The sequence below is a fragment of the Mesoplodon bidens genome (assembly GCF_964165515.1).
Source record: "Mesoplodon bidens genome assembly, chromosome: 4".
Lineage (NCBI taxonomy): Eukaryota > Metazoa > Chordata > Mammalia > Artiodactyla > Ziphiidae > Mesoplodon > Mesoplodon bidens.
Genome location: NC_138160.1, coordinates 149,382,924 through 149,668,212, shown reverse-complemented (window position 1 = coordinate 149,668,212; position 285,289 = coordinate 149,382,924). Strand labels below are relative to the sequence as shown.

General features: G+C 50.3%; 7 protein-coding genes and 3 long non-coding RNA genes across 16 annotated transcripts in view; 4 read left to right on the top strand and 6 right to left on the bottom strand.

The window, feature by feature from the left end:
• NCLN (nicalin) overlaps positions 1-211 on the bottom strand; it is a 16,118-nt gene extending 15,907 nt beyond the window's left edge. For 2 of the 4 annotated variants that reach the window (XM_081233345.1, XM_081233346.1), the window contains exon 1: positions 1-209. This exon is cut by the window's left edge and continues 75 nt beyond it. In XM_081233345.1, the coding sequence (XP_081089471.1) occupies positions 1-109 (109 nt within the window). In that variant the 5' untranslated portion in view covers positions 110-209. The other 2 variants (XM_081233344.1, XM_081233343.1) reach the window with 2 other exon arrangements.
• Positions 212-5,995: 5,784 nt separating this feature from the next.
• S1PR4 (sphingosine-1-phosphate receptor 4) lies at positions 5,996-7,168 on the bottom strand (the record flags this gene model as incomplete). The annotated part of the gene is made up of 1 exon (XM_081233160.1): positions 5,996-7,168. The coding sequence occupies exon 1, from the start codon at positions 7,151-7,153 to the stop codon at positions 5,996-5,998; it is 1,158 nt and encodes a 385-aa protein (XP_081089286.1). The 5' UTR covers positions 7,154-7,168.
• Positions 7,169-17,258: 10,090 nt separating this feature from the next.
• GNA15 (G protein subunit alpha 15) lies at positions 17,259-33,630 on the bottom strand (the record flags this gene model as incomplete). The annotated part of the gene is made up of 7 exons (XM_081231761.1): positions 17,259-18,110; positions 19,101-19,254; positions 20,482-20,611; positions 23,089-23,217; positions 23,837-23,991; positions 25,826-26,010; positions 33,486-33,630. The coding sequence occupies 7 exons, from the start codon at positions 33,628-33,630 to the stop codon at positions 17,884-17,886; spliced, it is 1,125 nt and encodes a 374-aa protein (XP_081087887.1). The 3' UTR covers positions 17,259-17,883.
• A 9,750-nt stretch (positions 33,631-43,380) lies between these two features.
• On the bottom strand, positions 43,381-63,414 carry GNA11 (G protein subunit alpha 11). The gene is made up of 7 exons (XM_081233106.1): positions 63,247-63,414; positions 52,481-52,665; positions 50,063-50,217; positions 49,518-49,646; positions 46,476-46,605; positions 46,238-46,391; positions 43,381-45,526 (listed from the first exon to the last, which is right to left on the bottom strand). The coding sequence occupies exons 1-7, from the start codon at positions 63,380-63,382 to the stop codon at positions 45,336-45,338; spliced, it is 1,080 nt and encodes a 359-aa protein (XP_081089232.1). The 5' UTR covers positions 63,383-63,414; the 3' UTR covers positions 43,381-45,335.
• Positions 63,415-87,139: 23,725 nt separating this feature from the next.
• Positions 87,140-95,500, top strand: TLE5 (TLE family member 5, transcriptional modulator). The gene is made up of 7 exons (XM_081231162.1): positions 87,140-87,312; positions 88,426-88,523; positions 90,862-90,925; positions 92,305-92,349; positions 93,024-93,086; positions 94,466-94,540; positions 94,630-95,500. Exons 1-7 carry the CDS (start codon positions 87,286-87,288, stop codon positions 94,849-94,851), a joined length of 594 nt encoding a protein of 197 aa, XP_081087288.1. The 5' UTR covers positions 87,140-87,285; the 3' UTR covers positions 94,852-95,500.
• Positions 95,501-110,700: 15,200 nt separating this feature from the next.
• Positions 110,701-130,698, top strand: TLE2 (TLE family member 2, transcriptional corepressor). 2 transcript variants are annotated; one of them, XM_081231161.1, is made up of 20 exons: positions 110,701-110,852; positions 110,929-111,026; positions 111,410-111,473; positions 111,931-111,975; positions 114,428-114,490; positions 116,841-116,915; positions 117,139-117,319; positions 117,667-117,686; positions 119,011-119,118; positions 119,466-119,510; positions 120,091-120,240; positions 121,690-121,828; positions 122,667-122,827; positions 123,917-123,993; positions 124,998-125,247; positions 125,677-125,924; positions 126,054-126,201; positions 127,771-127,921; positions 128,721-128,797; positions 130,411-130,698. In XM_081231161.1, the coding sequence occupies exons 1-20, from the start codon at positions 110,829-110,831 to the stop codon at positions 130,516-130,518; spliced, it is 2,232 nt and encodes a 743-aa protein (XP_081087287.1). In that variant the 5' UTR covers positions 110,701-110,828; the 3' UTR covers positions 130,519-130,698. The 2 variants fall into 2 exon arrangements, with proteins under 2 accessions (XP_081087287.1, XP_081087286.1); XM_081231160.1 differs by having other exon boundaries at positions 117,136-117,319.
• Positions 130,699-132,564: 1,866 nt separating this feature from the next.
• Positions 132,565-142,434, bottom strand: TLE6 (TLE family member 6, subcortical maternal complex member; the record flags this gene model as incomplete). The annotated part of the gene is made up of 16 exons (XM_081232665.1): positions 142,362-142,434; positions 141,790-141,863; positions 141,327-141,372; positions 139,906-139,947; positions 136,280-136,342; positions 135,908-136,193; positions 135,783-135,805; positions 135,430-135,490; positions 135,245-135,348; positions 135,122-135,159; positions 134,519-134,771; positions 134,171-134,421; positions 133,738-133,879; positions 133,168-133,318; positions 132,829-132,905; positions 132,565-132,669 (listed from the first exon to the last, which is right to left on the bottom strand). The coding sequence occupies exons 1-16, from the start codon at positions 142,362-142,364 to the stop codon at positions 132,565-132,567; spliced, it is 1,719 nt and encodes a 572-aa protein (XP_081088791.1). The 5' UTR covers positions 142,365-142,434.
• An 11,132-nt stretch (positions 142,435-153,566) lies between these two features.
• On the top strand, positions 153,567-196,704 carry LOC308617026. The gene is made up of 6 exons (XR_014015802.1): positions 153,567-153,710; positions 173,207-173,289; positions 185,565-185,629; positions 189,952-190,142; positions 194,596-194,776; positions 195,182-196,704. It is a non-coding gene; the product is annotated as an uncharacterized lncRNA (long non-coding RNA).
• A 7,576-nt stretch (positions 196,705-204,280) lies between these two features.
• LOC308617028 lies at positions 204,281-250,354 on the top strand. Of its 3 annotated transcripts, none has more exons than XR_014015804.1 (3): positions 204,281-204,756; positions 228,680-228,805; positions 249,566-250,354. It is a non-coding gene; the product is annotated as an uncharacterized lncRNA (long non-coding RNA). The 3 variants fall into 3 exon arrangements; XR_014015805.1 differs by lacking the exon at positions 249,566-250,354 and adding an exon at positions 246,353-246,868; XR_014015806.1 differs by lacking the exon at positions 249,566-250,354 and adding an exon at positions 240,307-240,438 and having other exon boundaries at positions 204,283-204,756.
• On the bottom strand, positions 239,091-282,327 carry LOC308617027. The gene is made up of 5 exons (XR_014015803.1): positions 282,068-282,327; positions 262,346-262,471; positions 248,889-249,014; positions 240,438-240,819; positions 239,091-239,212 (listed from the first exon to the last, which is right to left on the bottom strand). It is a non-coding gene; the product is annotated as an uncharacterized lncRNA (long non-coding RNA).
• Positions 282,328-285,289: the final 2,962 nt, after the last annotated feature.

Below are 285,289 nucleotides of genomic sequence, written 5' to 3'. Positions count from 1 at the left end.
GCGGAGGCGCCACGAGCAGCAGCACGGCGGGCAGGAAGACGATGAAGCCGAGCGGCAGGCACGACGCCTTTAGCATGTTCTCCAGCACCTCTCCTGCTTCCTCCAGCATCCTGGCCGGCGGCGGGGCCGCGCGAGGCGGCGGCGGGGACGGGACGGCGGCGGCGGCGGCTCACGCGAACTCACCTAGGCATGGGTAGGTGCCGGGGTCCTGCGGGCGCCGCGCCGGGCAGCCCGCACCCGCTCCGGGGTCCTGCGGGCACCGCCGAGGGCCGCCCGCCCGCCGCGCTGCCTGCTGGGAGTTGTAGGCCCATTCTGTTACTTCCCAAGAGAGGAATCTGTGGTGGACCTTTTGACTAAGGTTTCACATAAACCCCAAGTCAGAAAATACGGAGACTTAAAAAAAAACCTATTATCGGCGGAACTTACTGAGGCCCTGTCTTTGCTGTGGTAGAAGGTGGAAGGGGGAAGGGGGTTGTGGAGGACGTGACCTTGCGACCCGGAGGAAAGTTGGGAATAAGGAAGAGAGGGGCCGGCCTGATGCGCTAGGTCCCCTGGGAATTGTAGTCTCATTGAACAAGCACAAGGGGTTATGGGAGCTGAAGTCTTCCTGGCAGAAGTTCGGAAAAAATCACTTAAAACTCCCAAGAAATATAGATGTTAACACCATGAGGGCAGACTTGTGCCTGCTTTGTGCACTGATGTATTCCTCAGAACTTAACACAAGGCCTGGCACACAGTGGGTGGTTTATATAATTTTTGGATAAAAGAATGAAAGAAGAATCAAGAAATCATGACAGAAGGTTCCTAAAGGGATGTCGCAATGGATTATGGGACTTGTAGTCTGCAGCTTGGCGTTGTGCCGGGGTTGGTGATATATTTATACTTAGGCGTATTTATATTGGGGACACATTCAGTAAAAAAAAATTATTCGTTCATCAGAAATTCAAATTTTACTGGGTGTCTTAAATTTGTATTTTCTAATCTGGCCCCCCTGAGAACCCAATTGTCTCTGGGCCAGGGGCCTTAAGGGGCATCAGTAACTTACACCCCCTTGTACAGATGGGAAGACTGAGGCCAGAGGGTGAAGAGCACATGGCCCTGGCCCACAGGTTCTGATACCGTTGCCTAGGGGAGTGGGCCTCCCTTTTGTCCCAAGTGAAAGGTGGCAACTGTGTTGATTAACAGCATGGGTTCAAGTCCCAGCTCCTCCACTTCCCAGCTGTGTGACCTTGGGCAAGTCACTTCACCTCTCTGAGCCTCCATTTCCTCAGCTGCCAAATACGATGATAAATAATCAAACACTCTTCCCCGGCTCCCCAGGGGTGTGTGAGGATTCAACAAGATAATCCACGTGAATGCACTTGGAAAGGATGAGGCATACATTAAGTGCTCAATAAGTGTTGGTATTATGAGAACGCACCAAGCTCGTGCAGCCTCAGAGCTGCTGCATCCACTGTTCCTGAAAAACACTCGCGGGCCCCCTCCCACTTTCTGCATGGCTAGTTCCTTACTGAAATGATGTTGGACATTTCTTAGTTTGATGTTTGTCACCCCCAGCAAATTGTGACCCTTCCACGGGCAGGTACCAGGTTGTTTATAGGTGCAACCCCATTGCCCAGAATAGACAATGACACACAGTTGTTGAGTGAATGAATGAATGAGTCATGAAAACCCCAACACACCAGCCCCTCCCTTCCAGCTGTGTCCCTTGCTTCTGGCCATCCCCAGGCAGGTCCTAGGCATGAAGAGTCAGGAGTGGCTTGGCAGGGCAGGGAAAAGACTGAGAAATTCTGGCCCACGTGGTCCTCATCAGCAAATGTTTATTACCTGCTTCTCCATCTACCCCCACTCTTCCAGGCCAGGCTATGAAAGGCAAGACACGCACACTCATCTAGAGACAAAGCAAGAAAGGGGCCTGAACTTGGCTCAGATAATGAGGCTTGGACCTTAGGGCTGCCCATTCCACCTCCTCTCCTGAGCCTTGGTTTTTCTGTCTGTAAAATGGGGAGGTTCAACTAATCCTGCTTTGTGGAGATGAAACCTTGGGGCAGCCCAAAGAATGAAATGGAACATTCATTCTGAGTTTTCCAAGGAGAGAAGGAACTGGTATTCATTCTTTCATTCATTCATTTATTCATTCATTCATCAAAGAGGCAGTAACAGACAGGGATCCAGAAGTCACCTGTGGGGACTTCCCTGGCGGTCCAGGGGTTAATACTCCACTCTTCCACTGCAGAGGGCGTGGGTTTGATCCCTGGTCAGGGAACTAAGATCGGGGGTGGGGGTGGGGGGGAGTCACCTGTCTGGGTTTGAATCCCAGCTCTGCCTCTTCCCAGTTGTGTGACCTTGCGTAAGCTACCTAACCTCTCTGGGTCTTAGTTTCTCCATCTATAAAATGGAGTTATGATGGTACCTGCCTCCTGGAGGTTTTCCAAGGATTAAATGAGTTAGTACAAAGGTGACTAGGATAACGTTGAGTGATACATAAGGCATTTTAAAATGTTGCCAAACGCAAGTTCGTGTGCCCAATGCACAGTGAGGACAAACAAACCAAAAGTTGGAGTTTGGAGCAGAGAAAGGTTTATTGCAGGGCCATGCAAGGAGACCAGTGTCTCATGCCCCATAAACCCCAACTCCCCAAAGGGTTTCAGCAAAGCACTTTTAAAGGCAAGTGAGAGAAGGACCTGGTTAGTTGTTGCAAACTTCTTGGTGCTGGAATCCTTTGTTCTTGCAGCTGTGCAGGTCAGGTCAGGATGTTCCTGTAAACCTCCAACGAAACAAATGTTATTCCCTATTCTGAAACATTTTACCTCTATGTGAATGGACTCTTAAATGTCAGAGCCTTGAGAATAGGCTCACCTGTATATTTCAGGCTATAGGCAACATTCTTGTACAAAAGGTACAAAGCCACCATGACTAAGCACAGGCAACAGGGCACAAAGGTTAAAGTAAAAGGAACAGGTCTAAAAAGGAGTCAGGGGCTTCCCTGGTGGCACAGTGGTTGAGAGTCCGCCTGCCGATGCAGCGGACACGGGTTTGTGCCCCGGTCCGGGCGGATCCCACATGCTGCGGAGCAGCTGAGCCCGTGAGCCATGGCCACTGAGCCTGCGCATCCGGAGCCTGTGCTCCACAACAGGAGAGGCCACAACAGTGAGAGGCCCACGTACCGCAAAAAAAAAGAGTCAGATTTGTTCTTCCCTATTACAAAATCAGACGCATAATTTTGAGGGCCTTTATTCCTTGCCTTATCAACATCCCAGGAGGGCAGGGGATATCAATATCCTCATTTTACAGATGAGGAAACTGAAGCCCATGGTGAGCGGCAGAGCTGGGGAACGGTAATGGGTTACAGACACCTGAGCCACCTAAGAGCAGAAGTCAGGATTCATGGGGACAGTTTCATTGTAGTCAGGGAGGAAGGTGGGGGTGGAGAGTAAGGAGAGGAAGAAGTTTCCCAGGCTCAGTGGAAGGCATGATGCTAGGACTAGTTCTCCCAACACTCTAGGTCATGGAGCACCTACTATCTGCTGGGTCCTGTGCTGGGTGCCGGGGACATAGCTGTGGCCCAAACACTGTCACTACCTCCACTCTCATGGAGCTCCAAGTCCAGGGGAAAAGGTGGATGTGTAACCAGGCGCGATCGGATCTGTGATGGAGTTGCACACGCAGGTGTGGGAGCCCGGAAGAGGGCTGAGGAGGAGAAATCAGGGAGACTTCCTGGAGGAGGTGATGCTAAAGCTGAGACCTGAAGGATGGGCAGGGCATGTGCCAGGCAGGCCACTCTACTGGGGACAACAAAGGCAGGTGCAAAGACCCCAGATGGGAGGGAGCAGCAAATAGTGCAGCTCAGTCAAAGCAAAGTGTGACACCCCACAGGGCAGAGGGGGCCACAGGGCCAGCTCACATAGGCCCAGGATGCAGGCTGAGAGCTTCAAGGAGGCCCAGGCTCCACTCACACCGAATTCCACCGAGACCTCACCCTGCCTGCCACTGTCCCAAATAAACATACGTGGACCAGGAATCAGGAAAATGTAAGAAGTATCCCAGCTTATACATGCTTGGAACGTTTTCCAGTCCTGTCCAACAGAACTTTCTGTGATGATGGACATGCTCTGTGTCTACACTGTCCAAAACAGTAGCCACAAGTCCCATGCCCCATCAAGCACTTGAAATGTGGCTAGTGTGACCAAGTGTTATGGGCTGAATTGTGTCTCCAAAATTCACGTCTTGAAATCCTAACCCCCAGGACCTCAGAATAGGACCTTATTAGGAAATAGGATGGTTATAGGAGTAATTAGTTAAGCTGAGTCCCTCTGGAATAGGGTGGCCCTAATCCAATAGGACTGGTGTCCTTATAAAAAGGGAAAAATTGCACACAGATGTGCACACAGGGAGAACCCATGTGAAAATGGAGTCTACAAACCAAGGGATGCCAAAGATTGCCAGCAAACCCCCAGAATCTAGGAGAGAGGGCTCAGAACGAACCAAAGCTGTTGGCACCTTGATCTCAGACTTCCAGTCTCCAGAACCATGAGAGGATAAATTTCTTTTCTCTTTTCTTTTTTTTGACCGCACCGCTCAGCATGCAGGATCTTAGTTCCCCGATCAGGGATCGAACTTGTGCCCCCTGCAGTGGAAGCGCGGAGTCTTAACCACTGGACCACCAGGGAAGTCATGAAAGAATGCATTCCTGTTGTTTAAGCCCCTCAGTCTGTGATACTTTGATACGGCAGCTCCGAGAAATGCACCAAGAAACTGAATTTTAAAAATTCATTTTAATTAATTTTACATACCCACGTGTGGCTAATGGCTGCTTTATTGAAACAGCGCAGTAAACAGTTTCCCATCGCCGCATCCCCCATCCTGCAGGAGAGAAACGGAGGCTCAGAACGGAGCTATCCCATCCAGAGTAGCAGACAGGATGCTGACCCAAGAACTTGGCAAGACGGAGGCAGAAAGACCTGCGGACACTGTCTTGGCTAGGAAGATGGAGAGAGAGAGCACTTTCTACCAGCCAAAGGTGGCTACATCCGGAGGGTGTACCCCTGCGGCGCTGTCCCATACCATTGCTGCAAGTCCTGTGGACTGTTTAAATGCAAAGGAATTCCAAGTTCAGTCTTGAGTCGCACAGGCCACTTATCGAGGGCTCAGTAGCCACATGAGGGTCCCATACGGCAGCAGATGTAGAACATTTCCACCGTCGCTGAATGTTTTGTCAACACACTGATGCCACGCGCCATGGCAAAAACACTGAGCGAGTACCGACCGCCTCCTGCGGTGGGTTCCGTCTGCTATAGGCCCATTTTACAGACAGGGAAGGAAGAGGCAGTTAATGCTAAAGGGAGAAGTGGGTGAGATTTCCCCGAGGTCAGGAGAGCCAGTCGGCTCCCCCTCTGCTGGTCTCCAGACTGAGTCCCAAGAGATGCAGAGGCCAGAGGTGGGGGAAGGAGGCCGCCCAGGACCCAAGATGAGAGATAGGGCAGGGAAAGGGGAAGTGAACAGGAAGGGGCGGTGTCATGGCCCTCCCTGTGCTGCAGGCACAGCTCCAGCAGACCCACAGCCCTCACCCCATCACCCTGATGCCACATGTGAATAAGGGGCTGCAGCATCTTATCCTATCATTGAACTCTCGCGTTGCCAGGGCATAGACATCCCCCTACCCAGCCTAGCCCTGGCAGCCTGGGAGCCCCACTGAGGCCCACTGTGGGGCTGGGATTTCCTCAGAATCTCACAGGAGGGGGCGGCGTACACAGCAAACCCATTCATCCCCATTCCAGCGCGCTCTCTGTTCCTCCCGTTGCTTCCTGCCCCACGGAGCCCGTAGGAAATCCACTCGGCGTCAGCAGCCTCAGGAGGCTTCGGGGAGGATCGCAGGGCCATGGGACGCACGCCCCCGGCTGCCCTCTTCCTCCCTCTCCATCCAGCCTGCCTGCTGCTGCATCCCTGCGCGCCCGGGCGTGCACCCGGCGGCTGGACCACTGCTCCAACCGTGGGCTCAGACGCTCCGCACGCTGGAGATACTGGACAGGGGCTCCCGCATCCGGAAGCTGTGCGAGCGGGAGCCCCGAAAGCTGTCCCTCGGCCTCAGCGAGCTGTCGGTGGTGGAAGCCACGGACTGGGCCTCGGCGGCCCGGGCCAGGCAGTCCCCAGGCCCTCGCAGTCCCAACCGGAGACAAGCACAGCAGAGAAAGCCCAGCACGGCCCGGCACACCTCCCGGCTGCGGAAGGAGTAGATGACCGGGTTGACCGCGGAGTTGAGCACAGCCAGCGCCAGGATCCAGTCCATGCCCCGCAGGTACTCCTGAGCCCAGACGTTGGAGCCAAAGATGTCGGCCAGCAGCAGGCCGAAGAGCGGGCCCCAGCACACCACGAAGGCCACCAGGATCATGAGCACCGTCTTGAGCAGCCGCTGAGCCTTGCGGCGGGCCGGGGTGCACGGGGCCTTCTGCCCGTTGGAGCGCACCACTCGGAAGATGGCCCCGTAGAGCACCGTGATGGTGGCCAGGATGCAGGCGAAGACCACCACGCAGAAGAGGATGTAGCCCTTGGAGTAGAGCGGGAGCAGGCTGGAGCAGCGCTGGAAGGCGCAGACGCAGTTCCATCCCAGCAGAGGCAGCAGGCCCAGCAGGGCTGCCAGCAGCCAGCAGAGTCCAATGAAGCTGCACACGCGGCCCCTCTTGGTGGCCCCGTTCTCAGCCACCGGCCGCACCATGGTGGCGAAGCGCTCGCCCGCCGTGAAGAGCAAGCTGAAGGTGGAGGCGGCCAGCGCCATGAAGAGCAGGCCCTCTCGCAGGAACCACTGGGCCGGCGCCAGGCGGAAGGTGCGCGCCCCCGACAGCAGCACGTTGGCCAGGTACGCGGCGCCCGTGAGCAGGTCGCTGAGCGTGATATTCACCAGGCAGTAATAGACCCAGCGGCGGGAGCGCATGCGGCTGGCGATGGCCACCAGCACCAGCAGGTTCTCCAGCACCACCAGGCAGCTTACGGCCACGAAGAGCCCGCGCAGCACCCCCAGGCCGACCTCCTCGGGGCCGCCCCGCCCCGCCAGCCGGCCAGAGTGGTTGTAGTGCAGGACGATGAGCCGGCTGTGCCCGATGGCCGCCAGCAGCTGGCAGGACTCGGGGGCCTCGGTTGGGGCCCCCGTGGCGTTCATCGCTGTCCCCGGGGGCAGACTGAGGCCCGGGGTGGTTCGCCCCAGGCAGGGTGGAGCTGCTCGCCTTGCCCGGTCTTGGTTTCCTGTTATTTGAAATTTCCTGTTATGTTCAAGGTACCCCCAGGGTGAGGGTGAGGCCGGGACGGGGAGGGGCATCCCAACGGTCGCTTCCCACCCAGACTCCCGGAGGGCGCTGCGGCTGCTGCCTGCTGCGAGCCCGCGGTCCCTCATTACGGGTGGGGTCCCCGCCCCGTCCCAGAGCGGGGGAAACCTGTTCCCCTGTGACACCCGGGCTGGACGACTTCCCCGCCCCCATGACCTACTCCCTGCAGGACCCGCTGTTCCGTCACCGGCTCCCCAACTGCTCCAAGCCCACCTGGCACACAGTAGGTGCTTAATAAGTGTGCGTCAAGCGGCCGCACACACAGGAGCACCACCAGCTTCCTCATCGATACCGCAGATGCACCCCGTTTTAGCCTCACGACAGGGCCAGGACCACGCAGTCCACAGAAGGGGAAACTGAGGCCTGGAGAGGCTGTGTCCGTCCCGGGTCCCACGGAAGAGCACACAGCCGGGAGGTGAATCCCACGCACCCACACATTCACCCGGGGCCTCCGTGGCGGGACCCTCTCTCCCCAGGTTTTCCGTTGCCTCTCCTGCCCCTGAGCTGGCTTTGCTAGGAGCAGAGCTGCTGGGGACCCCCACCCAGGGCAGCACCTCACGTCTGGAGGGGGAGGGGCTCACAGAAGTGGGGAGCTCACCCCACCACCACCGCACAGCCACCCTGACCCGGCTCACCCTGACTCAACCAGAGAAGGGTGAGGACGGAGGTGTGTGGTCACCAAGTCGGGGATGATGGGTGGAGTGATGTTTGTGAGGCCTGAGGGGGGAGGCACGGCCCTGGCCAGGGTCTGAGCGGGGAGACACAGGTGTCTGAGGGGCTCTGGTGTCCTCCATGAGTGGCGGGTGGGCAGGACACAGGGGCTGAGGACAGCCCAGGGACTGTGGCTGAACCCTGAGTTCATTGCTCAGCTCTGGCGCAGGACAGTTACAGGGAAGCTCAGAGGGAGGGGCGCCCTGGGAAGTAGCAGCATCTGGTCACTGGAGGTGACCAAGCAGAAACGGATCTGAAGGGGGGTGGTGTGAGAGGAGGGGCTGTGCAGGCAGCTGGGGGAAGGGGGGAGGGGATGAGCACCCGAGCCCCAGTCCCGGCCTCACGAGGGACCACCACAGAGAGACACATGGCATGTTCTGAGCCTGGACCCGGGACTGAGCCTTGATCCCAGGCTGAACCCTGACCTTGGCCGAACCTGTGACCATAGGCTGACCCCAACTCTGATCCCCGACCCAGGCTGACCCCCAACCCCAGCTGAGCCCTGATCCCAGGCTGAGTCCTGACCTTGGACTGAGCCCTGGTCCTACACTGAGCCCTGATCCTGGAGTGAGCCCTGATCCCAGGCTGAATCCTGACCTTGGCTGAGCCCATGACCACAGCCTGACTCCAACCCTGACCCCTGACCCTGGTTGAGATTTGACCCTGAACTGAACCCTGACTCCAAGCTGAGCCCCAATCCCAAGCTGAGTCCCAACTCTAGTGGAGCCCCAACCCCAACTAAACCCCAACCCCAGCTGAGCCCCTCACCCCAGGCTGGGAGAGCAAATTGAGAACTAGACTAAAATGCTATGGGAGAGCAGAGTTTGGCTAATTTGAGGCCAAGCTGTCCAACAGTGGTGACCTTCTGCCATGAATTACCTGCTGCCTGGGTGAAAGGCCATATGTGCATTATACTTTATTTAATCTTACGATTATCACCATGCTACAGAAGAGCAGTCCCCCTTCTAGAAATCTGTCCTGAAAACACAGCTTTAACGATACACAAGTGAGTATGCAGAAGGTTATTCATTGTCATTTGTAAGTGTAAAATATTGGAAGCAACCCAGATGTCTGTACACAGGAGAGAGGCTGATGCATCACACTGCACTTCATAGTGGAGTACTACGCAGCCATGAAAAAGAATGAGGGTGATCTCTGTGAGCGGAATGGGGTGATTTCCAGGATGTATTGTTAAGTTGAGGGGGAAGTACAAGAGTATATGTAGTATGTTACCTTCTGTATAGTAAAGAAGGGGGGAGTAAAATATCCACATAACAGCTTGTTTTTGCAAAAGGAAAGATAAACCAAGAACCAATCAAATTGGTTACCTACAGGAGTGGATGGGATTGAAACTGAAGAGAGGAGGGGATGACACCCTTTGTGTTTTCCTCTTTGTATAGTTTTTAAACTGTTAATGCTTTCTATATTCAACAAAAATTTAAATCAACAACGATGGAGGACAGAAGCTTTAAGATGGACTATAAATAGAAAACAAATGAACTGAACAGTATGTCAAATGAAAAACATAACCTCACAGAAATAGAAAAGAACCAGCTTATGCAACTTTTGGACACACTACTCACTCTAAAGGCAAAGGGAACTGCAAAAAAAAAATTTAAACTTGGTTCAGTACATTTGTTTTTGGGAGTGGCATAGATGTAGTGATCCTGAAACTATCGTGTACTGTGGGACTGAGTGAAGTAGCAAATGTGTCGAAGTAGCAAGTGTGCTGATATTATTAGGAACAGGTGTTCACTGGGGGAGAAAGGTGCAAAGATGAAATAGAAGAACCCCACAGGGATGAAATGGGATTAAAGTATCCATGTGGACTTGATATTTAAACACAAATCAATTTCCTAACTCCATCCACTGAGATAACCCAATTGGAATGAGCACACCTAGCACCCAGATCTTGGCTTCTAAATATCATGCCCTAAAAAACAAAAAAGAAGGGATCCAGGACTCTAGGGAGAAATGGCTGATTCCAGGGATGGGGCAGGAAGCATACAAGGTGAGCCTGGAATGTCTTGATGCACCAGAGAGTAAGGAAGGGCTCCGAGAAGGATGGGGACCCATGGGAGAAACACAGGCTGACCAAACCTGAGACAATTTGAGCATCAACAATGAACAATCTTAAAATCACACAGACATGGGGCTTCCCCAGTGGCGCAGTGGTTAAGAATCAGCCTGCCGGTGCAGGGGACATGGGTTCGAGCCCTGGTCCAGGAAGATCCCACATGCTGCGGAGCAACTAAGCCCGTGGGCCACAACTACTGAAGCCTGCACTCTAGAGCCTGTGCTCCGCAACAAGGAGAAGCCACTGCCATGAGAAGCCCGAGCACTGCAACAAAGAGTAGCCCCCACTCACTGCAACTAAAGAAATCCTGCGCACAGCAACAAGGACCCAACACAGCCAAAAATAAAATAAATAAATATATTTTTTTTAAAATCACACAGACAAAAAGTAGGATGGTGGGTGCCAGGGGCAGGGAAGAGGGGGACTCAGAGTTAGTGTTCAATGCGGACAGAGTCTCAGTTTTACAAGGTGAAAAGAGTTCTGCAGATGGGTGGTGGTGACGGTTGCAAAATGACGAATGTATTCATTCAACCATACCTCTGAAATGTACAACACGGTTCATTTTATGTGTATTTTAAAAAACAATTAGGAAAAACAAAAAAAAGAATGACCATTCCATATGATCCAGCAATCCCACTCCCAGGCACTGACTCAATAACAGAGTTTTTAAAATCACCATTTGGTAACCATCCCAGCAATAATTGATCCAAGCAGGATTGATCAGTGGATGCTAAAGTAATTAGGTGGAAGTTTGTTGGGGAGCAGGATATTTACATCATCTCAAAGTGTTTTCCTACAGATGATTTATCAGTTACAAAGGGGAAAATGCCTTACTTAGAAACCTGGTGAATAGCAGCTTAACCAAGACACCAAGTGAACACATCAGGAATGGGGAAAAAAAAATGGGCTTCCTGGGCCTCCTGGGCCTCCTGATACAAGGCACTGAGGCCACATTACTTCTAGGATATTCCTGCCCAATGTGGATCACCTGCATCTGATCGTGGGAACCATCAGACAAACCCACACTGAGGGACATCCCACAGAATAATTGGCCTGGCCTCTTGGAAAGACTCAGGTTGTAAAAGGTCATATGCAACAACAACAACAAGAAAAGCCTAAAGCTGTCTCAGAAGAAAGGAGATCAGAGATATATGAAACTACATGCAATGAGTGATCCCCAACTGAATACAACAGGGGAGGGGGGAGGGGGAGTTGCTATAAAAGACAATATTGGGACGACTGGTGAAATTTTCATATGGGCTGTATATTAAATACTATTATTGTATCAGTGCTAGATTTCCTGAATTTGACCAACACCTTCTGGTTACATAACAGGAGGTGTTTGTTTGCAGGAAATACATTTGGTTTTTTTGTTTGTTTGTTTTGTTTATATTTTTGTTTTTTTGGAGTCAAGTTGCATGATGTTGCCCACTTTCAAATTACTTAGAAAAAAATTAAGAAAAAGAATAAAAAATGTGTATATTCTTTATGGAATAGATTGTATACTTTTAGATTATGTTTATAGAGAAATATAAAGCAAAAGGTTAACTGTGGGAGCATCTAGCTCAGGGGTCTGCAGACTTGCATTGAGGGGCAGACAGTCTCTGTCACAATGACTGCTGTCATCGGGAAAGCTGCCCGGGACCATGTGTAAATGAATGGGCCTGGCCATGTGCCAATAAAACTTTATTTACAAAAACAGGCTTAGAGCAGGTAGTGACCCCTGACCTAGAGGAAGGGGCTATGGGAGTTCATTGTCATCGTCTTGCAACTTCTGTAGGTCAAATATTTTCAAAGTCAAAAGATGAGTGAAGGGCTTCCCTGGTGGCGCAGTGGTTGAGAGTCCGCCTGCCGATGCCGGGGACACGGGTTCGTGCCCCGGTCCGGGAAGATCCCACATGCCGTGGAGTGGCTGTGCCCGTGAGCCATGGCCGCTGAGCCTGCGCGTCCGGAGCCTGTGCTCCGCAATGGGAGAGGCCACAACAGTGAGAGGCCCGAGGCCTGCGTATCACACAAAAAAAATAAATTAAAAAAAAAAAAAAAAAAAAGATGAGTGAAGAAAATGTGGATTTCCTAACTTTGTGGTCAGATTATGGTCTCTAAATATCATCTCCAGTTAAAAGGAAGCAGGGCTCCTCGGAGAAATGGCCGGGTTCAGGGCTGGGACTGTGAAGTATGGAATGAGCAGAAAGCTTCGTGCTGTGCCAAACTATGAGCTCTTTTTTTTTTCTCTTTGGCTACACCACAAAGCATGTGGAATCTTAGTTCCCCAACCAGGGATGGAACTCATGGCCCCTGCATTGGAAATGCAGTCTTAACCACTGGACCGCCAGGGGAGTCCCCAGAACTACGAGCCCTTAAGGCCACTGGGTCACATCAAAAGGACTTAGGGGCCAACTCAAAGAGGTTTCCACTGGCCAAAGATGAAACAATGTGGGCATAAGAGAAGAATAAGATATGCAGTGGATAGAAACACATCAGATGTTACATCCATGAGTTCATAGTCACAGAAAAGGAAAAAAAACCAAACTCTCTGGTGATCTTTTGTGGATATTGAGGAAGTAACAAATTACTGTGAAAACTGCTAAAGAAAAGTCAAGAATCAGGCATTTACCCTGTCTTTCCTGCACAGCCGTTACTTCTGGGTAACCAATTACTTGATAGGGGAAAGATGTTTTTTTAATCATACTCCATTTTTAAAATTGCTTTAAATTGTGGTAATTACATGTGACATTAAATTACCATTTTAACAATTTTTAAGTGCACAGTTAAGTGGCATTAAATACTTTCACACTGGGGCTTCCCTGGTGGCACAGTGGTTAAGAATCCGCCTGCCAATGCAGAGGACACGGGTTTGATCCCTGGTCCAGGCAGATGCCACCTGTGCCACCACTACTGAGCCTATGCTCTAGAGCCCGCGAGCCACAACTACTGAGCCCGCGTGCCTAGAGCCCGTGCTCTGCAACAAAAGCCACCGCAATGAGAAGCCCACGCACCACAACAAAGAGTAGCCCCCGCTCGCTGCAACTAAAGAAAGCCCACGCACAGCAGCGAAGACCCAACACAGCCCAAAATAAATTAAAAAAAAATACATTCACAACCATCCCCACCATCATCTCCAGAACTTTCTCATCTTCCCAAACTGAAACTCTGTCCCCATGAAACACTGACTCTCCATCCCCCTCCCCCAGCCCCTGGCCCCCACCATCTGCTTCCTGTCTCTGTGGATGTGACTCCTCTAGGGACCTCCTGTGAGTGGAATCAGACAGTACTTCTCCTTCTGTGTCTGGCTTATTTCACTGAGCATAAGGTCCCAAAGTTCATGCATGTTGTAGTGTGTGTCAGAATTTCCTTCCACTTTAAGGCTGAATCATATTCCGCTGTATGGGCGAACCATATTTATTTATCCATCCATCTCTCAATGGACACGGGTTGCTTCCGCCTCTTGGCTATTGCGAGTAATGCTGCTGTGAACACGGGTGTACAAATATCTCTTTAAGACCCTGCTTTCAGTTCTTTTGCTTGAGCTGCGTTTTTTAACAGAAAAATTCCAGACAATAAATGCAGAAGAAATGAAAGTGTTCAAAGTCACCATTTTTGCAACCCCTAATGATGTACGTAAGCAATGATCACCAGTGGCCACTAAGGCCATTATGAGAGAGGTTCATGGGGAAATTTCACAGTAAATGAATCAGACTTCTGCCACCTGAACCCACTGGTCATTTTTAACGAGGTGGGGGAGGGAACCAACTGGGTGTTAATGTTGTTACATGTCTCACTGAGAGAGAGACAAAGACAGGGAGACAGAGATACAAAGAGAAAACAAACTAGATGTGTTGTCGGGTGGAGCTCACACTACCTAGGAAGTCCGCTCATGTTTCTAGGTAGATCGATTCACAGGGATTACAGGGGACAGAGGAAACCATTAATCCACACCAGGGAAGCAACCCACCCAATCAGGAGGCTGGTAAACTCTACCAGGTAAAGGACCTGGTTTCTTCAACAAATAAATGGCAAAGAAAAAAGGCTGGGTGATGGTTATAGGTGAAAAGAGACTAAGAGATACAGCAACCAAATGCCACGTGTGGGCTTTGTTTGGGTCCTGACTCAAAGGAACTACCTGCAGAAAAAACACGTATGACCTTTCATCATCAGCGATGAGACATTTTGCCATCATGGGCCCACCCGGCTGATGCACTGAGGGACCCTGTGGCATTCTCGCCCAAAATGCATGCCATTAATCACATCATGAGCAAACATCAGACAAGCCCAAATTGTGGGACGTTCTATAAAATAACCAGCCAGAACTTTTTTTTTTAATTTTATAAATTTCTTTCTTTCTTTCTTTCTTTTTGGCTGCATTGGGTCTTTGTTGCTGCATGCAGGCTTTCTCTAGTTGTGGCGAGCAGGGGCTACTCTTCGTTGCGGTGCGCGGGCTTCTCATTGCGGTGGCTTCTCTTGTTGCGGAGCACGGGCTCTAGGCGCACAGGCTTCAGTAGTTGTGGCATGTGGGCTCAGTAGTTGTGGCTCGTGGGCTCAGTAGTTGTGGTGCACGGGCTTAGTTGCTCCGCAGCGTGTGGGATCTTCCCGGACCAGGGCTCGAACCCGTGTCCCCTGCATTGGCAGGCGGATTCTTAACCACTGCGCCACCAGAGAAGTCCTCTGGGCAGAACTCCTTAAACAGGTCATGACAAACAAAGGCTGGGAGCCGTCACCAAGGAGACAAAGACGAGGTGCAATGTGGAATCCTGGCCCAGAAAAATGACAGGAAAGGGAAAACTGGCCAAATTCTAACAAGCCTAGAGGTTAGGTAATAGGATGATGGTTGATGTTAATTCCCCGGCTTTGATAACCTGGCTTGTAGCATGGTTATCTAAGAGGTTCACATCAGAGGAACGTGGGTGGACGATGTTCAGGAACTCTGCACTATTGCTGCAACTTTTCTCTAAATCTAATATTATTATAAAATGGAAAGCTTTAGGGAATTCCCTGGCGGTCCAGCGGTTAGGACTCCACTCTCCCACTGCCGAGGGTCCGGGTTCAACCTCTGGTGGAGGAATTAAGATCCCAAAAGCTGCAAGCCGTGCAGCGCAGCAGGGTGGCGGGGAGGGGGAGCTTTAGAAAAGACATTTACAAGACACATGGGGAAATCTGGATACTGACTGGATATTAAATATCCAAGGGTCATTGCTAACTTTTTTAGATGTGATAATGTTGCATTATGGTTATCCTTTTTAGAAGGGAGTCTTTGTATATTACAAGGATGTGGATGAAATGGTATGATACCAAGGATAATGAAAGTAACCAGGGACTTCCCTGGTGGTGCAGTGGTTACAAATCCACCTGCCAACGCAGGGGACATGGGTTCGAGCCCTGGTCCGGGAAGATCCCACATGCTGCAGAGCAAGTAAGCCCGTGCGCCACAGCTACTGAGCCTGTGCTCTAGAGCCTGCGAACCGTAACTACTGAGCCCACGTGCCACAACTACTGAGCCCGCGCGCCTAGAGCTCGTGCTCCACAACAAGAGAAACCACCACGATAAGAAGCCCGTGTGCCGCAACTAGAGAAAGCCCACGTGCAGCAACGAAGACCCAATGCAGCTGTAAATAAATAAATAAATAAGAATTGGGTGCCTAACTCAGGGGACCAAGGTCATGTTGACGGCATGTACTCTTGATATAATGGGACAAAACCTTCTTCACCTCTGTGCTCCTCTGACTTAAAATCTAAACCTCAGTCTAATCATGAGAAAAACATCAAACAAAACTCAACCAAGGGACGTTTGACAAAATACCTTTTAGGAGAGGTATCTGGGAACGTGACCTTCTTTGGAAATAGGATCATTGAAGATAGAATCAAGTTAGGATGAGGTCATTTGGGTGGGCCTAATTCAGTGTAACTGGTGTCTCTGTAAAAAGAAAATTTGGACACAGACACACACAAGAGGAGATGGCCATGTGAAGACACAAGCAGAGACGGGAGGGATGCAGCCACAAGCCAGGGATACACAGAGCCACCAGAAGCTAGAAAAGGCAGGAAGGACTTTCCCCTAGAGCCTCTGGAGGGAGCATGGCCCTGCTGACACTTTAGTCTCAGACTTTGCCTCCAGAACTGTGAGAGAATACATTTGCGTGGTTTTTAGCCCCTCTGTCTGTGGTACTTCGTCACAGCAGCCCTGGGAAACTAAAAGGATAGCTGACCAGCACTCCTCAAAACTGTCAAGGTCATCAAAAACAAGGAAAGTCTGAGAAACCATCACAGCCCAGAAGAGCCTAAGGAGATGTGATGATGAAATGTCATGTGGGAACCTGAGTGGGGTCCGAGGACAGAAAAAGGACATTAGGGGAAAAAAGGAAATTTGTTGGACTTCAGTTAATAATGGGTCAATATTGGTTAATTAATGGAAAAAAACCCTACCATATTAATATATTAATAATACAGGAAATCAGGTGTGGTTTCATAGGGCAACCCTCTGTATTTGCAATTTTTCTATAAACCTAAGACTATTCTAAAAATTAAAGTTTATTTTTTAAAAAGTAAAACAAAACAAAAAACCTCTTGAATGAATAATAGAATCTTGGCTTGGCCACCACCCAGGTGTTTAGCCTAAATCAAATTATTCAGTTTCTCTGTGCCTCGGTTTCCCCATCTGTAAAATGGGGGTGATGGGGTTGGTGCTACATGGGCCTGCCCTGAGGATGGTGGGAGACCAGGATCTGGAGTAAGTGGAGTCATCATCTCCATCAGGGATAGGTGGTGGCTGCTGCTAGAATTTTGGGTGAGTAGCAACAGAAGGTCAGCTCAAATGTCCCCGGGGCCAGGGAGAGAGGTTGAACTCCACTTCTTGGCTCAAAGTGCACGCAGTCCTACACAGCTCTGTGTACCATGCCCTACACAAGTGGGTGGACAACAAGTAGAACTTTTTCCTTCCTTTGCCATGTTGCTACCCTGCCCGGGACATACGACCTGAGGTGGGACCGCGCGGGGCAAGGGGTTGGTTGTTAAACAGGACGCCCCTAAGAAATCAAAGTTCTCCAGAATGTCATTTCTTTAAGGTCCACCCTTCAAGGGGCCCCGCAGAAGGTGAGGGAATAAATACAGAAGGTTGTAAGATGCAGCACACCCGGCCCCCAGCCTGATAAGGAAGGGGGGAGGGGGATGCCTGTAGACCTCGGTTTCCTTCATCTGAAAACTGGGGCAGGACACACTTCGAGCCACGAGGCTCTGATACGGCGGCGTTTTCCGGGCTTCTCTTTCTCGTAAGAAAACCAAGTCCCTGAGCTACGCAGACCTCAGGCTGGGATGCGGCTCCTTTCCGATAGGGGGCGCCAGTGTCCGCGTCCCTCGGCATGAAGGACCACTCCCCTGTCCCGGGGCTGGTGCATCACCCCCAAAAGGGTCCCAGACCCCTGCCCAAGGGGGGACATACCTGGAGGTGGGGGTCCTGAGAGAACCCCATCCACCCAAGTCCTGGATCCCCTGCTCTTTTCACCTTTTCCTGCACCCCAGCCTCCCTAAAGGCCATTGTGCTCCCTCTCCAAGGAGATACAGTGAGTCGAGGAAAGGAAGACACGGAGGCTGTCCTGCTGAGGCGCGGAGAAAGGAGGAGGCGCCGATCGGCCTTCCACCCCGGCTCACTCGTGGCCCTTCTGCCACCTGGCCCTGGGGCTGGAGCGACAAGGGGCACCTGGGTTTGCTGAGTGCCGGCCCACCCTGCACCCACCACCCGCAGGTCCCGCCTGCCACGTGCGGGTCTGAGTCCGGAGCGTTGGGCCTAGGTCACAGCAGGTTGATCTCGTCCAGGTAGCGGGCCAGGACTGAGTCCCGCACGTCCTTGAAGACCTTGCGGATGTTCTGTGTGTCCGTAGCGCACGTGTAGTGGCTGAAGAGGCGGCGGGAGCGCGAGCCCTTCCTGCCCCCGTCTGCGCCGTCCACACAGCTGGTGTACATGCTGGTGTACATGTCCAGGATGAACTTCTTGGCTGCCTCCGTGTCCTGCTTCGGGCCTGGGGACAGGGGTGGGCAGTCAGGGCACACGGCTCATGGGGCAGGTGGGAGCCTCTCCCTCCTGGGACCAAGGTGGGCTCTGGAGACCCTGTCCCCAATATGGGCAGCAGCAGGGCTGCAGGGACCACCCACCAAAGTGCCTGCCGGCCACCGCCATCTTTTGCCTTTCTGGCTGGTCACATGACTCAGGCCCAGCCAATAGGAGCATCAGGTATGTGTTCATGCAGGTCACATGACCTGGAATGGACCAATGACACTAGTCTCTGGGACTTTGGGCAGAACTGTGTTAAAGAGAGACCCTCTCTCTTGGCTGGGCTTGGAGCTGGGGGGATGGGAGCCTGGAACTGCAGAGAAAGACATCCTGGGGAGGTGCAAATGGGGAAAGCGAGGCTGAGAGAGAGGGGGGAAGGATAGCCATCCTGGTGAGGCACACATGCGATTCCCCCCCCATCTTGCATTCATATATATATATATATATGAATATTAATATATATATTCATACATATATATGAATGAATGACTGGTGTCCTTATAAGAAGACAAGAGACAACCAGAGACAAAGTCATGTGGTGACAGAGGCAGAGATTGGAGACATGCATCTACAAGTCAAGGAATGCCAAGGATTGCAGGTGACCACCAGAAGCTAGGAGAGAGGCCTGGAACAGATTCTCCCCTGGAGCCTCCAGAAGGAACCAGCCCTGCTGACACCTTGATTTCAGACTTCTGGCCTACTGAACTGTGAGGGGAAATTTTTCTGCTGTTTTCAGCATCCAGTATGAAGGCTTCTGTTAGTTTATCCCCATTCTACAGAGGGGGAAGCTGAGACTCAGAGAGCTTGGTCAGAGGACAGAGATGGGTCTGGAACTCAGGCCTGTCCCATTGCATTTGAAACCCCACTGGCTCTAGGCTGGGGTAGGACCTGGACCAGCATCTCTCTTAGGAGCTGCTTTTGGGAAGTGAAGGGTATAGAAAGTTCTAGAACCACTCACCCCGGAAACTGGGGAAGTAGGTAGCCAGGTGGGAGGTGGGGATCTTCTCCTCCAGGATGTCGGTTTTGTTGAGGAAGAGGATGACGGAAGTGCTTTTGAACCAGGGCAGTTCCAGGATGGTGCCAAACAGGGCCAGGCTCTCCTTCATTCGGTTCTGGGTTGGGGGGCACAAGCAGGTCATTGATCCAGATGGCCAGCTCGGCCCAAACAGGAGCCCTCTCCCCACGTAAAGATGGGGCTGTTGGCCCCCCATCCAGCAGCTTGAGGCTCCCCAATTCCCGCCCAGCTGGGTCTGAGGGTGGTGTGGCCAGCTGCCTATGTATGCCCGAGATGGTTTTGTGCCTCTACTGGTTTGGGTAGTGTTCCCCTCACCCCCAAAATTCATGTCTACCTGGAACTTCAGAATGAGACCTTATTTGGAAATAGGGTCTTTGAAGATGTAATTAGTTAAGAATCGGTCACACTGGAGTAGGGTGGGCCCTAAGTCCAATGTCTGGTATCCTTATAAAAAGGGGAATTAAGACACAAGGAGATGGCCACGTGAAGATGGAGGTAAAATGGGGTGATGTGTCTATAAGCTAAGGGACGCCAAAGATTGCCAGTGGCCACCAGAAGCTGGGAGAGCCTGGAACAGATTCTCCTTCACAGGGAACCAGCCCCACTGACACCCTGACCTCAGATTTCTGGCCTCCAGGACTATGAGACGATACACTTCTGTTGTTTCAGCTCTCCCCCACCCCCATGCCCACCACCTCCCAGTTTGTGGTACTTCATCACAGCAGCCCTAGCAAACTAGGACATCTCGTGTGGCTGGACTGGAGCAAGATCTGTGTCAGAATGGCCTCAAATTGATTCTATCTGATTTAGTTTGAAAGTCGAAATTATAACATCTGAACCTTGGATTCCGAAACTGTCTATGGGAAAATTTAACCCTGAAAAGTGCACATGTCAGAGATGATAATGTGCCTGACCTTCACGCCGGGGGTTAATTGGGAGAAGAGTTCACGAAAAGGAGAAGAATTCTGAGTAAAAGCAGGACATCGTCCCCATGACCCACATTCCCAGGACAGCTTACATTGTGCTTCGGGGGGTTGCGGGGGGGTATGTGTGTCTTGAGGCACGAGTGTCCGACTCTGTGTGTGTGTGCGTGTGCGTGTGCGTGTGTGTGTGTGTGTCAGGGTCCTGGCCTCACAAATGCTTATAGATCTGTGTGTTGGGGTTCAATGGTCTGACCACAAAAGAGTGGACGGTGAAGCTCAAAGCCACACCAGACACACAAAGCCCCACTCAAGAGTGCCTGCTCAGCTGTGGGTCCCCAGGCCAAGATGGGGGTAAGAAAAGCAGGGGAAATGGTGCCCCTGCATCCATCATGGCCCCTCACCTCTTGGTTGTTTTCCTCCAGACACTGGTCGTATTCACTCAGCGAGGCCAGGTAGATGATGGCGATCACATTCTCGAAGCAGTGGATCCACTTCTTGCGTTCTGACTTCTGGCCCCCGACGTCCACGATCCTTACCGGGAACAACTCCCTTTCAGAGTTCAGGCCTAATCGGGACCCCCGTGACGAGGCGGCCAGACCCCAGTCATGGCTGGTACATGCCATGAGCAATATTAATAGCAACAAGAATAGATGCCAGCCACCTTGTGTGTTACAGCATTTCACCCCATGGAGCAAGTATCGCTATTATGCCCATTTTACGGATGAGGAAACTGAGGTATAGGGAGAGAGGGGACTTTCTAGAGCTTCTACTACACTGGGCTGCCTGATTTCTACCCCATGGAGCTTCTACTACACTGGGCTGCCTGATTTCTACCCCATGGAGCTTCTACTACATTGGGCTGCCTGATTTCTACCCCATGGTAGAAGACAGCTGGTTGCCCTCAGTCTGCCCTGGTTCTGGCTGGGTGACAAGAGGGAAATTGCAGATCGTCTCCAGAACTCAGTTTCCCATCAGCTGTGTTCTGGCTGACCATGGGAGTGTCCAGTGGCCACACAGATGGGCAAACGCCATCCCCTCTGTGTGTGGCCCAGGGCAAGGGTTCGCCTCCACCCACACACACACCACAGCAAAAGCCTGGGCCCTCCTGCCTTCCTGTTCTCTCTTCTAAGAAATGTGGGTTACTGATAACAAGTCCTGTGTCATTTCCCCAGGGATGGGACCATTACTCAGGCAGCTGGAAGGAAATGCCAGAAGCCTCAGAGCAAGAAGAGACTTGCCCTGCTGTACAGGAGGAAAATCCAGGCTGATGCCTGCAGCTCCTGATTACTGAAACCAGCCTTTCTCATGATCCTCAGATTCCCTCAAACCCCGTATCCAGAGCGGGATGTGTGATGCAGCGGTTGAGACTGGGGCTCCGATGGTTGAGATAGGTGTGGGGTATGCTACCTGCCAGCCTCCCAGCTCGGAGTCTCAGTTTCCTCTGAGCCCTCACCTTTGGCCTAAGAACGGACTCAAGTTTCCCCATCTGATAATTCCCCTCCTCAGCCCAGCCTTCCTTCTGAACTTCCCCAACCACTACTTTTACTCCTAAACTTTTACCAACTCACCCATCCATCTATTCATACATCCAACCAATCACCCACCCACCTACCTATTTGTCCATACGTCCACATACCCACCCATCCATCCACCCATCAATCCATCCATCTGTCTATCTATCTATCCATTCACCCATTCATACACACATACACCCACCCACCCATATACCCATCCATTGATCCATCTATCCACCCACCTACCCATCCATGCATCCATCCACCCATCCACCCATCCATCCATCTTTCCAACCATCCACTCACATTTCCGAACTTCCACTCTGACCTTCAGCTGATCATGACCAGTGAAGCAAGAGAATCGAACTCAGCCCCTAACTTTGAGGGTCTTTCCATCTAGTGGAGGAGACCCAACGCAAACAGATGAATTATGAACCTTCCCGCTAAGGACTATTGCAGAGGCCAGAACAACATGGGGCCGGGCGAGGCGGGTGTTCAGGGAAACAAGGGATCAACACGGGTGGGTTGAACACTGAAGGGTCTCAAGCGTCACCCTGCACCCTCCACAGGTCCCTGCCTAAGGTCACTGAAGATTCTCTAAAGGCCACTAAGGTCCCTGAGGATCCTCTAAAGGCCAATCCCAGAAGTCGCTTCTCTCACTGTAGTCTTCCTGTCCTCTCCTTGGCCTTTGACACTGACCATGACTCTGCATGGACCAGCCTTTGCTGCACTGGCCACCCACACCTCTGGCTTCCAGCTCAGGCCTGTGTGCGCCCAGCCACCTCCCAGATGCCCCAGACCCCTCAGACCCAACCTGCCCCAAATGAGTTCATCATCTATTCTAACACCTCCCATCCCACCACCACCACTGTGGCTCCACAAGCTACTCTGTCACCTTGATGGGAAACCCATAGGGAGTCACTTTTGACTCTCTGCTCTAATTCCCATGCTCATCTAGTCCTGCCCATTCTACATCAGAAAGCATTCTCGCACCGTCCCCTCATTTCCATCCCCAAGGCCACTTCCCGGGCACTCCCCAACCCTTTTTGCCTGAACCATGACTCCTGCCTTCTCCTGAGTCTCCTGACCTCCAGCTTCACCCCTCATTTGGGGTTGGGGAAGCTCAGAGGGTGAGCTTCCCCAGCCCCAAATCAATCCCTCTGGTCTAGCCCTGACTGCACAGTCTCTGTCTCTTCCTTCCCATCACCTCCTAGCTCTAGTGAACTCCTATACATTCTTCAATGCCCTAATACCAATGTCCCCTCCTCCAGGAAGACTTACCCTCCCAGAGCTCTGGGGGCTCAGTCTGGGCTCCCTCAGGTCCCAGTCCTGATTCCATGGAGGGGCTGGAGGTGTCTGTGTCCAGCCTTGCCTCCTTCAGCCTGGCAGCCCCTTTGTGGGCTGAGACTAGGAAACTCCTACTCATCCCTCAGTGCCCCAGTTCCTTTGCCCCTCCAACAGGAGCCTTCCCCACCCACCAGGCTATGCGCTCACCGCAGGTTGGTTTTCTGCACGGAGAAGCAGTACTCGTTGATGCCGGTGGTGGGCATGCGGGTGCGGAGCACGTCCTGCGAGGTAGGGATGTAGCCCTCCTCCATGATGCGGTCCAGATTTGACAGGTAGCTGTAGAGCCAGAAGCCCTGAGTCTTGGCCTTGAAACCTCCCTTTGCTTCTCAGGCCCCCCACCCAGGGCCTGGTGAGGACCTTGCTGGGGGAAAGAGAGCCCCCGGAGGGGGCAGGATCTCTGGGGTCCCAGGTGGCTCAGGAGCACAGCCCAAGGCCATGGGAGCACGGGGAGAAGCAGCTTCACCCTCAGCAGCGTGACCCCAAGGACAGTCTCACTGGCGCAGGCGTCACCCTGGGAAAACTGTCACCCCAGGTGTGTCACTGCCCCAAGAACAGTGATAGCCTGGAGCACTAGACACCCAGCGTCGTACCCAGGACAGCTTCACTGCGTGATGATGAACAGCGTCACCCCAGAAATGGTGTCACCCCAGGAATGATGTCACCCCAGGAACAGTGCACCCCAGGAGCTGTGTCACCTGGGGAGCAGTGGCACCCCAGGGACGGCCTCACCCCAGGGCAAGACCACCCACAGCATTCCCAGCAGTGGGAGCCGGCCAGCTTGAGGCCCCTCTGCCGGCTCCGATCCCTGGGTCAGGGTCTCCTCTGGCTCCGCCTCGGCACCACCTCGCGCTGGGCACCCCGACCCCGCGCCCGTCCCCGCTGACCCCAGACTCACTACACTGCCGAGTCAAGCAGGTGGAAATCGCGCCGGCGCTCGTAGCAGGCGCGGATGCCGGAGTCCCTCCACAACCACTGCATGGCCACGGCGTAGTGCTTCTCGAAGGTGGTCACCTTGTAGGGGTCCTGGCTCATGATCAGGTTGGCCCGGTGCTGGGGAGGGACGGATGGACGGACAGGGGCGTGTCAGAGCAGCCGGGCAGGGCGGGTTGCCCTCCTGACGTCTCCACCCCCTTTTGTCCCGATGTCCATTCACCGAGGGTGGGCACAGGCAGAGCGCACAGCGGCGCGCGAGGGGCCAGCAGGGAACTGCTTGCTTGCGTGCAGGGCGCCAGTTCTGGGGGACCCTGACTGGGGCAGTAACCTCTGCTGTATCTGTCCTCCTTTCTTTGCACCGGAAGCAGGCGCTCCTGTTGTTCATGTCTGAAGATAGGGTCTTTACAGAGGTAATGAAGTTACAATGAGGTCATGAGGGTGGCCCTGATCCAGTGTGACTGGTGTCCTTGTAAGAAGAGGAGATTGGGACACAGACACACACAGAAGGATGACCCTGTGAGGACACAGGGAGAAGACAGCCGTCTACGAGCCAAGGAGAGAGGCCTCAGAAAGAACCAGCCCTGGGGTCTTGGGGGTTGGAACCCTCATACACTGCTGGGGGGATGCAATCCGGTACAGCCACTGTGGAAAATGGTATGGAGGTCCCCACCAAAATTAAAAATAGAGCTACTGGGAATTCCCTGGCGGTCCAGTGGTTAGGACTCCACGCTTTCACTGCTGAGGGTCCGAGTTCCATCTCTGGTCGGGGAACTAAGATCTCACAAGCCATGTGACATGGCAAATAAATAAATAATTTTTAAAAATAGAGCTACTCTATGATTCAGCAATTCCACTCCTGGGGTATTTACCCAAAAGAACTGAAACTGGGATCTTGAAAAGATATCTGTACACCCAGGTTCACTGCAGTGTTATTTACAGCAGCCAAGATGTGGAAAGAACCTAAATGTCCATCGATGGATGAATGGATAAAGATAGATACATCTCGAATACTATTCAGCCTTTAAAAAGAAGGAAATTCTGGGCTTCCCTGGTTGGCGCAGTGGTTGAGAGTCTGCCTGCCGATGCAGGGGACACGGGTTCGTGCCCTGGTCCGGGAGGATCCCACGTGCCGTGGAGCGGCTGGGCCCGTGAGCCATGGCCTCTGAGCCTGCGCGTCCGGAGCCTGTGCTCCGCAACGGGAGAGGCCGCAGCGGTGAGAGGCCCGCGTACCGCAAAAAAAGGAAAAAAAGAAGGAAATTTTGCAACAGGGGACAATGTGGATGAACCTTGAAGACACCATATTAAGTGAAATAACACAAGCACAGAAGGACAGATCCTGCACGATCCCACTTATATGAGGCATCTGGAAGAGGCAAGTTCACGGACACAGAGAGTAGAATGGGCTAGGGGAAGGGAGCTGGGGTTGCTATGAATAAAGTTTCCCTTAGGCAAGGGGAATACATTCTAGAGCTCTCCCTGATGACACTGTGTCTGCAGTTACTGCATCGTGCGCTTAAAATTTGCTAAGAGAATAGATTTCATGTTGAGTGTTCTTCACACAATAAAATAAAAATGTTAAAGAGAAGGGTGATGTGACACACGGTCTGCGTAGCACCCCTCCCCCCAGCAGGGTAGGGCAGGGCTCAGGAACCAGTCCACCGTACTAATATTTCTAGAACAAAACGCCTGCTGACTCAGGACTCCTACCAGGCATCATAGGGTCCAAGGGAGAGATGGCTGAGCCCTGGGGGTCCACGGGGAACCTGTGAGGTCAGTGGGGGGACCTGCTGGTGCTGAGCTGCCTGGAATGCAGACCAGGATCCCAGGAAACCTTGGAGGAGGTGGTTCTTCACAAGGACTTAGGGGATATGAGGGGACACAGTCCCTCCCTGAAGTCCTAAGGAACCCCCTCCCAGTGTGGCGCCCATGTGGCGAGACCCGGGATGCTCACCTTGCTCTCGGGCCAGCAGAAGGGGATCTGCAGCCGTTCCATAGCCTCAATCATGGTCTGCATGGACACGAAGATGTTCTGGTAGACCAGGGTCCGGAAGCTCTTGCGGTCCTCCTCCGAGTAGCCCGCCCCGTGGATGATGCGCATCTGCTTGATGAATGTGCTCTTCCCGCTCTCGCCAGGGCCTGGGGAGACGACTCTGCGGTCAGCTCAGCCCTCCGGGGCTCCCGACACCCGCCACCTCCCGCCACTAGGGTTCGAACCCCTGCTCTGTGATCCTGGGCAAGCAGCTTCATGGCTCTGTGTCTCGGTTTCCCCACCTGTGAAACGTGCTTTGCTGGGTGGACGTGAGGGGTAAACTAGTTCATTAAAAGTTTGTCCCAGGAGGGGCAGCAAACCATGGCCTGCCGGCCACTGTTTTTATTTTTATTTTGGGGGTTTCCTTTTGTTTTGTGTTTTTGTTTTTGTTTTTTTGCCACACCACGCAGCTTGTGGGATCTAAGTTCCCCGACCAGGGATGGAACCGGGGTCCCCTGCAGTGAAAGTGCTGAGTCCTAACCACTGGACCACCAAGGAATTCCTGACAGCTGCCTGTTTTTGCATGGCTAGCAAATTTTTACAGTTTGCATGGTTTTTATATTTCTAATTTTTTTCACCCTTACAGTTTTTACATTTTTGTAATGGTTACAGTTTTTGCATTTTTTAATGGTTGAAAGGAATCCAAAGATTCCTTTTTGGTGACACCTGAAAATGACATGAAATTCAGGTTTCAGGGTCGGTCAATAAAGTTTTATTGGCACATGGCCATGCCTGGTTGTATACAAATTATCTAGGGTTGGTTTCTCGGGACAGCTGCAGTGCTGAGTAGTCAGAGACCCTCTGGCTTGCAAAGCTGGAAAGATTTACCATCTGGCCCCTTACAGAAAAAGTCTGTGGACCCCTGGCCTAGAGTGTGCTTTGACATAGTAAGAGTTACATTCCTGTCCACTATTATTAGCAACAGTAGTCTTTACCATGATTATAATTACTATTATTATTATTCGCTATAATAATTTCAGGTAGAGAAAGTTTTGTGAAGGAAATACAATAAGATAAATAGATAAAGAGTGATTAAGTGACTACTACAGCTAAGTGTCACGGAAGGCTTCTCAGTGGAGGTGACATTGGCGTCGAGATCTGAAGGCTGGGAAGGTTGCTCTCGTGCCAAGATCTGGAGGAGGGAGCACCAGGCAGTGGACACAGCATGTGCAAAGGCCCTGGGGCAGGACCAGGCCTGGTGTGTTGGAGAAATAGCGAGGAGGCCTGTGTGCTTGGAGCTGAGTGAGTGAGGGGGAGAGAGGGGGAGGTGAAATTATGATTGTGGAAGGGGTTCTAAGGAGAAGGGGGCTTTGAGTTAGGCTGGGTAATCTAGGAGGGCTTCACTGAGGAGGTGACATCTCATCTGAGACCTGGCAGATGACAGAATTCATTAGAAGAGAAAGGGGAATAGCGTTCCCAACAGCAGGCACAGCACATGCAAAGGTCCTGGGGCAGGACCATGCCTGGCATGTTGGAGGAACAGCCAGGAGGCCTGTGTGTCTGGGGCAGAGTGATCGAGGGGGAGAGAGGGAGGAGAGGATGGCAGGGAGGGGACGGGGCAGGTCATGCAGGGCCTTGTGGGCTGTGCAGGGGAGGGCAGGTTGGGGAGGGGTGAACCCAGCCAGATGGGACTGTTCTGGTCCAGGCTGGACCCAGGTGGCCGCGTGGAGCTAGAGAGAAGAAGACATATGCACAAGATATTTGGGAGACAGAATACACACGACCTCGCTGATGGACCAGAGTGGGGAGAGGGTTCCTTGCCGGCTCACCTACAGAATCTCCAGGGCCAAGTGCTGGATGAAACCACAGGGCCCTTCTGAGTGCACGGTCGCACATCAAAAGGCCGGTCATGGGTCTGGGATAATAACACTAGAAACTTTGGAAGCTCAAAGAGCAAGGCCTGGCTCCCTGCTGTCTGAGCCTCTGTTTTCTCATCTGTGAAATGGGCATGATAGCCAGGCAGGAGGTGCGGGGCCGGGAACCACCTCCAACACCTTGTCACCCTGCCGGCTCCTGGGCGACACTGGTGTGGGGTCCCTCCAGGGATGGGGAAGGGGACTCGTGCAGGAGGAACTGGGACCAGCAGCAAAAAGGGAAGGGGTGCCCTGGCTGGAGCCAGAAAGAGGAAGCTGGAGCAGCGGAAACACAGCAGGGAAGAGGCGGGGAGTGTAGGAAGCGGCAGAAGACGGGGTGGAACTCTGTTGTACCGCCCCTGGGGGGCTCTCGTCCCCTCCCAGTCCCAGCAATTCTGAAGGCAGTGAGGGCAGGACCCAGCGACATCGCTGCACTCGAGATCCATAGAAAAGTGACTCTTTTCCTATGCCCTAAAGGACATTCATGGGGAAACTGGGAATGCCAGCGGGACGTGATGGTGACGGGATTCGGGACGTGATGGTGATGGGATTGCATCACACTCATCGCCTGCTCACCATTGCCCTGGGGGGGTCTTTGCTTTTCAGTGGGACTTAAATCCATTGAAGTATCTGGGGGGGGAAAGGTGTCAGGGCTGCAACTTTACTCGCAAACGGTTCCGAGAACAATGAATACGTACGTATTAAATATAATATATAAATGTATAACAAATAAACTATAGCTATGCATTATGTAAATTATAAGTATATACACATATACTTATATATAATGTGTGTGTATACATATATATATATATATATATAGAGAGAGAGAGAGAGAGAGAGAGAGAGAGCAGGATGGGATGGGATAAAGGGCATGTGATAAAATGTTAACATTTGCAGAAGAATCTGGTGCAACTTTTTTTTTTTTTTTTTTTTGCGGTGCACGGGCCTCTCACTGTTGTGGCCTCTCCCGCTGTGGAGCGCAGGCTCAGCGGCCACGGCTCACGGGCCCAGCCGCTCTGCGGCACGTGGGATCTTCCCGGACCAGGGCACAAACCCGCGTCCCCTGCATCGGCAGGCGGACTCTCAACCACTGCACCACCAGGGAAGCCCTGGTGCAACTTTTTTATAACTCTGAAAGTATTTCAAAATGAAAAGTTAAGAAAGGGAAAAAAAAAACCCTCAAGGGCTCCCTGGTGGTGCAGTGGTTAAGAATCCGCCTGCCAATGTATGGGACATGGGTTCGAGCCTGGGTCTGGGAAGATCCCACATGCTGTGGAGCCACTAAGCCCGTGCGCCACAACTACTGAGCCCGTGTGCCACAACTACTGAAACCCATGCGCCTAGAGCCCATGTTCTGCAACAAGAGAAGCCACCGCAATGAGAAGCCCGTGCACCTCAATGAAGAGTAGCCCCTGCTTGCCGCAACTAGAGAAAGCCTGCATGCAGCAACGAAGACCCAACACAGCCAAAAATAAAATAAATAAACTTATTAAAAAAAAAAAAACCCTCAAATGCCATGTGAGATGCTGCGTTGGAGGCTGGAACAGAAAAGGGGCCGTAGTGGAAAAACCAGTGAAATCTAAATCTGGAGTTTAGTTAACAGAAATGTAATGGTACGGTTCCCACATTAATATCTCAGCTGCGATGAGCACACGGAACTTATGTAAGATGTCACCACGAGAGGAAGCTGTTTAGGAGGAGACGGGAACTCTCCGGACTATCTTTGCACATTTCTGTCCTTCGAAAATGATTCCAAAATAAAAAGTTTCCTGCAAACAAACAAACAAAAAACGCCCCACAGTTCCACAATCTGAAATGCTTCAGTAAGGAGCCACGTGTGTCTCAGATTCCTTGTATTTCAGGATGGGGATACAGCAAACTCAATAAATATTCCTGCAGTAGAACCTCTGACTATCACAGTCAGTGAGATAAACCCACAGCCTCACCTCCCACTGGGAAACCTGGGGAGATGGGCTGGTCTCCGGAGCTTCTGCTATTTGGAGGTGGAAGAGGTACCGTAAGCCCCACTGTCCTCCTAGGGTGTCGGGGGGGTCCACACGCACCAGCTTGCCCGAGCCCACAAGAGGAACAGCTCTTGGCTCCACATTTCACGTGGGGAAACTGAGTCCCAGATCGGTTGGGTCATGCAGCTGGTGGGTGGCCAAACTGGGACTCAAACCCGGTTCTGAGTCCAGAGCTCACGGGCTTTTTAATAATCATTCCGGGAAGTTACCCAAGCACTGCCTGAATTATCGTCACTAAGATTCCCACTGTTTTCCCATTCTCAGTGGAGACGTGGGGGCTCAGAGAGGTGAAATGACTTTCCCAGGGTCACACAGGTACTGGAAAAGCAGAGGACTAAACACAAGCCCTTGTGGATCCTTCACCTTCATCAAAGTATCAGTTCACGTGATGTTTCTACAGATGCTCGGAAGCTCGTTGGCTCCTCTGGGTGCTGCCAAGACGGCGGTGAGACCTACGGCAGGGGGCTGCACCCTTTGACCTTCCTCTGGGTTGCCCCCAAAAGTGTGGAGAACAAAGAAAGATCTCACCAAGAAACAGTTAATTTTTTTTTATTTATTTATTTTTGGCTGCGTTGGGTCTTTGTTGCTGCGTGCAGGCTTTCTCTAGTTGCAGCGAGCGGAGGCTACTCTTCATTGCGGTGCGCAGTCTTCTCACTGCGGTGGCTTCTCTTGTTGCAGAGCACAGGCTCTGGGAATGCTGGCTTCAGTAATTGTGGCACATGGGCTCAGGAGTTGTGGCTCGCAGGCTCTAGAGCACAGGCTCAGTAGTTGTGGCACGTGGGCTCAGTAGTTGTGGCGCACGGGCTTAGTTGCTCCACGGCATGTGGGACCTTCCTGGACCAGGGCTCAAACCTGTGTCCCCTGCATTGGCAGGCGGATACTTAACCACTGCACCACCAGGGAAGTCTGCAACAGTTAATTTTGTTGAGATGCACCGATTTCTTTTTTTTTTTTTTTCCTCTTCTGTTTCATTAAAGAAAAAAATATATCCTGGTTGCCACCCACAGCTTGGGTTTTGTGACTCACAAGTGGCTCACAACCTGAAGTCTGAAAAACTCCACCTTTGCAACTGTGACTGTCCTGGAGCCACTGAGGAATCAGGAGCCTCTCTGCTCCCCCTCCTGATGTGGTTCAGAAAGCCCCCCACATGGGGTTGGGGGCTGCGGGGAGAGCTGTTTCCACCTAGCGCGTGCTCACAGCCCAGACGGGAAGTGATTGCTTCCTTCTGGGAATGGGTGAGGAAGTAGAAACTCACAGAGGCCAGGAGCCGTGCCAGGCCCCAGGCATCGCGAGACGCTGTGCAGCTCCTTCCATGGGTGATGGCTGTCCCAGCCCCGCCGTCCTCCCCCAGGAAACTGGGCCACTGGGACACAGGGAGCTCCCTGAGAGCAGACAGCTCACCTTCTTTGCCCAGCTCTGCCTCAAAACTGGCTGCAGACCCCAGACCCATCCTGCCGCCGCCCTGGGCCTCAGTTTCCCCATCTGTCACTGGGGTTCTGTAGAGGCACGTTCACAGGGCAGTCAAGAGCGTGGACTGTGGAACCAGAATTCTAGGTTCTGATCCTGGTTGTGTGACCTTGGGCAGGTCGCTTCACCTCTCTGGGCCTCGGTTTCCCCATCTGGGGTGGCTCCTACCTCACATAGTATGGACAGAGCTGTGGCTCCTTTAATTGCCTTATTCTGAGTCTTCCCCCTCCTCAACGTGGTGACCACTTCCTGTCAGCGACAGACCCCCAGCCCCTTGGCCTTCTTCCTCCAAAGGGTCAGCCACCTCCCAGAAAAGAAAAATAACTTTTGGATTCAATTCCTGTTTTTAAGGAGGGCAGGTGTGGAAGCAGCCCTCAGGGCTTGGATAGGGGTGTTGAAACCACAGTCCAGCCGGCTGTCCATAGGGCCACCATCTGTGCTTGGGCACGTGGACAACCTCCCCTCTCCCCTCTCCCACCCCTACCAGCAGAAGTGGCTTCCTGATTTGGGACTGGCTGTGCAGTGGTCAGTGGGGCAAGGGACTTTCCCAGCTCCAGGACGATATGGTACAGCTCTGGGGAAAATCACCCCTGAAACAGGATTCATTCATTCATTCATTCATTCACTCATTTATAAATCATGCATCAGGTATCTGCTCTACGTCAGGTCACTGTACTCCTGAAATAGAAGCTGGGGACACAGGAGTGAATAAGATGGACATGCTCCTCACCTCTGTGTTGCTTGCTGTGTAACTGGAGAGACAGACAATAAACAAGGAAACAAGAAAACACCTGAGAGAGCGTCAGCGAGTGAGTAGTATGAAGAAAATCGGGTGAGAAAGAAAGATGGGGCTGACTTTGAAGCCCGGGAAATCAGGGAAGACTTCTCTGAGGAAGTGACACTTGAGCTGAGACCTGCCTTGAGTGAAAGGAGTGAGAGCACCAACCATGCAAAGGCTTGGGGGCTGAGAGCCCTTGGCAGGGAGAATGGCAAGTGCAAAGGTCCTGAGGTGCGGTTAAAGAAAACCTGAGATGTGCAAGGAAGTATCACTAACACTGCCAAACCCCTAGCCCAATAGGTCAAGAAAAATGGAGCAAAGACAAAGAATGAAAAAGGAGACATCACTACAAATCCCACAGACATGAAAGGATGACAAGGGAATGTTATAAACAACCTTATGCCTATACATTTGACAACTTCGAAGAAATGGACAAACTCTTTGGAAGATACCAATAACCAAAGCTCACTCGAGAAGAAGTAGCCTAAATAGCCCTATTTATTAAAAAGTAGTAAATAACATATATATACTAGCCTAGCTATTACAGAAAGTGACTAGAGATAGCTATGAAATTAAATTCTTAATTAAAACCTTCCAGGCTCAGACAGCTTCACTGGGGTCCCATGCCCCCACCCTCTCCTCTCTCTCCACCCCTCAGGGCTGCCCTTTCTCACTAAGCAAGAGAAGAGAGAGGACGGCCATCCAGATGACCAGGCTCTTTGCCCCAGGACAGGCAGATGGGACTTTGGAACACTTCCCCAGCCCTCGCTCAGGGCTCAGACAGTCCCAGGAGACCCTCCAAGGCTGGCATCCCTGGGCTTAGGCCAGCAGGGTCATACACAGGGCAAGGTAGCTGGGGGAGTGGACACACGTGGACAAGAAGACATGAGGTCTCAGAGGCTTCCAATCCACCACACCCAAGTCACCCCCACTCCCTCAACCTGTTCTATTTTCCTCCTGCTCTTCCTGCGGCAGGAAATTATTTTACCTGCTTATTAGTCTTGGGGCTTAACATCTGTGTCCCCCACCGGAAGCTGAGGTCCCCAGAGGCAGGGACACACTCCACCTCCTCTGCCGCTGTGCCCCCAGGAATTACTCAGGACGTCTTGAATGAATGAACTGATCAATCAATCAATCAATCAGAGGCACGTGGCAATGCTCTCTCTGCCCACACGACTCGTGCTGATAAACCACCAGAACAGACCCAGCGCTCCAGAGGGACGGGAGGGTCTCGGAGGGCGAGGCTGGAGCTCCCCGGGCTCTGCGGCTCATTCCCTTCCTGTGACAGAAGCCAGGCCGCCCAGCCAAACCACCTGTGCTCTTGCAGATGCCCAGGAGACGGCCGGGCCGCGGGACGGGCCCACAGCTCACCCCTTGGGACTAGGAACCGGGCCTCAGTCGACTCATCCTGAAAGTGGGCTCCCAGGCTGTCCCGCCCGGGGTGGCCGCGGACTCACCGAGCAGCAGCAGCTTCAGTTCCCCTCGGTCCCGCTTCTTCTGCTCCAGGAGGATCTTGTTGATTTCCTGGTCGATCCGGGCCGCCGACTTCTCGTCCTCGGTCAGGCACCAGGGGCAGCAGCCCCAGGTCAGCGAGTGGGCCATGGTGGGGCCTCAGCGGGCACCAGGCGGCATCGCCCCGCCCCCCAGGAGGCACCCCGGCCGGCCGCTCCGGGGTGGGCTTCTGACAGCCGGCGGCAAGAGTTTCCCTCGTCGTGGGGGTCGCCCCCCCCCACCAGGGACCCCCGGCTTCCCGGCCGTGGGCACGCGGCGGCCCAGCTCGGCGAGGCCTGCGCGGCGGGTCAGGGGTGGAGGAGGAGACGAGATGCCGGCTTAGGGCTCCCCCGCCCACCCCCAGACCTGCCCGGCCCGGCCCGACAGGTTGACGGCAGTAGAGCAAGAGGTGAGGTGGGCGCCCCGGGGGAGGGCGGGGCGGGGAGGAAAGGCCCGGCGTCTGCAGGCTGGGTCTGCGCTGGGCCTCCTTCCTCATTCTGGAGAAGGGGTGGACCCTGTCCTCCTGGGCCTCTGACGCCCGGACCCCGCCCACCCACCTCTCCCCCTCCTCTGGGCCAATTAGAAGCAGTCATCAGAACACCCCACAAGATCTTTTTTAAAAGAACAGCCAGGGCCCGGCGTCACCTACTGTTTTAAGTGCTTTTGTGTCTTGGGGGAGGGTAGTCATGCGGACAGCACCCCAAGTTCCTTGCCATTCCCGCTGCACAGATGGGGACATAGAGGCACAGCCAGGCAGCGACAACCTCCGGGGAGCCTCTCCCACCCGTAGGGCCTCAGTCTCAACTGCAGAGCTGGCAGCTTTGGGACTTTGGAACCGGGCCATTCATTCTCCTTGCAAACATTTATGCGGCGCTTACTGTGTGCCAGGCATTCTACGCACAGTAGGGACCCAAATGACAAAAAAACCCGATCTCCCTGCCTTATGCTCTAGACAGACAAGATAAAGAAATACCTTAAATATTTGTATATCTAAGCCTATCAGATGGCCATAAATTGTGAGAGGAAAATAAAGCTGGGAAGGGGGATGGGAGATTGGGGGGGCCTCATGTGTGGCTTGAAACAGGGGGTCAAGGAAGGTCACTCTGAGAAGACAGGCATTTGGGAGGAGAAGTTGGACAGGCAGCCTGGACATAGGAGGAACTTGGGAGTCAAGCCCGCGTCCCAGCAAGGCCATGAGGCCCCCGTTCCCTGACGGCTCCACCCTCAGGACCTTAGAAGCAGGAGGGGACACAGGGGTGGCTGTGTAGCTGCGTCCCCACAGAATGTCTCCAATCCAGCAGCTCTTTGCCGTGTTCGGGGACAGAATGCTCTTTGAGAGGTTCTAGAAAGCTCTAGAAAGTTCCCGAACACCCCTCCTCCCCAGAGACACACAGTATCCCGGAGACCCTGGGCCCCTCCCAGAGGCACTGGTGAGGCTCAGAGAGGGTGCGTGCTGTGCCTGAGGTCACACAGCCGCAACTGTCTGCCTGTGCCACACCCCAGCCGGCACCAATGCGGTTTTCTTCGCTGTTGATTCATAACGACCAGCAGATGGGAAGTTCGATAGGGGCCTCTGTTGGGTCAGTGGGTTCTGGCAGGCACTGCCCTGCCCAACCCCGTTCCCGCCCCCGACCGGATGGCTGTGAGGAGGGGGTGCTCCCCGGGGCCTGGGGCCTGAGGCCTGAGGCCTGGGTGACTTCCCACTCCCGGGGAAGGTGAAGAAAAGCAGAAATAATAATCTGGGCCACACAGAAGCAGAACGGAGGTAACCAACTTGGCAAAACCCGGAGGCCAGGCTGAGTCACAGACTGGAGGGTGGATGGCGCGGCAAGGCCGGGAGCACCTGGGGCCACCCCACTGTTTCCCAAAGGACACCAAGCCTCTAACCCATCACACAGGGCCAGGGCGGCAGGCCTAGGTCTAATACCTTTCTTAGCTCCCGCTGACCTCAGAAAAAAAAAAAACAGGCGCCTTGATTCCCCCTCCTCCAGGGCCCATACTCTGTGAATTTCTTCAGCCTCACAGCAAATCTTCCCACTTCCCCAAACAGGCGAGGAGCTGCTTCCTCTCCAGATGAGGTGCCATCCTGGCGGGATACCTGTCACCTATTAGTTCATTCGGGAATAACAGGGTGAGCTGTGTGTGTGTTTAAAAATATACACACACGGACTTCCCTGGTGGTCCAGTGGGTAAGACGCTCCCCATGCAGGGGGCCCAGGTTCCATCCGTGACTGGGGAACTAGATCTTGCATGCCGCAACTAAGAGCCGGCACAGCCAAATAAATAACTAAGTAAATTTTTTAAATATATATTTAAAAAAATACACACACAGACTTCTCTGGCAGTCCAGTGGTTAAGACTCTGCCCTTCCACTGCAGAGGGCGTGGGTTCCATCCCTGGTCAGGGAACTAAAAATTAAAACACACACACACACAGAAAACACATAAAACATGAACATATAACCTAATAATTTCCTGTGAAACTGATACCCACGTGACCCCCACCCAGGCCAACATTCAGGGGATCGTCAGCCCCAGGAGGCTTCCCAGATACCCGTTCCAACAAGACCCCCTTCCTCCTGCTGGGCAGTCAGCACTGCACCAACTTCTATGGTATTTCTGTGTTTGGGGGGTATTTTTGGTACCAAGATTTATTTTGTTTTTTCAATTTATGTGGCTTGGTAGGTGCTTTCTTTGGTGTACGGTTTTGTGTTTTAACAAATGTACACAGTCATGTAAATTATGGCTAAAACAGTTGACAGAATATGGTTCTGTCACCTGAAGAACCCCCTCCAGGTACCTCTCTATAGCCAGACCCTCACCTGAGCCCTCACCCCTGGAAACCATCGATCTGCTCTTTTTTTTTTTGCGGTACACGGGCCTCCCACTGCTGTGGCCTCTCCTGTTGCAGAGCACAGGCTCCGGATGCGCAGGCTCAGCGGCCATGGCTCACGGGCCCAGCTCCTCCAGGGCATGTGGGATCTTCCCGGACCGGGGCACGAACTCGTGTCCCCTGCATCGGCAGGCAGACTTTCGACCACTGCGCCACCAGGGAAGCCCGATCTGCTTTTTTTTTTTTTTTTTTTTTTTTTTGCTGTGTTGGGTCTTCGTTTCTGTGCGAGGGCTTTCTCTAGTTGTGGCAAGCGGGGGCCACTCTTCATCGCGGTGCGCAGGCCTCTCACTATCGCGGCCTCTCTTTTTGCGGAGCGCAGGCTCCAGACGCGCAGGCTCAGTACTTGTGGCTCACGGGCCTAGTTGCTCTGCGGCATGTGGGATCCTCCCAGACCAGGGCCCGAACCCGTGTCCCCTGCATTAGCAGGCAGACTCTCAACCACTGCGCCACCAGGGAAGCCCCCGATCTGCTTTTTTTTTTTTTTTTTTGCGGTAGGCGGGCCTCTCACTGTTGTGGCCTCTCCCCCTGCAGAGCACAGGCTCCGGACGCGCAGGCCCAGCAGCCACGGCCCACGGGCCCAGCCGCTCCGCGGCATGTGGGATCCTCCCAGACCGGGGCACGAACCCGTGTCCCCTGCATCGGCAGGCGGACTCTCAACCACTGCGCCACCAGGGAAGCCCCCGATCTGCTTTTTGTTGCTATGGTTTTTTGAATCTTTTTGAGACTGTCATATACATGGAATCATACACTGTAATTTTTGAGACTGGCTTCTTTCACTTAGCATCTGAGATCCGTCTATGCAGTGGGGCATGTCAGGAGTCCTCTCCTTTGGACCCTTGGGTAGTTTTCTGTTGTGTGGGTGCATCACCCTTTATCTGTTCACCCGTAGAAGGCCATTTGGGTTGCTCCCAGTTTGGGGGTGATCACGAATAGTGCTGCTATAAACATGCATTATAATCATCATCAGTGCTCATTTCTCTAGGGTAAATTTCTAGAAGAGGGATGGTTGGGTCATAAGGTAATTGTATGTATAACTTTGTAAGAAACAGCTGAATGGTTTTCTGGTGTGGCTTTCCCATTTTGCACGCCCATCAGAAATGCCTGAGCGTTCCCGTTTTTCCACCTCCTCATCAGCACTTGGTATTGTCCGTATTTTTTATTTCAGCCATTCTAAGATGTGTGTAATGGTACCTCATTGTGGATTTAATCTGCGTCTCTCTGATCAGCTAACAGTGTTGAACATTTTTGCATGTGTTTATGTACCATGTTTGTATCTTTTTTTTTTAATATTGTAACAAATTTAATAAAGACTTTAAAAATGGTCCACATAAAAAAAATCTTTAAAATATTTTGAATATGATCTGGAGAAGCAAAAGCAAACTGAGACATAAAGTTCATCCCATAATTTGCACTACTTATGAGGAAAAAGCTTATAATTCAGGAAAGAAAAAAGCTTTTCATTGGCACTTAGGTCAAAAAGAAATCCAAAATAATTCCATAATTCTTATGATTTTAAGCTCAGTTTATTAAAAGTCCTTCTTAGGGCCTCCCTGGTGGCGCAGTGGTTGAGAGTCCGCCTGCCGATGCAGGGGATACGGGTTTGTGCCCCGGTCTGGGAGGATCCCACATGCCGCGGAGCGGCTGGGCCCGTGAGCCATGGCCGCTGGGCCTGCGCGTCCGGAGCCTGTGCTCCGCAACGGGAGAGGCCACAACAGTGAGAGGCCCGTGTACCGCAAAAAAATAAATAAATTTAAAAAAAAAAAAAAAAAGTCCTTCTTGGCCATAGATTAAAAACTAGAATTATCGGGAAGAGTAAATCGAGTACTTCTTTCAAATGATCCTCCATATATATTTCCTTCAGTTGAGACTTTTTAAGTTGAGCTAAAATATATACTAAAATTCTGTGGCAGAATTTTTTTTTACTAGTTTCTGCTTTATAACAAAGTGAATCAGTCATACATATACATCTGTTCCCACATCCCTTCCCTCATGCATCTCCCTCCCTCATGTTTGTATCTTTGTTGAAGCGTCTGTTCAAATATTTTGCCATTTTCTTCAGTGGGTTTGTTTCCCTATTATTCTATCTTGAGAATACAAGTCATTTATGGGATATGGGGTTTGCAAATATTTTTTCCCAGCCTGTGGTTTGGCTTTTCATCCTCTTAGATGTGTTCTTTGTGTTTCATTTTGACGATACTCAATTTATCAGTTTTTTTTTTCCTTCACGGGTCAGGCGTATGGTGTTGTCGCTAAGAACCCTTTGCCAGACCCAAGGCCAACAAAGAAGTTCTCTGTTTTCTTCTAGGAGTTCTATTGTTTTACATTTTACTCTTTTTTTTAATTTAATTTTATTTATTTTTGCCTGAGTTGGGTCTTCGTTGCTGCGCATGGGCTTTCTCTAGCTGCAGTGAGCAGGGGCTACTCTTCATTGCGGTGCGCAGGTTTCTCATTGCGGTGGCTTCTCTTTGCTGTGAAGCACGGGCTCTAGGTGCGCGGGCTCAGTAGTTGTGGCTCAAGGCTCTAGAGCGCAGGCTCAGTAGTTGTGGCGCACGGGCTTAGTTGCTCTGTGGCATGTGGGATCTTCCCGGACCAGGGCTTGAACCCGTGTCCCCTGCATTAGCAGGCGGATTCTTAACCACTGCGCCACCAGGGAAGTCCCCTGTCTGCTCATTTTACCAGTTACTGAGAGAGAACTGCGGAAGGTTTGAAGTGTAATTGTGGATTTCTCTATTTCTCCGATCAGTATTATCATATTTTGCTTCATCTATTTCATGCAGACACATTTAGGATTATTATGTCCTCTTGATAAACTGATTCTCTTATGATTCTCTTATGTAATGTCCCTCTATATTTCCTTGCTTTTCTTTATCAATTTACAAGTGGATTAAGCAACCCTAAATATTGTGCTCATTGTTTGCCATTTTCGAACTTTCTGTGAATTCTGGTCTGTCTGGCTTCTATCACTCAACGTTTTGTTTGTGTCATAAATCATATTGTTATACGTGGTTGAAATTCATTAATTCTCACTGCATAGACTATTCCATTGGGTGAATAGCCCACCATCTATTTATGTATCCTTTTAGTAAGCATTTTGTATTTATTTTTTTAAACAGAGGTATAATTGATACATAACATATACGTTTCAGCTGTATATCATAATGATTCTATATTTGTATATATTGTGAAATGATCACCACAGTAAGTCTAGTTAACATGCATTGGCACACGTAGTGATTTTTTTCTTGTGATGAGAACTTTTAAGACCTCCTCTCTCAGTCACTTTCAAAGTACAACAGTCATTTTTTGTTGTTTGTTTGTTTGGCCGTGCCGCGTGGCATGCGGGATTTTAGTTCCCCCACCAGGGATCAAACGCTTCCCCCGCATTGATTGGGAGCACAGAGTCTTAACCACTGGGCTGCCAGGGAAGTCCCAATACAGTATTATTAACTGTCATCACCATGCTGGCCTAGTCATTTATCCTACTGTTGATGGGCATTTGGGGATGTAATGAGTAGGATGGCTATGGACATTTGGGATGTGCCTTTTTGGAGACCATATGTATGACTCTCTTTAAATAAATACCCAGGGACTTCCCTGGTGGCACACTGGTTAAGAATCTGCCTGCCAATGCAGGGGACAAGGGTTCGAGCCCTGGTCCCGGAAGATCCCACGTGCCGCGGAGCAACTAAGCCCGTGCGCCACAACTACTGAGCCTGCGCTCTAGAGCCCGTGAGCCACAACTACTGAACCCGCGGGCCACAACTACTGAAGCCTGTGCATGTAGAGCCCATGCTCCACAAGAGAAGCCATCGCAATGAGAAGCCCGCGCACCGCATCGAAGAGTAGCCCCGGCTCACCACAACTAGAGAAAGCCCGCATGCAGCAACGAAAACCCAATGCAGCCAAAAATAAATAAATTTATTAAAAAAAAAAACCCAACTGTGGAACTGCTGGGTTACAAGGTATTTCCCAGATATTAACTCTCTTTTGCCAAAGTGCGTGTACCAATTTACAACCCCAGTCACTCTGGTAAGTTTTTTTGGTTTTTTTAATTTTTGCCCGTGCCACCGGGCTTGCAGAATCTTAGTTCCCCGATCAGGGATCGAACCCGTGGCTCCTGCAGTGGAAGCCCGGATTCTTTTTTTTTTTTTTGCAGTGCGCGGGCCTCTCACTGCTGTGGCCTCTCCTCCTGCGGAGCACAGACTCTGGACGCGCAGGCTCAGCAGCCATGGCTCATGGGCCCAACCGCTCCGTGGCACGTGGGATCCTCCCGGACCAGGGCACGAACCCGCGTCCCCAGCATCGGCAGGCGGACTCTCAACCACTGCGCCACCAGGGAAGCCCGAAGCCCGGGTTCTTAACCACAGGACCACCAGGGAATTCTCTCTGGTGAGTTCTTATGGACCTAAATTTATCCCATGCAAAAGTCTCTCCTTTATTCAGAAACGACGATCTCCTTGCTGTTCCTCTGGTATGAGGAATGCCCTTTCTGTTTAATGAGGAATAGGATGTTTACATGGTTTTACAGTACCTCACAGTCCTCAGCTGATGGGAGGCCACAGCTGGGTCACTCCCTGGCCACTGCCCTTGGCCATACCCAAGGTCATGCCCCCGCCCCCACCAGGGCTGGCCCAAGGCTGGGGTACAAAGGTCCATCCCCTCCCTTTATTAACTGATGAATCACGGATTTGATTCCACTTCTGCGGGTATATCCAAACCGAAAGCAGGGTCTCCAGAGGGTCTTTCCCACCCAAGTTCACAGAAGCATGATTCACCGCAGCGAAAAGGAGGAAACACCCAGGATCCCCTCGCCGGCCACCTGGGCCGGCTTGGTGGGCGGGGGACTCGGGCTCGGAAGGTTTTCTGTCTTGAAAGCCTCCTGGTTTTGTAACAAGGGCCCTGCGTTTTCACTTTGCACCGAGTCGCGTCTGGTGCCCAGGCTCCGCGGGCTCCCTCCCTGCACCCGCCTCCCGAATCCCACTCACTCGTCCGCCTCCACCTGGGACCACCCCATCATATCCCACCTGGTCCAGCTGAGTCCCCTCCATCCGGGTCCCTGGTTCTGCCCTCACCCCAACAGTCTGTCCTCCCGGCAGCGGCCACCAGAGGGCGCCTGTGAGCACAGAGTCAGGCCCTGTCCCGCCCCTGCCCACAGTCCTCCAGGGTCCCACCTTCCTGAGGGTAAAAGCCCCAGTCCTCCCCATGGCCCACAAGGCTCTGCACAACCTGCCCCGTCCCCTCCCTGCCCTCCCCTCCTCCCTCTCTCCGCCTCACTCACTCTGCTGCAGACACACGGGCCTCCTTGCTGTTCCTCCAATGAACCAGGGCTGGTCCTGCCCCAGGGCCTTTGCACGCGCTCTGCCCTCCGCCTGGAAATCCCCTCCCTCAGACAACAGCATGGCCCCTTCCCTTCACGTCTTCCAGCATCCTATTCATCCGCCACCTTCTCCGAAAGGGCTTTCCTGAACAGCCTGCCTGAAATGGCCACTATCGCTGCCCATGCCTCTTCCCTGCTGTTTTTCTTCATAGATTGAGTCATGGTGGTAAGTGCTGTCTCCCTGTATATGCAGTGCCTAGGACAGTTCCTGGCACACACGGGGCCTTCAGGGCATTTCCATCCCGCTGATGAATGAGTAAATAAAGTTGGAGGGGGATATGGAGAAATGCGACCCTGGCGTACAGCTGGTGGGAACGAGAAATGGGGCAGCCGCCATGGAAACAGCCTGGCGGTTCCTCAGATGGTTAAACGTAGAATTGCCATTTGACCCAGCAATTCCACTTCCGGGTTTATAGCCAGTAGAATGGAAAGCAGAGTCTCAAAGAGATACTTGCACACCTGTGTTCACAGCAGCGTGATTCACGACAGTGAAAAGGGGGAAACAACCCAAGTGACCATCAACGGATGGATAAACAAAGGTGGTCCATCCACACAGTGCAATGATTCAGCCTTAAAAAGGAAAGAGATCCAGACACCTGCTACACCATGGATGTACCTGAAGGACATGATGCTCAGTGGGAGAAACCAGACACAGAAGGACAAATACTGTGTGATTCCACTCACATGGAGTCCCTGGAGGAGTGAAATCCATAGAAAATAGGATGGTGGGGGCCAGGGGCTGGGGGAGGGGGTGGGGAGTTATTTATTAATGGGTACGGAGTTTCTGTTTGAGGTGATGAAAAGGTTTTGGAGACAATTACTGCTGATGGTTTGCACAACATTGTGAATGAAACTACTGTCGCCGAACTGTACAGTTAAAAATGGTGAAGCTGGGGGCTTCCCTGGTGGCACAGTGGTTGAGAGTCCACCTGCCGATGCAGGGGACACGGGTTCGTGCCCTGGTCCGGGAGGGCCCCACATGCCGCGGAGTGGCTGGGCCCGTGAGCCGTGGCCGCTGAGCCTGCGCATCCGGAGCCTGTGCTCCACAACGGGAGAGGCCACAACAGTGAGAGGCCCGCGTACCGCAAAAAAAAAAAAAAAAGAAAAAATGGTGAAGCTGGTAAGTTGTATGTGTATTTACCACAATGTAAAAAATATTTTTTTTAGGGGAAAAAAAGACAGAGATGGCAGGGAGATCGCTGGTCCAACATCTTGGTTTGCAGAAAGAAATGGGGCCAAGGGAGGGGCGCGTCTTCCCAAGAGGATCCACGACAGTGAGTGGCCAGTTGGGCCCAGAACCCGGGCCCCATCTCTGTCCCCTGCCCCCACCAGGAGGAGTTCCTCTTGCAGGATGCTCCAGCCCACAGAGCGGCACATCGACCTGAAGTCAGGGGCCCTGGGGCCGCAGTTCCAGCTCAGGGAAGGAGGTACACCCCGAGCGGCCGAGCTGTGGCTCCCGTGAGCTCAGACCCTATCCTGAAGGTGCCAGGGCCCCGCAGGCCACATAGGAGTCAGGTGACACCCCGGAGGGCTCAGGGCCCCTCTGCTGCCCCCTGCCCCAGCCAGTAACAGGAAATAAGCCACAGGGGGCCGAGTGTTTAGGAACAAAATTTATTCCAATTTAAAACAGAATTCATTTCAGGAGAAAGGTATGAAAAGTCCATTTCCATCACGTATCTCTGGATTAAGGGGTCAGGGCCCCGACACGCTGTCTGAACATGGACAGCTCCGGCCACAGGAGACTGGCACTGAGCCGACGGCGCCCGCCCCTCAGCCCGCACGGACAATACATGCATTTCAAATGACAAAAGGTTTAAAAACAGCATTTTTATATAATATTCTTTTTTAAATAGATTAAGGTTTAAATTGTCTGAAATCAGGACTGTTTAATATACAAGTACAAGCGGGCGAGGTCACCCCCGCCGCCCGGCACGGCCCCTCACACCACTGGGGCGTTGGCACTCGGAAGGCAGTTCTGCTGGGTGATGTGACACAGCGGTGGGGGGAGGCTGGCACTCGGGCAAGGGCCTCAGAGGTGAGCGGGCCAGGCGGGGAGGTTGGGCACAGCAGCCGGGCTTGCTCCGGGATCTTGGCACTCCGGCCCCTCCGGAAGTTAACACTCTGGATGCGCCCCCCCCACCGCCTCCCCCTTGAGGGCCTACCCCGACTCCCTGTGCGTTGTGGGCCCCCGGGAGCCCACCGCCAGCGGCACCACCGCCCCCAGCCGCACGTCAGGGCTATGGCACAAACCCCCACAAGTGGATGCACGGCACCAGAGAGGGCCCTTCGGGTGGAGATGCCCAAGGAGAAAAGGCCGAGAAGCCTGCCCCCCACCCTGGGCCCTGCGTATCAGGCGCAGGAGGGAGGTGGGAGGCGGGCGGACGGGGACAGGGCTGATGCGGGGCTGGTCTAACATGTGCGCCGTTTCTCTGCACTCCCTGGTCAAGGGCCGCCCTGAGCACTCACTCGCAGGGCCCAGGTGCGCAGGGCAGGTGCGGGGTGCCACCAGCGGGCCACTCCCGTCACGTTGGTGCAAGAAACCAACCACACAAAACCAACCACTGCAGTGGTCGGCCCACGCCACGTGAGACGGCCACTCCCTCCCCCCAGAAACCGGCCCTCAGGCCCTCGGGGAGGCCCCCTCAGTGCACGGCCATGGCCGTGGCCAGGCTGAGGGCCCACCTCCAGCTGCCACGAGCCCCGACAGCTCGGCTCCGGGCAGAGTGCAGGGCGGTGGGCACCTCCCAGCTACCCACGGCCCCGCCAGGGCGACCCTCCCTGCGTCTCTGCCTCTCGGGGACAGACCTGAGAAAATTCTGAAAGAAGTCCCTACCCCACCCTCACTGCTTCCAAAATGGGTACAAAATGGAGCAAAACAAACAGTGGCTCCCAGTCCAAGTGGGCTTCCTCGGGGTTGGGGACCGGGCCCAGAGGCCAGGAGCGCTCCCAGCGGGAGACTTGGCGAACCCCGACACCCCGGCCCCCCGCGGCAGGCAGGGCTGTGAGACAGGGCCCCAGGGGCTGCCTTTTGTTTCTTCAAAAAAAAGAAAAAATGGTTAGGCACTTCCCAGGGCGGGCAGCGGGGGGCGCCACCCACCCCCACGTCGTGGAGTCCGGGGCAGAAACCCGGCAACAGTGGTGAGGGCAGCAATAACTTAAACAAGGAAGAAAGAGAAGTCCCAGCCTCTGCGTCTCCACGCCTCCCGAGATCAGAAGAAAGCAGGCCGACAGCCGTCCCCGGAGGCTGTGTCTTGCACCGCTGGGGGCCAGGTCTCCTCTCTGCCGTCTTCTGTGGGTTCTCTTTTTTTTTCTTTTTCCTTTTTTGTTTTGTTTTTTTTTTTTTAGAAAAAAGCAAGCCATGAGTCAAGGCCAGAAAAAGGCGGCCTCTGCCACTGACAAAGATGAGAAGGTGCACAAGGTGTGTAGGAAGAAAGATGTACATCCCCTGATAACTGTGAAATAAAAACCATTTGTTTAAAAATATGAAAAACCCCCGACTCCTGGGGCAGACTGGCGACCAGCAGGCGGCTGGCGGGAGTCCGCGCAGTCACACCAGGTTGTACTCCTTCAGGTTGAGCTGCAGGATGGTGTCCTTGACAGCGGCGAAGACGAAGCGGATGTTCTCCGTGTCGGTGGCACACGTGAAGTGGGAATAGATGATCTTGTCGCTGTCAGGGTTCAGGTCCACGAACATCTTCAGGATGAACTCCCGGGCGGCCTGCGCGTCTCGCTGCGGGCCTGGCGGAGGCGGGGGGAGGGGCGGGATGAGCCGAGGGAGCCGCGCAGCCCCCGGCCCAGCAGCCCCTCACTCAGGCCCACCTGCCAGGCAGACCCACCTCCCACTCCCTGGCTCCCGCCTCCCCTCTGTCCACCAGCCCCCCATATACTCAGGCACGTGTCCACAGCCCTGCTGCCCCCTGGCAGCCAGCCTCCGCTGCTCTGGCCCACCGCGCCCCCCCCGCCCCACCGTGGGCCTCCCGGCTCCTCGGGCAGCACCTCCGGGAGACACCAGGGAGGGAGTGGCGGAGCCCCGACTGCACCCCAGGAGCGCCCCCGGGAGGTCTCCGCGTGTGGGGGTGGGGACGGCAGGAGGAACTGGGGCTGAGCCGGAGAGGGGCAGGAGGGGTCCGGCTCAGCCCGTATCTCCCGCGCCTCGCTCCTCCCTGTGCCCGGGCCCTGGGCGGGTGGGGACAGGCTGCCAGGCGGTGACCGCAGGGTGCCCCCTCCCACAGACGACGCTCCCCCGGGGGACACAAAGCTCTCTCCACCATCCAGGGCCCTGCGAGGCGCCCGCCAAGCTCCGGCCACACTAACTGCACCGCGGCCTCCGTGCGGCCTGGGAAACACCATCCTCGTGTCACTCCCGAGTCACCAACGAGGCCCCGGAGGCCCAAAGAGGGTGAGGGAGGCGCCGGCAGCGCCCGAGACAGGCCGCGAGGGCGGGCTCACCGTCGAACTCAGGGAAGTAGTCCACCAGGTGGGAGTGGAGGATCTTGTCCTCCAGCAGGTCCTTCTTGTTGAGGAAGAGGATGACGGAAGAGTTCTGGAACCAGGGGTAGGTGACGATGGTCCGGAACAGCGCTTTGCTCTCCTCCATGCGGTTCTGAGGGGCAGGCAGCAGGTTGGCGGCAGGTCCTCCAAAAGGGCCTGTGGGCACCCCCCTCCCTGGGCTCCGCGAGGGCCTCACCTCGTTGTCCGACTCCACCAGCACTTGGTCGTACTCACTGAGGGCCACGAGGAACATGATGGACGTCACGTTCTCAAAGCAGTGGATCCACTTCCTCCGCTCGGACCTCTGGCCCCCCACGTCCACCATCCTGCAGGGCGGGGTGCACGGGCTCAGCGCGGGACTGCAGATGACACTGCCCACCCCCAGCACAGCCGCCTCTGCCAGAGCCACAAGCGACCCCTGAGGCATCAAAGCCACGAGGGCACCCTGATGACATCAGAGCCACGAGGCCCCCCGCCTCAGTCACCTGTCAGAGCCAGCAAAGCCGCAATACCATTAAGCCAGGAGAACACAGCACAAGCAGGGGAGGGGGGACCCCCGAGACAGCCAGGCGCCTGCTTGCCGAGGGAGGGGCCCTGGCCTACAGGGGGCGCCGTGGAGCGTGTGAGGCACAGACCCCGGTGGGGCTGAGCCGGGCGACCTCGGATGTCCCACGTCTGGAAACCCGTCTCCCCTTGTTGGACACCACACGGCATCACCTATGAAACGCTGGAACCCACCCCAGCCACGGCGAGAGCAGGCTGCTTGTCCAGCGGGAGATGTCGGCACACAGATGCTGACATTAGGCGGGGCGGGGAAACGCTAGGGACGGCGCCCTGAGCATCACGACTGGTGACAGGTCCCCACTTTCTACTTGTGAGTTTCTTAAATTTTCTATGACAAGGAAGCCATCTACTTTTTTTTTTTTTTTTTTTTTTTTTTTGCGGTACGCGGGCCTCTCACTGTTGTGGCCTCTCCCGTTGCGGAGCACAGGCTCCGGACGCGCAGGCTCAGCGGCCATGCCTCACAGGCCCAGCCGCTCTGCGGCAGGTGGGATCCTCCCGGACCAGGGCACGAACCCGTGTCCCCTGCATCAGCAGGCGGACTCTCAACCACTGCGCCACCAGGGAAGCCCAGCCATCTACTTTTGAAGACGATGGCGAGAAAGAACAGCAGCCTGAGAAGGCAAGGGTCCCCAGGCCAGGCCCATCCACAGCTGCTGGACAGTCGGGCAGCAGAGGCCAATCCGCTTGGTGGGGGTTTCGCAGAGGAGGTTCTAGCAAGCACAGGCGGACGGCGGATGTGCCAGGGTGACCGAGGGGATACGAGGGGGGTGAGTGGACACCAGACCCACACGGGCCACCGCTGCCAGTCTGGGGAGTGCCATCGGGCCGACGGCGTCAGGGGCCACAGCCTTTCTGGAGCTAAGTCTCCCCAGTACAGCCGTGTGGGAACCTGGGCCTCCAGGGTGGGGGGGGGGGTCAGGTCTCCGCAGGAGGTCCCGTGTGGGACCAGGCTCGGGCCTCACACATCAGGCCAATCGCACTGTCACCGGATGCTGTGTGAGCTCCGATCAAGGTGGGGGCACAAGCTCCATGCCCAGACCCCCGGCCTGCCCTCTGTAAGCCCTCAACCAGACAAGGGGGGAGGGGGGCGAGGGGTGGGCTGGCCAAGGGACAGTGGTGGCAGAGGTGCAGGGCCACTCTGCAGTTTGGACAGCAGCAGAGTGCACACACGGGCTTGGGGGAGGGGCGGGAAGGGATGGGGAGAGGCATTCTGGACAGAGGGCACAGTAGCTGCGGAGGCCAAGGTGAGGCCGTGTGAGGGGACCCTGGGATGTGGGGTCGGGAGGAAGGCCAGTGATAGCCCTGGCCTGTGCCCCACAGGTCTCTGAGGTCCCGGACCCCATCGAGAATCTGACCAAAAAAGAAGGAAACCAAAATGCTGAACTCTCACCAGAAAATGTACCATCAGGCATGTGTGGTGTGATGCCTACAACTCCTGAGGTCCAAGGGCACCCCAAGGGCTCTGACAGGTGAGAAAGGATGGGGGGCCAGCTGGGGGCACCCAGACTCTCCCCCTCTCCCAGAAGCTTCTGCCTGAGAAGTGCAGGTCCCTGGGGGCAGAGGTGGGTCTCGGGTCTTGGGCCAGAGGGCACCTCAAGGCAAATCCAACAGACCCCCTGAACGACCCTGGGGCTGGCGCTTCAAGGCAACAGGGCAGGACCTCCGCCAGCAGTGCTGTCTCTGGGGCCTCTGGGGTGGGCTCACCCAGCAGAAGGGACCCCATGCAGTGGCGGGGAGGGAAGGCTCGCAGCCAGAGCAGGAACCCCACCCCGGAGCCTGGGCCTCAGAGCCCTGGGCAAACTGTGTCCCCCAAAGTCAGTCCCCCTGGAACCTGGGGACACAGCCTGATCTGGAAGCGGGGTCCCTGCAGATGGCACTAGTTCCGACAGGGTCACTCTGGAGCAGGAGCCCTGGATCCAGTGATCGGTGGTGTCACCGTAAGAAGGAAACATGGACACAGACCCAGGGAGGGGTCGTGTGATGACGGACGCAGAGACGGAGCGAGGCTTTTACAAGCCAAGGGACGCCGCGGGCTGCCAGCACCGCCAGAGCTGGGAGGGACGGGACAGCTTCCCCTCACGCCCTCAGGAGGACCCAGCCCTGCCGATACCTTGACCTCGGAGCTAGGAGAGGATACATTTCTGTGATTTTACGCTGCCCATCTGTGGTCATTTGTTACGGCTGCCCCGGGAGACACACTTGGCCTTGCCGACTGGCAGCTCTGGACAAGCTGTGACCTCCCGGGAGACACACTTGGCCTTGCCGACTGGCAGCTCTGGACAAGCTGTGACCTCGCGGTGTGGCAGGGCCCATCCTCGGGGACGGCCCTGAGTTCACTCTGGCCACATGGCCTTCGGAACTGGGCCGCAGAGGGGCCTGGAGCCACCTTCCCCTGGGGCCCTCAGGCTCCTCCACCGCCCGCCCGGAGCACCCCTGCTCTGGCCTGGACTCCAGACCACCCACCTGCCCGCCCACACGCGCCAGCACCCTCCCCCCATCTGGGGCCCACGCAGAGCCCGCACCAGGAGGCCGTCGCCCCCGGGCCGCCTCCATTCAGCCCTGCCAGCGCCACCGGGGCCTGGCTCACTTGGAAACCTGGTGACAGCCACGGACAAGGACCCTCTCTCGCTGCCCCATACCGGGGGCTTGGGGCCGGGGCCGGGGGCACAGGTACCTGAAGATGATGTTCTCCAGGTCGAAGGGGTACTCAATGATGCCAGTGGTAGGCACGCGCACTCGCAGCACGTCCTGCTGGGTGGGCAGGTAGCCCGAGGTGGCGATGCGGTCCACGTCAGTCAGGTAGCTGCAACACAGCAGGCAGGGCCGCTCAGGCCAGCCCACGAGGGCCCTCCCGGCCATCCCAGGTCTCCTGAGCGCTGGGAGGGGCCCAAGCAGCCCAAGTACTTGGGACGAGAATGGACAGGGGCGAAATGAGGCCGCAGGGAACGCCTGGGACAGAACCCCGCCCCAGCTCTGAGGGACGGCTGTCTGGGGATGGGGACGGCGCCAGGGTTCCGAAGAGAGGCTGTGGGCTGGAGGGGTGGCTTTTCACAACCAAACCTGTCACTTGGGAATAGTTTTAGAGACACAGAAAAGGGGCAGAGAGACAACGGAAAATCCCCGCAGACACCCGCCTCCCTGTAGGGAAATCGCCCCGTCACGGCTAACGAGACACCATGCAGACCCTCCTCCGCCCAGGCCCGGCCCGGCCCCACTCACTACTTGGCTGAGTCCGAGAGCTGGTACTCCCGCCGGCGGTCGTAGCACTCCTGGATGCCGGGGTCGTTCCACAGGGTCTTGATGGCACTCACGTACCGGTGCTCGAAGGTGGTCACCTTCTCCACGTCCACCTCCCGGATCAGGAGCGCGTTGGCCTGTGGGGGGAGGGGCAGGCCGGGGATGCTCAGCGCCAGCACCCGGCAACCGACCCGGAACCACTGACTCCCGTTTCCCATGAACACGCGTCAGGACGACGCAAGGGCGACCGGCAGCGATCGCCCCCCAGTGCCAGGCCCCCAAAGGAAAATGCAGATGGAGGCAGCTCCTGGGAGCAGGGCCCACCCGGCCGCCACGCACCTCGGTGCCGGGGCACCCAAACAGGACAGAGGAACAAACACCACCAGCTGCCCCCATGTTCCCATATGCTGCAGGTGAGGAAACCGAGGCACAGAGAGCTGCTGTGACCTAAGAAGAACCTGCCCCCCGATTCCAAGTACACAGCTCCTGAAACCCTCGGGATCTCTGAAGGCAGAGGTCCTCTCGTGTGCAGCCTGGGATGGGGTCTGGGGACCAGAGCAACCCACCAGGAAGGGGAGGCTGAACTAATCACAACAATCCAGTGGTCCAATGACTCACGCCCCTGGGACGGAGCCTCCACACAGACCCTGGACCACAGGGCTCGGAGACACGCTCCTAAAGAGCCTCGCTGAGACACACCACCCCAGAGGTCCACACACACGCACGCACACACACACACACAACGCCGGGGGCAGAAGGCTCCCAGGAGACCCCTGTCTTGCCTCCAGCCTGCTCCACATGCCTGTGCTCGGGATGGTCCCACCCACACGGCTGAGGGACTGGGGAGGGGACACAGCTGGGCAGAACCCCAAACGAGGAACGAGGGGGCCCCAGCCCGGGCTCTGGAACCCACCGGTCGCCTCCCAGGGATGCTCTCCCGCCCCAGCCCCTGCACAACAGCGTCCTTCAGCCCCACCTCACCCTCCCGGCCTCCCAATCCGGGCCTGGAGAAGCAGACACCAGCCCCAGAAAACCCCCCTGACTGCGGATGCATGTAGGCCAGGGACCAGATGTCTGTTTCTACGGCCACGCTGTCCCTGCTGCTGCAGCAAAAGCTGCCACGGATGACGTGTAAGCGAGTGGACGTGGCCTGTGCCAGCAAAGCTGCACCTACAGAGACAGGCCTTAGTCTGCCAATCCCTGTTCCAGATGCCACTGGACCTCCACGGTTAAAGTGGGGCCTGGACTCTTAGGGGTCTCAGCTGTGAGCAATCCTAAGAACTAGAGGGTGAGAGGCTCCAGCAGGCCCTACATGCTCAGCCCCACAGCCAGGCTGGCCGGGCCCCAGACCCAGTGCTGGGCCCTGTAGGGTCCCTGATGACCCGTGAACCGGGCATCAAGGCAGGAAGACGCCAATATCAGAAATCTGGTTGACTGGCCTTCTTAAGCCTCAAAGCAAACAGATTAATTTAAACCCTATTGGACATACATGGTCCAAAACATGGTGCCACGTGCCAGCCCAGGCAAACTGCTGGAGTTGAAAGAGAAGTCCCCGAAAACAGATCCACAAAAGCAAAGCCAAGGGAGGCCGCCAGAGAGAGGGCCCCCTGGTTCACGGCCAGGGCAACGCCGCTCGGACAGCAGGCAGGCAGCCCCTCTGGAAGGCAAACCGAGAGTTACTCTGGACCTCGCACCTCCACTGCTGGGGACGCGCCCAGGAGAAACCAGGACAGGCGTGCAAACAAAAACCTGCACATGAATGTTCCAGCAGCATGTCCGCGAGAGCCAGAAGAGTGGAAACAACCATGTGTCCCTCGATGGACGATGGACAGACAACGTGTGCCTCCACACACTGAGCATCACTCAGCCACAAAGAGGAGAGAAGCCCTGACACTCGCTGCAATGTGGATGGACCTTGAGAACACGATGCTCAGTGAGAGAAGCCAGACACAGGACACACAATGTGTGATTCCACTGATGGGAACCGTCCAGAACAGGCAGATCCACAGACACAGAGAGTGGGTTCCTGATTGTCAGGGGCTGGGTTAGGGGATGGGGAGGTGACTGCCAGTGGGGACAGGGTTTCTTTCTGGAGTGATGAGAGTGTTATGGAATTAGAGGCAATGGTTGCACAACTCTGTGAATATGTTAAAAATGAGTGAATTGCACACTTTAAATGGGTGACTTGGTATGTACATTTTCTCAATAAAGCTGTTACTGAAGAAAATAAGAGAACGTGCCACCCCCCGGGGTCACAGAGGGCCTGATACAGTGCGTGGAGTGCCTGGTAGGACGCTGGCCCTCAGAGGGGGCCAGGACCCACTCCGCCAACTGTAGGACGGGGCTGCGAACAGCTGCCAGACGCCCAGCCGTGCCCGGCATTCCCACCTGGGGCCTCACCTTGTTCTGCTCGTACTTGTAGAGGATCTTCAGGGTCTCCATGGCCCGGATCATGGCCTGCATGGCGGTGAAGATGTTCTGGTACACCAGCTTGGTGAAGCCCCGCTTGTCCTCCTCCGAGTAGCCCGCCCCGTGGATGATGCGCATCTGCTTGATGAAAGTGCTCTTCCCGCTCTCGCCCGTGCCTGCAAATGGCCCAGTGAGACCCAGCGGGACCAGACCCGCGACCCAAGCCATGGGCTCACCGCACCCTGCACACAAGAAGCCCCGCCCACGAGGAGCCCCGGACACGCGGAGTCCCGCCAACGAGGCTCGCGAGGTGGGGATGCTCCTGGCCAGCCGCTGCTGCCGGACGACAGGGCGGGCCGCGTCCTCCCACGCACACCCTGTCTACAGGGGCAGCCGAGGCTCGGAGGAGGTCGGGACAACAACGTGGGCAAGGACGGGAGGGGAGCAGCCGCGGCACCTGCGGCAACTCGGGTCTGAATTCAACTCTGGCCGCAGCCAAGGAACTGGAGGCCAGGAGCAGTGAAGTGTCTCCCCCAGATGCCGCCACGCCCTTAACCGGTCACGTGACGAGCTCCCTTGTCCCACACACCCTCGTATGACAACGTCCCGCCGACCCCCGGCTGTTCCGATCAGAACAGCTTTCCTTCAGGGCGCGAGTTTGGCATCTGCGTCGAGGCCACGCTGGGCCTTCGCAGGGCGCTGGGCTGTGCGCCCCCCACAGTCCCCAGCAGCCCCTGAACCTGTAACTCACCCAACCTCACGCCACCCCGAGACCGAGCATGACCCTGGCGCTTGAACAGCCCCAAGGTCCACGTCCTTGTCAGCCCAGAGGCCCTGCAGGCGCCCAGGGTCCCTCCCCTCTCTGTCCCACCGCCCTCTGGGTGTCAGGTGTCAAGGCCCCACCTCAGAGAAGGGCGCACGGAGGCTCTGTCTCCCGGATCAAGGGATCAGAGCAGAAACCCCTGAATGGGGCCACGTGGCCGCTGCGCCTTCCTATTGCGCTCATGTGCCGCTGGCCAGCCCCACCCAGCACCAGCACTGCGGCGGGAGGGAGGGCTCCTCTCCTGCTCCAGCCTCTCACCGCCCTGTCACCCTCTAAGCAGCAAACCCGTATCCCCACTTTTGTTCACCTTCACACGCAGGGACTGCAATTTAGTGGCTTTAATGTGCCCACAAATCTCTGGGATGTCTTCCACGCAGAGGGGGAGTTTGACCCCTCCCGGAGGGCGGGCTAGACTCAGTGCCTCCCTTCCAACCAAAAGAATCTGACCAAGGATGGCCTGTCACTTCCAAGACGAGTCACGGGGCTCCCCGTCCTCTCTAGGACTTTCGCGGGGGCCGGGGGGCAGCGCCGTCCATGAGGGCTCATGTGGACAGGAGCCACGTGAGGGGCCACCCTGGAAGCAGCTTCTCCAGCCCCGTCGGGCCTTCAGATGAGGCAGCCCCGGCTAACATGTGCTCTACAACCTCCTAAGGGACCCCGAGCCAGAACCCCCAAGGCTCCTGACCCTCAGAATCTGCCTGTGTGTTATTTTCAGTTACTAAGTTACAGGGTGGTTTTATTGCACAGCAGAAGAGAACTTCCACAGCCTAAGGACGTACGGCCTCAAACCCCTACTTGATAACCAACACAGGTCCCCACTCACCCATGCACTGAAGCCCCCAGGCCCCCTCTTGGGGACTCAGAACCCCCCAGACTCGCCCCAGCCCGCCTGTCAAGGCTCATCCTCCCCACCCTGTCTCAGAGTCACCTGCGTCCCCCACCCCAACGAAGGGGCCTGAGCTGCGTCCTGCCCTGCACGCAGTCCGGCTCACAGCCACCGGTGCCGTGGGCGCAGGGCAGGCAGCTCCCCTCTGCACTGGGACCCATCACCGCTGCCTTTCAGGGGGTCTCTCTCAGGCATCTGCTGCCCGCCTCCTTGCTCGGGAGCTCCCAGAGAAGACATGGGTTCCGAGCAGCCTGCAGTGACCACACTGTCCTGCAGCAGGAGGCCCTCCGCCCGCGTCTGAGTAACTGACCACGGGTGCCCGAGCCCACCTGGGGAGACAGAGCAGGGGCCACCTCACTGCAGCTGCCCCTTTCTAGGACCTCCATCAAGGCTCTGGGTCCTTTTACGAATAAAAGAATATGACTCTGGTTCTGTCACCAAGTGGTAACTACCCCATGCTACCTCCCATCCCACCGCTGCCGCAACATCAACCAGAGGCCAGGCGCCCACTCCCACCAAGGCCCCACCCCAGCTCTGAGGCAGGAGGGGTGAGGACCCCATGTGACCCCACACCTCCCTAAGGGGTCTACGCACTCCTCCCTCGTTGCAGGGAGGAGGGTGGGGGAGGGGAGGCGACACACAGGAATGCCATGCCCTGCGTGGTTTCCTCTGGACCAGGGTCCCCGCAGCACTGCTGACACTGGGGCCGTCCCGGGCACTCTGGGGTGTTGAGCAGCACCCCTGGCTCCGCCCCCTCGATGCCAGGATCCCCTCAGTGTGACACACAGACATCCCCAGTATCCTTTGGGGGCAGGACCCCCCAGGTGAGAACCCTTGTTTTTGACACTATGCTACTGTAAAAAGATCCGTGCCCTGCTGGTGTTTGGAAGGGCCTCTCACCAGAAACATCAGACCAATGGCCACTAAAGCCCGAGCCCCTGCAGCCACAGGTCAGCTGAGGTGGAGACGGGCAGCCACTCAGGCCCCGGGGCGCTGCCCCTTGTGTCCACCCCCCGGAACAGCAGGACGGGCAAGCGAGCCGGACGGGCAAGCGAGCCGCACGAGCGCAAGGGCGCGGGGAGATCCAGAGAGAGCCTGCCGACTTCAGACCACAGCCAGCGTCTCCAAAACGGCTGCGAAACGGACAGACAGCCCCCCCCCCGAGCTCCCCAGAGGCAGCACAGGGCACCGAGGGTCTCACACACGTGCACGCGCCCGTGCCAACAGCCAGGGGACAGCGGGTGTTCACGGAGGAGCCGTGATCGCCAGCCAGAGAGTGGCTGAGGGACAACAGGGGATGCCCCGGTGCCCAACACAGACGACGCAGCTGGGACACGCCCCGAAAACCAAGAAACGGAAGACGGACCCCTCAGCAGCCGGAAACGCAACTGGCCCTGGAGACGTCAGGGGTCCTGGACGAGGCGCATGGCCCAAACCCTGCCGGGGGCAGAGGAGCCGCTGCGAAGACAGCACCGTGATCAAGTCCAGGAGCAAAAGGCACTAGTGAGGTGATGGGGCGGTGACGGACCTCACGGGCGATCGTCACAATCCACGTGTCAAGTCCTCATGTGCACCCCTTAAACCACACAACACGTGTGGCACTTACGTCTCAATAAAGCTGGGGGAGAAAGCGGCAAAAGGGACACCCTGGGGACAGTGCGGCCCAGGAGGTGGGACGGTCAGTGACCCCACCCAGGCCATGCCACCCAGCCAGGAAGGACAGAGAAAGGAGGGTGTGGAAGTGGCGGCTGCAGAGACCAGGCCCCCGGAGGAAAGCCCCACCAGCTGCATGTTGAGGGTGGCGTGCCACCTGTGCTCAGGGCCAACAGCGACTGAGTGACAGGTGCCAGTCCCAGCAGGCGCCTCCCGGCAGAGCTGTGGGTGGAAGGCCGGAGCTGCGGGCCCTGGGCTCTGGAACCGGCAGGCCCAGCTGGCCAGAGCTCGGCCACCACTGGCCAGGGAGGGAGGGAGGAAAGGCTCCGGGGGACGCAGAGCCGCCACAGCGTCCTCTCCAGGTGCCCACTCCATGGCCCAACTCAGTCCACATGCTGCCAGCACCCGGTGCCAGGAGCTGGGACCCGGGCCCCCCAACACACCCGAGCCAACAGCCACCTGCTCAGAGAAGTCTCGGGGTGCGAGGCCCACCTGGACCTCACGACCATGCCTATCTGCTGTGGCCGCCGCCCGGGGGTCCCTGGCAGCTCTAGCTCATCCTGCCCGGCCCTTAGTCAGTTCCCCCTGAAGATCCGGTCACGGGGACTTCCCTGGTGGAAGACTCCACACTCCCAATGCAGGGGGCCCAGTTTTGATCACTGGTTGGGGAACTCGATCCCGCATGCATGCCACAACTAAGAGTTCTCATGCCACAACCAAAAGTTCGCATGCCGCAACCAAGAGTTCGCATGCCGCAACTAAGAGTTCGCATGCCACAACTAAGGAGCCCGGGGGCTGCAACTAAGGAACCCACGTGCTGCAACTAAGGAGCCCGCAAGCCGCAACTGAGACCCAGCGCAACCAAATAAATATCTATAAAAAAAAAACCTTCAACAGCTGCCCACCAGGGAGAAGAGCAAGGCTCCCCTCAAGCAAGACCGTGTGAGACCGCGTGATGGGCCTCGTTCTAGCCACGCACCTGCACAGGTGCAGAGGGCACCTACCGCCACACCCCCTCCCAGCGAGGACGCTGAGTGGCCCCAGGTCCTGGCTGCACTCAGACCACGGGTTCGTGTCTGTGGGTCCCCTGGCCCCCGCTGTCCCCCACAACGCGACCAGCCCAACCTTGCACGAGGACAGCCATGGCACGGCGGCCCAGGGCCGGTGCGCCACACCACTGTTCACGTCGCCCACGCATCGGGCCCTGCCCCTCCCGAACGCCACCCCAACTCCCTGCACAGAAACCCAAACTCACGTTTTCCAGGAAGGGCCCCAGCGCCCCCAGCGCCCCACCTGCTCCTGGCCTGCTGCTCCCGTCTGTGCCTGCTGGGAGCCAGCTCCCCGAGGGCGGGGTCTGCCAGCAGCCTCACACCCAGCCCCAGCACAGGCCCAGCCCACATTTTTCCCCCGAATGAACCAAATGAACTCAGCCCCAATCCACAGTCCCGGTTCTGTCACGTGTCCCCCTCGGGTCCTCTGCATCCCCTGTCCTAACTCCAAGAATGGGGGCCCCTGGGGGCACAACCCAGGGGAGGGGTCCTGCCCCTGGGGGCCTGGCAGGGGCCAGACAGCACAGCAGGGCCGGGAGCCTGCAGGACGTTCTCTGGGCATGTTCAGTGGCATCACCAGTTGCCGGGCCGAGACTAACTGGAGGAGAGGAAGGAGGAGAGCAGCCCCGTCCCTGCGACAGAGGGAGAAAGCCACCGTCTCGCCTGCACGGTCGGCCAAGATCTAGGACCGCAGACCGGGAGGAATTAAGTCTGAGCCCAGGCAGCCACTCCTCAAATGTGGGAGAGAAGAGGGGCAGGGAAAGAGCCTGGAGGGCAGGAAGGACGGTGCTGGTCCGACATCATCCCAGTGGGACTCAAGGTGTGCAGCATCCGTGACCCCCGGGACAAGTGGCCGCGATCTAGCAAGAGAACACTAGTGTCAGAAGCTGGGGTTCAGGGCTGCTGCCCGGCCATCCCTAACTCTAGAATGTGGGCAGTGAAGCCAGGAACTCCAGGACCACAGGAGGCCCAGGCGAGAGCACTGCCGGGGATCTGGGCTCCTGGAAACACAGCCCGGAAATCCAACACGGCCCGGAGCTGTGTCAACAGGTCCAAGATCAAAGAGGCATGGCGACCTTCTGCTGGGGGACAGAGAAAGTGCAAACCCCTCCTGCAGCCAAGGAAGGCAACTGCACGCTCCCCTCACCCCCGCTCATCCGTTCATTCAGTGGAACATCTATCACCCCACCTCCTGCTGGACGAGTGAAGGAGCTGAGGCACAGAGAGGTCAAGCAGCTTCTCTGAGGTCACACAGCCAGTAACTGTCAAACCTCAACAGGCTCAGGTCTTCGGGCTTCACGTCCGTCCGTCTCTCCGTGGTCCACGGTCACCGCCACCCAGGGAAGTAAGCGAATGTGAGAGCACGGGGGGAGCTCTCCTGGGCCAGCCATGGGCCTTCCAGAGACACCGCAGCAGCGGGCGCCAGCACGGACAAGGGCCAGGAGGGAGGACAACAGGGCGGACCTCGGGACTCATCCCTTCATCTGACCTCCACACCGTGGCCGCTAAGTCATCAGGTCCAGCGTCCCCTGCCCAGGTGACTCCAGGCGCAGACACTGGTCCCCTGGGCCAGCGCCCCTCTTGTCCCACGTGCCAGGTCCTAGTGCAGCCCTTCCTGAAGCCTAACGCTCAGGAGTCGGGGAGACTGGTATGAGTCCCAGTCCCGCCCAACCCTGCCATGCAGCCCAGCTGCCCGGCCTGGGACAGAAAGGCCCCCACCCACCTGTCGAGGCTCAGCAGAGAGGGCCAATGGGGCAGAGACGGAGCGACCCGCCTCCGTGGGGAGTCTGACCTTTCAGCTCTAGGCCAACTGAGGTAAGCAAACCTCCTTAGCAGGCGCTGGGATCAGATCAGGAAACAAGAGGCCCAGCCCTGAGGGCCAAGCTCCGGAGACCCCACCACAAGACAGGGAGGTCCCCGCTCGGCCGCAGAGGGACTGCCAGCCAGCCCAATACCGTGAATAAAGACAAGGGCACAGACTGCACTCCCCAGTTTGACATGTGTCGCCCCCACTGACCCTCCCACAGTCCGGGAGTCAGGGGACACTCTCCTTCCACAGCAGGGAAACCTGAGGCTCGGGAGGTACGGGGACCGAAACCCCACCACGCTCTCCAGCTCGGTCCTGGTGGGACCCGCCTCCCAGCGCTGCCGGGGCAGCCTGTCAACCCGGGTAAAGCCCCCCGTAGGGAGAGCAGTGACCACGGCAGGGCACAGCGCCTCGCAGGTGTCCCGGCCTTCCCCCCAACAGCGCTGCAGGCGGGGAGCCGAGGTTGTGCTCGCTCTGGAGTGCCCCCAAGCCCACTCACGAGGCCTCGGGAGGGCGGCAGCTGCGAGCTGTGCCCCTAAGTCCCTGTCTGTCCACGCGTCACAGCAGAGAGCCACCGGCAGTGGCAACGGGCCCCGGAGCAGGGAGCCTCACGTCCAGGCAGGATGTGAGGATGCCCTAAGTCGGGGCGCCCGGTCACCCCCATTCCACCTGCTTGAGGGAACTGCGTTCAGTTAGCCAATCAAAGACACCCAGCAAACATCTCAGGTCCGCAGGGCTCTGTGCTGGGCCGTGGGGTGGCAGGGCCTGCCCCGGAGGGGGGATGTGGTGGGGAAAACGAGGGGGAGACACCTTGGTAGTGACCGGCCAGGCGCCCCACGCCCGGGCCAAGGGCAGAGACCGCGGCCACCCGCGAGCAGGGGGCCGGGGCGCATTGGCACAAACTCCCCAGCCAGCAAGCCTGCGGCCTGGGGCCCAGTTCTGAGAGCAGCTGGAGTTCCGCCAAAAAATAACCCCGCACGCGGGTGCCCCCAAAGCCCGTGGAGACGCCCCAATCCCGTCCACGGACACTGGGCTGACAGGTCCCGTGGCTCACTGACCTGATGGGAGAGGAGCGCCCTATGGGGACCAGAGATGGCCGTTCCCCCTGAGCGCAGCCCAGCTCCGCACACCCGGCCTGGCCCCGGCCCAGACCAGACCCGCCCACCCAGGGCTGGACTTTGCCCCCAAGGCCCTCCGAGGCAGAGGAGGAACAAACGGGCTCCGTCCCTCCTGCCAGGGGTCCCCACTCGGCTCCGTCTGCAGCTGCTCTAAACTCCCAGCCCAGGAGTAGCAGTGACTGCGACCTGTTCTTGGGCCGCACGGAGAAGGGCTCCACCACAAAAATCAGAAAGTGAAACCTTTTGTGGTTAAACATCCGAGGCTCTGAGGCAGCGACCAGCGCAGCTCAGCCGAGGCCGGGAAGCATCTGTGCACACGGAGTCCGGAGCCCAGGGACACGCCTGGCGAGGCCGTGCTCAGGCCCAAGGGGAGGGAGATTCCCACTGGCCTGGCGCACAGGACACCGAGGGAGAGGGGCTCTGACAGCAAGTCTGGGCTCCTGCACCTCCAGGGATGGCGCCCACCCTTTCAGCGACACAAAATTTCACCTAACTTTTAAGCCCCTAAGACTCATCCTGGGGTGGGCCACGAGGGGTGGCCCGGGGCCCCAGGCGCTTCCAGCTATCGGGGTCTGCGGAGGACAGGCAGGGCCACCGCCAGGAGCTACGGCCACGTTCCACTCACGCCTCTAAGCAGGGCAGGCGCACCCTTCCCGCGGGCCACCACACCCCAGGCCGGATTCCGGCCCTTTCTACCGCCCTCGGGGCCACAGCAGGCTGGACAGGAAGCCTGCGGAACTGACCGCCCTGCTTTATTTAGAAATCCCAGAGCCGCTCAGCTCCCGGAACGGCACTTCCTGCGGTAGGCCTCGGTTCTCAAGGGGAAACCTGTCCTAAGGAACGGACGAGGGGCCTCCTCGGTGGTTCTCCACTGAGTGGCAGAAACACGGGGGCAGGGGGCGGCACCTGCACCAGGAGGGATCACGGGAGGCAGAAGCCGGCGGGCCTGCCCAGGACCCCCACCAGAGCTCCTAACTGGGCCTGGGGGTCCTCTTCCGTAAAGTGCGAGAGCGACGCAGAGCCGTGGGGACCCCGGTGTATCCCCTGCAGGGACGCTCGCTATCCCCATTCCCCACCACAGACGACTGTCAGTGAGGATGCGGCCTGGAGTAACAGGACCAGCAAAACCGAACACACCTCTCACACGTGTTCGTAGACGTGTTGCGTGCTGACGGCACACACATATGTGGCTTTGGACCATAGTAACAAAAGCATTCACCTTCTAAGCACCCACAAAACATCTGACAAAACAACCTAACACTGATCACATACCGCCTCTGCAACACACATTTTACACTGTGTACTGACACGGGGCAAGGGTGATTCTGATAACACACACGGGGGTGATTCTGCCCCTGGGGGACACTGGGCCACGCCTGGGGATGTCTATGGTTCTCATGGCTGGGGTGCTCCCGGCATGGCGTGGGTGAGGCAGGGATGCTGCTCGGCACCCCCTGGCCCCCAGCACGTCCCCTGGACCTCCGCATGGCATTCACAGCCGCCCTCCTGGTGTCATAAACCTTCACCTTGGACCCACAAGCTCTCATCTTCCTATCTGCCCCCATGCCTAGGACTTAACAGCTTCCCAGGAGGATGCAGACTCCCTGTCCTGCAAGCCAGCGGGGCGAGGGGTGGGACCTCAGACCCAGGTGCTCCTGCAGCCAACAGCCCACACCCATGGGTGGGCGCTGGACACATTCAGATCCCCTGCAAGGCTCCTCAGCCCCGGCCCAGGGAGACTAGAGACACACAGCAAGGCTGCAGGAGCACAGGCCACCGACCCGTACCCTTGAACCCCACGTCAATCTGGAGCCTGGGTGCGCACAAGGCAGGCAGCAGGGGCGTGCAGAGGTTCATGCAACCCCCAGCCCCCAGGCAAGGCTGATTGTCTGGTAACATTAACATGCTGGTAACTTCTCAACCCCCCTCTGAAAATAAAGTCTACCTCTGTTGGCGAAAGGCAGCCAGGGCCATGCTGTCCTCCCAGGTGCCACTGGGACCCCACTGCAAGTTTCCTCCAAACTTTACCGTTACTCTCTGCCTGTCTTTTCTGCAAAGATGGCCCATTTTATAGCCTTTAGGTAAAGTGGAACGTTTGGGAAAAAAGACAGGGAAGGTATTTTAATCAAAGGGAGGACCCAGAGGGTCCCCACAGGTGGGAGAAGCGAGGCAGTCCCTCCAAGACCCACGGCCTCCAGCGACTCACCGCCTCCGACCCTGCACCGTCCTGCGGGTGGACCCCTCGGTGGCAGACCCCTCCTCCACCAGGGGCCCATCACAGCAGCATTTCCAACCTTCCCCGCAGTGCAGGAATGCAGCAGAGCTCCGGAGAAGGCAAGGCAAGGGCTTCGCTTGTGTAAACGACCTTCTTGCCTTTGACTGCGGAGGTAAGTCCTCCAACCACCCTTATTTGGGGTGACAACAGCTTGTCGACTGCTGGGCCGACTGGCTCCGTGCAACAGGTGCGCAGTGGGGGAGACGGAGACTTGGACAGGAATCCTCTCCAGGAGGGGGAAGAGGACCCAGGAGACCCGGATCCCACTAGGACGTAAGAAGAGGGGCCGGATGGAGACAGTTGTTCCGTCAGGGCTCCACCCGCCCCGGCCCCAAGAAGAGAGGAAAGGTTGTCTTCTCCCCCACGGATTGCACTCCACTGGGGAGGGACATGGGTTTTCCGACTGGCCTCAGGGAACGGGGGCTGGAGGGGGACAGGCCCAGCCTGCAGGGAACAGGGCTCCACCTGGTGGGAAAAGTAGAGAAGGGATGCCAGGAGGCAAGGGGTGCGTCTTGTGGATTACAGCCCAAAGGTCTGGCCCTGAAGAGATGCTGCGGGCAGCGAGGGGGCACACCTGCTGGGGGCAGGGATGGAGGGCCAGCCCTGTGCAGGGAGGAGGCTTGTCTCCTGAGAAGGGGCAGAGGGCAGACCCTCGAGGGTTCTGGGGTCCCGAACGGGACGGCAGAAGCAGAAGCTGGCCCTGCAGGGATCAGGGGCTGGGCAGCAGAGGCACGGACTGATCCCAAAGGGTCCTGGGAACCCCGCCTGGACAGCACAGACAGGGGCTGATCCTGAAGGAAACTGGGGCCTGATGTGGACAGTTGAGGCAGGCGCTGACCATGCAGGGACTGGTGACCTGCCACGGACAGCACAGGCGCGGGCAGATATCGAGGGTCTGGGTGCTGATGTGGACAACAGAGGCAGGGCCTGGCCCCTCTGATGTCAGGGACTCAACCTAGACAGCACAGGCTGCAGAGATCGGGTGGCCCAGAGATGGACAGCACAGGTAGGCAAGGGCTGACCCCGCCGGGGGTCGAGCCCGCTCTGGACAGCACGCAGGGCCGTGGCCAGCACGCAGGGCCGCCCCGCCCGCCCGCGCGGCACGCGCACCGCCGGCCCGAACCCCGCAGGCCCGGCCCCACTCACCGAGCAGCAGTAGCTTGAGCTCGCGCCGGGCGTCGCGCTTGTCCCGCCGCAGCTGTTTCTCGATCTCGGCGTTGATCCGCTTGGACTCCTTCACCTCATCGCTCAGGCAACACGCCATCATGGACTCCAGAGTCATCGTCCCGGCCCCGGCCCCGGCCCCGGCCGCCCGCCGGCCGCCCCCGCCCCCCGGCCGGCCCGGCCCTGGCCCCGAGCCGCCCCGGCCGCGCCCGCCCGGCCCTCGGCGCTCGGCCCCTGGGCCGGCGGTCCGCCTCGGCCGCCTGCGAGCACCGGTCCCGTTCAGCCGCTGGTCCCTCCCGGCCACCCTCCACCCGCGCCGCCACAACCGCCGCCGCCGCCGCCGCCGCCGCCAACCGCAGCCGCCGCGACCGAGCGACAGCGCCTCACAACCTAACCAGCGCGCGGACAGCGCCGACGGGCGGGCGGCGCGGCCAATGGGAGTGGGCGGAGGCCCGCGCGCCCGCCTCGGGGGCGGGACTAGCGGTCGGGCTGGGCGGGGCGTCGCGCGGGCGGGGCGGGGAGGGGCGAGGCGGGCGCGCCCGCGGGTTTGGTTGCGCCGACGTGGGAAGGGGGACGCGCAGCCGGGAGCCGGGCGGGGCCGCCCGGGATTGTGGGAATGTGGAGGACTCGTCAGGCTGGCTCGGCTGAGCTCGGCTCCGCTCGGCCCTGCTCGGCTCCGCTCGGCCCCGCTCGGCCCTGCTCGGCCCCGCTCGGCCCGGCGGCTCTCTGGGCCCCGGAGCGAGAAGCTCGGACCCGCAGTTGCGGTCACGAGGCTGAGCGACCCCAGGCCCAACGCGAGGCACTGGGGTACCAGCCCTCACGGCCTCCTGGGGCGCCCTGGAATTACCTGACCGGAAACGAACCTTCCTCTCCTCCGTTCTTGGACAAACGTTAATGGAACGCCTTCTGTATACCAGGCCTGGGCTTAGCATTAATGCAGAGCCTGCTATATGCCACGTATGGGACGAGCATTAATGGAGTACCTGCTGTATATCAGGCATGGACTAGCCATTAATGTAGTGCGTGCAGTATACCGGGCATGGACCAGCTTTTAATGTAGTGCCTACTGTGTAACCAAGCATTAATGCAGTACTTGGTATATACTGGGCAGGAAACATACATTAGTGGAATGCCTACTGTAAACTGGGCATGGACCAGGCATTAATGCAGTGCCTGCTATAATTCCAGGCAGGGAACAAGCATTAATGAAGCACCTACTATAAACCAAGTACTGCTGGGTTGATATGGGAGCATAGCCACACCCATTCATTTAAGGAGCTTGGCTACTTTCACCCTGCACCGGCAGACCTGCATAGTTGCAACAGCCCTAAAATATTTACCATCTGGCCTCTTCCAAAAGGAGACCTAGGAGGAGACCTAAACACAGGAAGCACCATGCGTTTTGAATGATGGAAAAAGAAAAAAGCCTGAAATGGAGACCCATTTCACAGATGAGGAAACTGAGGTGCCCTTATGCACAGTTCACTGATGATGGCACTCCTCCCAGCCATGACCTGGCCACAACACCCACCCCCTCTCCACCTGGCCCTGCCCAGTTCCCATCACAAACCTTCCAAGCTGCACCTTGACACGCTGTGCTCACCTGTCTTGAGATAAGGGGAGAAGAGAGGGTCAAAGTCTCCATTTATTAGTTGATTGGGACTGAGGAAAGTTTGGTTTCTTGAGACACTCATCTTGGGGGCTTCCATCCCCACCCCAACTGGACACGCAGCCGGAGCAGGGGCTGCTGGGGTCCCCCCACCAATAGAGGAAAGCTCCACTTGAACAAAGAACCCACAACCAGGGAACCTGAACAAAAACATTGGTCTTGGCTCCAATGTCCCCTCCTCCAGGGGAGGTGGTCAGGCCAGGTGTTCCCTGAGCACCCCTTCTGATGACACCTACACTCCACCCCGGCACCACCCTGCTGGACTTCCCCAGGCCCTTTTCATGGGCTGAAATCATCTGCTTTCTTCCCTTACTGTCCTGTTCCCTCCCCACCATATTGTAGGGTATCTATGTCCTGATCACTGCTGCATCTAGACCCCAGCCTGGTACACAGTGAGTGCTCAGACACGCTGGCACCTGGGACCTGGGACCCTTTGCTACAGTGCTTGCACCTGGAAAAACGTCTCCTCGGGCAACAAAATACAAAGAAACCATAAGGGGACTAAAAATAACTGTGTGCATGCGCAGTTGGGGCAAATTATGGACAACAAGATACAAAAAGACCAAAAAACACACGGGCTTCTCATTGCGGTGGCTTCTCTTGTTGTGGAGCACGGGCTCTAAGCGCGTGGGCTTCAGTAGTTGCAGTGCACAGGCTCAGTAGTTGTGGCTTGCGGGCTCTAGAGAGCAGGCTCGGTAGTTGTGGCGCACGGGCTTAGTTGCTCTGTGGCATGTGGGGTCTTCCCGGACCAGGGCTCGAATCTGTGTCTCCTGCGTTGGCAGGTGGGTTCTTAACCACTGGACCACCAGGGAAGTCCCAACTGTCACTTAAGAAGACCCGGAAGCAAAAGCAGGGTGTCAGGAGCAAATGCAGGATACTGTGCATGCCCGCTGCACACTACACCACCAAAGGGGTGGGCACACCACCTAAGTCACCTCTCTGGCCCAACGGCTGGACACACCCCTACCCTCACCTCATATAAGGAACCAGCTCGTTCCCCCATGTCCCACCAAGGGAGTGAACAAGCAAGGGAACCTGATGCTTGTTCTCTCTCCCACCTGCTGCAGCAGGGGCCCTGAGTTTCTTGTCTGGCCTCATCAGTTTCTATTCATTAAGGAAGCCAAGGACGCTGGTCAGTAACAAATAAGTATTGAAGGGAAGAATGGATGAGCTCTTTGTTGTTTGTTTTCCATCTCACCCAACAGACTGTGAACTTCAGGAGGGCAGTGACTGCGTGTGACTCAGTCACCCTGGGGTCCGCAACGTCCAGCACAGAGCCTCAGGCCTCTTCCCTTCTCCAGCAAAACGGTGCACCAGTGCCGGCCTGGATAGTGATGAGTGGAATCGCCCACCCACATGTGTGAGTGCCACGTGCTCCGGGATTGCCCATCTTGCTCTTTGCAGTGTCCCCACAGCCTAAAATAGCCCCTGACATACAGTAGGTGCTTGATACATGTTTGTGAAACCAATGAAGGAACACAGCTCTCCTGGGTGCGTCTTCTCTTGCTCTGGAGGAAAAAAATAATTGCGCTTTCTTCCTTTCTCTGCACCTATTCCTTGCCACCACTGGCCTCCTCCTCACTCGGGACTTAAACCTCAGGATGGAACCTTCCTTTTGCTGCTTACTCTGGTGTAGACTGTCGGCGGGTGACTTAACTTCTCTGGGCCAGTTTCCTTGTCTGCAAAGTGGGCAGACTATTTGTTGTTTTTCAGAGAGCTTGTTGTCAGTAGCCAAGTGGAAGGTTCTTGTCACGTACACAGTAGAAGCTTAATGTTTGCTGAAATATTCAAATACTAGGGAACTGTAGGATGGCCCCCCAGTGAGCCCCGCTTCCTGGTATTCATGGTCTTGTGTAATTCTCTGCCTTGCCTAGGATGTGTGTTGAATTTAGTGATTCACTTCTAACAGAATACAGAGGAATAGACTTCAGACATTTGGTTACAAAATGCCTTTTACTTCCATCGCGGGCTCTCCCTCACTCGCTCTTACAGCAAACTCTTTACCCACATCTAGACCATCCTATTCTGCTGGAGAAGCACATGTGCGGGAGAACTGAGGCCTCCTGCCAACAGCCGCAGGAGGGAACCGGTTTGGAAGCGGCTCCTCCAGCCCCACTGCATAGCTTGATTGCAAGCTCATGAGAGACCCCGAGTCAGAACCATCCAGCTACACCACTCTCAAATTTCTGACCCTCCCAAACTGTGTGAGACCATGAATGTTTATTGTTTTAAGGCAGCAAGTTTGGGGGTGTTTCGTTATGTAGAAATTAACAACAACACATGTACCCAAGAGAAACAAAAGCACAGGTGTACATAAGACCCATACACATGGGACTTCCCTGGTGGTCCAGTGGTTAGGACTCTGCGCTTCCACTGCAGGGGGCTCCGGTTTGATCCCTGGTCGGGGAACTAAGATCCCACGTGCCGTGTGGTGCGGCCAAAACAAACAAACCAACCAGCAAAAAAGACCTGTACACACATGGTGTAGCAGCTTTATTGATAACATCTCCAAACTGGAAACAACCCAAATGTCCACCAACAAACTGAGTGGATAAACAAAATGGGGTCCATCCATTCTCTGGAATATGATTCAGCCATAAAAAAAGAAAAACACACAACATGAATGAATCTTAAATGCCTTATGCTGAGTGAAAGGCACTAGACACAAAAGAGGATGTACTGTATGATTCCCTTTATATAAAATTCTGGAAAACACCCACTATGGAAACCTATAGTGACTGAAAATAGATTGCTGGTTGCCTGGGGCTGTAGGGGCGGGGCGGGGAGGGGCCCAAGGAAACTTTCTGGGGTGACGGAAACATTGAGGAATCTTGTTCACTATCTTGATTGTGCCCGTGATTGGGGTAGACATATGACAAAACTCATCAAAATGTACATTTTAAACACGTGCAGTTCGTGGCATGTCAACTACACCTTCATAAAGCTGTCAAAATAAGAAGTGTCCAAGGAGGTGGTACTTGTAAAGTATATAGTAGGTGCTTAATAAGTGCTTAAATGTTTCAGAGGACACTGAAATGGAGCAGAATCCACAGGGGGTGGCTTGTCATTCTCAGCCATTCACTAAGTGCTCTCCTTGTGTCGAAGGTGGGTGGGGACCAGGTAGGTAAGATGAGGAACGGAGGCCCACGGAGAGATGGTGAACTGGTCCCAGGGCCCAGCTGGTGGCTAATTACTGACCTTGGCTTCTCCACCCAGAGGCCCAGAGAGACAAAGTCCACGGCTGCACTCCTTCATGGTTGGAAGGCCCCGGCCTCCTGTCCCCATGGCCTCCTCCCCTCCTCCATCCTTGGATATTGGCCTCCCATGCCCTGAAGGATTCTATTTTATGAGCGGGTCCGGGAACCAGGGAACAAGGCCATTTCCTGGCACAGAGCTGAGAACGTGAGCAAAAGTGAGTGGGGCCCAGGCTGGGGGCATGCAAGGTGGAGGGGCACCTGAGGCCAGAGCACCAGCCCCGGAACCCCGGAATCGGGGGCAGATTCCACTGTGTTCAAGTCCCTGTCCTTCTCCAGGCGTCAGAGCTGAAAATAGGGCGATCATCACCCATGTCACGTGGACACTCAGTGTCGGAGGAACCAGAAAGGGGTCACATCCTTAACCCGACTTAACGCCCCAGCCTGCAATCCCAGAGGGTATTTATTTGTTTTCTTCTCTTTTAAATTTTTCTTTTTTGGCTGCACTGTGCTGCATGGGAGATCTTAGTTCCCCAACCAGGGACTGAACCTGAGCCCCCTGCAGTGGAAGCGCAGAGTCTTAACCACTGGACAGCAAGGGAAATCCCTCTTTTAAATTTTCAAGGACTTCCCTGGTGGTCCTGTGGCTAAGACTCCGCTCTCCCAATGCCTCCCAATGCAGGGGGCCTGGGTTCAATCCCTTCCCTAGGGAAGTAGATCCCACATGCCACAACTAAGACCTGACACAGCCAACTAAATATTAAAAAAAAAAAATTTCAAAGACAGTGATCAGGATGAGGGGTCTGGGTCTGTCTGGATGACAGTTTTGTAGACCTGAAGACACACAATGAATGTTTACTGCACAACTCCATAAATATTAGCTTTTATTCTTTACCAAAAAACACATACAGGTGACCAATAAAATAAGCACATTAGGGAAAAGCCCAGGAAAACCTCAGTGAGATGCTGCCCACCAGAATGGCTAAGACCATACTAAGTGCTGACGAGAAGCAGGGCAACTGGGACCCTCATCCACTACAGCTGGTGGGAATGCAAAATGGGCAACCTCTGCGGAAAATAGTGTGGCGGGTTCTCAGAGTTTTTAAAATCATACACCTGCCACAGGATCTAGCCATTCCATTCCTAAGTATTTACTCAACAGAAATGAAAACATACATCCATACAAAGATTTGCACACGGATGCTCACAGCAGTCTCATTTTAAGCTAGTAGGTCAGAATCAGACTGTCTGGTCCTCATCCCATACACACTGCCCTGCAGGCTGTGTGACTTTCAGAAAGTGGCCATCCCTCTCTGAGCTTCCGTTTCTTCATCTGTTAAAATGGGGGTGATGATGAGAATCTCCAGGCACCACTAAGCACATGAAAATATGCTCTGCACATAATAGGCACCCAACAGTTGGTTTGTGTGAATTAAAAAAAAAAAGATGTTCAATATCATTAGTCATCAGGAAAATGCAAATCAAAACCCACAGTGAGATACTATTTTACATCCATCATGATGGCTATCATAAAAAAGACATAATAACAAGTGTGGGCTAGGATGTGGAGAAACTGGAACCCTCATGCATGGCTGGTAGGAATGTAAAATGGTGTAGCCGCAGTGGAAAACAATTTAGCAGTTCCTCAAAAAGGTAAACACAGAGTTACCATTTCACTAGCAATTCCACTCCTAGAGACCTATCCAAAAGAATTGAAAACAGGTGTTCAAACAAAATCTCTTTTTTAATAAATAAATAAATAAATAAATAAATAAATTTATTTTTGGCTGCGTTGGGTCTTCGTTGCTGCGCGCGGGCTTTCTCTAGTTGCGGCGAGGGGGGGCTATTCTTCGTTGTGGTGCATGGGCTTCTCACTGCGGTGGCTTCTCTTGTTGTGGAGCACGGGTTCTAGGCATGCGGGCTTCAGTAGTTGTGGCACCCGGGCTTAACTGCTCCAAGGCATGTGGGATCTTCCTGGATCTGGGCTCAAACCTGTGTCGCCTGCTCAAACCTGTGTCCCCTACGTTGGCAGGCAGATACTTAACCACTGCGCCACCAGGGAAGTCCCTCGAACAAAATCTTGTATGTGAATATTCACAACAATATTATTCACAATTGCCCCCCCAAAAATGCAAACAACCCAAATGTCCATCAACAGATGAACAGATACACAAAATGTAGTCCATCTACACACTGGAATATTATTTGGCCATGAAAAGGGGTGAAGCACTGACACTCACTACAACGTGGACGGACCCTGAGAACACGATGCTCAGTGAGAGAAGTCCGACACAGAAGGACACACAATGTGTGATTCCATTGATGGGAAACATCCAGAACAGGCAAATCCACAGACACAGAGAATGGATTCATGGTTACCAGGGGCCGGGGAGGGGGTGGGGGTGACTGCTCATGGGGATGGAGTTTCTTTTTGGGGTGATGGAATTCTCTGGAATTAGATGGTGGTGGCAGCACAATATACTAAAAACCATGGAATTGTACACCTTAAAATGGTAAATTTATGATTTGTGAACTATATCTCAAAAAATGTGTCACTGATAAAAAAAAAAAATAACAATTCCCACATGGCCTGGCACACAGAAGGCATTCAATAAACATTCAGGATTATCATTATAATAGGCTCAATGGACACAATAGAACCAGTTTTTTAATCAACATTTATTGAGCACCTACTGTGTGTCATGGTTCTGGGCATGGGGATACAGCGATGAAAACGCAGACACAAATTCCTGCCCTCATGGAGCCAATGTTCTAGGTAAGGGTAGACAGATAATAAACAAATATAAATAAATAAAATATACTGGGTCTTAGGAGTAAATGCTTAAGAGAAGGGAAAAAAAGCACAGTAGGGGGTTTGGGAAGGGAGTGGAATTTTACGTACCACGATTAGGGAAGGACCCTCTGCAAAAGTGAGCAAGGCACCCATATATCTACCGGCAGCAGGGACAATGTATGCAAAGGACCTGGGGCAGGACGTGTGCCTGGCATTTTGAAGGGATAGGGAGTAGGCCCGTGTGGCTGGAACAGATTGAGCGAAGGGAAGAGAGGGAAGAGGAGGGAGGAGGAGAGGGCAGGGAGGGGACGGGGCAAGTCGTGCAGGACCTCGAGGGCCGCGGGGAGGACTTGGGCTTTTACCCCAGGGAGGTGGGAGCCCAGGAGAGCAGCAAGCAGGGGCGGGGCGGGGCCTGACTCGGGTGCTCACGCGCGCCCTCTGGTGGCTGCTTCGGGGAGGACAGACTGTAGGGGTCGAGGATGGGAGTCTGGGGTTCAAGATGGGGGTGACTGTGCTGGCCCCGGGTAAGCGATGATGAGGGATGGACCCCGATGGAGGTAGAGCTGAAGTGCTGTCTAGTGTCCTAAGCGCAGGAGGGCTGTGACGTGCTCACGGAGAAAGTACGTGTGTAAGATGAGCTTCGTTCAGACGTGAGTTACAGCCCTGCGGGCTGTGAGCTCAGTGTTAACGAATCAACGACTTTTATTAAATAAGGTGTCTTCAAGCAGAAACACATCACACAAGTTTATGTGTTGACCGGTTGACAAAAGTGCCGTGACCAGAGCTCGCAGGAGCCTGACCCTGCGTGTCCCCAGGAGCAGCGGTGCAGTGTTTAGTAATTCAGTGTTTGCAGCAACTTTAGAGCACAGAACTTTTGTAAATAACAAAAAGGGACTCTACATCCACCGTGCCTCACTCTAGATCACAACCCAAAACAATTGTTCAATACGCTTCCCCCACCATATACAGTAAAGTCAAAACTGCCCTTTTGGAATAGGCATTGCTCATCGCGGAGCAATCGGTGCCACAAGGCATGCCTTTAGGAAATGTCCCCGCCCCTCATTTCTTAGAGGGAAACTGAGGCTCAGGGGAGCGGAGCTGGGTCAGAGTCCCGCCCCAGCCAGCCTGTTGGCACAAGAAGCTTCTGACCTGTGTGGCTGCAAAGGCTTTCGATTCTGAGTTTTATTTGAAACTCTTCTCATCTCGGTTCCCTTATTGCCCCCTTATCTGTGACCAGCAAAAAAAGTCGTCAAGGCTCCCGGGCAGGCAGGGCCGAGAGCAGATAACAGCGGACACGTGGGCAGTGTGAGCCGACAGCCTGCCTTGTACCCCCAGGAGAGAGGAATAGCTAACAATTTCTGAGTATTATCTTCCTGCCAGGCTCCATTCTCAACAGTTATGTGTCTGACCACATTTATGCAGGAAGGGGGTATGATTCTCTGATTTTCCCTCTTAAGATAAAGGTTAGAAGCCATCCCAGGACGGTGGGCACAGCCAGTGGGCACAGAGCAAACCAGGTCTGGACTAACCAGGTTTGTTTTGTTTTGTTTTGTTTTGGGGGTGAGCCACGGCTTGTGGGATCTTAGTTTCCCGACCAGGGATTGAACCCGAGCCCTCAGCAGTGAAAGCTCTGAGTTCTAACCACTGGACCACCAGGGAATTCCCAACCAGGTTTAGCAAATAAAAACACAGGATGTGCAGACAAGTGGCAATTTCAGATAAGCAACAAATAAGGTTTTACTATAAGAAGGTCCTATGCACATTGAACTGGGAATCCAGTAGTTTCTGGGAGCCCTAAGCTCAGGCAATGTCTTTGCTCTTCTCCCATCCCCGGCAATCCCAGCCCTGACTACGTGGGATGGTACTGTCTGTGTTCAGCTCTGTTTTCCGCACCCAACCAGGCTTGGGTTTTGTTTTGTTTTGTTTTACATTTTTTACTTAATTTTTCTTAGTTGTGGTAAAATAAACATAATGTAAAACTCACCTGCAATCATTTTTAAGTGCACAGCTTGCTGGCATTAAGCACATTCACACTGTTGGGCAACCATCCCCACCATCATCTCCAGAACTTTCCCATATCCCCAAATTGAAACTCTGTCCCCATGAAACACTGACTCCCCAGCCCCTCCCCCAGCCCCCTGGCCCCCACCATCTACTTCCTGTCTCTGTGGATGTGACTCCTCTGGGGACCTCCTGTGAGTGGAATCAGAGAGTATTTGTCCTTCTGTGTCTGGATTCTCTCACTGAGCACCATGTCCTCAAGGATCATCCATGTTGTAGCGAGTGTCAGGATTTCCTTCCTTTCTAAGTCTGCATAATATTCCAGTGTGTGGATGGACCACGTTGTGTTTATCCATCATCTGTCAATGGACACTTAGGTTGTTTCCACCTTTTGGTTATTGTGAATCATGCTGCTATGAACACAAGTGTACAAATATCTGTTTGAGTCCCTGCTTTCAATTATCCTGGGCATGCACCTAGGAGTGGAATTGCTGGGTCATGTGGTGATTCTATGTTTGAACTTTTTTTTTTTTTTTTTTTTGCGGTACGCGGGCCTCTCACTGCTGCGGCCCCTCCCATTGCGGAGCACAGGCTCCGGACGCGCAGGTCCAGCGGCCATGGCTCACGGGCCCAGCCGCTCCGCGGCACGCGGAATCCTCCCGGAGCGGGGCATGAACCCGTGTCCCCTGCATCGGCAGGCGGACTCTCAACCACTGCGCCACCAGGGAAGCCCTATGTCTGACCTTTTGAGGAACTGCCAGACTGTTTTCCACAGGGGCTGCACCATTTTCCATTCCCACCATCCGAGCATGATGGTTCTGATTTCTCCCCATCCTCGCCAACACTGGTTACTTTCTAGGTTTTCTGTTTGTTTGTTTTTTGTTTTTTTTCATAGATGTCCTAATGAGTGTGAAGTGGTATCTCCCTGTGGTTTTGATTGGCATTTCCCTGATGACAAATAATGTCAAACATCTTTTCAAGCGCTTCTTGACCATTTGTGTATCTTCTTTGTAGAAAAGTCTACACAAGTCCTTTGCCCATGTCTTCATCAGATTAGTTTGACCTGCTCTTGAACTTCATATATGTGCAGCCGGGCCACTAGCTCTCCATGCCTAGCCTCCATCCACGTTGTGTCTGCAAAACGTGTCAAGGTCATGACAGTAGCCATTGACCATTTTCCATGCTGTGACCCCAGCATAAAGCTATCTTGCTTGAGGTCAACAGGCTTCAGGGTTAGGGTTTCTGGTTTGGGTCCTTCCCAGCCTGGACTCTGAGTCATTGGTTTTGGCCATCTGCAGGTCGAGAAATCAATTTAGTGGGTCATGACCCACATTTTTATTTTCAGCGATACAGAATAGGAAATACAATGCTTCATGCTGGGCAACAGCAACTGTTATCTTGGGCAACTTTTATTGGGATGATGTCTGAATTTAAATGTGTGCCCTGAGCATGTGTGTATAAATTTTTTAATTAATTAATTAATTTAGTTTTACTGGGTGAAGATGTCATGGTCAAAAAAGTTTGAAACCTCCCTCCCCCTTTATAGACTGAGTCTTTTTTGTGTGTGTGTGAGTCTTTTTTTTTTTTAATGTCCTTTTCTTACTTTTTTTTTTTTTTTTGGTCGCACCACACAGCTTGCAGTATGTTCCCGCACCAGGACTGAACCTGGGCCACGGCAGTGAAAGCCCAGAATCCTAACCACTATGCCACTGGGAAACTCCTTAGACTGCATCTTATTTCATAATTTAAATATTGATGTGTGTGATGAGTTGATTCACTGGAATGGTGATTCCCAACTGGGGGTAATGTTGCCCCACCAAGAGACGGTCAGCAAGTTGGTGACATTCCTGCTTGTCATGACTGGGTGGGGGGTGATTCTGCCCCCAGGGGACACCGGGAGATGTCAGGGGACTTCTATGGTTGTCACACTGTGGGGGGGCTTTCGGCATCAACTGGATAGGGGCTGCTCAACACCCCACAGTGCCCAGGCCGGCCCCGCACAGAGGATGACCTGCACCAGTGTCCAAGCGCAGAGGGGGTTAACTGGACCCGACTGTCTGGTGTGCAGCTCCGTGTCCAGCCCAGAGCCTGGCCCGCGGTGGGCGCTCCCCAAGGATGTGCAAGCGGAGGGGATGAGGGCTCCTTGCTCAGCCTCCCTCCCGGGGTGCAGGTCCTGGGACACGCTGCCCCCATGTGGACGGTCATGGAACCGCGGCCTCCGCTCCCCTGTGCAGGGAGTGGAGCCAGCGCTGCCAGCCTGGCCTGACCCCAGGGAGGGTCTCGACGGGGCGCTGCCCACCAGCACTTTCCGCCAGGATGGCAGTATTCTAACTCGGTGCTGTCCAACATCCTCGCCGCCTGTGTCCACTGAGCCCCTGAGAGGTTGCCGGGGCAACTGCGGACATGCGTCTTTCATTTCATCTCATTTCCATCAATATCAGTGTAATAATATAACGGTGTGGCTCCCATAGCTCTAGTCCAGGGTACCCTCCTCTGCTCCCCCCGCACTGTGGACATTTGGGCTGAGCTGTGCATTGTAAAATGTGAACAGCAGTCCTGGCTGGGGCAGGGCCAGAGATTTTGCATTCCTCCAAGCTCCCAGAAGAAGCCGGTCTGGGGACAGGTTTGAGATCCATTGCCCTACCCCAGGGTCGCCCCAGCACTGCTGACATGGGGCCGGCTCATCCTCTGGGGGACCGTCGTGGGCTCTGTGGGGTGTGGAGCAGCCTCCCTGGCCCCCACCCACTCGATGCCAGGAGCACCCCCAGTATGAGAACTACAAATATCCCCAGACATCTCCCAGTGTCCCCTGGGGGCACAGTCACCCAAGTTGAGACCCCCGGGGTTAGGGATTCCACGGACCCCCAGGAGACTGGGTTCCATGACCGTCTGACCTCTGAGGTCCTGGGATGCTGCACACATTTAAATACACAACTGAGAGGGAGGGAGGGGAGGTGACTCAGACACTGGGGACCCCCCTGGTTTACACTGCCTGACCATCGGGGATTTATCCTGGCATGTTATGTGAGCAGGGATCAGACTCAAATTTTCCCAAAATAATTAACACGGGGTCTCCCCCCCATTACATTTGGGGCCAGATCATTCTCTGGGGGTCCATCTTGGGCTCTGTGGGGAGTGGAGCAGCCTCCCTGGCCCCCACCCACTCAATGCCAGGATCCCCCCATTCGTGACAATCACAGATGTCCCCAGACATCACCTGGTGTCCCCTGGGGGCAGAATCACCCCTGGCTGAAAACCACTGCTCTAGGACTTTCGAGACCATGCTCTCCATAGAATACCCTGTTGTGGTGAGCAATAATGGGCACCTTCACTGTCCAGTGTGATGGTCACCAGTCCCAGTGACTAATGAGCCCCTGAGATGTGGCCTGTGCAGTCTAGGAACTCAATTTTTAAATTCCTTTCATTCAGTTAATTTACATTTAATGCAAATAGGCAGGGGAGCTCTGCAGTAACCCAGGTGGACAACCCAACTGGTAGAGAAAGCAGCCACTCATCTGCTCATCCCTGGACAGGAGGGGTCCCGGTGTGTGTGTGTGTCCGTGGGCACTGTATGTCTCCACGTTGGTGGATGTATTTGAATTTATGAACTTTTAAAAAAATTATTGTATATCAAGCTTTCATTGGCACCAGACCCTGTTCTGAGGACTTTACTGTCATTGACTCAAGCACTTTACAAAGGTAGGTACTGACGTTATGCTCATCGTATAGAAGAAGAAACTAAGGTTCAGAGAAGACAGCTGCCCATGTGCTCTTTTTAAATTTTTTTAAAATTTTTAATTAAAAAAAATTTTTTAGGGAACTCCCTGGCAGTCCAGTGGTTAGGACTCCACGCTTCCACTGCAGGGGGCACGGCTTCAATCCCTGGTCAGGGAACTACGATCCCACATGCTGCATGGTGTGGCAAGAAAGAAAGGAAGGAAAGAAGGAAGGAAGGAAGAGAGAGAGAGAGAGAGAAAGAGAGAGAGAGAGAGAGAAAGAAAGAAAGAAAGAAAGAAAGAAAGAAAGAAAGAAAGAAAGAAAGAAAGAAAGAAAATAAATAATTTTTTTTTACCAAGTGCTCTCACTCTGTGCTAATGCCCAGCTAAGGGACCCTCACATCTCATTTCATTCCATCCTCACAACTTTCTGGAACTGTTAGGACTCCTGTTTGCGATGAGGAGATGGAGGTGCAGACAGAGGATGTGCCTTGGTCCCAGTCACTCAGCAAGCAGAAGGCCGGAGTGAGGATTTGAACTCACCTCTGTCTATTAACCAGGAGGCTACACTTCCTCCCAGGACTGGCTTGGGGTGGGGGTGGGGATGGGGAAGTTTAGGGACATACAGGCACAGGCAGGACTCAGAACTAGCCAGACTGGAGTTGGAATCTCATCTCTGTCATTCCTGTCTGTGTGACCTTAGGGGTGTGTCTTGCCCTCTCTGAGCCTCTGGGTCTCCTCAGCTATAGCTACTTCCTCCTGGGATTATTCTGGGGATTAAATCACATAACTCATTGCCTTAGTCTACTTGGGCTGCCATAACATAACACCATAGACTGATTGATTTAAACAACTGAAATTTATTTTCTCACCATTCTGGAGACTGGAAGTCTAAGACCAAGGTGCCAGCAGGGTCAGTGTCTGGTGAGAGCTCTCTCCTTAGGTGGCAGAGAGCCGCCTCTTGCTGTGTCCTCACATAGCAGAGAGATAGTTCTGGCCTCTTCCTCTTCTTATAAGGACACTAATCCCACCATGAGGGCCCCACCCTCATGACCTCATCTGACCCTAACCTCCTCCCAAAGGCCCCACCTCCTAATACTAGCCCACAGAGGATCAGGGCTTCAGCACAAGTTTGTTGTAGGGAAGACACCATTTATTCCATAGCACTCATGCAAAACACTAAAAGTTTTGCCCACATTCAGTAGCATGTTGGGAAATATTTGCTTGTGGTCTTAGGATGGCGATTGAGGTTTAAATCCTGGCTCTTCCTTTCATAGGCTGTGTGTTCCTGAGTCCATTTCTCAAATTCCCTGGGCCTCAGTTTCCTCAGCTGTAAAATGGGAGTGATCATCATGCCCACCTCAAGGGCTTGGAGCAGTGCTGGGGATATGAAAGAGCTTAGTAGACTCTGGCCTCTTACAACGAAGAGGATATTTATTTTGTTGGGGTGGGGGGTAGGTGGAGGGATCTAGGCACCAGGGAGCAAGGGGAGAGGTGCAGGTCCTGTGGGGTCTGCACTATGCCCTCCCTTACTACATAGATGGGAAAGCAGAGGCCCAGAGAGGGACAGAGAGTTGTCCAGAGCCACACAGCCCACCAGCTGCAAAGCTGCAGCTAGCACTTGGCCCTTAGGCATCTCAGAGGAGCCAGTGGGGGCCTCTGAAGGGCAGGCCAGGTGGGCAGCCACGCCTCCCTGCTCCCCACAGTCCCCAGATGTCCCCAGAGACACGCCTGCTGGGGGTGGCCTCCTAATCACGCCTCCTAATTACAACACTTAATTACCACGCAGCCCCAGGGAAAGGCTGGGAACACTTTTTTTAAAAAAATAAATTTATTTATTTATTTATGGCTGCGTTGGGTCTTCATTGCTGCGGGCTTTCTCTAGTTGCGGCGAGTGGGAGCTACTCTTCTCACTGGGTGGCTTCTCTTGTTGCGGAGCACAGGCTCTAGGCACGCAGGCTTCAGTAGTTGTGGCTCACGGGCTCTAGAGCACAGGCTCTGTAGTTGTGGCTCATAGGCTTAGTTGCTCCGCGGCATGTGGGATCTTCCCGGACCAGGGCTCGAACCCGTCTGTTTCCCCTTCATTGGCAGATGGATTCTTAACCACTGCGCCACCAGGGAGGTCCCCTGGGAACACTTTTTAAAGGCCTTTAAACACCCCAACAGTGGCTCCCGGCCCTGCCAACGCCAGGCTCCCAAGGGTGCAGCCAGAAACTCCGGGGAGAAGGAAAAGCACAAAAACAAAACACACTTATTGTCAAGCTCAGCCCTGGGGGGCAGTGACAAGGCCTAGAGGGCTGGCTTCCCAGCCCCTGCCAGGCTGGTGACCACCAGATGGGCCACACTGTCTCTGAGCCTCTCTTGTCCCCATTTGCAAAATGGGTTACTAGTAAATAAATGCGTAAAGAAGACTTAGACTGGTTCCCAGCATGCAGGAAGTCTGTGCCATCCGCAGCATCATTACTATTGTTTGTTGCTGTGGCCAGGTTCAATCTGTGGTTGGGGGAACTAAGATCCTGTGCATGTGCAGGGCCAAAAAAAAAAAAGTTACAGGCCATAATAAATCCTGGCAAAGATGTAGGGAGATCTGAACCCTCCTCCAGAGCTGTTGGGAATGGAAAATGGGGCAGCCACAGTGGAAATCAGTTTGGTGGTTTCTCTAAAAGTTAAACCTGGAGTTTCCATCTGATGCAGCAATTCCACTCCTCGGTACCTACCTAAGAGAAATGAACATACGTGTCCACATGAAAATCTGTACACAGCAGCACTACTCACAATAGCCCAAAAGTAGAAACACCCCAAACGTTCATCAACAGATGAATAGATGAACAAAAGGTAGTCCCTCCACACGTGGGCACATCACTCAGCCATGAAAAGGAGAGAAGCACTGACACTCGCTACCACGTGGATGGACCCTTGAGAACATGATGCTCAGTGAGAGAAGCCAGACACAGAAGGACCCAGTGTGTGATTCCATTGGTGGGAAATGTCCAGAACAGGCAAATCCACAGAGACAGAGTGGATTCCTGGTTGTCAGGGGCTGGGGGAGCGGGAGGGGGTGATGGCTCATGGGGACGGGGCTTCTTTAAGGCATGTTGAATGAAATAAGACAGACACGGAAGGACAAATACTGTCTGATCCCACTCATAGGAGGTCCTAGAGGAGTCAAAACCATAGACAGAAAATAGTTGGTGGGGGCCAGGGGCTGGGGGAGGGGCTGGGGAGTGTTTAATGGGGAAAGAGTTTCAGTTTGTGAAGATGAGAAAGTTCTGGAGATGGATGGTGGCGATGGCTGCATGACAGTGTGAGTGCGCCTACTGCCACTGAACTGTGCACTTAAAAACAGGTAAGATGGTTAATTTTGTTTATCCATTCCTCTGTTGATGGAGATTTGTTTCCACTCTTGGCTATTGTGAATAATGGTGCTATGGACATTGGTGTACAAATATCTGTTTGAATCCTTGCTTTTTATTTTTATTTTATTTTATTTTTGGCTGCATTGAGTCTTTGCTGCTGCGCGCGGTCTTTCTCTAGTTGTGGCGAGCGGGGGCTACTCTTCATTGCAGTGCACCAGCTTCTCATTGTGGTGGCTTCTCTTGTTGTGGAGCACGGGCTCTGGGTGCGCGGGCTTCAGTAGTTGTGGCACGCAGTCTCAGAGCTTAGCTGCTCCGCGGCATGTGGGATCTTCCCGGACCAGGGCTCGAACCCGTGTCCCCTGCACTGGCAGGCGGATTCTTAACCACTGCGCCACCAGGGAAGTCCCCCGAATCCTTGCTTTTAAAATTCTTTTGGGTATATACCTAGGAGTGGAATTGCGGGGTCACTCTCCTGCCATGGTCCCCATTTTTTAGAGAAGGCTTCCACTTTATGGAGAAGGAAAATCAAGGCTTGGAGGTTGCACAGAAGTTGCACAGCAAAGGATCTGAACCCCAGTCTGCATCTTCCCCTCTGGTTCATCCCACTCCTCCCCCGTTCACTTCCCTGGCGGTCCGGTGGTTAGGACTTGGCACTTCCACTGCAGGGTGTGTGGGTTCAATCCCTGGTCGGGGAACTAAAATCCCTCATTGACCTCATTACTGGTTTAGGAAGGGTGGGGGACGAGGAGCAGCTGCCACAGGGCTGGGAGGAGGGAGTCAAGTAAAGCTGGTGATGCAAGTGAAGAGCTGGATCCTGTTTTTATTTAAAATTCTGAAATTTTATTCATCATGGAAATTTTTTCATTACTTTTGATTTGTTCAAATATTGCCTTATGCAAATCAAAACCACATTGAGATACAACTTCACACCCACTAGAATGGGTATTATATATATATATATATATTTTTTTTTTTTAAGGACAATTTCAATTATTGGCAAGGATGTGGAGAAATTGGAACCCTTGTGCACTGCGATTGGGAATGTAAAATGGTACAGCTGCTGTGGAATATAGTTTGGTGATTCCTCGAAAATTAAACATAGGATTACCCTATGACCCAGCAATTCCATTTCTGGGTCTACACCCAAGGGAAATAAAATAATACATTCACATAAAAACTTATATAGGAATGGTCACAGCAGCATTATTCACAATGGTCAAAAAGTGGAAACAACCCAAGTGTCCATCAACAGACGAATGAATGAATACACAAAATGTGGTCCATCCTTACAATGGAACATTAGCCACAAAAAGGAATGAAGCACTGACATACAGTACAATGTGCATGGGCCTTGAAAACATGATACTCAGTGAGAGAAGCCAGACACGAAAGGTCACATAGTATATGATTCATTTATATGAAATGTCTAGAACAGGCAAATCCACAGAAAGTGTACTAGTCGTTTCAAGGGGCAGGGTGGGGGGATGCTAATGGGGATGGGGCTTCTTATGGGGGTGATGGAATGGTTTCTTTTCCTTATAAATTTTATTTATTTATTTATTGGCTGCACCACACAGTTTGTGGGATTTTAGTTCCCCAACCAGGGATCGAACCCGGGCCCCCAGCAGTGGAATCTCAGAGTCCTAACCACTGGACCGCCAGGGAATTCCCGATGGAATGTTTTGGAACTGGATAGACATGATGGTTGCATGCCATTGTGAATGTATTAAATGTCTCTCATAGTAAATTGTATGTGTATTTTACCACAATTCAAAAATCGATTGCACTAAAATAGTATTTATCTTGTTGACTGAGATTTTGATCTTAAATTTTACGCCTGAAGAAAGTGCCTTACTAGAAAGTACACTCATCCTAGTCCCAGCCCTGCCAGAATTAAATAGGAAAGTCACAATACAGCCTCATTGAGAAGGTGACATTTAAGTCAAGACTGGAAGGAGACAAAGGAATTAGCCAAACTGGGTTGTGGGGATGAGCTTTCCAGGCAGAGGGAACAGTGAGTGCAAAGGCCCTGGGGCAGGACCGGGCCTGGTGTATTGGAGAAACAGCCAGGAGGCCCCTGTGTCTGGAGCAGAGTGAGCAAGGGGGAGAGAGGGAGGAGGGGAGGGCAGGGAGGGGATGGGGCAGGTCTTGCAGGGCCTTGGGGAGGACTTGGGTTTTTACCCCGAGGGAGGTGGGACCCTGGCAGGCTGTGGGTAGAGGAGGGGCAGGACCTGAGTCAAGTATTTAAAGCCTGTCTGCTCTGCAAGGGGAAGGATTTTTGTCCTCCTTAATCACTGCTATAAACCTCCACTTAGAGCCATGCTTGGCACACAGTAGGTGCAATAAATGTTTACTGAGGGAATGAATGAATAACAGCTCCCTTTGGGGAGGGGGGCACTAGGGTACAGAGCAGTAAACTCATACTGCCCTGGGGTCACCTAGCCAGTTTATGGCAGCCAAGGGCTCAAACCCAGGCCCGGACACCTGAGGCCCCAGCTCCACCAGGCCTATCACAGGGAGGTCCCTGTGCACACGGGGCAGCCACCTGTTTCCTCCCCCGCCTCTGATTAATGGCCCTGCAGCCCCATCCATCATGCGCCAGCCAGCGCCTGGCTCTGCCCTGGAGGCACGGGGCCCAGCGCTCATTTGTAAGCAGGCTGCGAGGCTGGTCTCAGGCTATTGGATACATGAGACAGATCCCCGCCCCAACTTGGCCCCAGATGTGGCCCTAAGAACCCCAGGGAGAGGAAAGATCAGGATGTGGACCCAAGGAGTAGGTGATGGGTAGGAGCTGGGGGGTGTGGGATGGCAGCTTCCCAGACAGGAAGGTCTTCAAAAGCTCCAGTTTCCCCCAAATTAATTATACGATGAAGACTATTCCCTCCTGGGCTGCAGGCTGCTGCCCTGCCTTTCCCTGACTTGCTGGCATTCTGCTCTTTCTACCTGCAAAAGCTCCTCCACACAGCGGGGCCCGGCCCAGCCTGCACCTCTCCTGAGCCTTAGTTTGGGGGTGCCCCCTGGTCTCCTGACCTCCCACCTCATCTGCATCCATTCCCACTATCAGTAAGCATTTTCTACCACTTGTCCTGGTGGTCTCTCTCTGCTGCTCTAAGCCAGGGCTTCTCAGCTGGGGGCAATTCTGCCCTGAGGGACACTTGGGACTGGGGGTACTCCTGGGATCTAGTGAGTGGGGGCCAGGGATGCTTCTCAATACCCCACAGTGCCCAGGACGCCCCCCCACCAGAGAATGATTCGGGCCAGAATGTCGAGAGTACAGACTGACAAACCCTGCTCTAAACTCTTCCATGGCTCCCTAGTGCCCTCCAGGTACAAGCCCAACTCCTCAGTGCAGAATGCAGGTCCTGCATCATCTGGGGTCCTGGCCCTCTCCAGCCAGTGTTCCCACCATGACTTGCCTTCACACCCCACCTGGAGGGGCAGGACTGCATAGTGATCAAGGGCCCAAGGACCTGGGTTAACATCATGACGCTGCCACCCACCAGCTATGTGATTTTGGCCAAGTCTCTCAACCTCTCGGTGCCTTAATTTCCCCATATTTCAAATGGGCATAATGGTAGTACTCAGGGTTAAAATGCTAAAGCAGAGACTGCTTCATGGTAAAAACTCAAACAGGTAGGAGGGTGTGGAGAAAATGGAACCCTCTTACACTGTTGGTGGGAATGTAAACTGGTATGAACAGTATGAGGGGTCCTTAAAAAACTAAAAATAGAGCTACCATATGACCCGGCAATCCCACTCCTAGGCATATACCTGGAGAAAACCATAATTTGAAAAGAAACATGCACCCCAATGTTCACAGCAGCACTATTTACAATAGCCAGGACATGGAAACCTAAATGTCCATCAACAGAGGAATGAATAAAGAAGATGTGGTACACATATACAATGAAATACGACTCAGCCATAAAAAAGAACAAAATAATGCCATTTGCAGCAACATGGATGGACCTAGAGATTGTTATACTGAGTGAGGTAAATCAGACAGAAAAAGACAAATATCTATGATATCGCTTACATGTGGAATCTAAAAAAAGGGTACAAATGAACTTATTTACAAAACAGAAGTAGAGTCACAGATGTAAAAAACAAACTTATGGTTACCAGGGGGTAAGGGGGGGGGAGGGATAAGTTGGGAGATTGGGATTGACATATACACACTACTATATACAAAAGAGATAACTAATAAGGACCTACTATATAGCACAGTGAACTCTATACTCTGTAATGGCCTATATGGGAAAAGAATCTAAAAAAAGAGTGGATATATATATATATATATATATAACTGATTCACTTTGCTGTACACCTAAAAACTTAAACAGGGACTTCCCTGGTGGCGCACCACCAATGCAGGGGACACGGGTTCGAGCCCTGGTCCAGGACGATCGCACATGCCGCAGAGCAGCTAAGCCCGTGTGCCACAACTACTGAAGTGCACGTGCCTATAGAGCCCGTGCTCCGCAACAAGAGAAGCCACCACAGTGAGAAGCCCACGCACCGCAACGAAGAGTAGCCCCCGCTCACCACGAGAAAGCTGGCGCACAGCAATGAAGACCCAACGCAACCAAAAATAAATTAATTCATTAAATAGGTGGGTCGGTTTATTCATAGTCTGGGTCACACTTCCAGGCTTATCTACTACATGGTGAAAGGCCTGCCCTAACCCCACTGTACTGGAGATGTCCATCTCTGCCCACCCAAGTCTAGGGTCTGCTAAATGGTCACCAAGAGCTCTAATACTTGGAGCTGCCTGCCTAGATGCAGAGGGCCTCCCAGGAGAAACGGTGTCTGGTCCCTGTGTGGGAGTGGGGAAATTTGGGAGCAGGGCTGGTTTCTTGGGCCTGTGACTCGTGCAGTCTTACAGGACCCTGCACTTGATGGAAGGGCCCTGCTCTTAGTTTAAAACTCTGTTGTCACCATCCTGAAATTCCTGATCCTTTCTGAACCTGAGGCCCTGCGTTTTCATTTGGCCCTGGGCCCTGAAAATTCTATAGCCTGTTCCACTCAGGGACCCCAATACGATTTGTGAGGTCTGCATATTCTGGAACCATTCAGAATAGTAAACTTTCTATAACTTTTTTTTTTGGCTGCACCACACAGCTTGTGGAATCTTAGTTCCCCGACCAGGGATCCAACCCATGTCCCCAGCAGTGGAAGCAATGAGTCCTAACCACTGGACCACCAGGGAATTCCCCAGGAATAGTAAACTTTCTAAAAGTTTGCACTTTTTCTCTTAGGGAATCGGGACTAGGGAGACCCTGCATCCTCCTAACTCGTCTCTGGCCCCACTGGATGCTGTTTTATTTATTTGTTTGTTTATTTATTTAGGCCATGCCCTGTGGCATGTGGGACCTTAGTTCCCTGACCAGGGATTGAACCCGGCCCCCTACAATGGAAGCCTGGCATCTTAACCACTGGACCGCCAGGGAAGTCCAAGATGCTGTCTTATTTAATGTGTTATCTTGCTCGTGATGAATTTTTGGCATTAATTTTTATTTTAAAAAATATCGTGTTCCGGGCTTTCACTACCATGGCCTGGGTTCAATCCCTGGTCAGGGAACTGAGATCCCGCAAGCCGCACTGGGTGGCCACAGGAAAAAAAAAAAAATACGGTGTTAAAGTACTGTTTTATCTTGAAGGGCTTTTTGGGTGGAAGGGGCTTCAATTTTGTTTGCTTACTCATGTCAACCTAGTCCTAACCCTTCCTCTGCCCAGGAAAGGTGACCAGAGTCCTAACTCCAGATGGGAAAACCCAAGGCCCATCCAGGAGGCAAGGTGCATAGTTGATGGTGAGAGTGGTAATTAAGAGCTTGTCTATTTAGCACTTGCTGGGGGTTCACGTGTATTATTTCAGCAGCTTCTTCCAGGCCTGAGTTAGTCCTGTTCCTCCTCTGCCCACAGCCCTCCAGGGCTCCGACCTCACTGAGTAAAAGCCCAAGTCCTTCCCACAGACCCCAAGGCCCTGCACCATCTGTCCGGTCCCATCACCAGCTACTGAATTTGCAGGGCCCTTGTTCAAAAATTGCAAAACAAAACTGTGAGGCCCCTTGTTCAAAAATTATTAGGAATTTCCAGACCCAAACGGCAGATCATTAACCCAAGCGCAGGCCCTTCTGGGAGCAGCGCCCCTGCGTGAATGCAGGAAGCTGCTGCCTCCCTGCCCCCATCTCCTCCCAAGCACCCCACCCCGTGCCAGCCACAGTGCTGCCTCAGGGCCTTTGCACTGGCGTTTCTCCCTACTTGTACAAGCCACCACCCCCACGGCCTACTGGCTCGCTCTCTCACACTCTCTCACCTTCGGGCCCTCTTAGAGGCCAATCAGGCCCCCTCTGACCTCCCTCTGCGAAAAATCGCACCTTCCCAGCCCTCCCTCCTGCTTTGTTTTCTCCATAGCTGTTACCACCTTCTGACCTGCCAGGGTTTTGGTTCATGTGTTTGCCGTCTCATGTCATCTCCACCAGGGTCGGGACTTTGTACCCCTTCCCACCCCCACGTCCTGGAGCGGCCTGGAACACAGTAGGCGCTCCATAAATGTGTGTTGAAAGCATGGCTCGCAAGAAGTCGGTATCACCACCTCCTTTCTACAGAAGAGGAAACCGAGGCTCAGAGAACAGCCCGTGAGCCAAGATTACAGAGCATGTCCCTGGCACGCGTCCGGGTCGCGCCATGACTGCGCCGGCGGTTTCCATGGGGGCAGCCGGGCCCCCCGGCTCTGACACATGGGGAAACCGAGGCCCTGGCGGCTGCCAGGGCCACCCGGCCGGGAAGGGCCGCGGCGAGGCGGGGGCGCGCCGGACCCAAGGTCACTGCGCCGGCCGTTCCGGGGGAGGCGGATGGGTGGGGATCCGCGGGCCTCCCCGGGCGCGCGCCCCCCCCTCGGCGGCGCGCACGGGGCCCGGGAAGCAGCAGCGGCAGCGGCGGCGGCAGCAGCAGGTGGAGCCGGAGCCTCCGCTCAGCCGAGGCCGCGGCCACTGCCGGCGTCGCCGCCATTAGACAATAGGAGCGGCGGCCGGGCGTGCGGGGAGGCGGGCGGCGGGGAGGGGCGGGGAGGGGCGCCGGGCGCGCAGGAAGCGGGGCCCGGGGCGCGCCGGGGCCGGGCGCGCGGGGAGGGGGCGCAGGAAGCGGGCGAGGCCGGGCGCGGGAGGCGGCGGCGGCGGCCCCGGGAGCTGCCGATCGGCGCCGGGACAAAGGCGCGGCCGCCCGGCGCCCCGAGCAGCCCGAGCCGGGGCGCACAGCCGGGGCGCAGCCCGCGCCCCCCGCCGCGACTGACATGATGTTTCCACAAAGCAGGCATTCGGTAAGCGGGGCCCGCCGGCCCGGCGCCCCCCCCATCCGGGCCCGGCACCCCCCAGTTCCCGGCCGGGCCATCCCCCCAGCTCCGGGCCCTGCGTCCGCCCAGGTCCTGGCCCGGAACCCCCAGTTCCCAGCCGGACCCTTCCCTCCCCCAGATTCGGGCCCTGCGCACCCCTCAAGGACCAAGCCCTGCGCCCCCCGCTCCAGATCCCAGCCGGACCTCCCCCACCCCCAGCTCGGCGTCTCCCCCCCACCTCCTAGGCCCAGTCCCCTCCAGCTCCGGGCCCAGCGCTACTCCCCACCCCCAGCTCCGGGGCTCCCTCCCATCCCCCGTAGCTCCCGGTCCCCCTCCCAGCTTCCGGGCCCAGAGCACCCCCCTAGCTCCCAAGCCAGGTCCCCTCCAGATCCCAGCTCAGATCCCCCCAGCCCCGGCCCCAGCTCCTGGGCCCTGTGCCCCCCCCCCATCAAGCCAGCCTGGGCCTCGGCGGCCTTCTCTTCGGGCCTGGGGCGCCCCGGGAGCCCCACCAGGCACCTCTAACGCCGGGGCTGCTTTCGGGGCCTGGGAGTGGGGGAGACCGGAGGCGCACCCCTCCCGGAAGAGCTCGGCCCGGAGGAAGGGTGCTAGGAATCTGGGGTGGGCCCCCCCGGAAGATTTCGGGTGCTCAGAGAGGCCCCTCCCTCAAGGGGAGTTTGCAAGGAAGCCTCATCACCCCCTCCCACGCCGCCAGCTTGGGGAGGGACCCTCTAGGACACGGTCTCCCCCCTCCCAGAGGCAGTTGGGGCGCTCAGATGTGCACCCCCTCCCGGCGCTTTGGAGGCGCGGTAGAGGGCGCACCCTGCCCCCCACCAAGGGCGGGCCTTCAAACGCACCTCCACAGCCTGGGGGGGGCGGGGTACGAGAGCCTCCGGGCGCGCCCACCCCCTTCGGCTTCGGGCGGAGAGGCGGGGGCAGGAAGTGCGGGCGGGGGCCGCTCCGGGGGCTGTAAACACGGGCCCGGGAAGTGGGGCGGGGTGGGGGGGGACGCTGCAGCTGCGCCGGCCGCTGCCTCGGGGCAGCCGGGGAGAGAGGTGGGTGGCGGCCCCACCGGATCCTGACCCGGGCCGCCCCTCCCCACAGGGCTCGTCGCACCTCCCCCAGCAACTGAAATTCACCACCTCGGACTCCTGCGACCGCATCAAAGACGAGTTTCAGCTGCTGCAGGCTCAGTACCACAGGTGAGCTGGGGCTGGTGGTACGCGCCCCGGGAGAAGCTGGAGCCCCCTGCTCAGATGGCAAGACTGAAGCCTGCAGCGGGGGTTGTGGCCCCTGCTATATATCTAGGCTCCGGAAAAATAGAGGCGTTGAATGTCTTAGGTGGCAGGCACTGTTTTTAGCACTTTGCCGATATGAAATTCATTTAGTCTTTAAGACAGTCCCATTTTGTAGATGAGAAAACTGAGGCACAAAAATTTCAATAATTTGCCCAAAGCCTCAGCTGTCTGGTGTCAGAGTCCCTCTCCCCACCCCCACCCCAATCTGCACTGGATAAAAGACCTCCCAACAGCTGGAGTTGGGGATGGGCCCTCCACCTCCCACCCCCCACCAAAATCTGTAGTATGTTATCTCTCTCTGCCTAGTTTTGGAGAAAGGGTTCCTGCCAGCCCGCAGAAAGGTGATTCTCTTTCTAGAACTGAATCTAACGTTTCTAAAGGGCCTGCCAATGTGCCAGATCTAAAGAGAAAGGAACTATTACTGTCTTCATTTTACACTTAGAGAAACTTAAGCCCAGAGAGGATAGGAATGTCCTGAGGTTGCACAGCAAGGAAGTGGCAGAACTGAGATTTGTACCCAGTCTCTGGGTTGAAGAATGCAGATTCTCAAGGTTTTGCTACGGAGGGGGGCTTTGCCTAGGAATCAAAAGGGGGTCCATGGCCACGAATACCAGTGGGGTCTTGGGCCCTCTCTGGACCTTAGTTTACCCACACAAAAGTATTCTTTGAAGGATCCCGAGTTTTCTCCAAGAAGAAACTGGGAACAGTGATATATTTGTTCTTTGGGGGTACTTCCTATTCTCCCCATTTGCTGAAGATTGAACATACATCCTTTTGTTTAATCTTTCCTGCTGCCCTATCATTGTGCCCATTTCAAAGATGAGGAAACTGAGGCACAGTTGGTTGAAGGGCAGGCCTAGGAACTTTGTTCTAGTCCTGTGGTAGGGGCTTTGTCTGGCAGGCCTGGCCTTTCTGAGCTTCCCTGGGGTGTCCCCCCCCACCCCGGCCTGGCCCATGCCCACGTCACAGTGAGCACTGGGGCTGATCCAATTCCAGAGACCGAGGGTCAGATTGCTGCCACAGCGCTCTGTGACCTCGGGTAGGCCACACCCCCTCTCTGAGCTTTTGAGTCTCCATCCGCCGAGCCTGGGCTTCCTGCTTTACACTGAGGGGTCCTACCATGTTGGGGGCTCACACAGTATCCACCAGTCCTTCAGGAAGGGCCAGAAATGCAGAGTTTGGAATGAAATTGCCTGATTGTGTTTTTAACGGTGGCAACAAATGCATATTTTTAAAGAAAATTGGAGAAACCAACTGTGGTTGTCCTCCCAACCGGGGTATACAAGTCGTGGTCAGTCTGGCAGAGTGAAACTCCAGTCTCCTGAGGTGACTACAAGAGCAACTAAGTCTTTATTGGGTACTTACTGAATACCAGCATTAAGAGTGTTTCTGGTCTTAATTCATTTCATCCTCACCACCTCACCCTCGGAGGTTGGAACTCAACAGACTTGGAGACCAAGACCCAGAGAGGTAGAGGGGTTTGCCCAGAGTCACACAGCATCAAAATAGCAGGGTTGAACTTTGGACCCAGTCTATCTGGCTTGAGTTTGTGCTCTCAGCTCTTTACCTGTCACCCTGACACCCTCGTGAGGGGCTTTTGAGAAATACCCAAAGCTCATGCTTGCTGGGGGAGCTTGAGAGAGGCGGGGGCGGTCACCATCTCTGTTACCCAATGGTGGAAATTTATGCCCCCCCGCTAGGGAAATCAGGACCCACAAGAGGGGCTTGGGTGCCTTTGAAGATTCCTTGGTAAATCCAATCCAGAGCCCTACCAGCCAACTCGGCTCTCACAGCCTCTCTGCAGTGTCTGTTTGTTCCTCCTTTGCTGGAGAGTTTTCCTCAGTGCTTGAGAGTATGGCCTCTGAAGCCAGCTTCCTGGCTGTGTGACCTTGAGCCCGTTCACTCAACCTCTCTGGGCGTCCATTGCATCATCTGTAAAAACAGAGTGATGTTAACAGCCCTGACCTCTTTGGGTTTCAGGAGAAGTAAAAGTTTCTTTGAATCCCTGTCTGACCTACAGTCAGGGCGTTTGCTCTGATTTTTGTTATTTTTATTATTATTTTCATTGCTTTCTCTGCCCCCAGATCTGCAAGGTTTGTTTCATAATGCCCATTTTCTAGCTAGGGCACCTGAGGCTCCCCCTGCCCCATCTTCTGCCTGTACCCCACCAAAGTTAGGGGCTCCCCTGCACAATGGGGGGGACCTCAGCCTAGCCCCCGCCCCTCCCTGTGTTCTTCTTCAGTCTGAAACTCGAATGTGACAAGCTGGCCAGCGAGAAGTCGGAGATGCAGCGTCATTACGTGATGGTAAGCCAGCCCTGGGGTCCAGTGGGCAGGGATGGGGGACCCCAGATCCCCCTCCAGCACCAGCAGCTGTTGCCTGAACCCTGGCCGCCACCTCTGGGATGCATGAGGAGTCAGGGTCAGTTCTCCATTCAGCCTGCCCCTGGGCCGGGCTGAGTCCGTCTTGCTGGCCTGGCTGCCGGCCCAGGCAGTGGCCGAGGTGCCAAACCACCGGGTTGCAGCCTGGGCCTGCCAGGTCCCCCGGCTGTCCTTGGCAGGAAAGGAGCCAATGGCTGGGAAAGCCAGGATCTGACTGAGGGAGCAGCCAGATCCCTCCCCACCCCCATGATCCAGGCATCCCAGGCTTAACCCTTCCTTGCCTGAGCCTGGGAAGAGGACTCTCTGACGTGGGTGGGAGGGAAGGGGTGGCACTGCGTTCTTGGGCCTGACATTTGAGACCCTGCCCGTGCACACTGCCAGAATCACTTGCTCGGTTTCCTACCCACCAGGTGGCAATTTCTGCATCAACCCCACCCCACCCCCACGCCCCACCGCACCACCTCGGTCCAGCCCAGAGCCCACTTCTCCCAGGCTGTGGGGGAAGCAGAGCCAGACACTGAACCTCTGGTCTCAGGGGGAGGGATGGGGCTGGGGCAGAGAGAGGGACCCGGGGACTCCATAAGTGGGTGCTCCCGGTTTGAGAAAGGCTGCATGGAGGATGGGGTATTGCAGCTGGGGTCTTGATGGATGAGTAGGAGCTTGCTGGGCACAGAAGGGGAGACCACACAAAGGCCTGGGAACAAACTTGGCTTCCCCCCCCCTCCCTGGGGTGACAGGGGCGCCATGGGACGGTTTAGAGCAAGGGAAGGGTTAGGGTCAGATCTGGGGCATGAGGTGGGGGGCGCTGCTGGCCCCAGAGCCAGACCCAGCAGGATTTGTTTATCCTCAATTATTTATACCCAGGAAGGCAAACTTCCCTGGAGTCCGGGGCCACCCGCAGACAAGACACATAAAGATAAAAGATTAGGAGCCTTGGAGAGAGAAAGAAAGAGTGTATGTGTGTGTGTGTCTGTGTTTGTGTGTCTCTGTGTGTGTGTGTGTGTTAGAGGTTGAGGTGTGATCATTATTCCAGAAACCAGGGCACCCACACCGCTGCTGGGGCCCTGAAGCTCCCCCAGCTTCTGCAGCAGCCCCACCAGGCACCTGGGCCCCAGCGCCTGGTGTGGGTGTCTCCCCACTTCCATCTCCATCTTTTTCGCCTGCCCTCCCCTCCCCATCTCTCCATTTCTCCCCTTCTCCCCCTCATTGTCTGTCTCTCTGTCACTCCCCCCATCTCTTTGTCTCTGGAGCCCCCCCATCCTTCATCCGCCCCCATTTCTCTCTGTCTCCTCCCCCCCATGCAGTATTACGAGATGTCCTACGGCTTGAACATCGAGATGCACAAGCAGGTACGCCCCCTTCCCCCCTCCTCCGCCCCATGCTTACTTCGGCACTCCCCCAGGCAGGTAGGAGCTTGCCCACCCCTTGGCTGAGCACCAAGTCTGCCCTGGTATCCTGTTACCTCCGAACCCACCCCCCTTCTTTCTTAGGCCTCCCTGATGGGTTTCTCTCCCTGAGGGGGAGGGGCAGAGACTTTCCGGGGACCTGCCACCCCCCACCCCACTGTCTCCCGTTTGCAAACAGCAGGGGAGGGGTGATGTGCCAACCCGCCCTGGAACCCCCAGATTGCCCCTTGCCCTCCAGCCTTGCTCTTGCCATCTGTGCCCTGATGAGGCTACTCTCAGGTATGTCGTAGAGCACTGATGCCAGCTGCCCCCACCCCTTTGCCCGTCTCTCCCACAGAGCACTCACTACCTATCAGGCGCTGGGCATCATCTTCCCAGGGCCACCGGGACCCCAAGCGGCTGGGCGTGGGTTTGTCCTGTGCTCTTAGCCTACAGGGCAGAGAGCCAGCCTCAGATTCCACCTTTGCCGCTGATTGGGTGCCCATGGGCCCGATGAGTTGACCTGACCCTGGGCCGAGCTGGCCTCTTCTTAGATTAGACAGAACCCCCAGGCCTCCCGGGGCTGGTCTGCGCCTGCCCCAGCTGCTGCCCAGGGCTGAAGCGTCTGTGTGTTTCAGGCTGAAATCGTCAAGAGGCTGAATGGCATCTGTGCCCAGGTCCTGCCCTACCTTTCCCAAGAGGTGAGTGGAGCCCCCAGGCCTCCTGGGGCTGCGGGGAGGAGGCGGTAGATGGACCGTGAACTTTCCCCAGGCCCTCCCTCCTGCAGCCATCTGGGGCAGCAGCGTGCTGGGTGCCCCAGGGCACACGCCTTCCCTCTCTGGACCTCCTCGCCACCAGCCAGTCTGTGCAGAAGAATCCCCAGGTTGGAGAAACCCCAGAGGTGTAGGGCAGTGGAGGGTGGGGCCTCACCCTGCTGTGGAATTCCCAGCCTGAGTGAGTCATTGCACTGTAAAAATGTCAGCTACGCCGAAGACTGCACCAAGAATTCTGTTTCCCTGTTTTGCTTCCGTCTTTCACCCCCTGAGATTCATCTGCGGGGCCCTGCTGACCGCTGTGTGGACGGGGGGCTCTCAGCACACATAGGCAGACATACAAACAGGCACAGATACGCGCAGATGCAACACATAAACACATGGCACAGAGACACAAAGAGATGTACATGGACACACAGGAACCAGGTACCCAACTCTTCCTCTTTTGTTTCCTGGGGTTCTAAGACTCTTGGTGTGAGGCCCACTCTGTACACACACACACACACACACACACGTCTGGGTCATGTAAGGCCCATCTGCTCTCTGCCAGATTTACTGTTGATAATTCATCATTTTCTCTTTAACCCCCACCCATATCTTGGGGTCCCTCAGGTGATGCCCAGGAACAATTCCAGGAGGACACCATGAAAGCCCCAAAGAAAGGGATTCTTAGGACCCTGAAGACCTAGCCTTGTGGTTTCCGTTCACAACAGGGGCTCTCTGATAGCCAAGGCAAAGAAGGAGCTTGGCAGATTCTAGCATCTGCTGGCCAGAGAGACAGATGTTCAGGGAGGGCTGGGGTACAGGGTGGGGGATTGCCCTGAACCCAGACTCATGCCCCAGCCCTGCCAGAATTCACTGGGCCTTCCCAGGCTGTGGAGGAAGAGGAGCTTGGGTTAGCAGATCTCAGATCTCTTGGACCAGCAGTCCTGGTCTGAGATCTTAGAACCAGGACTTCCCTGTACTGTTGGCCAGGTTGTGCACTGCACTTCTGCTTCTTTGCACATGGCATTGGTCGTGGTTCAGGCTTTCTCAGACTCACCCAAAAGCTTCTTCCTAAGACTTTGGTACCAAGCCCTTTGGGTCTTCTCTGCATCTCTGTGTATCCCATTTTCCAGATGAAGAGACTGAGGCTGGATGAAAGGAATCAGCTGGAGAGGGGGGGGTTTCGGGAGGCGTGGGAAGCCGTGGAGAGGGAAGGCTCTAATAGCCCAGATGGGAGCGGGGCTTCTTCTGGGCTCTGAGCCACAAGCCCTAACAAGATCGGGGCGAATCCGTTGATTTCTCTCCACCCTGCCCCCATCCAGCACCAGCAGCAAGTCTTGGGAGCCATCGAGAGGGCTAAGCAGGTCACTGCTCCTGAGCTGAATTCCATCATCCGAGTATGTTTGGGGTCTTCGGGGGCAGCAGCGGGTGGGAGAAGGACAGGTGGGCCCAAGGGGGCTAACGCTCCCCTTCCTCTGCCCTGCAGCAGCAGCTCCAAGCCCACCAGCTGTCCCAGCTGCAGGCTCTGGCCCTGCCTCTGACCCCACTGCCTGTGGGGCTGCAGCCCCCTTCGCTGCCGGCGGTCAGTGCAGGCACCGGCCTCCTCTCGCTGTCGGCGCTGGGCTCCCAGGCCCACCTCTCCAAGGAGGACAAGAATGGGCATGACGGTGACACCCACCAGGAGGATGATGGCGAGAAATCGGATTAGTGGGCGGCTGGGATGGGGGCGGGGGGACCAAGGGGAGACAGACACGGAGAGAGAGAAAGATTCAGCGTAAGACAGACACAGTATAGTTCGGGATTGGCTCAACTCTGGTAGTATTTATGGTAGCCGCCTGCTGGGGCCCTCGCCCTGCTTGTGTGCCACCCCCTGACTTGGCTCCTACCCCCGACTCCCAGCCTCCCTCCTCCTCCCCTGCAGCCTGAATGGGTCAGTACCCGCTCATACCACAGATGAGGCAAGCTGAGGCCTGGAGGCGCAAGTGGGAGGCCAGGTCCGAAGGGAGCAAGACCTCAAAAGGTCCAACACCCCCTGCACTTCCCCAATTCGCACACCTGTAACTGACAGTCTGCCCGCTGGCCCCCCCCCACCCTCCCCGGGGCACACCCTGGCCTCACACCCTGGCACTGCATGCAAACACAATGCTAGCTGCCCCTCCCAGCCCTGGGCGCCCCGCGTCTGCCCCTCCCACTCACTCACCCTCTGCTAGTTCCCATCGCCCACGCCCACCTAGTTCTGTCCCCTCACCCATGAAAGAAAGGGGCCAGGGACAGCAAGCTTCGCCCGGGGAACAGGGTGGGGTGGGCAGCCCAGAATTCCCTTTCTCCCTTTCCCAAATAAAGATGAGGGTACTCAAGTTGTCTTGGTTTTTATTTTTTATTTTTCCTTTTTCCAGTATACTAGCTTGTCTTTTAAGAAAAGGGATATTAAAAAAAAAAGACAAAAATGTTAAAAAAAAAAAAAAGCAACACCCACACCTGTGTCTGTATATAGCCTTTTAGACTGTCAGCCTTTGTTGTGTTCAGTCGTTTGATCTCTACGGAGAGAAGTGAAAATGCTGTATCGAGGGTGGGCTTAGCTGTGCCTTTCAAATAAAGATGTGAGACGGTTGGTTGCTGTGTTCCTGCCTCTGTGTTGCGAGTTGCCCGCGGTGCCCCCCTTCCCGGGGGAGGAGAGGGCTTCCTTCAAGTCTGAGTCCCCCTCGTCTGTTACAGGACTGGATATTGAGAGTCCTAGCTGAGTCCGGCTTGTAAATGTAGTCTAGCTCCTGAACTTGGCACCTAGCCCAGAGAGGGCCAGCTGGAAGCTCTAGGTCACACAGCACAGCCTAGGTGCTTGAGGTCTAGCCAGCTGTTTTGACAGGTAGGCAAAGGGATTCAGAAAAGCTAAGGGGTCACTAGTTTCTGAGTCCCAGGCCAGAGGGTTCCTAAATGACAGTCTTTACCCTTAGAGACAGCTGCTGATACTGGACAGTTACACTGCACACACAAAATGCTTTTTCCCAGATCAGAGAACACAGACCCCCAGCTGGAGCTGAATTCTCCAAGGACCACTTGGAGCCCACCCTCGCCCCCCTGCATCCAAGCTGGACTACCCCAGAAGGGGGAGCCAGGGTGCCAGCAGGAAAGGTGATTCCCAGCACACTTGGCATTTCAGTCAAGAGAACGTCAGGGACTTTCCTGGAGGTCCAGTGGTTAAGACTCTGAGCTCCCAATGCAGGGGGTGTGGGTTTGATCCCTGGTCGGGGAACTAGGATCCCACATGCCCCATGCTGCGGCCAAAAAATTTAATAATAAAAACTAAGAGAACTTCAGGCTCCCCACCCAAGATATGGGCCTGGTGGTGGGGAGGGGGGTGGAGAGTGGGGACAGTCATCTGGACTTTGTAAGATCTTCACAAGGGCTTTATGCCACAGAAATCCCACCCTCAAGGAGCTGGGAGCACGAGGGATCCAAGGAATTCTCACCTGTGCCCAATCCAGTGGGTTTGCATGGGGGCCAAGGGCGCAGGAAGGGAAGGAGGGAGAGACAGAGGGGTGATCATGGACAGCCAACCTCCGGGTAAATGTCTCCTGTCCCTAAGGAGAGAAAGAGGAGGCAGAGAGGGGACAGGGGGACCCTCCTGCTGGGCCCCTCCCCTCCCCCACTACAGCCAAATCACCTCCAAAAATGCCAGTGAGATGGGATCACTCCCTGCTTAATGTATATCCTTGTGCTGAAAACCAGAACTCATCTCTACCCCTCGCTTGGGGAGTGTAAATTGTTATATCTGCCTCAGAAGGCTGCTTAGCACCCAGTGATACCCCTGGATTTGAATGCTGGATCCACCCAACACACGTGCCACAAGAATGTTTACAGCAGCTGTAATTAGTCCTCATTGCCCCAAACTGGAAACCACCAGCTGTCCATCAAAAGGCAGAAGGGTAAGTTGTGACATTAGCTGCCCGTGGAATACTACGCAGCCAGAAAAAGAACCAGACCTCACCGCACTTGACACCATACATCTCGCACACAGAACACTGAAGAAGCCGGGTATGAAAAAGTCAATGCTGTGTGACTCCACTTATATAAAGAACAAAGACGGACCCAAGGGACCTACAGCACCAGATGTCATGGAGTTACCAAAGGAGACTTCTAAGGGTGATGGTAATTTGGGAGTTGATTACACGAGTGTATTCACTTTGTGATAATTCATCGAATTGTTTGTTTACAATCGGGGCACTCTTCTGTGTGTTCTATTTCACAGTTTTTAAAAAGGATTTAAAGAATAGATAATCTTTGGCCTCTATGGTCCTTGGAATAAATTCTAGGCCCAGGAGACCCCGAGGGCCTGCTACCCAGCCCTCTAATCATTCCTTCCCAGCAGGCTGCAGCCAGGTTGAAACATTTGGCTGTTCCTTGCCTAGTGGCCTTTGCACATGCTGTTCCTTCTGCCTGGAACAGTGTTCTTTCCCCCCCCCTCCCCTGTTCTAATCCCCCAGGACTCCCAGAAGTCACTTTTCTGAAGGCCACCCCTGACCCTCCCCCCAAAGCAAGGCTCTGGGACACCCCCACCCCTGGAGGGGAACAGTGGTTGTTATTAATTTGTCACATACTGATTCTGGACATAGGGTCTCCAGAGCGGGTATAAATCCTGGCTCTTCCTCTCACAGCAGGGTGATCTAAGCAAGTGGCTTCACTACTCTGGTTCTTGGTTTTCCCTCCCTATCTGTAAAATGGGTATAATCACAGACCCCACGGTTGTCATGAAGATCCTATTACTGACTCCGTGGAAAGTGCTTTAGCAGACCCTCACCCATTCATTTATTCATTCATTTATTGCACCCCTACTCTGAGCCCTGGGGACACAGCAGGAAACAGGACACTTAAGTCCCCGCCCTGTGGCCGGCGGGAGGAAAATACAAAATGTGTCAGCAGGTGTCAGCAGGCAGAGGAGCTATGGCGAGTGAGGCAAGTGAAATCACTTGTCTGATCTGTTTCTGGGAAGCGGGTTCCGAGGATTAGCAGAAAGCCTGCAAGGGCTCACCAGCCGTCAGCTGATATTATTATTACTGATGTTGCTGGCAGATGAAGGGCGTTGGGGAGGGGGGCAAACCCGACAGTCCCCCCAAGGGGTCTTCGAAGCAAAAGGGGGTCCTGCCTAGCCACGGACACATCTGTGACCTGGGGTCTCCCTGTGGGCCTCGAAGCCCCTCATCCCGCCCGTGGGGCTGGGGAGGGTATAGGGCAGGCCCAGGAGTCCGCAGTGGGGAGCGAGACCAGAGGGTCCTGGAGGTACGCTATCGCGGCTGGGAAGCCGGGCGGGCGGAGGTACGGCCTCCCGCGCTTAACGACCGGGCTGCCGGCGACCTCGGCTAATTGATCCGCTAATGGGCCCCGCGCCGCGGGCACGCCTAATGAGGCGGGAGGAAGGGGAGGAGGGAGAAGGTGGGCGGGAGGAGGAGGGGAAGAGGGAGGATGGAGATAAGGGAGGGGGAGGGGGAGAGGAGGGAGAGAGGGAGGGAGTGCGGGAGGGAGGAGGGGGGTTAGGGAAGGGAGGGAGGAGGGAGAGAAGCAAAGAAGAGAGGGGGACGGAGGGCGATGGGGAGGAGGGGTGAGAGAATGAAGGAGCAATGTGGGGGAGGGAGGCGAGGGGGAGGGGCAGAAAGGAGGAGGAGGAGGAGGAGCCAGAGCTACGCTCCCAGCTCCTGGGGCACAGGACTGGGTGAACCCATCCCTTCTGACTCCCCGCCCTCCACCTAGACCCCAGGCCCTTCTGGGAGTCCCCTCTTCCGGCCCCCTCCCCCTTTCTAGGGGTCTTTCCAGGGAGGGATCTGTGTGCACCGGGGTGTGAGGCTCCCTCTCTCTGAGCCTTGACTTCTCCGTGCACACAATGATGTCCACAGCGCTGGAGAGTCCCACAGGCCCCAGAGTGGCATGAGACTGACCCAGCCCGTCCCCACACACCCTTCCTGCACCCCAGCCCCCCCAGGAGCCAGGCCCATATCCTCATCCTGGTTTGGCCTCCAGGGCTCAGGAGGGGTCAAGGACTAACAGATTCCCTAGCTGGGGAGAAAAACATCCTGTGAAGGACAGCGAAAACTAGGATGTGACACATTAAACATTCACAGTCCAGGCAGGCCAGGTACATCTACTACCTGAAATATTTACGTGGCCTTCCTCCTTCCAGAGTCTGTGTGTTTGCGCCTTGGACTTGGACTTGGAGGAGAAACAAAAAGAAGCGGCAGTGACGTGGAATCAGACATCTTGGAATGACCACATGCTCTCCCCATTGTGCAGACAGGAAAACTGAGGCCGGAGGAAGGGTAGGAAGTTGTCAAAGTCGCAAAACAAGGCAGGGCCACAGCCGATCTCCTGCCCTCTGCTGGCTGGCGGAGCTCTCAGCCCCGCTAGGCACAAAAAGAAATAATCAGGGGACGTCCCTGGTGGTGCAGTGGTTAAGACTCCATGCTCCCAATGCAGGGGGCTCGGGTTCCATCCCTGGTCAGGGGACTAGATCCCACATGCATGGCACAACTAAGAGTTCGCATACCACAACTAAGGAGCCCACCTGCTGCAACTAAGACCCGGTGCAACCAAATAAATAAATACATACATATTTAAAAAATAATCAGGAAAGCAACGCAAATCCTAAGGATAACAGAAATCATAGATGGCTGCAATCTGCTGAACATCTACCATGCTCTGGCTTCGGCTCAGGGCTTCAGCTAAGGGCTTCAGCTACAGCTCTCAATCAGTTCTTGAAAATGCCTGGTGAAGGAAGGTCCATTTTACAGATAAAGAAACTGAGGCTTGAGATATAAAGTGACTCGCCCCGGGCACACAGCCACGGAACCAGGATTCTGATGTGGAAAGATGCAAGCTGCCGGGTCCAGATCTTAGCCTGGATCCAGTGCAGGTGGGCAGAGCTATGGCCGCTCCCCTTGCTCAGGGCCTTCATTCTAATTGGCCTCTTTTCTGTGTCTGAGGGTGACCAAGCATGGTGCCACCTCTGGGCCTGACCCTCTGCCTGACCCCACAGTCAGCGCACTCCCGGCCATCACCACCCCCTCTCTCCTGCTCGCTTTATCTTCACAGCATTGATCGCTGTGAACAACTTAGGTCAACAAATATTCCCTGTCCTCTGCTTTCCCCCACTCTGAGATGAGTTTCAGGACAATAGGAATTGGGTCTGTTTTGGTCACTGCTGAATCCCCAGGGCTTAGACTCCTGCCTGGCACACAATAGGTGTTCATGGAAGATGTAGGGAGAAAGTGAGAAAATGGCAAAGGAGCCAGCGAGATGGGTGGGCCTGGGCCAGCCCTGCAGGACGATGTCTGCTCAGTGGGAGAGCCAGCTGCAGGGAGCCATGGAAGGTGTTTGAGCGGAGGAGGGGCGCAGCCAGGTGCACGATGAGCAAGATCTTCTGAGGTCGCAGAGGGGCCCAGCTGGAGGGGAGACAGAGTCAGGGCCCCAGGAGGAAGCCCGAGCAGTAATTAGATGTTTTCTGACTTTAGGAGCTGCAAGAGGGAGCCGCATGCACCCCAAGCCCCCATCCCACAGCCAAGCATCCTGCTCTGAGGGTCTCTCCCGGGATCTGCCCCTCTCCATCTCTTCACCCCCACTGCTTCCGGGAGCCTCTGGGTCTCTGTCTTTCCAGCTTTGTTTCAGTCCTTCAAGGTCCTACTCTATCTCTCTCTCCTCCCCCTTGATCTCTCCCTCCTACTATGCTCCCTCCCCGCCATCCCCGCCTCTCAGCCGACCTCGCCAGTGCTCCCCCCACACCCTCCCCCCGCAAACCTCTCCCACCCACCCAGGCCCCCCGGGCCGGGTTGCTGCGCGCCGGCAAGGCCAGGAAGCCCGCTTCTCCCCGCCCTTGACCCTCCGCCCGCTGGCGTCCTCCTCCCCCTCCCCGCCCCTCAGCCCCTTCCTCCTCCGCCCCCTTCGCCCTCTGCCCCTCCCCCCTCCACTCCGCCTCCTCCCCCTTTGTCCCCTCCGTTTCCTACTCCCCCCTCCTCGGCCTCCCGGATCCCGGGCGGGGAAGGGGCGGTGCCCGCGCTACCCGTGCCCCGCTGGGCCTGTCCCGGCCAGTTGGGGTGACGCGTTGGCCCGGCCCACGTGGTTACCGGTGTGTTCCCCAGCCGGGGCGGGGCGGGGAACGAGGGGACGACCACCTGGCACGCGGCCCCCTCGGCCTGAACTGCGTGGGGGTGGCCCGGGACCCCAGGACGCCAGCCACCGAGCGCCCGCCCGGAGCGCGGCTCTCTGTGACCTTGGATAGATCCCTAGGCGTCTCCGGCCCTGGCCGCCTCCCCTCCCCCCACTCCCAAACCAGACCGACCGGCAACCGGAATTTACTGGGCGCCTGATGTGTGCCAGGCTTTGTGGTGGCTGCCCTGGACCCAGGACAGGGCCCCTCTTGCCCCTAGTGGAACCCACAGGGTGTAGGGAAGACAGACAACAAATAAACCAGCGAATAAGATAATTTCCAAGAACAGTCAAGTGCTAGGAAGAAAAATCCAGCAGGGGCAGGAGAAAGAGAATGACAGGGGGCTACTTGAGCCAGGAGATGGGAGGAGGCCTCTCTGAGGAGGTGACATTTGAGCCGAAACCTGGATCACAGAAGGAGTCTGCCTCAGGGAGATGGCTAGGGGTGGGGAGGTGTTCCAGGCAGAGGGAGCCCAGGGCAGAAACCTGGAGGCAGTTCTGCCTGGTCCACTGCAGGTTCTCATCCCCTACTTTGCAGCGCAGTTGTGAGTATCAGACACAAGGTCAACGGAATAAAGCAGCTAGCCCAGAGTAATAACCGCCATGGGTACCATTATCAAGGGCAGCCCCCTTTTCCAGATGAGTAAACTGAGGCCCAGAGAGGATAAAATGTCTCCCTGCAAACCAGAAGCTGGGGATTAAGATTCATATGAGGCCACAGGGTTCCACCCACACCTGTGCAGTGCCTGGGGGCTGGGTGAGTCTGCGGTCCAGCAGGGAGCACCCCACCACCACCGGCCCCAGGGGAGAGATGGAGGCACAGCTCACAGAGATGCCAGACGGAAAGGTCCAGAGGGTGAGGGTCTGGGATGGCTACATTGACCAGGAGACCCCAGGAGTTTAAAAATAGGGGATGCCTCGGACTTCCCTGGCAGTCCAGTGGTTAAGACTCCGCGCTTCCACTGCAGGGACGGGGGTTCGATCCCTGGTCTGGGAAGTTCTGCATGCCATGCCGGGAGTCCTATGACACGGGATGAAGAAATTTCTGTCATTACCCCCATTTTACAGAATCACAGCAACACAGCAGCCAAGGTAGGATTTGAACCCAGGCCTTCAGGTTGCAGGGGACCCCTGTAGGTTGGATTAGCACTGGGCAGGTTGTCAGGGGCTCTGGGGCCCTGCCCCACATGTTGGGTGACCTGGGAGAGGCTCTGACCCTCTCTAAGCTCATCCCTTTATCTTCCCAACAAATATGTGGAGCAGGCATTGTGTTGGGCCTGGACAGACCATAAACACATAAGCAAATAAACTCTAAGTGTTCAGAGAGTGATGAGGCTTCTGAAGGAAGTGAAGTGATAGAGGCTGACCAGGTAGGGAGGTTGGGGGCTATGGCAGCCAGGCTGGCCAGGCCAGGCCTCCCCAGGTGCTGATGTTTTGAGCCAGCTGTGGTCTAGGCAAAGGAAACAGCTTGTGCGAAGGCCCTGAGGCAGGACCATGTCTGGTGTGTTGGAGGAACAGCAAGGAGGCCGGTGTGGCTGGAAGGGAGTGAGTGATGAGCAGAGAGGGAGGGGTGAGAGTAGGAAATTGATGGGGGTCAGATCATGTAGACAGAGGTGGGGAGTTTGGATTTTACTTTGAGGGTGATGGGGAGCTATGGAAGATACTTGAGCAGAGGGAAGAATGAGATCTGATTCACATTTGGGTGATCAAAACTATGGGAGGAATGGAGAGTGAGTGCATAGCCCAGCTGTGGGGTGTGAAGTGAGGCTGGGAGAGAAGGGCCCTTTGGAGCATAAAAGGAGTGCAAATGGCTACCCCGTTCTGAGCATTTACTATGAATTATTTTAAGTACTTTATAGACCTGAACTTATTTGAAATTCTATTATCAACCTCGTATTCCAGATGAGGTTACCCACTGAGCCCAGGTCCACCCTGGACTTCCAAAAGCCCTTTCTTTTTTTCCCCTGAGCTGTCCAGTTCTTGCCCAGGGGGAGGCTGGAGTTTGGAGCCCACAGCCAATGCTAGTGCCTCTAGCCATTGGCAGCAGTTTCTCATCTCCCACTGGTCAGAGCCTACTGGGACTTTATGGACCCTTGTGAAACTAGGCAGAGGGGTATTACACCCATGGGTGTGTCCACTCCCCACTTCACAGCCAGGGAATGTTCAGAGGTCCACTCAGCAAGGCAAGGGGTCAGAGCTCAAGGCTCCTCAATTCCAGGGCAGGGTTTAAAGTTGCCCCATCTTTCCTCTTCCATGTTGGTCTAGGGTTATAAAAAGGCACAGCTCAAATGAGGCAACTCCTATGCATTCTGCAGAGCCCCAGCTTAAACACCCCCACCTGACATCTAGGAAGCCTTTCCATCTTCCCAAGCAGACATCTCACTCCTGGCTCTGCCCCCACCCCCCCCACCACCCCAGTGCCTCCCTTTTCCCCAGCTCTGACCACTCTCAAGGGTCTGAGAGCTATGTGCTTGGTTTCCCCCTACTTCCCCAAACTCAGGAACCCCTCCTGCATGGCCTAGCCCTGGCTGCTCGCTTGGGGCCAGCAGAAAGCATTGGTTTCATGAATAAGTCTTGTGCAACCATCTCACTGTACAGGTGGGAAAACTGTGGCCCAGGGAGAGGGCCTCAAGAGTCTCTAGGTCACATGAGGAGGTGGGGGGCGCTACAACGGGGCAGGAGGGCGCCCCAAGTTCTTGGGTGGAAGGAAACCTGTGTGTAATTTTTCTGAGGGGGGCTCACCGCCAAGGTAACCGAGGCTCAGAGGTCACCTGCGAGCCCTGGCCAGCAGGAGGGGACAGGCCTGGCTGGTGGCCCAGCAGCTCGGCAGGGGGGGCGGTAGGCAGAGGTTGGCGAAGTCGGAAGCCAAAGGCTTGGCCTCCCCGAGGGAGCCGCTTTCCCGGCCCGGGTCGGATCAATGGGCTGTAATTATACCGCGCCGGGCCCGGAGCCGACGGGGAGGGAGCGGGCGCTGGCAGGAGAGAGGCGGCGGGCGGGGGAGCGCGGGTCGGAGAGGGACCCACGTTACTTTGATTGACAGCCCGGGCGAGCGCCGCGCAGGAGCTTCTGGGGCTCGTAGTCTCTCGTAGAACCCCTGCTCCAGTCTACTCTCCCGCTCGCGCCCGGGGAAACTGAGGCGCGGGGACCAGCAACCCCCTCTCCTCGCCTACCCCTGGGCCCATTCCTCCCTATCCGACCTGAAGACAGAAACTAAACCATGCTGGGAGCCTCCGGGCTCGAGTGAGAGTCTCAGTTCTTCCCCGAGCGTCCGCAGTGACTTAACGTCTCTACCTCAGTTTACCTATCTGTGAAATAGGGCGAAAGACGCTAGTCGGTCCAGCCTGCTGGCCAGGCTTTTGCAAGGTAGTATGTTGGACGAGGGACTCTTGTTTTTAAGGGAAGACCCGCCAGGCTTAGGTGGTGGATCGCTTCTCCCTGTTTTTTGGATACTAACCGAACCGGAGATACCCCCCCACCCCGCCCCAAACCCTCCAGGATCAGGCGTCCGCGAGGGTCTCAGCTTCTCTTAGGGAGGGGGAGCCACACTCTCCATACCCCGCTGGGAGCGCCTCGCCGCCTTCCGATTGGCCCAGCCGATCCTTGAGCCTTCTTTCATTGGTTGCCGGCTCCTTGATCCCCATTGGCCAGCGCTCATGTGACGTCACGAACCCATGTGGGAGCGCCGCGGGCTGATTGGCTGGTGCGCCCAGCCAACCACCGCGGAGAAAGGAATTTCCACAGTAGCTGGGGCGGTGAGGCTGATTTAAGGTGGTCTGAGCAATCCCGTGTCCCAGGGCTACTTCTCAGCTTTTTACTTTACAAAAAGAAAAAAAAAAGCAAACACATCCACATCATAAAAACCCAGCCAGGAACCGGGGCTGAGTCTTTCTGTACAGTGGGAGGGGAGAGATCAAAAGCTAAGCCCCTTTCCCCAGTTTTGCACCTTCCCCCTGGGTTTTGCAGATGGGGAAACTGAGACCCCAGAGGAGTGCGGCTTGAAGCCCTGGATGGCAAATGAGTTAGCTGGGGAAAGCCTTCCCGGAGAAATGAGAAGGTTGTGCTAGACTGCCCAGGCTGTAACTCATGCCTGGCAGTCCTTTCCCTGCCTCCTGCTCTGGCCGGATGTGGCATTTCAGTGAGTTATCAAGTAAGTGCTGCCTAGGGGTCCCCCTGAAACTGTGCACCTCAGATTGGGACTTGAACCCACGTGGCTGGGACTCAAACCCGGCCAAAACCCACACTCTTCCAACTGAGATCACACACCTGGTTTCAGGACTTAATGAAGCTCAGGTTCTTTTTTTTTTTTTAGTTTTATTTTTATTTTATTTATTTATTTTATTTGTTTATTATTTTTGGCTGCGTTGGGTCTTCCTTGCTGCACGCGGGCTTTCTCCAGTTGCAGGGAGAGGGGGCTACTCTTCATTGTGGTGCGCGGGCTTCTCATTGCAGTGGCTTCTCTTGTTGTGGAACACGGGCTCTAGGCGTGCGGGCTTCAGCAGCTGTGGCTCACAGGCTCAGTAGTTGTGGCTCGCGGGCTCTAGAGTGCAGGCTCAGTAGCTGTGGCGCACGGGCTTAGTTGCTCACGGCATGTGGGATCTTCCCGGACCAGGGCTCAAACCCGTGTCCCCTGCACTGGCAGTTAGATTCCTAACCACTGTGCAACCAGGGAAGCCCCGAAGCTCATGTTCTTGATGTCTCATCGCAGAAAGAATTCAGTGAGACAAAGTGATAGGTAAGAAGTGGATTTATTTAGAGAGAAACACACTCCACAGCGTGTGGGCCATCTCAGAAGGTGAGAAAGGCACCAGGCTATGGGGTTGTCAGTTTTTATAGGAGTGGGTAATTTCATAGGCTAATGAGGGGGAGGAGTATTCCAGCTATTTTAGGAAGAGGCGGGGATTTCCAGGAATTGGGCCACTGGCCACTTTTTGATCCTTATGGTTGGTCTTGGAATTGTCAAGGCGCCTGTGGGTGTGTCATTCAGTTTGTTGATGTGTTACAGTGAGCATATACTGAGGCTCAAGGTCTACTGGAAGTTGACTTGTCCGACTTATCTGCCATCTTGGACCCATTTGGTTGTAATCAGTTTATGTCATGTCCTCAGGCTATGTCATTCAAGGTTGTGCCCTGCCCCCTCCCCTCCTGTTTCATCCCCATCTCACAGACTGCTGAGCCTCCCCAAATTCTCAAAGCTGCTCCCAAAACGGGTTGCTGCTGCTCAGAGCAAATCATCTCCTCCTTCCTGGCAGATTACACACACTAAGAGGGGTGTGTGTGTGTGTGTGTGTGTGTGTGTGTGTGTGTGTGTGGTTTTGTGGCTTCTCAGGCAATCCACAAATCTGTATTTTCCCTCCCCTGTGGAGTGTGCCTGGCTGAGGGATCTAAAAACTGATGGGTAAAAGTCCCCTCTTCCAGGAAGCCTTCTCTGAACTCACCAGGCAGACCTCCTGTTCCTCCTCTGGGTCCTTTAGGCCCTGGGTGCTCCTTTGTCCTGGCACTGATTAGGTGGGCCTGCGGTGTGTCCTCAGCTCTGTCCCACCCACCTTGGGAGCCTCCCAGGCTAGGCCTGGGGCTGGTCCTTGCTAGGGCCCCATCATCTTCCCCATGAAGAGGTGGTTATAGAATAAATACCCATGTACCTGCCAACTTTAAACAGTCTGTGTGTGGAGGGGGAAATGCCTTTCAGAGAAGCTGCCTGGAGGAGGTGCATTTTGGGTTGGGCCTTGACAGAATGGATTTTCTCCAGGCAGAAAAGGACAGGGAGGGAATTCTAGAAAGAGATAACAACATAAACAAAGACTCAGAGGTGGGGAGGAACACAGATTAGGTAATCTGGCTGATGTGGCCAGAGCAGACAGTGTTTGAACTGGTGGAAGGAAGTGAAGCTGGGCTGGGCCAGGTGGTGCAGGGCATCTGATGCTTGCCTAAAGACCTGGAACTTTGTCCCAAGGACCATAGGAAGCCATGGGAGGGTTTTAAGTGAGGGAGGGCCAGACTCAAAGAGAAGGTGACAATAGTGAAAGCTGCTCAGAGTGAGAAGGTGGCTTGAGGTCCAGATGGGAGAGGATGAAGTGCTGGTGCAGGTAGGGGGCTGTGTGGATGGGGAGCAGGGTTGCATGGTAGGAGAAGGGGAGAAAAGAGGCTAGGCTGAGGCTCTGTCGTGGGGGATCAGGGTGGACTGGGGCCTCACAGGGTGAGGGACAGGTCTGGGCAAAGGTGCTGCATCTAGTGGCCTGGTGAACATCCAAGGGGACATCCATTAGTTGGTGGCTCTACTCACAGGGCTGGGTCTCAGGGTAGGGACCAGGAGTGGAGCCACAGCTTGGAGCCATCTTCATGAAGGTGATGCCTGAGGCCTCCAAGAGAACATGGTGGCTCAGAGCCTGGGCAACTAGAGGTGTGGGCAAAGGTGACATTCAGGTGACTAGACTAGGAGGAAAGAGACCAGCCCTCAGAGAGGAAGGAGGGCCAACAGGTCAGGAGGGCATGGGGGCAGGGAGAGGAAAGGCTGCTCTGGGCAGAGCTGCGAGATGAGGGTCAAGAAGGAGCTGTTGAACTTGAAGAGGTGGAGGGCTTTTTTTTTTTTTTGGCTGCATTGGATCTTTTTTTTTTTTTTGCGGTACGCGGGCCCCTCACTGTTGTGACCTCTCCCGTTGCGGAGCACAGGCTCCGGACGCGCAGGCTCAGCGGCCATGGTTCACAGGCCCAGCCACTCAGCGGCATGTGGGATCTTCCCGGACCGGGGCACGAACCCGTGTCCCCTGCATCGGCAGGCGGACTCTCAACCACTGCGCCACCAGGGAAGCCCTGCATTGGGTCTTTGTTGCTGCATGCGGGCTTTCTCCAGTTGTGGCAATCAGGGGCTACTCTTGTTACAGTCCGCGGGCTTCTCATTGCGGTGGCTTCTCTTGTTGCAGAGCATGGGCTCAAGGCGCACAGGCTTCAGTAGTTGTGGTGTGTGGGCTCAGTAATTGTGGCACACAGGCTTGTGGGATGCTCCCAGTGTGTGGGATCTTCCTAGACCAGGGCTCGAACCTGTGTCCCCTGCATTGGCAGGAGGATTCTTAACTGCCATGCCACCAGGGAAGCCCCAGGTGGAGGGCTTTTGTCAAGAGAAGGCCCAGGAGAAGACAGAGGCTCTGAAGGAGAAGAGGATGAGGAAAGGGTACCACTGCTTGGACTAGTGGCCCAGAGAGGGGAGCTGTTGTCTTCCCAGGGGAGGTAAGGCACCTCCTGGAAAGGTTTTGGAATTAGGACTTCACAGATGCCCCAAAACTTGGAATGATGAACTTTCGGCATCATGGAATTGTGGAACCCCCTGTTTCTTAGAATTCCCCAGCAGGAGTGTGGCCAGTGATTTCTGGCTTTAGCTGAATCTGCTGTTTCTTCTTCTCACACCAGTGCCTGTTCATTTACTGAGCACTTATTGTATGCCAGTCTCTGCAGGCACCAAGATGGGCTCTGTCCCTACACAACCTAGCGAGGGAAACAAATAATGTGTACAACAACCCCAGAAGAAACACAATCATGTCAAAACAAAACACAAACGAAACAAACTCTGATAGGACCTAGAAAGAGAGAGAATAGGATGCAGTGTTTGAGAATTACAGGGTGGAGTGGGTGAGTACTGCTTAGATGGGTGGCCAGGAAGGGCCTTTCTGAGGAGATGACATATGAGCTGAGACCTGAATGACAAGAAGGGAACAGCATTCCAGGTAAAGGGAGCAGGAAGTGCAAAGGCCCTGGGGCAGGACTGTACCAGGTGAGCAGGAGGAGCAGTGAGGAGGAGCCTGTGTAGCTGGAGCAGAGTGAATGAGGGTGGAAGTGAAGGAAGTTGGGATCAGGGAAGGGAGGGTGGGGAGGGGGTTTGTGCAGGGCCTTGTGGGAAGAGGGAGGAGTTTGGATTTTATCTTGATGGCAATAGGGAGCCATCAAATACTCACTCCCTCTGACACACATACACACTCATATCTTTATCCTCAGGATCTCTCTTCCCCTCCCTTCCCATGGCTGCCCATCTTTATCCTCCAGGTCTCATCTCCAACATTACCTCCTCCAAGAGATCTCTCCCAGATAAGTAGATTCCCTCTGCTATCTCTATAACTGCCCCCTAAACTCCTCTTTGTATGCACACAGAATTCCATAATTTCCAAGCTGTGATCGTGCCTTATCCCCTGAACTCAGAGAAGGCAGGAATCTATTCTCCATCCACCCTGGTGCCTGGAAGGATGCCTGGCATGCCATAGATGCTCAATAAATTTGATAGGGCTTTTGTACGCTTCTGCTTACTCACCTAATGACACAGGGGCAACTATTAACACGAGGCCAGGGATTTTCTCTGTCTGCTTCCCTGCTGAGCTCCAGTGCCTAGAACAGTGTCTGGTCCACAGTAGGCTGTCAACACGTGTTTGTTGATTGACTTAACAAACAACCTTGAAGTTTCTCAGAAGCATGATGGGAATAAGAATGTCCCACCTCCTACCTCACTGGATATCTGTGGTCTGCGATGGGAGATGGAGCCCCTGCCCTCAGAGAGACCTCAGTCTGATGGCAGAGATTCGTTTTCATCCTCCTTGGGACCTCTGCTTTCTAGGAGCCCATCGTCTGAGAGGGGAGACAGCCCAGTCTGCTGGTGGTGGCCACCGGAACCCAACTCCCAGCTCTGGGAGTCTACTCTGTACCAGGCCAGGCTGAGGGCTGTTCATGTGCCTTGTCCTTTAAAAATAGCCCCTGCCTCTGCCATTTTACAGATGCGAATACTGAGGCCAGGAAAAGGCGAGGGCCTAGCTCTGCCCCCCAGCCCCATCCCTCACCTGGTCCCTTTCTGTGCAGGCAGGTTTCCCAGCCCGCACTCGGCAGGCTGCTTCCTCCCGACCCTTGTCTTAGCCCACTTCCTCAGAAAGGCCATTTCTGGCCCCCAACTGCCCCCCTCCCCACCAAGCTACTCCCACAGTGGGCCACTAGGTATTTATTGGGCTTTTCTCTCATGGGCCCTCAGGGAGGGCGAGGGGGCGACGTTTGCGGGGCTGGACGCGAGCCTCAGTTTCCCCGCTGGTCCCTGGTGGAAGGGAAGGGGTGGTCTCAAGGCCGCGGCTGCGGCGCGGGGGTGCACGGGTCGGGTGGGCCGGGGGGCGGCGGCGCCACCTTAAGGCGGCTCTGCCCGCGGCTCCCGGCCGAGCCCCGCCGGAGGGAGGCGGCTCTGCGCGGGGCCCGTCGCCCGCGCCTCCGAAACCCGCCGCTGCTCGCCCGACCTTCTGCGCCGGCCTCGCGCCCCCCGCCCGGCAGGGGCCTCGGCGCCCCTCGGTCCCCGCGACCCCGTGCGCTTGCTCGGGGGGCGGGGGACTCCGGGGTCCCCTGCCCCACGCCGCTGCCCCCTTCTTTCTCGGGCAGCCCCCAACCCCAGCCTCTCCCCCATCCCGCCGCCGCCGCCTCTCCGCCCCCGTCCCCATATCGTCAAGCTCAGGCGGCGTGGGAGGGGGGGCCTCCCGAATCGACAGGATGTACCCCCAGGGAAGGCACCCGGTGAGTGGGGGGCCTGGCTGCGGGGGGTAGGGGGGTCGCGCGTCCGGGAACTCAGACCCCGGCTTCCCACCCCCAGACCCCGCTTCAGTCCGGCCAGCCCTTCAAGTTCTCAATCTTGGAGATCTGCGACCGCATCAAAGAAGAATTCCAGTTTCTTCAGGCTCAGTACCACAGGTGAGGGGGGGCGGGGGCGTCCCGCCCCAGGGGCCCCGGGATCTCACCCGGGGGCTCACCTGGGGGCGAAGGGCGGGGCCCGCTGGGGCGAAGGGGCGGGGCCTCCGGCGTGCAGGGAGGAGGGAGAGGCCCTAGGGGCGTGGGGAGGGAGGGCTTCCAGGTAGAATCGCAGGTGAGGAGGACGGATGGTCCAGTGCTGGGACATTTTGAGCCTGGGAAGGGATGGGGTGGGCCTGGGGGCAGGAGGTTGGGGGTGTGTGTGAGGAAGTGGGGCGGGGGAGAGCCAGTCCTATCGCTTTGGAAACTGGCCCAGAAGGGGTCCGTGGGTGTCCCTGCTGGGGGGGCAGGGAGAGTGGGATCCCGATGCCCCGTCTCCTTCCCAGCCTCAAGCTGGAGTGTGAGAAGTTGGCCAGTGAGAAGACAGAAATGCAGCGACATTATGTCATGGTAAGGCGGGTTGTCAAAACGGGGCGGGGGGTGGGGGGGAGAGTGGGGAAGAGAGCTTGGCTGTGAGTGGAAACACGTGGGGTGTGAACCCCGACTCCAGTACCACTCTGGGGCAAGTCCCCGGCCTGCTCTGGGCCTCATTTTCCCTCATCTGTAAAGTGGGCTGCTTGGGATTCCAGGCTGTCTCCCAGGGCCCTCCCAGCTCTTAAGAACAATAAGGGAAGGATGCCCATAGGGTATCTGGGTACTGCCCCCCTCCCTCACTCCCCTGGGGAGAATGGAGGGGGTTCCTGCTTTCTTCTCTGGGCTCCCCCTCTGGGCCCCCAGGGAGCTGGGAGGCTCTGGATCCTGCTGTGATCCCCCCCAGTCTGGGGGCTGTTGGAAGACCCAGCGTCACCCAGAGCAGCTGGACAGCCATGGGCACGGTGGACATTGCCAGACAGCTTTTCCTTTGCAGTACTATGAAATGTCCTACGGGCTCAACATTGAAATGCATAAGCAGGTAACTGTGTGTTGGGGGTAAGGGTGTCCAGTGGCGGGGGTGGGGGGGTCTGGAAGTTGTGAGAGGGACCCAGTGCTCCCTCTGCTCCAGGGAACAGAGATCTTATCCTGAAATCTCTGGGATCAGGGGGCCAGATTTCAGCCTCATGAAAGGAAAATGAACTGCTGGAGACCGTGTCTACGAGAGAGTTGGGCAGTGGACAGGGGCCAGGCGTCCCTGTCAAGGAAGGCTCATAGCAGAAGCCAGCAGCCAGGTCAGCCAGGCTGGGGAGGGACTTCTGTCCCAGGAGGGGGACAAACGGACAGTCTTAGAGGTCTCTTTCAGATCAGCATGTCTGACATTTGGAGATGGATTCTGAGGGTCTGAGATGGACCCCAAGGTTCTGTCGTTGTTTTGAATGTTCTGAGATTAACCCTAATGATCTGAGGTTCTGAGACTGTCCTCAGCTTCTGAGTGTGACCTCAAGGTTCTGAGTTAGACCTGAAGGCTCTGCAATTGACTTCAGTTGCCCAAGATTAATCCCCAGATCCTGAGACTGAGCTCGAGATTTTCTGATGGTTTCTAAGGGCAGGCGAGGATTCTACCACCCATGCACCCTGATGTTTTCTAAGGGGATGAAAGGGACCCCAAGATTCTGAGGTTGAAGGAATCTTGGATTTTGTCCATCCAAATATTAGAATAAACGGGCAGAACCCAGGGTCTTTCTGGTGGGTGGGAAGAAGTAGGGGTACGCTGGGAGTGTCTGGGGGCGCCTGCCTTGGCGTGCTTTTCTGGGTCTCTGGGGACTCTGCTGCGTCTGGTATAGGTGGCGGGGGGCTTGTCTGCCTGGTGCATGGTGTGGTCCCATGGGTGCATGAGATAGACCCCCTTATAGGATGGAGGGTAAGGGATAGGGTACCGGCCCTAGGAGCCTTCGTTCCACCCTCCTGGTAGCAGATGGAAGACACAAACCTCACCCAGATACACAAAGCACCCAGCACTCCTGTAACTGACGCAGAGGCAAAGCACAGGCTGACAAAACACCCCCTTACCCACCCACATGCTTCCCCTCTGTTCAGCCTCTATGGGGCATCCCCGGCCCAGCCCCCGGTCCCAGGTGAAACCTACAAGTAAAACCACACTTTTCGTATCCTATCTCTATCCTCTGACACCAAATATTTCGTTTTTGCCACACCAACGAGTTCTCCAACTCTGACACCAGCTGGGTGTCCTACACTTCAGCTCAATCCTAACACACTACCCAGAGTCAGTGTAGACCCCACAGGTTCAGGGATCAGCCCCCCAGGACTGCCCCCACTTCAGATGCCTATTGCAAGTCCAGACCTCCTGGGCTTCTGACCCACCAGCTATACATCAAGGTTCCCGCGACCCACTCCTCGGTCTGATAATTTGCTATAATGGCTCACAGAACTTGGGAAAGCTGTTACTATCACCCTTTCTTGATAAAGGATATCACTCAGGAACAGCCAGATGGAAGAGATACACAGGGCAAGGTATGGAGAAGGGCATGGAGCTTCTGTGCCCGCTCCGGGCGCCCCCTCCCAGCACCTCCATGTGTCCACCCACCAGAAGCTCTGGAAACCACTTCAGTTAAGGGTTTTTAGGGAGGCTTCATTACCTAGGCACGATTGATTTCACCAGGGGCCACTGGTGATTGACTCACCCTCCAGCTCCTCTCGCCTCCCCGGAGGTCGGGAGTTGGGGGTGGGATTGAAAGTTCCATCCCTGTTAATAAACTCACGTGCGGGGGGGGGGGAAAGGGGCTTATTGTGAATAACAAAAGATGCTCCTCTTGCCTTTAATACTCAGAAATCTCTAGGGGTTTTAGGAGCTCTGTGCCAGGAACTGGGGCAAAGACCAAACGTATATTTCTTTCTTTTTTTTTAACTTTTTATTTTATATTGGACTGTAGTTGATTAGCAATGTTGTGTTCATTTCAGGTGTACAACAAAGTGATTCAGTTATACAATATGCATGTATCTATTTTTCAAATTCTTTTCCCCCAAATGTATATTTCTTATATCACAGCATCACACCCCTGAGCGTGGTGCTCTGGGATCGCCCCTGACTACAGCCCCTGGGCGCAGGCACGACCCAGAGAGGGGCCATGCCCAAGAGAGACCTGGGACCAGCCAGGGTTCAAGCTCAAAGCTCCTCGGGGTCCCAGTCTGCGCTGGGTGGCTGCGCAGCTGCTTTCTGGAAATCTCTGTTGAGTGGGTCTGGCGGGTGGTGTATCTGTCTGTCCTGTCTTCCGGCTCAAGGCTGCCCTGGACATCAGGTGGACGGTGTCCTCGCCAGGCTCTCAGTCTATCCCGGAGCCCGTGCCCCACACTTGCACCTGCGGGTGACAGGCCCCTCACCCCAAGCTTTGCAAAGGCTTGTTATGCCCTGGAGTGGAGGTTCTGGATTGACAGCCTCCCCTCCAAGCCTCCTCCCCATTGCTTCCTGCCAGGCTGAGATTGTGAAGCGCCTCAGTGGTATCTGTGCTCAGATTATCCCCTTCCTGACGCAGGAGGTGAGTGGGCTTGGTGGGGGGGGTGGGGAGCGGAACTGGAAGAAGGGTGGGGGAGGGGGTCTGGCTGGATGCCACAGGCACTGGTTCTGCTGGGTGGCCTGGGGGCCTGGGCACTGGCTGGGCTGGGGCCTTAGGGAAAGAGGGGTGGTGTTGGCTGAGGGGGGAGGAGGGGGGCTCAAGCCTACAGCCAGGCTGCCTTGGTCCAAGCCCTGGCTGTGTGGCCGTGGGCTAGTGGCTTGCCCTCTCTGTGCCTCTGTCATGAAATTTAGAACAGTTGATACATACAAGGTGGTGAAGATGATGCTGGGTGCTTAGTAAACACCCAATAAAAATTAGTCCTTAGTACTTTGTCCCTACATTATGTTGAGTGAAATCAGCCAGTCACAAAAGGACAAATACTGTCTGATTCCTCTCAGTGGAGGTCCCTAGAATCATCACATCCATAGAGACAGGAAGTAGATGGTGGGGGCCAGGGGCTGGGGGAGGGGGAGGGGGAGTCAGTGTTTCCTGGGTACAGAGTTTCCTTTTGGGAAGATGAGAAAGTTCTGGAGATGGATGGTGGGGCTGGTCGCAGGACAGTGTGAATGTATTTAATGCCACTGAGCTGTGCACTTAAAGATGGTTAAAAGGGTAACTCTTACGTATTTGTAACCACAATAGTACAAAAAGGTGGAACAGGGCAGATAAAACAATAGAGTATGAGCACTTCATTGAAACTTAAAAAAATAAAGTTAGCCCTTGTACGAATGCCCCAAGTTCTTCAGGACCTTTGCATGCCCTGTTCCTGCTTCCATCGGGAGCATCCTGTCTCCAGAGAGACAAGAGGACAGATTGTGACACAGGGTGGATACAGGGGGGCCCTCACTGTGTTGGGGACCAAAAAAGGGAAAGGTGCTCCTCTTGGTTTGGATCTCATTGAATCTGAGGTTTCTGGGCTCTTGGGATGAAGTGAGATTCTGTCTGGTCTCAGACTTAGAGATGGTGACTGAAAGCCCAGGATGGGAACAAGGTGGCCCAGAGTGAGAAAGGCCCAAACCACAGGAAACAGAGTAAAAAGACTTTAGGAAGGAGTGAATTAAGACACATGTGTGCCCCAGCAAATTCCATGCTTCTAGACTAGGAGTCAGCAAAGTACAGCCCGAGGGCCAAGTTACCTGCCCTTCACTTGTTTTGTAAATAAAGTTTTATTGGCACACAGCCATGCCCACTCATGGCCTTATTGTCTATGGCAGCTTTCCCCATAAAATGGCAGAGTTGAGGAGTTTCCACAGAGACCCTCTGGCCTGCAAAACTGAAAATATTGACTCTCTGGCCCTTTACAGTCAAAATGTACTAATCCCTGGCCTGGACACACTCTCACAGGCATGACCTGTACAGGAGCGCCTGGTTAGCATCCTGACACCTCCTTAGTGGTGTCACACAGCCCAAATCCCCATCCTGGGTAGTTGCAGGTGCACAAGTGGCCTTAGAGCACACACAGGAGCAACCAGCCATGTGTGGCCATTTACATTTGTATTAATTTATATTTCTTTTAAAATGTATTACATTAAATTTACATGTAAATTTCTATTAAATTAAATTAAAGGAGGCATTCCGTTCCCAGTTGCACCAGCCACATATCAAGTGCCCATGGCCACATGTGGCTTCCGTATCCAACAGTGCAGACTGAGGACATTTTATCACTGCAGGAAGGTGGGGAGAGGAAGGAAGGAGGGTGGGATGAGGGTGGGGTGTACAGGGCCTCTAGAGGCTGCCAGTTTGTATATTGTGACCTGTGTGGTTGGTACTCGGGTACTGATTTGTACAGTGGTTCTTGACTGGGGGTGACTCTGTCCCCAGGGGACACTGGGTGATGTTGGGGACATTTGTGGTCATCACCCCTGGGGGTGCTCCTGGCATCGAGTGAGTGGGGGCCAAGGATGCTGCTCCACACCCCACAGTGCCTGGGACGAACACCCACAGAGGGTGACCCAGCCCCCATGTAAGCAGTGCCGAGGGAGGGACCCTGATGTATAAACCCCGATTTCTAATTATTAGTTTGAACTGCACTTAAATGCTTTGTTTCTTTGTCTGTCTGTTTCATGATTTTGAAAGGAAAGGGAGAGAGGGAGAGAAAGAAACTACAAAGAGCAAGCGAGAAAAGGGACTTCCCTGGCGGTCCAGTGGTTAGGACTCCACGCTCCCATGGCAGGGGGCACGGGTTCGATCCCTGGTCAGGGAAATAAGATCCCGACGCCAAAAAAAAAAAAAGTGAGAGAAGAAGAGGGGCCCCGGAGGGCATGGCCTGGGAGGTGGGGTTTCCGAGCAGATGGGGGGCTCTCCTGAGCGCCCTCCCCCCACCCACCCCCAGCACCAACAGCAGGTCCTGCAGGCCGTGGAGCGGGCCAAGCAGGTGACCGTGGGGGAGCTGAACAGCCTCATTGGCGTGAGTCTTCCGGCCCCCGCCCCGCCGTGGGTGGTGAAGCTGGGGGTGCCGGGTGGGCAGCTGGCCTGGTCTCTGGCCGCCCTGGAGACCCCAAGGGTGCCCCTTCTGCCTGGACCCTGCCTGTCCCGGCTCTCTCTCCGTAGCCTTTTGAGGGGGGGCGGGTAGGGCACGGCCGGGGCCCCGCCCCCGCCCGCCCCTGGCCCACCCCCCTCCTCTCCAGCAGCAGCAGCTCCAGCCGCTGTCCCACCACGTCCCCCCTGTGCCCCTCACCCCTCGCCCGGCTGGGCTGGTGGGCGGCAGTGCCACAGGGCTGCTGGCCCTGTCGGGAGCCCTGGCTGCCCAGGCTCAGCTGGCCGCGGTCGCCAAGGAGGACCGGACAGGCGTGGAGGCCGAGGGGTCCAGAGGTGAGTGGACATCACCAGATGCCGCGGGCTGGGGGCACGCAGGGGCCCAAGGAGGGGATAGCAGGACCATCAAACTCACCAAAGGGACTGCAGGGTCGTGGGTTCAACTCTGTTCCCAGTGGGCTGTGTGTCCTTGGGCAAGTTCTATCCCTCTCTGGGTGTCTATCTGAATGGTGCAGGGAAGGGATTGTCCACCCCTTGCAAGGGTGTTGGAAGGAGAAGGGGGTTTCTGAGCTGGGAAGGGGGCCTTATACACTGTGGAGGGCTCTGCGCTCTGGCACGGTGGGATACAGACCCCTTATTCTTTGTCCTTCTCTCTCTTCACCACGTCCCCCCCCGCCTGTCAGTGGAGAGAGCCCCGAGCAGGGTAAGTTGAGGGGCATGGGGGATTTGCCCTCTTATCTAACATTTGCTTTGTCTTCACATGTGGCTGAAGCTGCTTGTTCTGAGCTGATAGGGGCCTCAGAAGGAGGCCGCATCCTGCTTTCACACTGTGTAGCCATTTTTTTTTGGTGGGGGGGATGCCCATAAGACTAGAGTTTTATTTATTTAAAATTTCCCATCTCTAGCGAGTTTTTGCAGTTGAATAAATGAATGTGTGCTCGGGTAGCATTCCATCCATCCCTCCGTCATTAATTTATCCCTCATCCAATCCATTTTATCATATACAAGAGTGCTGACCAATAGAAATATCATGTGAGCCCTGTAGGTAATTTTTTAAAACTTGTTTAATTTTGAAATCATTACAGATGCCCAGGAGGTTGCAAAGAAATGTACAAGGAGGTCCCATGCACCCCTCACCCAATGATAACATCTTGCAAAACTAAAATACCATACCAAAGCCAGGAATCAGACATGGGTGCAACCAACAGGGCTTATTCCCACTTCATGGTTTTACACGCACTCGTGTGTGTGTGTGTGTTCATGCAGTTTCAGTCACTCGTTTAGCTTTGTGTAAACATCACTGTAAATTTTCTAGTAGGCACATTAAAAAAGTCTGGGCTTCCCTGGTGGCGCAGTTGTTGAGAGTCTGCCTGCCAGTGCAGGGGATGCGGGTTTGTGCCCCGGTCCGGGAAGATCCCACATGCCGCGGAGCGGCTGGGCCCGTGAGCCATGGCCGCTGAGCCTGTGCATCCGGAGCCTGTGCTCCGCAATGGGAGAGGCCACAACAGTGAGAGGCCCGCGTACTGCAAAAAAAAAAAAAAAAAAAAAAGTTAATCAGGTGAAATGAATTTCAATAGTAAATTTTATTTAACACAATGCATCTAAAATATTTCAACCTGTAATCAACAGGTTTTTTGTTTTTGTTTTTTTTTTTGGAGCAGAGAAAGGTTTATTGCAGGGTCATGCAAGGAGACCTGCAAGGTTGGCTCATGCCCCCCACAAAACCCCAACTCCCAACATAAAACAGTTTTAATGGGATCTTTTCCGTTCTTTTTATTGTACTACGCCTCCAAGATCCGAATGCATTTTGCACTTAGAGCTCATCTCAGTTCACACTAGTGCCCCCCACCCAGGGGACCCTGGGCGATGTCTGGGGACATTTGTGGTTGTCATGACCCCACTGAGTCTGCCCTTGGAAGGTCCCTTTTCCCAGATGGGAAGCTTAAGGCACAAATCCTAATAACAGTGATGGGGATCCTTGGTTTTGGCTGGACCAGGACGCAGTCTGAGGCCCTGTGTCTCTGCAGAGTGCATCCCCCTCACCCCCAGAGAGTGTGGCGGAAGAGGAGCGACCCAGCGGCCCGGGTGGCAATGGGAAGCAGAGAGCCGAGGAGAAGGATCTGTCGGGACCTTATGTGAGTGGGCGGCACACATGGACTGGGGTGGGCAGACAGTGTGGGAGGCGGACCAGACTGAGAGATTGATTGCCCTTGTGGGTCGAGAGCTGGGAAGGAGGTAAGGATGCCTCCTGGTCTCTGGCTCTTCCCCCACTGCAAAGAGGAGTAAAGTGAGGCCACACAGCACCTCTTGGGCACTCAGCTCCATCTCCTCCATTGAAGGATTCCCCCTTCCCCCGGCCTCCCTTGTACTTGAGCAAATGAACCAAGCCACAGAATCCCAGTCAAACCCTCCTGAAGAGATGTAAGGGGGCGTGGAGGCAGGAGCATGGCCAGGGTGAGCTCTCTCCCCCGTGTCCCCCCAGGAGAGTGATGAGGACAAGAGCGATTACAACCTGGTGGTGGACGAGGTGAGTCGGGGTCCAACCTCCTCCCACTCTGACCTCAGGACCAAGAGGTCTGGGCACAGAGCAGGCAGTGGGTTATCTGGGGGAGTTGGGGGACCCAGAGGGAGTGGGTGTCCTGGTGTTCCCCTCTCTATGGGATGGCTGGGATGGGGATGGCATGGGGCCAGGGGAAGTAGGAGAAACTGGGGCACCCCAGGCTGACCTCCTCTCCATAGCACAGGTGGGGAAACTGAGACCCAGAGAACCCTGGATGTGGGCAATGGAAGCAGCTTCAAGCCCTGGCTCACCGTGTCACTTTGGGGGAGTGACACCCCCTTCCCCAGCCTCACTTTTCCCCATCTGTTCAATGGGGGAAAACAAAACCAAGCCCATATATAGTCCTTGCTATGTGTGCTTATGTCATTTAACCCATTTTACAGATGAGTCCACTGAGGCTCAGGGAGGTTTCATAATCCTCCCAAGGTGGGTCCTAGGTGCCCAGTCTAGAGGTTGGGGTAGGACACGAGCAGGGTATAGAGAGGGCCTCTCCTTTCCCTGCCACTTCACCCCGCCCCCCCACTCATCATCACCTCCTCCAACCCAGGACCAACCCTCCGAGCCCCCCAGCCCAGCAACCACCCCATGTGGAAAGGCACCCATCTGCATCCCTGCCCGTCGGGACCTGGTGGACAGTCCAGCCTCCTTGGCCTCCAGCCTTGGCTCACCACTCCCCAGAACCAAGGAGCTCGTCTTGGTAAGGAGTAGGGGAAGCCTTGAAACTCATTTTATTCATCCTGGGGACCTGGAAACAGATTCTACCACATTAGATGTGGGGTGATGAGAAATGAAACAGGCTGTTGTGGTCCAGGATTCCCTTAGTGATTATTTTGCTGCCTTCCTAAAAACCACCTCTACCTACATTAGTCCAGTAATTTTCCTAAGTGGACTCACTCTGTGGAACTTCAGTAAATCTGGAAAGGCAACTTCGTAAATAATATTAAAAGGCAGCTCACCATCTTATGTGGAAACCAAGTATCTCTTGCAATAAATAGGAAATCTGGTGAAAATAAACACAGTGAAACTATAGAATTGCTGGCTTGGCCAGGCTGATTCCAGCCCTGGGAGTGTTAAGGCCTTGGGGACACACCAGCCCCAACCTGGGATGTGGTCCCTGCAAGAAAAGATGATCCATATCAGAACAACTCTCTCCTTGGGCCTCCTGATGTTTAATGCCAGCTGTATGGACCACCTAAAAGCACTCCCCCAGGCATTCTCAATTCAGCTCCTTTTGTCCCTGCCCCCAAATCTTCCCCAGACCCCTGCCCTGCCCTTACCAGGGAGACTGTGTCGGTTTCTAGGCCTCCCCTCCCAGCAGGTTGCTATGGCAACCGCCAAGGTTGGGGCTCCCATCGCATCTCTTGTGCCCTCCTCCCACTCCAAGGAGACAAAGAAGGGGAGGGGCAGCACTGTTCTAATGGAGAAGGCCCCCCTGGTCCCCACGTTGGCACCGTCCACTCCCTGTCGTGGGTGTGTGAGTGTGGCTATCACAAAATGTGTGACCTTGTAAAGGAAAGATAGGGTGCAACCCACACAAGACGAGGATGTGAAGTTTCTTGAAAGGCAAAGGAAGCGATGGCAGGAAGCCGAGACAGAGCTTGTTCCTCCGTGAAGGAGGTCCGGCTCCCCCTCTCCTCCAGGGTCCCCAAGGGAAGGGACAGCAGTGGGGGAGCTCCCCGTGGTCTCCTGCTTCGAGAGCCCATCCCAGAGTTCGTTCCTTGGCCCTAAAGGATGCGACCGCCTCTGACTTTGTGCATCGCCTTCTCTTGTGGTCCCTGTGCGCCCACCATGCCCCAGATGTGGGAATGTTCACCACACCCCTTACCCTGTGGTTGCCCTGTGTACCTTATCACACGCATGCGCAGTTCTCCCAAGATTGCCTGGGTTCCCGTGGGTACGCACGTGTGTGCACCCCATGGGGTGGACACTCAGGCGTCCGCCTGGTGTTCCGACGCGTGCAGATGCTCACACGGGCCCCATGCTCAGGAGGTCGGCTGTGGGGCCCGCTCCCCTGGTGTGTGTGTCCCTGCATGAGCCCTGGCCTGCTCCAGGTGTACTCCCTCCTCCCACTCACCTTCTGCCCAGATCCTTGGGCTGCAAGGCACCAGGTGCCTGGGGGTGTTCAGTCCCACCCTTTCTCCCCCAGAACGATCTTCCTGCCGGCACCCCTGCCTCCAAGTCCTGCGACTCCTCCCCGCCCCAGGACGCATCCACCCCTGGGCCCAGCTCCACCAGTCATCTCCGCCAGCTCGCGGCCAAGCCAGCACCTTCCACGGACAGTATTGGTGAGTACCTGCTGGTGCCTGCCAGGACAGGCCTCCTTTCCGGGGAGTTCTAAAAAATGGTGGGGGTGGGGGAGGCAGGACATGTGGATTCCAGCTGGGGCACTGCCTTGCCCTTTCCATGGCTCAGAACAGACACTGCCTCACTCTGGGCCTCAGTTTCTTCATTGTCTTGGCTTGATGGGTGGGGAAACTGAGGCCCAGAGAGGGGAAGTGACTTGCTCTGGGGCTTCAGCCCAGTGCTGGAGAGACAAGCTTTGGAGTTAGACAGGCTTGGGTTTCAGGCCAGCTTTGGACACTCACCAGCTGTGTGGCCTCGGGCAAGTGATCAACCTCTCTGAGCCTCACTTTCCCCATCATTAGTATGGGGATGACAGCGCTCCTCTTTTCTGTCTTATGGTCGGGCTCTGGCTGGTTCCGGAGTCCCAGAAAGAAACTAGTCCTGGAACTTGCCTTCAGGGAGCTCCCAGGTGGTGGGGGAGGAGACCCAGACCCCAAAATTCCCAGCTCTGTGTGATCAGGGCTGGGGTAGAGGAAGGGACCCAAGATGGGCCAGGTTGGAGGCAAGGGGTGGAGTGGGGAGGCTCAAGGATGTTCCTGAGATGTTGCTGCACATTGAGTCTGGGTTTTGAAGGATGAGTAAGAATTCAACAACTGAAAAAGGAAAAGGAAAGGCTTGTTGGCCAGAGGGAACAGCATCTGTAAATGTCTGGAGATAAGACAGGGTATCTGGTGGATGCTGGGCCAGAGCATGAGAGCCCTAGAGCTCCCTCCAAGGCAGTGGAAGGCAGGATCTGGCTCCAACGTGTCTGAAGATCTGTCTGTGTCTCTTCTCTCTCAGCCCTGAGGAGTCCTCTGACCCTGTCCAGTCCCTTCACCACGTCCTTCAGCCTGGGCTCCCACAGCACCCTTAATGGGGACCTCTCTGTGCCCAGCTCCTACGTCAGCCTCCACCTGTCCCCCCAGGTTAGCGGCTCTGTGATGTATGGACGCTCCCCCATGGTGAGTCCTCAGGGTGGGAGATGCCAGGAGGTGTGAGCAGGGCCCAGGGGCTGGGAGCTGGGGGCTGGGAGGAGAAACCAGGTACACACAGAAAGACCAGGGAATTGGGAAAGGGAGGAAAGTCCTGGCCTGGCAAGTGCATGTGGGAAGACGATCTGAGGGTCTCAGTAGCCCCACAAGCTTAATACAAATAAGCACCTGTGACTGTGGAAAAAGCAACTGTGATTATGTTGCGTTAAGAGAACCAGAGAACCTCAGCCATGGGATGTGAGGGTCCCCTTCAGCCTGGTGTACAGTTGTTTGCCCTGATTTTTAAGGGACTTTGGTGATTCTGGTAGATTATAGAGGAAGGATTACCCCAGGGAGAGGACTGGAAGTGATGTACTATGGGAAAGAGTTGAAGGAGAGGCATGAGACTCCTGAGCTGGTGCAGGGGGAGGAGACAGGGTCTGCGTGGGCCCCAGAGGGCAGTACTGGGACCGATGCTTGCTAGAGTGAGCCATCCTGAAGTGGGTGTAGATGCCTCCAGAGGGAATAAAATGCCTGTCATTGGAGTTATTCAAGGCCTGAGGCTGGGTGGGCACTTGCAAGGGCTGTTGTAGAACAGGGGTCAGCAGTGTTTTCTGTAAAGGGCCAGATGGTAGGTATTTTTGGCCTCACAGACCAGTTGATCCCTATCACAACTACTCAACTCTGCCTTCATAGCTCAAAAGCCACCATAGACAACATACACAGGAATGGGTGTGGCTGTGTGCCAATAAAACTTTATTTATGAAAACAAGCAGGGGGCTAGAGTTTGCTGACCCCTGTTCTGTGCATTGCACAGAAGATTCATCAGGATCCTTCCACCTCTGGGGCCATAGGATTCCCCAGCCAGAGACCTTGGGGTTCCCTCATGTGAAAGCCTCCACTTTCCCATCTGTAGGATGGGTAAAGGAAAGGGCATCTCCCCTTTCTTGGGGAGGGACTGATAAACAAATTGGGGGGTGTCCTCTGATAAACAGAGAGGAATATGGCAAGTGAGCATGGGAGAGGGCAGTTGTGGGTTTGAGTCATCCGCCCATGACACCCCCGTTGGCGTTTTGGCAGATGGCATTTGAGTCTCATCCACATCTCCGAGGGTCGTCCATCTCTTCCTCCCTGCCCACCATCCCTGGGGGAAAGCCGTGAGTACTAGGGTGGGGCTCCCTGCCTCCTGTCAGGTGCTTACATTGTGGGGTGGGTGTTGGGCTTCCCTGCTGTCTTTCCAGAAAGTCTCTTCTGTAAGATAATCGGGGCTCCCAGAGTTGCTCTCTGGAGAGAGGGTTATGTAACAAGCAAAGGCTACACTAGTGGTTCTCAGCAGGGGGTAGATTTTGTGCATCCTTACTGGCCCCCCTCCACCAACCCCAGGATTTAGTGATGTCTGGTGATTTTTTTTTTTTTTTTTTGGGGTTTTTTTTTTTTTTTTTGCGGTATGCAGGCCTCTCACTGCTGTGGCCTCCCCCGCCGCGGAGCACAGGCTCCGGACGCGCAGGCTCAGCGGCCATGGCCCACGGGCCCAGCCGCTCCGCGGCATATGGGATCCCCCCGGACCGGGGCACGAACCCGCATCCCCTGCATCGGCAGGCGGACCCCCAACCACTGCGCCACCAGGGAGGCCCCTGGTGATATTTTTGGTTGTCACACCCAAGTGCTTCTAGCCTCTAGTGGGTGGGGGCCAGGGATGCTACTCAACACCCTACAATGCACAGGACTGCCCCACCCCAGAGAATGACCCGGCCCCAAGATCAGTGAACTTTCTGCCGTGACGGGAATGTTGTACACTTACAGCTGTCCAATCTGATTGCCATCAGCCATCTGTGGCTTTTGAGCACTTGAAATGTGGTCACTGCGACTGAGGAACTGAAATTTTAAATTTCTTTCAATTTAACTGGCCCTGTGGCTGGTGGCTGCTATTGGACTGCGTTCTCTGGAGCTCACAAGGCATCTTCCTGGATCCTCTGTTCCACGGAGATTCACTAAGTGCTTGCTTACCATGCACCAGGCCACGGCCGGACCCCTTCCTCTTCAGTATCACGCTGACCTTTGATCCTGGGGCCCCGTCCCTAAATGCATGGGGGCACAGGCAGGGGGGTGAGGGTGGGGAGGCTCCCGGCTCCCCGTGCGTCATGCCCCACCTCCCGTCCAGGGCATACTCCTTCCACGTGTCTGCGGACGGGCAGATGCAGCCGGTGCCCTTCCCTTCTGACGCGCTGGTGGGCGCCGGCATCCCGCGGCACGCGCGGCAGCTGCACACGCTGGCGCACGGCGAGGTGGTCTGCGCGGTCACCATCAGCGGCACCACGCAGCATGTGTACACGGGCGGCAAGGGCTGTGTGAAGGTGTGGGACGTGGGCCAGCCGGGCGCCAAGACGCCAGTGGCCCAACTGGACTGCCTGGTGAGGGCGGGGCGGAGCTTGCAGGCCAGCAGGGCGGGACTTATAGGCCGGACCCGGGTGGACCTTACAGGCCACCTAGGGGTGGGGCTATAGGCCAATGGGTGGAGTTTGTAGGCCAATCGGGGCGGGGCTTGTTGGCCAATTTGGGGCAGAGCTCTTAGGGCACCCACAGGTGGAGATTATAGCCCAACAGGGTTGGGGCTTATGGGCCAGTGGGGTGGAGCTTATGGGCCAACCAGGGGCAGGATTTGTAGGCCAATGAGGGTGGAACTTACAGTCCAGCAGGATTGGAGATTAAGGCCAATAGGGTGGAGCTTATAGGCCAACCCGGTCAGAGCTTACAGGCCTACCGGGGTGGTTTTTTCAGCTGGGCTCTGGCAGGCATGGCTGAGGGTACTACCCCGCGCCCTTGCTTCTCTCCCCTCCCAGAACCGGGACAACTACATTCGTTCCTGCAAGCTGCTGCCGGACGGCCGGAGTCTGATAGTGGGTGGTGAGGCCAGCACCTTGTCCATCTGGGACCTGGCGGCCCCCACCCCTCGCATCAAGGCGGAGCTGACCTCCTCGGCGCCCGCCTGCTATGCCCTGGCCGTCAGCCCCGACGCCAAGGTCTGCTTTTCCTGCTGCAGCGACGGCAACATCGTGGTCTGGGACCTGCAGAACCAGACCATGGTCAGGTGGGTGGCCGGTGCCCTGTGACCTCGGGCAAGCCCCTGCCGTCTCCCCTTTGTGCTATGGGAGCGGCCTGGGAGGATGCTGAAACAGCATCACCTCCAGGATGGACACCTGGGCCCTCCTTCTTCCAGGCAATTCCAGGGCCACACGGATGGGGCCAGCTGCATCGACATTTCTGATTATGGCACTCGGCTCTGGACAGGGGGCCTGGACAACACCGTGCGCTGCTGGGACCTGCGGGAGGGCCGCCAGCTGCAGCAGCATGACTTCAGCTCCCAGGTGCCGCACGGAATCTGGCAGAAGGGGGACACAAGCTCCAGGAATCTGGCCTCCCTTCCTCTCCCCCTGAGGCACCCACTTCCAGATGCCGGGCAGGACCAACTACCTGCTCTCTGTGTCCATCTTTCTTGTCCTTGAGACAAATCCACAGACCTTCCTCTTTAATTCTTCAAAGACAGCACAGGGAAGCACGAAGGAGCTGATTCGTATCAAGCTGTGGGGCTACTAAGACCCTCAGATCATCTTCCCAGATGCTCTTGCCAAGCCATTCCTCTGTTCCTTTGTCTCTTGTGTAGCTGGTTTCTCCTCCCAGCCTTCAACCCCTTGACCCTACTGAGAGCTCCTGACCACCCCCCCCAACCAGGACTCATCGTGGGGGAGCTGCTGACCCCAGGGGACAGATAGGAGCCGGACACAGATCTCTACTGGGGGTGCTGTGGAAGGCCAGATTGAAGGATGTGGTGAAGGGGTTGGACAGAATCATGGGCTCCCCAGGGCTGAACAAAGAGTCAAGGACAGGTCTCCAGACACCCTGGACCCAGATCCTGTCTCCCGTTGCCTTGGGGTCAGGTTGTGAGCTCCTTGGCCTGTTCTTTAAGACCTCTGTGCTCTAGTCTCACACACACCATGCCATGTGATACCTCTGGACCTCCCCACTTACAGTTCCCTCTGGCTGACATGCCTTTCCTTTCCTTTCTCCCATTGGTAAACTCCTACACATCCTTCAAAACCCATCTCCAATTTGCCCCCTCCTTGAAATCTGGTGGGCACTAGCCCCCGAACTCTTTCTTTTTTTACCTTCTCTTGAGCTTGAAGCTTCCTTTGATAGGGAAATCAGGGGTGCAGGTGGGTATAGTTGTCCATCCCGTGTACCCAAAATTTAGATGGGTGGCATACGTATCTGGTGATCCCATGGTGAATATCTCCCATCCCACCGGGCCCTTCTTTATACAGGAACACTTCTGTATGGCCAGGAACATGTGAAACCTTCCAGCCTTTGCTGTGAATTTATGGTTCTTTCCACACGTCTCATTTGTCAGTAAGACTTTGAGAGGCTTAGGATGGCTGAGGGTCTTACGCCTCTCTGTGCGGCGCTGGGCATGGGGCACAGACTTATGAAGCCACTGCGTACTTTCAAATCAAAGTAAAAATTGGTGTTGGCAAGTGGGGAAAGTTCCAAGTTGGGAGTCAGAAGGCCTGGTCTTTGATGGACTTGCTATGTGACCTTGAGCTGGATGTGGCCTCAGCTTCCCTTCCACCATCTGCTGAAGGGGAGCTACTGTCCTTGCTGGCTTCGCCCCCTCCCTCCCTCCCTCCCAGAGCTGTTGTGCGTTCAGAGCAGATAATGGATATGAGGCCCCAGGGTTCCGTGTAATTCTGATTAATATTAATGATTCAACACGCAGTTGCCTGCTGTGCTCCAGGCCCAGGGCCAGCTGCTTCTCCACGCGGGAGATGCAGTGGGAGAGTGTTGGACATCTCCACTCCCCGCCCTGGCCCCCCAGCTCTGGGCATCCCCCCCACACCCCAAGGGGTTTTTCATCGCCTGTCTTCCCTCTTCACCCCCAGATTTTTTCCCTGGGCCACTGCCCCAACCAGGACTGGCTGGCGGTCGGCATGGAGAGCAGCAACGTGGAGATCCTGCACGTCCGAAAGCCCGAGAAATACCAGCTGCATCTTCACGAGAGCTGTGTGCTCTCCCTCAAATTTGCCTCCTGTGGTGGGTGTCTGCCGGTCTGGGGTGGGGACTCCGGGGCGCTGGGGCAGGGTTGCCAAAACACAACCACAACAAAAAAAAACCCATGACAGAAAAAGAGGATCCCTGGTTTAATTTGAATCTTAGGTAAACAACAATCATTCCTTACTTGTCCCATTCTAAGTATTGCATGGGACATACTCTAAAGGACAAAGAATTTGTTAGCATAAGTAAGTAGATCCCAAGTATATGGGACGTACTTACACTAAACAACACATAATTTATTAGCATAAGTATGTCCCCCAAATACATGGGACGTACTTATACTAAAAAGCAACTAATGTGTTAGTGCAGATATATCTCAAATATTGCATGGGATATACTTACACTAAAAAAATTTTTTTTTTTTTTTTAGTAAAGATATGTCCCAAGTATTTCATGGAACTTACATATACTTAAAAAAAACCCCGAACAAACAGATAATGTACTATGTGGGACCCACCAGTACTAAAAATGATGTGTGGTTGATCTCGGATTCAGATGTAACTGGGCACCCTGTTTTTATCTGGCAACCTTCTCCTGGGGCTCCCCCAGCTTGAAGGCCAGTTGGAGCCCTTTGAGGCCTTGGCTTCAGTATCTGAAATGTGTGTGGGGGAGCTCGAGCATCAGCTAAGGGGCCTCCTGTCCCCCAGAGACGGGCAGAGGTGTGAGAAAGGGAGCGAGAAGAGAGGCCAGACCAGGCTGCCCGCCTCTGCCCACAGCCCCCAGCCCTGGCTTCCTCCAGTCTGCCCCTCTCCTGAACTCCCTGCCCTCCTTCCCCCAGGGCGGTGGTTCGTGAGCACCGGCAAAGACAACCTGCTCAATGCCTGGAGGACGCCATATGGAGCCAGCATCTTCCAGGTACTTCGTGTCTGGGGTCCCCAGCCCCGCAGGACACCAGGTGCCTGGGGACCCAGTGGGGATTGAACAGGGAAGTGTCCCCACCAGCCACGAGCTACTAAAGCAGAGCGGTCAGCCCGAGGGCCACATCTGTGTACAGCCTGTTTTTGTTTTTAATTGTGATAAAATGTATATAAAAGTTTCCATTTTAACCATTTGTAAGCGCACAGCTCAGTGGCATTAAGTACATTCACACTGTCGGGCAACCATCCCCACCATCCATCCCCAGAACTTTCTCATCTTCCCAAACTGAAACTCTGTCCCCATCAAATACTGACTCTCCGTCCCCTCCCCCAGCCCTTGGCCCCCACCATCTACTTCCTGTCTCTATGGATTGATGACTCATATGAGTGGGATCACAAGATTTATCCTTTTGTGTCTGGCTTCTCTCACTGAGCATCATGTCCCCAAGGTCCATGAACGTTTTAGCAGGTGTCAGAATCTCCTTCCCTTTTTTTTTTTTTTTTTTTTTTTTTTGCGGTAGGCGGGCCTCTCACTGTTGTGGCCTCTCCCCTTGCAGAGCACAGGCTCCGGATGCGCAGGCTCAGCAGCCATGGCTCACGGGCCTAGCCGCTCTGCGGCATGTGGGATCTTCCCAGACCGGGGCACGAACCCGTGTCCCCTGCATCGGCAGGCGGACTCTCAACCACTGCGCCACCAGGGAAGCCCTCTCCTTCCCTTTTAAGGCTAATATTCCACTGTATGGATGGACCACATTGTGTTTATCCATCACCCGTCGATGGACACTAGGATTGTTTCCACTTTTTGGCTGCTGTGAATATTCATGTACAAGTTCTCGTGTGCATGCATGTTTTCATTTCTCCTGGGCAGATATCTTGGAGTGGAATTGCTGATAATTGTTTAATCTTTGGAGAAACTGCCAGACTGTTTTCCAGATTTTCTGTTCCCACTAGCAGTGTGTGAGAGTTCTGATTTCTTCCCATTCTCAACAGCACTTGTTCTGTTCTCTTTCTTATAGCCATCCTGCTGGATGTGGAGTGGTTTTTACATTTTTTAAAGGGTTGTAAAAGAAAAAGGAGATGATGTAACACAGACTGATTTGGTCTCTGGACGTATGGCCAGAGCCCATTTGGACTTAAATGAGCTTTCGGGTCAAAGCCTAAAAATTTACTATTGGCCCCTTTACAGGAAAAGTTTGCAGAGCGCTGGTGTAGGTCCTCCTGCTGCGAGCCTTAGCCCTCTGCTGTGCTGTGTGGCCTCATGCCTGGTGCATACCCTCTCTGAGCTTCCCAGGAAAGGGCAGTTCTCCTGTTCCAGAGAACTGAGGTCTCGCTCTTCCCAGGAGCATTGTCACCTGTCCAGAGGCTCAGCTCCAAAGGACCTTTCTCTGGAAAATGTGTCACCCTCCTTCCCTCTCCCCTCCTAGGCTCCCCACACTGGGCTCCCCTGAGTCCTGTCTTGGGCCCAGCCTGGACCACAGACTCACCCTTGTGGGCAGTCTCCTTCCTCTTTGCTCTGAACTTGCAGGTGGTCAGAAGCACAAACCAGACCATGCTGGCCTTGGCCGTGCCTCACTCTCCCTTCTCTCTCCCCCTTCCCCTCCCGATCGACAGTCCAAGGAGTCATCCTCCGTGCTGAGCTGTGACATCTCCGGGAATAACAAGTACATCGTGACAGGCTCTGGGGACAAGAAGGCCACCGTGTATGAGGTGGTCTACTGAGACACCACTCTTCCTGCACCCCTGGCCCAACTCCTGAGGGAGGGGCATCCAGGACCCCCTCTCCAGTCCTACTCTGAGCACTAAATCTCATCTGCTGTCTGGCTGACCCCCTTACGTCCTCCCCTGCTGGCTGTGGGACCAGATGTGCAGGGGGACTTTGGGGAAATAAATAAATGTATTTATCACAACCACCTTTCTGTCTTGGGCTGAGGAGCCAGGAACCTTTGCTCTTTCTAGGCACTGTTCCGGAGGGAAGGCCACTTGCTAGCTGTGTCAGCCTCTTTTTCCTCACCTGGACACTGAAGGAATTCATTCCGCATGAAATGCAGAGGGGTCGACCACAAGAAATGGGTGTTGTCTTGGGCCATGTGGCTTCCATTGTGCCATGTAACAAACAGCTCCCAGATCTCGGTTGCTTGAAACAATAGATGTTTATTTCTCACCCACACCCGTGTGGCAGGTGGGGCTCGACTCCAACCAGACACTCAGGGCTCCAGGTGGAGGTTTTATCACCTCAGTGTGTAGCTTTTGAGGCCAACGTAGCAGGGGGGATGCTTTTACATCCTTGGCCCCAAAGCTTCACCTATCTGCTCTACTGCCAGCCTGTGGGACAAACTCACCCCAAGACCCTGCCCATGTACAAAGCGTTAGGGAATATGGTAGAGCACGAAGGTATTTGGGGTGCAGTCATGTTTCCTTTGAGACTCAGTGATAATTCCTAAGAGCCTGGCACACAGTGCCCAGCGCACGGTCAGGTGCTGAGTGGAGGTCACAGTCCCAGAGGAGGTGACAGCAAAGAGAAGAGCTAAAGGAGGAGGAACAGCCATTTGGAAGAGTGATGGAAGCATGTGCTGGGAACAGAGGGAACAGCATGTGCGAAGACTCAGAGGTAAAGAGCTTGGCCGTTGTGGAAGTCAGGAGAGCAGGGGGGTGGGGTTTCCTCCTCAGCTCCAGATCAGGCTTAAGCAGAGAAAGCCCATGGAAATGTCAGCCAGATTTTGGGAGAGGCCGGTGGGGGTGGTGAAGCCATCAGAGCTGGGTTCTGGAAGTTCACGGGGGCTGCCACGAGGACCATGGATTAGAGGGGGCTGGGGGGCAAAGTAGGGCTGCTGCTGGGAAACTTCTGGAGGGGGATGGCAGGGTGGCAGGGTCGCTGCTGGAAACAGTCATGCCCAGGGGGTTTCTGAAGGCATGGGATGGAGATAGGATAATTCTCCAGTTAGGGAGACCAGACCCGTTGATGCCACCTGGGATGTTGCTCATCCCAGAAGGACGGGGTGAGCAAATGGTGATTTCAGAGCCCTACTGAGAGGGTGGAAAAGTGCTGGCCAGCAAGAGCCACCCCTGTAAACTAGTCTTCCCCTCGGCACAGCTGACATTGGCTGCATAATTCTTGGTTGTGGGGCCATCCCAGGCATTGTGGGGTGCTAAGCAGCATCCCTGGCCCCCAACCGCTCAAGGCCAGGAGCACTCCCAGTCGTGACAAACCACATTTGTCCCCAGACATGGCCCAGTGTCCCCCGGGGGTCAGACTCACCCCCAGGTGAGAAGCACTGATCTGACGGGACACAGGTAACTTGGGAAGGACCGAGGACCCCATCCCTGGGACTGTGCAGGCAGGGCTGGGAAACATCTCTCCATGACATCAGATGAGCTCAGTGGAGCAGAAAGAAGGGCTCCAGGCAATTCCCTGATGGTCCAGTGGTTAGGACTTCATGCTTTCACTGCCGTGGCCTGGGTTCCATCCCGGGTTGGGGAACTAAGATCCCACATGCTGCGTGGCGTGGCCAAAAACAAAAAAGAAAAAAAAAAAAAAGAAGGGACATCCCGTTCCCCCAACGGCAGGGGTCAGTGGCTCTGATCCGATTCTCAGGGAATGTGGACTCAAAAGGCTCAGAGACCCAGGCTGGAAAAGTCTTCCAAATCTCCACAAGCCAGCCAGGGGACAGGATGCAGCACTGGATCCGTGCTTTTTCCAAATGCTTTATTACATGTGACAAAGATCATAGGTCCAGTTGTGCTCACCCCACCCACCCTGGCGAGCCCTCAGTACGTGATCTGGTACACTGAGGCGTGGTCCCTGGACCCTGTGACGATCAGGTGGTTGCTGGGGGACACGTCACAGCACATGATGGAGGACGTCTCGGGTACCTGGGAGAGTCGGAGAGCAGAGCGACGGGGTTCACCCATCCTTGCCCTTAACATCTGCCCATAGATTCAAACGTGGTCCCTCGGTGGGGGGGGGGGTCTCTACATTTGGATCCCTGGGCTCAGCCCAATGGATGCTGCCCACCTGCCCCACCCCTGTACCTGGACCACTGTGGTCCCCGTGGGCATGCTGAAGACGCTGACCAGGTTGTCTGTCCCCACGCTCACCCACCACTGGCCTGGGAGAAGGCAGAGGGAGGCCCGGTCATGGGGAAAGCTGGCAGCTGAGGGCTGGACCCCTGGGGATCTGGGAAACAGGGAGCCCCCCCACCTCCCTCACACCCCGCAGAGAGCATCACTCAGGGCGGTTCCTGCTGATGAAGGGCTTGGGGGGGTCAGGAAGGGTCAGAAAGGGCTGCCTGGAGTCAGTCTTAGTGAGGCAGGGCCCTGTGGGAGGCTGCGGACCACGGCGGACTCCCCGCCGCGATCGTGGCCACTCACCCAGCGGGGAGAACTTGAGACCGAGGATGGTGCCGTCCTTACACCCCACCATGTGCTTCTGGCCCCCGAGGCTGGGCTGCAGCCACTGCTGGCCGTTGGCTGTGCCCACCAGCACCCAGTCCTCCCAGGGGCTGGGGGACAGGCTCATTATCTGGGGAGAAGGCAGCAGGGAAACACTGTCCAGGTCCCAGCGGGGCCCGAGAGGTGGCAGGAGCACAGGGATCCATCCCGGGGGCCAATTGCCTGCCCACTTCCTGGTTGTGAGACCCCCCCCAGAAAGCAACTTCACATATCCGGCCTTGGCTGGCCCATCTGCAAAATGGGTGTGGTCCTCTCTACTTTATGGGATTATCACAGAGACTCAATGAGAATAGGAACCCCTGATACAGGGTACAAAAGCATCCAATGTTATCTGAGCAACTGGGGAGGATGTAGCTAAGGACCCCTCTCTTCAGAGCATCACTGAGACTTGAGGTACCACTAACCCCTGCCCTTCCTGCCAGCCTCCACCTCCTTCAGTCCACAGCCCAGCTGCTACCTGGCCAAGCAGGCCCCATCCCAGCTGCACACCTGAGACTCGAACTGGTATTCCTGGGGCTCCCCAGTGGTCCTCAGGTCCCAGCACCGCAGGCAGGCGTCCAGACCCCCCGTCCAGATGTGCTGGTCTTTGACAGCGATGCTCTTGGCACCGTTCAGGTGACCCGGCAGGTCCCTGGCCAGGAGAGGCATTGGAAGGGAGGTCAGGGCTGAAACTCTAAGCTTTGGGCCCCTGAGGACACCCCCCCCAATCACACCCGAGTGACAGATGGGGAAACTGAGGCAGGCAAGAAGTACCACAACTGGGCTTCAAGGACCCAGCCACGGTTTGAACCTGGGTCCTCAACTCTCAAATGCAAGAGTTACTTAGGGAAAGGGGCTTTGGCCTTGAGACTGCTGGGTCCCTACTCAGGGGTCCAGGTGGGAAGGGGCTCTCAGGGTGACCCCGCCCACCCCTGGGCCACACCTGACCACGCTCTGGTTCCGCAGGTCCCAGATCCTGACGCTGCCATCGGTGAAGCCGGCAAAGGCCAGGTTGTCCTCAGGGCTGGCGGCCAGGGCCTGGCAGGTGAGGCCTGCACAGGGCAGCTCCACTCTCACGTACAGGGAAGGTGCCGTCAGGTCCCACAGGCTCACGCTGGTCAGGTTGTGACCGCCCGTCAGCAGGGCCGTGCTGTTTGAGAACAGCACGCAGGTGCGCAGGTAGGCCCCCTGGGTCTGGGGTGGGCAGAGCCTGGGGTGAGCTTCCTCCCCTGCAGGGTGGGGTCTCACCCTGCTCCCACAAGCCCCGGCCCAGAGCCAGCCCTACCCTCACCTGTACACGCAGGTAGCTCTCCGGAAACCTGGCCTCCACCACCTGGCCGACCAGGCTCCACACCTTGACGCCGCCCCTGCCACAAGTGAAGGCGTGCCGCGTGAAGCTGCTGATGGCCGTGGCCAGCACAGGCTCCCCATGTTCTAGCCTCCGTATCTTCTCCACTCTTCGTGGCACGGCCAGCTTCTTGGACTGCCAGGGCAAGGCATCAGGCCTATTCCACGTGTTTTCAAAGTCCTCAGGGTCCCAGCATCTTGGGAGAGGAAGCCTCAGGGTCACCAGCCTGCCTGTGAGCCTCTCTGCCCAGAGCAGGGCACCTATCAAGCCCCAGAGGGGCTTCGTTCTTTGTCAGATTTGGGGTTCTCTCAGGCCTCATTTCTCCACGGCACTCTATATCCCCCCAGGTTCTACCCACACCTCCAAGTATTCTCCTTCTCCCATGACCAAACACTGCTCCCTTCTGCCTGACATGTTTTGCCCTGCCCAGCAAACTCCTACTCATCCTTCAAGGTCCTAACCATTATGTCCCTTCCTCCAGGAAGCCTTCTCACCCCCACATCTGGGTTCCCTTAGCCTCAGACCACAAGGTTGGGACATACTTACATGGGCTTCAGAAATTGATAGGTTTTTACGGCAAGCTCCTGCGGGTGGACGAGGTCATGGCTGAGCCACATCCTCCTCCCACCCCAGCCCCCCCAGCCTGTGTGTGGGGTGCGGGGGTCTCACCTGGGCCGTGCGGGAGAACGCCCCCTCTCCTACAGTGCCCAGTCCTGTGCTTACCTTTCGGGAGCCCTCAGAGGAGCTGGGGGAGGGCGTAGCTGGGCTGAGAACTGGGCAGAGACAAGAGTGGATCAGCGGCAGGTGTGGCTCCCCTCCCCCCGGGTGGGCTGCCCTCCCCCCACCAGGATTACCCAAAGTGTCCTTGGGGAGCAGTTTCACTCCCAAGTATCCTGGTGCTGGCTCCTGGCTTTCCTGCCCGCGGGAATTGGGGAGATCAGTTCAGACCAAAGGACCTGACCAGGGTTGGTCTGAGAACTGGAACACGGTAGACGGGCCCAGGCAGTGTGGACAGGATGCTCCAACTGCCTGAAGTCCCATCCTCCCGTCCAGGCGGAGCTGTAGACCGGCTCAGGTCCTCTGAGGGTATCCAAGGGCTGAGGGTTGGGGAGGCATGCCAATCCCACAGGCATCCAGAGGTCAAAGCCAGGGGGCCCAGCCAGGACAAAGCCCACCCTTCCGGGTACCGAGGATTCCAGTTACTTACCTGGCTTGGCGCCTGCTCTGTCGCTATGATGACAGAAGGGGATGAGGGGGAGAAGCCAGTTCAACCGGTACTGTCCCTCCACGTGGCCTGATTCCCCACTTCCCCTCACCCTCAGGGAGACTCACTCCTGCGTCTTGGGCGCTCCTGGGTGCCAGCAAAAATCTGCCAGAGCTGCTCTGTCAGAATATCCTGCCAAAACCGGGGCTCCGAGTCCCAGGACGGCCGCATGTCTAGCTGGTGGACTGCGTCGTCGTCCACTCCGGGGGTCTGCTGGAGCCAGTCGGATGACCTCGTGGCCATGATGTCTTCGAAGTCTGGCCCCTGGAGACTGGAGGGCCGTGGGGTCTTGGCCTCTGGGTGCTGGGGGGCCTGGTTGGGCTGCTCACTGGGGAACTCCTGGTTTCCCTGGTGCTGTAAGCACAGGGTCGTGAGGAACACGAGGATGTACCCTTTGCCCCAAGCCTATCCCCACCCTACTCAAGGACCCAGGGACCTACCTCCCCCATCTGGAAGCCCAGGGATTGGCTGCACGTCTCCACTATCTGTAGGAAGTTTTCTGCCTGGAAGGGGAACGTCATCCCAGCTAAAGCTTCATTAAAGGACAGCCCTGGGTGCGAATACCTTCCTACAAGCCAGTTTCCCTGTTATTCAAAGTGAGGCCACACCACCTCCCTTGAACGTTTTTGGGTGGATTCATGATCACCTAGCAAAAAGCAAGATCTCGGTACCCAGAGGCCACCCTTGGCTGCGGGTGACAAAATTGAGCCCTAATGACCAGTCACCGCTATAATATGGTCACAAGTCAAGTCAGATCTGGGTTCGCATCCCAGCTGCTTTTCTTGGGATGTTTGGAAACAAAAGCCTGAACGCCACCCCCTTGCTTAAAATGGCTTCAAGAAGCAAAGCCGTGTGTACACATGTCCCCCTTATGGGGATGACACTTGAATCTGCTGAAACATTGCAAAGATCCTAAGAAACCGATGGTTACCGCTTGGGGAGCAGGGCTGGCTATGGGGAGGTTAGGGGCCCTGGTGGGAGGGTCACTTATTTTATATTTAAAATCAAGCCATGTGGCTGCTACCGATTCCAGATTTAAGTGAACAGTTTCTGTGGTCATGGAAGGCACCCTAAATTTTCTTTTTCTCCCTCCCAGCAGGCTGTCCATCTGTTCCTTTAGGACAGGCTCCCTCCTATGGCACGTCCTACTGCTTTTCTCAAGAGCATCTATCTGGCCCAGGTACCAGATTTGTTTTTAACCTCTCTTTCCTCAAGACTGTACCTCCCTGCACAGTGGCTACTGGCTGCAGGTCACTATTTAAATATAAAGTTAAGTTTAATTAAAAATGCAATCCCTCCTGTCCCACGGGCCACATTTCAAGTACTCAATAGCTACGTGGGGCTGGGGGCTGCCAGAGTAGACGGCGAGGCATGAACCTAGAATGTGCCTGGCAGCCAGCTGAAGACACAGACCATGCAAGACACTGCCAGTACTGCCAGGAATTCGCTGTGGGGAGACCCACCTTCTCGGCCCGATAAGGGGCTCTACGGGAATGTGCAGCTGTATTTAGTCCAGATGGACTAAATACAGTGATATTAGGAATGTTCTAGACCCGCCAGCTAAGGCTGAATACTTGAAATGTGGACGGTGCCACTTGATTGCCAATTAAAGTGTAAATAGCCACGTGTGTCCTGTGGCTACTGTAGAGGGCGACATGGATTTAGTCTTTGGCCTTTGGCTTTGGAGGCAGTGCTGTGGGCCTTCCGAATGTACATGCACCTCCATGGTGGATGCCAAGAAGCTCTCTGGCCCAGAGCGAATTCCAAAATCCTGGGGAAATATTGTGATTCACAGAAAGAAATAATTGCTAAGGAACGTGGCATAAGGCCTGTGGCTGTCAGTTCTGTTGAACGGGCACCACTGGCGTTCCCATTCTGCAGATGAGAAAACTGAGGCTCAGAGCATCAAAGTCAATTTCCTAAAGTCAGGACACCTGGGGCCCAGCAGTGTTTACCTGCCTCCACTGGCAGCCTGGTCCCACCCCCTGCCCCTCGCTGGTTGGGGCAGGGGGCGAGCAGGATGGTGGAGGGAGAGGCTGGAATGGAGGACCCCCTCCCTGAGCTCTGGGCGCTCCAGGTGGCTGCCTCCTAGGGTAGCCAGCGATGGATTCCCCAGCTGGGCCTCCCAGCAGCACGAGGCCCAGGGGAGCCTTCCCCAATTCTCCCTGGCTCGTTAATGCGCAATTTACTGGCACTTTAATGCACTCAGCATGAAAAGTGCTGCTCCCTCCTGCCTGCATGCTGGTCCTCCCTGGGGAGAGCTGTGTGCAGGCGGGCTGGGGAGCAGGGGGCGTTGCCACTGCTGCTGCTGCTCAGGATTTTAAATACACAGCAAGGAGGCTGGGAGAAGAGGAACAGGAAACAGGGGAGGGGGAGGTGGTCCCTGTGAAACCACAAGTCAGCTAGGGATCATCACCTGGGGCCTTCTGTTGGGGGAGGAGGGTGCTTAGGGGCGACCCTCCTGGGTCCTCCGCATCCCCTTACATCTTATGTATTTATTTTTTTTGGCAGCACCCCACGGCATGCAGAACTCCCCTGACCAGGGATCATCGAACCCGTGTCCCCTGCAGTGGAAGTACGGAGCCCTAACCACTGGACCACCACGGAATTCCTCCCCTTACGTCTTGATACTCAGCACATGCTGTCAGTTTCCTGACACATCCACACTCTGTGACTGCTTCTCACCACCAAACTGGCTCAGTGACCAGCCTCCCACACCTGGATGGTCCAACTGGACCCCAACTCCTATCCTGGCCCCCAAATATCCATCCTCCCCAAAGCAGCACCAGAGGGTGCACGGGAGCACCTGAGTCAGGCCCCGCCCCTCCTCTGCCCACCTCCCTGGGGGTAAAAGCCGGAGTCCTCCCTACGGCCCACAAGGCCCTGCATGAACTGTGGACCTGCGGTGTCCCCTCCCTGCCCTCCCCTCCTCCCTCTCTCCCCCTCACTCACTCTGCTCCAGACACACGGGCCTCCTTGCTGTTCCTCCAATGAACCAGGCCTGGTCCTGCCCCAGGGCCTTTGCACAGGCTGTGCCCTCTGCCTGGTCTACTTCTTCCAGACATCTACACTCCCTCTATGATCTCCTTCAAGAGTTTGCCCAAATGTCACCTTCTCAGCAAGCCTTCCCTGACCACCCTGAATCGTAACCCATTCCCACCTTGGTTCCCCCCACTTCGCCTTGGGGCTGCTCAATTCCACCCCCGCCTTGCCCAGACCTCACCATCTGACACTTCTGTTTACCAAGCTCCTCTCACCCCAAGGGCAGCGGTTTGTCTGTGTTCTCCTTTGCTATTTCCCTGGCGCCTACAACTGCACTTGGCAAGGAGGTGATGGATAAATATCTGTTGAATGAATAACCGTGTTCTGGTTGCTTCCTGCCCCACCCCACCCCCGCCTCTGGATCTGTCTTTCCCTGTTCCCTGAGCTACCCACCCCAGGCCCCGCTAAGTCGCAGACAGCCCTGGCCCTCTGCCAGTCACATCTGGCACAGGCAGAAAGTCCTGCCGGCACCCAGGAGAAAGGGGCCAGGTGGCGGGAGGACAGGCAGGGTGGAAGCCATGCTTAGCCTGGGCAAGGCTCCCTGTGCTGGGAGCTGGGCCCCCAGTGCAGGTCTGTCCCTCCCCCCATCCCCGAGTGTGAGCCAGGTCCTTGGGAACCTCAGACACATGGAGACCGCATCCGGCCATGCCTGGCACATAAAAGCCCCTTCCTAGCACAGGCAACTAACCTGCGATGTGCTGACAGGCCCCTGGCCTCCTCCAGGCACGCAGGGACGAGCAAGCAGGACCAAAGGGAAGAGGCTCAGGACCAGAGATGCACTCCTGAGATGTGGGGGACCCACTGATACCCTGGGGATTCCACTTTGGGCCCCGCCCCCTCTGCCCCCAGCCCTCCAGGGCTCCCACCTCCCTCAGGGGGAAAAGCTCAAGTCCACCTCCGCGGCCCACAAGGCCCAGTAGACCTGCCCTGTCCCCTCCCTGTCCTCACCCCCTCCCTCTCTCCCCCTTTCCCCTGCCTTGCAAGGAGGGGCAGCCCTGCTCCAAGCTCCTGGTCACTCATTCACCTGCTTGTGATGCTCCTGGAGCCCCTGCCGGATCTCCTGGAACTGCAAAGGAACAACAGCGATCACACTGGGAGATGGTCAATGGAAGTGGGCAAGAGTGCAGAAGTGAATGCTGTGCATGTTTCTCCCCAGCTGTATGACCCTGGGCAAGTCATGCTACCTCTCTGGTCCCTGCTCTCATCAAATGGGATACTGCCTACCATACTCAGAGTAGGAAGTAATTAGGGAGACCCCTGGTTTTCATTCTAGGTATGAAGTGGAGGTCAAAGAGGGGCACAACCTGCCCTTGCTCCCTCCCTGCCCTCTCCTCCTCCCTCTCTCCCCCTCGCTCACCCTGCTCCAGACACACAGGCCTCCTGGCTGTTCCTCCAACACACCAGGCCCGATCCTGCCCCAGGACCTTTGCAGGGGCTGTGCCCTCTGCCTGAAACAGCCTTCCCTGTTCTCTCTAGGGTGGCAGGAACTCCTTATCTTCCATGTCTCACTGTGAACGTGAGACACAGTGAGACATGGTGTCACTGTGTCTCACGTTCAAGAAGCCCTTCCTGGGCTTCCCTGGTGGTGCAGTGGTTGAGAATCCGCCTGCCGATGCAGGGGACACGGGTTCGTGCCCCGGTCCGGGAAGATCCCACATGCCATGGAGCGGCTGGGCCCGTGAGCCATGGCCGCTGAGCCTGCACGTCCGGAGCCTGTGCTCCGCAACGGGAAAGGCCACAACAGTGAGAGGCCTGCGTACCTCAAAAAAAAAAAAAAAAAAAAAAAAAATAGAAGCCCTTCCTGACTACCTTAGATCAAAATCTTGACTCACTTTCACTGCTTCACCTTCTATTTTCTTTTAAGCACTTACATTTTGTGAACCTTGTTTCTCTATTTACTTATTTGTCTCTCTCCTTCCCTTAGAGCTGCCAGGTCCTATGGGGTAGCCACTAGTCAAACGTGGCTCTTTAACTTTTAGTCGATTAAAATTCAACTCCTTACAGGAGCTCAGTAGCCCCATGTGGCTGGTGGGTGCCATATTGGACCCTGTTGATAGAGAACATTCTTATCTTTGTGGAAAGTTCCAGAAGACAGCACACACTAGAACATACATTCCTGAAGGGCAGGGACTCCCGTCACGTGCTGTACCCCTAACTCATCAACTGTGGGCTGAAGAAACTTCTCCTTAATTTAAATACAGAATTACTTGTTTTCACAGCAAGGTTTTTATTAATTAAGAAAAACTCACATGAAGTTGTTGCTCACTGGGTTAACTCACTAGCCTAAAATAAGCAAAGTAAGTAGAGGAGAGGGTGCCCCCAAACCCGGATCCTGAGGCCAAACTCAACAGCCTTTCCAGGAGGCTCCTGAGGGGCTACCTGGTGGTGGTGGGGAGAGTAGGGGCGGGGCTTCCCGGGCGTGGGGTGGGGTGGGTGGGGGCTCACCAAGTAGTAAGCGCTGTCCATCTGTGTCGTCAAGTGAGTGGGGAACCTGCCAGGGAAGACAAACCCGCTGCAAGAGGAGGCCTCAAGACCTTTCCCCAGAATGAGCCCTGCCCCCAGTCCCCCAGCAGGGCAGTTCTGGCAAGTGAGCTAGTCCCTTCCAGGTGCCACATTGAAGAAGGCGCCAAGACGAATATGATTTTAATGCGGTATTTTAAAAAACATAATTGAATGCAAGCAAATTTACACTGAACAACAACAAAATCAAAAATTTAAATGAAAGCCAGGATTGGTATTACTGGCTTTCCTTTCCTTTTGCTTCAGCCTTCAATATGGCTCCTCCCCCCTCCCCGCCCCCGACCAGCACTGGTCCTGTCTTTTGGGCCACAGAGACAAGGATGGGATTCTTTCCCTCGTGGGACTTAGGGCCCCAGCGGGGCCTCCAGCCCTCGAGAATCGCCGTCACCTGGGGAAGTGCTGCTTGAGCTGATCCAGGGCGTCCTGATAGTTCCGGGCTGGAAGGCCGGCCTCAGGATGAGCCTGGAGAGGTCGAAGGAGGGATGAAGAAAACCCACAGCCTCCCCGTATCCCTGCCGTCAGGTCATCAGCCCCAAAGAGGGTGAGGTAGGGCCTCCTGAGACCTGAAGGTAGTTTGCTTTCTCTCTTATTACTTAAGTACCCACAGGGTATCTTCCATCTTGATTTTTGGCCTAAAGTTGAAAATATTTACTTCCTGGCCCTTTACAGAAGCTTGCCCAACCCCTGGCCTAAACTGTTAGAAATGGTTTTCCCTGGGAAGTAATGGCGGGTGGGGAGGCGCAGAGAGGGACTTTTGCTTGTAAAATATTAACTGAGTAGGTGATGTAGCTCTATGTTTTATCACCTGGGTAATAATAAGTTTAAAAAGAAAGTGCCTTGAAGTATGATGGGTTACTGTCCCCAGCTGAAGGCCTGGCCAGCCGGCCTATGTCCGTCCCTCAGGAGCAGGAGAATAAGATTGGAGCCTCTTGCCCCCTCCCCCAGGGGCTAATGCCTCACCATCCTTTGAGAGGGTCTGTGGGGGCTGAGATGGCCCCAAGAAGTCAGTCTTCAGGCTGGAGTCACAAGGACTTTAGCCAGGGACTCTAAAAGTAAAGAGGAGATGTCAAATCATGAGCGCAGAAGGCTGGGCAGTGGCAGAGGACAGAACTAGCCCCACCCCACCCTCGGCCTCCAGCACCACCCACCTTGGTCTTCTCTCCTCCAGGACTCAGTCCCGGGCCCCCAAACCCCTCCCTGACTGCGACCACCCCACTGCATTCCCTACATCCTCTGTTCTTTCATTCATCACTCTGGTGCTTCCAGCTGTGCTGATAAGTGGTGGGGACCCCCTGGGGCCTCACACTATGAGGTGGGGGGTGCCATACGGTGCCAAACATACTCCCTGACAGGAGCAGTCAGGGATGGAGGTACCCCAGAGAAAGATGTCAAAGCTCAACCTTAGTTTTGAGACAATTTCCTAAAGCACGGGAGAACATCATTTGGAAAGGGGTTTTGAAGGATGAGTAAGAGTTGGCCAGGTGAATTCGGAGAAATTTCTCAGACAGGAGGAAAGAGACGTCTCTCTACCCCCAATCATTCCTGCGGCACCAAGCCCCTTCTTTACTTCGCTTCTGCCCCTCAGCTCCCCTCTAGGCTCCTCCCCAGCCCAGGGACCATGGGGTCTTCCAGGAGACTGGCAGGCCTACCCGCCTCCCTTAGGATGGTGGCCCAGGAGGAACGAGAAGGAAGCCGCGGGGTCAGCCAAGTTCAGGCTGACAGGAAGCACGTCTCCCCATCCCCGGGGTCCAATTGAGCCATCGGGCCCCGCCCCACCCCGCCCCGGCCCCGCCCCGGCCCCGCCCCGCCGCCACCTGCAACGCGAAGCTGGTCAGTGAACTAGCAGCAGCTGCACGTGGGCTCGGGCTCCGCGGGCGGCCGCTGGCGGTGCCGACCAATCGCGAGGCCGCTTGCCCACGTGGGCCGCAGTCGCCGTCGCTGATTGGTCAGCTCTCCCCAGCCTTTGGCCGGGCTGTCAATCAGCGCGCGGGGCGCCGCCGCTTAACCCTTGCGGTCCCGCTGCAGGGAAGGGCAGCGTGCAGAGTCGCAGGCAGGTTGGGATCCAGGCAGGGATGAAGATATTTAGAAGAGCAAGGGGCTTGGAGTCAGAGGGTGCAACTTGAGGAGGGACTGGGCGGTGTGTATTTGCCTTGTTTGGTGAGAAGCCCTGTCAATTTTTCGTCTTGCCCAGGAGTGGCTCATGGCTGGGGGTGGGGGTGGGGGTGGGGGTGGGGGTGGGGGTAGTCTTCTGCACTATCACTCCAATCCTTAGATCTGGACTCAGAACCTTTTCCTCAGTATTAAATAACGTGCAATGCAAACGAAGCTTCAGTCCCCTTTCTTGGGGAAAACTCAACGGCTCCCTTTTATCCAGGCTTCCTAGGAGCCAAGCCCGGGGCTGTGCATCTTATCAGCGAATTTTCCCAGCCGCCCTTCAAGCCCAGGGACCGAGACTCTGAGAAATCTGAGAACAAAAAGCCGGAACTGCAAAGGCCTTGAGGCTGGTACAGTTTTTCCAGGTTCAAGGCCAAGGAGGGAAGCGTAGTGCCTACTCTAGGCTTAGGGTAGCCTCAGAGATAAGTGGTGGGGTGTATGTGGGATTCGGGAGTCCTGTTTTGGTGTGAAATACCTGCTTGAGATGGGAAGTGGTCAGTCCAGAGTCTGGGGGTGAGAGGTCAACTTTGTACCCACCCCAGAACATTTGCACTGGCTGTTCCTTCCTGGGCCAGGGAGAATCTGTCCCCTGACAGCCACTGGCTGGATCCCTCACCTTCGGCTCTGGCTCAGAGGTTACCACCTCAGGGAGGCCTCCATCCCCCCTTTCTTATTTTTTCTCCAAATCTGGTTTCTGTTGGAGCTAATCTTGTAATCTCCATGGCCCTATATCCTGCTGTGTTCAAAATTCACTGAATGCTGACGGGATTCTCCCACTTGCTTGCACCTGGTCACAGGCACTTGGGTGGGTATGCTGGCTCAGGATCCACAGAAACCAGAGCATTCTCTCTTTCCCCCCACCCAAGTCTGTGCTTTGCCATGGGGGGAGGATGGAAGGAAACGGGTGACTGAGGGTTCAGATCTTTGGATGCGTAACCCCCAGAGGTTATGATGTAAACACACAAATTGGGTTTTGTGGCTTGTCTATGGAGGACAAAGTGAGGGCTGCCATGTAAGAGCCACAAATAAAGGTTTTCACCCACAATCCCTCCACTGGCCCTTAATGGAAGTGTATTTTATTTATGGTCCAGACTGCTAATTGCCCCTCTCCCTGTTTGTAGACAGTCAGCTGGACACACCAGTTTATCCGAGGCTATCCTGTCTTCTACTGTATCCACTGGGTACCTGTGGTTATTTAAATTATAATGAATTACAATTAAATAAAATTTAAAACTCAGTTCCTGGGGGCCACTGACCAAATGAATGTCAATTGCTTAGTAGCCACACCTGACTGTCCGCACTGCAGATCTAGAACATTCCCACCATCTTAGAAAGTTCTGCTGGTCAGTGCAGATCTGAGAGTCTCTTTTTTTTCTTTTAATTTTTTTTTATATTGGAGTATAATTGATTTACAATGTTGTATTAGTTTCATAGATCTGAGGTTCTTAAAAAAGAGAAATTCCTAGGTCCTGGTAGAAATCGGAGCCGTTTTATAGCAGCCATTTCATCCTCACTCGTGGAAAGCCCCCTGCACCTGGGGCTGGGGTGATAGTTGGCCCTTTGGCTGGTGTGGGCTCACCCCTGCTTCTTCCTTTTACTGTCCCCCGCTTGCTCCAGCCTGGCGGGCAGAGAAGCAGCCTCCTTGAGCACTCAGGAAGGGAATGGATGACACAGCAGCTAGGAGAGAAGGAAGCAAAGATTTCCTTCTTGGCTCTCAAGTTGCTGTGGTTTACTTTGGAAATCCAAGGTCTGGATGAAAGTTTGAGAGAAAAACAGTTTGAATTTCCAAAGCTTTGGAATTCCCTGGGCTCACCCCCAGAGACCTCAGACCTGGATGCCCAGAGGCCACAGGGTCACCTGGGTTGGGTGTAGACCAGACAGAGGGCTCAAGAGAGAGCCCAGGGTGGAGAGGGGCCTGTGGAGTGACCTCAGGGAGGTGACAGCTGGGAGGTAGTGACAGGTTTCAACCCCCCAAATTCTCTCCCCCATCCCCAGAACCTCCCAGCGGGCCTTGTGGGCCACAGACCATAGCCAAGTGACAGGAGTGAGGGGGAAGCTGCAGAAGCCTGTAGGTAAACGGCCCTCGTGTCCAGGCAACAGATGAATGACCAAGAAGCAGCAGGACAGGGACCCTCCAGAGACACTGGCCGGGCTGGGAGCTGCTCAAGGGCCCAATGCCCCCAGCTGTCCCCACTCAGCCACCACATGAATCCCCTTGAACTTAGCCTGGCCCCAGGAAAAGTGAATTTATCAAATTACTCAGAATTGATTGAGGTTTGCTTTCTGCCACCTGGTGGAAAGAGGTTTGTATTCCTTTCCTGGCACCGCTGTCACAAATAACCACAAACTGGGTGGCTTAAAACAACAGAAATTTCTTCTCTCACGTTCTGGAGACAGGAAGTCCAAAATCAAGGCTTTGGCAGGCAGGGCCCTGCTCCCTCTGAAGGCTCCAGGGGAGGATCCTTCCCTCCTCTTCCAGCTTCTGGCATTGCTGGCCATCCTTGGCGTCCTTGGTTTGTAGAAGCATCACCCTAAGCTCTACCTCTGTCTTCACGTGGTGTCTGTGTGCGTGTGTATGCCTGTATCCAAATGTTCCTTTTCTTACAAGGACACCAGTCGCTGGATTTGGGGCCACCCCACTGCAGTATGACCTCTTCTTAACTAATTACATCTGCAAAGACCCTATTTCCAAACAAGGTCCCATTCCCAGCTAACGCGGGTTAGGATTTAAATGTATGTTTTTAGGGGATACAATTCTACGCTCTACAAGGCTCAAAAGAAAAATTAAGTAACTATAGCAACCCACCTATCCTCCATGAATCCTGACATCCCCCTTTTACAGAGGAGGAAAATGAAGCTCAGAGAGGTTAACTGACCTGCCCCGGGTCGTGCTGTTACTAAGTGGCTAAGCTGGGATTTGAACCCATGATGTACATGCATAACCCTTACGCCCTAATGCCCAGATCTAAATTAAGCTCCCACGGTTTTTGTTTTTTGTTTTTTTTTTCCGAAATGAAATTAATTTTCCTTTATTTCAGGACTTGCTGAAATGGTTCATTTTTTAAAAAAATTTTATTGGAGTATAGTTGGGACTGCCCTGGAAGTCCAGTGGTTAGGGGTCCACGCTCTCACTTCTGAGGGCTTGGGTTTGATCCCTGGTTGGGGAACTAAGATTCCACAAGCCACGTGGTGCAGCCAAAAACAAAAAAATTTTTTTATTGGAGTACAGCTGATTTACAATGCTGTGTTAGTTTCAGGTGTACAGCAAAGTGATTCAGTTATACATAAACATATATTCATTTTTTCAGATTCTTATATAGATTATCACAGAATATTGAGTAGAGTTCCCTGTGCTATACAGTAGGTCCTTGTTGGTTATCTATCTTATATATAGTAGTGTGTATATGTTATTCCCAAGCTCCTGATTTATCCCTCACCCTCACCACGTTTCCCCTTTGGTAACCATTAAGTTTTTTTCCGATATCCGTAAGTCTGTTTCTGTTCTGTAAATAAGTTCATTTGTTTCATTTTTAAAAATTAGATTCCAAATATGAGTGATATCATATGATATTTGTCTTTCTCTGTCTGACTTACTTCACTTAGTGTGACAATCTCTTGGTCCACCCATGTTGCTGCAAATGGCACTATTTCATTCTTTTTTATGGCTGAGTAATATTCCACTGAATATATGTACCACAACTTCTTTATCCATTCCTCTGTTGATGGACGTTTAGGTTGCTTCCATGTTTTGGCTATTGTAAATAGTGCTGCAATGAACATTGGGGTGCATGTATCTTCTCTAATTATGGTTTTCTCAGGACATATGCCCAGGAGTGGGATTGCTGGAAGCCCCACATTTTTTTTTTTTTTGCGGTATGCGGGCCTCTTGCTGTTGTGGCCTCTCCCGTTGCAGAGCACAGGCTCTGGACACGCAGGCTCAGCAGCCATGGCTCACTGGCCTAGCTGCTCCGCGGCATGTGGGATCTTCCCGGACTGGGGCACGAACCCATGTCCCCTGCATCGGCAGGCAGACTCTCAACCACTGCGCCACCAGGGAAGCCCATGGAAGCCCCACATTTGAACTGTCCATGTAGCGATATGTTGGGCCATCCCATGGACCTAAGCTTAGAGGAAGGTGTGTCCATCCCAGAAGTGGATTTTTGGTTTCTGGGACCTGGAACTTCTGAAGAAATCCAGATGTATTAGTTAGCTACTGCTGCATAACAAAGTGCCCCCTAGCTTAGTGCCTTGAAATGAGAAACATCACCTCACACGGGTTCTAGTGGTCAGGAATCTGGAGGTGGCTTCACTGGTTCAATGCTGGGTCACTGGTGAACATTTATCCATGTTTCAGCCTTTCTTGTTTCCTTTTTTACAGGGGTCATCTTCTGCCATCCAGAACTCAATTTAAAATCTCTTCTCAGTCAGGCTCCATCACTTTCTCTCTCTTGCTCCCCTAATCCTACTCACCACCCTGTGATTTTTTTTGGTTTTATTTAATTCTTATTTTTCAATTTATTTTATTTTTGGCTGCGTCGGGTCTTAGTTGTGGCACTTGGGATCTTTTGTTGCGGCTCGCAGGCTCTTCGTCACGGCACACAGGCTTCTCTTTAGTTGTGGCGCCCAGGCTCAGTAGTTGCAGAGCGCGGGCTTAGTTGCCTCATGGCATGTGGGATCTTAGTTCCCTGACCAGGGATCGAACCCGCATCCTCTGCATTGGAAGGCGGATTCTTAACCACTGGACCACCAGGGAAGTCCCTAATTAATTCTTTCTTGTCCGTCCTGTCCATGCATGGCTTAAAGGGTGGCTGGGTGGATGACTGTTGTGTTCATCCAAGTGCATTTTTGGGGGGCTTATTTCCCCCAGATGGCTGGGTCTCAGGTGGGGGTCCAAGGTGGCCCCCCTCCCCAGGAAGCTCTGCGTCCTCTGACTCTTCCCCACCGGGGCTGGGCAGGGTGGTGGTATTGAGGTTGTCTGTTTTTCTTTCTTTCTTTTTATTTGGCTGCGTTGGGTCTTAGTTGCGCATGAGGGATCTAGTTCCCTGACCAGGGATCAGACCCGTGCCCCCTGCACTGGGAGCGCAGAGTCTTAACAACTGGACCACCAGGGAAGTCCCCTGAGGTTGTCTTTTGATGGCCAAGCCCTGGCCCCCTTGTTACATCCGATATTGTCAGTTCATCCCAATTCATACTTTGCCCTGTAAAGACCCCTCCGCTGGGACTTGGTGAAGGGATGTGACCCAGGTGATGTCCCAACATCAACCCTCCCTGTCACGTGCTTAACTGACTTGCCCATCCAGCCCCCTGGTGTATATTTAGGGCTCAGCGGGACTACGGTTGGTTAAAACAGGCATTTTAGGCTGCTGAGGGCTTACGGGCAAACTCCCAGTTGGCCAGTTGTTCACTCCAATGGCATCATCTAAAGGAAGGTGGTGGCTTTAGCCCAGCGAGACCCCCACAGTGTAGAGAGGCTGCAGAACACCTTCCTGGGGGTCCAGCTCACTCCCTTTATGAGGTGGAAAGAGGGGAAGGTGGCTGTAGATCTCATACCCAAGGCATGTTCTGAGTTGAATTTGTGGTCTCTGGCGCCCTCTTCTGGGGGAACTTTATTACAGCTTCATTGACGTGTACAAAATGTGAGGTGACCTGTGTTTAAGCACAGGGTTCCACGATTTTTAGTAAATTTGTCCAGTTGTACAACAATCACCACAATCCAATTTGAGCAACTTTCCATCACCTCAGAAATGTCCCTTTTGTCCGTTTTGAGTGGATCCCTCCTTCCCTCACATCCATAGCTTTCTGTCTCTCCGTTTCTAGAAACGTCATGTAAATGGAGTCATAAGATTGTAATCTTTTGTGTCTGGCTTCTTTCACTGAGCATATCTTCTTGAGGTTCATCTATGTTTTTGCATGTATCAGTACTTGCTTCCTTTTTATGGCCTAGTGCTATTCTATCACCTGCTGATGGACATTTGGTTTGTTTCCAGTTTGGGGTGATCATGAGTAAAGCTGTTATGAATATCTGTGTACGGGTCTGTGCATTGGAACTTGCTTTCATCTCTCTCAGGTGGATGCCTATGAGATAGGTATGGTCTGATCAGGTGTCTTCTTAGCCTTTTCAGAAGCTGCCAGGCTGTTCCAAGGTAGCTGCCCCATCTTCCTTTCCCACCAGCTGTGCCTGAGGGCCCAGTTGCTTCACATCCTCCCAGTGGGAAAACTTTCACATTAGGGGATTCACGGTGGTAGGAACTTCTTCTTTCTCAGAAGGGATCTCCTGGTAGCCAGATGCCAGCTTGCCCTCATCAGCCTCTAAGCTGTCCACCTCCAGTCCTGATTTAGAGGCTCATTTCTGCCCATCCTCTGAGATGGGACGCCAGAATCAGAGTCAGATGGATCTGGGTCATTGTGGTGGGTGGAGCCCTGACCCTTCAGTTCCTCTGTTTATCCATCTTTCTATTATTTAACGCCTAGGATACTTTAAAATAACGTTCCACCAAAGAAGTACACGGACACGTTGCTTCTAAACATGAAATAAATCCATTCTTTGGTAATAACTTTTAATAGAGTGTAATCTGTAATAATACTGAATCACAATGCTGTACACCTGACGCTAATATATTGTAAAGCAACTAGATTTCAATGTAAAAAATATAAACACAAAATAAAATGAAGCAAATGGAACCCAAAGATCTCAAATGACAAGTGAACATCCCCTGCTGTGTCCTCGAGTGGGGTTCCTTGGAGTCTGCTGTTTGTTACTTTTCTTAGGTTATTTACCTTCATATTTTTGAGTCAATCGTTCGTAAACTTGTGTGTGAATAAGAACCCCTACTGGTGGGCGGGGCGAGCTTGAGAATTTGCATTTCTAGCCAGGCCCGGGGTGGGGGGTGGGGCGGTCGTGGGTAGCTGATGCAGTTGGTCTGGCCATCCCAGTGTGAGAACCTGTGCTCTCCCTGGACTTGCAGTGCTGGACGTGATGATTCCACGTGATGATGGAGAATTTCTCCTGTTACTGTCCCAATCTGTGTGTCTAGTTTATTATTTAAGGAAATACATGTGAGAATAAAATTCGGCATGAAAAACCAAAAAGAAAAAGCTTCCACGTGACTGAGGGAAGCAGCTTCATTTGGGACCCATTGTTTTCAACCACAAATAAGCTATTATAAAATTCCTTAAAGGGATGATCTTACCAGTTATATTCTTGGAAAACACAGCAATAAATCCAGGAAAAAGAATGAAAGCGAATGGTCGCGGACAATTAAAATAGATTACGCATGTTCTTTTAGCACTGGTTGGCTATCTATATGCTTTCTAGTACAAACTAGGACATTACTTGGGGATAACTTTTTATTTTGATATAATTTCAAGCTTACAGAAAAGTTGCAAGATCAGACCAAGAACTCCTGCATATACCATTCATCCACTTTCCCCAATGTTAATGTATTGTCCCTTTTGCTTTTTCATTTTCTCTCTGTGTATATATACATACTTATATGTAAATTATTCATATTTCCCCCCTTAACTCTGGATGTAAATTGCATTCTGTGCCCCTGTAACCAAGCAGGACCCTTATGGGGCCTTTGCAGGACAAACCCGCCCACCATGTCCTCCACCTTCCTCTTGTCTGTAAAAAAACCTTTAGCCTCCTAGGCCTTCCTCGAGTTCCAAAGAATAAATTCAATCAGAGAAGGGAGAAAATGCAGAAAGAAAGTAAAACAGCCAAGCAAGACGAAATAGCAATGATTTAGCCATTAAAGTCAAGGACCTTCCGTTCCTCCTCAAGGGCTATAGATCATATTCTGAGCCGTGTCCTTTGAGCTGTTTTGCAGATACTGAGACCCCCACTAGGTGGATGAAGTAAACTGCATGATGCCCACAAGCACGTAGACCCCAGACCAATTGGAACCAGAAGGTTTATGATGTTGACGCCTGATTACCTCACCACCAACCAATCAGAAGAACATCCACCAGCTGATCACGCACACACACCACCCCCTCCCTCACGCCGTCTTTAAAACCCTTTCCCTCAAAACTATTGGGGAGTGAGTCTGGGGCTTTTGGGCACTAGCTGCCTGGACTCCTGGCTTGGCGCCTGCGATAAACACTGCCCTTTCCTTCACCACAACCCGGGTCAGTAAACTGGCTTTACTGCCCGCAGGTGAGCAGACCCAGTTTGGTTCGGTAACATCCTCTTTATCCTGAAATACTTCAGGGGCTGTTCCGAAACAGCCAACTAGGAGGTTTTGCTAGTGAAAGGGCGCCCTCTTGTGGTCACTATTTTTCTCCACCGAACGCTTTCTTTGTATATTGTGGATACAATTACTTTGTCAGTGTCTATTTCACAAATATCTTCTTGTTGTGGCTTGCCTGCTTGCTTTCTTCATAGTGACTTTCAATGAGCAAATGTTTAAAAGTTTAATGACCAACTTTATCTTTTCATTGTGTGTATTTCCACACTTTGTATCCTAGCTGAGAATTCTTTGCCTAACCCAAGGTCACAAAGATTTTTTTAAAGATATTTATTTATTTATTTGGTTGTGCTGGGTCTTAGTTGCGGATGGGCTCCTTAGTTGTGGCATGTGAACTCTTAGTTGTGGCATGCATGTGGGATCTAGTTCCCTGACCAGGGATGGAACCTGGACCCCTGCATTGGGAGTGTGGAGTCCCAACCACTGCGCCACCAGGGAAGTCCCAAGATTTTTCTCCTGTGTTTCTTCCAGATGTTTTAGTGTTTTATCTCTTACATCCAGTTCCATGATTCACTCTGAACTGACTTGTGTACACTATATTATGATGAAGTTATCGTTTCTGAATCGACAGACATGCCCTTAAAAAAGGAGACCTATACGAATTTTCAATTCTCCCCAAATTGAGCCTGTTAATTTAATACAAATAAACCAGCTGCACCCCATCCTGGACACCATCCACTGCACATCTGAGCTTCTCCAAACGCCTGAGATGACAGTTCAGAGCCAGGAACTGCTCGCAGAGTCCCCAGGCCTGCCCCAGCCTAACCTCAGTCACCCTGGCAGCCCTCCCTGTACCAGAAGCATCCTGCCTAGAACCTGGAAAAAGGCTGGGGATGGGTCCCTAAAAGGGGAGAGGGGGCGTTTAGGGCAGGGTAGAGGCTTCTCTGTGTGTGATCGGAACGAAACATCTGTGCAGGTCCCTGGGGAGGCAGCAGAAGCAGCAGGTGCTCACAGCCACTCCCCTGTCCACATTGGGATACATCATATTATATATGCTCTTTATATGGTTAATTTTTGTCCCTCCCCACTGGAATCTAAGAAGGATGAGGGCAAGGATTTTTGTGTTCGTTTACTGCTGTCTTCCCCCTTGCAGACAATAGAGTCTGGAATACAGAGATGCTTATAGAGCATTTTTTTTGAGGAGTCCCCATGTATTTTTCCCATCACCCAATACAAATACATATATAGGTACAAAAGTGAAAACATGAGGTAGGTCGCCATCCAGTGGCCACTATAGGATATCACAAGGCATATATTAGTAACAAAAGCAACACGTAGAGAAATGAATAAAATATGACCCCATTTCCCCAAGAAATAAAAGACTTTCAGGGGAGAAACATTCCAACAATGGGAATGTCTTTTTACACGGGTGTGTTAGCATGAGGAACGTGTTCGGAGAAATAAGCATTTATTGCTTATGCGAGCGGCAATTGCTTATCAGAGTAACCTGGGCGCTCAGGGATTAGCGGGAGGCCACACCCCCAGCAGCATCCCTGGGCCTTGTTAGGCGATAACCACGCCCACGTAGGCGGATCCCTTCTTAACCACGCCCACAACTTAATTTCGGTTTCAGGAATGACCTAGTGGGGAGAGGCCGGACCTTGGGCCCAATCGAGTCCCGCAGGGGGGCGGGGAAATCGCCTTTCTCTGCTTGGTGATTGGAGGATGCCGTTGGCCCGCCCATCCTCGGGGCTCCACCAGTCCCAAGCCGAAGGCTTGCCCCCTTTTCCGCTCCCAGCAGCCCTGGAGCCGGAAGCGGAAGCGGCGGTCGGGGAGCGGGCGCAGGGGGCTGCGGTTGCCTTCGTGTGCCAGCCTGCTTCTCCAGAGGGAGGTTTTTCCTGTGTCCACCGCAGGTCCTGGCCCCGCGTCTGCTCGTCGGCCGAGGCTGGAGGAGTGGCGGGCGGCGGTAGGAATGGGTCAGAGGGCGGGGCACAGTTCCGGGAGTAGGGGGCGGGGTCATTAAAAGCGCGAATTCCCGGATCCCGCCCGGGTGAAGGCCGGTGGGATGGGACTGAGCCCCGCAGGTTTTGGTTGGCGCGGGACCTTCTGACCCCCTGGGCCTTAGGACCCGGGTCGGACTCACTGTAGGATTTTGGGGAAGGGTGGGTGTAGGTGAGATGTAAATGCAGCTGGTTTCCATTGGCTCAGAGCAAAACTGAGCTCCGTGCAGAGGGGTCAGCGTTGGGTCTGGACGGCGACGTGGACCCAGGCCCTGTTTCCTTGGGAACCGCGAAGATAAGATGCCTGTGCATTGTATGTCCGGAAACCCCTTATCTGAGCCCTGCACCTGGGTGGAGATGGAGACGGATTCTTGGTATCTAAGAGAATCAGGCCTGACAGGCAGGAGAGGGACGTTGTCTTCCTTCTGATAGGACTTCCGTCAGAAGCTGTGCTTTTAATGGACAGAGTATTCAGCGAGGTAGACGGGAATGGCTCAAAAGGGAGTTGTTTTGACACTTTATAGCTGTAGCGTGTTCTTGGAGGATACGTTTCCTGCTAATTTTGCAGCTGGCTTCATCCGCCCTCCCAGCATGATGAATGACAGGGCAGGTACTTTCTCAGCTGATTTTTACTATCTCAGTCGTGTCCCGTCAGACCTTCTGCTCAGCTGAGCTCCAGTCTTGGGCGCCAGTCGTGGCCCCAAGCCTTGATCAGCTCTCCGGTGGTAGTAGGCAAGTTGCTAAGCCTCAGAGCCTGTTTCCAGCCTGTAAATCGAACGTACATAACAGTACGTGCATTTAGCAAGTGATGTGTGGGATGTAAAGTGTGGATTATTATTGGAATTCCCTGGCGGTCCAGTGGTTAGGACTCTGAGCTTCCACCGACGAGGGCCCGGGTTCAATACCTGATCGGGGAACTAAGATCCCGCATGCTAAGCGGTTTGGCCAAATAAAATAAAATAAAAAGTTGATTATTGTTAGTGTCAGCTCATCATTGTGGTCGTCGTCCTCATATTAAAGTCTTAGACCCCTGAAATGCAGGCGGCAGAATGACAGCACTTAGGACCTTGAACTTGGGAGAAAAGACTCTAGTATCAAATGAACGGTCTAGAGCAGTGATTTTTCAACCCTGGGATAGTTTTACCCCCAGGGACACTTGACAAGATCTGGAGACATTTTTGTACCACCTGGGGGGTGGAGGTGGGGTACTACTGACATCTAGTGGGTGGAAGCCAGGGATGCTTCTCAACACCCTGCCCTGAATGGGGCCGAACTTACAACTAAGAATTATCCCCCAATGCTTAATAATGCAGATACGGAGAAACCCTGTTTACAGTGAGTGATGCATGATGTGGAGTAGACATTCATTAGCTACCATGATATCGTTATTATTCTGTTATTGGTGAGTTTTCACAGAGAAATGATTGTCTTCCAGATCCAAAGTAATTCCTTAATCTCAACGAAACACCATTTCCATATTTGCTTTTTAATGAAATAATTCAAAGAAATATACAGAAGTAATATACAAATTTTTAACATTTAGCCATATTTGCTGCACACACTGGTAAAACAGTACAGATATTTGTCCACCTCCCTCCCCAGAGGTAGCCATCTGTAATTTGACATACCACTTTCTAGTCTGTGTATGTAGGTTTTTTGTTTGTTTGCTTGTTTTTTAGAAGACGTTGGGGGTAGGAGTTTATTAATTAATTTATTTATTTTTCCTGTGTTGGGTCTTCGTTTCTGTGCGAGGGCTTTCTCTAGTTGTGGCAAGTGGGGGCCACTCTTCATCGCGGTGCGCGGGCCTCTCGTTGCGGAGCACAGGCTCCAGACGCGCAGGCTCAGTAGTTGTGGCTCAGGGGCCTAGTTGCTCCGCGGCATGTGGTGTCCTCCTAGACCAGGGCTCGAACCCCTGTCTCCTGCATTAGCAGGCAGAGTCTCAACCACTGCGCCACCAGGGAAGCCCTGTTTGTTTGTTTGATTGGTTGGTTGGTTGGTTGGTTGTGTGTGTGTGTGTGTGTGTGTGTGTGTGTGTGTGTGTGTTTAAAAACTTCCATAATGGAATACTACTGTGTGTAATCATTGCCTGCTTTCCCCGCCCCCCCCCACATTATTTTTGGCATTTAGTTTTTATACCCCAGGGTTTCTCAAATTTAGCACTGTTGACATTCAGTACCAGATAGTTCTTTTTTGGGGGGCTGTCCTGTGCACTGTAGGGTGTTGAGCAGCATCCCTGGCCTCCAGTCACCAGATGCCAGTGACAGCCCCTCCCCAATCAGTCGTGACGTTCAAAACTGTCTCCAGACACTGCCAAGGTCCCACCAGGGGGCAACATTGCCCCTGGTAGAGAACCAGTATATATGTTAAGATGTAATTAGTTCCTGACATCTCCTTTGTATGTGGTATTTTTTTTCTCAGTGTTTTACTTTTGTTACCCACTTGGCTGCTTGGACTCTTTAATCAATAGAAATTGATAGGAAGCCAGATGAGGAATTCAGGCAGGGCTTTACTGGGACTCGTGCTGTGAGGGAGAGGAAACAAGTATCAGGGGCCCTTGCTCGCTCCCTGAGGCGGGGGGAGCTGGTCCTTTAAATGGAATGGGGGGGCAGGTCCATGGGTCCCCCCAGAGGGGTGGCGTAGGTGGCCTCGCGCCCTTGGTGGTGCTGTGTGTAGGTATCATGCGCAGTACCCTGCTTTTCCCCCAGCACCTCAGAAGTAGCAACTGGGGTTTTGGTCATTTTTTATCTTGTTCAGAATTCGCCACAACTGTGCTTGGATGCAGTTATTTTTAGTCCCTTATAGTTTCTTTGTATTCTGTTGCGGAGATTCTGGTGCTCCAGGAGATGTTCGTCCAGGTGCAAGTACTGCAGCAAAGGGTCCCAGGTCCCAGCCTATCTCAATTTGTGTAGTTAAGTGAACAAATTCTCCTTGTGAAAAACTGGGCAATGTATGGTACCAAATGGTATACTGTGAAAAAGAGGTCTCCCACGCCAGTCCTCATGTCACTTGGTTGAGCCCCTTGAAAGCCATCAACATTTCCAGTTGCTTTTGTGAGTTTTTAGATCTCTGCATGTACCGACGTGTGTTCGTTAAGCCCAAGAAGACAACTGATGGATACATTTTCGATTGTAATAGAAAATGCCACAGTGTCCTCGGAGTGGACACCCCTCCCCTGGGTGTGAAACGAGCTCCCCCCCTCCCCAAATTCTGGCCAGTACGTGAATGCACACAGCTCTCAAGTTCATGGTGAGGTGGAAGGGTTTAGTCAGCTCTCACTTGTGTGGCTGTGTTCACCTTACTCACCTAAGCTAGCTTTGCATCTCTTTGAAGTTTTGTTCTATGACAAGATTCCCTGGCCAGGTTTTGCAGAGCTTTCTTTTGCTAAGAAGATTTGATTCTTCTGTCAATTTTAGTCCACAGTTTTTTTTTTTTTTCTACCATGTCTGATTTCTCAGAGTGAATACTTGCAGTTTTCCGTGTCCTGCAAGCTCTGATTTTTCTGGTGTTTTTCTTTCACGGAGGCATGTGCAGACCAGTACGATAGCCAGTAGCCACAAATCTTGTTTTTATTTAAAGAGCTTAGTGTGTATTTTTTTTTCAAAAAGCTTCATTGAAATATAACTCACGTACCATACCATTCACCATTTGAAGTGTACACTTTAATGGCTTTTCGTATTCACAGAGTTGGACAACCATCATCACAGTCATTTTTTAAAATAAATTTATTTATATTTATTTTTAGCTGCATTGGGTCTTCGTTGCTGGGTGTGGGCTTTCTCTAGTTGTGGTGAGCTCGGGCTTCTCATTATGGTGGCTTCTCGTTGCAGAACACGAGCTCTAGGTGCGCGGGCTCAGTAGTTGTGGCACGTGTGCTCAGTAGTTGTGGCTTGTGGGCTCTAGAGCGCAGGCTCAGTAGTTGTGGCGCACAGTCTTAGTTGCTCCGTGGCATGTGGGATCTTCCCGGACCAGGGATCGAACCCGTGTCCCCTGCATTGGTAGGCGGATTCTTAACCACTGCACCACCAGGGAACTCCCGTCACAGTCATTTTGAGAATATCTTCACTACCTCAAAAAGAAACCCTGTACCCTTTACCTGTCACCCCCTATCTCCCCAACCCCTACCCCAGCCCTAAGCAGCCACCAGTCTACTTCTGTCTTATTAGATTTCCCTCTTCGGGATATTTCATATAAATAGAATCATACAATATGTGGTCTTTTGTGATTGGCTTCATTTATAATGTTTTCATGGTTCATCCATGTTGTAGCATATGTCAGAATTTCCTTTTTAAGGCTGAATAATATTCCCGTGTAAGGATGGACCCCATGTTTATCCATTCATCTGCTGATGGACACTTGGGTGGCTAACACCTTTTGGCGTTGTGAACAAATGTTGTGAACATTTGTGTACAAGTATGTGTTTGAAGCTGTTCTCAACTCTTTTGCTAGATCCCTAGGAGTGGAATTGCTGGGTCATGTGGTAACTGTATGTTTACTCATTTGAGGAACTGCGAGACCTTTTTCCACAGCAGCTACACCATTTTACATTCCCACGAGCAGTGAATGAGGATTCTGATTTCTCCACATGTCACCAAGACTCGCTGTTATCTGACTTTTTGATCCCAGCTGTCCCAGTGGGTGTGAGCGATGCCTCGTCGTGGTTTGCGTTTGCACTTGCTTGGTGGCTCATGCTGTTGAGCGTCTTTTCATGTGTTTATTGGCTCCTTGTGTATCTTTCTTGGAGAAATGTCTCTTTAGCTCCTTTGCCCACTTTTACTGGATAACTTATCTTTTTATTCTTGAGTTGTAGGAGTGTTTAAAAATCCATTCTAGATACAATTCCCTTATCACATATATGATTTCCAGTTATTTCCTCCTATTCTGTGGATTGGCTTTTCACTTTCTAGATCATGTAAACACATCCCCAGCCTTGCCCCAACCCCTGTTCAGTCACCCTGGGTGAGCCCTCCAGCACCAGAAGCATTCCTTCTAGAACCTGGAAAAGGTTGGGGCTGGCTCTCTGGGGAGGTGGGGTGTGGGCGAGGTGGGGGTCAGGGCAGAGCAGAGGCTTCCCTGTGTGTGATGGGAATCAAACAGCTGTGCTGGGCCTGAGAGAGGCAGCAGAGGGACAGGTGCTCACAGACACTCCCCTGTTCCTTACCTGTGTACTGTGCCCTTAACATGTGCCCCCATACTGGGATATATTATATTTATTATATATGGTATTTGTTAATATGGTTATTTCTTTATTTTTAATTGAAGTATAGTTGATTTACAATATTGTGCCAGTCTCTGCTGTATAGCAGAGTGACTCAGTTATACAAATACGTACACACATATGTACATTCTTTTTTTATAATTCTTTTCCATTATGGTTTTTCAGGATATTGAATATAGTTCCCTGTGCTATATATTAGGACCTTGTTGCTTATCCATTCTAAATGTAATAGTTTGCATCTATCAACCCCAAAATCCCAGTCCATCCCTCCCCCCAACCCCCTCCCCCTTGGTAACCACAAGTCTGATCTCTATGTCTGTCAGTCTGTTTCTGTTTTGTAGATGGGTTCACTTATGCCATATTTTAGATTCCACATATAAGTGGTATTATTTGGTATTTGTCTTTCTCTTTCTGACTTACTTAGTATGATAATCTCTAGTTGCATCCATTGTTTATTTTTAAATTTTTTTGGCCTTGCCCAGAGGCTTGTGCGACCTTAGTTCCTCCACCCCCACCAAAGATTGAACCCGGGCCCCTGGCAGTGGAAGCATGGAGTCCTAACCACGGGATGGCCAGGGAATTCCCAATATGGTTATTTCTTGTCCCTCCTCACTGGAATCTAAGAAGGATAAGGGATTTTTGCGGTCATTTACCACCATATTGTCCAGTGCAGAGACAGGTCCGGGACATAGGAGATGCTTAATGAGTATTTATTAGAGGAATCAGCCGCATTTTTGTTTGTGCACACACAGAAAGTCTTTGAAACGTTACACAAAATGCTGGTGACAATGTTTGTCTTTGGGGAGAGCGCTGGGGGACAGGGTGTTGGGACTGAGAGGATCTTTTTATTGACAATGGATTGCCACAAAAAGTCCTTATCCTTCAAAGAGACCCTATGCTTTGGTTTGGGCAGATAATCATTGTATTAGTTTTTTTTTCTTTTTTAAACTAGTTGCATATAAATGTGTATGAAACGGTCCCATTTTTGTAAAGAAATTAAGAGAAAATCCTGAATATGGGCATATCGTTTGATAGCCTTATAAACATGCAGAAAAGTAAAACTTCCTCGAGCACGCGGGGGTGGGGGGGTGGGGGAGAAAAACAAAAACAAAAACCACGACACAGAGGTGGAGACAAATAGAAACCACACCCCCGAGGAAGCGTCATCTGTTAGGTACGCCCCCAGAAGGGCGGGGACAGGTACAGCCACGCCCACGGGGCGGTCTCAGCCTCAAAACACGCCCTAGGTGCACAGTTTCTGTCCTAGAGCCCTATTGCGTTGCAGTGGGCGGGAACTCCAGTGCTTTCGCCCATGATTGGTGGATGCTGCTCGCCCCTCCCACCCCAGAGGTTCCGCCAATTCCAGGAACGTCCCATCTCTTCTGGCCTCGGAGTGGTGGTGGTAGCTGCCGCCACCGCTGGGCGCGGCCCCAGTTCTCCGAGGCCAGCGGGGCTCAGCGAGGGGTGGGGCGGTCACAGGCCGGGGCGGACCTCTGTGGGCAGCGGTTAGGGTCGTTTGGACACATCTCCTGCCCCATGGAGGTAGCTCCGAAAGCCGGTGGACCTCGGGGACCTAGGTAGGGGCTCCCGACGTTTTCACCCCGGGAGTCCGGGACCTCCGATGGTCCCGCCGCCAGACTCCTCTGCCGGCGCCGGTCTGGGGTCCCACTGCCATGGTGGGCGAGTTGCGCCCCCTCCCAGTGCCTCAGTTTCCCTACTTATTTATTTATTTGATTTTTGGCTGCGTTGGGTTTTCATTGTTGCACGCAGGCTTTCTCTAGTTGCGGTGAGCGGGGGCTACTCTTCGTTGTGGTGCGCGGGCTTCTCATTGCCCTGGCTTCTCTTTGTTGCAGAGCATGGGCTCTAGGCGTGTGGGCTTCAGTAGTTGTGGCACGCAGGCTCAGTTGTGGCTCGCGGGCTCTAGAACGCAGGCTCAGTAGTTGTGGTGCACGGGCTTAGTTGCTCCATGGCATGTGGGATCTTCCCGGACCAGGGCTCGAACTCGTGTGCCCTGCATTGGCAGGCGGATTCTTAACTACCGTGCCACCAGGGAAGCCCAAGCCTGGCTCTCTTTAAGCCTTCCTCAATATCACCAAACCTAGTTTCTTTCTTTCTTTTTCTTTTTTTTTTTTTTGCCCCCCACCTCCGCTTGCGGGATCTTAGTTCCCCAACCAGGGATGGAACCTGTGCCCCCAGCAGTGAAAGCACCAAGCCCTAACCACTGGCCGCCAGGGAATTCCCTCAGTATCACCGCATCTAAGCCAAATCACTGTCTTTTCTAGCACCCTCTTAGAGCAACGCCATGATTCCTTATGCTGTGTGTTCTTCCTGGCTGCAGGGAGTGATAAACCCACCCTGTTCAACCACAGGCATGTGCCTGGTGATCTTTGCCTGGGGAGGCCCTGATGGGCTAACACAGAAGCATTTCCAGCAGTGTCGGCACCTGGCAAGTATTGTATTAGTGCAGCTGAGATTTTTATCATCATCCATCACACATGCAAAAGGGTGCAGACCAATTTCTGACAAACGGCACATCCTCATTACTATTCAACTTCATCACAAATTACTTTCAAAAGTCAATTCTTGAATCTTGTGTTCGGGCATTTAAAACATTTCCTTCCATCTGCATTTTATTTCTTGTTGAGTGTGAAACAGTTCAAACAAAGGAAAGTTCAGAGACCAATAAAACAAATCCCTCGCATATTTGCCACCGAGGTTTAATAAAATTGAACAGTGTGGCATTTTGGCTGCATAAAAATATGAAACATGTATTTGAAGCTCCCTTTGAAGCCCCTTCCACTCTCCCCAGAGGTAAGCAGGGTTTAGCATCTGTGAGTCTTTCTGTTTATGTTGTCACACTTTTACTACCTGAGTGAGCATCCTTGAACAGTGTGTGGAATTCTTCTGTGGCTTTGGAAAGTACATAAATGTAAATGGTATTGTATTTCTCATAGCTATCTTTTTTGAAAGACTATGAACCAGTCATTAAAATTGTATTTTATATTATCTGATGACAGACGAAAGTGTTCAATATATATTATTAAATGAAAAATGTTACTAAGCAGTATGTGTAATATAATTTTTTAAAATTTTTGTTGAAATATAGTTGATTTACAATGTTGTGTAGTTTCAGGTGTATGGCAAAGTGATTCAGTTATACATATATATCTATTCTTTTTAAGATTATTTTCCATTATAGATTATTACAAGATATTGAGTATAATTCCCTGTGCTCTACAGTAGGACCTTATTGGTTATCTATTTTATATACAGTACTGTGTATATTTTAATCACAAACTCCTAATTTATCCCTCCCCATCTTCCCCTTTGGTAACCATAAGTTTGTTTTCTATGTCTGTGAGTCTGTTTTGTAAGTAAGTTCATTTGTATCTCTTTTTTCTTTTTAGATTCCACATATAAGCGATATCATATATTTGTCTTTCTCTGTCTGACTTCCTTCACTTAGCATGACAATCTCTAGGTCCATCCATGTTGCTGCAAATGCCAATATTTCATTTTTTTTATGGCTGAGTAGTATTCCATTGTATATACGTACTGCATCTTCTTTATCCATTCATGTGTAGAGGGACACTTAGTTTGCTTCCATGTCTTGGCTGTTGTAAATAGTGCTGCTGTGAACATTGGGGTATGTGTATCTTTTCAAATTATGGTTTTGTCTGGATATATACCCAGGAGCAGGATTGCTGGATCACATGGTAACTCTATTTTTACTTTTTAAAGGACCCTCCATACTGTTTTCCATAGTGGCTGCACCAATTTATATTACTATCAACAACGTAAGAGGGTTCCCTTTTCTCCACACCCTCTCTAGCATTTATTATTGGTAGACTTTTTCATGATGGCCATTCTGACTGGTGTGAAGTGATATCTCATTGTAGTTTTGATTTGCATTTCTCTAATAATTAGTGATGTTGAGCATCTTTTCATGTGCTTTTTGGCCATCTGTACATCTTCTTTGGAGAAATGTCTATTTAGATCTTGTGCCCATTTTTTAATTTTTTTTATATATAGAGCTGTATGAGCCATTTGGATATTTTGGAAATTAATCCCTTCTGGGTCACATCATTTGAAAATATTTTCTCCCATTCTGTAGGTTGTCTTTTCATTTTATTCATGATTTCCTTTGCTGAGCAAAAGCTTTTGAGTTTAATTAGGTCCCATTTGTTTGTTTTTATTTCTATTACTCAAGGACAGAGATCCAAAAAAACATTGTTGCGATTTATGTCAAAGAGTGTTCTGCCTGTTTTCCTCTAGGAGTTTTATAGTATCCGGTCTTACATTTAGGTCCTTAATCCATTTTGAGTTTATTTTGTACATGGTGTTAGAGAATGTTCTAATTCGATTCTTTTATGTGTAGATGTCCAGTTTTCCCAGCACCACTTGTTGAAGGGACTGTCTTTTCTCCATTGTATATTTTTGCCTCCTTTGTTGTAGATTAATTGACCATAGTGCATGGATTTATTTCTGGGCTTTCTATCCTGTTCCATTGATTTAATGTTTCTGTCTTTGTGCCCTTGCCATACTGTTTTGATGACTGTAGCTTTGTAGTGTGGTCTGAAGTCAGGGAACCTGATTCCTCCAGCTCTGTTTTTCTTTTTCAAGATCACTTTGGCTTTTTGGGATCCTTTGTGTTTCCATACAAATTTTAAAATTTTTGTTCTAGTTCTGTGAAAAATGCCATTGGTAATTTGATAGGGATTGCATTGAATCTATAGATTGCCTTGGGTAGTATGGTCATTCTAACAATATTGATTCTTCCAATCCAAGAACATGGTATATCTCTCCATCTGTTTCTGTCCTCTTTGATTTCTTTCATCAGTATCTTATAGTTTTCAGAGTATAAATATTTTGCTTCCTTAGGTAGGTTTATTCCTAGGTATTTTATTCTTTTTGATGCAGTGGTAAATGGGATTGTTTCCTTAATTTCTCTTTCTGCTATTTCATTGTTAGTGTATAGAAATGCAATTTCTATATATTAATTTTGTATCCCACAACTTTACCTAATTCATTAATGAGTTCTAGTAATTCTCTGGTGGCAATCTTTAGGATTTTGTACACACAGTATCATGTCGTCTGCAAACAGTGACAGTTTTACTTCTACTTCTTTTCTAATTTGCACTACTTTTATTACTTTGTCTTCTCTGATTGCTGTGGCTAGGAATTCCAAAACTATGTCGAATAAAAGTGGTGAGAGTGGGCATCCTTGTCTTGTTCCTTATTTAGAGGAAATGCTTTCAGCTTTTCACCATTGAGTATGATGTTAGCTATGGGTTTGTCATATATGGCCTTTATTATATTGAGATATAGTCCCTCTGTGCCCACTATCTGGAGAGTTTTTATCATAAATGGATGTTGAATTTTATGAAGAGCTTTTTCTGCACCTCTTGAGGTGATCATATGGTTTTTATTCTTCAGTTTGTTAATGTGGTGTATCACATTGATTGATTTGTGGATACTGAAGAATCTTTGCATCCCTGGGATAAATCCTACTTGATCATGGTATATGATCCTTTTGATGTATTGTTGGTGTTGGTTTGCTAGTATTTTGTTGAGGATTCTTGCATCTATTTTTCATCAGTGATACTGGCCTGTAGTTTTATTTTTTTGTGATATATATATAATCTTAATTGGTTAAAATTTTTTTAAATTAATAAACCTTATCTTTTAGAGCAGTTTTAGGTTTGTCGAAAATTTGAGCAGAAGATACAGAAAGTTCCCACATACCCTTTGCCCACCACACACACACACACACACACACACACACACACACACACACACACACAGTTTCCCTGCCTTGCATTCATGTGGTACATTTGTTACAATTGATGATCTGATATTGATACATTATTACTTTTAACATTTTTTAATTGAAGTATAGTTGATTTACAGTGTTGTGCCAGTCTCTGCTGTACAGTAAAGTGGCTCAGTTATACATGTGTAGACATTTTCTTTTAATATTCTTTTCCATTATGTTTTATCACAGGATATTGAATATAGTCCCTGTGCTATACAGTAGGACCTTGTTGTTTATCCAGATACATTACTATTAACTAAAGTTCTTAGTTGACATTAGGTTTCACCCTTGGCTTTGTACAGTTCAGTGGTTTTCGACACATGTATAATGGCATGTGTCCATCATTATTGTATTATACAGAATAGGGTCACTGCCCTAAAAATCTCCTGTGCTCCACCTCTTCCTCCCTCCCTCCCCCAACCCCTGGCAACCACTGAATTTTTTTTTAGTTTTTTTTTTTTTTTAATTTTTGGCCGCATTGGGTCTTCGATGCTGCGCATGGGCTTTCTCTAGTTGTGGCGAGCGGGGGCTACTCTTCATTGCAGTGTGCAGGCTTCTCATTGAGGTAGCTTCTCTTGTTGCTGAGCACGGGCTCTAGTCATGTGGGCTTCAGTAGTTGTGGCACATGGGCTCAGTAGTTGTGGCTCACAGGTTCTAGAGTGCAGGTTCTGTAGTTGTGGCGCATGGGCTTAGTTGCTCCGCGGCATGTGGACTCTTCCTGGACCAGGGCTTGAACCCATGTCCCCTGCATTGGCAGGCGGATTCTTTTTTTTTTTTTTGTGGTACTCGGGCCTCTCACTATTGTGACCTCTCCCGTTGCGGAGCACAGGCTCCGGACACGCAGGCTCAGTGGCTATGGCTCACGGGCCCAGCCGCTCCGCGGCATGTGGGATCTTCCCGGACTGGGGCACGAACCTATGTCCCCTGCATCGGCAGGCAGACTCCCAACCACTGTGCCACCAGGGAAGCCCAGGCAGGCGGATTCTTAACCACTGCACCACCAGGGAAGTCCAACCACTGATCTTTTTATTGTCTGCATAGTTTTGCCTTTTTCAGAATGTCCTAGAGTTGGAATCATAGTGTGTAGCCTTTTGAGATTGGCTTCTTTAACTTAGTAATATGCATTTGAGGTTTCTCCGTGTCTTTTTGTGGCTTGATGGCTCATTTCTCTTTATCACTGAATAACATTTCATTGTCTGGATGTACCATACTTTATCCATTTACCTACTGAAGGATATCTTGGTTGCTCCCAGTTTTGGTCAGTTACAAATAAGGCTGCTGTAAACATCCATGTGCAAATTTTTGTGTGGATACAGGTTTTCAACTCCTTTGGATAAATACCAGGGAGTGCCATTGCTGGATCATATGGTGAGAGTATGTTTAGTTTTGTAAGAAATCACCAACCTGTGAAATCGCCAACCTTCCAGAGTGGCTGGACCACTTTGCATTCCCACCAGCAATGGATGAGAGTTCCTGTAGCTCCACATCCTTGTCAGCACTTGGTGGTGTCAGTGTTCTGGATTTTGGCCATGCTCATAGATGTGCAGTGGTTTCTCATTTTAATTTGCATTTCCCTGATGACACAGGATGTAGAGCATCTTTTCATATGCTCATTGGTATCTTCTTTGCTGAGGTGTCTGTTTAGGTCTTCTGCCCATTTTTAGATTGGGTCATTTGTTTCCTTATTGTTGAGTTTGAAGCATGCTTTTTATATTTTCAACACAAGTCCCATATCAGATATGTGTTTTGCGGATTTTTTTCCTCCCAGTCTGTGGCTTGTCTTCTCATTCTCTTAGCAGTGCCTGTCACAGGGCAGGAAGTCCAGCTTGTCAAACCTTTTTTTAAAAAAATGTTTATGTATTTATTTGGTTGCGCTGGGTCTTAGTTGTGCCACGTGGGCTCCTTAGTTGCGGCTCACTGGCTGCTTAATTGTGGCATGCGAACTCTTAGTTGCGACATGCATGTGAGATCTAGTTCCCTGATCAGGGATTGAACCCGGGCCCCCTGCATTGGGAGCGTGGAGTCTTAACCACCGCGCCACCAGGGAAGTCCCTATCAATCCTTTCTTTCATGGATCGTGGGGGTGTTGAGGTTGCAGGTGGAAGTGCTGTGTCTCAGTTGCACGGGTGGGTACAGATCACATCTGGGAGAGCTCGGCTGGCGCCAGGGCCTTTCAGGTGGCCTGTGGGTGCCGGAAGAGAGACATAGCAGGAGGGAAGAGGGAGTCAGCTGAAAGTTTTTTTTTTTTTTTTTTTTTCTTTCTTTTTGCGGTATGCAGGCCTCTCACTGTCGTGGCCTCTCCCGCTGCGGAGCACAGGCTCCGGACGCGCAGGCCCAGCAGCCATGGCTCACGGGCCCAGCCGCTCCGCGGCATATGGGATCCTCCCAGACCGGGGCACGAACGCGTATCCCCTGCATCCGCAGGCGGACTCTCAACCACTGCGCCACCAGGGAGGCCCAGCTGAAAGTTTTGGTTTGAGATCAAAATGATCTGAGCGTGGGTGAGCGCTGAGGGGAAGGGCCCCTGGGCTGGGGCTGCCGTAACAAAGGACCACCAACTCAGATGGCATCAAACAAGAGGAGCTTATTAAGGTGTCGGCAGTTGTCTGAAGGCTCTGAAAGAGGATGCTTCCTGTCTCCTCCAGCTTCTGGTGGCCGGCAATCCCTTGGTGCTCCTTGGCTTGTACACCATCACACCAGTCTCTGCCAGCATCTTCATGTGGCCTTTTTTTTTTTTTAATATTTATTTTTTTATTTAGGCTGCACCAGGTCTTAGTTGTGGCATGTGGGATCTAGTTCCTGACCAGGGATCAAAGCTGGACCCCCTACATTGGGAGCGCAGAGTCTTATCCATTGGACCACCTGGGAAGTCCCTTCATATGGCCGTTTCCTTGTGTGTCTGTGTCGGGTTTCCCTCTTATAAGGTCACCAGTCATTAGATAAAGGCCCACCCTACTCCAGGATGACTTCATCTTAACTAATGAAATCTGCCATGACTTGTTTCCAAATAAAGCCCACTTCTCAGGTGCCAGGGGTTGGGCTTTGAACATGTCTTTTTGGAGGACACAATTTGACCTGCAGCAGAGGGGGGACCCTGGCAGGTGATGACAAGGCAGGAGCAGAGGCCATGGGAGTTGCGGGAAGGGTTAGGCAGTGAGGAGTCCAGGGTGTGGAGGACAGAGCGCTGGGAGTGTCCTTGTTGGGGACTTTGGGACCCTGAATGATGCAGATCTGAGGGTGCTAGGTAGCCCCAGAGGGAGAAGGGGAGTGAATGGGGGAGGGGGACGTGATAGAGACCGGAGAGGAAGTTGGTGATGGCAATGGGGAGAGGATGACTTGGCGGGGGAGTGTGGGTAGCAGAAGTAGGCAGAAGAGCCTTTGGGAATGGACAAACTGTCCTGCTCACCAGGGGTGCCAGTCATTGTCCTGATTGCAAAGAGAGACTTAGGACCTAAGACAGAAGAGGCTGTGCAGTGGCAGCCAGGAGTGGGGCCCGAGGGAGCACTCTGTCCAGAGTTCTTTCAGTTCTGGGAACGTTCACCCCCTCTCTTCCCTTTGTTCTCCCACATGGCCAAATTTCCATGTCCATATGGAGTCTCACCTGTTTGCACCACTGCATAGTTCCCTTGCATGGTCCTGATAAAGTTCATTCTACTCTCTGACACTTCAGTGCGGTATTTGGCCACTTTGAACTCTGTTGCTTTTATCATCCTTTTATATCCACGCTTAGTATCTGCTGTGGACTGAATGTGTCCCCCCAAGTTCATGCTGACTCCTACTCCCTCCCTTCTGTGGGATGGTGTTGGGAGATGGGGCCTTTGGGAGGTCATTAGTCATGAGGGTGGGGCCCCATGATGGGATTAGTGCCCAGTCTGTGGATTCTGTTATGGCAGCCTGAGCAGGCACTGAATTATTATGAAATTTACTGAACTCACCTGTGCCGAGTTCCCAGCCCATCTGGTGTGTCATCATTGCTCAGGGGTGGCGTCTTTTATTATTAATAAGATTGTGCCCTATCTTAAACTTGGGGTGGTTTTCATGGTAAGCCTCTTCCCCTGGGGTGGGGACCTGTTCGGGGCTGGCGTTAGTGACTGATGGCTCAGACAGGACCCAGAAACCACCATTCCCTGAGAGGCCACAGGGCCACGAAGGGGAACATTCTGGCATTGCTGCTGCTGAGCCCAGCAACAGTGGTATGGATGTTCTCACCAGAAGGCAGCTTGCTGACTAGCACCCCGAGTGAGGTGAGTCCCTGGTCTTGGTGTGGGCACCTTCCCTCGGTGGGGATGCTGCATGGTCCTGCCAGAGGCTGGCCAGATGGAGGCCCAGGCAGCCAGCCTGGCTGATGTCTGAGTTGGGCAGGGCATTTTCTGAGGGTGCAACTCCAGAACCCCACTCGAAAGTTCATTTGCCCCCTTAAACAGCCGATCTCTCTGAGCTGGTCTCCTCCCATGCACATCAGGGATATTGTCACCCCTTCTGTGGGTTGTGCGGGTGGGCCCTGTGTGTGATGAGGCCACAGGTCTTTGGGGGTAGGAGTGTGGTGGCCTGGAGGACTTGGGGATGCGTGGGGTCACCTGGCCTCTGTCTCCCCAACTCCCTGCAGCCCTGCCCGCTCAGGATCTTGTCCTCTCCATGAGGGGAACCCAGTAGAAGATGGGATGTTTGCTGGGCTTCTGATGAGTTGGTTGTAAATGAATGAGTGGAAAATCCCTCCTCCTTCAGAAGGACTTTCCTTTTTTTTTTTTTAAGATTTTTTTCACATGGACCACTTTCTTTTAAAATAAATTTATTTATTTTATTTATTTATTTTTGGCTGTGTTGGGTCTTCGCTGCTGCGCACGGGCTTTCTCTAGTTGTGGCTCACGGGCTCTAGAGCGCCAGCTCAGCAGTTGTGGCACATGGGCTTAGCTGCACTGCAGCATGTGGGATCTTCCCGGACCAGGGCTCGAACCCGTGTCTGCTGCATTGGAAGGCGGATTCCCAGCCACTGCGCCACCGAGGAAGTCCTCACGTGGACCACTTTTAAAGTCTTTATTGAATTTGTTACACTATTGCTTCTGTTTTTATGTTTTTGTTTTTTGGCCGCGAGGCATGTGGGATCTTAGCTCCCCGACCAGGTATCGGACCCACACCCCCTGCACTGGAAGGCGCAGTCTTAACCACTGGACCTCCAGGGAAGTCCCAGGACTTTCCATTTTCTCAAGGGTGGACGCCTCTCCTTCCCAGCCTGGAGTCAGCAGCCATCCAAGGCCGGGTTCCGGTTTCCCTCAAGTCCCTGGGCCTCTTAGGGGCTGGAGGGGCTGCCCTGACACACGGGGTCTCTCTCACACCTCTTTTTAGCCGACTAGTTGCCGCATGTCTTGAGGTCCTGTGGGGACACAGAAGGAGCTGTGAGGCCCCAATGTCCCAAGAACTCATGGTCCCCGTTGGGGGATGGTGACTTGTTCCCTGGGTGTTCACTCCGTGCCCTCAGTGGGCCTGGGCCTGTGTGGACCCGAGACAGGTCCGGGTGAGGTGGGACGAGCTCGTCTGACAGCAGAGAGCCACGTTCAGCCTCCAGACCTGCATCAGAGAGATTCTGGAACCTCCAGCTGGTAGGTGATCACCGTCAGGCACCCACAGTGCCGGCCAGGTTGGAGGGCGGGCTCAGAACAACGCTGCATGTGCTGGTTCCCCTCCTCAGCCAGCTCCGTAAGCGTGTGGGGTGGCGTAGGACTCAGGAGTGTTTGAGGGTGTGGCCGTGGACTTCACCCCGAGGGGTGGGTGTTGCCGAATCCTTCCCAAAGGAATGTCTACGGAGAAATAATGCTGGAGACCTGGCCTTGCTTGGTAACACTGTCCATGCCTCCACGTTCCCTGGGCCAGGGCTCCCCGGCACTGCTGACATGGGGGCCGTCCTGGGCGCTGTGGGGTTTGGAGTGGCATCCCTGGCCCCGCCCCCTCGATGCCGGGAGCCCCCCAGTGGTAACAATCTCAGAGGTCGCCAGACATGTCCGCATGTCCAGGGGCAAGCTCACCTGGGTGAGAACAGGCAGGTTCACACCTTAAGGCAAGGTGTGTTTATTTGGCTTCTGCTCTTGCTGGAGTGTTCCCCGGATTCGGGAGCCGTGGCAACAGCACTGGGACCTGCCCTCAGTGAAGAGCCCTCCCCAGGTGGCCACGTTTCCCAGCAGTGACTCGACCTCCTGTTTCCTGATCCCCTTGGCGTGCAGGGTGAGGGCGGCTGGGGGATTTGGTCCCGTGAAAACCATCACCTGTGTCCACAGAAGTTTGGGTCCCCGTTGGCAGGTCTAGGGTCAGATTTGCCTATCCTCGGAGCCCTGGAGATGGCAGTATCGGCTCCAGTCTGAGGGAAGGATTTGTAGTTTGGGGCTGTGTCCTCCTACACCTTCCATCCCGCATCTTCCTGTGCGATCAGGAAGCCCCACAGACCTCCCAGGATCTCCCAGTGGGACCAAGAAGAGTCAGGGACTCTGGATGGAAAAATTCTCCAGGGCACCTGGAGAAAAAACTAAATTAAAAAAACTAAAAAAAAAAAAAAAGTATTTGTCATTTCTGCCCTTTGTTACCAACATCAGCAGACCTCTTGGAGGTCAACACCAGCCCTGTTCTCTATCCAGTGGTGGATGCTGCTTCCCCACATTTCCCTTCACATTTTGGGGCCCATGTTTTAAGATATCTCTATGGGGTTTGCCTGGTTTTACTCACCTTTGTCCAGCCATTTCTTTCTTTCTTTCTAACATGTTAAAATTGAGATATAATTCACATACAATAAAAGTCACATTTTAAACTGTCCAATTCACTTGTTTATAGTATATTCACAGGGTTGTGCAGCCATCACCACTATCTAGTTCCAGAACATTCTCATCACCCCCAAAACAAGACCCCCTGCCCATTAGTAGTCAGTCCCCACCCTCCTTCCCCAGCCCCTGACAACCACAGATGCACTCTCTGTAGATTTGCCTGTTCTGGATGGGTTTTTTTTTAATTTTTAAAAATTATTTTTATTTTATTATTATTATTATTTTTGGTTGCATTGGGTCTTCGTTGCTGCGCATGGGCTTTCCCTAGTTGTGGCGAGCAGGGGCTACTCTTCATTATGGTGCACGGACTGCTCATTGCAGTGGATTCTTTAGTTGTGGCGCACAGGCTCTAGACGTGCAGGCTTCGGTAGTTGCAGCACGCAGGCTCAGTAGTTGCGGCATGTGGGCTCAGTGGTTGTGGTGCATGGGCTTAGTTGCTCCGCGGCATGTGGGATCTTCCCGGACCAGGGATCAAACCCATGTCCCCTGCGTTGGCAGGTGGAATCTTAACCACTGCGCCACTAGAGAAGTCTTTTCTGGATGTTTTACGTCAGTGGAATCACACTCTGTGTGTCCTTCTGTGTCTGGCTTCTCTCACCGAGCATCGTGTTCTCAAGGTCCATCCATGTTGTAGTGTCAGTGCTTTTCTCCTTTTCATGGCTGAGTTTGTATGCATGGACACCTAGTGTTTATCTGTTCACCAATTGATGGACATTTGGGTTGTTTCTACTTTTTGGCTGTTGTGAATCATGCTGATGTGAACATTTGGGTACAAGTTTTTGTGTGGACATCTGTTTTCATTTCTCTTGTAACTCCATGTTTAACTTCTTGGGGAACTTCCAAACTTTTCCACAGTGGCTGCACAGTTTAACATTCCCACCAGCAGTGCATGAGGTCCACCTTCTCCACATCTTTGCCAACACTCTTTTGTATGAGTTTTTGTTTTTGGCCATGCTGTGCAGCATGGGATCAAATCTGCACCCCCTGCAGTAGAAGCATGGAGTCTTAACCACTGGATCACCAGGGAAGTCCCTGTATGAGTATTCTTTTTTTTAAAAAATTAATTAATTAATTAATTTAGTTTTGGCTGCACTGGGTCTTTGTTGCTACGTGTGGGTTTTCTCTGGTTGCAGCGAGCGGGGGCTACTCTTCGTTGGCGGTGTGCGGGCTTCTTATTGAGGTGGCTTCGTTGTTGCCGAGCACAGGCTCTAAGCGCCTGGGCTTCAGTAATTGCGGCTCGTGAGCTCTAGAACACAGGGTCAGTAGTTTTGGCACACGGGCTTAGTTGCTCCGTGGCATGTGGGATCTTCCTGGACCAGGGATCAAACCTGTGTCCGCTGCATTGGCAGGCAGATTCTTAACCACTGAGCCACCAGGGAAGTCCCTGTATGAGTCTTCTTGATCCTACTTTGTGTGAAGTGGTATCTCATTGTCGTTTTGATTTACATTTCCCTGTTAAGTAGTGATGTTGAGCATCTTTTCATCTGCTTATTGGCCATTTATATGTCTTATTTGGAGAAATGTGTATTAAAATCCTCCGTCCATTTTTAATTATTTTCTTTTTATTGTTCAGTGTCACTCTCTTTTTCTAAGACTTTAGTAATTTTTTTGTCCATTTTATTGTAGACTGGAGGACTCAGCTTACAGCCAAGGAGTCAACTTCGAAACAGGATATTTTTGGAGAAAAGACATTTGAGGGCATAAAAATGGTAAGATTCTGGAGGGATAGATCCTGGTCCTTTGCTCTTGGTAAAGTCAGTTGGGATCAGGAGAGAAATGTGAGGCAAATGACTTTTATTCAAGACAAAATTGTATCTCTGGGGAAAGTCTTTGAAAAGTATGAATCAGGAGAAAACTAATGCAAACTTTTTCTGCCTAAAGCCAGTTGGCAAATGTTTTTGGTTTTGAGGTCCATGGGTTTTCTATGACAACACCTGGCCTCTGCTGTTCAGGCAATAAAGGAAGGAACGTGTCCGTGTTCCAGTAACCCCCTTTTTCTCTCCCAGTAATCCTTTATTTACATGGGGTTGGATTTGGCCGGCAGGCCAGAGTTTGCCGGCCCCACCCTAAACCTAACTCAAAAGTTTTTTTTTTTCTGGGCCTCCCTGGTGGCGCAGTGGTTGGGAGTCCGCCTGCCGGTGCAGGGGATACGGGTTCGTGCCCCGGTCTGGGAGGATCCCATATGCCGCGGAGCGGCTGGGCCCGTGAGCCATGGCCGCTGGGCCTGCGCGTCCGGAGCCTGTGCTCCGCAACGGGAGAGGCCACAAGAGTGAGAGGCCCGCATACCGCAAAAAGAAAAAAAAAAAAAAAAAAAAAAAAAAGTTTTTTTTCTGGAACATTCCCAGAAGTAAACATTTCCACAGATGTTCCTCAGTTGGAGTGAGTGTTTGAAGGAGAATTCAGAATTAAACAGGGATCCAAAACCCACTTCCTGTAATCTGCCTCAAGAGAGCCACAAATGTGATGGAGTCTCTGGCAATAAATTCACCCTCCTCGCTTCACACACACTTACTAAGGACCCAGGCACCTCTCACACTCGCTCACACTCGCCCAGAACCAGAGACTCTGCGTCTGTGATCACGGCCGGGCTTGTGCTGGGGAAGGCTCTGTGGGGCAGAAGAGCCTCCAGGAGGAGCCTGGATGTGATGTGGCACAAGCACCGGCAGGAAACTTGGGAAGTCCGTCATCCTTCCGGAAGCACGTGAGAACCCACCGGGGGAGGCCCTGCAAGGATGCCCAGTGCTCAGAGCCTTCAGCCCACACAAAACATATTAATAGTCCTACAGTGAGATGTAGAAAGAGTCATCCTAAGTGGGATAAATAATACTACAAAGCGGTGTACAAAAGTTGAGGTCAGATTTTCCCAAAAATTAATGCAGAAATGATCTTCGTTACTGCAAAATGAGTTGCCAAAATTACACATTCAAAGACTTGTGGATTTTGGAATTGCAGATAAGGGTCTGGGGAGCTCTATAAAATTTCTAAACCTGTATGCACCTAATAACTTGGCCTCAAAATACTGTAAGAAAAAAAAAAGACAGAATTAAAGGAGAAAGTGCAAAATTCACAGTCAAAATGGGAGATTTAGGGCTTCCCTGGTGGCGCAGTGGTTGAGAGTCCGCCTGCCGATGCAGGGGATGTGGGTTCGTGCCCTGGTCTGGGAAGATCCCACATGCCGTGGAGCGGCTGGGCCCATGAGCCGTGGCCGCTGAGCCTGCGCATCCGGAGCCTGTGCTCTGCAACGGGAGAGGCCACCACAGTGAGAGGCCTGCATACCGCAAAAGAAAAGAAAAAGAGATTTAGGCTCAACTCTCTGAGTAAGAGTAAGTTCCAGCAGTTAAAAATTAGTTTCCACAGTTGTTTTTCAGGTTTTCTCATAGCTTGATCTAATGCACTTACGTAAAACTATTAAACCAACAATTAGAAAATACACAATCGTAATGAACCCACATGGAGAGTTAACGTTAAAGTAACAACATATTGGACGCATCAGGGAGTGCAAGCATCCTTAAAACAATGGCTTCAAGAGGGATCTATAGGGCTTCCTTGGTGGCACAGTGGTTGAGAATCTGCCTGCTAATGCAGGGGACACAGGTTCGAGCCCTGGTCTGGGAGGATCCCACATGCTGCGGAGCAACTAGGCCCGTGAGCCACAACTACTGATCCTGCGCGTCTGGAGTCTGTGCTCCGCAACAAGAGAGGCTGCCATAGTGAGAGGCCCGCTCACTGCGATGAAGAGTGGCCCCTGCTTGCCACAACTAGAGAAAGCCCTTGCATAGAAACGAAGACGCAACACAGCAAAAATAAATAAATTAATTAATAAACTCCTACCCCCAACATCTTCAAAAAAAAAAAAAAACGTATCTATAGGGACTTCCCTGGTGGTCCAGTGGGTAAGACGCCAGGCTCCCAGTGCAGGGGGCCTGGGTTTGATCCCTGGTCGGAGAACTAGAACCCACATGCATGCTGCAACTAAGAGTTCACATGCCATGATGAAGAAGTCTGCATGCTGCAACTAAGAGTACACATGCTGCTATGAAGATCCCACGTGCTGCAATGAAGACCTGGCTCAGCCAAAATAGATAAATAAATAATTTTTTTTTTTTAAAGAGGGATCTATGTAGTGACAAACAGCAGTGTGGGGACTTCCCTGGTGGCACAGTGGTTAAGAATCCACCTGCCAGTGCTGGGACATGGGTTCGAGCCCTGGTCTGGGAAGACCCCACATGCCATGGAGCACCTAAGCCCGTGCACCACAACTACTGAGCCCGCGCTCTAGAGCCCATGTGCCACAACTACTGAAGCCCGCACGCCTAAAGCCCAAGCTCCGCAACAAGAGAAACCAATGCAATGAGAAGCCCACGAACCGCAACAAAGAGTAGCCCCCACTCACTGCAACTAGAGAAAGTCTGCGCGCAGCAACGAAGACCCAACACAACCAAATAAATAAAAATTAAAAACAAACAAAAAACAGCAGTGTGACCTGATTTTGGTGGCAGGTGCAAGAACCTACACATGTGGTAAAATGGCACAGGACTCCACACACATGTAAACACACAAATGTGTGCATGTGAACCTGGCGAAATCTGAATAAGGCCTTTGTATTGTACCAAAGCCAATCTCTTGGTTTTGACACCACACTGTAGTTACATAAGATGTTACCGCTGGGGGAAGCTGCGGAAAAAACACACGAGAGGTCTCTGTACTATTACTGCATCTTCCATTGACAGATGAACAGATAAAGATGTGGTACACATATACAATGGAATACTACTTGACCATAAAAAAGAATGAAATAATGCCATTTGCAGCAACATGGATGGACCTAGAGATTCTCATACTAAGTGAAGTAAGTCTGAAAGAGAAGGAAATACCCAATGATGTCACTCATATGTTGAATCTAAAACAGGACAGAGATGTACTTACCTACGAACCAGAAACAGACTCGCAGACATAGAGAACAGACCTGTGGTTGCCAAGGGGGAGAGGGGATAGGGAAGGGCTGGACTGGGAGTTTGGGATTAGCAGATGCAGTCTATAATACATAGAATGGATAAACAACAGGTCTTACTATACAACACAGGGATCTATATTCAATGTACAGCAGTAACAATGTCCTGTGATAAACCATAATAGAAAAGAATAGGAAAAAGAATGTATATATACATTCCTTAACATGGGAAAGGAAATAGTCACCCAAGTCCAGGAAGCACAGAGTCCCATACAGGATAAACCCTAGGAAAAGCACACCAAAGCACATATTATTCAAACTAACAAAAATTAAATTCAAAGAAAAAGTATTAAAAGCAGCGAGGGAAAAACAAAAAATAACATACAAAGGAATCCCCATAACGTTATCAGCTGATTTTTCAGCAGAAACTCTGCAGGCCAGAAGGGAGTGGCAGGATATACTTAAAGTGATGAAAGAGGAAAACCTATAACCAAGGTTACTCTACCAGCAAGGATCTCATTCAGATTCGATGGAGAAATCAAAAGCTTTTCAGACAAGCAAAAGCTAAGAGAATTCAGCACCACCAAACCAGCTTTACAACAAATGCTAAAGAAACTTCTCTAAGCAGGAAACACGAGAAGAAAAGGACCCACAAGAACATACCCAAAGGGACTTCCCTGGTGGCGCAATGGTTAAGAATCTGCCTGCCAATGCAGGGGACACAGGTTTGAGCCCTGGTCCGGGAAGATCCCACATGCCATGGAGCAACTAAGCCCGTGTGCCATAACTACTGAGCCTGTGTGCAACAATGACTGAAGTCTGCATGCCTAGAGCCCGTGCTCTGCAACAAGAGAAGCCACGACCATGAGAAGCCCACATACCACAATGAAGAAGTTGCTGCAACTAGAGAAAGCCCGTGCACAACAAAGAAGACCCAATGCAGCCAAAGATACATAAATTAAATAAATAAACAAACCCAAAAGAATTAAGAAAATGGTAATAGGAACATACATATCGATAATAACCTTGAATGTAAATGGATTAAATGCCCCAAACAAAAAACACAGACTGGCTGAATGGATACAAAACAAGACCCATATATATGCTGTCTACAAAGAGACCCACTTCAGACCTAGGGACACATACAGACTGAAAGTGAAGGGATGGAAAAAGATATTCCATGCAAATGAAAATCAAAAGAAAGCTAGAGTAGCAATACTTGTATCAGATAAAGTAGACTTTAAAATAAAGACTGTTACAAGAGATAAGGAGGGACACTACATAATTATCAAAGGATCAAAGAAGAAGACATAAGAACTATAAATGTTTATGCACCCAATAAAGGAGCTCCTCAATACATAAGGCAAATGCTAACAACATGAAAGGAGAAATCAACAGTAACACATTAATAGTAGGGGACTTTAACACCCCACTTACACAAATAGATCATCCAAACAGAAAATAAACAAGGAAACACAAGCTTTAAATGACACAGTAGACCAGATAGGTCTAATTGATATTTATAGAACATTCCACCCAAAAGTGGCAGAATACACTTTCTTCTCAAGGGCACACAGAACATTCTCCAGGATAGATCACATCTTGGGTCACAAATCAAGCCCTGGAAAATTTAAGAAAATTGAAATCATATCAAGCATCTTTTCTGACCACAACACTATGAGATTGGAAATCAATTACAGGAAAAAATACTGTAAAAAAACACAAATACATGGAGGCTAAACAGTGTGCTACCAAGAGATCACTGAAGATATCAAAGAAAACAATTAAAAAATACATAGAAACAAATGACAGTGAAAACATGATGACCCAGAACCTATGGGACGCAGCAAAAGCAGTTCTAAGAGGGAAGTTTATAGCAATTCAATCTCACCTCAAGAAACAAGAAAAATCTCAAACAATCTAACCCTACACTTAAAACAACTAGAGAAAGAAGAACAAAGAAAACCCAAAGTCAGCAGAAGGAAAGCAATCATAAAGATCAGAGCAGAAATAAATAGAAATGAAGAAAACAATAGCAAAGATCAATAAAACTAAAAGCTGGTTCTTTGAGAAAAACAAAATTGATAAACCCTTAGCTAGACTCATCAAGATAAAAAGGGAGAGGATGCAAATCAATAAAATCAGAACTGAAAAAGGAGAAATCACAACTGACACTGCAGAAATACGAAGGATTATAAGAGACTATTACAAACAACTATATGCCAATAAAATGGACAACCACGAAGAAATGGACAAATTCTTGGAAAGGTACAGTTTTCCAAGACTGAACCAGGAAGAATTAGAAAATATAAACAGACCTATCACAAGTAATGAAATTGAGGCCATAATTACAAACCTTCCAACAAACAAAAGTCCAGGACCAGATGGCTTCACAGGCAAATTCTATCAAACATTTAGAGAGGAGCTAACACCGATCCTTCTCAAACTCTTCCAAAAACTTGCAGAGGGAGAAACACTCTCAAATTCATTCTACGAAGCCACCATCACCCTGATACCAAAACCAAAAAAAGATATCACAAAAAAAGAAAATTATAGACCAGTATCACTGATGAACGTAGATGCAAAAATGCTGAACAAAATACTAGCAAACAGAATCCAACAGCACATCAAAAGGATCATACACCATGATCAACTGGGGTTTATCCCAGGGATGCAAGGATTCTTCAATATGTGCAAATCAATCAATGTGATACATCACATTAACAAATTAAGGAATAAAAATCATATGATCATTTCAACAGATGCAGAAAAAGCTTTTGACAAAATACAACACCCATTTATGATAAAAACTCTCCAGAAAATGGGCATAGAGGGAACCTACCTCAACATAATAAAGGCCATAAATGATAAACCCACAGCAAGCATCATACTCAATGGTGAGAAACTGAAAGCATTTCCACTAAGATCAGGAACAAGAAAAGGATGTCCACTCTTGCCACTCTTATTCAACATAGTTTTGGAAGTCCTAGCCACAGCAGTCAGAGAAGAAAAAGAAATAAAAGGAATACAAATTGGAAAAGAAGAAGTAAAACTGTCACTGTTTGCTGATGACATGATAGTGTACATAGAAAATCCTAAAGATGCCACCAGAAAACTACTAGAGCTAATCAGTGAATTTGGTAAGGTTGCAGGATGAAAAATTAATGCACAGAAATCTCTGGCATTCCTATACACCAACAATGAAAAATCAGAAAGAGAAATCGAGGAAACACTCCCATTTACCATTGCAAGAAAAAGAATAAAATACCTAGGACTAAACCTGCCTAAGGAGGTGAAAGACTCATACTCAGAAAACAATAATACACTGGTGAAGGAAATCAAAGATGACATAAGCAAATGGAGAAATATACCATGTTTTTGGATTGGAAGAATCAATATTGTGAAAATGACTGTAGTACCCAAAGCAATCTACAGATTCAGTGCAATTCCTATCAAACTACCAATGGCATTTTTAACAGAATTAGAACAAAAATCTTACAATTCGTATGGCAACACAAAAGACCCTGAATAGCCAAAGCAATCTTGAGAAAGAAAAACGGAGTTGGAGGAATCAGGCTCCCTGACCTCAAACTATACCACAAAGCTACAATAATTAAGACAGTATGGTACTGGCTCAAAAACAGAAATATAGATCAGTGGTACAGGATAGAATGCCAGAGATAGACCCATGCACATATGGGCACCTAATTTATGACAAAGGAGTCAAGAACATACAATGGAGAAAAGACAGCCTCTTCAATAAGTGCTGCTGGGGAAACTGAACAGCTACATGTAGAAGAATGAGATTAAAACACTACCTAACACCATACACAAAAATAAACTCCAAATGGATTAAAGACTTAAATGTAAGACCAGACACTATAAAACTCTTAGAGGAAAACATAGGAAAAACACTCTTTGACATAAACCACAGCAAGATCTTTTTTGACCCACCTCCTAGAATAATGGAAATAAAAACAAAAATAGGGCTTCCCTGGTGGCACAGTGGTTGAGAGTCCGCCTGCCGATGCAGGGGACACGGGTTCGTGCCCCTATCCCGGAAGATCCCACATGCCGCGGAGCGGCTGGGCCCGCGAGCCATGGCCGCGGAGCCTGTGTGTCCGGAGCCTGTGCTCCGCAACGGGAGAGGCCACAGCAGTGAGAGGCCCGCGTACAGCAAAAAAAAAAAAAAAAAAAAAAAAAAAAAAAAAAAAAAAAAACAAAAATAAACAAATGGGACTTAAAACCTTTTGCACAGCAAAGGAAACCATAAACAAGACAAAAAGACAACCCTCAGAATGGGAGAAAATATTTGCAAATGAAACAACAGACAAAGGAGTAATTTCCGAAATATACAAACAGCTCATGGAGCTCAATATCAAAAAAATCCAGTTAAAAAATTGGGGGAAGACCTAAATAGACATTTCACCAAGAAAGACATACAGATGGCCAAGAGGCACATGAAAAGTTGCTCAACATCATTTATTACTAGAGAAATGCAAATCAAAACTGCGATGAGGTATCACCTCACACTGGTTAGAATGACTATTATCCAAAAATCTCGAAATAGTAAATGCTGGAAAGGGTGTGGTGAGAAGGGAACCCTCTTGCACTGTTGGTGGGAATGTAAATTGATACAGCCACTATGGAGAATAGTATGGAGGTTCCTTAAAAAACTAAAAATAGGGGCTTCCCTGGTGGCGCAGTGGTTGAGAGTCTGCCTGCTGATGCAGGGGACACAGGTTCGTGCCCCGGTCTGGGAAGATCCCACATGCCGCAGAGTGGCTGGGCCCGTGAGCCATGGCTGCTGAGCCTGCGTGTCCGGAGCCTGTGCTCCGCAGCCGGAGAGGCCATGGCAGTGAGAGGCCCACGTACCACAAAAACAACAACAACAACAACAACAAAAAACTAAAAACAGAACTACCATGTGATCTAGCAATCCCACTACTGGGCATATATGCTGAGAAGACCATAATTCAGAAAGCGACATGCACCACAATGTTCATTGCAGCACTATTTACAATAGCCAGGATGTGGAACCAACCTGAATGTCCATCAACAGATGCATGGATAAAGAGGATGTGGCACATATATACAATGGAATATTACTTAGCCATAAAAAGAAACGAAATTTAGTCATTTGTAGTGAGGTGGATGGACCTAGAGTGTCATACAGAGTGAAGTAAGTCAGAAAGAGAAAAACAAATACCGTATGCTAATGCATATATATGGAATCTAGGGAGAAAAAATTGGAACTGATGTACCTAGTGACGTGGCAGGAATAAAGAGGTAGACATAGAGAATGGACTTGAGGACATGGGGTGGGAGGGCAAAACTGGGGCGAAGTGAGAGTAGCATCGACATATATACACGACCGAGTGTAAAACAGACAGCTAGTGGGAAGCAGCAGCAGAGCACAGGGAGATCAGCTCTGTGCTTCGCGATGATCTAGAGGGGTGGGATAGGGAGGATGGCAGGGAGGCTCAAGAGGGAGGGGATGTGGGGACATGTGTATGCATATGGCTGATTTGCTTTGTTGTGCAACAGAAACTAACACAGTATTGTGAAGCAATTATATTCCAGTAAAGATCTATGAAAACAAAAAGATACATGTACCCCTATGTTCATAGCAGCACTATTTACATTATAGCAGCACTATTTACAGTAGCCAAGACATGGAAGCAACCTGCGTGTCCATCAACAGATGAATGGATAAAGAAATGCTACATATATAAAATGGAATACTACTCAGCCATAAAAAAGAATGAAATAATGCCATTTGCAGCAACATGGATGGACCTAGAGATGATCATACTAAGTAAGCCAGAAATGAACTTATTTACAAAACAGGAACAGACTCACAGACATAGAAAACAAACATGGTTATCAGAGGGGAAGGTGGGGAGAGATTAATTAGGAGTTTGGGATTAACAGATACTACTATATATAAAATAAATTTAAAAGTCCTACTGTATAGCACAGGGAACTATATTTAATATCTTGTAATACTCTATATGGAAAAGAATCTGAAAAAGAATATATACATGTATAGATAGATACATGTATAACTGAATCACTTTGCTGTACACCGGAAACTCACAACATTGTAAACCAACTATACTTCAATAAATAAAAAGCTTTGTACTTCAGCACTTACATTTTGATCTATAATTCATCTCAAAATAATTTTTGTTTATAGTGTGAAATTGGGATTAGAGTTTATTTTTATATGGATTTCCAGGTGTTGCAGAACAATTTCTACCTTGTATTGCCTTTTGGCAAAATTAATTGAACATACATGTAGGGTCTACCACTGGATTTTTAAATTCCATTTCATCCATCAATTCAACTATCTTAAAAAAATTTTTTTTAATAAATTTATTTATTTTATTTATTTTTGGCTGCATTGGGTCTTCGTTGCTCTGCTTGGGCTTTCTCTAGTTGTGGTGAGCAGGGGGTACTCCTTGTTGCGGTGTGTGGTCTTTCCATTTCAGTGGCTTCTCGTTGCAGAGCACAGGCTCTAGATGCGCGGGCTTCAGTAGTTGTGGGATGCGGGCTCAGTAGTTGTGGCTTGCAGGCTCTAGAGCGCAGGCTCAGTAGTTGTGGCGCCCGGGCTTAGCTGCTCTGCGGCATGTGGGATCTTCCTGGACCAGGGCTTGAACCCGTGTCCCCTGCATTGGCAGGCAGATTCCCAACCACTGCGCCACCATGTTAGCCCAATTCAACTATCTTTATGGCAATACAACACTGTCTTGATCACTAGATGTATTAGTTTGTTGGGGAAAACTAATTGGAAGTATTTAGGGATGTGACATTGCCTTCAATTTTGACTTAGATATAAATAGTAAATATGCACTGTCAATTGAGAAGGAATGCATGCACAACCTAAAAGTTGAGAATTATGCCTTTCAGATAGGTCTGAGGGACTGCTCCAAAGAGATAACGGAGGGGCCAGAATATATATGAGTTTGTTTTTTATTTTATTTTATGTAGTTTATTTATTTGGTTGCGCCGGGTCTTAGTTGCAGCAGATGGGCTCCTTAGTTGTGGCAGGCGGACTCTTAGTTGTAGCATGCATGTGGGATCTAGTTCCCCGACCAGGGATGGAACCCTGGCCCCCTGTATTGGGAGGGCAGAGTCTTAACCACCAGGGAAGTCCCATATGAGTTTTTACAAAACAAAAAAAACCCCAGGTAGTCAGAACAGCTAATTAAAGGAAACCAGACATCTTTTAAGTTAGTGAATTTAGCGCTTTTCTAGGTAAGGGGAGATGCGGAGTCTGGGCTTATTTTTATTTTCTGAACTTTATTAATTTAAGTATAGCTGATTTACAGTGTTGTGTTAGTTTCAGGTATACAGCAAAGTGATACAGTTATACATATATATCTATGTCTATATTCTTTTTCAGATTCTTTTCCATTATAGGTTATTACAAGATATTTAGTATAGTTCTGTGCTATAGAGTAGGTCCCTGTTATTTTATTCTTTTTTTTAAATATGCTATGCTAGTTTTGCAATACTGTACTTGTTGTGTGTGTGTGTGTGTGTGCGCGCGTGCGTGTGCGTGTTTTAATTTTGGCTGTGCCGGGTCTTCACTGAGGCATGCGAACTCTTAGTTGCGGCACGCGGGATCTAGTTCCCCGACCAGGGATGGAACCCTGGCCCCCTGCCTTGGGAGCGTAGAGTCTTACCCACTGGACCACCAGGGAAGTCCCTCTATTCTGTTTTAGTCTGGGCGGATTGAAATAATTCCTTTCTTATGCACCTTAACCATCTAGGGCCAGTATCCTGCTTTTCTCCATCCTGAATCGCCCCAGGGTGCACTGCTGAGGGCGGCTGCAGGGGCTGCTGGTTGGCCAGCCCCAACATCCTTTGTTTACTGATGGGGCAGGCAACATTCTTAGTCCAGGACAGGCACTGTCAGGGCTGCCTGAACACCTGCGTTTTGAGCACAGATGGGTTACAAGATGGCTTCCACATAAGGGAGTGAATTGAGCATAACATGAATTTCACATTTGTTTGGGTGCAGTTTTCTCTGAGCGAAACACTAGGTGAGCTTAAGAAACTGTACACAGGGACTTCCCTGGTGGCGCAGTGGTTGAGACTCCGCCTGCCAATGCAGGGGACACGGGTTCGAGCCCTGGTCCGGGAAGATCCCACATGCCACGGAGCAGCTAAGCCCGGGCGCCACAACTACTGAAGCCCGCACGCCACAACTACCGAGCTGGCGCGCCACAACTACTGAAGCCCGTGCGTCTACAGCCCGTGCTCCGCAACAAGAGAAGCCACCGCAGTGAGAAGCCTGCGCAGCACAAGGAACAGTAGCCCCCGGCTTGCTGCAACTAGAGAAAGCCTGGGCGCAGCTACGAAGACCCAACACAGCCAAAAATAAAATTAATTAATTTAAAAAGAAAAGAAAAGAAACTGCACACACTCGGTTGAACAGAGCCTGGTAAGAACACATAGACACATACACACCACAGGAAAGGCTTTTCAGGGTAATTCCAGGAATAGTTTCTGAAATTTCAAAGGCAGCAGAATTACACCCAACCCTGCTTAGTAATAAATAATAGATGATACAAGTTATGAAGAATTACCACAAAATTCAGGGTGGTGGTGACCGCTGGGGGCTGGGGGAGTAGCAGTCAGAGTGGGGCACCCTCAAAAGACCAGGAGTTGCCTCAGTCTGTTCATAAGTGTGGGTGCCCAGTCTATGGTGCCCGTTTATTATTTATTCCTTAAGCTTAGCGACTGAAAAAAAATGCACAACCTAAATGTTGGGAATTATGTTTTTTTGTTTTTTGTTTTTTGTTTTTTAGCGGTACGCAGGCTTCTTACTGTTGTGGCCTCTCCCGCTGCGGAGCACAGGCTCCGGACATGCAAGCTCAGCGGCCATGGCTCACGGGCTCAGCCGCTCCGTGGCATGTGGGATCTTCCCGGACCGGGGCACGAACCCGCATCTCCCGCTTTGGCAGGCGGACTCTCAACCACTGCACCACCCGGGAAGCCCGGGAATTATGTTTTATTTGGCAGATGTTCTGAGGACTCAAGCCCAGAAGACAGCTTCTCAGATCGCTCTGAGGAACTGCTCCAAAGAGGTAAGGGAGAAACCAGGGTACAGAGAAGTTTTGCAACAAAACCCAAGTAGTTGGAACAGCAAAAAGATTACTGTTAATTAAAGAAAACCAGGGAGTTCCCTGGTGGCCTAGTGGTTAGGATTTGGACTTTTCACTGCAAAGGCCTGGGTTCGATCCCTGGTCCGGGAAGCATCCCACATGCCACTCGGTGTGGCCAAAATATAAAAAAACACATTAAAAGGGGGAAAAAAAAAAGAAATCCAGACATCTCAAGTTAATGAATTTAGCACTTTTCTGGTTATGTGAAGATGCAAGAGTCTGGGCTCATTGAAATCATTCCTTTGCTGTGCACCTTGACTGTCTAGGACCAGTATCTTTTTTTTTTTTTTGTGGTACGCGGGCCTCTCGCTGTTGTGGCCTCTCCAGTTGGGGAGCACAGGCTCTGGACGCACAGGCTCAGCGGCCATGGCTCATGGGCCCAGCCGCTCCACGGCATGTGGGATTTTCCTGGACCGGGGCCCGAACCCGTGTCCCCTGCATCGGCAGGCGGACTCCCAACCACTGCGCCACCAGGGAAGCCCCTAGGACCAGTATCTTGTTCTTTCTTATCCTGAGTCCCACCCCCGCCCCCCGCCCCCAGGGTGCACCATTTTTGGGGGTGGCTGCAGTGACCGAGGACTTGGCGGGCAGCAGCCCCTTGTCTCCATCCTGAGTTCCCTCCTGGCTCACTGTTGGGGCTCGGGGGCGGCGGGGTAGGGCTGGTAGTGGCTGATGGCTTTACGGCCACAGCACCCTTTGCTGATATGGCAGGCAACATTTTTCATTCACAATCTGAACACGATTTTTTTAACTTAAAATGATTAAACGTAGCGTACAACATTTAGTGCATTCTTTTCTGAGTGCCACGTATTGTACTTCTCCATAATATTTCAAAGGCGATTTTAAGCATGAAACAATATCCAGTTTTCCAATATTTTCTTCACCATATTAGGTCACCCCCTCCCAGGTTTTTTTTTTTTTGCGGTACGCGGGCCTCTCACTGTTGTGGCCTCTCCCGTTGCGGAGCACAGGCTCCGTCCCTCCCAGTTTTGATTCCAGTCTTGGTTTGGAAGAGCTTCTAAAATTTTTAATTCTGGTCCCTTGAAACTTAACGATTGGTTTTTTTGTTTGTTTGTTTGTTTTTCTACAGATGTAAGGGCAAATCAAATTGAGAACAAGAGCCCTAACTCTCCCTGTTGAAAATAAGGAAAGAGATTTATCCCTCCTCCTTTTGGTAGAGCATTTTCTTTTTTTTTCTTTTTTTTTTTTTGCAGTACGCGGGCCTCTCACTGTTGTGGCCTCTCCCCTTGTGGAGCACAGGCTCCGGACGCGCAGGCTCAGCGGCCATGGCTCATGGGCCCAGCCGCTCCGCGGCATGTGGGATCTTCCCAGACCGGGGCACGAACCCATGTCCCCTGCATCGGCAGGCGGACTCTCAACCACTGCGCCACCAGGGAAGCCCGAGCATTTTCTTTAGAGAACGTGTGGTGGGATAAATTTCTTTCTCTATCCTTTGAAATGTAAATAAACCTTTTTAAAAACTAAATAAGGCTCTTGCCAGCTTTACCACCCGGGAGTCTTTCGGGAGGACCTGAGAGCCTTCTCCCTGAAATGCAGTTGTCAGGGGAGCCCCTGCCTCTCTGTGCAAAACTCCCTCCTGTCCTAAAGGTAAAAGTGGGTTTTGCCTTTGAATAAAGTCAGTTAATTAACACAGACGGTCACCCAATTACCAGGAGAAGTGAATTTGAACTAAGTGTGACCGATGCTGTCGGGGTCTCTCACCTGAGGACTGGTTATGGCTTATCTTGAGAACAGGTATTCATGAGTTGCATCAATTTAGCTCCAAAAGGGGACGAAATGTTTTTCTGTTTTTGCAACCTCTTAGCGGATTGCCTGAGATGTGCCTCACATTTTGGCTTAGTGCTGTCAATAATAAAAGTTTAAAAAAAATTTTTTTATTGGAGTATAGTTGATTCACAGTGCTGTGTTAGTTTCTGCTGTACAGCAAAGTGAATAAGTTATACATATATCCAATCTTTTTTAGATTCTTTTTCCATATAGGTCATTACAGAATATTGAGCGGAGTTCCCTGTGCTATACAGTAGGTCCTTATTAGTTATCTGTTTTATATATAATAGTGTGTGTATGTCAATCCCAATCTCCCAAATGATCCCTCCCCCCTTTTCCCCGCTGGTAACCATAAGTTTGTTTTCTACACCTATGACTCTATATCTGTTTTCTTTCTTTTCTACATTTGTGAGAGGTTTTCTGGGTTGGCAGGAGGTCTTGTTTTCAACTCTTTGTGAATTAAAAATGCTACTTGCTGGGAATTCCCTGGTGGTCCAGTGGTTAGGACTTGGTGCTTTCACTGCTGGGGGGCTGGGGTTCAATCCCTGTTCGGGGAACTAAGATCCCAAAGCCCTGCGGGGCAGCCAAAAAATAAAAATAAAAATAAAAAAAATAAAAATGCTGCTTGCCCTATGAGTAAACAAAGGACGTGCAGCCGTCACATGACAGCCACCCCCGGAAGGTGAGCCCCGAGGGAACTCAAGGTGGAGACAGGATGTCCCCCAGCAAGCTGTCAGCCTCTGCAGCCATCCCCCACCCTCCAATGATGCATCCTGAGGAGACTCAGGATGAGAAAGCCCGGGATACTGGCCCCAGATAGCTGAGGTGTATATTGGAATTTAAAAAGCCACTAGCCTTAACTCTGTCTCTCCCTCTTTTATCTGAAATGCCTGATCCCAAGGGTCTCTCTCTCTCTCTCATTTTCTCTCTCTCTCTCTCTCTCTCCCTCTCTCCCCCTCCCTCCCTCCTCCCTCCCATCAACCTCGCCTCCTGCTGCTTCCCCTTTCCCAGCAAAGGAGGACAGAAAATCAGAAGCAATCATAGCTCCCTTTATGGAGAAACCTGTTACAGGGAGAGGTGAACTGTCCTTGGTGTTTAGGTGCACACCCTTGGACCAGAGCAGAACTCAGAGCTTTAGCTAAAGGAATTTCCTAAACCTAGTCAAGATCCACTGGGATTTGCTAAGGAGTTTGAGTTAACCAGCTGAACCTATGAGCCCAGCTTTGCAGATCTATATCAATTAATATAGCTGTTAGTTTCTGAAAGTAAAGCACAGGAGTGGATAGAGAAAGCAAGCTGAAAGACGCCTTTAGAGAATTTCCATCTTCGTAGCCCGCAGACTGGAGCTGAATGCAGGCAGTTGGCTGGTAAATTACTCAGACGTATCCCAGGGCTTTTCCCCAAAGCCTTAGACTGGTCAGAGATTCAGCAATGTAGACAAAGACCAGAGGAATCAATCGCAGATTACTATGAGGGCTTCGAGAAAACTTCGAAACAATATTCAGGCGTGACACCTGACTCATTCTCTAACCACCAAAATGATCCTCCACTTAACTCTGCCTTTTTAGAAGGCACAGATGGTGAATTGGCTACTCTCTTTTATTATTATTATTATTATTATTTTATTGAAGTAGAGTTGTTAATTTCTGCTGTACAGCAAAGTGATTCGGTTATAAGTATATATATACTCTTCTTCATATTCTCTTCCATTATGGTTTATCACAGGATATTGAATATAGTTCCCTGTGCTAGACAGTACGACCTTGTTTATGCATCCTATATATAATAGTTTGCATCTGCTAACCCCAACTCCCACTCCTTCCCACCTCCACCCCCTTCCCTTGGCAACCACAAGTCTGTTCTTTATGTCTGTGAGTCTGTTTCTGTTTCGTAGATAAGTTCATTTGTGTTGTATTTTACTTTATTTTATTTTTTTATTTTTGGCTGCACCGCAAGGCTTGTGGGATCTTAGTTCCTTGACCAGGGATTGAACCCGGGTCCTCGGCAGTGAGAGCATGGAATCCTAACCACTGGAGCGCCAGGGAATTCCCTGTGTCATATTTTAGATTCCACATATAAGTGATATCATATGGTATTTGTCTTTCTCTTTCTGGCTTACTTCACTTAGTATGATAACCTCTAGGGCCATCCATGTTGCTGCAAATCGCATTATTTCATTCTTTTTTATGGCTGAGTAATATTCCATTGTATGTATATACCACATCTTCTTTATCTAGTCATCTGTCGATGGACATTTAGGTTGTTTCCATGCCTTGGCTATTGTAAATAGTGCTGCTATGAACATAGGGGTGCGTGTATCTTTTTGAATTACAGTTTTGTCTAGATATATGACCACGAGTGGGATTGCTGGCTTATATGGCAACTCTATTTTTTTTTTTTTTTTTTTTTTTTTGCGGTACGCGGGCCTCTCACTGTTGTGGCCTCTCCCGTTGCAGAGCACAGTCTCAGGACGCGCAGGCTCAGCGGCCATGGCTCACGGGCCCAGCCACTCCGCGGCATGTGGGATCTTCCCGGACCGGGGCACGAACCCGTGTCCCCTGCATCGGCAGTTGGACTCTCAACCACTGGGCCACCAGGGAAGTCCCCAAGCAGTGTTTTATTTGATTTTGCTTCTGCTGAATTTGCGGTAAGTGAATATGAGCAGTGCTACACCAGTGTCATCACATGGAAGGCTTCTGTGTGGCTCTCAGTTGCAGTCTGTTTCACACGTGCTGCAGTCAGAGGAAAGGGGTCCCCCGGTTAACTCCTCCATCCAGTCCTTGTGGATTTTGCTCACGGTTGTCTCATGTTAATTTATTTATTTATTATTTTTTAAATTTAGAAATTTTTTGTTTTGGCCTGCGAGGCTCTTCGATGCGGCACGCAGGCTTCTCTAGTTGTGGGGCGCAGGCTTAACTGCCCCCAGGCATGTGGGATCTTAGTTTGGGATATTAGTTCCCCCACCAGGGATCAAACCCTTGTCCCCTGCATTGGAAGGCGGATTCTTAACCCCTGCGCCACCTGGGAAGTCCTGTCTCATGTTAATTTTTGATCTGTCACCAATGCTGTTACACTCCTTTTTGTCTCCTGGGTCAAATGTATCACAAATTTTTTACTTGTGGGCAAAAATTGCCAGGTTGTAGATTATGGATGTTTTTAAAATACTAGGAAGTGTGGATGTTGGGTTGGAGTCGAGTGTTTATTCCACGCCATTTCCAGCACTTGGAGAATCCACCTTAATTTTGTCCATCTCAAGTGTCTGAAACGGGATCTCCTTGTGATGGTATATTGGTTTTTACTGATAACCCATTGGTGTTCAGCATTTCTTTTTTAAAATTTTCATTTTATATTGGAGTATAGTTGATTTACAATGTTGTATTAATTTCAGGTGTACAGCAAAGTGATTCAGTTATACATATATATATATATTTTTTTTTTTCAGATTCTTTTCTCATTTAGGTTATTACAGAAAATTGAGTAGAGTTCCCTGTGCTATACAGTAGGTCCTTGTTGATTATCTGTTTTATATATAGTAGTGTGTATCTGTTAATCCCCAACTCCTAATTTATCCCTCCCCCCACCTTTCCCCCTTGGTAACCATAAATTTGTTTTCTAAGTCTGTGCATCTGTTTCTGTTTTGTAAATAAGTTCACTTGTATCATTTTTTTTAGTTTCCACATATAAGTGATATCATATGATATTAGTCTGTCTCTGTCTGACTTACTTCACGTAGTATGCTAATCTCTAGGTCCATTCGTGTTGCTGCAAATTGCATTATTTCATTCTTTTTTATGGCTGAGTAGTATACGTGTGTGTGTGTGAGTGTGTGTGTGTGTATCTTTTTAGGCATTCATCTGTCAATGGACATCTAGGTTGCTTCTATGTCCTGGCTATCGTAAATAGTGCTGCAATGAACATTGGGGTGCATGTATCTTTTTAAATTATGGTTTTCTCCAGATATATGCCCAGGAGTGGGATTACTGGATCATAACGGTAGCTCTATTTTCAGTTTTTTAAGGAACCTCCGTACTATTCTCCATAGTGACTGCACCAATTTACATTCGCATCAACAGTGTAGGAGGGTTCCCTTTTGTCCAAACCCTCTCCACCATTTGTCATTTGTAGACTTTTTAACGATGGCCATTCTGACCAGTGTGAGGTGGTACCTCATTGTAGTTTTGATTTGCATTTCTCTAATAATTAGCAAAGTTGAGCATCTCGAAAGAAAATTAGTTTTAATACCAAGTAGGATTTTTTTTGCCTGCGCTATGCAGCTTGCGGGATCTTAGTTCCTTGACCAGGGGTCGAAGCTGTGCCCCCTGCAGTGGAAGCACAGAGTCCTAATCACTGGACCATCAGGGAATTCCCCCAAGTAGTTTTAAAAGTCTATGTTTATAAAATTTTAAACATTTACTTTTCAACTGCTTGTTTCTAATGATCAGAGTACACTGAGATTTATATTTATGAGTTTGCATTCTGGAAATGTACTAGAAATCTGATTCAGTGATTATCTTTTTTTTTAACATCTTTATTGGAGTATAATTGCTTTACAATGGTGTTTTTTAGTTTCTGCTTTATAACAAAGTGAATCAGCTATACATATACATATATCCCCATATCTCTTCCCTCTTGCATCTCCCTCCCATCTGTGATTATCTTAATATTCTTTTTGGGTAGACATAGACAGTCATTTGAGCTATGAATAAAGGCACATGTTTTATCTTGTTACGACTATTGCACTTTGCAAATACTTTGATTTTTACAGATTGCAGGTATGTAGCAACCCTGCATCCAGAGAGTCTTTGGGTGCCATTTTTTCCCAAGAGCATTTGCTTGCTAATGGCTAAACTAATTGTTTAGCAGTAAACTCTTTTAAAAAATTAAGGTACAGACAAGGTTTTAGTCACAATGCTCTTGCACACTTAGCAGACTACCCTATAGTGTGAACATGACTTTATGCACCAGGAAACAAAAAAAATTGTGTAACTCCCTTAATTTTGATATTCACTTTATCTGGGTGTTCTGGAGTAAAAACTGATGTCTCTGAGGTCTGCCTGTATTTTTTTCCTGGTAAAACCACATCATTGATCTTCTATTAATGATTTTAAAAAATCAAGCATGTTCTACTGATCACCATTAGAGAGCTTTCTATATCTATTATTACCAAGAGCTCAGGATGAGAAATACATTTGGATATTTGAAAAGACTCTCTGAGCAGAAACAAGACTTGAAGTGTGGTTTTATGATAAACCACTCAGAAAACCTCAGTCACCCAATACTAAAAACACAGAAGAGAAGATAAACAGCCATTTACCAAGCTGCTTGTCTCCAGCACGTGACACGTGACATATTAAGACATCTTTTGCTCCCATCCCTGTATATAGAGCAGAAAAACAGGTTTTAAATAGAAACCAGCACTTCTGCTCAAATGCATTGGGCAGGATTTTTTTTTTTTTTTTTTTTTTTTTTTTGTGGTACATGGGCCTTTCACTGTTGTGGCCTCTCCCATTGCAGAGCACAGGCTCCGGACGCGCAGGCTCAGCGGCCATGGCTCACGGGCCCAGCTGCTCCGCGGCATGTGGGATCTTCCCAGACTGGGGCACGAACCCATGTCCCCTGCATCGGCAGGCAGATTCTCGACCACTGCGCCACCAGGGAAGCCCATTGGGCAGATTTTTAAAAATATATTTTCTAGTTCTACATACCCTGAAAGCTCTCATGGTCAATCGTCAATCACATCTTGACCCAAAGCAGCCCAGCGGTGTACACAGATATCTATTCACTAAAGAGGAGCAGTTCCCTGTTGAATAATAGGAAGGAACTACAAAGCAGATGATGTATAGATTCCCAAGGCTGGTATTTCAGTTGCTGGCAAGCAGTTTTGCCTTGTGGGGACATGCACATGCTTAATAATTGGTTTGTTAATATCTCCTTAACCAGCTGGATCTCTGAAACATCTGTAATTTTGCTCCTTATGCAATTCACATTGTCTTTTTTGTGCCCAAGTTCTGTGGTTTTTGTTTGTTTTTATTCTGCTCATTATCTTTTAATTTTTAAAAAAATCTTTGTTGGAGTATAGTTGATTTACAATGTTATGTTAGTTTCAGGTGTACAGCAAAGTGAATCAGTTATACATATACATATATGCATCCTTTAAAAAATTTTTTTTTAATAAATTTATTTATTTTTGGCTGTGCTGGGTCTTTGTTGCTGCGCACAGGCTTTTGCAAGTTGCTGTGAGTGGGGGCTACTCTTTGTTGTGGTGCGTGGGCTTCTCATTGTGGCAGCTTCAGTAGTTGTGTCATGTGGGCTCAGTAGTTGTGGTTCACGGGCTCTAGAGCACAGGCTCAGTAGCTGTGGTGCATGGGCTTAGTTGCTCCGCGGCATGTGGGATCTTCACGGACCAGGGATCAGACCTGTGTCCCCTGCATTGGAAGGTGGATTCTTAACCACTGCGCCACCATGAAAATCCCCGTCTATTAGCTTTCATGTTGGTGTTTGCTTTCGCCTCTCTCAAGTAGATAGATACCTAGGGTGAAATTGGTGACTCAGTGTTCATCATTTTGAGGAACTACCAGACTGTCTTCCAAAGTGGCTTCACCATCTTACCTTCCCTCCAGCACTGGGTGAGGGTTCCAAGTTCCTCGTGTCCTCACCAGCACTTGTTTCTCTGTCTTTATATCCATCTTGGTGGGTGTGAAGACATGTCAGCTTGTAGCTTTTTTTTTTTTTTTTTTGCAGTATGCAGGCCTCTCACTGTTGTGGCCTCTCCCGCTGTGGAGCACAGGCTCCAGACGCGCAGTCTCAGTGGCCATGGCTCACGGGCCCAGCCGCTCCGCGGCATGTGGGATCTTCCCGGACCAGGGCAAGAACCCGTGTCCCCTGCATCGGCAGGCGGACTGTCAACCACTGCGCCACCAAGGAAGCCCTATGTATGTATTTCTTATAAACCACAATGTTGCACATGACCATCCTTCCTTATAAAGTTAGTTTTACATTTTTGAATCAGTCTGTGGAAAGACATCTACATATGGTCTCTTTTCTTTCCTTTCCCCACCATTTCTTCCCCAAGGATTTAGTTATGCTACCAATTGTTGCAGGTTCTTGCCCTCAAGTTAAAACCAGTGGATCAAGTCCTCAGTGGGATATTTTGGAGAATGAACTATGCAGTGAAGAGAAAATAGTAAGATTCAGAAGAAATGATTCCTAGTCTGTTTTTGGAGAAAACTGGGCATTTCATAACATGCGTGATCAGCATGTAACCCAGGAGAGGCGTTTGAGGTGAGTGGCATTCCCACGGGGGGGGGTGGTGGGGCAGGTGTCATCAGAGTGTTAGACTCACTTGAAATTGAATAGAAACGTAGTTAAACAATTGTGTATTCAGAGTATTTTCACAAGACAGTACTTTCATAAATGTGATGTCGATATTAAGCATCTGAAACATAATTCAGTAGGAAACAATGGTCAGGAAACCTCATCTGGAAAATACTGAAAGTTACAGTTCTATTTGAGCCCTCAGCTAGAGTATTAAATTTGTTGCACTTTGTAACAGTTGAAAAGCATGCTGGAAACATGCCAATGGCAAACACTTAGTCAACACAAATACTAACAATCATCGGTAAATCATTAATTAGTAAATTACTGATAAGTATTAATCCCTAATAGTGTGCTTCCCATTTTGAACAGAAATCATTTGGTGGAGAGTCTGTGTGAAGGTAAAGAAGATAATCAATGTGGAGAAACCCTGAACCAGATTACAAATCTTACTGTGCATAAGGGTTATCCCACTGCAGTTCAGCCCTATAAGCAGTTCAGCCCTATAAATGCACTAAGTGTGCAAAAACCTTCAGGGATCGTTCTTTCCAGAGGAATCAGCAAAGATCTCACCCTGGACACAAACCTTATCCATGTGAAGGATGTGGGCAAGCCTGCAGCTCTGTCTCGTGCCTAAATCCTCCTGGGGAAACAGACATTGTAGAGAAACGTGATAAACATCAGGATGCTGGGAGAGCATCGAAGAGGTGCGTGAAGAGTGGCAGTAGTCAACAGCCTTTAGAGCGTGAGAAGTCTGGAAAAGCTCTCACCTGCCTGCCATCTTTTCAGCGACGTAATAGAGGTCATTATGGACGGAAATCGACGTGTGTGAAGTACGTGGGAAATCCTTCAGTTATTATTCCCAGATTGCACGGCATGTGAAAACTCACACTGGAGAGAGAAACCCTATGAATGTAAAGAATGTGGGAAAGCCTTCACTCGCAGCACACAGTTTTGAGAACGTGTGAGGATGCACACTGGAGAGAAACCCTATGAATGTAAGCAGTGTGGGAAAGCCTTCCCATATTGCAAGTCCCTGCAAGGACACATGGGAATGCACACTAGGGAGAAGCCTTCTCGTGTGTATAATGAATGTGGAAAAGCCTTCCATTGTCCCAGGTACATTAGAAGGCACATAAAAAGACACAGTGGAATAAAACCCTATGAATGTACAGAATGTGGGAAAGCGTTCATTACTCCCTCATCCCTTCGAGAACATATGAGAACACACAGTGAAGAGAAGCCCTATCAGTGTCAGCATTGTGGAGAAGTCTTCAGGCTTCAGAGATCTCTGCGAGGACACATGATTACTCACAGTGATGACAAACCCCATCAGTGTCAGCAGTGTGGGAAAGCCTTCAAATATCCCATATCTCTGAGAGGACACATGAAAACACACAGTAAAAAGAAACCGTGTGAATGTCAGCAGTGTGAAAAAGCCTACTGTTATCTCATATCCCTGCAAAGACACATGAAGACACACACTGTGGGAAAACTTGAATCCCAGAATAGTGGGAAAGCCATAATTCTTTCTTAAAACTTAGAAGTGGGAGCAAAACAGTGTCAAGAAATTTTTTTTTTACACCACATGGCTTGTGGGATCTTAGTTCCTCAACCAGGGATCGAACCCAGGCCCCCTGCAGTGGAAGCACAGAGTCCTAAGCACTGGACCACCAGGGAATTACTGAGCAACCTTATGAATGGAAAAAATGTTGGAAAATTTTTTTTCCTTTGTAAGTGTCTTATCCTCAATACTGATCTCAGTATATTAATTTGTACTTCATGTTGCTGATCTGAACATGTAAGTATCCCTTCATGTTCGTCTCTACCACTTACATTTTGTTATCTCTGAGTTCATATTATTGTACAATCACATAAAACTTGTCTCATTTCCATTAGAATGTCTTTGATATCAGGGGTGCTAAATGGCTTTTGGTTTGTGATTTTTTTCATGTGCAACTTGTGATTTCTTTCATTTTTGATGAACAGATTTTTTTTTTTTTTTTTTTTTTTGCTGTACGTGGGCCTCTCACTGTTGTGGGCCTCTCACTGTTGTGGTCTCTCCCGTTGCGGAGCACAGGCTCCAGACACGCAGGCTCAGCAGCCATGGCTCACGGGCCCAGCTGCTCCGCGGCATGTGGGATCTTCCCAGACCGGGGCACGAACCCGTGTCCCCTGCATCGGCAGGCAGACTCTCAACCACTGCGCCACCAGGGAAGCCCGATGAACAGATTTTTGATTCTTACTTTCCATTATGTTCCATTATGTACCTAATATGTGATCATAATATGAGGCTGGCATTAATTAAATATCTTTCCTTGTCCACTGTTAAGAGATACTAGAATCTCCTGAATCAATATTTACCCTCTCCTTGAATCTTCATTACTGAAAGGTGTGTCTTCTAAGTTGTTTGTTGCTAGCAGATACCGTATATGTGTTCCTCCCAGAAATTAGTAATTGCGGAAGGTCATGGAAGATGACGGGCTTATCTGATTATGTTCATAATCTGACCTCTGTTCATGTCCATGATCTTGGTTGCAAATTGAACACAATACATTGAGTTAAGAAGAGCGACCTGAGGAACTTCCCTGGCAATCCAATGGTTAAGACCCGAGCTTCCAATGCAGGGGGTGTGGGTTCGGTCCCTGGTCGGGGAACTAGGATCCCACATGCTGTGGCCACCACCCGCCCCGCCCCCCAAAAAAAGTAAAAAAAAAAAAAAATAAGAGCGACCTGGTGGTGTGAAGATGAAAGCTCCTGTCCAGATTGTTCTGCTGAACTGTGTTGTCATCTTGGGTAAGGTGGGAAACTATATCCGGAGTCCTTCTGTTAGCAGTTCTGAGTTAAAGTTCTTGAGAAGAGGAAGATGCATGAGGTCTGGAAAGCAGAAGTGAGGAAGCCATGATTCTGTTTTTAAATTTTATTATTGTTTTGGCCAAAAAGTTCGTTCGGTTTTAAGTAAAAATAGAAAGTATCGCATTTTTCATTTTCACCAAGAATTATATTGAACAATGTATTCACTAACTGAACGAACTTTTTGGCCAAACCAATATCATTACTATTATTTTTTTGGCTGCACCACTTGGCATACAGGATCTTAGTTCCCTGACCAGGGATTGAACACTTGCCCCCTTCAGTGGAAGCATGGAGTCTTAACCACTGGACCGCCAGGGAAGTCCCCAAGGAAGCCATGATTCTTGGGTCTTCTGTACTATCAGGAGACAGAGATGCATGGCAGCCTACTGGCCCTGAGTTCTAGCACAGTTTTCTGACTTATGGCTCTGCCCATATGGAAGAGCTCCAACAACACATATATTTGATGAACAGTGTGAGTCCCCATAAAGCCTTGCCTGAATTTCTCGTCTGGCCTCGTTTCAATTTCTGTTGATTAGAGAGTCCAAGGACCCAGGTCAATAACCATACTGACAGAAAAACAGACACATACATAAATAGAATGGAATAGAGAGCTCAGAAATAAATACAATGTAAGGTCAATTAATGTAGGAAAAAAGACGCAAGAATATACAATGGGGAAAAGACAGCCTCTTCAATAAATAGTGTTGGGAAAACTGGAACCTACATGTAAGAGAATCAAACTGGACTTTTTTCTCACGCCATATATATATATATATATATATATATATATATATACACACATACATACACACACACATATATATGTAAAGACTTTGTACAACTCAATATGAACAAAAAAAAAACCCACTTAAAAAATGTGTACAAGACCGAAATAGACATTTTTCCAAAGAAGACATACAGATGGCCAACAGACACATGAAAAGCTGCTCAACATCACTAATCAGGGAGATGCACATCATAACCACAGTGAGATAACACCTGTCAGTGACACCTGTCAGAATGGCTATTATCAAAAAGACCACCAATAACAAGTGTTGTGAAGCATTTGGAGAAAAGTGTAATCTAGTGCACTGTTGCTGGGAATATCAGTTGCTGCAGCCATTATGGAAAACAACATGGAGTTTCTTTTTTTTTTTTTTTTTTTTGGTATGCGGGCCTCTCACTGTTGTGGCCTCTCCCGTTGCGGAGCACAGGCTCCGGACACGCAGGCTCAGTGGCCATGGCTCACGAGCCTAGCCACTTCGCGATATGTGGGATCTTCCCGGACCGGGGCACAAACCTGTGTCCCCTGCATCGGCAGGCAGACTCTCAACCACTGCGCCACCAGGGAAGCCCAATGTGGAGTTTCTTAAAATAAAAATAGAACTACTGTACGATCCAGCAATCCCACTTCTGGGTATTTTTTGAAGAAAACAAAAACAGTAATTCAAAAATACATATGCACCCCTATGTTCATTGCAGCATTATTTACAATGGCCAAGGTACAGAGGTAACCTCAATGTCTCAACAGAAGTGTGGATAAAGAAGATGGTGCATGTATGTACAATGGAATAGTACTCAGCCATAGAAAAGAATGAAATTTTAGCATTTGGCACAATATATATGGCACTAGAGGGTATTCTAAGTGAAATAACTCAGGCAGAGAAAGGCAAATGCTGTGTGGTTTCACTCATGTGGAATGAAAAAAACAAAACATGGAGAGTCATAACAAAACAGAAATAGACTCACAGATACAGAGAAACAAGTGGTCGTCAGAATGGAGGGTAGTAAGGAGAATGAGTGAAATAGGTGAGGGAGATGAAACAAACTTCCAGTCCTTTTAAAGTCAGTCAGTCACAGGGATGTAATATACAGCATTTATAGAGTCAGTCATATTGTATGGTGGGAATTCCCTGGCAGTCCGGTGGTCAAGACTCTGCACTTTTACTGCTGAGGGCCTGGGTTCTACCCGTAGTTGGGGAACTAAGATCCTGCAAGCTATGTGGTGTGGGTCACGGAAAAAAAAAGAGTGAAGATTTCTTCCCTGAACTAATTAATGCAATTTTTTTAAAAAGTGCGATATTGGTGGCTGTGAGCAGGGTGGGGCTTCTGACAGGGCACCAACCCAAGTAGGATGTCACATGTACATTGTCTGGTTTGTGATGTCATGGATGCTTAAATCATAATATTTCTGTCAAATGTATACTTTTTGCATTTTTCTTCATGTGTGTTTTAGTAAAATACTATGATGTCAATTAATATTACTCACCACAGTAGCACCATAACCCATATAAAAAAAAAACACACTATCTCAAGTTTTCTCAATAGATGTGGAAAAACATTTTATACTATTCAACATTTATGAATGACTAATTAATAATTTGTGATGAAGGCAAGTTGTAATTATAAGGGAATAGTTCAGGCATACAAAAATGGGGTCAGGCAACTATTGAGGATCTGGTCTTGGATAGGTCCCTCCTCCACTGTTAACTTGAACTTTTTTGAACATGACCAGACCCAAGAACACGACCAGTTTTATTCAGAACACAATACACCAATCTGAGACCTTATGTTCTCAAGGTCCCCCTTTGGAACTGTGTAACAATTTCAGACCCCAACACATCCTTGCTTAACAAGCACCCTTACTTCTTGCCGGATCTAATTATAATTTTTGACAAACAACTTATGTAACTAAGTGTGGCCTTGTAGTTTTGCCTTTTTTAAAAAAGTATTTATTTGGGTGTGCTGGGTCTTAGTTGTGGCTCACTGGGTCCTTAGTTGTGGCATGCATGTGGCATCTAGTTCCCTGACCAGGGATCAAACCTGAGCCCCCAGCATTGGGAGTGCAGAGGCTTTAAAAAAAAAAAAAAAGTTTGTTTGTTTATGGCTGCGTTGTCTTCATTGCTACACGCGGGCTTTCTCTAGTTGCGGCGAGCAGGGGCTACTCTTTGTTGCGGTGTGCGGGCTTCTCATTGCGGTGGCTTGTTGTGGAGCACGGCCTCTAGGTACACGGGCTTCAGTAGTTGTGGCATGCGGGCTCAGTAGTTGTGGCTTGTGGGCTGTAGAGCACAGGCTCAGTAGTTGTGGCACACAGGCTTAGTTGCTCTGTGGCATGTAGGATCTTCCCAGACTAGGGCTCGAACCCGTGTCCCCTGCATTGGCAGGTGGATGCTTAACCACTGCACCACCAGGGAAGTCCTTCAAGCACTTCTTGAATCTGCATCTCCCAGGCTGAAGTCCTAACAAATCCCAAATCAATGCCTCTGTATTTCAATCAGGCCTCTGTTTCTGAGATATTGGTTAGTAAGGAATAGATGAGAACTGTCAATTGGCAAAAGGTCACTTGTCTAATAAAACTATACACAAACCAAGAATACCCATAGTCCTGCCCCCATCAGCAGTCTACTGGATATCCTAGCCGGTGTCATGAGAAATAGGTACAAGAATTATAAAGCAAGAAAAAAGTAACTTATCTTGTTTCATAGCTGAAACAATTGTGTATATAGAACTTCAAAAGTATATAAGGGAACCATAGGGAAAAAAATGATTAACAGGTTTTCTGGATGCAAACTCAATATAAAAATAAACGTCATGGGCTTCCCTGGTGGTGCAGTGGTTAAGAATCTGCCTGCTAATGCAAGGGACACGGGTTCAAGTCCTGGCCCGGGAAGATACCACATGCCACGGAGCAGCTAAGCCCGCGCACCACAATTACTGAGTCTGAGCTCTAGAGCACATAAGCCACAACTACTGAGCCCACGTGCCACAACCACTGAAGCCCGTGTGCCTAGAGCCCGCGCTCTGCAACAAGAGAAGCCACCACAATGAGAAGCCCACGCACCACAATGAAGAGTAGCCACTGCTCACCGCAACTAGAGAAAGCCCGCACAGCAATGAAGACCCAACACAGACCAAAAAAAAAAAAAGTCATTACATTTCTAATCACTATGGAAAAGAGGTTGAAGATTTAATTTAAAAGATAATGTGTCCAAAAGTAGAAATGACACTCGTGTCAAAATAAGTCTAATGAAAGATTGAACCTAATGTAAAAAAATGTAGGATTATATTGAATGACATCAAACTAAATAAATGGAAAGGTAAAGCATGTTGTAAGAAAGGAGAGAGCAGTATCACCGTGATGTCAATCCTCCACAAATGGCTATAGGGTCTTCATAAAATCCCTTTTTTCTACAATCAGTGTTTCTTAGAACTTCACAAATCTCACTTCTAAGCTTTACAAATAAGAACAAATGTTTAGTAGTAGCAGTGTTTTTCTAAACAATGTTGGGGTTTAGAAAACCCCAACTTAAAATTAGCTTAAAATGATCAAGGATTAAAAACTTATGTTGGGGGCTTCCCTGGTGGCGCAGTGGTTGACAGTCCACCTGCCGATGCAGGGGACGCGGGTTCGTGACCCGGTCTGGGAAGATCCCACATGCTGCGGAGAGGCTAGGCCCGTGAGCCATGGCCACTGAGCCTGCGCGTCCGGAGCCTGTGCTCCGCAACGGGAGAGGCCACAACAATGAGAGGCCCCGTGTACCGCAAAACAAAACAAAACAAAATTAACGTTGGTAGCTTAATTATGAAAATATGAAAGTAAAGTATGTTCCCATAGGAATGGATGATTACCATTTAAAAGAGTGATATACCTTAAACTTCACAGGCTTTCGCATTAAAAATTTACCTAGGGACACCTGCTTTACCAGGAGCTTCTTTCCAGTCCCAGGAGTTGGAGTTGAAAGTGTCTGCTGAGAATCCCATCCCCACCCCGCAGGCTATCCTGGGTAACCCAGTGAATGATGGAAACACAGGGATAAATCTGTGAACTTGGATTTCATAATGATTTCTTAATATGACACCAAAGGCACAAGCAACACAAGAAAAAATAAATTGGACATCATCAAAATTAAAATCTCTTGTGCATCAAAGGATACTGGAAAGACATCCCCCTACAGAGTAGAAGAACATATTTGCAAATCATAAATGTGATAAGGTTTTATTATCCAGAGCACATTAAAAAGCCTAACATGTCAGTCACAAAAATGCAAACAACTCAATTAAAAAACAGGCCAAGGAGTTAAATAGACATTTATCCAAGGATAACATACTAATAGCCAATAAAGACATGAAAATATTCATCACTAATCATCAGGGAAATGCAAGTCAAAACCACAATGAGATAACCACTTTGCAACCACCAGGATGGGTAGAATAAAAAAATTAGAAAAGAAATGTCAAGGATATGGAGAAATTAGAACCCTGTACACTGCTGGTGGGAATGTGAAATGGTGCAGCCACTGCAGGTAAGACGTTGGTAGTTCCTCAGAAAGTTAAACATAGAATTAGCCTATGACCCAACTATTCCACTCCTGCCTTTACTGAAACAGATGCTGAAATACATGTACATGAATGCTGGTTGCAGTACTATTTAAAATAGCTAAAAGGTGAAACATTCCAAATGTCCATCAGTGGATGAATGGATAAAGTGTTACCTGTACATAAGATGAGAATAATAGTCACAAAAAGGAAGGAAGCTCTGACACATGCTGCAACGTGGATGAACCTTGAAAACATGCTGAGGGAAAAATCAGGCAGAAAAGGCCAATATTGTATGATATATATATATATATATATATAAGATCCAGAATAGGCAAATCTAGAGTCAGAAAACATTTTAGTGGTGACCAGGAGGTAGAGTTATCATGGCTATTACTGCTTTTAATTCTTTTTCAATGGCGATGTAACTCACATACCATAACGTTCACTCTTTTTTTTTTTTTTTTTTTGCGGTATGTGGGCCTCGCACTGTTGTGGCCTCTCCCGTTGCGGAGCACAGGCTCCGGACGCGCAGGCTCAGCGGCCATGGCCCACGGGCCCAGCCCTGCCGCGGCACGTGGGATCCTCCCGGACCGGGGCACAAACCCGTGTCCGCTGCATCGGCAGGCGGACTCCCAACCACTGCGCCACCAGGGAAGCCCACGTTCACTATTTTAAGTGTAAAACTCAGTTTTTTGTATGTCGCTCACATGTGCAACCATCACTATAATCTGAAAAAGGTAATAATAGCTTTTAACGTTTCAAATTTCACATGGACTAAAGCCTGATCTGACATAAATTTCCTTGTAGTGTAAAATGCACACCTGAGGTCTGTGGCCTCTCATACCTGTGGCTGTGCTGAGACCAGTCCTGCACGGAGTCTGGGGCCTGCGGGTCCGAATTCCCACGGGGCAAAGGTCCCTGGCTGAGGGCTGCTGACCTCCAGCCCAAGAGATGGGGAAGGGGATGGAAGGCGGGCCCTCCCCGTGTCAAAGGTCACCTGTGGGACGGAGCCTGACCCTTCGTTGCACGCGGTGACATCACTGAGTCTTTGTTCTTAAAGGGCACAGACACAGGATGACCTCGCATCGGGCCGACCCCTGACCCCGAAGGTCACCAGAACAGCACCTCCTGCCCTGTCCCATTCTCGTCCTTCCAGTCCCCGCTCCGGACATGGGGCGCTCCGCAAGGAAACTGAGTCAGGACATCCAGGTCCAGCAGGACAACCACGAGGGGCCGCCGAGTGGCGGGCGGACGGCGAGTCCACCTTGCAGGGAGGGGCTTCCGCTCGGAGACACGTCCCGGGAAGGAGGCCACGTAGGTACCGTCTGAGGCAGACAACACGTGACCTCAGCCGGCCTTTTGCTCGGGTTCCCAGGGAGTCCGTGATGCTTCAAATTAGGGACGGCGGGGGGCGCCCTGGAGGACTAACCTCTCATCTGAAAGTAGGGACTGGAGAGCTGCCTAATCAAGGGTCTAGGGAGAATTTGGAAACCCGCCAATCAGGGCGTGGAGTCCAGGAACTCCGTCCAATCAGGGCGCGGGTCCCAGGAGCACCTTCCAATTAGGGTCGGGGGCGGGCGCAATTTCGGCCCCCGTGGTCGTGGCTCTTGTACTTATGCTGCGCTGGTGCGCACGCCGAGCTCATGAGGACGCCGAGCTCATGCGCGCCTGGCCCACGCAGTCCCAGGTGTACGTTCCACATCGCTCTCACTTGCCCAAGTCTCGTGGCCGCCGGCATGACGCCGGGGAGAGCTCAGAGCGAGGCGGAGATGGTGAGTGCCCGAGCCGGGACCGGAGACAAGGAGGGGCTGGTTCGAACCAGCAAGGAACCCGCTGGAAGCTGACGGGGTCCTGCGTCTCCCTCCCCGCTCCCCCTGCTAGCCTCCACCCCAATAAGCCCTCCGCCCCGGGGTGGGGTCTTGGCGTCCTGTCCCGTCCCCACGCGGGGGTCCCTCCCCGAGTCCTTTGCTGGGTGGGGTCGGAGGGAGGACAGGACTTGGGGAGGGCGGTTGGGGTGGCTGCAGGGGACCCGCTCTGGACCTGACGGTTCTGCTTTCACTCTGGCCCCAGTTTTCAGTAAAGGTAAAATAACGGATCCTTTCCCCCTCCTCTTCTTCCACTTAGAGTAGTAAGTTCCTCAGGTCTGTTCTTGGTCTCCTGGCGCGGAGCGTGTTGTTTCGACTCGTGTTGTTTTGGGAAGGGTCTCAGGAATGTCCTGTCTTCCACTGCAGTTGTGGGGAAAATGCAGAAAGTTCTCTGGAATTAATTGAGGAAACCTCAGCTAAAGTTGGAGTGGAAATGGGCCTATAGGGAGAGCTCTCTGCGTCCCCTTCCCTCTCCCCAAGCTTCATCAATTACTCCAAACAGGTAGAGACCACCCTCTACATCTCCAACCGGAAGGCGCATCTTAATACCCAGCAGAAAGAAAACCTCTCTGGGCCAGGACAGCCCAGCCACTGAGAAGCCTCCATATTTTGGACGCCCAGCTCCTCCAATGGACTCCTCGGTTATTACAGCCCCTCCAGACTACTCCTTTTCCCTGTAATAGTAAGCGCCCCTTCATTATCCTCTGGATTTGCCGGTGACGGTCCGTCATAGATTGCAATTACTCCCTCTGTGGCTGAACTCACTTTTGCTGGTAAGATAAGTGGCTGTTACACTGATAAACTTGATAGTACACTGAAATAAGGTCGACAAAGAGGTGGATTCATGTCTTTATATAAAAATAATAGTGACTCTTCCATAAAAGGCACAGAGTTCCTAACGCTCTGGTCCTGTTCCATTTCGTGTTAACACGTGGCATTCAGATTAATGAAAATTCTGTAAAAATGTGACCTGTAAAAGAAACTAGTGTTCAATTCTGATTAATTAACAAACTGTTACCATGAGGGAATTAGCTAATAACTCTTACCTGGGTTCTTGGAGCCCTTAATCAGTAGAAATTGATCAGGCCAGGTGAAGAGTTCAGGCAAGGCTTTACTGAGGTTCCTGCTACAGCACGAGGGAGCGAGAACAAGTAACTGGTGCCTTTGCTGGATCCAGGAGGAGGGGCGGGCTGGTCCCTTAAACGGGGTGAGGGTGGGGGTAGGTGGGTGGGTCGGGCCGGAGCGGTGGCTTAGATGGTCTGGCCACCCCCTTGGTGTGCCGTGTGTGGGGATCATGCACAGGACCCTGCTTTTGCTCCCGTACCTCGTTAGTGGCAATTGGGTTTTGGCCTTTTTGTATCTTGTTGTTCTTAATTTGCCCCCACTGCGCATGCGTGCAGTTATTTTTAGTCCCTTAGAGTTGCTTTGCACCTGTTGCTGGAGGAGATAGTTGTCCAGGTGCAAGCACTGCAGCAAAGGGTCCCAGGTCCCAGCCTTTCTCAATACCTGTCTTCTGAAAGGAATAAGCAGGATCCAGTTATTAAAACCATAAAAGTGCCCTAGAATTTCCCTCCTTTACGTTATCCGTGAACACAGGTGGAAGCAGGGATCCTGCAGGCTGCCATTCACACTCTGGGAGGAGGGTCTTTGTTTCCTGTAAATGACCCACGGAGCTTGAAGCAGGGGCATGACCTGGGGTGGGGGACAAGCTGAGCACAAAGCTGAGCCTGCGAGGGAGGTGAAGGGAGGTGCCCTGGGGTCTTGCTGCCCCCCTCACCCCATGCAGGTGGCCTCCAGACCATGGAACTACCACAGGAGGAGCTGTTGATGCCGTGATCATGAGGGGAGGGGATCCACTTCCAGTAGTGCTGGCGGTAGTGTGTCCTCTGTGAGGTGTACTGTGCTTGCCGTGGGGCTGCTCTTAAATCGTGTGCTTTTGCATTAAGTTAATGATGCCAAAATAATCTTGGCTTTCTGTGCACCGATGCGGAACCGAAATAGGGAGACAGAGTTTTGAGGAAAAGAAAGAAAAGCTGGATTCTTTGCCAGGCAAAGGGGGAACACAGTAGGCTAGCGCCTCAAGCACTGTGCCCCCCTCGAGAGGGTAGAGAGAAGTTTTTTATACTCAGGACTCTCGGTCTGGGGTAGGTGATAAGGATCAAAGTTGTGAAGGTCTTGCATTTTTTTCTTGCATTATTTCAAAATGGTCACAGCTGGCGTTAGGCAGCCTGGCAACCGGGTCTGGTATCCTTGAACTTACAGGCCTCTGACCTTCTTTCTGAAATAAAGAGCGCTACAAGGGAGTGTAGGGGGAGAAGAGTGCCAGGTGCAGAGTGTAATTCATGTGGATTCTTAGAGTAATCAGCTTTGTGAAGGACAAGTCCAGCTACAAGTGTTTGTTAGTAGTAACAGCTAAAGAATAACCAAGGTTGCTTATCTCTTTCAGGCCCCTTGGCTGGTCTGTGCCTAAGCCCTCCTGTTGCCAAGGTGACCTCTGTCCTGATTCTTTGTTATTATTCATACCTTTACCAAGCAGTGTGTCGTCTGATTTTGCCCCTTCAGTTTCCAATAAGTGAACGTTAGTTCGTAAATCACCAGTAATGTCACACAGAAGTTTCTCTGGGGTTTCTCAGCCCCAGTCTGTTTCACACGTGCTGGTGTCTGAGGCTCAGCTCTCCCCATTGACTCTTGTGTTCCAGTGCCTTTGCTGCCTGGGTTTTTCCAAGTGTTTTTTTCCTTTTTTTGGCTGCACCATGGCTTGTGGGATCTTAGTTCCCGGGCCCCCTGCAGTAGAAGCGCAGAGCCCTAACCTCTGCATTGCCGGGGAATTCCCCAAGTGCATTTCTTGATTAGTTAGCAGTGCCGCGACAGTCATTCTTGTTTTTATCTCCAAGTGCGAGATGTGACTTGAGTTTCTGCACTTCAGAGAAAAAAGCGTGGCTTCGTAGCTTATGGATAAGTTTAAATTTACTCAGAAAATGCTGGTCGTGTCTGGAGTGTATTCTTGCCCGCCTGTTTATTTCTTCCTTGTGGTCCCCATCGCTGAGTGACCTCGATAAATGCTTGTCCACCTCGAGTGGGACCCAGGGTCTCTTCGTGGTGACGTAGGGTTCTTACCGGACAAGGGTGTGGTGGTTCATCTTCTGTGTGATGTGTGTATTTGTATGTTTATTGATTTCTTCAGTTTTCTTTAGATGCTCTGGGCATGAATCCTTTTTCGTTTGCAGGCACTGCCAATATTTTCTCCCCATGTGTGGTTTATCTTTTCATCCCCTTTATTCTGTGCTGGTGAATGGACTCAAGGTTAACAGGTCCATCTCCTCCTTTGTAGCTTCTTTTTTATTTTCCTCATATAAGAAAAATCTGTATACAGAAGTCGTGGGACACTTGCCTTTAACTTCTTCTGAAAGTACTTCCCTGGCGGTCCTGGGTTAAGACTCTGTGCTTCCACTGCAGGCGGTGCGGTTTGGATCCCTGGTCAGGAAACTAGGATCCCTCATGCCTCGGGGCTCGGCCAAAAAAAACCCCCCAAAATCTGCATTAAATGGATTATTATACATGACATTGACAGTGTTACCCAGCCCCCTACCCCACTGCCCGTAGACAGGCTTTGTCATCACCCTGTGGGCCAGTGCCTGCCCCGGAGGAGATTCCTGCCCCACGTCCATTCTTTCCCCAGGTCTGTGGGTCCTTCTTCCTGCTACTGCTGTGTGGCCCCAACTACTGCCCGGACTTAAATGCTTTGATGTGTTTTAGGGAAAGTTCTTCCACCTTGTTCTGTAGGAAACTTGGCTATTCTTAGACATTTGGCTCTCATTTCAGTTCTCAGAAGTAGTTTTTCATAAACAAACCAAAAAACCCGACCTGGTTTTGGATGGAATGGAATTTTGTTAACAGTCTGCATCTGTTTGGGGGAGTTGCCATCAGGATGGCATCGCGTCTCTTTTCCGAGAACTCGCGCTCTCTCTTTCTTTCTCCTTTGATGTTGTTCGGTAACACTTTATAATTTCCCATTAAGATCGTTTCAGGGACTTCCCTGGCGGTCCAGCGGTTAGACTCCGAGCTTCCACTGCAGGGGGCCCAGGTTTGATCTCTGGTCGGGGAACTAAGATCCCACAAGCCAAGTGGTGTGGCTGAAAAGAAAAAAAAGATCATTTTATGTCCTTCATTAGAGATTGCCGTGGAAGAAACTACAGCTCTCCGCACTGTGTCTGTTTTACTTCCACACAGAACATTTCACTTCTGATACTTCTGGTCACCAGGGCTATAGGGGTTTCCCAGACCCAGCAATTCCGTGACACCAACCAGGTGTCCTACAACCCAACTCAGTTCTGACACCGTCCACCTGGAGACAGTGTCAGACCCCCACAGGTTAAGGGCTCAGTCCCTAAGGACCGTCCCCCCACTTTAGATGCTAATCGAAAGTAGTTGGTCCCTAGGTTGCCCACAACTTCTGTCTGACTTGGCTACAGATCAGAGTTTCCCATAACCCCCTTCTCAGTTTCAGTTAATTTGCTCTTAATTTGCTCTCAGAACGCAGGGAAACATGTGCTTATGTTTACCAGTTTAGTGAAGGATGATAAAAGATACACACGGCTGTCCAGATGAAGAGATAACACAGGACGAGGTCTGGGAGGGTCCCGAGTGCACGAGCTTCTGTGCCCCTGGACTTGGGATGTGTCACCCTGCTGGTGTGGATGTGTTCACCTTGAAGCTCTCAGAAACCCCTGCTACTGGGATTTTATGGAGGCTTCTTCACACAGGCGTGATCACTTATTCACTCCGTTTCCAGCCCCTCGCCCCTCTCTGGAGGGTGGGGGGTGGGGCTAAAAAGCCCAAGCTTCCAATCATGGCACAGCCTTTCTGCTGACCAGCCCCATCCCGGAGCCCACCCAGTCGCCTCCACAGAACAGAAGATGCTCCTGGTGCTTTCATCGCTTAGGAATTTACAAGGGTTTTAAGAGCTCTGTGCCAGGAACCCGGGGTAGACATCACTATATAAATTTTGTATTATTTCGCAGACATACTTTAGGACTGAAAATTTCTAACAAATTGAAGAGGTGCCATTAAAGTTAGTTTTAATAGTCTAGGTTATCTTCTAAGAATGTCTTTTAGCTGCTGTTACTAGTGATTCAGAATGCACCAAGATCTGTTTTTGTATTGCATTTCTGGAAACTTACCAAAAACCCTACACTCTGATTATAAGCTTATTCTCTGATTCAACTTCTTTGTGGATCTTCCATATGTAATACTTAGAGTTATTTCATGTTGGACTATATTTGATTTACAATGTGATAGTTTCAGGTGTACAGCAAAGTGATTCAGTTATACATATACATATATCTATTCTTTTTCAATTTCTTTTCCCATTTCGGTTATTATGGATTATATATTTTTAAATTTTATTTATTTATTTTTGGCTGCGTTGGGTCTTCGTTGCTCCGCGGCATGTGGGATCTTCTTGGAGCAGGGCTCGAACCCGTGTCCCCTGCATTGGCAAGCAGATTCTTAACCACTGCACCACCAGGGAGGCCCTATTATGGAATATTGAGTAGAGTTCCCAGTGGTCTTGTTGGTTCTTGTTGGTTATCTATTTTATATATAGTAGTGTGTGTATTTTTTAAAATTAATTAATTTTTATTGGAGTATAGTTGCTTTACATTGTTGTGTTAGAGTACTGTGTGTATGTTAATCCCAAGCTCCTAATTTATCCCACCCCCCAGGTTTACCCTTTGGTAACCATAAGTTTGTTTTCGAAATCTGTGAGTCTGTTTCTGTTTTGTAAATAAGCTCATTTGTATCATTTTTTTCAAATAAGATCCAACATATGAGTGTTATCATATATTTGTCTTTCTCTGTCTGACTTACTTCACTTAGTATGACAACCTCTAGGTCCATCCATGTGCTGCAAATGGCATTATTTCATTCTTTTTAATGGCTGAAAAATTCCATTGTATATAGGTACCACATCTTTATCCATTCGTCTGTTGATGGACATTTAGGTTGCTTGCATGTCTTGGCTGTTGTAATCAGCACTGCAGTGAACACTAGGGTGATGTATTCTTTCAAAGCATGGTTTTCTCCAGATATATGCCCAAGAGTAGGATTGCTGGATCATATGCTAGCTCTATTTTAAGTTTTTTAAGGAACCTCCAAAGGAACCTCCATACTGTTCTCCATAGTGGCTGTACAAACTTACATTAATACCAACAGGGTAGGAGGGTTCCCTCTTTCCCACAGCCTCTCCAGCATTTATTATTTGCCGACTTTTTGAAGATGGCTCTTCTGACTGGTATGAGGTGGTATCTTGTAGTTTTGATTTGCATTTCTCTAATAATTAGCGATGTTGAGCATCTTTTCATGTGGCTCTTGGCCATCTGTATGTCTTCTTTGGAGAAATGTCTATTTAGGTCTTCTGTCTATTTTTTTTTAAGATTTTTTTTTGATGTGAACCATTTTTAAAGTCTTTATTGAATTTGTTACAATATTGCTTCTGTTTTATGCCTTGGTTTTTTTGGCCATGAGGCATGTGGGATCTTAGCTCCCCGACCAGGGATCGAACCCACCCCATGCATTGGAAAGCGAGGTCTTCACCACTGGACTGCCAGGGAAGTCCCTTTCTGCCTATTTTTTGATTGGGTTTGTTTTTTTGTTTGTTTGTTTGGGTTTTTTTTGCGGTGCGCGGGCCTCTCACTGTTGTGGCCTCTCCCATTGCGGAGCACCGGCTCCAGATGCGCAGGCTCAGTGGCCATGGCTCACGGGCCCAGCCGCTCCATGGCATGTGGGATCTTCCCACACCGGGGCACGAACCCGTGTCCCCTGCATCGGCAGGCGGACTCTCAACCACTGGGCCACCAGGGAAGCCCGGGTGTTTGTTTTTTTGATATTGAGCTGCATGAGCTGTTTATAAATATTGGAGATTAATTGCTTGTTGGTTGCATGGTTTCTAAATATTTTCTCCCATTCTGTGGGTTGTCTTTTTGTTTTGTTTATGGTTTCCTTTGCTGTGCAAAAGCTTTTGAGTTTAATGAGGTCCCATTTGTTTGTTTTTGTTTTTGTTTTCATTACTGTAGGAGATGGATCAAAAAAGATCTTGCTGCGATTTATGTCAAAGAGTGTTCTGCCTATGCTTTCCTCTAAGAATTTTATAGTGTCCGGTCTTACATTTAGGTCTTTAATCCATTTTTTTTATGGCGTATAATTGTTTTACAATGGTGTGTTAGTTTCTGCTTTATAACAAAGTGAATCAGTTATACATATATATATGTTCCCATGTCTCTTCCCTATTGTGTCTCCCTCCCTCCCACCCTCCCTATCCCACCCCACTAGGTGGTCACAAAGCACTGAGCTGATCTCCCTGTGCTATGTGGCTGCTTCTCACTAGCTATCTATTTTACGTTCAGTAGTGTATATATGTCCATGCCTCTCTCTCGCTTTGTCACAGCTTACCCTTCCCCCTCCCCATATCCTCAAGTCCATTCTCTAGTAGGTCTGTGTCTTTACTCCTGTTTTACCCCTAGGTTCTTCATGACATTTTTTTTCTTAAATTCCCTATATATGTGTTAGCATACGGTATTTGTCTTTCTCTTTCTGACTTACTTCACTCTGTATGACAGACTCTAGGTCTATCCACCTCATTACAAATAACTCAGTTTCGTTTCTTTTTATGGTTGAGTAATATTCCATTGTATATATGTGCCACATCTTCTTTATCCATTCATCCGATGATGGACACTTTGGTTGTTTCCACCTCTGGGCTATTGTAAATAGAGCTGCAATGAACATTTTGGTACATGACTCTTTTTGAATTATGGTTTTCTCAGGGTATATGCCCAGTAGTGGGATTGCTGGGTCATATGGTAGTTCTATTTGTAGTTTTTTAAGGAACCTCCATACTGTTCTCCATGGTGGCTGTTATCAATTCACATTCCCACCAGCAGTGCAAGAGTGTTCCCTTTTTTCCACACCCTCTCCAGCATTTATTGTTTGTAGATTTTTTGATGATGGCCATTCTGACTGGTGTGAGATGATATCTCATGTAGTTTTCATTTGCATTTCTCTAATGAGTAAAGATGTTGAGGGCTTCCCTGGTGGCGCAGTGGTTGAGAGTCCGCCTGCCGATGCAGGGGACGTGAGTTCGTGCCCTGGTCCGGGAGGATCCCGCGTGCCGCGGAGCGGCTGGGCCCGTGAGCCATGGCTGCTGGGCCTGCGCGTCCGGAGCCTGTGCTCCGCAACGGGAGAGGCCACAACAGTGAGAGGCCCGCGTACAGCAATAAAAAAAAAAAAAAAAAAAAAGTTGAGCATCCTTTCATGTGTTTGTTGGCAGTCTGTATATATTCTTTAGAGAAATGTCTATTTAGGTCTTCTGCCCATTTTTGGATTGGGTTGTTTGTTTTTTTGTTATTGAGCTGCATGAGCTGCTTATAAATTTTGGAGATTAATTCTTTGTCAGTTGCTTCATTTGCAAATATTTTCTCCCATTCTGAGGGTTGTCTTTTGGTCTTGTTTATGGTTTCCTTTGCTGTGCAAAAGCTTTGAAGTTTCATTAGGTCCCATTTGTTTATTTTTGTTTTTATTTCCATTTCTCTAGGAGGTGGGTCAAAAAGGATCTTGCTGTGATTTATGTCATAGAGTGTTCTGCCTATGTTTTCCTCTAAGAGTTTGATAGTTTCTGGCCTAACATTTAGGTCTTTAATCCATTTTGAGTTTATTTTTGTGTATGTTGTTAGAGAATGTTCTAATTTCATACTTTTACGTGCAGCTGTCCAGTTTTCCCAGCACCACTTACTGAAGAGACTGTTTTCTCCATTGTATATTCTTGCCTCCTTTGTTGTACATTAATTGACCATAGGTGTGTGGGTTTATCTCTGGGCTTTCTACCCTGTTCCATTGATCTACGTTTCTGTTTTTGTGTCAGTACCACATTGTCTTGATCACAGTAGCTCCATAGTATAGTCTGAAGTTAGGGAGCCTGATTCCTCCAGCTCCATTTTTTGTTGGCCCAAAGATTGCTTTGGCTATTTGGCGTCTTCTGTGTTTCCATACAAATTAAAAATTTTTTTGTTCTAGTTCTGTGAAAAATGCCATTGGTAATTTGATAGGGATTGCATTGAATCTGTAGATTGCCTTAGGTAGTATAGTCATTTTGACAATATTGATTCTGTCAATCCAAGAAAATGGTATATCTTTCCATCTGTTTGTGTCATGTTCAGTTTCTTTCATCAGCATCTTATGATTTTCATAATACAGGTCTTTGCCTCCTTAGGTAGGTTTATTCCTAGGTATTTTATTCTTTTTGGTGCGATGGTAAATGGAGTTGTTTCCTTAATTTCTCTTTCTGATCTTTCGTTGTTAGTGTATAAAAATGCAACAGGTTTCTGTGTATTTAGTTTTGTATCCTGCAACTTTACTGAATTCCTTGATGAGCTCTAGTAGTTTTCTGTAGCATCTTTATGGTTTTCTATGTATAGTATCATGTCATCTGCAAAGAGTGCCAGTTTTACTTCTTCTTTTCCTTTTATTTCTTTTTCTTCTCTGATTGCCATGGCCAGAACTTCCAAAACTATGCTGAGTAAAATTGGCGAGAGTGGACATCCTTGTCTTGTTCCTGATCTTAGAGGAAATGCTTTCAGCTTTTCACCATTGACTGTGATGTTAGTTGTGGATTTGTCATAAGGACTTTATTATGTTGAGGTATGTTCCCTCTGTGCCCACTCTCTGGGGAGTTTTTATCATAAATCGGTTTTGAATTTTGTCAAAAACCTTTTCTGTATCTATTGAGATGATCAGATGTTTAAAGTGGTGTATCACAGTGATCGATCTGCAGATATTGAAGAATCCTTATATCCCTGGGGTAAATCCCACTTGATCATGGTGTATGATCCTTTTAATGTATTGTTGGATTTGGTTTGCTAGTATTTTTTTTTTCTTTGCCCATGCTGCATGGCTTATGGGGTTTTAGTTCCCTGACCAGAGATTGAACCCAGACCCTCAGCAGAGAGAGCATGGAGTCCTAACCCCTGGACTGCCAGGGAATTCCCACGGTTTGCTAGTATTTTGTTGAGGATTTTTGTGTGTGTGTTCACCAGTGATATTGGCCTGCAATTTTCTTTTTATTGTGGTATCTTTGTCTGGTTTTGGTATCAGAGTGATAGTGGCCTCATAAAATGAGTTTGGGAGTGTTCCTGCCTTTGCAGTGTTTTGGAATAGTTTCAGAAGCAAGGCATTAACTCTTCTCTAAATGTTTGATAGAATTCACCTGTGAAACAGTCTTGTTCTGGACTTTTGTTGGGAGTTTTAAAATCACAGTTTCAATTTCAGTACTTGTGATTTTTCTGTTCATATTTTCTATTTCTTCCTAGTTCAGTCTTGGGAGATTTCACTTTTCTAAGAATTTGTCCATTTCTTCTAGGTTGTCCATTTTATTGGCATATAGTTGCTTGTAGTAGTCTCTTATGATCCTTTGTATTTCTGTGGTGTCTGTTGTAACTTATGCATTTTCATTTCTAATTATTTTGATTTGAGCCCTCTCCATTTTTTTCTGGATGAGTCTGGCTAAAGGTTTATCAGTTTTGTTGTTTATCTTTTGAAAGAACCAGCTTTTAGTTTCATTGATCTTTTCTATTACTTTCTTTGTCTCTAATTTCATTCATTTCTGCTCTGATCTTGATGATTTCTTTCCTTCTACTAACTTTGGGTTTTGTTTGTTTTTCTTTCTCTAGTTGCTTTAGGTGTAAGGTTAAGTTGTTTATTTGATATTTTTCTTGTTTCCTGAGGTACAACTGTCTTGCTGTAAACTTCCTTCTTAGAACTGTTTTTGCTGTGTCCTGTAGCTTTTGAATCGTGTTTTCATTTTCATTTGTCTCTAGGTATTTTCGATTTCTGCTTTGATTTCATCAGTGATCCATTGGTTGTTTAGTAGCATATTGTTTAGCCTGTATGTGTTTGTGTTCTTTACAGTTTTTTCTTGTTGAATTATAATCTCATAGCATTGTGATCAGAAAAGATGCTTGATATGATTTCAGTTTCATAAATTTACCGAGGCTTGCTTTGTGGCTCAGCATGTGTTCTGTTTTGGAGAATGTTCCATGTGCTCTTGAGAAGAATGTGTATTCTGCTGCTTCTGGTTGGAGTGCCCTATAAATATCAATTAAGTCCATCTGATCTAGGGACTTCCATGGTGGCGCAGTGGTTAAGAATCTGCCTGCCAATGCAGGGGACACAGGTTTGAGCCCTGGTCTGGGAGGATCCCACATGCTGCGGAGCAACTAAGCCCATGCGCCACAACTACTGAGCCTGTGCTCTAGAGCCTGTGAGCCACAACTACTGAGCTTGCGTGCCACAACTACTGAAGCCCCCACACCTAGAGCCTGTGCTCCACAACAGGAGAAGCCACCACAATGAGAAGCCCGCGAACCGCAACGAAGAGTAGCCCCCGCTCACTGCAACTAGAGAAAGCCCGCGTGCAGCAGTGAAGAACCATCGCAGGCAAAAATAAATAAATAAATAAGCATTAAAAAGACTCAATGTATAAATAAATAAATAATAGGGCTTCCCTGGTGGCGCAGTGGTTGAGAGTCTGCCTGCCAATGCAGGGGACACAGGTTCGTGCCCCGGTCTGGGAAGATCCCACATGCCGCGGAGCGGCTTGGCCCGTGAGCCATGGCCGCTGAGCCTGCGCGTCTGGAGTCTGTGCTCTGCAACGGGAGAGGCCACAACAGTGAGAGGCCCGCGTACTGCACAAAAATAAATAAATACATACGTAAAAAATAAAAAAGTCCATCTGGTCTAATATATCATTTAAGACCTATGTTTCCTTATTGGTTTTCTGTCTGGATGATCTGTCAATTGATGAAAGTGGGGTGTTCAAGTTCCCCACTATTATTGAGTTACTGTTAATTTCTCCTTTGATGGCTGTTAGCTTTTGCCTTATATATTGAGGTGCTCCTCTGTTGTATGCATATATATTTACAATTGTTATATCTTCTTCTTGATGCCTTGATCATTATGTAGTGTCTTTCTTTGTCTCTTGTAACAGCTTTTATTTTCATGTCTGTTCTGTCCAATACGAGTATTGCTACTCCAGCTTTCATTTGATTTCCATTTGTGTGGAATACCTGTTTCCATCCCTTCACTTTCAGTCTGTATGTGTCCCCAGATATGAAGTGGGTCTTTTGTACACAGCATATGTACGGATCTTGTTTTTGTATCCGTTCAGCCAGTCTTTGTCTTTTGGTTAGAGCACTGAATCCGTCTACGTTTAAGGTAATTATCGATTTGTACATTCTTATTCCCATTTTGTTAATTGTTTTGGATTTGTTTTTGTAGGATTTTTTTGTTCTCTTGTGATTTGATGGCTAACTTTAGTGTTGTGTTTGAATTCTTTATTCTTTTGTGTGTGTGTATCTATTGTAGATTTTCGGTTTGAGGTTACCATGGAGTTTTGATATAGCAGTCTATATACATACAAGATTGTTCTCAGTTGCTGGTCTTTTAATTTCAAATGCATTTCCAGTATCCTGTATTTGTATTTTCTCTTCTCACAGTTATTGGTTTTGATGTTATATTTGTATGTGGATGATTTCCTATCTCTGCTGTATGTTTGCCTTTAGTGGTGAGCTTTCCCGTTTATAATTTCCTTGTTTGTAGTTTTGGCCTTTTCTTTGCCACCTAGAGAAGTTCCTTTAGCATTTGTTGTAAAGCTGGTTTGGTGGTGCTGAATTCTCTTAGCTTTTGCTTGTTTGCAAAGCTTTTGATTTCTCCGTTGAATCTGAATGAGAGCCTTGCTGAGTAGAGTATTCTTGGTTGTAGGTTTTTCCCTTTCATAACTTTAAATATATTGTGCCCTTTCTGCTGGAAAATTTCTGCTGGAAAATCACCCTATCACCTTATGGGGATTCCCTTTTATGTTTTTGTTGCTTCTCCCTTGTTGCTTTTAGTATTTTCTTTTTGTCCTTAATTTTTGTAAGTTAAAAAAATCTTTATCTATCTGTTTGGCTGTGCTGGGTCTTAGTTGCGGCACGCAGGATCTTCAATATTTGTTGCGGCACGTGGAATCTTGAGTTGCAGCATGAAGGATCTTTAGTTGTGGCATGCAAACCCTCAGTGCGGCATGTGAACTCTCAGTTGTGGCATGTGGGATCTTCCTGGACCGGGGCTAGAACCTGTGTCCCCTGGACTGGCAGGCGGATTCTCAACCACTGTGCCACCAGGGAAGTCTGGGATTGTAGTTCTTGATTCAGGTGTCTGCCCCCTGGTGGGTGAGGCTGGCGAAGGGCTTTCGCTGACTTCCTGGTAGGAGGGACTGGTTCCTGCCCACTGGTGGGTATAGCTGGGTCTTGTCCCTCTGATGGGCAGGGCCGTGTCAAGGGGTGTGTTTAGTGGGAAGCTGTAGGCTCAGGAAGACGTTAGGCAGCCTGTCTTCCAATGGGCAGGGCTGTGTTCCTGCCCTGTTGGTTTTTTGGCCTGAGGCGTCCCAGCACTGGAGCCTATAGGCTGTTGGGTGGGGCGGGGTCTTGGTGAGAAAATCTCAGTCTCCAGGCGGGTTCACGCCAATGAGCACTCCCCAGAACTTACACTGCCAGTGTCTCTGTCCCCACAGGGAGCCACAGCCGCCCCCTGCCTCCACAGGACATCCTCCAACATCAGCAGGTAGGTCTGGCCCAGGCCCTTATGAGGTCATTGCTTTACCCCCGGGGTCCTGGTGTGCTCGAGACCTTGTGTGCCTCCTCCAAGAGTACAGCTTCTGTTTCCCCCAGTCGTGTGGAATTTCGGTGATCAAACCCCAGTGGCCTTCAAGCCCAGCTGGTTTGGGCACTGTGCCTCCCGATGCCAGACTTCCAGGCTGGGGAGACAGATGTGGGGCTCAGAACGTTCACTCCTGCGTGCGAACTTTCCAGTGTAAATATTTTCTAGTTTGTGGGTTGCGCAGCCGGTGGGTGTGGAGTTTGATCTTGTCGTGATTGGCCCCTCCTGCTGTCTCTTTGAGGCTTCCTCTTTGTCTTTAGATGTAGGGTAACTTTTTTGGTAGGTTCCGGTGGTTTTTGGTCAGTGGTTGTTCAGCAGTTAGTTGTGATTTTGGTATTTTCATGAGGGGGGCGAGCTCACGTCCTTCTACTCTGCCATCTTGTCTCCAAGCCCCGACTTCATAGAATTTAATTGTCGAATATAGTGTCTCTAGAAAATGCATAAACCGTTGCAGGACCCACCTAAACCTACTAAAGTGGACATCCACAGAAGGACGGCCAGGCCAAGACCTGGATGAATCCCTCACACCAGCCCCCGCTCAACATGACTCCCAGACAGGCCTCCTCTGTCGGGTGAGTGACAAGTGTGTGCCTCCCTGGGTCACTGTGTTTTAATTCTGTGTGCTTTCTTTGGAGTGCAAATGGCATTGTGTCAGTTTTCCGTTACTCAGTGCTGTTAGCTGCCCATGGGATGGCAGTCTGGTCACTTTTGCTAGTCTGTAGGGCCCTGTGATGGGGCTGCACCCTGTTCATTTCTTGATTCTACTGCTAGTAGCCACTTGGGTGTCCTCGAGGGTTTTCTGTTATGACGTGTTTTGACATGTGCTTCTGAAAACTTTGGAAATCATATACACTTGGATGTCTCGGCTTCATCTTCTCCAAATTGCCCATGTTACGCACACCCCTGTTTCTCAGCCCCCAAACATTTTCTCCTCTGTTCTATGGTTGCCCTTTAGGAGGGGGATCAACCCTGCCCCCCACCCAAGATGGGCTTGGTTGTCAGGATGATGCCACTTGTACCAAGAGGATCAGAAGACAGTTGGTGATCTGGGGACATGGACGCAGGTGGACGCTCCTGCAGGTGGCCAGGGCAAGAGCTGGTGGGGCCTCCGTCGTGGCTGGGTGTTTATGAGGTTTGATCTTCCCACCACAGGACAGATGGCACTCGTGGGCCTCCGTATCCATTCACATAGACTGGGCCGGGCAGGGGAGAGGGTGGGGCTCTGAAAGTTCTTCCTAGTCAGACCACAGATCACATCACGAATGGATCCAGCCTCTTTATTGTAATTCACCTCCGATGTCTGCTTGATGACTGACACACCTCATCTCATCCAATCGAATATGAACGTGTCTGAGTGTGAAGATTAGAAGCCTAGTGCCCATGCAGTGTAATTTAGTTAAGACAAGCAGACATCGGAGGAGTGTTGGAATCCGCTTAATCCCAGGGCATTGGAGAGGGGCGGGAGACACGCTGGGGGATTCCGGGTTCTGTTCTACTATTTCTGCCATGCTTTTGTGCAGCCTTGCCAGGGCTGTCTCCCACGTGCAATGAAAGGCCCCTTCAGGGAAACTGCCCCTGCCCTGGCTGGTCAACGAATAGTCCTCAGCCAAGCGGTCAGCAGCTCCATGGAAAGCATCTAAATACAAGCCATCTGCTGCAAGTGGCTAGAGTATTTTGGGTATTTCCTGAGTACCAGCTGTGTTGTGGGTCCACGAGACCATCGTCACGTGGGAGGTGCGAGGGGCACCGGTTTACCCATGTCCTGGCGGCAGCAGTTCCTTTCAGGAAGGAGGCCTCTGGAGGGGTGAGCCTGTGTGGTGCTGCATGCACAGCCCAAGGAATCCGGGCAGCTGGTGCCAGCAGCCTGGTCTCAGGGCCTGGGAGGGCCTCGGCTCCAGCAGGGCCCAGGGAGTGGCCGTCGTGGTGTGCCACTGCTCTGTAGTGGTAGGAGGGCTACCAGATGCCCGTGGGCACTTAACGGCACATGGTAAATTGGGCCTGCCGGCCTACAGACCTCTGGACGTGTGAGATGGTGGTGTGTTTGTTCCAGTGGACGAACCTACACTGACATGTCGTCATCCCCCACAGTCCACAGTTGACTTTGCATGTATGTTCTGTGGGTTTAGATGAAGATGCGTCCACCTTTAGAGAATCCTACGAAACACGTTCACTGCCCTAAAAAACGCCCTGTGCGCCTCCTAGTCACCCCTCCCCCAACCCCGATCCCCGGCAACCACTGGTCCTTCTACTGCCATCTCCATAGTCTTGCCTTTTCAAATAAATTTAGAAAAATCTTTTGATATGCTGTGATTTTCCTTCTTTAGACTGTTGAAGTGATTTTTTAGAATTATTTTATTTATTTTTATTATTTTTGGCTGTGTTGGGTCTTAGTTGCCGCACGCAGGATTATCGTTGTGGCATGTGGGATCTTTCGTTGCAGCACATGGGCTTGTCTCTAGTTGCGGCCCGCGGGCTCTCTAGTTGTAGTGCACGGGCTCCAGAGTGCATGGGCTCTGTAGTTTGCAGCATGCTGGCTCTCTAGTTGAGACGCGCAGGCTCAGTAGTTGTGGTGCGTAGGCTTAGTTGCCCTGTGGCATGTGGGATCTTAGTTCCCTCACCAGGGATCAAACCCACGTCCCCTGCATTGGAAGGTGGATTCTTAACCACTGGACCACCAAGGAAGTCCCCTGAAGTGATTCTTGAATGTTGAGCCAGCCTTGCATTCCTGGGATAAATACCACTTAGTTATGGTGTATAATTCTTCTATATTACTGGATTCAGTTTGTTAATATTTTTAAAAAATATTTATTTATTTATTTTAACTGCACTGGGTCTTAGTTGTGGCTTGCAGGATCTTCCTTGAGGCATGCGGTCTCCTTAGTTGTGGCATGCAAATTCTTAGTTGCAGCATGTGGGATCTACTTTCCCGACCAGGGTTCAAACCTGGGTCCCCCATGGAGTCTTACCCACTGGACTACCAGGGAAGTCCCCAGTTTGTTAATACTTTGGGATTTTTACATCACTGTTTATGAGAGAGACTGATCTATAGTTTCCTTGTCATGTCTGTGTCTGGTTTTGTTATTAGGGAAATGCTTACCTCGTAGAATGAGTTAGTGCACATTCCCTCTGCTTCTGTCCTCTGAAACTAATTGTAGAGAATTAATTTCTTCCTTAAATGTTTGGTAGAATTCATCAGTGAACCCATCTGGATCTGGTGTTTTCTGTTTTGGAAGGTTAGTAATTATATTATTTTTTACTTTACTTTTTTATTGAAGTATAGTTGATTTACAATAGTGTGTTAGTTTCAGGTGTACAGCACAGCGATTCAGTTTTATACACACACGCCCACATACATATCTTTTTTCAGATTCTTTACTCTTACAGGTTATTACAAAATATTGAGTATAGTTCCCCGTGCTATACAGTAGGTCCTTGTGGGTTATCTACTTTATATATAGTAGTGGGTATATGTTAATCCCAACTTCCTAATATAGCCCTCTGTCCACGCCCCTTTCCCCTTTGGTAACCATAAGTTTGTTTCCTATGTGTGTGAGTCTCTTTCTATTTTGGAAATAAGTTCATTGGAATATTTTATTTTCTTTTACTTATTTATTGTTTTAGATTCTACATATAAGCAATATATGATATTTGTCTTTCTCTGTCTGGTTTACTTCACTTAGTAGGACTATCTCTAGGTCCATCCATGTTGCTGCAAATGGCATTATTTCATTCCTTTTATGGCTAAGTAATATTCCATTGTATGTGTACGACATGTTCTTTATCCACTCATCTGTCGATGGAAATTTAGGTTGTTTCCATTCTTGGCTATTGTGAATAGTGCTGCTGTGAACATTGGGATGTATGTATCTTTTTGAGTTACAGTTTTGTCCAGATATATGCCCAGTAGTGGGATTGCTGGATCATATAGTAATTCTGTTTTTAGTTTTTTAAGGACCCTCCATACTGTTTTCCGTAGTGGCTGCACCAATTTACATTGCCACCAACAGTGTAGCAAGGTTGTGGGAAGGTTACTGATTGTTCATTCAGTTTCTTTCAAAGATGTAGGACTATTCAGATTATCTGTTTCTTCTTGTGTGAGTTCTTGCAGGCTGTGTCTTTCAAGGAATAGGGCCGTTCCATCGAGGTTATTAAACTTGTAGGTATAGTTATTCATAGTATTCCATTATTACCCTTTCAACATCCTTAAGACGTGTAATGATATCCCCTAGTTCTTTGCTGATAAGAATAATTTCTGTCTTCTCCATTTTTTTCCTAGTTAGCATATGATTTTATTAATATTTTCAGAGAGCCAGCTTTTGGTTTAGTTGATGTTCTCTACCAATTTCCTGTTTTAAATTTTATTGATTTGTGCTCCAAATTTTATTATTTTTTTCTTCTGATTACTTTAGATTTAATTTGCCCTTTTTCTAGTTTCTTAAGGTAGAGGTTTAGATTATTGATTTTTGATCTTGCTTCTTTTTTAATATATCCTTTCAGCGCTTTCTCTTTCTAAGCATTGCTTTCACTGCATCCCTCGCATTTAAAAAAAAATTATTTATTTTATTTTTGGCTGCATTGGGTCTTCATTGCTTCGTGCGGGCTTTTCTCTAGTTGTGGCGAGCAGGGGCTACTCTACGTTGTGGTGCACAGACTTCTCATTGTGGTGGCTTCTCTTGCTGCAGAGCAAGGGCTCTAGGCACGCGGGCTTCAGTAGTTGTAGCTCGCAGGCTCATTAGTTGTGGCACATGGGCTTAGTTGCTCCATGGCTCATGGGATATTCCTGTACCAGGGCTTGAACCCGTGTCTCCTGCATTGCCAGGCAGATTCTTAACCACTGGGCGGGGGGTTCTTAACCACTGTGCCACCAGGGAAGCCCTGCATCCCTCAAATTTTTATAAGTGTTATTTTCATTTTCATTAAGTTCAAAATATTTTTTATTTCTCTGGAGATTTCTTCTTTGATCCATTTGTTATTTGGAAGTTTGTTGTTTACAAGTACTTCGGGGACTTTCCAGCTACCTTTATGTTATTTCCAGTTTAATTCCACTGTGGCCTAAGAGCATCTATTGTAATTTCTATTCTTTTAAATTCATTAAGGTTTGTTTCATGGCCCAAGATATGATGTTTGTTGGTGATGGTCCCATGTGCACTTGAGAGGAATCTGTGTGCTGCTGTCTTTGGATGATGTCGTCCATAGTTGTGAATTATATCCAGTTACAGATGGTACTGTTGAGTTCATTTATGTTCTTACTCACTTCTTGCTTCCAGGATCTGTCATTTCTGATAGAGATATATTGAAGTCTCTAACTTTAATAGTGGATTCATCCATTTTTCGATGCAGTTGTATCAGTTTTTGTCTCTAGCATGTGGACTCTGTTGCTAGGCGCACACGCACTAAGAGTTCTTATGTCTTCTTGCAGAATCGATGCCTTTATCATCATGTCATGCCTCTCTTTATCTCTGAGAATTTTCCTTCCTGTGGAATCTGCTCTGTGTGAAATACCACTACTCAAGTTTTGTGGGGTTTTTTTTTCATTTTTTGGGGGGCTGCGTTGGGTCTTCATTGCTGTGTGCGGGCTTTCTCTAGTTGTGCCGAGTGGGGGCTGCTCTTTGTTGCGGTGCACGGGCTTCTTATTGCAGTGGCTTGTCTTGTAGCGGAGCACGGGCTCTAGGCATGTGGGCTTCAGTAGTTGTGGCATGTGGGCTCTAGAGCACAGGCTCAGTAGTTGTGGTGCACGGGCCTAACTGCTCCACAGCATGTGGGATCTTCCAGGACTAAGGCGTGAACCCATGGCGCCTGCATTGGCAGGGGGATTCTTAACCACTGCACCACCAGGGAATCCCTGCCCTCTCATATTTGTCACCAAAGGGTGTTTGGTGTAATTTTGCTTCTTTCGAACTTTTAATCATGGGTATTCCCAGTAATACACTATTGATATTATTATTGAAAATGTTTCCTGTCTTAGCCCAGTCTGTTTCACACAGGCTGGTATCTGAACCTGTGAGTCATCTGATTAACTCATCTATTTGCTCCTGGGGCCTCTGTTGTGTTTAGAGTGTGCGTGTGTGTGTTCAACAGTTCAACTGCAGTCTCGTTTTTCTCTCTCTTTTTTTTTTTTTGGCTGCGCTGTGCAGCTTGTGGGATCTTACTTCCCCAATCAGGGATCAAACCCGGGCCCTCTGCAGTGGAAGCGCAGAGTCTTAACCACTGGACTGCCAGGGAAGTCCCAACTGTTTTTATCCTTAACTGCAAATACATCAGAAATTTTCTTCACAATGGAGAGAAATCGGTGCATTGTAGATTATGCATCTACAGGTCCCTCAAGGATTTCACACTGTGGCAGTGCCACCTGGGGAGTCGACACCCAAATTGAGCTTGACCTTCATGGCAGAGATGTGGTGCTCCTACCTGTTGGCCTTGACATTGGGGCCAGAAGCCTGGGGTCAAAGGACTGACCTTCACCCATGTTGACATTCACCAAGATGAGGGGCCACTTAACCTGGCTTCACAGCAAATGAACAGCAGTAGAGAAAACGAGGAAAAAGGATATCACTGGTTCTAACTTTAAAAGGAAGTAAGCCACCGGGAAAGGAAGTGAAAAAAACTAACGCTACAGAAAAGATGTCATATCCACTCTCTTGGTCTTCCTGCAACTGTCGTCATGTGTTTTACTTCTAGAGATACACTAGCCCTCCAGTATATCAGCGTTTTGTTGAAATAAACAAGTATTTCTCAGGCTGAAATGACAAAAAGAAAAACCATCTAAAATTTTTTTTTTTTTTTTTTTGGCTGCGTTGGGTCTTCATTGCTGTGCGTGGGCTTTCTTTAGTTGTGGCGAGCAGGGGCTACTCTTTGTTGCGGTGTGCAGGCTTCTCACTGTGGTGGCTTCTCTTGTTGCAGAGCATGGACTCTAGGCGCACAGGCTTCAGTAGTTGTGGCTCGCAGGCTCAGTAGTTGTGGCTCACGGGCTCTAGAGCTCAGGCTCAGTAGTTGTGGTGCACAGGCTTAGTTGCCCTGAGGCATCCGGGATCCTAGTTCCCTGACCAGGGATCAAACCTGTGTCCCCTGCATTGGAAGGAAGATTCTTAACTACTGTACCACCAGGGAAGTCCCCCATCTTACATCTATGTCCATGTAGCCACACATCCAGAACCTCCAAGCTTTTGTACAGATCTCCCATTCTAGCTGATGTCCTGTCTCTTCTGCCTGAAAGACTTCCTTTCCCTTTTCTGGTAGTGCCAGTTTGCTGGGGATGGATTCTTTCAGCATTTGTGTGTCTGACTTAGTTTCCATAGTGTAGAAAGGTGTTTCCTCTTAGTATAGACATTTTCTGTGACATACAATTTTGCTCTGAGCATTTTCAATATGTTACTGCAGTGTATTTGCACTGGCATTATTTCCAGTGAGAACTCATGTATCAACCTTATGTTTGTTCATCTGTGTATTATGTGTTGTTTTTCTCTGGGTGCTTTGAAGATTCTCTTCATCTCTGGTTTTTGTTTTGTTTTGCCTCACTGCATGGCTTGTGGGATCTTAGTTCCCTGACCAGGGATGGAACCCAGGCCCTGGGCAGTGAAAGCATGGAGTCCTAACCACTGTACAGCTGGGGAATTCCCTCATCTCTGGTTTTGAGAAATACAATTATGACAAGGCTTGGTGTAGATTTGTTTCCTGTGCTTGGTGATTGTCAACCTTCTTAGATCTGGGCTTTATATTTTTCATTCCCTTGGAAAAATTCTTAGCAATAATTTTGATTATTATAGCTAGAAGATTTTCTTCTAGGTTCCTTCTCTCATTTGGGAATCCAACTACATGTTTAGTTGGTAGGGGTCCTTTCACAGCTCACACATGCTCTCTACATTTTTTGATACTTTATTGCAGAGTTCACATCTTTGCAGTAAAGACCCATCCTGATGTTCACATCTCTTTTTTCTGCAATATTGTATCTGCTTTTAATGCCATGCAGTGTGTGTGTGTGTGTATGTGTGTGTGTGTGTATATATATATAGTTCTAATTTATTTTTTTCAGTTATTTTTGGCTGCTTTGGTTCTTGTTGCTGCACGCGGACTTTCTCTAGTTGTGGCGAGCAGGGGCTACCCTTCGTTGCAGTGCACAGGCTTCTCATTGCGGTGGCTTCTCTTGTTGCAGAGCACAGGCTCTAGGCATGCAGGCTCAGTAGTTGTGGCACGTGGGCTTCAGTAGTTGTGGCACGCAGGCTCAGTAATAGTGGCTCGCGGGCTCTAGAGTGCAGGCTCAGTAGTTTTGGCGCATGGGCTTAGTTGCTCCGTGGCATGTGGGATCTTCCCGGACCAGGGCTCGAACCCGGTCCCCTGCATTGGCAGGTGGATTCTTAACCACTGTGCCACGAGGGAAGTCCCTCCATTCAGTATATTTTTCATGTAAGATGTTGTAGTTTCCGTGTCCTGAAGTTTGATTTGGGTCTTTTAAAATAATATCTCCATTTCTCTATTTAAGATTTTTGTCATATAGAACAGGGGTCCCCAACACCCCCCCCCGGGCCTGTTAGGAACCAGGCCGCACAGCAGGAGGTGAGTGGTGGGCAAGCAAGCGAAGCGTCATCTGTCCGTCCCCATTGCTCACATTGCCGCCTGAACCCTCCCCCCTCCCACCCTCCATAGAAAAATTGTCTTCCACAAAACCAGTCCCCAGTGCCAAAAAGGTTGGGGATCACTGATCTAGAAGACAATTATAAAAGTTCCTTCTCTAATGTTAACATGGTGTCAGTGCTGGGGTGTTTCAATAGATTGATTTCTCTCATCATCATGAGTCTTGCATTTCAACCTTTTAAAAATTTTATTTATTTTTTGGCCACACCTCAGGGCAAGTGAGATCGTAGTTCCCCGATCAGGGATGGAAACCATGCCCCCTGCAGTAGAAGTGCGGAGTCTTAACCACTGGACCGCCAGGGAAGTCCCTACATTTCAGCTTTTTCAAATGCCTTATATTAGATCAGATGGCGCACATTATGAAGTTTACCTTGACGGGTGTTTGGTATTTTCATATTCCTGTCAATATTCGATGGACCTGAATTCATAGAAGCCTGTTGTTTGCCTCTTTTGGGCCTTGGGTTCCGTGTCAAGAGCTTTGCACTTCTCCCTCACAGTTAATTTGCACAAAACTTCACACTTAAGTCCAAACTGAAAATTCTCCAAAATAATATTCCAATTGGAAAAGTAGGCCTGTGTTCTTTTTTATTTTTTAATTTATTATTTTTTATTTTATTTATTTTTGGCTGCATTGAGTCTTCGTTGCTGTGCACAGAGTTTGTCTAGTCATGGCGAGCGGGGACTGCTCCTCGTTGCGGTGCACGGTAGGCCTAGTGTTCTCTTAATGGCCTAGTGTTCTTCCAGAAAGATGGCCAGTGAAGATAGCTGGTGGCCGTTCTGATTTCCCTCTGGGTTTCTGACAGTTTGGAAGGTGCATTAAAAAGAATACCACCTCCCCAGCCCTTCAGTGTTTTCCCATTGTTAACCACCTCTGTAGATCTGATACTTGTCTCATGTGCTGATAGCTGTGTTGGGCAAGGAAAAGGGAGATAAAATAGTTGTTGTCAGTTGAAATGGGTGATCTTGATGCAGACATGGTTCATTTCTAGAGCATGTCTGTCATTTCTTCATAGTGCACATGGGGACGAAATAAACCAGGAATGGTCACAGTCTAACTGCTGGGGAAATAAGTTCAAGATGTCAAAGGTGCTTGGGGAATTCCCTGGCAGTCCAGTGCTTAAGACTCCATGCTTCCACTTTAGGGGGCGTGGGTTCAATCTGTGGTCAGGGAACTAGGATCTTGCATGCTGCTGTGGCTTGGCAAAAAAAGAAAAAAAAAAGATGTCACAGGTGCTGTTAGATCTATGGGATGTGATGAGATCAGTGAACAAGAGGACTCTGGATAGAGTGGAAAGGTCTGACTCCTAAGGCTTAGGTTTGAAGCTGGGGGACGACAGAGCCTTGGGTGAACATAGTATGATTGAGTCCAGTTCCCCTGGGCTGTGAGCTGCACCAGCCTTCCTGCTCACACTGGAGCACGTGGGTTTGTTGCTCTAAGATATGTGTTCTGTTTTAGGACTCAGTGGTCTTTGAGGATGTGGCTGCGGACTTCACCTGGGCAGAGTGGACTTTGCTAAGTCCTGTTCAGAGGAACTCTACATAGATGTGATTCTTCGAATCTTCAGGAACTTGGCCTCAGCAGGTAGGGGTGACATCATTCCTTCACTTGTCCTTTTAGAGAACAACCTATCTTACTCTGTTGACCTTGTTCCAAGATTTGGGCTGAGAAACGGGCACACGTTAGCAAACACACAGACGTGGTCACAGGCCTCATGGAGTCTTGAGACTAATGAACAGCTTTACTTTGAAAACAAAGATCCTCTTAAACATCTTTTAAAATGTTTTAAGCTGACTTTTTAAAAAAATATTTATTTGGCTGCACCGGGTCTTAGTTGTGGCATGTGGGATCTTCATTGCCATGTGCGAGATCTTCCTTGCAGCATGCGGTTATCTAGTTCCCCAACGAGGGATCGAACCCAGGCCCCCCCTGCATTGGGAGCGTGGAGCCTTAACCACTGGACCACCAGGGAAGTCCCTAAGCTGACTTTTTATTTCCATCTTGAGGCTCTTTTTTTTTTTTTTTTTTTTTTTTTTTGCGGTACACGGCCCTCTCACTGTTGCGGCCTCTCCTGTTGCAGAGCACAGGCTCCGGACGCGCAGGCTCAGCGGCCATGGCTCACGGGCCCAGCCGCTCCGTGGCATGTGGGATCTTCCTGGACCGGGGCATGAACCCGTGTGCCCTGCATCGGCAGGCAGACTCTCAACCACTGCGCCACCAGGGAAGCCCCATCTTGAGGCTCTTTAAACTGATAAGCGAGCACAGTTTTCAAATATTGGGTTGGGGCACCCTTATCTGAGGAATACTATGCTTAAAACACACTGCAGCATCAGAAACATAAACAGTCACAAATATTGGGTAATGTGTAGTTATAATAATCGTGAAAAACTATCAGTCCTTACATCGTGAATGATTATGAATTTTTAAAAATATTTATTTATTTTTGGCTGTGTTGGATCTTTGTTGCAGTGCGCAGGCTTCTCATTGCAGTGGCTTCTTGTGTTGCGGAGCACGGGCTCTAGGTGCGCGTGCTTCACTAGTTGTGGCTCGCGGGCTCAGTAGTTGTGGCGCAGGGCTCAGTAGTTATGGCATGCGGGCTCTAGAGCAGAGGCTCAGTAGTTGTGGAGCATGGGCTCAGTTGCTCCGCGGCATGTGGGATCTTCCCAGACCAGGGCTGGAACCCGTGTCCCCTGCATTGGCAGGCGGATGCTTAACCCCTGCGCCACCAGGGAAGCCCAATTATGAATTGTTAATGTACTTCGTCCATATGTGGAACAACAGTGATGTAGATGATCAGTGGGGAGAAACCAAAGCGAGACTACAATAGGTTTGGACACTATTTTTGTGTTTTTAGACATGACTATACAGTGGCCATATGGTGTTCTCTATCCCCATCAGAGCGATGGTGTGGTTTTATGCTCCACGGATTGTTTAACAGAACCTGCCCACTGTTCCGTGAGTGCCAGCAGTATGTGCCAGGTCAACTGTTGGGCTGTCAGGCAGCTGTCTTTTGTCAGCCCCTTCTCTTGTCCACAAGCAGATGAAGTCCAGCTTCAAGACCCTACTGTATGGTACCCAGAACTTTATTACAGACTTTGTAATCTGGATGTTTTCCAGAGAATGTCTGTACTTGGAATAGGATTAGTCTCGCCTGCCTTTTTTTTTTTTTTTTTGATGCAAAATGATCAGATGAATCCTCTGATGCGACAATGGCTGTGCAGTTTTATTTATTTTTCTTGCGGTACGCAGGCCTCTCACTGTTGCAGCCTCTCCCGTTGCGGAGCACAGGCTCCGGACGCGCAGGCTCAGCAGCCATGGCTCACAGGCCCAGCCGCTCCGTGGCATGTGGGATCTTCTCGGACTGGGGCATGAACCCGTGTCCCCTGCATCGTCAGGCGGACTCTCAACCACTGTGCCACCAGGGAAGCCCTGCATTTATTTTTTTTTAATATTTATTTGGCTGCACTGGCTCTTAGTTGCAGCACATGGGATCTTTAGTTGCGGCATGTGGGCTTTCAGTTGTTTCGTGCTAGATCTAGTTCTGTGATCAGGGATCGAACCCGGGCCCCCTGCACTGGGAGTGTGGAGTCTTAACCACTGGACCACCAGGGAAGTCCCTCTAGTTTTGATTGGTGTTAGCATGGTATGTCTTTCTCCATCCATTTTCTGTTGTTTGCATCTTTATATTTAAAGTGAGTTTCTTGTAGACAACCTATGGTTGGGTCTTGTTTCCTTGATCCACTCTGACAATCTGTGTGGTAAGCTCCACAGGGGTCTTATGTAAGGGGTGCACAAGGGGAAGCAGGGGAGACTGTTGATCACAAGGGCCGCTGGTGAAGTCATATGAGGAACTTATGTTTGTTCATGACTCTGGGGGCTGCCGTGTAGGGCCTGCACTCATGCAAGGGGCTAGTGTCAATTCAAGGACCCTGAAGGCTGCTTGGCCCAACAGAATGGATGCCAAAGCAGTGGTACCATGGAGCAGCTTAGCTAAACCCTCAATGATCCATCCTGTGATGCCTCGGCATCAGGAATAGCAATCCTCTGAGTAGCAGATATGTCCAAGGACATAGATACTGAGGCCACTGTAGCACACATTTAACCAGGGCAACAATGATGAAGCCTGTGATGAAGACTCCATAGAGTTTGAAACCCTTTTCTCAGCCACTGCCCCTCCAGTGGATGGCAAGACCCACGGGAACAAATCAGGGACCTCAGGAGAGTGGAGTTGAAATACTTTAGTTCCATTCTGCATGACCTGTATGTCTTAAGACGTCTTCTGGAGGTTGGCCTATGCTGCCTTGAGTTGTTAGGGTTCCTACAGCAAGAGGTGCCCTGCAAGGAAGAGACTCACTTGGTTAATCATCACTGTTTGTGCTAGTGAGTCATGCTGTTGCTGCATCAGACTCTGAGCAGGGTGGAGCGTCTGCATGTGGTTGTTTAGGGTGGTTGGTCATTGCTGGGTGGCTTTTTTTCTTTTAATTAATTTATTTTGGCTGCGTTGGGGCTTCGTAGCTGCGCGCGGGCTCTTTGTAGTTGCAGCGAGACGGGCCTACTCTTTGTTGTGGTGCGCGGGCTTCTCATTGTTGTGGCTTCTTGTTGAGGAGCACGGGCTCTAGACGCGTGGGCTTCAGTAGTTTGGCACTCAGGCTCAGTCGTTGTGGCACACGGCCTTAGTTGCTCCACGGCATGTGGGATCTTCTCGGACCAGGGCTCGAACCCCTGTCCCCTGTATTGGCAGGTGGATTTTTAACCACTGCACCACCAGGGAATTCCCTGCTGGGTGGCTTTTAATATTTGATGTTATTCCTATGCCCCCCAGTCCACTGGTGATGGCCAGTCCCAACAGGACAGGGACAGGAATGGCCCTTTCTGTATGTGAGCAGGACAGCTCTAGTGGAAAAGTGTCAGAAGAGTGAAGGGTGCCGGGATCTTAAAAGTAACAGTATTGTAACCATAGGGGTTATCTCTGTGGATATGCTGCAGACTGGGCAGGGTCCAGCGGGCTTGCTCCTGACTGCTCGGGGCAGGTCCAAAGCAGAATCTGAATGAGGTGTTAGCTGTCATTTGGGGGCAGTGAGTGTACAGGGTGAGGGGCAGTCTTTGTGCCTGCATACAGTTAGTAGCCTTTAGAAAGTACCACCACGGGGTTCCCTCGTGGCGCAGTGGTTGAGAGCCCGCCTGCCAATGCAGGGGATGTGGGTTGGTGCCCCGGTCTGGGAAGATCCCACATGCCGTGGAGCGGCTGGGCCCGTGAGCCATGGTCACTGAGCCTGCGCGTCTGGAGCCTGTGCTCCGCCACGGGAGAGGCCACAACAGTGAGAGGCCCGCGTACTGCAAAAAAAAAAAAAAAAAAAGAAAGTACCACCACGAGGTGTGGGTGGTTAGTTATTCTGGTTATCCTGATGCTTACCCTCAGGGTGCCCCGTATGGGGTCCTGATTACGGGTTTTGTTTAGCCTGAGTGAGGCTCAAGGTATTTTGGAGGGAATTAGCACACAGCTGATCACTGTGAGGCACTGCAGGTTAGTGACCTGGGGATGTAGGTCTGGCCCCGCATAGAGACAGAGACAGCGTTGTTTTGCTTGTAAGGCCGAGGCTGCTGTCAGAGGATTGCACAAATACATTTGTCCTGGCAGGTGTGGCCTACTTGGTCGTGGTGTTGGAGGGGATTCTGGCTTATGTTGGGGAGCAGCTAGTGCCTTCGCTGTGGGTACAAAGGAGGGCAGCAGCTTTGAGTACGGAAAGTGGTGGTGGGAATAACGTGGGAGTCGGATCTGTTGTGGGCGCATCGGGTGGGGAGCCAACGCTGTCATCAGCGCATCAGCCAGCACACACGGCGGCAAGAGGCCCCTGATCAGAGGCTCTAGGTAGGTCAAGGTAGGACCGTTGGGAGGAGGTGCCCCCCGTGGCTGATGGGGGTTAGAGTACATGGCTTGACTTGTCATGAAGGCCAAATGACGTTACTGGTGCCATGCAGTTGGCAGGGGACCTACTGTTTATTTTTTGTTTGTTTGTTTTTTGCTTTTTTTTCTTACTGGGGTAGAGTTTACAGTGTTGTGTTAGTTTCTACTGTACAGCAAAGTGGAGTTCCCTGTGCTGTACAGCAGGTTCTCATCAGTTACCTATTTTCTATACAGTAGTGCCTAGTAAGTATTGTGAGTGCAGCAAGGAATTAGCGATTTCACAAGGACAGTCTTCTAGAGGGCCCTCAGCGTCCATCACCTGGAGGCAGTGGTGCAGCTTGCCCTTCAGGTTGACCATCACCAGTCTCTTCCCTGCTGATGTGAAGGCAGTCTGGGAGGGGAAGGTCCCACCGTCCCACGAGCTCGGGGAGCACGATTTCCCTCGTAATTCTCTTGGGTTGAGACGTCACCCACCGAGACATTGGTGTGCTTGGGGTGGCCTTCCCAGGTGGAGACCCGTGAAGGGCAGAGTGGCTAAGAGGTGTTAAGTTCCGAGCAGATCTGCTGGAGGCCTGGGCACTGCACAACTACAAGCACAGGCTCTGCTGGTGGTTGAGCGGATCAGTAAGCTCCATCAGAGCAGTAGGGGTGCATCTTGGGAAGGGCATGCCGTGTCCAAGACCGAGCCTTGTGGGGATCCCATCCATGATGCACACAGATTCCGGACACACTGGTGGGCTAATTGTAGGCACACATTGTGGCCTACAGCTTCAGAATCCAGAGTTCACCCTATGAAACCACGGTAGGATCATGACAGCCCCAAACTGCCAGCCATCTGGGTCTGATTCGGTTAACACTGGGAAGGCCGTTTTGCCTGGGGTATATAACTTGAGGTTTTGTAAAAGGAGGGAGCTACTTGTTTCAGCATCGTTTCTACTGGCACCATGTAATGTGGAGAGAGGTGAGCTCTGGTTAGAATCCACACCCAGTCGTGTGCCAGCTGAAGCTCTTCTCACAGGGCCTGCCTGCACTGGCACTCAGCCGTCCCGTGACCTAGTCATGCACTTGGCTGATGTGTTCCTGCACAGCTCCTGGGGCAGCACTAGGCTCCAGGGGTCCACGAGCAACCCTGCTATCCAGGCTGTACACATTAAGAGCCACAACCAAGGAGACTCAGACGTGCACCTGGCTTGCTGGGGCCTCCTTTGAGTTGAGAAGTGTGGATACTGTGTTTAGCTGCTTTGGGGCAAGAGGCTGTTTGTCTCTTGGTCTAAAGTCGGGTAGGGACCTGGCCCACTTCTGCTGATAGTGACACTGGATTCCGGGTTTCCCCTGTGGATTTCATTTCCTAACGACACCAGCATCCACTAGGTGGGGAGCCTCTTTGTCTTTTCTCTGAGATCCACGTGAGTTGCACTAGTGGGTCCTGGAGCTATAACTTCAATCTCCTGCAAAACTTTTGATGAATATGGTTTAATAAACCAGCTGTTAAAAAAGTGAGGTGAAGCCAGTGGCCTTAAGATTTGCGGCTAGTCCTGGGCCATCATGTGGGCCAATAAAATCTGTATAATCATGATCTCTAAGCCGTTGGGTAGAGGCTTGTCCCCTTGGGGGCTTTCTCTCTATATCACGTTGCACAACCAGCCCTTGATTGACCTCATTAGGCGCGTGGAAGATGGTGAGATGGTGGGCAAGGGGAGCATTCGTCTGCTGAGCAGATGTGAACGACGCCTGACGTCAGAGGGCTGAGGGTTCCCTCTACGTGCTCACAGAGAGTCGTCCGTGGAGAAGACTGGCAGCTGGTGCGTGTATGGTGGGGTGTGGAGATCTGAGGGCTGGGGGTCAGGCAGTGTTAGAGCTTGTGGCAATGTTTTTTTGTCCATTTTGGGGACCACCTTTGTTTAAAAGCTTGGGGGGCCTGCCTTTGAGTAGACCATGGTATCTCTCTTTAAGTTTAGCCACTTCGGGCTGCTAAGTTAGTTGGAAATTTTACGAGTCCATGTGCCAGAGCCCATGACCGAACAGACTGGGAGGTGAAATGGGTACCTTGATCTGAATCCATGATGCTTGGTGGGCCGAAAGGGATGGGCACATACCTGGTCAAGAAGGAGATTACAGCATTTCTGGAGGGAGTGGCAGAAGTCCAGGGGAGGAATCAATGACAGTGGTTGAATACCCACTACCTCTAGCAGAGGGCGGCAGTGGCCTGATAAAATCAATTTCTCACCGGAAGTAGGGTCTGTCAGCCCGGGGTGTATGCACGTGCTTACCTGGGGGGCTTCCAGAGTTTTGTTTGAGAGCAGAGGGGGCAACTATCTACCACCACTTAGGCTGGAGCCAAGGCAAGGGGCCTGTATACCACACCAGTGAGCACTGCCACTTCCCTGTGGACCCAGTGTTAGCAGGTATGCATCTCTGGAGGAATAGCTGTGTCTGGACCTGTGTCATACTGTGAGAGGTGGCTTACATTGGGCTCTGGAACAGGTGAGTATCTCCTTGTGGTGTTGGCATGTGTAGGCAGAGCCACAAGTATCCATAATCGGCGTGTGTGTTGCCATCTCTTTCCAAGTGGAGGTGCCCCAAGGAGGCCATTGTCCAGACCAGACTGTGAGCCCACTGGCTACTGCTCGGGAGTCAGTGAAAATCTGTGTCCTTGGGAGCCTGAGGGCCAGTGGTAGAACCAGGCACACCACCATCAACTCTGCCAGGCAAGCCCTCCTAGACGGGGGATATGCCACTAGCAAGAAAGCACAGCACAGCTTTCCAGCAGGCGGCCTTGTGTACAGTGGAGAACACCAGCTCCCTTCCCATGTCAGACAGTTGGTCCCAAGGGGCTTCACAGCTGTTAGGCCGACACTAACTGTATCTTCATGTCAGAGGGCAAGGGGCTAAGCATGGGGGAAGCCACATCCTCCTGTATTCTGGAAAGGCCCTTGACATCAGGTATAGCCCTTTCCTGAAGGTGTAATTTCCATTTCAGCAGTGAGGCCTGCTGACGAAAAATCAAATAACAGTCAAGCTAAGAAAAAAGAAAAGAATTTTATTCAAGTCAAACTGAGGATTATAACCCAGGAAACATTCTCAGAAAGTCTGAAAACTGCTCCATTGATCAGGAGTCAGAGATGCAGTTTTATACATTTTTGAGACAAATTATGTCTCATATTGACAGATTAGCACTGTGTACATAGTTCAGTCAACAAGTTGGGTTTTTTTCCCCTTAATATTTCATGTACAGACAAGCCTTTGGTCAGTGCGACCCCCATGTACCCTTGTATGAGATGAAAAAGAAATATATTAGTCATAGAATTACAATATTGAAATGCAGGCGTCTAAAGAAAAGGGTCATCTTTTTCTCAAAGATTGATTTCATCCTGCTGCTTTGAGGAGGTCCGGTTAATGTATCATATAGATATGCACATTGAACACTGGGAAAAGCTTGCCACAAAGGGAGCATGTCATTTGTTTTTTTGTTTTCTTTCTTAGTTGATTGTCCTGCCACAGAATATTTATGATTTCCCTCATCATCTTCCCCCTTTTGATCATAAATCTTTTGATAGAAAGCATTAGATGATCAACTATTTGGTCCCGAGGTGGTTGCTTACCTGCCTCCAATTCATCATGTCCCTCCATGCTGGGTCTTGAGAGCCCGGTCCTTTTTTTTTTCTTTTGCAGGGGGAATGCACTAGTAGGATGCTTGGCAAGGACTGGTAGCCAATTCTAAGGTGTCCTATAGGACTTAGGCCAATTGTACTTTATGTGCATTGTGTATGTCCATTACCTTATACAGAACTATAGAAATGATCAGCAGTTTCAACTTGTTTAAGCATCATTATATATTTTGCCAAAGTAATTTAATGCAGTAATCATAGAAATATATTGATGAAGGCAAGTTTTATAGATTATACATTTGATCAGTCATCTCAGTTTGTTGTACAATCATTGTACGTGTGCTTTTGCTTAGAACAAGCAGTGATACATGTTATGAGTAATTTGATAGCCAGGAAGGGAAACGGATGGTAGTGCATATAATGAAAATAACAATTGTCTGTAAAGCAAAGCGGAAAACGTTGCCTAGTCCTGAGGGTAGCTGACTAAAAAGGTCACTTAAAGCAGGGGTTCCCAACCCTTGGCACGCGGACCACTACCAGTCCTCGGCCTGTTAGGAATCGGGCCGCTCAGCAGGAGGTGAGCGGCGGGCAGGCGAGCGAAGCTTCATCTCCTGCTCCCCATCACTCACGTCACTGCCTGAACCATACCTCCCTGCCCCCGCCCCGGTCCATGGAAAAACTGTCTTCCATGAAACTGGTTCCTGGTGCCAAAAAGACTGGGGACCACTGACTTAAAGGATCACTTTCTTACATCTTGTAACCATTTTGCTCTTCAGAAAATTTTTTCCGGGTGTGTCTCAACCTCTCTGGAGGTGTTAAAATAAGTGTAACCCGTGTGACCAATAGCACAAAACGCCTCCTTGTTTGGGCAGTAGGAGATCTAAGGCAATTCTGTTATCTAACACAACTTGGGCTAAGGAATCAAAGGATTTCTGCTGTGCTGCAGTGCTTTTTGCAGTTTCTTCAACCATTTGACTAATGGTGGCTGATAGGTTTCTAAGCATACCCCTGTTTACATATACTCCTGCGCTAGGAACCAAGATTCCAAAAAGACTTTGCCACCAGGTTTCTTTGGTATCCTCCTCGCATGGATCTCCTGACTCTGTAATGGGGAGAAAAAGGAGGTCCCATCTGTTTCTTTCTGGATAGACAATGGGGTAACATAACGTCCCGATCAAATAAACCTTCTACTAGCCAGCTCTTCAGACATGTATGTGAATACCCTTGGGAAGGTGGGTCAGTTCCAATACCATATATGAAGACAAAACCTGTGGGAGCACAAGTGACTCCGTCTAGAGCGCTTTTGTTGATGGCTTCGTTAACTGGAAGTTCCCTTAACACAGTATTTAAACCGTGGGCCATTTCTTCTGCAGACTTTCCAAAAGCTATCGGTATGATATTGGAGGTGGGGGAGTTGCTGGCGTACGTGACTCGTATTTTTCTCTTTAAGACATCTGTTAATTAAGTACAGGACACGGGGACTTCCCCAGCGGTCCAGTGCTTATGACTCCGCGCTTCCACTGCAGGGGGCTCAGGTCTGATCCCTAGTCGGGGAACTAAGATCCCGCATGCCGTGAGGCACAGCCAAAAAACAGTAAGGCACAGAGTGAGGGGGGCCGGGGGTGAGTTGTGTGCCGTCTCTAAGAAACGAAGATAGTGTCAGTCAAGGGACGGACATTTTAGTGTTCTGGAGAATTTGAACCTGAAAAGTTAGGCCAGAGGGAGGTGTGTCTGAGTAAGTGGTATAACATTAGGAACATCTGAAAAGTCAGTGACGGGAATTACAAGGGGTTTAATCGGCCTCGTACTGACGGAGCAATCTGATGACAAATCCAACAATCAGTTAACCTCCCCCAGTACCTATACTTTGTGATAGTTTTACTAAAGAGTTTTCTTTCCACCCTAAACATTGGCCTAAGAACATAGCTAGGAATAGAACAATAACTTTCAATTTTTCTATTTTTTGGCTGTACCATGCGGCATGCGGGATCTTAGTTCCCTGATCAGGGATGGAACCCATGCCTCCTGCAGGGAAAGCGGGGTGTCTTAACCACTGGACCGCCAGGGAAGTCCCATAACTTTCAATTTTGATAGAGAGGAAGACATTTTGATAGAGGCAGTTTCTTACAGGTCTGGTCTGGACTCTTGGGTTAGCTGTCTACCACTGTTGTCGTGTTCTTCTCATCCTGGTTTGATGGAGCCTCTCTTAGTGGAAGTGGGGTGTCAGAAATAGGAGTTGCAGTCCATTCAGCAGGGGAGGCCCTTTTGAGGTGAGAGATGTGACGCCAAGAGATTAGTCCTTGGGCTTCCCTGGTGGCGCAGTGGTTGAGAGTCCGCCTGCCGATGCAGGGTGTCCCGGTCCGGGGGGATCCCACATGCCGCAGAGCGGCTGGGCCCGTGAGCCATGGCCGCTGAGCCTGCGCGTCCGGAGCCTGTGCTCCGCAACGGGAGAGGCCGCAACAGTGAGAGGCCCGCGTACTGCAAAAAAAAAAAAGAGAGAGAGATTAGTCCTTTAAGTTTTGCCCCACAGGGATTTGTTAAGAGTAGCTGGTATGGTCCTTTCCAATGTGGTTGTAAGGAGTCCTTTTTTTTGACGTCTTTTCCAATAGACATCTCCAGGCTGTAACCCGTGACCCTTAATAAGGTCTTCGTCTCCCAGGAGCTCCCTGTGGAAGGAATCAGTTACTAATTTTTCATTTTCTTTAAGCACTTTGATGAGTCCCTAACAGTAATGTAGAATGTGACCTTTAAGCAGCGCTGGTTCATAGGTACCTTCATCTAAAGGCATAGGTCGCCGCCCAGTAATTATTTCAAAGACAACTGATGTTTACCAAAGCGGGTAGAACTAAGGTTGAGGAGTTACCAAGGGAAGAGCTTTTGGCCGTGGAAGATGAAAAGCCTCTGAAAATTTAGCCACTTGTGTTTTAATAGTGCTCTTGGTCCTTTCTACTACCACTGAGGATTGCGGTGATAGGTGCAGTGAAAATGTTGCATTAGCGGCCGAATCTGACCAGTGGAGTTAATAATCTGTCCAGTAAAATGGGTTCCCTGGTCACTATGCAAATCAGAAGGAATTCCCCAAAGTGGAATTATTTTTTTTCCAATAGTAATTGGCCTACTGCTGAGGCTACTGGCCTTCTGCAAGGGAATGCCTCCACCCAGTGTGAAAGCATGCAGACCACGACCAGGATGCATTTATAGCCTTCAGAGGAAGGCACGTGGATGAAGTCCAGTTGCCCAAACCTACAAGGGTTCCTCAGGGAGGGGGAAGTGGCCTTGCGAGCCATGAAGGGATTTACCAGGATTATATTTAGGACAGACAGAACATAGGTCATAAATCTTATGAGCTTTAGTGGGAGAAGGTTTCCAGATACATTGTTTTCCCTATAATACCATTTTCTCGGGTGCCCGTGGGCCAGGGAATGTCCTGGCTGGAGTAAAGGCAACGAAAAATAACTAAATTAAAAAAAAACAAAACACCCAGTAATGACCAGCCACCCCTAAACAACTGCACGCAGATACTCCGTATTTGTGAGATGGGATCCAAATAGCCCCCCTTTTTTTTCTTCCAGCCCTGCTCTTCGTTTTCCGAAGCCAGTTCCTGAGCCTGCAAAAGAAATTTCTTAAGTTTCGTCAGAGTTATGATCAAGCAGAGGAGATCCTTGAAACTGGGCAGGGACAAGACTTCAGGCAGCTTGTTTACCTGCAGCATCAGCCGGTCCACGTCCTTTGGCCTCTGTTGAGTCAGATTTGGAATGCCCAGGTATCTTCATGATCGTGAGCTGTCTGGGAAATTGAGTGGAGTCTAATAGTGTTGAGATGAGCTGTCCATTCTTTACAGGCTGACCAGAAGAGGTGAGAAATCCTGTTTCCACAGCATTTTAAAATCACGAGCCACTCCAAAGGCATAGCAGCTATCAGTATAGACATTGTTTATTTGACCTTTGGCTAACTGACAAGCCCTAGTCATGCAATCAGTTCAGCTTGTTGGGCCGATTTGGTGTCTGGTAAATAAGAACTTTCACTTATTTCTGTTGAAGTTATTGCAAACCCAGCTCAATCGTGTCCTTTTAAGCAGGATCCACCTGTAAACCAAATTAAATCAGAATTATCAATGGGAACTTCTTGCACATCAGTCCTCAGAGTTAGAAGATAGTATAATGCAGTCATCTTGAGATGCTGGAAACAAAGTTGCAGGGTTAAGACCGTTACACCAGCAAGCGAAAGTAATACTGGGTGATGAGAGTTAACAATACTTCCTAAGAGGCCAAGCAACTCACAGAATAGTGCTGAGTATGATGGGAACTTAAAGAGAGATTCAACTGAGTGAGAAACACAGATAGCCAGAGGAGACCCCATGACAAGTTCTTCAGTAGCTTTGCATAAAGAGGGCAGTCGCCGAAATAGCTCCCATACAGGGTGGGAGCCCTTCTGCCACCAAATCTAAAGGGCGACTATAACACCCTGTGGTCACAGTGCCTCTGAGTGAATACACCCAGGGCGTGTCCTCTGTCTTCAGCCACAAAGAGGGAAAATGGTAGTTTATAGTTAGGATGGCCCACAGCTGGAGCCTGGGCTAGTGCAGATTCCAGGGCATTTATAGCTTTCTCTCCTTCTGTTCATCCATTCAGTTGGGTCTGGCTGATCAGGTTTTTTTTTTTTTTTAAGTATTTTTTAAATTAATTAATTGTTTTGGCCATGCCCTGCAGCATGTGGGATCTTAGTTCCCCAACTAGGGATCAAACCCATGCCCCCTGCAGTGGAGTCTTAAGCACCGGACCGCCAGGGAAGTCCCTCTGGCTGATGAAACTTGAGTAATGCATAGAGGTTATTAGGCCACGAGGGAGAAAGTCGGTACCCAATTCCTGCAATACCCAGTTAGACCTAGAAATCCTCTTCGTTGTTTCTTTGGGGGAGTGAGAAAGCTAGGATTCCCTTAATCCTTTCAGAATCAATCAACAATCCTTCCTTAGATATTAAATGACCTAATTATTGTACAGTTGGTGAGCAGAACTGTAGTTTGTCTTTGGACACTTTATGCCTCTTTGACACTAATTGTTGCAGCAAGTGGGCAGTGTCTCTTGGCAATCCTGTCCAGTTCTAGAACACAAAGTAAATTATCTACGTACTGAATCAGAGCAGAGTCATTAGGAAAGTGTACATCAGCCAAATAGGCTTTAAGTATTTGAGAAAAATAAGTAGGGCTTTCAGTATAGCCTTGTGGCATAACTGTCCAAGTAGATTGGCGATCTTCCCATGTAAAGGTGAAGAGGTGTTGACTTTCTTTTTCTACTGGAATACTCAAGAATGCGCTCCGTAGGTCAACTACTGGGAAATAACAGGTGTCTGATGGGATGGCTGAGAGCAGTGTGGGAGGATTAGGGACGACAGGGTGGCGGGGAATCACAAGAGTACTTAGAGCCCTCAGGTCCTGAACCGACCTCCAGGCCTTTCCATCTGGTTTCTTACTGGTAAAATGGGAGTATTGCAGGGACTGGTGCGAGGAATTATAAGTCTTTTCTTAAGGAATTCCTGAATAATAGGTCTCATTCCTTTTAATGCCTCCGGTCTGCATGGCTATTGTCAGATATTAGGTAGAGGCTTGGAATTATCCATAGTTACTTTAATAGGAGTAGCCATTTAAATTTTCCCAATATCTGAGGAAGATGACCGTAATTCCTTAGGCACTTTAATAGCAAATCATTTTTTTACTGAAGCATAGTTGATTTACAATGTTGTGCCAGTCTCTGCTGTACAGCAAAGTGACTCAGTTTTATGCGTACAGTCTTTTTAAAATATTCTTTTCCATTATGGTTTATCCCAGGAGATTGGATATGGTTCCCTGCACTCTACAGTAGAAACTTGTCGTTTATCCATTCTAAATGTAATAGTTTGCGCCTACCAACCCTGAATTCCCATCCCTCTCCCTTCTCCCCGCACCGCTTGGCAACCACAAGTCTGTTCCCCTATGTCTGTGAGTCTGTTTCTGTTTTGTAGATACGTTCATTTGTGCCATATTTAATTTCCACACTTAAGTGATAGGGTATTTGTCTTTCTCTCTCTGACTTACTCCACTTAGTATGATAATCGCTAGTTGCATCCATGTTGCTGCAAATGGCATTATTTCGTTCTTTTTTATGGCTAATATTCCATTGTATATATGTACCACATCTTCTTTATCCATTCCTCTGTCTGTGGACATTTAGGTTGTTTCCATGTCTTGGCTGTTGTGAATAGTGCTACTATGAACATTGGGGTACATGTATCTTTTTGAATTATAATTTTGTCTGGATATATGCCCAGGAGTGGGATTGCTGGATCATATGGTAACTCTATTTTTATTTTCTGAGGAAATCTCCATACTGTTCTCCATACTGGCTGCACCAACTTACATTCCCACCAACAGTGTAAGAGTGTTCCCTTTTCTCCACACCCTCTCCAGCATTTGTTATTTGTAGACTTTTTAATGATGGCCATTCTGACTGGTGTGAGGTGATTACCTCATTGTAGTTTTGATTTGCACTTTTCTAATAACTAGTGATGTCGAGCATCTTTTCTCATGCCTATTGGCCATTTGTGTCTTCTTTGGAGAAACGTCTATTACGGTCTTCTGCCCATTTTTCGACTGGGTTGTTTTTTTGTTGTTGAGTTGTAATGAGCTGTTCGTATTGGGTTGGCCAATAAGATATTGTGGAAAAACCCAAACTTTTTGGCCGACCCAATATATTTTGGAAATTAAGCCCTTGTCAGTCAGTCACATCATTTGCAGATATTTTCTCCTATTCAGTAGGTTGTCTTTTAGTTTTTTTGTTTGTTTGTTTATGGTTTCCTTTGCTGTGCAAAAGCTTGTAAGTTTAATGAGGTCCCATTTGTTTATTTTTGTTTTCGTTTCTATTGCCTTGGGAGACTGACTTAAGGGAACATTGGTACAGTTTATGTCAGAGAATGTTTTGCCTATGCTCTCTTCTAGGAGTTTCATGGTGTCATGTCTTATGTTTAACTCTTTAAGCCATCGTGAGGTTATTTTTGTGCATGGTGTAAGGGTGTGTTCTATCTCCATTGATTTACATGCAGCTGTCCTGTAACAGCAAATCATTAATTTCCTCTTGATTTGTCTGAATTTTGATTTTCATAACCATTCACTTTTCAGTAATTATGTTCTCAGCATCTACAGCTTCTAAATCTAAAATCATTTCACCTATTGGTGAAAAGGCAATAGGGGCATTATATGCCTCTAAAAGGTCTCATCCAATCAGATTAATTGGAGCACATTTCACCAAAAGGAATACATGTCTTTCTGTGACAGTTCCTAGCTGAACAATTATTGGTTCTGATTTTAAAACCTACACAGGAAAGTTTGAAACCCCTATCATTAGAATCGATTGTTGACCCCGAGCGAGAGGGCAGTGAATAAGGGTCGGATTAAGGACAGAGAATGGAGCCCCTGTGTCCACAGGGCCTTAGAAGTTTCCCCTCTGATAGTTATTTCAGTCTCCCCTAAGGTATTTGTGAGGAGGAGGGGAAAACACCCTCTCGTAATCCTCAGAGCACCCCCTCTTCCTTTTTAATTTTACCTTGTTCCAAGTCTCGCTTGAATTTGTGGCACTCCCTTTTAAAATGTACATGTTTTTTGCAATACAAGCAGGTGTGATCCTTTCAAGCCTGGCTGGAATTTGGGCAGGTGAGTTTTGGAGGGCGGCCAAACTGCTGTAGCTGCGCACTCATAATCTCGGCAGCTTTTTCCTTCTCTCCTTTCCATAAGGTTTTAGAAAGCTTATCAACAGTAGTGACAAGGGCATTAGTATGCATAGTAGCCCAATCAAGTTCATGTCTCTTAACCAGGCATACCAATTTTTCATCTAATCCTTTGAGAAAAATAGAATGTAATACTGAATCATTCTGATGGTTTACAAAACTCTCTGGATCCATGCCAGAGTGTTGTTTGAATGTTTTTTCAAATCTTTCAAATAGTTTCTCCTGGCCTCTATTTACACTGATGGACCTTTGCCCAATCTGTTTTCTTCTCTCTTTTATTTCTAAAAAATACTTGTTTTATTTATTTATTTGGCTGCGTTGGGTCTTCGTTGTGGCATGCAGGATTTTTCAGTTGCGGCACGTGGGATCTAGTTCCCTGACCAGGAGTTGAACCCGGGCCCCCTGCATTGGGAGCGTGGAGTCTTAACCACTGGACTGCCAGGGAAGTCCCATGCCCAGTCTGTTTTCTGTGGGAAGATTTTTGGAATAGCCTGATATAACTTGTGGGCAACTTCTCTACATTTCTGGCAATCTGTAGCCTCACACTTACGGAAATCCTCCATAGGTGCTTTCCAATTTATGTCTTAGAGCCATTCTTAGAGCCATTCTTTTGCTTTACTTTTAGAGACTAGACAGTGTACGAGCTGGTACAACTCTGAATATCCAGGCTCGTAAGTTCTTACTGTAAGATCAAATTCCTTAGCAAAAGCTAAAGGGTCTCTGTAAGGGAGCTGGAAAATACTTAGTCAAGTTCCTAAGTTTGATCCTAGTCCAAGGGCTGTAGATAGAGCAGGTTCCCCTCTGCTCATGGGCTTCTCCTTACACTTGGTGTTGCTTTCATTTTCTACCTCGCATTCAATATATTTTTCTTTTGGTGTTGGAGGAGGGAGAGCAGTAAGGGCAGAGCAGGGCAACTCAGAAAGAAGAGAACATAAAGAAGCTGGAGACGGAGGTTGAGGCTTTCTCTAATTCAGCCACCAACGTTTCTAATCATTTTCGGTTTGTTTCTTACAATGAAGCCATTTTATTATTTCCTCATTTGTGAGGCTTCCAGGTCCCAATTAAAATATGCCTCCCTGGTGGCGCAGTGGTTGAGAGTCCGCCTGCCAATGCAGGGGACATGGGTTCGTGCCCCGGTCCGGGAATATCCCACATGCCGCGGAGCAGCTGGCCCCGTGAGCCATGTCCGCTGAGCCTGCGTGTCCAGAGCCTGTGCTCCGCAATGGGAGAGGCCACAACAGTGAGAGGCCCGCGTACCACAAAAAAAAAAAAAAGCTTGTACACGGATGCTCAGAGCAGCAGGGGTTTTCTTCCACAACCAAAAGGTGGAAACAACCCCAATATCTATCAACATACGAATGGATAGGCCAACTGTGGTGTACACACACACAGTGCAATCCCATAAAAAGGAAAGAGGTACTGACACATGCACAAAAACATTATGCTGAGTAGACACTAGACCCAAATGATCACATATTGTGTGACTGGTTTTTTTTTGGTGGGGGGGTGGCCATGCAGCCTGGCATGCGGGATCTTGGTTCCCCGACCAGGGGTCCAACCTGCACCCCCTGCAGGGAGAGTCTTAACCACTGGACCACCAGGGAAGTCCCCGTGTGACTGCCTGTATATGAAGTCACCAGAATGGGCAAATCCATACAGGCAGGAAGTAGAGGACCGCTTGCCGGGAAGGCTACAGGGGAAATAGGGAGCCACAGCCTAAAGGGCACAGGGTGTGCTGGTGTGAGGAAGAGGCTTTCACATTAGAGATGGGGGTTGCACAGCACAGTGAACGGGCCAAATTGTATATTATTAAATGGTTAGCTGTAGGTTTTGTGAATTTCATCTCGATTTTTTTTTTTACAGAGCCATGCAAATCTTTGCAAAAGACCATCTAGACTTGGGGATATTTCCACTGACTGTGTTTGGTAACCTAGGACCCTGTCTTCGGGGAAGAAACATTTTTATTTCTAGTAAATTTCTGTGTTACAGTTGCCCTACTCTCTACTCTCTTTAGAGGTTTAAATGCCACTGCAGGGACTTCCCTGGCGGTCCAATGGTTAAGACTCCATGCTCCCAATGCAGGGGGCCCGGGTTCGATCCCTGATCAGGGAACTAGATCCCGCATGTGACAACTAACAGCCCCCATGCCGCAACTAAAGATACCGTGTGCTGCAACTAAGACCCAGTGCAGCCACATAAATATATTTTAAAAATAAATGCAACTGCACAGCCATTGTCGCATCAGAGGATTCATCTGATCATTTTGCGTCAAAAAAAAGAAGGCAGGCGAGACTAATCCTATTCCAAGTACAGACATTCTCTGGAAAACATCCAGATTACAAAGTCTGTAATAAAGTTCTGGGTACCATACAGTAGGGTCTTGAAGCTGGACTTCATCTGCTTGTGGACAAGAGAAGGGGCTGACAAAAGACAGCTGCCTGACAGCCCAGCAGTTGACCTGGCACATACTGCTGGCACTCACAGAACGGTCGGCGGGTTCTGTTAAACAATCCGTGGAGCATAAAACCACACCATTGCTCTGATGGGGATGGAGAACACCCATAAGGCCACTGTATAGTCATGTCTAAAAACACAAAAGTATTGTCCAAACCAGAAATAAGATCAGCTCAGCACTCAAACCTATTGTATCAATATCTGGAGGAACTTTTTCCACTTTCCCCAATTACAAGTGAGCTCCACTCCATTTTTCCAGCTCTGTAGGCAAGAATTACTAACATTCTTTCCATACGCGACCCCATGAGTACATCCAATCCACAAATCCTGCCTCCTTACTCCTTGCACAAACCTGGCGAACACGAGGTGAGATCTCCTGATAAGGTCTCTCCCACCATCCTCCTGAGCTAACACATGGTTCCTCGCGGACTCACTGCAGTCAGTAAGCAGATGTTATTCAACCATAATTGTGCTGCTGGGTGTGAGGAATGAATAAAGATTCTCCCACATCTCACACTTACACGGTGAGGGCTTTTATGTCATGTAATGACGACGAAAGCCTTTCCCACATTCCTTATATTCCCAAGACTTTATCCCATTATGAGTAGTCACGGGTCATCTAAGGGCAGAGCAATAAATAAGAACCTTGCCGTGTTCTTTCCCTTCATAGGTTTTCTGCTCGCTTGTGACCACTCCCATGTCTGAAAAGATGAGTGACGACAGAGTTCTGCCACATTCCTCTCGTGGCATTTACCAGGGAGACATGTTTCTGAAGAGGAGAGAAAAGGAAAGGCCATCCCACATTCCTGACATGGACAGGTTTTGTCTACAGCGTCAGATCTCACATCAACGCTTAGATATGAGACCCGTCTAGCCTCACACTGAAGGCGGGGGTCTAGACTTGGGTTTCCACTGAAGCCCTCCCCGCCCCCGGTACATTTGTAGGATTCGACTCCAGGAGGGTGTCTTTGTTTCACAGCAAGACTGTAGTCTCGCTTTGGTTTCTCCCCACTGATCACCTACATCACTGTTGTTCCACATATGGACAATGTACATTCATAATCGGGCTTCCCTGGTGGAGTAGGGGTTAAACATCCGCCTGCTAATGCAGGGGACACAGGTTCCAGCCCTGGTCTGGGAAGATCCCACATGGCACGGAGCAACTGAGCCCATGCGCCACAACTACCGAGCCTGCGCTCGACAGCCCGTGAGCCACAACAACTGAGCCCGCGAGCCACAACTACTGAAGCCTGCGCGCCTAGAGCCCATGCTCAGCAACAAGAGAAGCCACTGCGATGAGAAGCCCGTGCACCGCAACGAAGATCGAACGCAGGCAAAAATAAATAAATAATATTTTTAAAAATTCATAATCATTAATGATGAAAGGACTGACAGTTTTTTACAATTATTATAACTACACATTTCCCAATATTTGTGACTGTTTAGGTTTTTGATGCTGCAGTGCGTTTTAAGCATAGGATTCCTCAGATGAGGGTGCCCCAACCCAACATTTGAAAACTATGCTCGCTTATCAGTTTAAGGAGCCTCCAGAGAGAAATAAAAAGTCAGCTTAGGGACTTCCCTGGTGGTCCAGGGGTTAAGGCTCCATGCTCCCAATGCAGGGGGGGCCTGGGTTGGATCCCCGGTGGGGGAACTAGATAACCGCACGCTGCAAGGAAGATCTCGCACGTGGCAATGAAGATCCCGCGTGCTGCCAAATAAGTATTTTTTTTAAAGTCAGCTTAAAACATCTTAAAAGATGTTTAAGAAGATCTTTGTTTTCAAAGTAAAGCTGTTCATTAGTCTCAAGGCTCCATGAGGCCTCTGACCACGTCTGTGTTTCCTAACGTGTGCCCGTTTCTCAGCCCAAATCTTGGAACAAGGTCAACAGAGTAAGATAGGTTGTTCTCTAAAAGGACAAGTGAAGGAATGATGCCACCCCTACCTGCTGAGGCCAAGTTCCTGAAGGTTTCAAGCATCACACCTCTGTAGAGTTCCTCTGAACAGGAGTTAGCAAAGCCCACTCTGCCCAGGTGAAGTCCGCAGCCACATCCTCAAAGACCACTGAGTCCTGAAACAGAACACATATTTTAGAGCAACAAACCCACGTCCTCCAGTGTGAGCAGGAAGGCTGGTGCAGCTCACAGCCCAGGGGAACTGGACTCAATCATACTATGTTCACCCAAGGCTCTGTCGTCCCCCAGCTTCAAACCTAAGCCTTAGGAGTCAGACCTTTCCACTCTATCCAGAGTCCTCTTGTTCACTGATCTCATCACATCCCATAGATCTAACAGCACCTGTGACATCTTTTTTTTTTCTTTTTTTGCCAAGCCACAGCAGCATGCAAGATCCTAGTTCCCTGACCACAGATTGAACCCACGCCCCCTAAAGTGGAAGCATGGAGTCTTAAGCACTGGACTGCCAGGGAATTCCCCAAGCACCTTTGACATCTTGAACTTATTTCCCCAGCAGTTAGACTGTGACCATTCCTGGTTTATTTCGTCCCCATGTGCACTATGAAGAAATGACAGACATGCTCTAGAAATGAACCATGTCTGCATCAAGATCACCCATTTCAACTGACAACAACTATTTTATCTCCCTTTTCCTTGCCCAACACAGCTATCAGCAAATGAGACAAGCATCAGATCTACAGACGTGGTTAACAATGGGAAAACACTGAAGGGCTGGGGAGGTGGTATTCTTTTTAATGCACCTTCCAAACTGTCAGAAACCCAGAGGGAAATCAGAACGGCCACCACCAGTCTTGACTGGCCATCTTTCTGGAAGAACACTAGGCCATTAAGAGAACACTAGGCCTACCGTGCACCGCAACGAAGAGTAGCCCCCGCTCGCCACAACTAGACAAAGCCTGCGCACAACAACAAAGACTCAACGGAGCCAAAAATAAATAAAATAAAAATAATAAATTAAAAAATAAAAAAGAACACAGGCCGATTTTTCCAATTGGAATATTATTTTCGAGAATTTTTAGTTTGGACTTAAGTGTGAAGTTTTGTGCAAATTAACTGTGAGGGAGAAGTGCAAAGCTCTTGACACGGAACCCAAGGCCCAAAAGAAGTAAACAACAGGCTTCTATGAATTCAGGTCCATCAAATATTGACAGGAATATGAAAATACCAAACACCCGTCAAGGTAAATTTCATAATGTGTGCCATCTGATCAAAAGTAAGGCATTCGAAAAAGCTGAAACGTAGGGACTTCCCTGGCGGTCCAGTGGTTAAGACTCCGCACTTCTACTGCAGGGGGCATGGTTTCCATCCCTGATCGGGGAACTAAGATCTCATGTGCCTCGAGGTGTGGCCAAAAAATAAATAAAAATTTTTAAAATGTTGAAATGCAAGACTCATGATGATGAGAGAAATCAATCTATTGAAACACCCCAGCACTGACACCATCTTTACATTAGATAAGGAACTTTTATAATTGTCTTCTAGATCAGTGATCTCCAATTTTTTTGGCACCAAGGATCAGATTTGTGGAGACAATTTTTCCACGGATGGTGGGAGGGGGGAAGGTTCAGGCGGCAATGTGAGCAATGGGGATGGACAGATGACGCTTCGCTTGCTTGCCCACCACTCACCTCCTGCTGTGCGGCCTGGTTCCTAACAGGCCCGGGGGGGGGTGTTGGGGACCCCTGTTCTATATGACAAAAACCTTATATAGAGAAATGGAGATATTATTTTAAAAGACCCAAATCAAACTTCAGGACACGGAAACTACAGCATCTTAGATGAAAAATATACTGAATGGAGGGACTTCCCTGGTGGCGCAGTGGTTAAGAATCCACCTGCCAAGGCAGGGGACCGGGTTCGAGCCCTGGTCCAGGAAGATCCCACATGCTGCAGAGCAACTAAGCCCGTGCGCCACAACTACTGAGCCTGCACTCTAGAGCCCGCGAGCCACAACTACTGAGCCCCCAAACCTGGAGCCTGTGCTTTGCAACGAGAAGCCACCTCAATGAGAAGCCCGTGCACCACAACGAAGAGTAGCCCCCGCTCGCCACAACTAGAGAAAGCCACGTGCAGCCACGAATACCCAGAGCAGCCAAAATCAACTAAATAAATAAAATAAATTAAAACTACACACACACACACACACACACACACACTGCATGGCATTAAAAGCAGATAAAATATTGCAGAAAAAAGAGATGTGAACATAAGGATGGGTCTTTACTGCAAAGATGTGAACTCTGCAATAAAGTATCAAAAAATGTGGAGAGAGAGGGAGGGAAAGATGGCGGAAGAGTAAGACGCGGAGATCACCTTCCCACAGATACACCAGAAATTCATCTACACATGGAACAACTCCTACAGAACACCTACTGAACGCTGGCAGAAGACCTCAGACCCCCCAAAAGGCAAGAAACTCCCCACGTACCTGGGTAGGGCAAAAGAGAAAAGAATAAACAGAAAAGGATAGGGACGGGACCTGCACCAGTGGGAGGGAGCTGTGACTGAGGAAAAGTTTCCACACACTAGAAGCCCCTTCACAGGCGGAGACTGTGGGGGGTGAAGGGGGGAAGCTTCAGAGCCACAGAGGAGAGCGCAGCCACAGGGGTGCAGAGGGCAAAGAGGAGAGATTCCCGCACACAGGATCAGTGCCGACCGGCACTCACCAGCCCGAGAGGCTCGTCGGCTCGGCCGCTAGGGTGAGCGGGGGCTGGGAGCTGAGGCTCAGGTTTCTGTCGGAGTGCAGGGAGAGGACTGGCGTTGGCAGCGTGAACACAGCCTGAAGGGGCTAGTGCGCCACGGCTAGCCAGGAGGGAGTCCGGGAAAAAGTCTGGACCTGCGGAAGAGGCAAGAGACTTTTTCTTCCCTCTTTGTTTCCTGGTGCGCAAGGAGAGGGGATTAAGAGCGCTGCTTAAAGGAGCTCCAGAGATGGGTGCGAGCCACGGCTAATAGCGCAGACCCCAGCGACGGGCGTGGGACGCTGTGGCTGCTGCTGCCGCCGCCAAGAGGCCTGTGTGCAAGCGCAGGTCACTGTCCACGCCCCCCTTCCAGGGAGCCTGTGCAGCCCGCCACTGCCAGGGTCCCAGGATCCAGAGACAACTTCCCCAGGAGAGCGCATGGCGCGCCTCAGGCTGGTGCAACATCACGCCGGCCTCTGCCGTCACAGGCTCGCCCTGCACTCCGTACCCCTCCCTCCCCCGGCCTGAGTGAGCCAGAGTTCCCGAAGCAGCTGCTCCTTTAACTCCGTCCTGTCTAAGCGAAGAACAGAAGCCCGCCGGCGACCTACACACAGAGGCGGGGCCAAATCCAAAGCTGAGACCCAGGAGCTGTGAGAATAAAGAAGAGAAAGGGAAATCTCTTCCAGCAGTCTCCGAAGCAGCGGATTAAACCTCCACAATCAACTTGATGTACCCTGCATCTGTGGAATATATGAATAGACAACGAATCATCCCAAATTGAGGAGGTGGACTTTGAGAACAAGATTTATGATTTTTTCCCCTTTTCCTCTTTTTGTGTGTATGTGTATGCTTCTGCGTGAGATTTTGTCTGTACAGCTTTGCTTCCACCATTTGTCCTAGGGTTCTATCCGTCCGTTTTTTGTTTTCTTAATTTTTTTTCTTAATAATTATTTTTTATTTTAATAACTTTATTTTATCTTTATTTTACTTTATCTTCTTTCTTTCCTTCCTTCCCTCCTTTAGACAACGAATCATCCCAAATTGAGGAGGTGGACTTCGAGAACAAGATTTATGATTTTTTCCTCTTTTCCTCTTTTTGTGAGTGTGTATTTGTATGCTTCTGCATAAGATTTTGTCTGTACAGCTTTGCTTCCACCGTTTGTCCTAGGGTTCTATCTGTCCATTTTTTGGTTTTTAAAAAAATTTTTTTCATAATTATTTTTTATTTTAATAACTTCATTTTATTTTACTTTATCTTCTTTCCTTCCTTCCCTCCCTCCCTCCCTCCCTCCCTCCCTTAGACAACAAATCACCCCAAATTGAGGAGGTGGACTTTGAGAACAAGATTTATGATTTTTTTCCCCTTTTCCTCTTTTTGTGAATGTGTATGTGTATGCTTCTGTGTGAGATTTTGTCTATATAGCTTTGCTTCCACTATTTGTCCCAGGGTTCTATCCATCCGTTTTTTTTTAATTTCTTTAAAATATTTATTTTAGTAACTTTATTATATTTTATCATACTTTATTTTACTTTATCTTCTCTTTTTTTCCTACCTTCCCTCCTTCCTCCCTCCCTTCTTTCTTTCCTTCTTTCTACTTCTACTAATTCTTTCTTTCTACTTTTTCTCCCTTTTATTCTGAGCCGTGTGGATGAAAGGTCTTGGTGCTGCAGCCAGAGGTCAGTGCTGTGCCTCTGAGGTGGGAGAGCCAACTTCAGGACACTGGTCAACAAGAGACCTCCCAGCTCCACATAATATCAAACGGCGAAAATCTTCCAGAGATCTCCATCTCAACACCAGCACCCAACTTCACTCAACGACCAGCAAGCTACAGTGCTGGACACCATATGCCAAACAACTAGCAAGACAGAAACACAACCCCACCCATTAGCAGAGTGGCTGCCTAAAATCATAATAAGGCCACAGACACCCCAAAACACACCACCAGACGTGGACCTGCCCACCAGAAAGACAAGATCCAGCCTCATCCACCAGAACACAGGCACTAGTCCCCTCCACCAGGAAGCCTACACAACCCACTGAACCAACTTTAGCCACTGGGGACAGACACCAAAAACAACGGGAACTACGAACCTGCAGCCTGCAAAAAGGAGACCCCAAACACAGTAAGATAAGCAAAATGAGAAGACAGAAAAACACACAGCAGGTGAAGGAGCAAGATAAAAACCCACCAGACCTAACAAATGAAGAGGAAATAGGCAGTCTACCTGAAAAAGAATTCAGAATAATGATAGTAAAGATGATCCAAAATCTTGGAAATAGAATAGACAAAATGCAAGAAACAGTTAACAAGGACCTAGAAGAACTAAAGATGAATCAGGCAACAATGAGCAACACAATAAATGAAATTAAGAATACTAGATGGGATCAATAGCAGAATAACTGAGGCAGAAGAACGGATAAGTGACCTGGAAGATAAAATGTGGAAATAACTGCTGCAGAGTAGAATAAAGAAAAAAGAATGAAAAGAACTGAGGACAGTCTCAGAGACCTCCGGGACAACATTAAATGCACCAACGTTCGAATTATAGGGGTTCCAGAAGAAGAAGAGAAAAAGAAAGGGACTGAGAAAATATTTGAAGAGATTATAGTTGAAAACTTCCCTAATATGGGAAAGGAAGTAGTTAATCAAGTCCAGGAGGCACAGAGAGTCCCATACAGAATAAATCCAAGGAGAAATACACCAAGACATATTAATCAAACTGTCAAAAATTAAACACAAAGAAAACATATTAAAAGCAGCAAGGGAAAAACAACAAATAACACACAAGGGAATCCCCATAAGGTTAACAGCTGATCTTTCAGCAGAAACTCTACAAGCCAGAAGGGACTGGCAGGACATATTTAAAGTGATGAAGGAGAAAAACCTGCAACCAAGATTACTCTACCCAGCAAGGATCTCATTCAGATTTGATGGAGAAATTAAAACCTTTACAGACAAGCAAAAGCTGAGAGAGTTCAGCACCACCAAACCAGCTTTACAACAAATGCAACCAAAAAAAGGAACTTCTCTAGGCAAGAAACACAACAGAAGGAAAATACCTACAATAATGAACCCAAAACAATTAAGAAAATGGGAATAGGAACATACGTATCAATAATTACCTTAAATGTAAATGGACTAAATGCTCCCACCAGAAGACACAGATTGGCTGAATGGATAAAAAACAAGACCCATATATATGCTGTCTACAAGAGACCCACTTCAGACCTAGAGACACATACAGACTGAAAGTAAGGGGATGGAAAAAGATATTCCATATGAATGGAAATCAAAAGAAAGCTGGAATAGCAATTCTCATATCAGACAAAATAGACTTTAAAATAAAGACTATTAGAAGAGACAGAGAAGGACACTACATAATGATCAAGGGATCGATCCAAGAAGAAGATATAACAGTTGTAAATATTTATGCCCCCAACATAGGAGCACCTCAATACATAAGGCAAATACTAACAGCCATAAAAGGGGAAATCGACAGTAACACACTCATAGTAGGGGACTTCAACACCCCACTTTCACCAATGGACAGATCATCCAAAATGAAAATAAGGAAACACAAGCTTTAAATGATACATTAAACAAGATGGACTTAATTGATATTTATAGGACATTCCATCCAAAAACAACAGAATACACATTTTTCTCAAGTGCTCATGGAACATTCTCCAGGATAGATCATATCTTGGGTCACAAATCAAGCCTTGGTAAATTTAAGAAAATTGAAATTGTATCAAGTATCTTTTCTGACCACAATGCTATGAGACTAGATATCAATTACAGGAAAAGATCTGTAAAAATACAAACACATGGAGGCTAAACAATATACTACTTAATAACGAAGTGATCACTGAAGAAATCAAAGAGGAAATTAAAAAATACCTAGAGACAAATGACAATGGAGACAGGACGACCCAAAACCTATGGGATGCAGCAAAAGTAGTTCTAAGAGGGAAGTTTATAGCAATACCATCCTACCTTAAGAAACAGGAAACATCTCGAATAAACAACCTAAACTTGCTCCTAAAGCAATTAGAAAAAGAAGGTCAAAAAAACCCCCAAAGTTAGCAGAAGGAAAGAAATCATAAAGATCAGAGCAGAAATAAATGAAAAAGAAATGAAGGAAACGATAGCAAAGATCAATAAAACTAAAAGCTGGTCCTTTGAGAAGATAAACAAAACTGACAAACCATTAGCCAGACGCATCAAGAAAAAAAGGGAGAAGACTCAAATCAATAGAATTAGAAATGAAAAAGAAGTAACAACTGACACTGGAGAAATACAAAAGATCATGAGAGATTACTACAAGCAACTCTATGCCAATAAAATGGACAACCTGGAAGAAATGGACAAATTCTTAGAAATGCACAACCTGCCAAGACTGAATCAGGAAGAAATAGAAAATATGAACAGACCAATCACAAGCACTGAAATTGAAACTGTGATTTAAAATCTTCCAACAAACAAAAGTCCAGGACCAGATGGCTTCACAGGTGAATTCTATCAAACATTTAGAGAAGAGCTAACACCTATCCTTCTCAAACTCTTCCAAAATATAGCAGAGGGAGGAACACTCCCAAACTCATTCTACGAGGCCACCATCACCTTGATACCAAAACCAGACAAGTATGTCACAAAGAAAACTACAGGCCAATATCACTGATGAACATAGATGCAAAAATCCTCAACAAAATAACAGGAAACAGAATCCAACAGCACATTAAAAGGATCATACACCATGATAAGTGGGGTTTATTCCAGGAATGCAAGGATTCTTCAATATATGCAAATCAATCAATGTGATACACCATATTAACAAATTGAAGGAGAAAAACCATATGATCATCTCAATAGATGCAGAGAAAGCTTTCGACAAAATTCAACACCCATTTATGATAAAAACCCTGCAGAAAGTAGGCATAGAGGGAACTTTCCTCAACATAATAAAGGCCATATATGACAAACCCACAGCCAACATCATCCTCAGTGGTGGAAAACTGAAACCATTTCCACTAAGATCAGGAACAAGACAAGGCTGCCCACTCTCACCACTCTTATTCAACATAGTTTTGGAAGTTTTAGCCACAGCAATCAGAGAAGAAAAGGAAAAGGAATCCAAATCGGAAAAGAAGAAGTAAAGCTGTCACTGTTTGCAGATGACATGATACTATACATAGAGAATCCAAAAGATGCTACCAGAAAACTACTAGAGCTAATCAATGAATTTGGTAAAGTAGCAGGATACAAAATTAATGCACAGAAATCTCTGGCATTCCTGTACACTAATGATGAAAAATCTGAAAGTAAAATCAAGAAAACACTCCCATTTACCATTGTAACAAAAAGAATAAAATATCTAGGAATAAACCTACCTAAGGAGACAAAAGACCTGTATGCAGAAAATTATAAGACACTGATGAAAGAAATTAAAGATGATACAAATAGATGGAGAGATATACCATGTTCCTGGATTGGAAGAATCAATATTGTGAAAATGACTCTACTACCCAAGCAATCTACAGATTCAATGCAATCCCTATCAAACTACCACTGGCATTTTTCACAGAACTAGAACAAAAAATTTCACAATTTTATGGAAAAACAAAAGAGCCCGAATAGCCAAAGCAATCTTGAGAAACAAAAACGGAAGTGGAGGAATCAGGCTCCCTGAGTTCAGACTATACTACAAAGCTACAGTAATCAAGACAGTATGGTACTGGCACAAAAACAGAAAGATAGATCAACTGAACAGGATAGAAAGCCCAGAGATAAACCCACGCACATATGGTTACCTTATCTTTGATTAAGGAAGCAGGAATGTACAGTGGAGAAAGGACAGCCTCTTCAATAAGTGGTGCTGGGAAAACTGGACAGGTACATGTAAAAGTATGAGATTAGATCACTCCCTAACACCATACATAAAAATAAGCTCAGGGCTTCCCTGGTGGCACAGTGGTTGAGAGTCCGCCTGCTGATGCAGGGGACACGGGTTCGTGCCCCAGTCCGGGAAGATCCCACATGCCGCGGAGCGGCTAGGCCCATGAGCCATGGCCGCTGAGCCTGCATGTTCAGAGCCTGTGCTCTGCAACGGGAGAGGCCACAACAGTGAGAGGCCCATGTACCGCAAAAAACAAAACAAAACAAAAATAAGCTCAAAATGGATTAAAGACCTAAATATAAGGCCAGAAACTATCAGACTCTAAGAGGAAAACATAGAACACTCTATCACATAAATCACAGCAAAATCCTTTTTGACCCACCTCCTAGAGAAATGGAAATAAAAACAAAAATAAACAAATGGGACCTAATGAAACTTCAAAGCTTTTGCACAGCAAAGGAAACCATAAACAAGACCAAAAGACAACCCTCAGAATGGGAGAAAATATTTGCAAATGAAGCAACTGACAAAGGATTAATCTCCAAAATTTATAAGCAGCTCATGCAGCTCAATAACAAAAAAACAAACAACCCAATCCAAAAATGGGCAGAAGACCTAAATAGACATTTCTCCAAAGAAGATATACAGATGGCCAACAAACACATGAAAGAATGCTCAACATCATTAATCATTAGAGAAATGCAAATCAAAACTACAATGAGATATCATCTCACACCAGTCAGAATTGCCATCATCAAAACATCTAGAAACAATAAATGCTGGCGAGGGTGTGGAAAAAAGGGAACACTCTTGCACTGCTGGTGGGAATGTGAATTGATAACAGCCACCATGGAGAACAGTATGGAGGTTCCTTAAAAAACTACAAATAGAACTACCATATGACCCAGCAATCCCACTACTGGGCATATACCCTGAGAAAACCATAATTCAAAAAGAGTCATGTACCAAAATGTTCACTGCAGCTTTATTTACAATAGCCTGGAGATGGAAACAACCTCAGTGTCCATCATCCGATGAATGGATAAAGAAGATGTGGCACATATATACAATGGAATATAAGTCATAAAAAGAAACGAAATTGAGCTATTTGTAATGAGATGGATAGGCCTAGAGTCTGTCATACAGAGTGAAGTAAGTCAGAAAGAGAAAGACAAATACCGTACGCTAACATATATATGGAATTTAAGAAAAAAATGCCATGAAGAACCTAGGGGTAAAACAGGAGTAAAGACACAGACCTACTTGAGAATGGACTTGAGGATATGGGGAGGAGGAAGGGTAACCTGAGACTGGCATGGATATATATACACTACCAAACGTAAGGTAGATAGCTAGTGGGAAGCAGCCGCATAGCACAGGGAGATCAGCTCGGTGCTTTGTGACCGCCTGGAGGGGTGGGATAGGGAGGGTGGGAGGGAGGGAGACGCAAGAGGGAAGAGATATGGGAACAGATGTATATGTATAACTGATTCACTTTGTTATAAAGCAGAAACTAATACACCGTTGTGAAGCAAATATACTCCAATAAAGTAAAACAAAAAAAATGTAGAGAGCATCTGTGAGCTGTGAAAGGACCCCTAACAACCAACTACACATGTAACTGGATTCCCAAATGAGAGAAGGAAGCTAGAAGAAAATCTTCTAGCTATAATAATCAAAATTATTGCTAAGAATTTTTCCAAGGGAATGAAAAATATAAAGCCCAGATCTAAGAAGGTTGACAATCACCAAGCACAGGAAACAAAGAAATCTACACCAAGCCTTGTCATAATTGTATTTCTCAAAACCAGAGATGAGGGAATTCCCCAGCTGTACAGTGGTTAGGACTCCATGCTTTCACTGCCCAGGGCCTGGGTTCCATCCCTGGTCAGGGAACTAAGATCCCACAAGCCAGGCAGTGAGGCAAAACAAAACAAAAACCAGAGATGAAGAGAATATCTTCAAAGCACCCAGAGAAAAACAACACAATACACAGATGAACAAACATAAGGTTGATACATGAGTTCTCACTGGAAATAATGCCAGTGCAAATACATTGCAGTAACATATTTAAAATACTCAGAAAAATTGTATGTCACAGAAAATGTCTATACTAAGAGGAAGCACCTTTCTACACTATGGAAACTGAGTCAGACACACAAATGCTGAAAAAATCCATCCCCAGCAAACTGGCACTACCAGAAAAGGGAAAGGAAGTCAATCAGGCAGAAGAGACAGGACACCAGCTAGAATGGGAGATCTGTACAAAAGCTTGGAGGTTCTGGATGTGTGGCTACATGGACATAGATGTAAGATGGGGGACTTCCCTGGTGGTGCAGTAGTTAAAAATTTTCCTTCCAATGCGGGGGACACAGGTTTGATCCCTGGTCAGGGAACTAGGATCCCGGATGCCGCAGGGCAACTAAGCCTGTGCACCACAGGCTGTAGAGCTCAGGCTCTACAGTCTGCGAGCCATAACTACTGAGCCTGCTCGCCACAACTACTGAAGCCTGTGCACCTAGAGCCCATGCTCTGCAACAAAAGAAGCCACCACAGTGAGAATCCTGCGCACCGCAACAAAGAGTAGCCCCTGCTCGCCACAAAAAAAAAGATTAGATGGTTTTTCTTTTGTTTGTCATTTCAGTCTGAGAAATACTTGATTATTTCAATAAAACGCCGATATATTGGAGGGCTAGTATATATCTAGAAGTAAAACACATGAAGACAGTTGCAGGAAGACCAAGAGAGTGGAAATGACGTCTTTTCTGTAGCATTAGTTTTTTTCACTTCCTTTCCCAGTGGCTTACTTCTTTTTAAAGTTAGAACCGGTAATATCCTTTTTCCTCGTTTCCTCTACTGTTCATTTGCTGTGAAGCCAGGTTAAGTGGCCCCTCATCTTGGAGAATGTCAACATAGGTGAGGGTCAGTCCTTTAACCCCAGGCTTCTGGCCCCAATGTCAAGGCCAACAGGTAGGAACACCACATCTCTGCCATAAAGGTCAAGCTCAATACAGGTGTCGACTCCCCAGGTGGCACTGCCACAGTGTGAAATCCTCGAGGGACCTGTAGATGCATAATCTACAATGAACCGATTTCTCTCCAATGTGAAGAAAATTTCTGATGTATTTGCAGTTAAGGATAAAAACAACTGGGACTTCCCTGGCGGTTCAGTGGTTAAGACTCCGCGCTTCCACTGCAGGGGGCCCGGGTTTGATCCCTGATTGGGGAAGTAGGATCCCACAAGCTGCTCAGCGCAGCCAAAAAAAAAAAAAAAAAAGACTGCAGTTGCACTGTTGAACACAAACACACACACTCTTGAAACAACAGAAGCCCCAAGAGCAAATGGATGAGTTAATCAGATGACTCACAGGTTCAGATACCAGCTTGTGTGAAACAGACTGGGCTAAGACAGATAACATTTTCAATATAATATCAATAGTGTATTACTGGGAATACCAATTGATTAAAAGTTCGAAAGAAACAAAATTATACCAAACACCCTTTGGTGATAAATATGAGAGGGCAGGGAGTTCACTGATGGCACAGTGCTTAAGGATCCGCCTGCCAATGCAGGGGCCATGGGTTCGTGCCCTGGTACTGAAAGATCCCACGTGCGTGGAGCAGTAAGCCCGTGCACCACAATTACTGAGCCTGCGCTGTAGAGCCCGCGAGCCACAACTACTGAAGCCCGCACGCCTAGAGCCCATGCACCGCAACAAGAGAAGCCACTGCAATGAGAAGCCAGCGCACCACAACGAAGATCCAACGCGGCCATAAATAAATAAATAAATAGATATTTTAAAAATTCATAATCATTAATGATATAAGGACTGATAGTTTTTCACGATTATTATAACTACACATTTCCCAATATTTGTGACTGTTTGTTTTTGATGCTGCAGTGTGTCTTAAGCATAGTATTCCTCAGATAAGGATGCCCCAACCCAACATTTGAAAACTATGCTCGCTTATCAGTTTCAGGAGCCACAAAGGAGAAATAAAACTCAGCTTAGGGACTTCCCTGGTGGTCCAGTGGTTAAGGCTCCACGCTCCCAATGCACGGGGGGCCTGGGTTCGATCCCTGGTGGGGGAACTAGATAACCGCATGCTGCAAGCAAGATCTCGCACGTGGCAATGAAGATCCCGCGTGCCACAACTAAGACCCAGTGCAGCCAAATATTTTTTTAAAAAGTCAGCTTAGGGCTTCCCTGGTGGCGCAGTGGTTGAGAGTCCGCCTGCCGAGGCAGGGGACACGGGTTCATGCCCCGGTCCGGGAAGATCCCATATGTCGCGGAGCGGCTGGGCCCGAGAGCCATGGCCGCTGAGCCGGCACGTGAAGCCTGTGCTCCACAACGGGAGAGGCCACAACGGTGAGAGGGCCGTGTACAGCAAAAAAAAAAAAAAAGTCAGCTTAAAACATCTTAAACGGGGCCTCCCTGGTGGCGCAGTGGTTGAGAGTCCGCCTGCCGATGCAGGGGATACGGGTTCGTGCCCCGGTCTGGGAGGATCCCATATGCCGCGGAGCGGCTGGGCCCGTGAGCCATGGCCTCTGGGCCTGCGCGTCTGGAGCCTGTGCTCCGCAACGGGAGAGGCCACAACAGTGAGAGGCCCGCATACCGCAAAAAGAAAAAAAAAAAAAAAAAAAAAAAAAAATCTTAAACGATGTTTAAGCAGATCTTTGTTTTCAAAGTAAAGCTGTTCATTAGTCTCAAGGCTCCATGAGGCCTCTGACCACGTCTGTGTGTTTGCTAACATGTGCCCGGTTCTCAGCCCAAATCTTGGAACAAGGTCAACAGAGTAAGATAAGTTGTTCTCTAAAAGGACAAGTGAAGGAATGATGTCACCCCTACCTGCTGAGGCCAAGTTCCTGAAGGTTCGAAGCATCACATCTCTGTAGAGTCCCTCTGAGTAGGACTTAGCAAAGCCCACTCTGCCCAGGTGAAGTCCGCAGCCACATCCTCAAAGACCACTGAGTCCTGAAACAGAACACATATTTTAGAGCAACAAACCCACGTGCTCCAGTGTGAGCAGGAAGGCTGGTGCAGCTCACAGCCCAGGGGAACTGGACTCAATCATACTATGTTCACCCAAGGCTCTGTCGTCCCCCAGCTTCAAACCTAAGCCTTAGGAGTCAGACCTTTCCACTCTATCCAGAGTCCTCTTGTTCACTGATCTCATCACATCCCATAGATCTAACAGCACCTGTGACATCTTTTTTTTTTCTTTTTTTGCCAAGCCACAGCAGCATGCAAGATCCTAGTTCCCTGACCACAGATTGAACCCACGCCCCCTAAAGTGGAAGCATGGAGTCTTAAGCACTGGACTGCCAGGGAATTCCCCAAGCACCTTTGACATCTTGAACTTATTTCCCCAGCAGTTAGACTGTGACCATTCCTGGTTTATTTCGTCCCCATGTGCACTATGAAGAAATGACAGACATGCTCTAGAAATGAACCATGTCTGCATCAAGATCACCCATTTCAACTGACAACAACTATTTTATCTCCCTTTTCCTTGCCCAACACAGCTATCAGCAAATGAGACAAGCATCAGATCTACAGACGTGGTTAACAATGGGAAAACACTGAAGGGCTGGGGAGGTGGTATTCTTTTTAATGCACCTTCCAAACTGTCAGAAACCCAGAGGGAAATCAGAACGGCCACCACCAGTCTTGACTGGCCATCTTTCTGGAAGAACACTAGGCCATTAAGAGAACACTAGGCCTACCGTGCACCGCAACGAGGAGCAGTCCCCGCTCGCCGCAACTAGACAAAGCATGTGCACAGCAACAAAGGCTCAACACAGCCAAAAATAAATAAAATAAAAAATAATAAATTAAAAAATAAAAAAGAACACAGGCCGATTTTTCCAATTGGAATATTATTTTCGAGAATTTTTAGTTTGGACTTAAGTGTGAAGTTTTGTGCAAATAAACGGTGAGGGAGAAGTGCAAAGCTCTTGACATGGAACCCAAGGCCCAAAAGAAGTAAACAACAGGCTTCTATGAATTCAGGTCCATCAAATATTGACAGGAATATGAAAATACCAAACACCCATCAAGGTAAAGTTCATAATGTTTGGCATCTGATCAAATATAAGGCATTCGAAAAAGCTGAAATGTAGGGACTTCCCTGGCGGTCCAGTGGTTAAGACTCCGCGCTTCTACTGCAGGGGGCATGGTTTCCATCCCTGATCGGGGAACTAAGATCTCACGTGCCTCGTGGTGTGGCCAAAAAATAAATAAAATTTTTTAAAAGGTTGAAATGCAAGACTCATGATGATGAGAGAAATCAATCTATTGAAACACCCCAGCACTGACACCATCTTTACATTAGATAAGGAACTTTTATAATTGTCTTCTAGATCAGTGATCTCCAATTTTTTTGGCACCAAGGATCAGATTTGTGGAGACAATTTTTCCACGGATGGTGGGAGGGGGGAAGGTTCAGGCGGCAATGTGAGCAATGGGGATGGACAGATGATGCTTCGCTTGCTTGCCCACCACTCACCTCCTGCTGTGCGGCCTGGTTCCTAACAGGCCTGGGGGTTGGGGACCCCTGTTCTATATGACAAAAACCTTATATAGAGAAATGGAGATATTATTTTTAAAGACCCAAATCAAACTTCAGGACACGGAAACTACAACATCTTACATGAAAAACATACTGAATGGAGGGGCTTCCCTGGTGGCGCAGTGGTTAAGAATCCACCTGCCAATGCACAGGACCAGGTTTGAGCCCTGGGCCAGGAAGATCCTACATGCTGTGGAGCAACTAAGCCCATGAGCCACAACTACAGAGCCTGCACGCCTAGAACCCATGCTCTGCAACAAGAGAAGCCACCGCAATGAGAAACCTGTGCACCACAACAAAGAGTAGCCCCCACTTGCCACAACTAGAGAAAGCCCGCGTGCAGCAACAAAGACCCAATGCAGCCAAAAATAACTAAATAAAATAAATTAAAACTATATATATATATATATATATATATATATACACACACACACACACACTACATGGCATTAAAAGCAGATAAAATATTGTAGAAAAAAGAGATGTGAACATAAGGATGGGTCACTGCAAAGATGTGAACTCTGCAATAAAGTATCAGAAAATGTAGAGAGCATCTGTGAGCTGTGAAAGGACCCCTACCTTTAAACATGTAGTTGGATTCCCAAATGAGAGAAGGAAGCTAGAAGAAAATCTTCTAGCTATAATAATCAAAATTATTGCTAAGAATTTTTCCAAGGGAATGCAAAATATAAAGCCCAGGTCTAAGAAGGTTGACTATCACCAAGCACAGGAAACAAATCTACACCAAGCCTTGTCATAATTGTATTTCTCAAAACCAGAGATGAGGGAATTCCACAGCTGTACAGTGGTTAGGACTCCATGCTTTCACTGCCCACGGCCTGGGTTCCATCCCTGGTCAGGGAACTAAGATCCCACAAGCCAGGCAGTGAGGCAAAACAAAACAAAAACCAGAGATGAAGAGAATATCTTCAAGCACCCAGAGAAAAACAACACATAATACACAGATGAACAAACATAAGGTTGACACATGAGTTCTCACTGGAAATAATGCCAGTGCAAATACATTGCAGTAACATATTTAAAATGCTCAGAGCAAAATTGTATGTCACAGAAAATGTCTATACTAAGAGGAAGCACCTTTCTACACTATGGAAACTGAGTCAGACACACAAATGCTGAAAGAATCCATCCCCAGCAAACTGGCACTACCAGAAAAGGGAAAGGAAGTCTTTCAGGCAGAAGAGACAGGACACCAGCTAGAATGGGAGATCTGTACAAAAGCTTGGAAGGTTCTGGATGTGTGGATACATGGACATAGATATAAGATGGGGGACTTCCCTGGTGGTGCAGTAGTTAAGAATCTTCCTTCCAAAGCAGCGGACACAGGTTTGATCCCTGGTCAAGGAACTAGGATCCCGGATGCCGCAGGGCAACAAAGCCTGTGCACCACAACTACTGAGCCTGAGCTCTAGAGCCCGTGAGGCACAACTACTGAAGCCCACATGCCTGGAGCCCGTGCTCTGCTACAAGAGAAGCCACTGCAATAAGAAGCCCGTGCACCGCAACAAAGAGCAGCCACTGCTCGCCGCAACTAGAGAAAGCCCGCACGAAGCAACGAAGACCCAATGCAGCCAAAAGTAAAATAAATAAGGTTTTTAAAAATGTGAGGGATGCAGTGAAAGCAATGCTTAGAGAGGGAAAGCGCTGAAAGGATATATTTGAAAAGAAGCAAGATCAAAAATCAAAAATCGAAACCTCTACCTTAAGAAACTAGAAAAAGGGCAAATTAAACCTAAAGTAATCAGAAGAAAAAATACTAAAATTTGGAGAAGTCAATAAAATTTAAAACAGGAACTTGGTAGAGAACATCAACTGAACCAAAAGCTGGCTCTCTGAAAAGATCAATAAAATCATACACTAACTAGGAAAAAATTAGAGAAGACAGAAATTATTATTATCAGCAAAGAACTAGGGGATATCATTACACCTCTTATGGATGTTGAAAGGGTAATAATGGAATACTATGAATAACTATACCCACAAGTTTAATAACCTTGATGGAATGGCCCTATTCCTTGAAAGACACAGCCTGCGAGAACTCAACACAAGAAGAAACAATCTGAATAGTCCTATATCTATGAAAGAAACTGAATGAACAATCAGTAACCTTCCAGGAACCTTGCTACACTGTTGGTGGCAATGTAAATTGGTGCAGCCACTATGGAAAACAGTATGGAGGGTCCTTAAAAAACTAAAAACAGAATTACTATATGATCCAGCAATCCCACTACTGGGCATATATCTGGACAAAACTGTAATTCAAATAGATACATACATCCCAATGTTCACAGCAGCACTATTTACAACAGCCAAGACATGGAAGCAACCTAAATTTCTATCAACAGATGAGTGGATCAAGAACATGTGCTACACATACAATGGAATATTACTTAGCCATAAAAAGGAATGAAATAAGCCATTTGCAGCAACATGGATGGACCTAGAGATAGTCATACTAAGTAAACCAGACAAAGACAAATATCATATATCGCTTATGTGTAGAATCTACAACAATAAATAAGTAAAAGAAAATAAAATATACAAATGAACTTATTTCCAAAATAGAATGAGACTCACAGACATAGGAAACAAACTTATGGTTACCAAAGGGGAAAGGGGCGTGGACAGAGGGCTATATTAGGAAGTTGGGATTAACATATACCCACTACTATGTATAAAATAGATAACCCACAAGGACCTACTGTATAGCACAGGGAACTATACTCAATATTCTGTAATAACCTGTAAGAGTAAAGAATCTGAAAAAGATATGTATGTGGGCGTGTGTGTGTATAAAACTGAATCGCTATGCTGTACACCTGAAACTAACACACTATTGTAAATCAACTATACTTCAATAAAAAAGTAAAGTAAAAAATAATATAATTACTAACCTTCTAAAACAGAAAACACCAGATCCAGATGGGTTCACTGGTGAATTCTACCAAACATTTAAGGAAGAAATTCTCTGCAATTAGTTTCAGAGGACAGAAGCAGAGGGAATGTGCACTAACTCATTCTATGAGGTAAGCATTTCCCTAATAACAAAACCAGACACAGACATGACAAGGAAACTATAGATCAGTCTCTCTCATAAACAGTGATGTAAAAATCCCAGACAAAATATTAACAAACTGGGGACTTCCCTGGTAGTCCAGTGGGTAAGACTCCATGGGGGGGCCCAGGTTTGATCCCTGGTTGGGGAAATAGATCCCACATGCCGCAACTAAGAGTTTGCACGCCGCAACTGAGAAGCCCGCATGTCTAAAGGAAGATCCCACAAGCCACAACTAAGACCCAGTGCAGTCAAAATAAATAAATATTTTTTAAAAATATTAACAGACTGAATCCAATAATATAGAAGAATTATACACCATAACCAAGTGGTATTTATCTCAGGTATGCAACGCTGGCTCAACGTTCAAAAATCACTTCAGGGGACTTCCTTGGTGGTCCAGTGGTTAAGAATCCACCTTCCAATGCAGGGGACGTGGGTTTGATCCCTGGTGAGGGAACTAAGATCCCACATGCCACAGGGCAACTAAGCCCATGCGCCACAACTACTGACCCTGCGCACCTCAACTAGAGAGCCAGCATGCTGTGAACTACAGAGTCCATGCACTCTGGAGCCCGTGCACCACAACTAGAGAGCCCGTGGGCCGCAACTAGAGAGAAGCCTATGCGCTGCAACGATAGATTCCACACGCCACAACGAAAACCCCACGTGCGGCAACTAAGACCCAACACAGCCAAAAATAATAAAAATAAATAAAATAATTTTAAAAAATCACTTCAACGGTCTAAAGAAGAAAAATCACAGCATATCAAAAGATTTTTCTAAATTTATTTGAAAAGGCAAGACTATGGAGATGGCAGTAAAAGGACCAGTGGTTGCCGGGGATCGGGGTTGGGAGAGGGGTGACTAGGAGGCGCACAGGGCATTTTTTAGGGCAGTGAACATGTTTCGCAGGACACTATAAAGGTGGACGCATCTTCATCTAAACCCACAGAACATATATGCAAAGTCAACTGTGGACTGTGGGGGATGGCGACATGTCAGTGTAGGTTCGTCCACTGGAACAAACACACCACCATCTCACATGTCCAGGGGTCTGTAGGCCGGCAGGCCCAATTTACCATGCGCCATTAACTGCCCATTGGCATCTGGTAGCCCTCCTACCACTACAGAGCAGTGGCACACCACGACGGCCACTCCCTGGGCCCTGCTGGAGCCGAGGCCCTCCCAGGCCCTGAGACCAGGCTGCTGGCACCAGCTGCCTGGATTCCTTGGGCTGTGCATGCAGCACCACACAGGCTCACCCCTCCAGAGGCCTCCTTCCTGAAAGGAACTGCTGCCGCCAGGACATGGGTGAACCAGTGCCCCTCGCACCTCCCACGTGACGATGGTCTCGTGGACCCACAACACAGCTGGTACTCAGGAAATACCCAATACTCTAGCCACTTGCAGCAGATGGCTTGTATTTAGATGCTTTCCATGGAGCTGCTGACCGCTTGGCTGAGGACTATTTGTTGACCAGCCAGGGCAGGGGCAGTTTCCCTGAAGGGGCCTTTCATTGCACGTGGGGAGACAGCCCTGGCAAGGCTGCACAAAAGCATGGCAGAAATAGTAGAACAGAGCCCAGAATCCCCCAGTGCGTCTCCCGCCCCTCTCCAATGCCCTGGGATTAAGCGGATTCCAACACTCTATTCAAATGTCTGCTTGTCTTAATTACACTGCTTGGGCACTAGGCTTCTAAACTTCACACTCAGACAAGTTCATATTCGATTAGATGAGATGAGGTGTGTCAGTCATCAAGCAGACATCGGAGGTGAATTACAGTAAAGAGGCTGGATCCATTCATGATGTGATCTGTGGTCTGACTAGGAAGAACTTTCAGAGCCCCACCCTCTCCCCTGCCCGGCCCAGTCTATGTGAATGGATACGGAGGCCCACGAGTGCCATCTGTCCTGTGGGTGGGAAGATGAAACCTCATAAAGGCCCAGCCACAACGGAGGCCCCCCCAGCACTTCCTCTGGCCACCTGCAAGAGCGTCCACCTGCATCCATGTCCCCAGATCACCAACTGTCTTCTGATCCTCTTGGTACAAGTGGCATCATCCTGACAACCAAGTCCATCTTGGGTGGGGGGCAGGGTTGATCCCCCTCCCAAAGGGCAACCATAGAACAGAGGAGAAAATGTTTGGGGGCTGAGAAACAGGGGTGTGTGTAATATGGGCAATTTGCAGAGGATGAGGCCGAGACATCCAAGTGTATATGATTTCCAAAGTTTTCAGAAGCACATGTCATAACACGTCATAACAGAAAACCCTCGAGGACACCCAAGTGGCTACTAGCAGTAGAATCAAGAAATGAACAGGGTGCAGCCCCATCACAGGGCCCTACAGACTAGCAAAAGTGACCAGACTGCCATCCCATGGGCAGCTAACAGCACTGAGTAACGGAAAACTGACACAATGCCATTTGCACTCCAAAGAAAGCACACAGAATTAAAACACAGTGACCCAGGGAGGCACACACTTGTCACTCACCCGACAGAGGAGGCCTGTCTGGGAGTCATGTTGAGCGGGGGCTGGTGTGAGGGATTCATCCAGGTCTTGGCCTGGCCGTCCTTCTGTGGATGTCCACTTTAGTAGGTTTAGGTGGGTCCTGCAACGGCTTATGCATTTTCTAGAGACACTATATTCGACAATTAAATTCTATGAAGTCGGGGCTTGGAGACAAGATGGCAGAGTAGAAGGACGTGAGCTCGCCCCCCTCATGAAAATACCAAAATCACAACTAACTGCTGAACAACCACTGACCAAAAACCACCGGAACCTACCAAAAAAGTTACCCTACATCTAAAGACAAAGAGGAAGCCTCAAAGAGACAGCAGGAGGGGCCAATCACGACAAGATCAAACTCCACACCCACCGGCTGCGCAACCCACAAACTAGAAAATATTTACACTGGAAAGTTCGCACACAGGAGTGAACGTTCTGAGCCCCACATCTGTCTCCCCAGCCTGGGAGTCTGGCATCGGGAGGCACAGTGCCCAAACCAGCTGGGCTTGAAGGCCACTGGGGTTTGATCACCGAAATTCCACACGACTGGGGGAAACAGAAGCTCTACTCTTGGAGGAGGCACACAAGGTCTCGAGCACACCAGGGAAAAGCAGTGACCTCATAAGGGGCTGGGCCAGACCTACGTGCTGATGTTGGAGGATGTCCTGTGGAGGTAGGGGGGGTGCGGCTATGGCTCACTGTGGGGACAGAGACACTGGCAGTGTAAGTTCTGGGGAGTGCTCATTGGTGTGAACCCGCCTGGAGGCTGAGATTTTTCTCACCAAGACCTGGCCCCACCCAACAGCCTGTAAGCTCCAGTGCTGGGACGCCTCAGGCCAAAAAACCAACAGGGCGGGAACACAGCCCTGCCCATTGGAAGACAGTCTTCCTGAGCCTACAGCTTCCCACTAAACACACCCCTTGACACGGCCCTGCCCACCAGAGGGACAAGACCCAGCTATACCCACCAGTGGGCAAGAATCAGTCCCTCCTACCAGGAAGTCTGCACAAGCCCTTCGCCAGCCTCACCCACCAGGGGGCAGACACCTGAATCAAGAACTACAATCCCAGGCTTCCCTGGTGGCACAGTGGTTGAGAATCCGCCTGCCAGTGCAGGGGACACAGGTTCTAGCCCTGGTCCAGGAAGATCCCACATGCCACAACTGAGAGTTCACATGCCATACTAAGGGATTGCATGCCACAACTAAGAGTTCGCATGCCGCAACTAAAGATCCTTCATGCTGCAACTCAAGATTCCATGTGCCGCAACAAAGACTGAAGATCCTGCGTGCCGCAACTGAGACCCAGCACAGCCAAACAGATAAAGATTTTTTTAACTTACAAAAATTAAGGACAAAAAGAAAATACTAAAAGCAACAAGGGAGAAGCAACAAATAACATAAAAGGGAATCCCCATAAGGCGACGGGGTGATTTTCCAGCAGAAATTTTCCCACAGAAAGGCCCAAAGAAAGTGGACAATATATTTAAAGTTATGAAAGGGAAAAAACCTACAACCAAGAATACTCTACTCAGCAAGGCTCTCATTCAGATTCAACGGAGAAATCAAAAGCTTTGCAAACAAGCAAAAGCTAAGAGAATTCAGCACCACCAAACCAGCTTTACAACAAATGCTAAAGGAACTTCTCTAGGTGGCAAAGAAAAGGCCAAAACTACAAACAAGGAAATTATAAATGGGAAAGCTCACCACTAAAGGCAAACCTACAGCAGAGGTAGGAAATCATCCACATACAAATATAACATCAAAACCAATAATCGTGAGAAGAGAAAATACAAATACAGGATACTGGAAATGCATTTGAAATTAAAAGACCAGCAACTGAGAACAATCTTGTATGTATATAGACTGCTATATCAAAACTCCATGGTAACCTCAAACCGAAAATCTACAATAGATACACACACACAAAAGAATAAAGAATCCAAACACAACACTAAAATTAGCCATCAAATCACAAGAGAACAAAAAAATCCTACAAAAACAAATCCAAAACAATTAAGAAAATGACAATAAGAACATACAAATCGATAATTACCTTAAACATAAATGGATTAAATGCTCTAACCAAAAGACAGACTGGCTGAATGGATACAAAAATAAGACCCGTACATATGCTGTCTACAAAAGACCCACTTCATATCTAGGGACACATACAGACTGAAAGTGAAGGGATGGAAAAAGGTATTCCACACAAATGGAAATCAACTGAAAGATGGAGCAGCAATACTCGTATCGGATGGAACAGACGTGAAAATAAAAGCTGTTACAAGAGACAAAAAAGGACACTACATAATGATCAAGGCATCAATCCAAGAAGAAGATATAACAATTGTAAATATATATGCATACAACAGAGGAGCACCTCAATATATAAGGCAAAAGCTAACAGCCATCAAAGGAGAACTTAACAGTAACTCAATAATAGTGGGGAATTTGAACACCCCACTTTCATCAATGGACAGACCATCCAGACAGAAAACCAATAAAGAAACATAGGTTTTAAATGACATATTAGACCAGATGGATTTTTTAATTTTTTATTTATTTTTGTTTTGTCTTGTTTTTTGCAGCACGTGGGCCTCTCACTGTTGTGGCCTCTCCCGTTCCGGAGCACAGGCTCTGCACGCTCAGGCTCAGCAGCCATGGCTCATGGGCCCAGCCGCTCCGTGGCATGTGGGATCTTCCCGGACCGGGGCACAAACCCAGGTCCCCTGCATCGGCAGGCGGACTCTCAACCACTATGCCACCAGGGAAGCCCTATTTTTTATTTATTTATTTATACACTGAGTGTTTTTAATGCCTATTTATTTATTTATTTTTGCCTGTGATGGTTCTTCATTGCTGCGCATGGGCTTTCTTTAGTTGCGGTGAGCAGGGGTTACTCTTGATTCTGGTGCACAGGCTTCTCAATGCAGTGGCTTCTCTTGTTTTGGAGCATGGGCTCTAGGCGCGGGGGCTTCAGTACTTGTGGCATGTGAGCTCAGTAGTTGTGGCTCACAGGCTCTAGAGCACAGGCTCAGTAGTTGTGGCGCATGGGCTTAGTTGCTCCGCAGCATGTGGGATCCTCCCAGACCAGGGCTCAAACCTGTGTCCCCTGCATTGGCAGGCAGATTCTTAACCACTGCGCCAACATGGAAGTCCCTAGATCAGATGGACTTAATTGATATTTATAGAGCATTCCAACCAGAAGCAGCAGAATACACATTCTTCTCAAGAGCACATGGAACATTCTCCAAAATAGAACACACGCTGAGCCACAAAGCAAGCCTCGGTAAATTTATGAAACTGAAATCATATCAAGCATCTTTTCTGATCACAATGCTATGAAATTATAATTCAACAAGAAAAAACTGTAAAAAACACAAACACATACAGGCTAAACAATATAATACTAAACAACCAATGGATCACTGAAGAAATCAAAGCAGAAATCAAAAATACCTAGAGACAAATGAAAACAAAAACACGATTCAAAAAGAGTTCTAAGAAGGGAGTTTACAGCAATACAGTTGTACCTCAGGAAACAAGAAAAACATCAAATAAACAACTTAACCTTACACCTAAAGCAACTAGAGAAAGAAAGACAAACAAAACCCAAAGTTAGTAGAAGGAAAGAAATCAAGATCAGAGCAGAAATGAAAGAAATTCGAGACAAAGAAAGTAATAGAAAAGATCAATGAAACTAAAAGCTGGTTCTTTCAAAAGATAAACAACAAAACTGATAAACCTTTAGCCAGACTCATCCAGAAAAAAATGGAGGGCTCAAATCAAAAAAATTAGAAATGAAAATGGAGAAGTTACAACAAACACCACAGAAATACAAAGGATCATAAGAGACTACTACAAGCAACTATATGCAAATAAAATGGACAACCTAGAAGAAATGGAGGAATTCTTAGAAATGTACAATCTCCCAAGACTGAACTACAAAGAAATAGAACATATGAACAGAAAAATCACAAGTACTGAAATTGAAACTGTGATTTAAAAACTCCCAACAAACAGAAGTCCAGAACAAGACTGTTTCACAGGTGAATTCTATCAAACATTTAGAGAAGAGTTAATGCCTTGCTTCTGAAACTATTCCAAAACACTGCAAAGGAAGGAACACTCCCAAACTCATTTTATGAGGCCACCATCACTCTGATACCAAAACCAGACAAAGATACCACAACAAAAAGAAAATTGCAGGGCTCCCCTGGTGGCGCAGTGGTTGAGAATCTGCCTGCCAATGCAGGGGACATGGGTTCGAGCCCTGGTCTAGGAAGATCCCACATGCCGCAGGGCAACTAGGCCCATGAGCCACAACTACTGAGACTGCGCGTCTGGAGCTTGTGCTCTGCGACAAGAGAGGCCGTGACAGTGAGAGGCCCGCGCACCACGATGAAGAGTGGCCCCCGCTCGCCGCAACTAGAGAAAGCCCTCGCACAGAAACAAAGAACCAACAGAGCCAAAAATTAATTAATTAATTAAATTTAATTTAATTAAAAAAAAGGAAAATTGCAGGCCAATATCACTGGTGAACACACACACACAAATCCTCAACAAAATACTAGCAAACCATGGGAATTCCCTGGTGGTCCAGGGGTTAGAACTCCATGCTCTCACTGCTGAGGGTCTGGTTTCGATCTCTGGTCAGGGAGCTAAAACCCCATAAGCCACACAGCATGGGCAAGAAAAAAAAAAAGACTAGCAAACCAAATCCAACAATACATTAAAAGGATCATACACCATGATCAAGTGGGATTTACCCCAGGGATATAAGGATTCTTCAGTATCTGCAGATCGATCACCGTGATACACCACTTTAAACATCTGATCATCTCAATAGATACAGAAAAGGTTTTTGACAAAATTCAAAACCGATTTATGATAAAAACTCCCCAGAGAGTGGGCACAGAGGGAACACACCTCAACATAATAAAGTCCATATATGACAAATCCACAACTAACATCACAGTCAATGGTGAAAAGCTGAAAGCATTTCCTCTAAGATCAGGAACAAGACAAGAATGTCCACTCTCGCCAATTTTACTCAGCATAGTTTTGGAAGTTCTGGCCATGGCAATCAGAGAAGAAAAAGAAATAAAAGGAAAAGAAGAAGTAAAACTGGCACTCTTTGCAGATGACATGATACTATACATAGAAAACCATAAAGATGCTACAGAAAACTACTAGAGCTCATCAAGGAATTCAGTAAAGTTGCAGGATACAAAACTAATACACAGAAACCTGTTGCATTTCTATACACTAACAACAAAAGAGCAGAAAGAGAAATTAAGGAAACAACTCCATTTACCATCGCACCAAAAAGAATAAAATACCTAGGAATAAACCTACCTAAGGAGGCAAAGACCTGTATTATGAAAACCATAAGATGCTGATGAAAGAAACTGAACATGACACAAATAGATGGAAAGATATACCATTTTCTTGGATTGACAGAATCAATATTGTCAAAATGACTATACTACCCAAGGCAATCTACAGATTCAATGCAATCCCTGTCAAATTACCAATGGCATTTTTCACAGAACTAGAACCAAAAGTTTTTAATTTGTATGGAAACACAGAAGACCCCAAATAGCCAAAGCAATCTGTGGGCCAACAAAAAATGGAGCTGGAGGAATCAGGCTCCCTAACTTCAGACTATACTACGGAGCTACTGTGATCAAGACAATGTGGTACTGATGCAAAAACAGAAATATAGATAAATGGAACGGGATAGAAAGCCCAGAGATAAACCCACACACCTAGGCCAATTAATGTACAACAAAGGAGGCAAGAATATACAATGGAGAAAACAGTCTCTTCAGTAAGTGGTGCTGGGAAAACTGGACAGCTGAATGTAAAAGAATGAAATTAGAACATTCTGTAACAACACAGACAAAAATAAACTCAAAATGGATTAAAGACCTAAATGTAAGACCGGACACTATAAAATTCTTAGAGGAAAGCATAGGCAGAACACTCTTTGACATAAATCGCAGCAAGATCTTTTTTGATCCATCTCCTACAGTAATGAAAACAAAAACAAAAACAAACAAATGGGACCTCATTAAACTCAAAAGCTTTTGCACAGCAAAGGAAACCATAAACAAAACAAAAAGACAACCCACAGAATGGGAGAAAATATTTAGAAACCATGTAACCAACAAGCAATTAATCTCCAATATTTACAAACAGCTCATGCAGCTCAATATCAAAAAAACAAACACCCGGGCTTCCCTGGTGGCCCAGTGGTTGAGAGTCCGCCTGCCGATGCAGGGGACACGGGTTCGTGCCCCAGTCCGGGAAGATCCCACATGCCGCGGAGCGGCTGGGCCTGTGAGCCATGGCCGCTGAGCCTGTTCGTCCAGAGCCTGTGCTCCACAACGGGAGAGGCCACAACAGTGAGAGGCCCGCGTACCGCCAAAAAAACAGAAAACAAAAAAAAAAAAACACCCAATCAAAAAATAGGCAGAAAGGGACTTCCCTGGCAGTCCAGTGGTTAAGACCTTGCCTTTCAGTGCATGGGGTGGGTTCGATCCCTGGTCGGGGAGCTAAGATCCCACATGCCTCGTGTCTAAAAAAACCAAGGCATAAAACAGAAGCAATATTGTAACAAATTCAAAAAGACTTTAAAAATGGTTCACATCAAAAATTTTAAAAAATCTTACAAAAAAAAAAATAGACCGAAGACCTAAATAGACATTTCTCCAAAGAAGACATACAGATGGCCAAGAGCCACATGAAAAGATGCTTAACATCGCTAATTATTAGAGAAATGCAAATCAAAACTACAAGATACCACCTCATACCAGTCAGAAGAGCCATCATCAAAAAGTCTGCAAATAATAAATGCTGGAGAGGGTGTGGGAAAAAGGGAACCCTCCTACCCTGTTGGTATTAATGTAAATTTGTACAGCCACTATGGAGAACAGTATGGAGGTTCCTTAAAAAACTTAAAATATAGCTAGCATATGATCCAGCAATCCTACTCTTGGGCATATATCTGGAGAAAACCATGCTTTGAAAGAATACATCACCCCAGTGTTCACTGCAGGGCTGTTTACAATAGCCAAGACATGCAAGCAACCTAAATGTCTGTCAACAGATGAATAGATAAAGATGTGGTACCTATATACAATGAAAATTTTCAGCCATTACAAAGAATGAAATAATGCCATTTACAGCAACATGGATGCACCTAGAGATTGTCATACTAAGTGAAGTAAGTCAGAGAAAGACAAATATATGATTACACTCATATGTTGGATCTTATTTGAAAAAATGATACAAATGACCTTATTTACAAAACAGAAACAGACTCACAGATTTCGAAAACAAACTTATGGTTACCAAAGGGTAAACCTGGGGGGTGGGATAAATTAGGAGCTTGGGATTAACATACACACAGTACTCTAACACAACAATGTAAAGCAACTATACTCCAATAAAAATTAATTAATTAAAAAAAATACACACACTACTATATATAAAATAGATAACCAACAAGAACCAACAAGACCACTGGGAACTCTACTCAATATTCCATAGTAGGGCTTCCCTGGTGGTGCAGTGGTTAAGAATCTGCTTGCCAATGCAGGGGACACGGTTCGAGATCTGCTCCGGGAAGATCCCACATGCCGCGGAGCAACGAAGACCCAATGCAGCCAAAAATAACTAAATAAAATTAAAAAATATATATTCCATAATAACCTAAATGGGAAAAGAAATTGAAAAAGAATAGATATATGTATAACTGAATCACTTTGCTGTACATCTGAAACTATCACATTGTAAATCAAATACAGTCCAACATGAAATAACTCTAAGTATTACATATGGAAGATCCACAAAGAAGTTGAATCAGAGAATAAGCTTATAATCAGAGTATAGGGTTTTTGGTAAGTTTCCAGAAATGCAATACAAAAACAGATCTTGGTGCATTCTGAATCACTAGTAACAGCAGCTAAAAGACATTCTTAGAAGATAACCTAGACTATTAAAACTAACTTTAATGGCACCTCTTCAATTTGTTAGAAATTTTAAGTCCTAAAGTATGTCTGTGAAATAATACAAAATTTACATAGTGATGTCTACCCCGGGTTCCTGGCACAGAGCTCTTAAAACCCTTGTAAATTCCTAAGCGATAAAAGCACCAGGAGCATCTTCTGTTCTGTGGAGGCGACTGGGTGGGCTCCAGGATGGGGCTGGTCAGCAGAAAGGCTGCGCCATGATTGGAAGCTTGGGCTTTTTAGCCCCACCTCCCGCCCTCCAGAGAGGGGCGAGGGGCTGGAAACGGAGTGAATAAGTGATCACGCCTGTGTGAAGAAGCCTCCATAAAATCCCAGTAGCAGGGGTTTCTGAGAGCTTCAAGGTGAACACATCCACACCAGCAGGGTGACACATCCCAAGTCCAGGGGCACAGAAGCTCGTGCACTGGGGACCCTCCCAGACCTCGTCCTGTGTTATCTCTTCATCTGGACAGCCGTGTGTATCTTTTATCATCCTTCACTAAACTGGTAAACATAAGCACATGTTTCCCTGCGTTCTGAGAGCAAATTAAGAGCAAATTAACTGAAACTGAGAAGGGGGTTATGGGAAACTCTGATCTGTAGCCAAGTCAGACAGAAGTTGTGGGCAACCTAGGGACCAACTACTTTCGATTAGCATCTAAAGTGGGGGGACGGTCCTTAGGGACTGAGCCCTTAACCTGTGGGGGTCTGACACTGTCTCCAGGTGGACGGTGTCAGAACTGAGTTGGGTTGTAGGACACCTGGTTGGTGTCACGGAATTGCTGGGTCTGGGAAACCCCTATAGCCCTGGTGACCAGAAGTATCAGAAGTGAAATGTTCTGTGTGGAAGTAAAACAGACACAGTGCGGAGAGCTGTAGTTTCTTCCACGGCAATCTCTAATGAAGGACATAAAATGATCTTTTTTTTCTTTTCAGCCACACCACTTGGCTTGTGGGATCTTAGTTCCCCGACCAGAGATCAAACCTGGGCCCCCTGCAGTGGAAGCTCGGAGTCTAACCGCTGGACCGCCAGGGAAGTCCCTGAAACGATCTTAATGGGAAATTATAAAGTGTTACCGAACAACATCAAAGGAGAAAGAAAGAGAGAGCGCGAGTTCTCGGAAAAGAGACGCGATGCCATCCTGATGGCAACTCCCCCAAACAGATGCAGACTGTTAACAAAATTCCATTCCATCCAAAACCAGGTCGGGTTTTTTGGTTTGTTTATGAAAAACTACTTCTGAGAACTGAAATGAGAGCCAAATGTCTAAGAATAGCCAAGTTTCCTACAGAACAAGGTGGAAGAACTTTCCCTAAAACACATCAAAGCATTTAAGTCCGGGCAGTAGTTGGGGCCACACAGCAGTAGCAGGAAGAAGGACCCACAGACCTGGGGAAAGAATGGACGTGGGGCAGGAATCTCCTCCGGGGCAGGCACTGGCCCACAGGGTGATGACAAAGCCTGTCTACGGGCAGTGGGGTAGGGGGCTGGGTAACACTGTCAATGTCATGTATAATAATCCATTTAATGCAGATTTTGGGGGGTTTTTTTTGGCCGAGCCCCGAGGCATGAGGGATCCTAGTTTCCTGACCAGGGATCCAAACCGCACCGCCTGCAGTGGAAGCACAGAGTCTTAACCCAGGACCGCCAGGGAAGTACTTTCAGAAGAAGTTAAAGGCAAGTGTCCCACGACTTCTGTATACAGATTTTTCTTATATAAGGAAAATAAAAAAGAAGCTACAAAGGAGGAGATGGACCTGTTAACCTTGAGTCCATTCACCAGCACAGAATAAAGGGGATGAAAAGATAAACCACACACGGGGAGAAAATATTGGCAGTGCCTGCAAACGAAAAAGGATTCATGCCCAGAGCATCTAAAGAAAACTGAAGAAATCAATAAACATACAAAAACACACATCACCTAGAAGATGAACCACCACACCCTTGTCCGGTAAGAACCCTACGTCACCACGAAGAGACCCTGGGTCCCACTCGAGGTGGACAAGCATTTATCGAGGTCACTCAGCGATGGGGACCACAAGGAAGAAATAAACAGGCGGGCAAGAATACACTCCAGACACGACCAGCATTTTCTGAGTAAATTTAAACTTATCCATAAGCTACGAAGCCACGCTTTTTTCTCTGAAGTGCAGAAACTCAAGTCACATCTCGCACTTGGAGATAAAAACAAGAATGACTGTCGCGGCACTGCTAACTAATCAAGAAATGCACTTGGGGAATTCCCCGGCAATGCAGAGGTTAGGGCTCTGCGCTTCTACTGCAGGGGGCCCGGGAACTAAGATCCCACAAGCCATGGTGCAGCCAAAAAAAGGAAAAAAACACTTGGAAAAACCCAGGCAGCAAAGGCACTGGAACACAAGAGTCAATGGGGAGAGCTGAGCCTCAGACACCAGCACGTGTGAAACAGACTGGGGCTGAGAAACCCCAGAGAAACTTCTGTGTGACATTACTGGTGATTTACGAACTAACGTTCACTTATTGGAAACTGAAGGGGCAAAATCAGACGACACACTGCTTGGTAAAGGTATGAATAATAACAAAGAATCAGGACAGAGGTCACCTTGGCAACAGGAGGGAGAGAAGATGTGGGAGAAGCACAGGAGATGCGGAGATGCCAACAGGTACCAGGGCCTGCCTGTACACCTGGGAGGTGAGTCCACAGGTGTTTATAGTTATTAATGTTGCAGCAAAACAGAAACAAGCCTAGGGGCCTGAAAGAGATAAGCAACCTTGGTTATTCTTTAGCTGTTACTACTAACAAACACTTGTAGCTAGACTTGTCCTTCACAAAGCTGATTACTCTAGGAATCCACATGAATTACACTCTGCACCTGGCACTCTTCTCCCCCTACACTCCCTTGTAGCGCTCTTTATTTCAGAAAGAAGGTCAGAGGCCTGTAAGTTCAAGGATACCAGACCCGGTTGCCAGGCTGCCTAACGCCAGCTGTGACCATTTTGAAATAATGCAAGAAAAAAATGCAAGACCTTCACAACTTTGATCCTTATCACCTACCCCAGACCGAGAGTCCTGAGTATAAAAAACTTCTCTCTACCCTCTCGAGGGGGGCACAGTGCTTGAGGCGCTAGCCTACTGTGTTCCCCCCTTTGCCTGGCAAAGAATCCAGCTTTTCTTTCTTTTCCTCAAAACTCTGTCTCCCTATTTCGGTTCCGCATCGGTGCACAGAAAGCCAAGATTATTTTGGCATCATTAACTTAATGCAAAAGTCACACGATTTAAGAGCAGCCCCACGGCAAGCACAGTACACCTCACAGAGGACACACTACCGCCAGCACTACTGGAAGTGGATCCCCTCCCCTCATGATCACGGCATCAACAGCTCCTCCTGTGGTAGTTCCATGGTCTGGAGGCCACCTGCATGGGGTGAGGGGGGCAGCAAGACCCCAGGGCACCTCCCTTCACCTCCCTCGCAGACTCAGCTTTGTGCTCAGCTTGTCCCCCACCCCAGGTCATGCCCCTGCTTCAAGCTCCGTGGGTCATTTACAGGAGACAAAGACCCTCCTCCCAGAGTGTGAATGGCAGCCTGCAGGATCCCTGCTTCCACCTGTGTTCACGGATAACGTAAAGGAGGGAAATTCTAGGGCACTTTTATGGTTTTAATAACTGGATCCTGCTTATTCCTTTCAGAAGACAGGTATTGAGAAAGGCTGGGACCTGGGACCCTTTGCTGCAGTGCTTGCACCTGGACAACTATCTCCTCCAGCAACAGGTGCAAAGCAACTCTAAGGGACTAAAAATAACTGCATGCATGCGCAGTGGGGGCAAATTAAGAACAAGATACAAAAAGGCCAAAGCCCAAACGCCACTAACGAGGTACGGGAGCAAAAGCAGGATCCTGTGCATGATCCCCGCACACAGCACCAAGGGGGTGGCCAGACCATCTAAGCCACCGCTCCGGCCCGACCCACCCACCTACCCCCACCCTGTTTAAGGGACCAGCCCGCCCCTCCTCCTGGATCCAGCAAAGGCACCAGTAACTTGTTCTCGCTCCCTCATGCTGTAGCACGAACCTCAATAAAGCCTTGCCTGAACTCTTCACCTGGCCTGATCTATTTCTACTGATTAAGGGCTCCAAGAACCCAGGTAACAGTTATCAGCTAATACCCTCATGGTAACACACTGTTAATTAATCAGAATTGAACACTAGTTGCTTTTACAGGTCACATTTTACAGAATTTTCATTAATCTGAATGCCACGTGTTAACAGGAAATGGAACAGGACCAGAGCTTCAGGAACTCTGTACCTTGTATGGATGAGTCACTATTATTTTTATAAAGACATGAATCCACCTCTTTGTCGACCTTATTTCAGTGTCCTGTCAAGTTTATCAGTGTAACAGCCACTTATCTTACCAGCAAAAGTGAGTTCAGCAATAGAGGGCGTAATTGCAATCTATGACGGAGCACCGGCAAACCCAGAGGATAATGACGGGGCGCTTACTATTCAGGGAAAAAGTAGTCTGGAGGGGCTGTAATAACCGAGGAGTCCATTGGAGGAGCTGGGCGTCCAAAATATGGAGGCTTCTCAGTGGCTGGGCTGTCCTGGCCCAGAGAGGTTTTCTTTCTGCTGGGTATTAAGATGCGCCTTCCGGTTGGAGATGTAGAGGGTGGTCTCTACCTGTTTGGAGTAATTGATGAAGCTTGGGGAGAGGGAGGGGGACGCATGAGAGCTCTCCCTATAGGCCCATTTCCACTCCAACTTTAGCTGAGGTTTCCTCAATTAATTCCAGGGAACTTTCTGCATTTTCCCCACAACCGCAGTGGAAGACAGGACATTCCTGAGAACCTTCCCAAAACAACACGAGTCGAAACAACACGCTCCGCGCCAGGAGACCAAGAACAGACCTGAGGAACTTACTACTCTAAGTGGAAGAAGAGGGGGAAAGGATCCGTTATTTTACCTTTTCTGAAAACTGAGGCCAGAGTGAAAGCAGAACCGTCAGGTCCAGGGCGGGTCCCCTGCAGCCACCCCAACCGCCCTCCCCAAGTCCTGTCCTCCCTCCGACCCCACCCAGCAAAGGACTCGGGGAGGGACCCCCGCGTGGGGACGGGACAGGACGCCAAGACCCCACCCCGGGGCGGAGGGCTTATTGGGGTGGAGGCTAGCAGGGGGAGCGGGGAGGGAGACGCGGGACCCCGTCAGCTTCCAGCGGGTTCCTTGCCGGTTCGAACCAGCCCCTCCTGGTCTCCGGCCCCGGCTCGGGCACTCACCATCTCCGCCTCGCCGCCTCGCTCTGAGCTCTCCCCAGCGTCATGTCAGCGGCCCCGAGACTTGGGCAGGTGAGAGCGATGAGGAACGTAAGCGTGGGACAGGCGCGCACGAGCTCGGCGGGCGTACAAGCGCAGCAGAGGGCGGACAGCCTCTTCTTGGGACCGAAATTGGGCCCGCCCCCGGCCTTGATTGGACAGTAATCCTTGCCCCGCCCCCACGCTCAATCCTCCTCACCCCATCCTACTCTGTTTTTTTTCGGTACGCGGGCCTCTCCCGTTGCGGAGCACAGGCTCCAGACCCGCAGGCTCAGCGGCCACGGCCCACGGGCCCAGCCGCTCCGCGACATGCGGAATCCCCCCAGACCGGGGCACGAACCCGCGTCCCCCGCATCGGCAGGCGGACCCTCAACCACTGCGCCACCAGGGAAGCCACCCATCCTACTCTGATTGCAGGTTATCCGGACCCCACCCAGTCGCCGCTGATTGGACATTTTAACCAGACCCCGCCCCTACTCCTGAGTGACAGGCCACAGGGACACGCGTAGCTTATCCTCTTGCCTTGGACTTGGGCTCCCTGCTTGGCCAACCCTGTGGCATCTGCCCACAGCTGGGCGACTCCCTTGTGTCCTCCTCTTGCACCTGGTAGTCCAGACTCAGTTTCCCCGAGGATCGCTACATATCCGGAGTGAGGATGAGAGAAGGCGGGACATTGCAAGGGCCGAGGTCACTGTGGAAATGTTCCCTTTAAAAACAAAGACTCGCAGTTAACATCACCACGTGCAAAGCAGGTTCACCTTTGACACGGGAAAGCCCCGCCCTTCGTCCCCTCCCCCGCCTCTGGGGCTTGAGATCAGCAACCCAAGGGCCAGGGACCTTTCCCCCGTGGGAAGTCGGACCCCGAGGCCGCAGCGGGCGTGCAGAACTCGTCTCAGCACATCCACAGTTGTGAGATGCCACAGTTCTCAGGTGTGCATTTTAAACTGCAAGGAAATGTTTTTTAGATCCGTTTTTTTGTGTCGCTAGAAAATTCTGAAATACAAAAAGTCTGTGATATCTCTAAAGCAACTGAACTATTTTAACTGACATAAGAAAAAGCAAGAAAAGCTTAAATAAGTTTCCATTGGACCTGAAAACTCTTAATATTCTGATTAAGTTAGGCGAAAAGACTTAATAGCATTTCATATGACTGCTCATTTCAGAAAATACCTTTCATGAATATTGCTGATTTGTAAAACTGTTGTCTTCCCGGGGACCTCAAGGGAAGGTTGTTTGGTTTTCTTAAAGGAGCTGGTGTCCGCCACTTTGTCAGCCAGGTGTCTGTGTTCTTCTTGGCTTGTGGCAGGGTCTTGCTTGCCAAGGGGGTTAATAACCCCTGGGTCTCTGGAATGGGAAATAGTTCTTGCAGCGATTCTTGACTGATTTGAGTATGTGTGACATTTTTTAAATTTGTTGATATGAATCGTTGTCATCTCTTGTTGGAGTAGCAGTTTTTGAGGTGGAATACAAAGGCTTTTTGGAAGCAGGGAAGTTCCTGGGTAAACTTGAGGATGGAAGGTCAGTTATCTGCTGGCCTACTGGCCTGGGAGTTACAGGGAGAGGACAGAGGCCTGAGCTAGAGACGTCTGAGGGGTGGTTATTGTTTTGGTTTGTTAATGGAATGGAGCTAGTTTTTAAACTCTTAAAATTGTCGTGATTTTTTTAATGAAAAATAGATTTGGGTTGTTATTAATTTCTATAAGGGGCACATTTTGGTTAGGGGAAATAGAACCGAATTGCTAGTGTGCAAGTTTAACTTGAACAATAAAAATTGAGAATATTTCATTTTGTGTTTCGGAGAGTATTCTGTATGAGGGAGCTGTTTGTTTCCCTATGTGAGGCATAAGCCAAAGATCAGTTTTGTCCACTGCTGGAGAAAGAATCAAAGAAATGGAGCAGTGTTCCCCAAGGCGTGCTGCTTGTCTGATCTTGAGAGTGCCAGCGTAGACAGCAGCTTTCTGATCTAGAGTTCTTCAGATTTGCAAATGGACAGTGGTTTCAAGACTTGACGCTGACGCCAGAGTCTAATATGAGTGATGGTTACACTGATTGGTAGACGGGATCCCAGCTAAGTGAGGTGGCATGAGTAGTTAGTAGATGCCCTGCAGTCACTGGACGGTAACAACACAGCGCCGTCTGCCAGGTAAAGCAGCAAATTACTCTTTTGAGTTTATTGGAAACGTCTTCTGTTGATGAAGCTTCTAGGGGAAGATGTGCTTTGACAGGCTTTTGAAAGTGGGTCACCTTCCCCTACAATCTCTCCTGATTTGTTACTTTCTGTAGATGAAGAAAATCAGTTGTTTTTTGTTTTTTTTTTTTTTTTGCGGT

Bases quoted from the DNA above. Each gene is read 5' to 3' on its own strand.
- GNA11 (XM_081233106.1), bottom strand. From the start codon at position 63,382: ATGACTCTGGAGTCCATGATGGCGTGTTGCCTGAGCGATGAGGTGAAG. The intron at 50,218-52,480 runs GTGAGGCCCCAG...CTCCCCCCACAG, and splicing joins ACAAGTACGAGCAGAACAAG to GCCAACGCGCTCCTGATCCG. The intron at 46,392-46,475 runs GTGAGGCCCTCG...CCTGCCCCTCAG, and splicing joins TGGTGGAGTCGGACAACGAG to AACCGCATGGAGGAGAGCAA.
- TLE5 (XM_081231162.1), top strand. From the start codon at position 87,286: ATGATGTTTCCACAAAGCAGGCATTCG. The intron at 88,524-90,861 runs GTGAGCTGGGGC...GTTCTTCTTCAG, and splicing joins CTGCAGGCTCAGTACCACAG to TCTGAAACTCGAATGTGACA. The intron at 93,087-94,465 runs GTGAGTGGAGCC...GCCCCCATCCAG, and splicing joins TGCCCTACCTTTCCCAAGAG to CACCAGCAGCAAGTCTTGGG.
- TLE2 (XM_081231160.1), top strand. From the start codon at position 110,829: ATGTACCCCCAGGGAAGGCACCCG. The intron at 119,511-120,090 runs GTGAGTCGGGGT...CCTCCAACCCAG, and splicing joins ACAACCTGGTGGTGGACGAG to GACCAACCCTCCGAGCCCCC. The intron at 122,828-123,916 runs GTGAGTCCTCAG...GCGTTTTGGCAG, and splicing joins TGTATGGACGCTCCCCCATG to ATGGCATTTGAGTCTCATCC.